At 44.7% G+C, this 288,358-nt stretch overlaps 4 long non-coding RNA genes and 1 other non-coding gene across 9 annotated transcripts; 2 read left to right on the forward strand and 3 right to left on the reverse strand.

The window, feature by feature from the left end:
- The first annotated feature begins 9,639 nt into the window (after positions 1 to 9,639).
- On the forward strand, positions 9,640 to 72,698 carry LOC132208601 (uncharacterized). The gene is made up of 3 exons (XR_009444729.1): positions 9,640 to 9,700; positions 61,997 to 62,156; positions 72,596 to 72,698. It is a non-coding gene; the product is annotated as an uncharacterized LOC132208601 (long non-coding RNA).
- Positions 68,527 to 124,760, reverse strand: LOC132208600 (uncharacterized). Its single transcript, XR_009444728.1, has 5 exons — positions 124,703 to 124,760; positions 117,042 to 118,490; positions 98,320 to 98,440; positions 98,097 to 98,204; positions 68,527 to 68,890 (listed from the first exon to the last, which is right to left on the reverse strand). It is a non-coding gene; the product is annotated as an uncharacterized LOC132208600 (long non-coding RNA).
- Positions 124,761 to 196,831: 72,071 nt separating this feature from the next.
- On the forward strand, positions 196,832 to 210,582 carry LOC132208616 (uncharacterized). 5 transcript variants are annotated; one of them, XR_009444753.1, is made up of 5 exons: positions 196,832 to 197,017; positions 200,011 to 200,096; positions 201,928 to 202,118; positions 202,213 to 202,325; positions 205,244 to 205,412. It is a non-coding gene; the product is annotated as an uncharacterized LOC132208616 (long non-coding RNA). The 5 variants fall into 5 exon arrangements; XR_009444750.1 differs by lacking the exons at positions 202,213 to 202,325; positions 205,244 to 205,412 and adding an exon at positions 209,034 to 210,582; XR_009444752.1 differs by lacking the exon at positions 202,213 to 202,325.
- A 2,113-nt stretch (positions 210,583 to 212,695) lies between these two features.
- On the reverse strand, positions 212,696 to 212,877 carry LOC132208629 (U2 spliceosomal RNA). The gene has a single exon (XR_009444770.1). It is a non-coding gene; the product is annotated as a U2 spliceosomal RNA (small nuclear RNA).
- Positions 212,878 to 277,340: 64,463 nt separating this feature from the next.
- Positions 277,341 to 288,185, reverse strand: LOC132208591 (uncharacterized). The gene is made up of 3 exons (XR_009444721.1): positions 288,069 to 288,185; positions 287,876 to 287,962; positions 277,341 to 282,327 (listed from the first exon to the last, which is right to left on the reverse strand). It is a non-coding gene; the product is annotated as an uncharacterized LOC132208591 (long non-coding RNA).
- Between the last annotated feature and the right edge of the window lie 173 nt (positions 288,186 to 288,358).

The following is a 288,358-nucleotide window of genomic DNA, read 5'->3' on the forward strand; positions in this document are numbered from 1 at the left end:
GTACTCATTGGAATTTAGTAGAATGGGTCGGTTGCGGGGGGGGGGGGGGACGGCATAGAAACATAAAATTCTAATGACCCTGGATGGGCTAGATGCAGAAAGAATGTTCCGGATGATCAGGAAATCTAGAAAACTGGGCGGGTCACAATCTAAGAAAAAAACATTCAGGACTGAGATGAGGAAGAATTTCTTCACCGAGTGTGATCCTGTGGAATTCTCTCCCACAGAAGATGTTGGGGCCAATTAATTAGATTTATTCGAGAGGGAGCTGGTCGTTTCTGTTGTGGCTAAAGGGAAGGAGGAGTATGGAGCGATGGCAGGAATGGGTGACTGAGATTACACAATCAGTCATGATCATATAGTATGGTTGTGCAGGCTCAAAGGGCCAAATAGCTGCCTCCTACTTTTTTGTTTCTATATATTTAGCCCATTCAGCATTTTTTGGGGGGTAAGGAGCCCATAGAATACATCCGCAATTGTTCCCATGAGCCCCCTGGGTTATGGCTGCTGTCTGCATTTAATCTTGATTGTTTTCCCTGACTCTGTGTGCACAGACTCCATGTCTTTGATCACACTTTATTATATCGTTCCCTACTCCAGGCCACCACCAACAACGAGTCGTCTGATATTGCATTTTATCCCACCCAGTATGGGCCAGCCGAGGATATGTGGTGGCACGATCTGATCCTACATCTTCCTGACTCCATCTTGCTCTCTCATTGCCCCACCCTTTTCCCATTCACATTTCTCGTGTTGTGGGGCTGTTTCTTGAAATGTCGTCAAACTTACTTCTCTTCCTCCAGTAACTGCTGGCACTGCCACTTCCTCAAATATCTGTACTTTTTCAGTAAGTATTTCAGCTGCCTGACCCACATACTCAATGCCCTGTTGTTGTGGGGTTTCTCCTTTCCTGTGAGCTCTAATCTTCATTACTGCTGCTTCTGTCACAAAATTAGCTGCTTCCCTCAACTCTTTAATCCGTTCTTCGTGCTGTATGTGCCCCCCCAGGCAAGGTGACGTACCCTTGCTGAGGCCAGGCCATTATATGGCCATGAACTGTACCAAAGACATAAGGCATGTCAGTGTATATGTTGACTCACTGGCTCCTGGCTGATGTCAGGGTTTTTAATGGTTCTGCTAGTTCTAAAACTTTTCTGCATAACTCCCACAATAATTAAACAACCCTCAAGTTTGTCTTACTCCTTTCACGGTCAGTGACTGGGTAGTTTAAAATCGCATTCTTTCATCCCCCTGGGGCTATCCTAAATCCCTACCTGACGATATCCCAGATACCCTCCTCCCTGTTGGCCCAACTGCACTTTCTGTGGTTTAATTTTAAGCCCTGCCTGGCTGATGTGATTCAATTCTCTGTTGAAGATCCGGATATGTTCTTTCTGACCGACTGAGGTGATGAGGTCTTGGTAAGATCAATTTGGCTAATTCCATGAGCCATATGTTGGTGGAATATGACTGGTCCATTGTGGAATTGCTGAAACAACTGTGACCATGTATACTGTTTTCCTCAGAATAAACAACAGCTGTTCTGGGATTCCAGGTCCACAGGTACAGACCTGGACTGAGATAGTACCCTGTTGCGATTTCAGCCCATTATGTACAGTGTGCTTTTGCTACTGTAGGATACTCTTCAGTGACAGATGTGTTCAGGGAGGTATAATCAATAGGGAGGCAATCTGAGTCATCAGGCTTCAGTGAATTAGTTTGGGATGCTGTCAGTCTGACTCTGACCTCCTTCATCCAGTTGTTCATGATCACAATTACTGCCTCCTCAGCCCCAGCTTTGATGGGGTACTGTTTGTGTGGTGGAATGAGAGGGCCCTTGATCTTTTACAGGGTTTACAGATAATAACCCATATTCCTGTTTGAGAGTGGGTCCCAGGTGTAACTCCCCAGATTGCCTGACTGTCCCAGTCTCCCGACAGTGTAGGTACTCTGGAGATGCAGCCTGTCTTTTTCCTCCTGCCCCTGTCCTGGCCGTCATAGTTCGGGTTTCTACAGCGTAAGATGTTCCTTGTTGTTTTCAAAGATCAACTCCCAGAATTATCCTTATCTCATTTTCACACACGTCACATTCCAAACGTGCATCTGAAAAGGTTCACTTCATCTCGCTTCCTCAGTTCCTCCTGCAGCTCCTTTCATTGCAGTGGTTGGGGTGGTGAGGGTCACATCTATATGGTTATGTTGGTATTTGTTTCCGTCAATTGTCACAGAATCATAGAGATGTGCAGCATGGAAATAGACCCTTCAGTCCAAGTCGTTCATGCCAAGCAAACATCCTAAATTAATCTCATCCCATGTGCCAGCATTTCGCCCATGTCGCCTTAAACCCCTCCTAGTCATATACCCATTCAGATGACTTCTAAATGTTGTAATTGAGCTAGCATCTACCACTTCCTCTGGCAGCTCATTACATATATGCACCACCCTCTGCGTGAAAATGTCGCCCCTTAGATCCCTTTTAAATCTTTCCCCCTCACCTTAAACCTATTCCCTCCAGTTTTGGACTCCAAACCCTTGGAACAAGATCTTGACTATTCACCCAATGCATGTTTGTCATGACGGTATAAGCCTCCGTAAGCCCCCCCCCCCCCAACCCCCCAGCGTACAACATTCCAGGGGAAATAGCCCCAACCTATTCAGCTTCTCCCTTCAGATCAAACCTGCCAATCATGGCAACGTCCTTGTAAATATTTTTCTGAACCTTTCAAATTTCACAACATCCTTCCTGTAACAGGGAGATCAGAATTGAATGCACTATTCTAAAAGTGGCCTAACCGATGTCCAGTGTGTCTGCAACATGACACACTAACTCCTAGATTCAAGGCACTGACCTGTAAAGGCAAACGTACCAAATACCTTCCTCACTCCCTTGTCTACCTGCAACTCCACTTTCAAGAAACTATGAATTTGCACTCCAAGTTCTCTTTAAGTGGTAACACTCCCAGGGCCTTCCGATTGAGTCCATAACTTCTGCATTGATTTGCCTTCCTAAAACGAAATATTTCACATTAATCCAAATTAACCTTCATCTGCCACCCCTCAGCTCATTGGCCCATGTGATGAGGGTCTTATTGTACTCTCGAAATAAACTCCTTCACTTTCCATTGCACCACTACTTTTGATGTTATCTGCAAACATACCTCCTCTATTCACGTGCACGTCACTTATGTAAATGACAAAAAAACAAAGTCCTTTTGTCCCCTATTGTCTGTCCAAGCTTTAACTTTGATCCACAACGGTGCCATTGGCATTGCGTTCTCATACTTCCAGGTCATCGCACCCATTGTTGTCCATCTGCGCTTAAGTGGGTGTTTTGTCATCCAACTCGTTTGAGTCAGTGTCATTGTCCTCACGGCCTTCTAAGAAGACGAGGGCACTCGGCGCTTCCCCTACTCTAAGTATCATCATGCTCTTTCGCTTTAAGCCCTCGTGTGAGAGCTGCCATCTTTGCTTGTTCCCATTTCTCATTGGCCATATTTCTGATGGAGGCTGTCAGAGTTACAGCCACCTTCTCATATTTGCAATTTTTCTTTTTGTCCATTCCACCAGGTTCTCTGCTTTGGGTTTGGGTCATCCTGATTATCTTCGTGATCAGTTTCTTTCTGAAATCCGGTACAATTTGTAACAACCACCCCTCTGGACCTCTTTTTTTTAATCATCCGTAGATACGATCCATTCAGAATCCATTTTGGCCGCCTTGCGCTTATGCCCCCCCCCCCCCCCCCCCACCTCGTGCCCCAATTTTCCACCATGATGTCCTGTTTTGTGGCCCAACCCCTCCCAGGTGTGGACTAGGTCTATCAATTGTCCACTGAATTCAGCACAATTCCCTTCTCCCTCTTGTTACTTTTTATACTGCCAAGAGCTATTCTGGGGTTTACTGACTCCCTAAAGTGTACTAAATATTAAACATACTTGCATGATTAGATTCGACACAGCTGATCATTGACTGGTTTAATATTGTCGGAGGAGAAATATAAAAGAGGGGTCTTGAGACAATGAATGGATATTCATGGTGCCTATTAAATTGTACAGTGAAACATATTTACTCTGATTCATGAATTTGATAATAATGAAACATATTCTGTGATTATCAGAATATAGAAGAACAAAGTTTGACTTTTTAAACTTCACTTAATAATAACTTTGAATTTCTCTGTCTGTAAAGCTGAAAAGTAGACTGATTATTGAAGTGTTATTGATGTGATCACAGCAAAAGAATCATCAGGTACTAACTGCAATTCATGAGATAAGCAATGTGATCATTTGCATTGATTCTTGTATTGAAAATTCAAGCTTGTTTAATGCTTGTAAAATATTTCGCTATTCATTATAATTCAAGAATACAGCATTGAAATGATGTCAGTAAAAATAGATTTTAGTTTTACTGTTATAATCGACTAATACAATAATTGGACATACGGTTGGATGACTGCACTCTAAACTGTTAGATATCTAATATTGGCTGTGATGAGAAAAACAATTTAGTTTACAAGGTGTTCTGTACTAGGAATAATTAAAAAATAATTTGTGATTACGAATCAGCTACTTAAAAGACAATTACTGTAATTGGCTAAAATATTTACATTTTGGTCAGATAATTGGACCAAGGGACATACACGTTGTACATGTGTTTATTCAACAGAATACTCAAGAGATATTTTTCCCCAGGTGCTAATTATACATCCGCAGATCAAAGCAGCTTGAAATATACATGGAAGCCAAATGATCAATGAATTAAGAAAGAATCCATAGTTATACCTGACAGTTTAAAATTCTGAGTAGTTTGGGCACGTGTTCATGTTGTTCAAACAGGCAACATGTGGATCAAAGTTAAACCTTGGACGGACAGTCGGGGACAAAAGGAGATAATGGGAACTGCAGATGCTGGAGATTCCAAGATAATAAAATGTGAGGCTGGATGAACACAGCAGGCCAAGCAGCATCTCAGGAGCACAAAAGCTGACGTTTCGGGCCTAGACCCTTCATCAGAGAGGGGGATGGGGGGAGGGAACTGGAATAAATAGGGAGAGAGGGGGAGGCGGACCGAAGATGGAGAGTAAAGAAGATAGGTGGAGAGGGTGTAGGTGGGGAGGTAGGGAGGGGATAGGTCAGTCCAGGGAAGACGGACAGGTCAAGGAGGTGGGATGAGGTTAGTAGGTAGCTGGGGGTGCGGCTTGGGGTGGGAGGAAGGGATGGGAGAGAGGAAGAACCGGTTAGGGGACAAAAGGATGCTGCTTTTTGTCATTTACATAAATGATTTGGATGTGCATATCGGAGGTAGGTTTGCAGATGACCTCAGAATAAGTGGCAGATTTTCATGTTGGGATTCTTGTCTGTTTAACTATAATCTGTTCCATTCTCCATGCAAGAGGCTCTTCTTGTGTGTGATGGACTGCCACTAACAGTGTAATTTCTCTGAGAGTCCTGGGATCAAGTTTCCTTTGTCTGCAAATCAGGCAGCCAGTAAACCCCACACCTGCTTTTCTCAGGTGAAGCAGAGATTCATTTCTTAGTGAATAAGTGGTAGATGCTAAAGTTATTTCACTCAGAATGGTTTCCAGCATGCACCATCAATCAGTGTACCTGCTAAGTTATTTTCTGAACAATTCCGATCTCTATCTGTCAATCTGATGGTACATCTTGTTTGTCACTTTTATGAGAATTCAACCCTTTGTTTCTGAGCTATTTTTCTCAATGATTTGACAAATCTATTGCTTCACTGTGTGCAGTCTAAGAGCCGTTATGAGCCAGTCTCACCAGTTAGCCACAGTAACGTACCCCCGTATCACCGTATTATACATTTTTTTAGCATTATCGTATCAGCAAATTCTTTTATTAAAGGGACCAGGAGTGAGTTTTTTTTAACATGACGTTTTTTCTGCTTAATATTTTGATTTTAAAACATAAGACGATGGCTTGTATTTGTGAGAGGGTCATGTTGCTGTGTGCAACAGCCTGTCATTAATGGGATTATGTTCCCTGGAACAAGATTTCTTTTGTCAACAAATTACGCATGAAGTTACTTGAACACCTGGGAAAAGGATGTGTTCCTTGCAGTGTGACTTCCATCAATGCACTTTGTGGAGCCCCCTGAAGCCAGAGGTACACGTATGTGTGCAGATTTGTTTTCCTCACTGAAGGAAGCACACATTAGCATACGAGTGTTTGTAACACGGGGCAGCAGACTTATTCTGGGAACTGCGGATTATACTGAGGTGCGACAAGTTGGCTAGATTTAAATATCTGACATTGCGAGGGAATAAAGAGGCGTTCTCTTTGAACTGTATGTTATTACCAAAGACAGTGACAGGATAAATGTTGGCAGCTATCTTTGCTGATAGGAATCTAGAATAATGGATCAGTCTCAGCGGTAGAACAGCCTGAGTGACTGAGATAAGCAGAAATGACTGCACGCAAATGCCTGTGAATCTGTGATCATTTCCACCTCAAGGACTGAATCACTGACTATATTCCAGAAAATGGCTTGCAATGTTTGCTGTGCTAAGGGGATCAAAAAATGTTGCAAAAACTGGATGAGTGCTAAGAAGTCAACAATGATGTCACTGAAATGAACTGTGGATGCTGGCAAATTGAAACAAAACAAAAAATGCTGCAGAAACCTAGCCAATCTAGCAGCATCTGTGGAGAGAGAAACAGAGTTCAAGTTTCACGCCTGATGTGCCTCCTCTTCAGAACAAACAATGTTGTTAAACTGCAAGTCAGGCTGTAGGTGCTAAATGATGTAAACCTGACCCAGTCTTTGAAATTCTTTTGCAGAGAAATGATCTCCCCATTTGTTTGATAGTGGCACTGAGATTGTGCTGTTGAAGTAGAAAGGACACTTTCTATGTCTCGTTGATAAATTGGTGTCTATTGCTCATCACTGAGACTGGGCGGGAGTTCTGATAGACTGCAATAGTCAACATAAAATACTGTTTTTTGAAGAACAGGGAGACTTTCTGCTATGCTAGGAATCAGATCACAATGATCCTCACTGACCATAACAGGGCTCAAACCAAGAGATTTATTTTTGTGACTAACACAGTCAAGATGTGGCATACTGTACTCACACAGTCCTGTCTTCATCACACCCCAGCTTCATGATTCTGAGTCAGAGAATCTCGATGTAGAAACATTTCCTATATATGAGACAATCCACATTTTCTCTCAGAACAGTCCCAGCACAAGATTTAGTTAGTGAATCGTTGGAACAGGTAAAATCACTGGAAGTAGAGACTGCTTGAAGTGTAGTTACAGTTCTCACATACAGAATTGAACTGTTATTTGGATTGTTCATTTTAATCATTTATAGATGTGCCTGTAGTTTTCATTTGAAGTGGGAGCTGGAATGTGTCAGCCCTGAGAGATGTTTCTGAGGAATCATATCAGTGTTTACAGGGAGCTCCTTGGAAATGTGTCAGTGTTTACTGGGGACTCTGAGGGGGAAATGTGTCAGTGTTTACGGTGAGGGTCAGAATGTGCCTAGAGGAAGGTGTCAGCGTTTACGGGAGGTGGGGGCGTCGCCTAGGAGAAGGTGCCAGTGTTTATTAAGGGTCCCCAGTGAGTGTGAGAGTATTTACAGAGTGCTTTTGGAGAATTAGTATGGGATTCTGGTTTGCGGTTACTTTTTTGATCTTTAAGCGCCTTCCAGACCTTTGATTGTGAACACTGGGCCTACTTATGGGGATGCGAATGAGAAGACTTTAGACAGGTATTTAAGGGCAAAGGAATCTCTCTTTATTTCAGTGCATAGAGGTAATTATAATTTGAGAAATGGGTACCTCAGTAAATTCTATGAAGTTAACACAATATACTATGAAAAGAGATTACCACTATTAGACATTATTTACTGACATACAGAAAACAAACATTTACACTGTTCTCTGATTGAAGGGTCTAGTCCCGAAACGTCAGCTTTTGTGCTCCTGCGATGCTGCTTGGCCTGCTGTGTTCATCCAGCATCACATTTTATTATCTTGGAATTCTCCAGCATCTGCAGTTCCCATTATATCTCATTTACACTGTCTGCCTGAATTCCTCCCAATAGGGTCCCAATGTACAGCTATCGATGTTAGAGTTTGGGATCTTGGGGTTTATGCTCCCATCCCAGAATGTGGTTTTGAAGTCCCAGTGGTATTCTGGATCACCACACCTGGAGCCTGGATTTGGACTGTATGAGTTTTTTACGTTTGGGTGAGTCAGCTGATGCGCTAAGGTGTGTTTTGATGAGTTCCCGATTCTCTTCACCTTTGGGTTTGTGAACGGGTTTTCACCTCACGTTGTGACTGAGGACACGTGGCTTCGGTGAAGTCAGTGATTGATCATGTTGTCGGTGTCTGGTTTGGATGGTCTGGATCAGGTTCTTGCTGTTGGTGTTTTCGTTTCAGAAAGACCCGTGTTCGGAAGCACTTTGTTCAGATTCCTCCTCCCGTACGATCGGGGCTGGCAGTTATACTGACTGTGCGTCCCATTATCTTCAATCTGCAGTTTTCACTCTGCTCTTGATGTTCTCCCCTGAGGTTAATTAGCTTTCCGATGGTTAGAGTGTGTTTGAATGGATTTGAATGTCGAGTATCTCTTTCAGCTCCAGACTGACTGTGCTGAGTAACCTGAGGTGTAAAAGTTGTCTTGGATCGGTTCCTACTATCTCATCGATCAGGGTCAGTTGGTTTCGGTCAGATGTCCTTTAAGAGAAGAGGGGCAAAATGGGATTCCAGGACTAAAAATAATTTTCTGAAGAACGGTCAAACCATGAAACGTCAGCTTTCCTGCTCCTCTGATGATGCTTGGCCTACTGTGTTCATCCAGCCCTACGCCTTATTATCTCAATAACCCCACACAGCAACCTCCGTTCCCAGGCATAATTATTGTGTTGTGTATTTTTCACAGACTCAGTCCAACTGTCTCTTTGAGTAGTTTTGGATGGGCAGAATCCTGGACTGCAACACAAGGTTCATCAAAATGGTTTACTATTGGCGATTTTTTATTTCTTCACGGAGTCCTGCATGAATCAGTACTTGTGCAGGTTTCCCAGTGAGTGTGTCAGTATTCACAGTGAGCCTGTGGTTAATGATTCAGTATCTATAGACTTTTTCCAGTGATTGGTGTGGAGTGCTATTTACAGAATGATCACTCGGAACTATTTCAGTACCCCAGGGAGTTGCTGGGGAGTTTGTCCTCACTGCAGTGAGTGAAAGGTATTTAAGGTGTCTTTGGGGAGTGTGACAGTATTGGCAGTCTGTCTGGGGTATTCATTTCAACACATACAGTGTGTCCAGGGGGCCTTTGTTATTATTTACATGGGGTTTCCTGGCCGTGTATCACTATTTACAGGGGGTGTTCAGGGAGAATGCCAATATTAATACAGTATCCCTGGGGAGTGCGTCAGTATTTACAGGGAATCGTTCCAGCATTTTATTGGATCCCGTGCAAAGCAGATTGAGGGGTAACACGACAGAGGTTTAAAAATCCTAAGCGGTATTGATAAGGTGGATGGCAGATTTCAATTCAAGAGGGTGGGGATTTCAAGGCTGGGGCATACTCAGAAGGTGAGAGGAGAAAGATTTTAATAATAAATGCATTGAATTTTGTTTTTGTTTACATAGGATTCATGTATGGGATGGACTTCCGGAGGAAGTACTGGGTGCGGGTACAGTTACAGCATTTAAAAGGCAATTGGGTAAGTACATGAATAAGAAGTATTTGGAGGGATATGTCCCACCTTCCTGTGCTTGGCCCCAATTCAGTTTGGGTTTATGGTCGGCATGGACTGGTTGGACTGAAGAATCCAATTCTGAGATATGTGTCTCTGTATCTCTAAAAGCAGTATCCACAGGGAATCCAGGATGAGTGTGTTAATATTTACAGGGGTTCCAGAAGGGATGCATCAGTATTTACAGCATGTCCCGGGGAGGATTTTCAGCATTTCCTGGGTGTTTCTGGGGAGGGCATCAATATTAAAAGGGCATTCCTAAGAAGCGTGACCGACTTTTACAGAAATCCCAGGAGAGTGCATCAATATTTACAACAAATCCATCGGGAGTGTGCGAACAATTTCTGGGAATCTGACTGGGAGAGTTTCACTATTTATGGGAGGGCCTGGGGAGTGAGTAATGTTGACAGGGAATTCACACACGATGTGTTCGAATTTTGAGGTACCTGTGGGCAGTATATCAGTATCTGCAGAGAATCCAGGGGAATGTGTCAATAATCACTGGGTGTTCAAGAGGGAATACAACAGTATCTACAGTGGGTCTGCGGGTAAGTCTGTCAGCATTTACAACCGGTCCAGCGTGACTCTGATGATGTTTGAGTTCAGTGGGACTGTCAGTATTTACAGGGGATCTTTGTGCATGTGTCAGTATTTTTTAAAAAAGTGTTCCAATGTAATGTGGTCGAGTTTAAAAGGAATCACCACGAAGTGTCTCAGTTTTTATGGCTTCTCCGAAGGAAATTGTTAGTATTTGCCAGGACACTCTCAGGGCGTATTTCACAGAATGCTGCTGACAGTGTGTCATCATTTACTTAAGATGGTGTCCACGTTTACATGGGTCTGGGGGCAGTGTGTCCGTGTAACAGACTTCCACGGAGAGACCACAGTGAGTCTGCAGTGACTGATTGTAATTTTCAGGTGTGCCCAAGGACGGTGTCAGGATTTCGTGCCTTTTGCGAGTGTGTTCATAATTGTAAGTGATTTGTGGGGTAATGAGTCAGTGTGTATAGAGATTCCCCAGTGAGTGTGTTCGTATTTACACAGTGGATGCAGGTGGCGCAGAGGTTGAAGCAGGTAAATTTTTTTGGGTTCAGACAAAACGTGCCCAGAAACCATAACCACACTCCTCTACATCAAAGACATTTTGGAAATGACTGCCAGACTACTCGGAACTCTTGGCATCACGGTAGCCCACAAAACCACCAACACACTAAAACAGCAGCTAATGAACTTAAAAAACCCGATACAGACAACAAGCAAAATGAACGTCATTTGCAAAATACCTTGCAAGAACTGTGACAAACACTACATTGGACAAACAGGCAGAAAGCTAGCCACCAGGATACATGAACATCAACTAGCCACAAAAGACACGACCACTATCACTCGTATCCTTACATTCAGATGAGGAAGGACACCACTTTGATTGGGACAACACATCCATCCTTGGACAAGCCAAACAGAGACACGCACGAGAATTCCGAGAAGCATGGCATTCTAACCGGAATTCCACCAACAAACACATGGATTTGGAGCCAATCTACCATCCTCTGAGAAAAAGAACAGGAAATGACATCACCAACACAGGAAATGACATCACCAACACAAGGAAACTGAAACAGACAAATAGGAAGCAGGACATAACACCAGCGCTTCACCAGACGATCACTGATGATGTTCCCTAGAATGGTGACAAAACGTCTGAAAACGAACCTTCCAGCTCAGTGAGCAAATTTGCATCCAGAGCACTAAGAATCTTAGATATTTCATTATTTCTCCCTCATTCTTCAAAATGACAATGGGACAAGCTCAGACCAATTAACTTGTCCTCATTCGAAAATCCCTCCATTCCCCCAATCAACTGAGTGAAACTTCACTGGCCTTTCGCAAATGCAAGAATATCTTTCCAAAGGGTAGCCCTGCTGTTCATAATATTCTTGGTGTAGTCTGACTCACCTTATTTATTTTAGCAAAGATTCTCCATTTTAAAACTTCATTCCCTTTTTAATAATTGTCAGAATTTGATTTGCCTTCTCTATTACCTGCTGAACGTGTAAGCTCCCTTTTTCAGATTGATACTTATGGATTCCCGAAAACCTTTGTGCAGTCAGTCTGAAACCAACACTATGAGCCTGACAGTAAGTTAGAAATGTGCTGGCCTGTATTAGAACATAGAACATAGAACAGTACAGCACAGAACAGGCCCTTCAGCCCACAATGTTGTGCCGACTATTGATCCTCATGTATGCACCCTCAAATTTCTGTGACCATATGCATGTCCAGCAGTCTCTTTAATGACCCCAATGACCTTGCTTCCACAACTGCTGCTGGCAACGCATTCCATGCTCTCACAACTCTCTGTGTAAAGAACCCGCCTCTGACATCCCCTCTATACTTTCCTCCAACCAGCTTAAAACTATGACCCCTTGTGTTAGCCATTTCTGCCCTGGGAAATAGTCTCTGGCTATCAACTCTATCTATGCCTCTCATTATCTTGTCTACCTCAATTAGGTCCCCTCTCCTCCTCCTGTTCTCCAATGAAAAGAGACCGAGCTCAGTCAACCTCTCTTCATAAGATAAGCCCTCCAGTCCAGGCAGCATCCTGGTAAACCTCCTCTGAACCCTCTCCAAAGCATCCACATCTTTCCTATAAGAGGGCGACCAGAACTGGGTGCAGTATTCCAAGTGTGGTCTAACCAAAGTTTTATAGAGCTGCAACAAGATCTCATGACTCTTAAACTCAATCCCCTTGTTAATGAAAGCCAAAAAACCATATGCTTTCTTAACAACCCTGTCCACTTGGGTGGCCATTTTAAGGGATCTATGTATCTGCACACCAAGATCCCTCTGTTCCTCCACACTGCCAAGAATCCTATCGTTAATCCTGTACTCAGCTTTCAAATTCGACCTTCTAAAATGCATCACCTCGCATTTCTCCAGGTTGAACTCCATCTGCCACTTCTCAGCCCACCTCTGCATCCTGTCAGTGTCCCGCTGCAGCCTACAACAGCCCTCTATACTGTCAACGACACCTCCAACCTTTGTGTCGTCTGCAAACCTGCTGACCCATCCTTCAATCCCCTCATCCAAGTCATTAATAAAAATTACAAACAGTAGAGGCCCAAGGACAGAGCCCTGTGGAACCTCACTCACCACTGACTTCCAGGCAGAATATTTTCCTTCTACTACCACTTGCTGTCTTCTGTTGGCCAGCCAATTCTGTATCCAGGCAGCTAAGTTCCCCTGTATCCCATTCCGCCTGACCTTCTGAATGAGCCGACCATGGGGAACCTTATCAAATGCCTTATTGAAGTGCAAGTATTACAAAGGATATGACAACAAACAATAATTGCACCCTTCAAAACAACAGAAGATGTCAGAGTTGATGAAAGGAAATTTTTTTGATCATCCTGTTCGATTCTTTTTTTGGTGTGGCTGTCAATTGCAGAATAAATAAGGTGAGGGAGGGGATTGGCATTGGGGCATATGGTTAATTGAATTTTCAAAATCACTATGACGCGTTTGAACAGGGGCTGGAGAGTATCTAGGGGGTGAATAAGGCCTCGTAAAGATCAACAAAGCCATTATATGTGGGACAACTAGAGATGGATGCAATCATAAACAAGTATTTCTCTTCAGTATTTACTGTGGAGAAAAACACAGCACCTCAGGAGCTTGGTGAAAGAAATAGTGATCACTAGAAAAGAATCCACAACTGAGAGCATGAGGTGCCAGGAGTCTAAAAATGCACAAAGGCAGATAAATCCTGAGGCCTTGATCAGGTCTATCCCAGGACATTGTGGAAGGCTAGGTAAGAAATTGTGAGGTGCTCTAGCAAGATATTTATAGTCGTCAACAGCCACGGTGAGATGTCAGAAGACTGGAGGGTGGCTAATGTTGTTGCATCACTCAAGGGGCGCAAGGCAAAGATTGGATACTACAAACCAGTGACACTGACATTCGGGTGGGCTTGAAATGGACATCAGTTACAAGCTGTGGGAGTAGGTGGGCTTGAAATGGACATCAGTTACAAGCTGGTTGCCTGAGATGGGGACTGAGAGGTCCAGGAAGGTGAAGGATGTGCTGGAGATGGCCCCACCACACCTGGCACCTTCCCCTGCAACTGCAGGAAATGCTACACTTGCCCCTACACCTCCTCCCTCACCGCTATTCCAGGCCCCAAGATGACTTTCAACATTAAGCAGAGGTTCACCTGCACATCTGCCAATGTGGTATACTGTATCCATTGTACCCGGTGTGGCTTCCGCTACATTGGGGAAACCAAGCGGAGGCTTGGGGACCGCTTTGCCGAACACCTCTGCTCGGTTCACAATAAACAACTGCACCTCCCAGTCGCGAACCATTTCCACTCCCCCTCCCATTCGTTAGATGATATGTCCATCATGGGCCTCTTGCAGTGCCACAATGATGCCACACTAAGGTTGCAGGAACAGCAACTCATATTCCGCTTGGGAACCCTGCAGCCCAATGGTATCACTGTGGACTTCACCAGCTTCAAAATCTCCCCTTCCCCCACCGCATCTGAAAACCAGCCCAGTTCATCCCCTCCCCCGACTGCATCTCAAAACCAGCCCAGCCTGACTCTGCCTCTCTAACTTGTTCTTCCTCTCACCCATCCCTTCTCCCACCCCAGCCGCACCTCTATTTCCGACCTACTAACCTCATCCCAACTCCGAGACCTGTCCGTCTTCCCTGGACTGACCTATCCCCTCCCTACCTCCCCAGCTATACTCTCCTCTCCACCTATCTTCTTTTCTCTCCATCTTCGGTCCGCCTCCCCCTGTCTCCCTATTTATTCCAGAACCCTCACCCCATCCCCCTCTCTGATGAAGGGTCTAGGCCTGAAACGTCAGCTTTTGTGCTCCCGAGATGCTGCTAGGCCTCCTGTGTTCATCCAGCTTCACACTTTATTATCTTGAATTCTCCAGCATCTGCAGTTCCCATTAACACTGACATCAGTGTTGGGTACGTTGTTGGAGGAGATCCTGAGTGACTGGATCTTCAAGCATTTGGAAAGACAAGGAGTGATTTAAGGCTAGTCAGCACGGCTTCGTGTGTGGAAAATCGTGGCTCAGAAAGTTGATTGATTTTGCTTTGCAAAGGTAGCCAGGAGATAGATGAAGGCAGATTGGTATGTGGCTCTCAGAAAGGTTAGAGCACATGGCGTCCTGAGAAAGCTTGCCAGTTGTGCACAAGATGAGCTTGACAGTGGGTGCTGCCTGAGGTTTGTTGTTCTTCCTGGAGGCCTATGCATGTGCTGCCAGGTTCGGTTATGTTGTGTGTCATTTATATTGATGATGTGAATGAGAGTACAGGAGTCATGGTTAGTAAGTTTGTGGGTGACAGTAAAATTGGTGGCATAGTGGATAATAAAGGAGATTATCTAAGAATTCAATGAGACCTTGACCTATCAGGTTGATGGGATGAGGAACAGCAGATGGAGGTTAAGGTGGATAAATGTGAATTATGAATCTTGGAAAGACAAACCAAAGCAGAACACAAACAGCTTACGTTCAGGCACGAGATGGTGTTGTCACACAGAAAGACTTAGGGGTGCAGATCCATAGTTCCCTGAAAGCGGCGTCACAGGTAGACTAGACGGGGTTTTGAAGGTGATGTTTGGCATAGTTTGCTTTCGTTGTTTGAGCATTGTTAATAAGAGAATGGGACGTCATGCTGTGGCTGTACAGGACATTGATGAGGCTACCAAAAAAGCATTCTTAATTATCAGGAAAAACTTATCTGGTTTACCTGTGTCCTTGAGGGAAGGACATCTGACATTCTTAGCTGCTCTAGCCGACATGTGATTTCAGACCCACAGCAATTTGGCTGACTCTGAGCTGTGCTCTGGCAGTTAGTGATAGGCAACGATTGCTCGACAAGCTCGTGACATCCTCATGCCATGAATGAATAAATAAAAGTGCATATTTCCCTCCCTACCTCTCCAGACACCTCCAGCTCAGCAATTCCTCCTGGATTTGTAACATCGTTCAGGCCCTTGCCACTTTCCGTAACACTCTCATCACCTCCAGCACCTTCAACTTTCCCTGTTCCTATCATCTCAATAAATCCCGATAATGTTTCCTGTTCCTACCGCATTTCTCTGCTAGGAAATCCCTTTAATACCTGCGTCCATACTTTGGGAGCCCTCTTTTGTTAAGCAGTCTCTTTCTTCTGATTTGTTCTGATGGGTTTTTTGTGTGGTCTTCTATGGTTCTTTCAATTCAATATATTCCTTTACACCCTGAGTAAGTCACAGGTAGGAATTTTTTGCAGAGCTTTTGTCAATGGAATGCCCTTCTTTGTTGGATATTTTACAGTGTTCCTTCAAATGATTTCCACTGTTCATTTACAGCCATACATTTCAGTCTGTTCACCTGTTTACACTGGTCATTTCTCCTCTCAATGTCATACAATTGGTTTTGTTTCTGTGTCTAATTGTTGCTTGTTTTTTGTATGCTCACATTAAAACTTCATGATCCCTTTTGAATTCCACTTTTTCATAATTTCCCTTCGGATCTCAGTATGACATGACTCATTCACGCAGCTTCATCACACAACAGTCAGTCTGGGACAGTTACATCCCTAGCCAGTTGCACAACATGTTATTCAAAGAAATGCTGACAGAAATATCCTTTGAGCTCCTCTTCAAATGCCACTGTTTTATTGCACGTACTTTGTCCATTCCAAGGAGTAAATTATCATGCACTTTATACTACAATGTCCTGTCACAAACTGATGCATAGTTTTCGTGAAACTCTGTGCTTCCTGTCCCTTTCTGCTTGTCTTCAGCCACATCATCATGCTGTTCCATTCACTCTTTCTGTTTGGGTTTGGACATCTCCTTTCCCCTGAACCCTGTCCCTACATTCTCTCTGTCAGTTTAAAGCCCTGTCCATAAACATTATAACATGATTGGCCAGGACACTGGTCCCATCATGGTTCCAGTTATTATTTATTCACTCATGAAATGTGGGTGTCTCTGGCTGGCCAGCATTTATTACCCACCCCGAGCTACCCTTGAACTGAATGGCTTGCTGTGCCATTTCAGTGTGTAGTTGTGTGTCAACCACGTTGCTGTGGGTCTGAAGTCACATGTAGGCCTGACCAAGTGAAGATGGCAGAATTTCCCCCCTAATTACTGAGTCAGACTCAATCATTAGTTGTCATGGGAAGCCTACTTTCAGCTTTGAGATACTGTACCTTCCGAAGACGACAGAGGAAGTTCACGGTTATCAATCCAGGCCTGTGCTGTCTTTGTGAGGATCAGCACAACAGAAGTGAAAGCAAATCTCCCACGATAGGGCGGTAATGCTGTCTCTGATCTTCCTGTTCTGTGCTTTCCCTCCATGACTGTGTCTGTGTCATGTCTTGTGGACCAGTGTCTTCAATCATTCTAACTCCTATTTCTGTCACCACCTTTCCTCTCTGCAATCCCTCCATAAATTTGAAACATATTCCAATCCTGACCACCATCCCTATCTGTGTAAATTGCTTCGGTCTGTGCAATATGCCTTATCTCGGGAGCCTCCTCCTCCAGTAACTGGAGTCATCGAGTTGTGAAGCACGGAAAGAGACCCTTTGGCCCAACTTGCTCATGCTGACCGGGTTTCCCGAACTGAACAAGTCACATTTGCCTGCGTTTGGCCTGCATCCTTACAAACCTTTCCTGTCTGTGTACCTGCCCCAATGTCTTTTCACTGTTGTAATTGTACTTACCTCAACCACCTCCTGTGGCATCTCGTTCCATATTTGCACCATTCTCTGTGTGGGAAACGTTACCCCTCAGATCTGTTTTAAATCTAACCCCTCAACTCAAGCTTATGCTTTTGGACTCCCCTAGTCTGGGAGCAAAGACTTTGTCTCTTCACCTTTTATATGTTGCTCAAGCATTCATAAACCTCTAAAAGGTCACTCCACAGCCTCCTCTGCCCGGGTTACAACAAATTCATCCCTGATTTCCCAAACGTCCTCAGATACACTTCTTCAAGCTTTTCTTGACCTCCAACAGCACTCTTCTGTCGTGTGGACTCTTTTCAAGGCATCGCTCTTTATTTCCCTGAATTTATGAGTCCTTCTCCACAGTAAGCACTGACGTGAAATCTTGTTTAAGATCTCAAACACCTCGCTTCTTCTTACCTGTTTTGGGACCTCTGCTCTTTGTGATCTTTATGAATGACTTGGATGAGGAGGTGGAAGGGTGGGGGTTAGTAAGTTTGCTGATGGTGGAGTTGTGGGCAGCATTGTAGGTTGCAATGGGACAATGACAGGATGCAGAGTTGGGCAAAGAAGTCGCAGATGGAATTCAAACCAAAAAAGCACCAAGTGATTCATTTTATAAGTTCAAATTTGAATTGGATATTCTTCACACAGAGTGTTTGGCATGTGGAATGCACTGCCACCAATGGTCGTGGAGTCAGATATTTTAGAGACTTTTAACTGACTCTTGGATTGGCAAATGGAGGATTGTAAAATGTAGCCTGTGCAGGGTAGATTGACCTCAGTAGGATAACAGGTTGGCACAACACTGTTATTTCACGTCCCATTTTTGCCATCTGGATTTCCTTCATTAGGTGTATTCCTGCACTCCCATATTCCTGAAGGGATGCATTGACCCAGCCTTGTCCCCTCTTTCTTGACCAGGGCGCCTCTATCACAAGACATCCAGTGTTTCCTGTTTTTGTCAGCGTTGTCCGTCACACTAACAAGAACATGCTGGCCCTGACCTCTTTCTTTATCTTGCTTTTAAAAGCTCCCAACTTGCCAGATGCCCCTTTACCTGCAAATAGTCTGCCCAATCATCTTTTGAAAATTCCTGTCAAATACCATCAAAATTGGTCTATCCCCAATTTATAATTTTAGCTTGTGGACCAGGCCAATCGTTTTCCAGAGCTATTTTCAAACATGTGTTGCCCTGATAACACCTCAGTCCCTTGCCCGACCTTGTTTCGCATGTGGACGTCAGGTTTTGTTCCATCTCCTCGGTCCATCTGCGGATTGTTTGAGAGTTTTCTTGAACACACTTAACAAATTCCTCCCATCAAAGCACTTCACACTATTGAAGTGCCAGCCTAGGTTTGGAAAATTATAATCCCCTACCATCACACCCTTATTATTGTTACAGTTATCGAAGATCTCTCAACATATTTGCTCCTCATTTTCTCACCGACTGTTGGGGTCCTGTTGGACAATTGCATCAAAGCGATCACACATTCTATTTTTTGTGTTCCACACTTGTAGCTTCAATGTGCAAACCGCAGGAATATTCTCTGTAAACACTGTTGTCATGTTTTCCCAATTCAAAAATACCTATCTCCTCCTACCTTGCCTCCTCTTCTGTCCTTCCTGTAGCAACTGTCCCCTGCAGCATTGACTTGCTAGTCCTTTCTTTCCCTCAGCTGTGTTTCTGCATTACCTTTGATATCCCAGTCCCATGCCCCCATCCATGCCCTGAGTTTATCTGCCTTACCTGCCCAGTCCATTGTGTTGATATAAATGCAATTTAATTCATCAATTTTCCCTCATATCCTTCCCTGCCCTGTCTATTTAAATTATTGTTTTGAACTTCTGTGCCAGCCTCTGTATTGCCGCACTGCTGTTTAGGGTCCCACAGCCCTGCTAGACTGGTTTATATCCTTTCAATGCCTCAAAGAATTCACCTTGACAGGACATGTGTATTCCCACCCCCAGTTCAGGTGGGCCCCCCGTCGATCTGTGCTGACACCTTCAGTGATCTATGGACTTTTGTACCAAGGCCCCTAAGTTTATCAGTACTCTGCGTGTACCTACCGCCCATTACGTATGTCCTTCACTTGCCATACCTCCCACAGTGTATTACCTCACACTTCTCAGAAGTAAAGTTCATCTGCCGTTACTGTGGTCTGTTTGTCACTTGATCAATATCAGACTGTAGTCAGACCATTTCCCTCACGATGAACAACAGCCCAACTTTTCATCTGAACATACTGTAGATCCTCAGTGTCAGGTTCGTTTTTGGAGACCTTCACGGACTTGCTGCAATAACAAGACACTGGCCTGTTTAGAAAAACACAAATCCTTTTATTACCAAGCAAGAACAAGCTGTGGCGAGCGACTGAACTCAACCCAGCACAGAGGGCAGAGTCTCGTAAGTAATTCTCCCCGAGCAGCGGACAGTCCCAGCTTTTTATACATAATACATAATACAATTTCACATCTCACAATGACATGATACGTGAAACAATTACTACAACAGAAAAAGACAGGATACAAAACAATTATTACATCAAGGACATAAAAGACCAGGATATAGTATCGATTGTTCGTGAAGTGGCTGCTAATGGCAGGAGGACATTTCAAGTTGTTAACGAGACAGATTGTAATTTCAAGTTACCGATGTGTCTGGCTGGAACAAAGTCAGTGCCCTGGCCCCTTTGTCAGAGACAGATTTTACATATTTCAGAAGTCTCACACCTTTACAAATGCTCCTCACTTAACCTTATTTGAGACAGTTTAATACTAATAAGGAGTGACAAAGCCTTACACCAAATTCCTAGCTGGGCAGGAAGCTTTTGGGCAGTGCCTGCATACCTATGTGTAGGCAGATAAAGGACGTTAATTTATAGAAGTCTGGAAATCAATGGGATATTATCCCACTAACATCTCATCAGCATCCCAACTGAAATCCACGGCTACAATATGTTTCTCCTTTGTGAGCACAGATGAGAAGTGTTCATTTAAGACCTCACTTGCTTCCTCTGGCTCTATGACGATTCTCTGCATTGGTCTGGAACAGGCTCGACTCTACTTGGTAATTCTCTTACTCTAACCAGACGTACAAAAACAACCGTGTGGCTTTTTCCTTAACGGTACCTGCCAAAGATATTTCACGCCATTGTTTGCGCTTCAGTTTTGAGGACCTCGTTTTGCAAATTCTATAATTTTGAAGGGCTTTACCCTTTTTCAATGCGCTGTATTTTCTTTATCAAACTCATGCTATCACTTCATCAGTATTCACTGGAATGCTGCCTTTGTCATTCACTCTCCATGGAATACAGTGACCCTGGATTCTCATTGTATCTCTTTATAATAGTCTCACTTTCCAAAATAGAATCAACTGCAAGCAGTTCCTCCCCAGTCTATATGTGCCAGCTCCTGTCTAATGAGAGTGCTAATGCTGAGTGATAGAAGTAATGTACTGATAGGTGGCTTTCCTCAAATTTAGATAATTAACTTCTGCACTATCCTTATCGCTTTCCATAATGATATTCAAACTTAGAGCTATTATCTCTGTCCCCCAAAAAATGGCGGTAGGAGGAAACTTGATTTGATTTCTCAGATGCATTTTAACAGGCTCCCATTGAAGAAGCGAACAAACATATTTGGACCAGATGGTCTTGGAGGTGACGTGCTGGCATTCATTAAGAATTGTTTAACAGACAGAAAAGCACATGTTAATAAAATGTTGATGTGTGAGTTTGCAGGCTGCACCTTGTGAATTTGAGGAAGGATTCATGCTTGGGCTCCAGCTATTCACAATCTCTCTCTCGATGAATGAGATGCACAGACCAAATCTCATGTTTCCATGTTTGTTGATGGCAAAGCCATAGATGGGATTGTGAGCTGCGCAGAGAATACAAAGAGGATGAAGGGGAACATGAAATGTCTCTGAGTTTCGTCGCATATTCATGCATGTGATGTGACCATCATTTACTTCCCATCTCTAATTGCCTGGAGAGGGTGGTGGTGGTTCTGAGCAATATTAGCTTTGGCTTCTCTTTACACATGTTGAGCTTTTCCAGCAACTTCTGTTTTTATTTGTGAGCTGCCTTGATTGACCCACTGCAATCCTTGGGGAGCGTGGACAGCCGCAGTGCTGGTAGGAAGGAGCATGTCTTCGAGGATCCCTTGGAAATGCTCCTCGTGTCATACACCTGCTGTTGTTTTCCTTCCAGCATTTGGCCTTATGAAATGCTGCTGTGATGATCCTTGTAGATTGTAGACACTGCTGTCGCGCTGTGTTACGAGTGAAGTGAGGAAATATCATTCCAAACATGAGGCTGCTTTGTGCTGGATGGTGTCTATCTTCTTGAGTATTGTTGGAGTCACATTCATCTAGGCAGGGAGAGAATATTTCTTGACATTGCTGACCTGGGCACTGGAGATGGGCAGCATGTATTCTGTGGGATGTTGTTGTTTTTAAAATTTCTTTTCATTGCAAAATATCAGTTTTTTGTTTGGGCAGATTGATGTTAGTCTGTGAACGATGAATGGCCAGATCTATACATGGAACTGTGCTTTATTTGCTTGTGGATTGTGAATGTCCAGGTCTCTGCATGTTCAGTTCTGATTGTTTTCATTCTGTCGACTGCCAGCAGTTGGTCAAGTGTGGAGTGATTTCTATTTTTTCAAAAAAGGATATTTGGCAAGCAGACAGTCAAGTTTCCTGAGGGGAACAAGCTTTGTTTTCAAGTCCTGTAGACTGTGATTGCTTTCTCTTGTATGTATGCAGACTGCATATGGTCAGTCCTGTGTGAGGAGTTGTTTCCAACCTGTGGGTTGCTGTTGGTCTGTCCTGTGTTGTACACGGCTTTTGTGTGTATCTGTGTGAAGTAACTGCACCGAGGCCGGTATGCCATCACCAAGTCACCCTTTATTTACTCCTGCTCAGTACATTGCCTATGGTCAGTTCTGTGTGTAGAGCTTGACTTTATACTGTGGCCTGTGGTCATTTCTGTCTGAAAGCTGCTGTTGACCTTGTGGACTGTGGTCAATTGTGTGTGCAGACCTGGTTTTCATTTCTCTGCGGGGAATTGAATTTATTCCTTGCTTTTTTAAAATGGTTAGACATGTCTGCGCACGTGTGTGCATCTGCATGTCTCTTTCATTTCTGAAGACCTCCATTCTCTGCACAGATGCTGCCAACCTACGTATTTTGTGCACCAATTTCTGTTCTCTTTCAGATCTTCAGATTTTGCAGTTCTTTGTTTAATGTTAGAGCTTTAATTTTGTCTGTTAGGGCATAGGGCATAAAACAGTCATGAACTACAACGGGTCCTTCAGCCCACCATGTCTGCGATGACCATGATGTTATTCTAAATTAGTGCTCTCTGCTTGCATGTGATTCAAATCCCTCTCTTCCCTGCCAATTGAATCCATTTAAGTGCCTCTTAAACATTGCTCTTGTCCCCGCTTCAACCACCTCCCCTGGCAGCTTGTTCCAGGTAGCAACCTCACCTCTGTGTAAAAACTCTCAACGTCTGCTTTAAACTTTCCCCTCTCAGCTTTAAACTTATGAACCGTTGAATTTGACATTTTTCACCTGAGGGACGAGACTTTGCTTATTTATTCTATTCATACCTCTCCGTTTTATATATTTCAACAAGTTGCCCCCTCAGCCACTGATGCACGAGCAGATACAATCCAAGTCTGCCCACGCTGTTCTTGTAGCTAATACACTCTCTCACCCATGTAACGTCCTGGTTAACCTCTTTTTTGCCTCCTCTTTAACGCCTCCCCATCCTTCCTTCAATGCAAATAGGTAATTCTATGAGAACTGTTGTTTCATATGTTGTGAATTACAAATTGTCAATGATCTGTTGGAATCTTGTATTTATCCTGTGGACTTCAAATGATCAGTTATTTATGATCTAATTTTCATCGAATGAGTTGTAACTAGTCAATGTTGTGTGGAGAGCAGGTTTTTATCCTGTGCAGTTTTGAGTAGTAATATTACACACAACTGACATCAGTGTGGAGATGATCTTTATTGTGATTACTCGTGTGTGTGTGTGTGTGTGTGTGTGTGTGTGTGTGTGTGTGTGTATCTGTGTGTGTGTGAGTGTGTGTGTGTATGTGTGTGTGTGTGTCTCTCTGTGTGTGTGTGTGTGTCTGTGTGTGTGTGTATGTGTGTGTGTGTCTCTGTGTGTGTGTGGGTGTGTGTGTGTGTGTCTCTGTGTGTGTGTGTGTCTCTGTGTGTGTGTGTGTGTGTGTGTGTGTGTGTGGTTTTTGTGTCCTTTGTGAATGTTCTATTCTGCGTTTGTGTTGACACCTCTTCTTAAAATAACAGTTACACCCCCTTGTTACTGTGTCTTCGCCCAGTCCCTACAGCAATCCTCATGTCTGTAACTGCCCAGAAACTCTAACATCATCCTGTTCTGACATCTCCTCACAATATCAAACCTGTTTAATCACCTCATGTCCCTTTGGTCTCTGGTACACCTCATACCCCTTTGACACTTTTTCACTTTCTGAAGCCTGTTTTGGATCACACAGCCTGCTCTGCAGTTGTCTGCGCATGTGTGCAACTGCGTGTCTCTTTCATTTCTGAAGAACTCAATTCTCTACGCAGATGCTGCCAACCTACGTACTTTGTGCACCAATTTCTGTTCTGTTTCAGATCTTCAGATTTTGCAGTTCTTTGATTAATTTTAAAGCTTTAATTTCGCCTGTTAGTGCATTGAACACTACTGAATCAGAATAGGTCCTTCAGCCCGCCATGTCTGTGATGACCATGATGCTATTCTAAACTAATTCTATGTGACTGCATGTGATCCAAATACCCCTCTTCCCTGCCCATTGATGTATCTGTTTAAGTGCCTCTTTAACATTGCTCTCGTCTATGCTTCGAATACCTCCCCTGGCAGTATGTTCCAGGCACTTACTGACCTCTGTGTAAAAACTCTCATGTCTGCTTTAAACTTCATCTCTCGGTTTAAACTTATGACCCGTTATATTTGACATTTTCACCTGAGGGAATGATTCTGATTATTCACTCTATCCATGCTTCTCAGTTTTATATATTTCAACAAGTTGCCCACCTCAGCCACTGACGCTCGCAGAAGCCATCCACGTCTGCCCACCCTGTTCCAATAGCTAATACACTCTCGCCCATGTAACGTCCTGGTTAACCTCTTTTTTCCCTCCTCTTTAAATCCTCCCCATCCTTCCTCAATGGCAAATAGGTAATTCTGTGTGGACTGCTGGTTCATATGTTGTGAATTACAAATTGTCAATGATCTGTGGGGAGCTTTTATTTATCCTGCGGAATTCAAATGGCCAGTTATCTATGGTCTAATTTTAATCAAATGAATTGTAAATAGTCAATCTTGTGTGGAGAGCAGGTTTTTATCTTGTGGAGTTTTGAGAAATAGTATCACACAATTGACATTAAGGTGGAGATGACCTTTATTGTGTTTATTCGTGTGTGTGGCCTTTGTGTGATCACCAAACGTTCAGTTCTGCGTGTGCGTTGGTATGCGTTCCTCAGACAACAAAAGGCTCCCTTATTACTGTGTCTTCGTCCAGTCCTGACAGCATTCCTTATATCTGTAACTGCCCAGAAGCTCTAACATCCTGCTGTTCTGACATCTCCTCACAATATCAAACCTGTTTAATCACCTCGTGCCCTGCTGGTCCCTGTATACCTCACGATCCTTTCACACGTTCCATCTCTGAAGCCTGTTTTGGATCACACAATGTGCTCTGTAGTTGTAATCGTCGCCATATTCAGTAACACTCCATATCTCTTCAACCAACTCCATTATGGAATCGGCCACAGTCTCATGATATTACCAATGGGCTGTTAATTCAGAGACACAGATAAATGTTCTGGCGACCTGGGTTCGAATCCCACTGTGGCAGATTGTGGAATTAGAATTCAATAAAATGATCTGACATGGTGTGTCCATTGTTGATCATCTGTTTTTTTTTTAAAAAAACCTCCACTCACTCATGAATGCCTTTGCGGGAGTGGCATCTGACCAGGCCTGGCTGACATATGTCTCCAGACCCATATCAAAATAACTGCCCCTTAACAATTGCTCAATGCAATCAGCAAGTGGCACTGTATGCTCGTCCATCCTGTGATGCCCAAGTCCCATGAATGAAGAAATAAAAGGGTATGTTTCTCACCGCACCCTCTGCAAACACTGTAGCAATTTGTACTGACTTTGTGACATCGTTCAGGCCCTTGCCACTCTCTGGAATGCTGTCACCACCTTCAACAGTCTCTGTTCCTGTCACCTCATGGAACTCCAACAATGATACCTCTTCCTAACACATTCCTCCAGCGAAGGAGACCCCTTGCAATCTGCTTAACACCTACTACTATAGTTTGGTAGTCCACAGCCATTTTCTGAAGCACATTCTTACTCTTGAGAATTGTTAGGTATTGCATGGTTGTCTTTTAAGCCTTTCTTAATCGAATATTATACTTTATGCCCTGCGTGAGATACACAGAAATTTCTTGCTGATGATGTGTTTGTTTGAATGGAATATGCTTCTTTGAATATTTTACAATCTTCCTTCAAGTGTTTTTCACTGTTCATTGACAGCGATACATTTCAGTCTATTTACCCTGTTTAACTTGGTCAGTTCCCCCCTCAAACAGCTGTAATTGGCCTCATTTCTGTTTCTGACTGTTGAATGTAATTTTTGTGATCACTTCAAAACTTCATAATGTCTTTGAATTCCACTTTTTCATAATTTCCCTGAGGATCTCTCAGTGTGACATTACTCATTCACTCACTTTCATTCCACAACGGTCGATCTGGGATAGTTACGCCCCTAGTCTGTTGCACAATGTTTTTGTCGGTGTTTCTTTGAATAACACAATCTCTGAGCTCCTCTTCGAATGTCACTATCTTACTGCATATACTTTGTCAAGGCCAAAAAGGAACATTATAATGTACTTTTGTAACCAAAATTTCCTGTCACAAACTTATTCATTCATGTACAGTTTTTGTGAAACTCTGTTGCTTCCTGTCTCTTTCTGCTTGTCTTAAGCGACATCGCCGTGCTGTCCCAATGCTTCACCTTTTGTGTTTGGATTGAGAAATCCCCTTTCACCTGAACTCTGTCCCCGCATCCTCTCTGTCAGTTTACAGGCCTGTCCAGACACCTACCGCCTTGATTGGCCAGGACACTGGTCCCGGAACAGTTCCAGTTATTCACTCATGAGATGTGGGTGTCTCTGGCTGGTTGACATTTGTTGCCCACCCCTGGATGCCCTTGAACTGAACAGCTTGCCATTCCACTTCAGAGGATAATTGTGAGTCAACTAAGTTCCTGTGGGTCCGAAGTCATATGTAGGCCTGACCAGGTAATGATGGCAGATTTTCTTAACATAATTTACAAATTCTTGCCATCAAAGTGCTTAACACCATGGCAGTACCAGCCTTTGTTTGGAAAATTAGAATCCCTGACGATTACACACCTATTATTCTTAGAGATATCTAAGATCTCCCAACATATATGCTCACCGACTTAAGTGGGGTCCTGTAGTACAATTGTACTCATTCTTATTTCTCAGTTCAACTAATATTGCTTCACTGGGCGAACCTCAGGAATATTATCTATTAATACTGCCGTCATGTTTTCCCCATTCTCTAAAATATCTCTCCCCTCCTATCTTGCCTCCGGCTACTATCCTTCCTGTGGTGTCTGTACCTGGAACATTGATCTGCTCATCCTTTCTCTCCCTCAGCTGCGTTTCTGTAATACCTTTGATATCCCAGTCCCATGTCCCTGTCCGTGCCCTGAATTTATCCGTTTTACCTGTCGGGCCCATTGCATTGAAATAAACGCAGTTTAATTCATCAGTTGTGCCTGTAATAGAATTTACTTCTTACCGCGATTTCTTGTCACACACCTTTTCACACATGTGCAGCTTCAGTGAAGCTCATTCCCCTTCCTGCTCCTTTGTGCTTGTCTTCAGCCACATCACCATGCTGTCCCAAAGCTTTGCCTTTCATGTTCAGATTTGGAAATCTCCTTTCACCTGTGCCGTGTCTGTGCTCCCTCTCTGTCAGTTTAAAGACTTGTCCATAAACCTGCTCGTGTGATTAGCCAGGACACAGGCCCCAGCACGGTTTACTTGAGTATTTATTCACTCGTGGGATGTGGGTGTCTCTGGCTGGCCAGTGTTTATTGCCCACCCAAGCCACCTTTGAACCGAGGGCTTTGCTGGGCCATTTCAGTGGGTCATACATTGTACAGAGGGAGGTACATGTCAGGTGCGTTGCTCTGGGTCTGGAGTCACATGTCAGTCAGACCACATGCACATAGCACATTCCTTTAATGATATAAGGTAATCTGGTGCGTATTTATAAAATTGTCATTGGTTTCTGGTGTAATAGTCTAGTGGTATTCGCCATCGCGTGTCCCACTTGGAGCTCGCCTATCCCTGAGTACTGATACTAGTGCGCCATGAATTAAAAGCCCTTCTTCCTGACCACTGTGTGATCCTAACCCCTTCCTGGTGCTATCACCCAGTATCTCTTCATGTGATACCTGTCACTGTGTGGATTTAATTGTTGCCTCTGACTGCACCTTTTGCAGCTACTATGAGATCCTGAGCCAACAGAATTCTCCACTCCAGAGATCTGGCAGCAGAGGCCAAGGATGGAGTCTGGGATTCTCCAGATCTCTGCAGAACTCACTGCCATTCTACATGTGTCATTCTCTCTGGATCAGTATAATTTCTCAGCCTGTCTATGTTTCTGTCTTTGGCAGCCACTCGAAAAGTTCCTGACTCTCAGAATTCCCACCTCCAGTCTTGTCCATCGCCACATGGAAGTCAGTTAGTCAGCTAGAGACACAAAGGGCAGGGAGATCTGGACCCTTCAATGAATCCTGCTGCGAGGTACAATCACTCTCAGAGAACCAATGAGACCGCTAAAAAACATGAACCCACAAGACATGATGGACATACAGTGTCGAAGTTGTAGCACAATACAGAAAGAGCCCAGACTCAATCACCACCCTACGTTCACCTCAGTTGTACTGAGCCTTCCCAGGACAGCATAGGATGTTCATAGTTATCAATCTCAGCCTGTGCTGTTTCAGTGAGGATGAGTGCAAAAGAGGTGAAAGCAGGCCTCTCTCAAGAAGGTTGTTTTGAAGCCTGGGATCTTTCAGTTCTGTGTTCCCTTTCCAACATTGTCTCTATTGTTGTGTCCTAGTCGTACAGCAAGTTTACAGATCCCTTGTTGCAACTCATCTGCGCAATTGTGTTGAGCCGTTCTGGAACTGACAACAGTTGATATCTCTGTCACCTCCTGTCCTCCCTCAATTCCCTCTGTATATTTGAAAACTATCCCAATTCTGACTACCCGGTCCATCTTTGCAAATTGCTCCAGTCTTGATAACATGCCCAATCTCGGTATTCTCCTCCTTCGCCTGCAGTCACTACAACAATCCCTGTCACTGTTGTAAGATGATAAGGTGCAGAGCTGGATGAACACAGCAAGCCAAGCAGCATCTGAGGAGCAGGAAAGCTAACATTTTGGGCCGAGACTCTCCTCCTGCTTGGCTTGCTGTGTTCATCCAGCTGTATGCCTTGTTATCTCAGGTTCACCAGCATATGCAATTCCTACCATCTCTTATATCTGTCATCTTGTCCAGTACCTACAGCCCACCCTGGCTCTGTAACATCACCAGCCCCTATAACACATGATATCGCTGTAACCATCTCGAATCCCTGTAACACTCCTACCTCTCGTCCTACGTCACCTCATGACCTCTGTCACCATCGACCATTCCTACAGACCTCCCCAGCCCCTATTGCCTTTCCTGACTTTGTAAACCGCTCCAATCCCTTAAACCCTCCCTTTGTACAGCATTCTGAAGTTATTTTACCCCTCCCCATGTCTGCAATCTCATCCAGTCTCGACAATCTCCTCTATCGCTGTGACATTCTCCCATTACTGTGGTGTTCCCTAATCGTGCCTCCTCCAGTCATTACTCGCCTTTTCTACCTCTGTATCCTCCTGAAGTCATTGAAATCATCCATGGATCTATAACATCTTCTTAATTCCTGTATCCATCTTCAGTTCCTCCAGCTAGTCTCTATTTCTAACCTCCTTCAGCTCCATGCCTGCGTATTCACCCTCACTTTAAAGTAATTCCCCGTCTGTGTAACCGCCACCAGCTCAAACAACCCCTCTTATCTGTGGCGGGAGAAAAAACACACTCTCCAGTCCCTGGAGCCATCCCGATCCATGTAATCACGTCCAGACCTACCTTGCTCACTTTCCTCATGGCCCTAAGCCCTCACCATCGATCAAACCAATCCCAAAGGTTTTGGAGTAGATTTGTAGCTCATGTTATGGTTGGGTAACATTTTCAATGCAGCCTCTGATGAAGCGTCATTGTATTTCCCTGACAGGAATTCCTGTCTGTCTCTACTTTGCTTGTCCCAGGATTTTGGTGTGGTCCCAGTAGAATTGGTGTTCTCCTTATCCATGTGCATTGAGATGAGTTACCACCCCCACCCCGACTAACTACCTTCATTGATCTCAAATCTCCCCAACTCTGAAACATCTTCCAGCGTCTATGATTTTGCTCCTACCTGCAAGCTTCTCTAGTGCCTACATTCCTCCCCAAACTCACCTTCCACTGGCACTCTCCCTATCCATGTAAATGCCTTTTGTCCCTAGATCCTTCCCTTTCTGGGTAGCTCCCTCCAGGCCCTAGAGTCATCTTTACATGTGGTACCTCCTTCAGGCCTCTGCTCTTGCTCTCGTGCTCGCTCTCGTGCTCGCTCTCTTGCACGCTCTCGCGCTCTCTCGCACTCTCTTGCGCGCTCTCTCTCTGTCCAAGGCCCCTCCAATCAATCTGTTCACCCCCATGCCTTTTAGTAGTCTCTGCATTTTGCACTTCTCCTTCAATGTGCTGCATCCTTGATTTTTTTTTTTCTGAATGCTTGTCTGCACACCACTCACCATCCCTCAATCCTTGTTCTGCCAATAACAGTCTCCACCAAAAGTACAGCAGTCCTTAATTCTGTAAGATTCTGCAGTTCCTGAATATCTGTCTATCTGTCTAACCTCTAGCCATCACTTTTAACCCACTCTCACTGAAAGTCTCTGCACATTTGCAACAGGGCAGCTGGAATGATGGCGCAAAGTGAAGTGAACAGATAAAGTTGCATTTCACTCTGATCTAGTTAAGAGATGAGACGTTGCAGGGAAGACGGCCATTTAGCCCACTGTGCCTGGTCCACCATTGAATGTGATCATTGCTGCTCTGATAATCTTCATCTCTACTTTCATGCCTTTTCAAAGTGACCCTGATTCCCTCACTGATTTAAAAACCTGACTATCTCTGCAGGTAATCCGGCTTCAACAGCCCTCTCCAGTGAGTAAGTAACAGATTGTCTACCCTCTGGTGAAATTCCTCCTCATCTCCTTGAATGAGTGAGCCCTTCTTGTGATTTTTGTACCCTCCACTTCTAGATTCTCACGCAAGGGGAGCCAAATTCTTTGCATTGACCCCGTAAAAACCCTAAAGAGTCTTCAATGTATCAAAAGATTTACCTTTTATTCTAAATTCCAAAGAGTTCGAGTTCAATCTTTTCCATGTCTTCTCATTAAAATCTCTACATAAAGAGGATCAATCTTCCGATTCTTCTGTGGACTGCCTCTCGGGCAAGAATATTTATTCTCCCTGCATAGAGGCAATATTGATCACAGTATTCTCAGTGTGGGCCAAGTAGTGCATTCTAGAGTTTTTGAAAACTTCCCTATTTCCATTCTCTATTCCCTTTGAAATGCCAGCATTCCATTGACCTTCTCTGTGACCTGCTGAACCTGAATGAAACCTTTGGAGTTTTATACACAAGGAATCCGAAGTTGCAATCAATGTGAAACCAAGAGATGATAGTAATAATCAGGAAAGGACTGGAATGTATGATAAACGCTAAGCCAGAAATGATAACTGCACACTTGGAAATCAGGTAGGTGAAGCACAGGCCAAAGAAGTATAAATTATGGGAGTGGAGTAAGCACATTCATTCCGTCGAGTCTGCTCCACCATTTGACTGTGGCTTGTATCTATCTCAGCCCCGTTCTCTTGCCATGATCCCCTTGAAGCCTGATCCCCTTATTAATCAGGAACCTACCTATCTCTGTCTTCAAGTCATTCAGTGATTTCGCCTCCACAGCCCTCTGTGACAATGCACACATTCACCACCCTCTGACTGAAGAAATTCCTTCACACCTCTGCTCTAAAGGGTTGTGCCTTCACACAGAGGCTCTGCCCTAGACTCTCCTACCAATGGAAACATCTTCTCCATTTCCACTCTCTCCACACTCCTCCGTATTCTGTCAGTTTGAATGAAATGCTGCCTCCTCCATCGAGACCCCATCAAATACAGACACAGAGCCCTTAACTGTTCCTCATTTGACAACCACCTCATCCATAGCATCTTTCTTGTAAACCGTTTCTCTATTCCCTCCAAGAGAAGCACAGCCTTCCTTCAGTCTGGGTCCCAAAACTGCTCACAATGTTCCATAGGCTCTCTGAGCTGAGCTTTTTGGACCCTCAGCAGTACATTTCTGCTTCTCTCTGGAAATAAGTGCTAACATTTCCGATGCCATTTTGACTCAAACTGAACCTTCTTCTTCAACTGAAGAGTATACAGAACCAGGATTGCAAGACCCGTGTGCTTCAGCTTTTTCGCCATTTAGAAAATAGTCTACACCTCGATTTTTCCTACCAAAGTTCATGAACTCATAATTTCCCACGTTGGGTTCCATCTGCCACTTTGTTTCCCAAACTCGTACCTGTCTTTCTATAGCCTTCGCTTTTCCTCAGCACTATCTGTCACTCCACCTCTTCTAGCCGATGACACAACATTAGCACTTCGCTTACTTCATCCAGACTGCTAACATATAACATGTGCACTTGTGGTCCCAACACAGACAGCTGTGGAACTCCACTCATCAGTGGCTGCCATCCTCGAAAAATCCCTTTAACCCACTCACTGTTTCAGTCAATCCACTATCTGTGCCGAGAATGTTGTTATGAAAGGCAAATTTTGATGGACGGACCCTGTTGGATTTGTTATTTTTCTGACTATGAACAGAATAGATCGAAGAAGTGGAATTATTCGTTTGAATTTTCAGAAACCTTTGAATACGTGGCCACTGAAGAGGTGGATAAATAAAATAGGCACGTGTGGGCTTGGAGGGCATGTAATGGCGAGGATTGTGAATTCTTTATCAGACAGAAAACTGAGTGGAAATAAATGAATTTGTGCTGAGCCCTCAACAACTCACAAATTGGATCAATGAATTTGTTGGATGAACAAAATTGGATGTTTCTGTGGACTAGGAGGCAGCAAGAACAGCATTAGCCGGAAGTCAGATTCGATACAATGTGGGGCTGGAGGAACACTGCAGGCCAGGCAGCATCAGAGGATCAGGAAGGGCCTCAACCTGAAACATCAACTTTCCTGCTCCTCTAGATACTGCCTAACCTGCTGTGTTCCTTCAGCTCCACATTGTATCGGCTGTAATGGCTACTTTCTTATAGTGGCAAAACTAGATGGCAAGGAAATTTGTGTGAAGAAGCAAGGGGTGCATCAACAGTCTGTGAGTTTCTCTATTTTTAAAATGATTTAAAAGATTAGTTATGGGATGAAGACATCACTGACTAGGCCATCGTTTATTTCCCATCTCTAAGGTGGTGTTCTGCTGCCTTCATGACCTCCTGCAATCCTTTCAGTGTAGGGACAGGCACAGTAATGTTAGGATGTCGCGTGGCTTGGAGGCGACGTTGGGAATACTGGGGATTCCGTGCAACTGTTACTCCTGTTCTTCTTGATGATACTTGTTCCTGGTTTGTGAAGTACTATGGGAAGAGACTTCCTGAGTGACCTCCGTGTTGCTTGGAGAGCTTTATTTCATTCGTTCATTCATGGGATGTGGGCATTGCTCTCTGAGCAAACACTTATTGTAGATTTTGATTCATCCCAGAGAAGGTGGTGGTGAACTTCTGCCTTGAGCCACTGCACCAGCCGTTGGAAATGCATTACCTTGCACTTGCCCACATGGAATCACATCTGCCTTTTCACCATCCAAGTTTCCAGCCTATCTCTGTCCTGCTTTATCCTTTTGGTAATCGTCCCCACGATCCATTGTCCACAATCTTTGAGTCGTCCAGAAAACTACTGATCAGGCTATTTACATTCTTCACCAGATCATTTATCTATTTTACAAAGAACACCTGTCTCAGCACCAATGTCTACAACAAACACACCTCCCGTTTAAAAATAACACTGTTCCAGCCCACTATGGCCAAGCCAGTTCTGTATCCATTTTAACAGCTCACCGCAGATCTACTTGACTTCATATTCTGTATTATCGTGCGATGAGGAATCTTATCAAACGTCTTGAGACCATCCATATGGACACCACCCAGCCCCATGATCTCATAAGTCATCTTTCGTCCCTTACTCAGAATATTCTATCAAGTCTGTGAGACATGACTTACCGTGCACAAAGCCACACTGTCTATTGTTAACAAGTCCATGTTTTCCAAAAATAAGTAAATTCTATCGCAAAGAACCTTCTCCAATAATTTCCCAACTACTGACCTCAGGTTTACAGATCTGTAATTTTCTGGATTATCCTCATTGCCCTTAAAGGAACAACATTGGCTATTCTCCAATACTCTAGTGCCTATCCTGTCACGAAAGAGGACACAAAGATTTTGTATCAGGCCCCAGCAAATTATTCCCTCAGATTCTGTGATTAATTCCATCAAGATCTCAGACTTTTCGACCATAATGCTTTTCAGATCACCTAGCACAACCACTTTTTTAAAAAAAATGTTGAAATGCTCTTGAACATCAAGGCACCCCTTTTCTTGACTGACCATCGATCATAACCTTCCCCTCTGCCAATGCCAATGTAAGTATTCTTCAAAGATTTCACGCACTTCATCTACCTCCATGCATAAATTCCCTTCTTTGGCCTTGAGTGGATGTAACCTTTCCCTCCCTAATCTCTTGTTCTTTATACTCCGTAAAATGGTTTGGGATTTTCCTTAATCCGGCTCTGGCAAAGATATTTCATGGACCCCCTTATGCCTCACAAGACCTTCCTGTTTTCTTTATGTTTTTGAGAGCTCTGTCTGCCTTCAGTTTCCGAAATCTTATGTATGCCTTATTTTTCTTTCTGACTAAGCTCATGATTTATCTTGTGGCCCAAAGTTCCCAAAACTTGCCATTCTTACCACCATGTGCCAATGACCATATTTCATGTTCCTAAATCCTTCTATCTGCTCGTAACATTGAAAAGGGTCTGATGGATTTCTCAGATGATTCTCTCAAGTTGTTCATTATAGCCCATGTCGTTGAGGCCTCCTTCCATTTCAATCTACCTTGTGTGTCTTTTTTTTTTGTTAATCCTTATTTTACTTTTATTTTCATTTCCTGTATTGTAAAAAAATCTCAAAGATCACCTTGATGTTTCTTGCCAATGTGATTTCTCTCACACTGTTTGCTTTCTAATTTCTTCTTGAATTGTATCTCTCCATATTCCACAATCTTCTCAGATTTTTGTTGTTTTTAGCTACTATTGTCTGACATAATGTTTCTTTTTCTGCCTGAAAGTTTCCTGGACTTTCAAGGATCTCTGGATTTAGGAGCTTGCCCCTTTTTACTTTGCATTTTCTTGAAACTGTGTTCATTTCCTCTCTGGATACCTGCCACTGCTCTGATTCAGATTCATCTGCTTGTTGCTGCTTCCAGTTCACATTGAGTAAATCTCTTCTCAGCCCAGTAAAATTGGATTTACTCGCATTAAATATATAGCTCTTAGTCCATCTTTGTTTTTGTTTTTCAATAAAATAATATAATACATATACATATAATACGTAACACATTACATAATACTCAGCGCTATTCATGACTCCTGAAACACTGAAGCAGTCGTGTCAAAATGTAACAAGATGTAGACAATATTCAGGCTTGGGTTGACAAGTGGCAAGTAACATTTGCGCCACATAAAAGCCAGGCCAGAAACTTCACCAATAATGAAGTGCATCTTGTAAATATTACACACTCTGCTGTTATTGTACGTCAGTTGTGGAAGGAATGGATCCTAATGGATGTAGTGCAATAAAACTGGCCACTTTTTCCTGGGTGGAGCCAAACCTCACTATTGATGCACTCCTTCAGGACCGTGTGGAATATTCCACCATACTCCTGACCTGTGCCTTGTAAATGATGAACTAGCTTATTGGATTCAGAAGACGAGTTACTCATTGCACTATTCCTAGCTGATGACTTGCTTTAGTAGCCACTATTTTGATCTGGTTAGCCCAGTTAAGTTTTTGATTAATTGGAACTCTTAGGATGATAGTGGGGCATTTATTCATGGTAACACCATTGAATCCATGGAGCTGTGGTTAGATTGGCTCTTATTGGTGAAGGTCACGGCCTGGCTTTTATGTGGCACAAATGTTACTTGCCACTTGTCATCCCAAGCCTGAGGATTGTCCACATCTTGTTGCATTTCGACACGACTGCTTCAGTGTCTGAGGAGTCACAAATAGTGCTGAGTATGATGTAACCATTGGCAAACATGGTTTCCTCTGACTTTAAGATGGAGAGAACGTCATTAATGAAGCAGATGAAAATGGTTGGGCTGAAGACACTACGCTGAGGAACTCCTGCAGAGACGTCCGGGAGCTGAGATGATTCATCTCCAACAGCTACCATTATCTTCTGATGTGCCATGTATTACTCAAATCACCAGACAGTTTGCACCCGATACCTAGTGATTCCAGTTTTGATGGGTGCCTTGATGCTGCACTCACGGTCAAATGCAGCTTTGCTGTCAAAGGCTATCACGCTCACCTAACTTCTGGAATTCAGCTCATTTGTCTATGTTGAATCAAGCCTGGAAGGAGGCCAGGAGCTGAGTGACCCTGGCAGGACCCAAACTGTGTGTCACTGAGCAGGTTATTGGGGACACAAGTTAAAATTTAAAAGCAGCATGATTTTGAGCTTCTGATTTGCAGTTGTAACCACTGCAGGAAGATGCAACACAAAGGGAGTTGGGCTCCTTCTACGTGAAATACAAAGCTAGCACGTAGGTGCAGCAAGTAACCTGGAAGACAAATTGAATATTGGCCATTACTTCAATAGAAAAAAAAGGTAAAGGATTTAGCAATGGTAATGTCAAATGTTAATGGTGAGATTCCCAATGTTCAGGATGGTCATTGTCTGATATTTGTGTGGTACAAATGTTGTGCGCTGCATGTTAGCCCAAGCTTGCATGGAGTACAGATCTTATTGCGTTGGGAAATGGACTGCTTCAGTGATGAGTTGCAAGTGCTGCTGAACATTGAGCTGTCATCTGCAAACAACCCCAATCCTGATCTTATGATGGAGGGAAGCTCATTGAAGCAGGTGAAGAATTTTGGGCATAACAAACTCCGCTGAGGAACTGCTGCAGTGAAATTCTGAAGCTCAAAAAACTGACTTCCAAAACCTATAATCATTTTCCTGTGGTCCAGGTCATGTCTCATGTCAATGGAAAGTTGCCCCTTGATTCTCATGAGACCATAAGATCTAGGGACACCAGTAGGATGTTCTGCTCCTCAAGTCATGCATCCATTTATCAAGGTTCTCAAAACACAGGATAACTAACAGCAAGAAAGGCAAGTTCAATTAATGCATGGGAACACTAAGAACTTAAATCGGGGATCAGACCAAAGTCGAAACAGATTTCAGAGCAAAGAAAGCCTGTTGGAGGAGATCCTGAGAGACTAGATATTCATGCATTTGGAAAGGCAAGGATTGATCAGGGATAGTCAGTACAACTTTGTGTGTGGAAAAGCCTGCCTCAGAAACTCGATTTGTATATTTTGAGGAGGTAGCCAGGAGATGGATGAAGGCAGAGTGGTACGTGGCTGTTAGCAAGACCTTCGACAGGGTTCAGCATGGTAGACTGCTTGATGTGGTAAGATCACATGGGCTCCCAGGAGATGTTGCCAGCTGGGTACAAAATAGGCTTGATGGTGAGAGACAGTGGGTGATGGAAGAGGTTTGTTCTGACTGGAGGTCAGTGCTGCAAGGTTCGGTGCTCGATTAACTGCTGCGTGACATTTCTAATAACAATTTGAATGGGAAGATATGAGTCATGGCTAGTAAGTTTGTAGGTGACCGTAAAATTGGTGTAGTGGACTGTGAAGATGGGGATCTAAGAGGACAGCAGGATCTTCATCTACTGGGCCAGTGGGATGAGGAATGGCAGATGGAGGTTAAGATAGACAACTATGAGATATTACATCATGGAAGGACAAGTCAGGGCACGACGTAAACAGATGGTAGTTCCCTGTGTAGTGCTGTCCAACAGAGACTTGGGTTGCAAGTACGTACGTACATGAAAGTGGCATCAGAGGGAAATCGGGTGGTGAAGGTGGCTTTTTACAGACTTGCCTTCATTGGTCACAGCAAGGGGAGCATTAGTTGGGACGTCATTCTGTGGCTGCACATGACATAGATGACACCACCATGCGAGCATTGTTGATTATCAGGAAAAACTCCTCTGATTCACTTCTGTCCTTTAAGGAAGGGCACGTGACATTCTTGGCTGGTCTGGCTGATGTGACTGCACACCCACAGAAATATGCCTGACTCTGACCTGTGCTCTGACAATTCGTGGTGGGCAATGATTGCTGGACCAGCCAGAGACATCCTCTTGACATGAATTATTTTTTACAAAAGTACATGTTCCCCCCCGCCCCCTCCCCCCATCAGTGCAAACACCTCCAGATCCCACAATTCATCCTGCCTGTGTAACATCGTTCAGGCCCTTGCCACTCTCCATATCGGTCTCACATTCTACAGCACCTTCAACTCTCCCTGTTCCTATCATTTCCTTCAGTCCCAACTATGTTTCCTCTTCCACTGCACTCCCCTACAAGGAGATTCCTTGCAATCCCTTTAACACCTACGCCCATAATTTGGTAACTCACTGTTCCTAAAACATTCCCTTTGTTCAGATTTGTTGGGTTTTTTTTTGTGTGTGGCTTTCTCAGCCTCTACCAATTGAATATGTTGTGTTACCCCCTGAATCACACGTGGGGATGTTTTACTGAGCTTTTGTCAGTTTCAATGGAATATTCTTTTGATGAATGTTTTACACAGTTCCATCAAATGTTTTCCACTGTTCATTTACAGTGTTCCATTTCAGTCTTTTCACCCTATTTACCTCGGTGAGTTCTCCTCAGGCTGATGGATGAAGTGAAGTCGCATGGGGTCCATGGTGTGCTCACTAGAAGGCTTGAAAACTGGCTAGGCAACAGGAGACAAAGAATAGTAGTGGAATGAAGTTTCTCAAATTCGACACCTGTGACCATTGGTGTTCCACACGGATCTGTGCGGGGACCACTGTAGTTTGTGATATATGTAAATAATTTGGAGGAAGGTATAGGTGGGCTAATTAGCAAGTTTACAGATGACACGAAGATTAGTGGAGTAGCAGATAGCGAAGGGGACTATCAAACAATACAGCAGAATATAGATAGATTGGAGAGTTGGGCAGATAAATGGCAAATGGAGTTCAATCCGGGCAAATGCGAGGTGATGTGTTTTGGAAGATCTAATTCATGAACAAATGATACAGTAAATGTAAAAAGCGTGGGGAAAATTGATGTACAGAGAAATCTGGGTGTTCAGGTCACTTATTCCCTGAAAGTGGCAACGCAGTTCAATAGAGTGGTCAAGAAGGCATACCGCATGCTTTCCTTCATCAGACGGGGTAATGTGTACAAGAGTTGGCAGGTCATGTTACGCTTGTACAAGACTTTGGTTCGGCCACATTTAGAGTACTGTGTACAGTTCTGGTCATAACATTATCAAAAGGATGTGGACGCTTTGGAGAGGGAGCAGAGGAGGTTCACCAGGATGTTGCCTGGTATGGAGGGCGCTAGCTATGAAGAAAGGTTGAGTAGATTAGGATTATTTTCATTAGAAAGACGGATATTCGGGGGGACCTGATTGAAGTCTAGAAAATCATGAGGGGTACAGCCAAGGTGGATTGCAAGGAGCTTTTTTTCCCAGAGTGGGGGACTCAATTACTCTGAGTCATGAGTTAAAAGGAAGATGAGAAAAGTTTAGGGGAGATATGCGTGGAAAGTTCTTCTGTAGAGTGTGGTGGGTGTTGGAAGGCATTGCCAGCGGTTGTGGTAGACGCGGACCCGACTGTGACTTTTAAGATGTATCTGGACAGGTACATGGATGGGCAGGGAGTAAAGGGATACAGACCCTTAGAAAATAGGTGACAGGTTTAGACAGAGGATCTCAATCGGCGCAGGCTTGGATGGCTCAAGGGCCTATTGCTGTGCTGTAAGTTTCTTTGTTCTTTGTTCTAAAATTCATACAGTTGGTTTTTTTTCATGTTTCTGATTATTGCTTTTTCTTTGTATGATCACCTTAAAACTTTATAATCCCTTTGAATTCCTCTTTTCCACAATTTCCCAGAGGATCTCTTGGTGTGACATTATTCATTAACTCAACTTCACCACTCAATGGTCAATCTGGGATAGTTATGTCCCTAGCCAGTTGCACAACGTGCTATTCAAAGAAACACTGACAAAAACGTTCTCTGAGCTCCTCTTCAAATGCTACTATTTTATTGCACGTTCTTTGTCCACTCCAAAAACCAACATTGTAATGTACATTTTAGCATGATTTCCTGTCACAAACCTGTTCACTGATGTACAGTTTTGGTGAAACTCTGTTCTTCCTGTCCATTCTGTTTGTCTTTAGCCACATCACTGTGCTGTTCCGATGCTTTACATACTCTGTTTTGATTTGGAAATCTCCTTTCCCCTGTAGCCCCATCTCAGCATCCTCTGTCAGTTTCAAGCTCTGTCCACAAACGTACTGACATGATCGGCCAGGACACTGGTCCCAGCATGGTTCCAGTCATTATTTATTCACTCATGAGATGTGGGTGTCTCTGTTTGGCCAACATTTATTATCCAACCCTAGGAACCCCTGACCTGAATGATTTGCTGTGTTGATGACTAGCTGTGCCTTTTCAGAGGATAGTTGAGAGTCTGTCACATGTAGGCCTGACCAAGTGAGGATGGCAGATTTCCTTCCCTGATTATGGAGTTAGGTAGAATCACTAACTCATCATTTAAAGGAGGCCTATTTTCAACATTGGCTACGGAAGGAACAGTAAACCAGAACAGAAAGTACACAGTTATCACTCCATCCCTGTGCTTTCTTCGTGAGGATCAGCACAAGTTAAATGAAAACTAATTTCCCAAAGCAGGGTGATAATATTGCTTCTCATCTCTCTGGCCTGTGTTCCCCCTTTAGCACTGTATCTACGTCATGTCTCATTGAACAGTGTCTTCAAACATTCAAACTCCTATAACTGCTCCTATTTCTGTCACCACCTCCCCTCTCTACAATCCTTTGATGCATTTGAAGCATACTCCAGCCCTGACCACCACCCCTATCTCTGTAACTTGCTTCAGCCTCTGCAACATGCCTTGTCTCGGTAGTCTCTTCCTCCAGTAACTGGAGTCATAGAGTTGTGCAGCACGGAAACAGACTCTTTTGCCCAACTCATCCATGCTGACCAGGTTTCCCGAATTGAACATGTCACATTGGCCTGTGTTTGACTTGTATCCTTACAAACCTTTCCTATCTGTGTACCAGCCCCAATGTCTTTTCACTGTTGCAATTGTACTTACCCCACCACTTCCTCTGGCACCTTGTTCCATATTTGCACCATTCTCTGTGTGGGAAACATTACCCCACAGGTCTGTTTTAAAATATTCCCCTCTCACCACAAACCTACGCTGTCTACTTTTGGACTCCCCTACCCAGGGAGCAAAGACCTTGTCTATTCACCTTATCTATACTGCTCAGGCATTCATAAACATCTTAAAAGGTCACCCCACAGACTCCTATGCTTGAGGGAATTATCTCTGCTCGGGGTCCAACAAATTCATCCCTGATTTCGCGAAAGTCCTCAGATACACTTGGCAAGCTTTTTAAGACCTCCAGCATCACTCTTCTGAACTGCGAACTCTTTTCAAAGCATCACTCTTTATTTTTATGAATGTGCTAGTCTTTCTTTACAGTAAGTACGGACGTGAAAAACTGTTTAGTGTCTCACCTACCTCCTGTGGTTGTCGATATCAGTGGCCTCATTCATCTCTATGCATCCCTGTTTTCTTCCTCATCACTGTTTTGCTCTTAATATACTTGGAGAATCTCTCTGTATTCTCCCTAATTTTATCGGCCAAAGTTATCTTGCGTCACATTTTTGCCCTCCGGATTTCCTTCATAAAGTCTATTCCTATACTCCCATACTCCTCAAGGGATTAATTTGATTCAGCTATATATCCCCTTTTTTTGACCAGAGCCTCTTTATCACCAGTCGTCCATAGTTTCCTACTTCGTTCAGCACCGTCCTTCAGACAAACAAGAACATATCGGCTCTGACCTCTCGCTTTTGAAAGCTTCCAACTTTCCAGATGCCCTTTTACCTGCAAATAATCTCACCAATCAACTTTTGAAATTTCCTGTCAAATACCATCAAAATTGGGATTGCCCGAGTTTGTAGCTTTAGCTTGTGCTCCAGGCCAATCATTTCCCACAGCATTTTTCAAACTAATAAAATGGTGGTCACTTGCCAAAGTGCTGCCCCAACATCACCTCAATGTCTTGCCCCTTGTATCGCACGTGGAGGTCAGCTTTTGCCTCTTCTTCAGTCGGGCTATCTACGTATTTGTTGAGAGTTTCCTTTTTAAAACACTTAAAAAATTCCTCCATCAAATTTCTTAACACTATGACAGTACCAGTCTAAGTTTTTAAAATTATAATCCCCTATTTTTCTTACAGATATCGACGATCTCAACATATTTGCTCTGCTGTGTTTGGTTGGCACTGCAGCCTCTCAGCAGCAGGGGCCCAGGCTCGAATCCAGCCTCGGGCAACTGTCTGTGTGGACTTTGCACATACTCCCTGTGTATGCGTGGGTTTCCTCCGGGTGCTCTGGTTTCCTCCCACAGTCCAAAGCCGTGCAGGTTGCGTGAATTGGCCATGCTAAACAGTGTTCATGGGTGTGTGGGTTATAGGGGGATGGGTCTGGGTGGGACGCTGCAAGGGTCAATGTGGACTTGTTGGTCCAAAGGGCCTGTTTCCAAACCGTAGAGACTCTATGATTTGATGATCTCCCAATATATTGGCCCCTAAATTTCTCACTGACTGTTGAGGGCCTGGCATACAATTGTATCGAAGTGATCACCCATTCTGATTTCTCAATTCTGCTAACATCGCTTCACTGGGCAAATACCCAGAATATTCTCTATAAACACTGCCGCCATGTTTTACCAATTCAAAAATCCCTCTTCCCTCCTATCCTGCCTCCCCCTCTGTCCTTCCTGTTGCGTCTGTACCCTGGAGCAATGAGCTGCTCGTCCTTTCTTTCCCTCAGAATTGTTTCTGTCACACCTTTGATATCCTATTCCCAAGTCCTCATCAGATTATCAGGCCCATTGCATTGAAATATATGCAGTTTAATTCATCAGTTTTACCTCATTTCCTGCCATGCTGTTGCCTGCCTTGTCTATTTAAATTGCTGTCTTGAACTTCTGTGCCAGCCTCTTTCTTGCGCAATTGCTGTTTGAGATCCCATACCCCTGCTAGGCTGGATAAATCCTTTCGGGTACCTCTAACAATTCACCTTGCCCTTCCCCCAGTTCAGTTGACTTCGCCACCCTGTTTATCTGTGCTGACAACTTCAGTGATCTGTGGACTTGTGTACCAGGGTCCCTTTTGTTTTTCAGTTCTCTTCCTGTACCTACTGCCCATTATGAATGTCCCTCACGTATCATACCTCCCACAGTGTATCACTTCACACTTACGAGACATAAGTTTCATCTGCCATTACTCTGCTCAATATCAATATCAGACTGTCCTCTAAGAACACCCATTGCTCTATGGACAACGCCCCCAACTTTCGTGTCTTCTGCAAACCTACTGATGATACGGCCTGCTCTCACAGCCAAGTCATTAATGTACAGAATAAACAGCAATGGACTCTGCACCGATCCCCATGGTCTGCTGATGTTAAAAGGCTTTCAATCACAAAAATTACTATCGAGTAGGTTTGGATCTATTTTGCCCACTTGCCTCGAATCCCATGGGTTCTTACCTTTTGAACCAGCCTCCGATGTGCGACATTGTCAAAGACCTCACTGAGGTTCATTGTAAACCACATCATCTGCACTGTCCTCATCAATATTTTTAGACACAAGGTCAAAGAACTGGAATGAATTCATCAGACAGGATCTCTCTTTTCTACATCTATGCTGATTACTCCTGACTGATTTCTTCCTTTGCAAGTATTGATTTGTCCTTTGCCTCAAAAGTTTTTCCAATAAGTTCACTCCTACTGATCCAGGCTATCTCTTCTGCAATTAGCTGACCAATCTTTGCTGCCATTCTTGAACAAAGGAATCTGATTAACTATCCTCTAGTCATTGAGAACTTTACCTGTGGCCAGCAAGGTATTGAATATACCTGCCAGGCCTCTGCAATCTCTTTCCTTGTCTCTGACAGCAGTTTGGGATGAATTCCTTTGGTCCCTGGTAATTTATTCACCAATACGCCTGCAAAAGCATTTAATTCTTGCTCCTTACTGACCTTAACATGTTTGAGACCCTCACCATCCTGTGCCACAATGATGCCACCCGAAGGCTGCAGGGACAGCATCTCATTTTGCTTGGGAATCCTGTAGCCCCAGTATCATTGTGGACTTTGCAAGCTTCAAAATCTCCCCACCCCCGACTTCATCCCAAAACCAGCCAAGCTCGTTCTGACCTCCTTCACCTGTCAGTATTATCTCCCATCTGTCCACTCCTCCCACCTCACTGACCAACCCCCACCCCAACTCCCTTCCTACCCTCACCTTTATTGGAGCCATCCCTGCCTCCTTGACCTCTCTGTCTTTTCTCCATCTATGTGCTCCAATATCCACTCGCTGTTGTTGCCTCCCCACCTCTTTCTATGTATTTCAGAGTCCACTTCCCTCTCCCCACCCCTTTCTGAAGAAGTGTCCAGACACAAAGCATCAGCTTTCCTGCTCCTCTGCTGCCTGGCCTGCTGTGTTCATCCAGTTCTATACATTATTATCTTAGCCCTGGATTCTTGTTGAAAACTTTATAATAGCCCCACTTTCCGAATACAGACTCAACTCCAAGTAGTTCCTGCCCCACTCGATATGTGCCAGCTCCTGTCTAATTATGGTGATAATGCCTACTGGTAGTGGTAATCTCATGATAGGTGGCATTTCTCAAATTTAGACACTTAGCTTCCATACTAAATTATCGCTTTCCATAATGACATTCAGACATGGAGTTAGTATATCTATCCCAAAAAAAATGATAGTGGAGGAAACTTTATTTGACTTTTCAGATGCATTTTTACTGAAGAAACAAATAAACAAATTTGACCACATGGATTTGAAGGTGATGTGCTGGCATGTGTTGAGAATTGTTTAACACAGAAAAAAAACGTGCTTATGAATTGTTGATTTGGGAGTTTGCAGGCTGTGCCTTGTGAGTTTGAGGAAGGATTCATGCTTGGGCTCCAGCTGTTCACAATCTCTCCTAATGAATGAGATGTACAGGTCAAATTTAATGTTTCCGTTACGTTGATGGCATAATCATAGATGGGATTGTGAGGTGCACAGAGAATGCAACGGGAATGATGGGGAACATGAATGGTCTCGGGGTTTAGTCGCATATTCATGTGTGGGATGCGGCCATCACTGCCCTGGCCATCATTTAATTCCCATCTCTAATTGCCTGGAGAAGGTGGTGGTAGTACTGAGCAATGTAAACTTTGGTTTCTCTTCACACACGTTGAGAGTTACCAGCAACTACTGTTTATTTGTGAGCTGCCTTGATTGACCCACTGCAATCCTTTGGGTGCAGGGAGAGCCACATGGCTGTTAGGAAGGAGTGTGACTTGGAGGGGACCTTGCAAACGCTGCTGTTGTCATACACCTGCTGTTATTTTCCTTCCAGGTTGTTTGCAGATGCTTTGGATTGTGAAATGCTGCTGCTGCTGATCCTTGCAGATTGCGGACACTGCAGTCATGGTGTGTTACGCGTGAAGTGAGTAAATATCATTCCAAACATGAGGCTGCTTTGTGCTCGATAGTGTCAAGCTTATTGAGTGCCATTGGAGTTACATTCATCCAGGCAGGGGGAGAGTATTACATGACAGTGCTGACCTGTGCTCTGTATATGGGCAGCATGTATTCTGCGGAATGCTGTTTTGAAAACTCATTTTCATTGCAAAATGTCACTTCTGCATTTGGCAAGATTATTTTTTGCCTTGAATGATGAATGGCCAGTTCTGTACATGGAACTGTCCTTTATTGTCTTGTGAATTGCAAGTGGCCAGCTCTCTTCATGTTCAGTGGTGATTGTTTTCATTCTGTGGACTGTCAGTTGTTCATTTGTGTAATGATTTTTAAACAAAAGAATGTTGAGAGAGCAAAGAGTCAGTTTCCTGAGTTGAACGAGTCGATTTTTAAAATGTTCTTGGACTGTGATTGTCAGCTATTGTGTGCAGATTGCAAATGGTCAGTGCATATGTGGGGAATTGTTCTCAACCTGTGAGCTGCTGTTTCAGTCCTGTGTTGCAATCTGATTTTGTGTGTGTCCCCATGTTAAATACCTGCACCAAGGCTGCTATCCTGTCACCAAGTCACCCTTTATTTACTCCTGCAAAGGACACTGCCAATGGCCAGCCAGCTCTGAGTCATTCCGCTGAACTGAGCAGATTATAAATCCACTGTTTTCTTCGTCCTTTCTTCTTGACTTAGCGTCTTTTCTTTGTTTATTTTCCCCTAATCTTGCACTGATGGGGAGCGGGTTTTCTCCTACAAATTGTGTTTGGCAAATTGTGTCTCTGGTTTGGATTTAACTCCTGGATTTTGATTGGTTAGGTGGATCAATTGAGCTGGTTCCCAACCTGTGGTCTGAAAATGGTCAATTGTGTGTGGGGAGCTTCTATTTGTCTTGTGATCTGTGGGCAAGTAGTTTTGTTTGTGGAGATAATTAATGCTACAGATACTGAATGGTCAGTTCTGTGTGGAGAGGTTGTTTTTATTCAATGGACTGTGGTCATTTCTGTCTGAAGGCTGCACTTGACCTTGTGGACTCTGGTCAGTTGTGTGTGCAGAGCTGGCTTTAATTTCTCTTGGGAGCTGAGTTTATTCTTTGGTTTTTAAAAGGTTCGGCATGTCTGCACGTGTGTGCCTCTGTAATTTCTGAAGAACGTTGTTCTCTGTGCAGATGCTGCCAGACCTACTTAGTTTCTTTCCCAAGTTCTGTTTGTTTCACATCTTCAGATTTTGCAATGCTTTGTTTAATTTTAGAGCTTTCATTTAGCCTGTTGGGGCATAGGACAATGAATGACACAGATAAGGAACAGGTCCTTTGTCCCACCATGTCTGCAATGACTGTGATGCCATTCTAAACTAATGCCACATGGCTGCACATGATCCATATTCCTCTGTTCCCTGCCTGTTGATGTATCTGTCTGAATCCCTCTTAAACATTGCGATCATCTCTGCTACCTCTCCTCCCCTGACAGTATGTTCCTGTGTGCAAACTCGCACATGTGCCTTAAATTTTCCCTCCTCCAATTTAAATGAATGATTCCTTGCAATTGGCATTTCCACCTGAGGGAAGAGAATCTGATTATTCACTCTATCCGTGCCTCTCAGTTTTATATATTTTAACAGGTTGCTGCCACCAAACCCCCCGCCACCACCTCCCCCCACGCCCGTCACAAGCCAAGAAGGCACGAGCAGAAACCATCCAAGTCTGCTCACGCTGTTCCTATAGATAATACTCTCACCCATGTAACGTCCTCGTTAACCTCTTTTTCCCTCCTCTTTAAAGCCTCCCCACCCTTTCTCTACCGTATATAGGTTATTCTGTGTGGACTGCTGGTTCAAATGTTGTGAATTTCAAATTATCAATGATCTGTGGGGAGCTTTTATTTATCCTGTGGACTTCAAATGGCCAATTATCTATGATCTAATGAAATGTAAAGAGTCAATCTTGTGTGGAGAGGAGGTTTTTATCCTGTGGAGTTTTGAGTAATGATATCACACACAACGGACATAAATGTGGAGATGATCTTTATTGTGATTATTTGTGTGTGTGGCCTTTGTGAGCTCGGTGAATGTTCAGTTCTGTTTGTGTGTTGGCATGTGTTCCTCAAACAACAAAACCCACCCTTATCACTGTGTATTTATTCAGTCCCTACAGCAATCCTCATGTCTGTAACTGCCCAGAAGCACTAACATTCTCCTGTTCTGACATCTCCTCACAATATCAAACCTGTTTCATCAACTTCTGCCCTCTTGGACTCTGGTACACCTCATATCCCTTTCTCACTTTCCATCTCTGAAGCCTGTTTTGGATCACGCAATGTGCTCTGCAGTTGTAATGGTCTCAATATTCTGTAACACTCCATATCTCTTCAACCATCTCAAATGTTGGGTCGGCTACAGTCTCAAGATAATACCACTGGGCTGCTAATCCAGAGAACAGATAATGTTCTGGGGGCCTGGGTTTGAATCCCACTGTGTGAGATCATGGAGTTAGAACTGAATGAAAATATTCCGAAATGAAGTGTTCATTGTTGATCGTCTTTTTAAAAAAAATCTTAACTCATTCATGACTGCCCTTTAGGGAAGGACATCTGACCAGATCTGGCCGACATGTGACTCCAGACCCACAATAAAATGATTGACTCTTAACTATCCCTGAGCAGTTGCCCAATGCAATCAGCAGTAGGCACTGAACACTGGCCCATCCAATGACGCCGTCATCCCATGAATGAAGAAATGAAAGGGTATATTTTCCTTCCAACACTGCAAACATTGCAGCAATTCATTCTGGCTTTGGAACATTGTTCAGGTCCTTGCCACTCACTGTAACACTCTCACCACCTCCCAGCACCTTCATCTCTCCCTGTTCCTAGCATCTTGTGGAACCCCAGCAATGTTTCCTCTTCCTACTACATTCCTCCTGCGAGGGGATCCCTTGCAACCCCTTTTTCACCTACTTCTATATTTTGGTAGTTCATTGTCATTTTCTGAAACACACTCTTTCCCTTTAGATTTGTTAAGTATTTTTTGGTTGTCTTCTAAGACTTTCTGAATTGAATCTGATACTTTATGCCCTGAGTGAGATGCACGTAGGACTTCCCAGCTGAGTTTTTGTCTGTTTCAATGGAAAGCCCTTTTTTGAATGTTTTACAGTGTTTCTACAAATGTTTTCCACTGTTCATTTGCAGCCATACATTTCAATCTCTTTACCCTGTTTCCCCTGGTCAGTTCCCCCGTCAAACCCATGTGATCGACCTTGTTTCTGTTTCCGATTGATGTCTGTTATTTGTGTGATCACTTTAAAACTTCATAATGCCTTTGAATTCCACTTTTTCCAAGTTCCCGGAGGATTTCTTGGAGTGACATTACTAATTCACTCAGCTTTATGACACAACGGTCGATCAGGGACAGTTACATCCCCAGCCAGTTGCACAACGTGTTATTCAAAGAAACACTGACAAAAACAATCTCCGAGATCCTCTTCGAATGTCGCTGTCTTATTGCATATACTTTGTCCATGCCAAAAAGGAACAGTATCATGTACCTTTTATCAAAATTTCCTGCCACAAACCAGTTCACTCAAGAATAGTTTTAGTGAAACTCTGTTGCTTCCTGTCCCTTTCTGCTTGTCTTCAACCACATTGCTGTGCTGTTCCAATGCTTCACATTTTGGGTTCGGACTTAGAAATCTCCTTTCACCTGAACCTTGTCCCAACATCCTCTCTGTCAGTTTCCAGGCCTGTCCATAAATGCCCCACCATGATTGGCCAGGACACTGGTCCCAGCACAGTTCCAGTTATTATTTATTCACTCATGAGATGTGGGTGTCTCTGGCTGGCTGGCATTTATTGCTCACCCCTGGCTGCCCTTGAACTGAATGGCTTGCCATTCCATTTCAGAGGATAATTGTGAGTCAACCACGTTCCTGTGGGTCTGAAGTCACATGTAGGCCTGACAAGGTAATGATGGGAGATTTCATTCCCTAATTACTGAGTCAGATTTGATCATGACTCTGCCATGGGAAGCCTACTTTAAGCTTTGTTGTACTATAACTTCCAAAGACAGCGGAAGGAATTCACAGTTATCATTCCAGGCCTGTGCTGCCTTTCTGAGGATCAGCGCAACTGAAGTGAAAGCAAATCTTTCACAACAGAGGGAAATACTGCTCTGATCTTTGTTTTGTGATTTCCCCCTCGATGACTGTATCTGTGTCATGACTCGTGGACTGGTGTCTTCAACCATTCTAACTCCTCTAACTGCTCCTTTTTCTGTCACCACCTCCCCTCACTACAATCCCTCCATATATTTGAAATATACTCCAATCCTGACCACTATCCCTATCTCTGTAATTTGCTTCAATCTCCGCAACTTGCCTTATCTCAGTAGTATCCTCCTCCAGTAACTGGAGCCATAGAGTTGTGCAGCACAGAAACTGACCCCTAGACCCAACTCATCCATATGGCTCAGGTTTCCTGAACTGAACTAGTCACATTTGCCTGAATTTGGCACATTCGTTTCAAAACGTTCCTGTCTGTGTATCTGCCCCAATAACTTTTCATTGTTGTAGCTTCATCTGGCAGCTCGTTCCATGTATGCACCATTCTCTGCGTGGTTAATGTTACCTCTCAGGTCTCCTTGAAACATTTTCCCTCTCACCTCAAACCTCCTCCCTCTAGTTTTGGATTCCCCTCCCCTGGGGGGAGGGGGGGTAGGGGACAGATGTTGGCTGTTCATCTTCACTATGCTGCTCAGGCATTCATATACCTCTAAAAGTTCACCTCTCAGTCTCCTGCCCTTGAGTCAAACGTCTGTGCTTGGGTGTGACAAATTCATCCCTGATTTCCAAAAGTACTCTGAAATACTTGATTAAGCTTTTTAAGACCTTCACCACCTGTCTCTTGTAGTCGAGACTCTTTGCAAGACATCACTCTTTATTTCCCTGAATTTCCTGGTCTTTCTCCACAGTCAGTACTGACATGAAATACTGTTTCGTATTTCACCCACCTGCTGTGGTTCTCCATATCGATATCCTCGTTCATGTGTCTGCAGCCCTATTTCCTCCCTTATCACTCTTTTGCCCTTGATATACCTATGGAATCTCTTTGTAATTTCCTTAACTTTGACCAATAATGTTATCTCGCATCCCTTTTTGTCCTCTGGAATTCCTTCATAAAGTTTATTTCTACATTCCCATAGTCCTCGAAGGATTCATCAATCCAGCTCTTTATCACCTCATTCTTAACCTGAGCGCCTCTGTCACCAGTCATCCAGAGTTTCCTCCTTCTGTCAGCATTTTCCTTCGCACTAACAGGAACATGCCGGCTCTGACCTCTCTCTTTTGAAAGCTTCCAACTTGCCAGATGCCCCTTTACCTGTAAATAGCCTCCCCTACCATCTTTTGAAAATTCCTGTCAAATACCATCAAAATTGTTCTTGCCCCACTTTATAACTTTAGCTTGTGGACCAGGCCATTCTTTTTCCATAGCTATTTTCAGAGTAATAAAATTATGAGTCACGTTCCCAAAGTGCTGCCCCAATGACACCTCAGTCCCTTGCCCGACTTGGTTTCGCACGTGGAGGTCAGGATTTGCCCCTTCTCCAGTCAGGTCATCTTCATATTGTTTGAGAGAGTTTTTCTTAATATACTTAACAAATTCTTCCAATCAAAGCGCTTAACACTGTGGCAGTACCAGCCTAAGTTTGGTAAAATAGAAACCCTGATGATTACATACCTATTATTATTACAGATATCTAAGATCTCCCAACATATGTGCTCCTCAATCATCCACCGACTTTGGGGGACCTGCTGTACAATTGTATCAAAGCGATCACGCATTCTCTTTCTTTCAGTTCCACTAAAATCGCCTCACTGGGCGAACGCCAGGAATATTCTCTATAAATGCTGCTGTCATGCTGTCTCATTCAAAAATAGCTCTTCACTCCCATCTTGCCTCCAGCTACTATACTTCCTGTAGTGCCTGTACCCTGGATCATTGATCTGCTCATCCTTTCTCTCCATCATCTGTGTTTCTGTATTACCTTTTGATATCCCAGACGCTGTTCCCACCTGTGCCCTGAATTTATCTGTCCTACCTGTACGGTCCATTGCATTGAAATACATGAAGTTTAATTCCTCAGTTTTACCTCATTTTCTGCCCTGGTCTTGCCTGCCTTGTCTGGTTAAATTGCTACCTTGAACTTCTGTGCCAGCCTCTTCTTGCCTCACTACGGTTTCGGGCCCCACACCCCTTCTAGGCTGCATAAAGTCTTTTGGGTACCTCTGACGATTCACGTTGCCCTTCCCCCAGTTCACTTGACTTCACCACCCTGTCTGTCTGTGTTGACACCTTCAGTGATCTATGGACGTGTGTACCAAGGCCCTCTTGTTTTTCAGTTCTCAGCCTGTACCTACAGTTCATTACGTCCTTCACTTACTATACCTCCGAAAGCATATTACTTCACACTTATTAGAAATAAGTGCCATCTGCCATTACTCTGCCAAGTTCACCAGCTGATCAATATCAGACTGTAGTCTGAGATGATCCACCTCACTATGGACAACACCCCTAACTTTTGTATCATCTACAAACCTACGATGAAATCTTGTGGTTTCACAACCAAGTCAGTAACATACATAATAAACATCAATGGACGCTTTACAGATCCATGTGGCTTGCTGATAGTCAAAGACTTTAATCACAAAAATAAAACTCCACCAGTTTGGATCTCTTTTGTCAACTTGCCTCAAACTCCATGGGTTCTTAACTTTTGAACCGGCCTTCCATGCCGGATGTTGTCACAGGCCTTCCTGCGGGTCTTTGCAAACCACTTCATCTGCACTGCCCTCATCAATATTTGTCGGCACAATTTCAAAGAACTTGACTGAATTCATCAGACATGATCTCTCTTTACCAAAACCGTGCTGACTACCCCTAATCGATTCCTTCCTTTGCAAGTTTTCGTTCAACCTTTCCCTCAGATTTTTTTTTCCAATAAGTTCCCTCCCACGGATATCAGATTGTCTGCTTTCCAATTACCTGGCCATTCTCTGATGCCCTTATTGAGGAAAGGAAACACATTAACTGTCCTCCAGACATTCAGCACATCACCTGTGGCCACCAAGACATTAAATGTAACTGCCAGGCCTTGTCAATCTCCTTCCTTGCCTCTTATAGCAGCCTGGGATACATTTCATTGGGCACTAGTGATTTATCCACCATTACCCTTACAAAAGCATTTAATTCTTGCTTCTTATTGATCGTAACATGTTCGAGGACCTCACGATCCTAACTGAAGTCCCTGACTACAATGTATTTCTCCTTTGTGAACACAGGTGAGAAGCATAAATTTCAGACCTCACCTACTTCCTCTTGCTCTATGCAAAATATGCCCCTTCGCTTTCTAACAGTCTTCACTCTCCATGGTAATCCTCTTCCTCTAACTAAATTTATAAAATACCTTGTGGCTTTTCCCTTAACAGTACCTGCCAAAGGTAATTCTAGGCCATTGTTTGCCCTTCATTTTTAACGACCACCTTTTGCAAACTCTATACTTTTGAAGGCCTGTACCTATTTTCATTGTGCAGTGTTTTATTTACCAAACTCATATCAATTCATCAGCATTCACTGAAATTCTACCTTTTTCATTCTCTCTTTGCGGAACACAATGGCCCTGGATTCTGATTGTACCACGTTATAATGGCCCCACTTTCCAATTATAGACTCGATTGCAAGTAATTCTTCCTCCAGTCTATATGTGCCAGATCCTGTCTCATGATAGTGATAATGCTGAGTGATAGAAGTGATCTTCTGATAATTGTCTTTCAGCAAATTTAGACACTTAACTTCCACGCTATCCTTATCGCTTTCCATAACAACATTCATATTTCGAGTCACTATCTCTCTACCCCCACCAAAAAAATTGGAGGTAGGAGGAAACTTTATTTGACTTTTCAGTTGCATTTTAACAGGGTCCCACTGAAGAAGCGAATAAACAAATCGGGACCACGTGGACTTGGAGGTGATGTGCTGGCATGCGTTTGAGAATTGTTCAACATACAGAAAAGCCCATGCTAAGAAATAGTTGGTTTGTCAGCTCACAGGCTGTGCATTTTTATTAGACGAAGGATTCATGTTTGGGCTCCAGTTATTTACAAATTCCTGTCGATGATTGAGGTGTACAGATGAAATCTTATGTTTTCATGTTGGTTGATGGCATGACCACAGCTGAGAGTGTGAGCTGCACAGAGAATGCAAAGAGGATGAAGGGGACATGAATAGTCTCTGAGTTTCATCGCATTAATGCATGGGATATGGCCATCACTGGCTCTGTCATCATTTAATTCCGATATCTAATTGCCTGGACAAGATCGTGGTAGTTCTTAGCAATGTTAACTTTGGTTTCTCATCACATATGTTGAGCTTTTTAATGTATCAATAGATTTACTTTTTGTTGTAAATTCCAAAGCGTTCAGGTTCGTTCTTTTCCATGTCTTCTCATGAAAATCCTTTCATCAACAAGATCAATCTTTTGATTCTTCTCTAGAATGCCTCCATGGAAAGATTTATTCCCCCGAATATAGGGAATACTGTTGACAGCATTCTCGGTGTGGGCCAAGTTATGCATTCTCGAGTTTTTACAAAACTTCCCTATTTCCATTCTCTATTCCATTTGAAATGCCAGCATTCCATTTGCCTTCTCTATGACCTGCTGAATATTCATGCAACCTTTTGAGTTTAATACACAATGAATCCCAAGTTGCAATCAATCTGAAACTAAGAGGTGACAGTAATAATCAGGCAAGGACTGGAATGTGTGATAAAATATAAGCCAGTAATGACAGCTACACACTTAGAAATCAATGGGAGACATAGTACAAAGGGTTATAAATTGTAGGAGTGAAGTAAGGTCATTCATTCTATCGAGTCTGCTGCACAATTGAGTCTGCTGCACAATTTCATTGCGCCTTATATCTGTCTCAAACTCACTCTCTTGCCTTGATCCGTTTGAATCTTGATCCCCTTATTCATCAAGAACCTACCTATCTCTATCTCCAATTCATGCAGTGATTTCACCTCCGCAGCCCTCTGTGGCAATGGACAGATTCAGTACCCTCTGGCTGAAGAAATCCCTCCACATCTCTGTTCCTAAGGGTGAGAGATAATGGGAACTGCAGATGCTGGAGAATCCAAGATGATAAAATGTGAGGCTGGATGAACACAGCAGGCCAAGCAGCATCTCAGGAGCACAAAAGCTGACGTTTCGGGCCGAGACCCTTCATCAGAGAGGAGGATGGGGTGAGGGTTCTGGGATAAATAGGGAGAGAGGGGGAGGCGGACCGAAGATGGAGAGAAAAGAAGATAGATGGGGAGGTAGGGAGGGGATATGTCGGTCCAGGGAAGACGGACAGGTCAAGGAGGTGGGATGAGGTTGGTAGGTAGGAGATGGAGGTGCAGCTTGGGGTGGGAGGAAGGGATGGGTGAGAGGAAGAACAGGTTAGGGACGCAGAGACAGGCTGGACTGGTTTTGGGATCCAGTGGGTGGAGGGGAAGAGCTGGGCTGGTTATGTGGTGCAGTGGGGGGAGGGGACGAACTGGGCTGGTTTAGGGTTGCGGTGGGGGAAGGGGAGATTTTAAAGCTGGTGAAGTCCACAGTGATGCCATTAGGCTGCAGGGTTCCCAAGCGGAATATGAGTTGCTGTTCCTGCAACCTTCGGGTGGCATCATTATGGCACTGCAGGAGGCCCATGGTGGACATGTCATCTAAAGAATGGGAGGGGGAGTGGAAATGGTTTGCGACTGGGAGATGTAGTTGTTTGTTGTGAACTGAGCGGAGGTGTTCTGCAAAGCGGTCCCCAAGCCTTGGGGACCGCTTTGCAGAACACCTCCGCTCGGTTCGCAACAAACAACTGCACCTCCCAGTCGCAAACCATTTCCACTCCCCCTCCCATTCTTTAGATGACATGTCCATCATGGGCCTCCTGCAGTGCCATAATGATGCCACCCGAAGGTTGCAGGAACAGCAACTCATATTCCGCTTGGGAACCCTGCAGCCTAATGGCATCACTGTGGACTTCACCAGCTTCAAAATCTCCCCTTCCCCCACCGCATCCCTAAACCAGCCCAGTTCGTCCCCTCCCCGCGTTGTACCACACAACCAGCCCAGATCTTCCCCTCCACCCACTGCATCCCAAAACCAGACCAACCTGTCTCTGCCTCCCTAACCGGCTCTTCCTCTCACCCATCCCTTCCTCCCACCCCAAGCCACACCCGCATCTCCTACATACTTACCTCATCCCACCTCCTTGACCTGTCCATCTTCCCTGGACCGACCTATCTCCTCCCTACCTCCCCACCTATACTGTCTCCACCTATCTTCTTTTCTCTCCATCTTCGGTCCGCCTCCCGCTCTTTCCCTATTTATTCCAGAACCCTCACCCCATCCCACTCTCTGATGAAGGATCTAGGCTCGAAACGTCAGCTTTTGTGCTCCTGAGATGCTGCTTGGCCTGCTGTTTTCATCCAGCCTCACATTTTATTATCTCTGTTCTAAAGGGTTATGCCTTCACACAGAGGCTCTCGCCTAGCCTCTCCTACCAATAGAAACATCTTCTCCACTTCCACTCTCTCCACACCCCTCCGTATTCTATCAGTTTGGATGCATTTGTGCGTCTTCCATCGAAACCTCATCAAATACAGCCCCAGAACCCTTAACTAACTGTGCTTCAGATTGTTTGCCATTCAGAAAATAGTCGGCAGGATTCCACCCTACATCAGGGGTAACCCTAAGGAGTTTCAAATCCATCGCCTTAATCACTTGGCCATAAATATGTGATTGCACTCGCATGGTCTCTCGCACTGTATTTTTTTGATTGAATATCGCTGTTGTGAGGATGCAGATGAATATGTCACCTGATTCCGGGACAAAAATCGATCCCATTTGTGAAATGTTTCATGACCTGAAGTCGACTGCCTCACATTTTCTTCTCTTTGTGATAATTAAACAGGTTTGTTGTTTCTAAACATGGGCCTCTTGCATACTCAGTGAATCAAAATGAAAATGTAACAGATAACGACGAAACAAGCTCACTCTTTGTTTAAGGGGATCCTGCAGTTTTCAAACTTCCTCAAATGGAACAAGAAATAATTGCAAGTGTGTTTGTGTCATTCACACAATGGGACACTTATTGTGTGAAACCAGCTGAGCTGCAGATTCCAGTTGGTAGGATTCAAACAACACGTGAGCGAACCCACTGCATTACCAACCCATTACTTAACCACTCAGCCACGATTGTGTCAAAGTTTACAGCTCACAGTCGCCTCTTGCATTGGATTTCATCTGCAAATATCGCTGAATAGGGTTGATGGATGGAAATCCCAAGCAAATCTGTAGAGAAAATCCTTACCATTCCGGTATTATTGCATGGCCTTTCTGATTTCTCTGTTACTTTTTCCTCTCTATTGGGAAATAATCAACTTTGTTGTTTCAAAGCATGGTCATCTTGCATTCTCCATGAACATGGGAAACATTGAATGTGGAGAAATATTGCACTGAGTAATGTACTAGTGAAGTCCCAGCAACGTTCAACATTGTGGCCATTCATTCTTTTAAGTATATTTCAGGAGAAATTGGTGGATTTTTGCCTGGATAATTTGTATCCATGAACATTGAACAGAGAAGGCAAAAGAAACTAACTCAGAGACAACAAGAAGTGCCGACACCGGAGTCAGAGATTCTATGGAGCTGGAGGAACACAGCAGGCCAGGCAGCATCACAGAAGCAGAAACTGACCACTTAGTTTCAGGGTTCCTGCCAATTGTGCATGCACCTATGCTTGTGATGCATTTGCTGAGCACCTTTGGCTTTTAATCAGAAGACCGAGTGTTTTGGGCAGTGCCAGGGACAAAACTAGGGTTTCTTATTGCCCAGCCAGCATTCTCTGGTTCTTGCTGTGCAAATTTACAATGTGTGAAGACGCCTACAAATATTTCCAGCTAAACTGCCAATGTTCCAACTTCACAACGTTCACTGATATTGTAGTGGTGCTCTCAATCTCTTCTGATTTTTGTCCCCCTCTCCTTCTAATGTCATCATCAGCACCTTCCTCAGAAATAACCCTGTACCTTACCATACCCACAGACAACTGACCTTCCATTGCAGTACTTGTACCTGGTATCCACAAGGTTATATCCATGGTGTGTCATATTTCGCATCAACATGCTTCCACTGATGGAATAATCGAAAAGTGCTGTTAATTTTCACACACCCACTGACAACAACCAGATCTAGCTCAACACCCTCCCTATCCACTCCAACATTTCAGGAATATCCTCCATTTTAAACTTTACAAATCCATGCCATCGTATTTGATTGCTGCTGAAAGTTCCATTCTCCAATTTCCAAGTTCTTTCCTATCCTGGTAACTGCCTAAAGCTGAAGAATGACACATGGCAAGTGATTAAAATGGAGAAACGTCGTACAGTTCTGTCTGATCCAATAGTAGCCTGCACAGCTACTGCCTTTGCTGTCCTGTTTTGTGTATCGTTGGATATCGGAGCTTGTTCTGAGAAAAATAAAGAAACAACCAAATTCACATCTAACCTTGGAGAAACCTATGGGTGGGAACTCACAATAGGAGAGCAGCAAAATGGCCTTTGAAAATGTAACTTTTAGTTTCTTTTTGTAAATCTACAGTAGTGAGTAGAGTTTTATCTTATAATATGTTGTTATTGAGATCTGCCTCTTGGTTTTAATTTTTTAAAATTTAACAAAGTTATAAGCTATCCTGGAGCAGTGTTTTTAGAGCATTAAGTCTGTTCTTTTCTGGGTCTGTCAATTGTTGAGATGCAAAGATGGCCTTTAGTAGAGTGATGTGCTCTTTATGTTGAATGTGGAAGTTTAGGGAGAGTTTCCATGTTATAGTTGACTATGCCCAACGTAAGTGTGTTAGGCTGCAAATCCTATAGGATTGCATGGATTGGTTGGAGTGGCAGTTAGAGGCAAGTAGAAATTTACACTAGCAAGGGGAAAGGATGGATGTCAGTTGCAGGGAGAGAGATAAACTGAAATGCAATCAGGTATTGGTTGACCTCCAGGAAAGGGAGATGGAGTCAGGTATTGCAGGAGTCTCCTGTGGCTATCCCCATCTCAAACAACTGCGCTGTGTTGAAAAATGTGGGGAGTGGTGGATTCTCTGGAGAATGCAGCACTGACAACCAGTTTCCTGGTCCAGAGACTGTCTCTAAGGTGACACCAGTTCCAGGCCATTGATTCTGAGAGGGGACTTTTTAGCCAGAGGTACAGACAAGTGTTTCTGCAGCTGACAGCGAGACATCAGAATGATGTATTGCCTCCCTGGAGCCAGAATCAAAGATATCTCAGAGAGAGTATGAAATATGCTCAAAGGCGAGAGAGATCAGCAGGTGGTCATTGTACACATTGGAAATAATGACATAGGAAGAGAACAGATGAGATTATGAGGAGACAATATAGGAAGTTAAGCAAGAATTTTAAAATTAGCTCATCAAGGATAGAAATATTTGGATTACTCACAGGGCCACAAGCTAGTGGGGGTAGGAGCATGAGGCTAGAGCAGATGAATGCATAGTTGAGGAGCTTGTGCAGAGGAGAAGAATCCACATTTTTGGATCGCTGGAATATCTTCTGGGGTAGGAACCACCTGTACAAGAAGGACAGATTGGATATGAATTGGAAGGGAGCAAATATACTGGCAGGGAGTTTTGCTAGAGATGCTCGGGAAGATTTAAACTGGAGGGGTAGGGGAGGGGATGTTTTGTGAACCAGGGAGACCGTGAAGAAAGAGATCAGTCTGAGACTGGTTAGGTTGGGAAAAATTGTAAGTCAAACGGACAGGGCAGACAGGAACCAAGTAGAGAACTGCATTTATTTCAATGAAAAATCCCCAGCAGGCAAGGCCGATTACCTTGGAACATGGCTCAGAATGCGTGACTGGGATAGCAGAGAGACATGGCTCGGGAATAGACAGGACTGGCAGCTTCATGGTTCAGGAATAGATGTTATAGTAAAGATCAAAAGAAGATGTTTGGACAAGAGAGGATGGGGAGTTGTACTTTTGAAGAAGGGTAACATTGCAGCTATATTTATCCAAAGAAGCCCAGGGATGTTATTTGGCTGGAATTGAGAAATAAGAAAGGTTTGATCACACTACTGCAAGTGAAAATCGATAAACAAATATGAAAAAACATCTCAGCTATCTGTAAGAATAATAGATGGTTATGGAAGGGGGTTTTAAATTTCCAAAAATGGACTAGGACTACCATAGTGTTCAGGTCTTAGATGCAGAGGAATTGGTTGAGCAGGTACAAGAAAATGTTCTAATTCAGTGTGTGGATGTACCTTCTGGAAAAGATGAAAAACCTGACCTGCTCTTAGGAAATAAAGCAGGGCAGGTGCCTGAAGCATCCGTAGAAGAACATTTTGGGGCCAGTGACTATACTTCAATGAGTTATAAAGTAGTTATGGACAGGGATAGACCGGATCTAATAGTTAAAGCTCTGAATTGGAGGAAGACCAATTTTGGCAGACTTAGGCAAAAACTTTCAAAAATTGATGGGGGGTGGTGGTGGGAGCTGGTGGAGGGTACAGATATTCCAAGGTAAATGGAGACATGGAAAATGTGAAGTGTTCAAAAATGAGAGCTCAGACACAGTATGTTCCTATTATTGCGAAGGACAAGGCAGGTTGATACAGGAAATGCTGGATGATAAGAGAAATTCAGCTTCTGAACAAGAAGACGAAAGCATATGTGAGGTATAGGCAGCATAATAGAGTGATTTTCTAGAAGAGTGTAATGGCAGCAGGAGTGCACTTAAGAGGGAATGCAGGAGGGCAAAAAGGGGACATGAGTTTGCTTTGTCAAACAGGGTGTGGAGAATCCAAAGAGTTTCCACAAATACGTTAAGGGGGAAAAGGAAGAGTAACTGGGGAGAGAACAGGGCCCCATAAGCATAAGCCATGCCACCTATGTGTGGAACTGCAGGAGGCAGGTGAGATGATACACAAGTATCTTAGATCAGTGTTTACTGGGGAGAAGGATATAGAAGATAGAGAACACATGGAAATAAATTAAAATCTTGTAAGATGCCACTGTTACGGAGGAAGAAATGCAGCATATCTCCAAATGTATAAAGTTGGGTAAATCCCCAAGACCTATCGAGAGTATGCTAGAACTCTGTGGGAAACTAAGGCAGTGACTACTTTGCCCCTTGCTGAGATATCTGTATCATCGATAGGCACAGGAAAGGTGTTGGGCAGCTGAAGATTGGCTACCTGGTTCCGCTTTTAGAGAAACCTGGTAAGGAAAAGGGGGGCTCTTGACCAGTGAGCCTGACATCAGTGGTGGGCAAGTTGTTGGAGGGGATTCTCAGGGGCAGGATTCACATGTATTTAGAAAGGCAATGGATTGGGGAGAGTCAACATGACTTTATGCCTGAGAAATCGTTGTTTGAGTTTTTTTTATCAAAGAGGACTGATGAGGGCAGAATGGTGGGTATGATCAATATGGACTACAGTTAAGACATTTGACAAGGTTCCTCATGGTAGACTGGCTAGAAAGGTTAGATCACACAAAAATAAAGGGAGAACTGGCTTTGTGGATACCGAGTTGGCTCAAAGGTAGAAGATGGAGGATGGAGTTGAGATGTTTTTTGGATAACATCCCGTTGATTTCTATATTTCTATAAATTCATGTCCTTTATCTGCCTGCACATCGGGATGCAGACACTGCCTGAAGCTTCCTGCCTGAATACAATTCAAGTTAAACTGTGCAAATCTTTATATTCCTGCACGGGGGTATGTGGAAACTGTCTCATAAGATTAAGTGAGGAGCATTTGTAAAGGTGTGAGGCTTCTGAAGTATGAAACTTCTGTCTCTGACAAAGGGGCCAAGGCACTGACTTTTTTTCAACCCATACACTTCGGCCACTTGAAATTACATTCTGCTACTTCGGCAACTTGAAATCGCCTCCTGTCATTAGCAGTCACTTCGTGAACGATCGATACTATATCCTGCTCTCTTTATGTGTTCGAAGTAGTAATTGTTTTGTATGATGTCTTTGTAGTGATTGTTTCATGTATCATGCCATTGTGAGATGTAAAATTGCTTTATGCATTACACACTTGACAAAGTATAAAAAGCGGGACTGACCGCTGCCCAGGGTGAATGGCTTGCGAGACTCTGTACTCTGTGCTGGGTTAAGTACAGTGATTTTCCACAGCTTGTACTTGCTTGGTAATAAAAGTTTTGTGTTTCTCTAAACAGGTCTGTGTCTCGTCGTTGCATCAAGTCCGTGAGTGTCTCCGAAAATGAACATAACATTTGGTGCCGTGACCAGGATTGCAACATGTACAGCAGTCTCATGTGGAGTGCTGAATAAGGGATCGATCGAGTGTCAGTGGAGTGAGACAGACAGGCTCGCAAGGTAAGATTCACCTTGGTCTCTCTCACTAGCCTGCCACCCGTGCGAAACCTCATCCCTGTGTGGCTCTGTACTGACGGAACCCCAAGACGACTCACGGTCTTGAACACTGCTAAATCTTAATGCCTGGAGGTTCAAGACTCCAGGTACGTAAAGAAATCCGGGAGGTTCGAGTCCCTAGATCTGGTAAATGGGAAAATAAAATCCGGGAGGTTAGAGTCCCGCAGTGGCCAGGTCAAGAGTCCCTAGGTCAGGTAACTGGGAAGAGGGAGTGGATTAGTATAAGATTGGGAAGGTATAATAGGTTCTGGATGTAAGTTTGCTCGCTGAGCTGGAAGTAGTTTTCAGACGTTTCATCACCATTCTAGGTAACACCATCAGTGAGCCTCCAACGAAGCGCTGGTGTTATGTCCCGCTTTCTATTTATCTGGTTAGGTTTCCTTGGGTTGGTGATGTCATTTCCTGTTCTTTTTCTCAGGTGATGGTAGATTGGCTCCAAATCAATGTGTTTGTTGATGGAGTTCCGGTTGGAATGCCATGCTTCGAGGAATTCTCGTGCATGTCTCTGTTTGGCTTGTCCTAGGATGGATGTGTTGTCCCAGTCAAAGTGGTGTCCTTCCTTATCTGTATGTAAGGATACGAGTGATAGTGGGTCATGTCGTTTTGTGGCTAGTTGATGTTCATGTATCCTGGTGGCTAGCTTCCTGCCAGTTTGTCCAATGTAGTGTTTGTCACAGTTCTTGCAAGGTATTTTGTAGATGATCTACCCCTCCCTACCCCCACCTATATTCTCCTCTCCACCTATCTTTTTTTCTCTCCATCTTCCGTCTGCCTCCCCCTCTCTCCCTATTTATTCCAGAACCCTCACCCCATCCCCCTCTCTGATGAAGGGTCTAGGCCCAAAACGTCAGCTTTTGTGCTCCTGAGATGCTGCTGGGCCGGCTGTGTTCATCCAGCCTCACATTTTATTATCTTGGATTCCCCAGCATCTGCAGTTCCCATTATCACTCATGGTGTTTTAAACTCTGGTTACCACGCCTCAGGCAATGGGGAGGGTTAAGATGGTGGGACCCTCATGGTCACCTTAGCTGGTAGAGGAATTGATCATGTGTTGCTGGCATCACACTATATCACAAACCAGCCTTCCACCCAACTAAGCTAACACACCCTGACCAATGCACAATGCACCATTGAGGATAGTCTGTCCTCCCTTTGTGTACTCAATATATAGATGTAGAAAACCATCAGGAATTTATCATATATAGTCTTGTTACTGATTTGATTTGCTCAATTTTTGTGCAGATTGAAGTCATCCACAATAATCCTCAGAACACAAGGTATGGGAGCAGAGTTAGGCTATTTGGCCCAGAAGACTGTTCAACCATTTGATTGTGACTGATATGTTTCTCAACCTCTTTCTCCTAACTTCTGGAACCATTGATCCCATTACCAATCAAGAACCTAATCACCTGTGTCATAAATACATTCAAAGGCTTGGCCTCCACATTCCTCTATGGCAATGAGTTTCACAAAATCATCGCCCTCTGACTGAAGAAATTCCTCCTCATCTCAGTTCTAAAGGGTCATCCCTTCACTCTGAGGCGGTGCCCTCAGGTTCTCGCCTCTCCTATTAGTTGAAACATCTTCTCCATGTCCATCTATCCAGGTCTCTCATTATTCTGTAAGTTTCCGTCACAGCCATAGAGTCTGACAACTTGAAAGCAGACCCTCAGCCCAACTAATCCATACAGACCATGTTCTGAAACTAAAGTAGTCCCATCTGCCTGCACATGGCCCATATCTTTCCGAACATTTCTTATTTATGTACTTATCCAAATGGCTTTCAAACGTTGTCACTGTGCCTGTATCCGCGACTTGTTTTGGAAGTTCATTTCACATACCAACCATGGTGAGCAAAAAGGTAGCCCACTTTGCTGGAAAGTGACTCCTCTCACCTTAAAAATATGCCCCTTTGTCTTGTTATCTCCCACCCTGAGGAAACAACAACTGCCATTCACTTTCTGTATGCTCCTCAAGGACAGGTCTTTAACATTTACTGGTTAGGCCCTGGGTTGTGTTGAACCCAGATACCTGCGTGCCCTAGATGGTGCCATAAGTGGCCACTTGTAAACGATTCATTGGACTTATGTAAGTGCATGTGACTCCATGATTTCTGAATTCTCTACAATCCTCTACAACCTCCTTGTTATACCTCTAAGGTATGTTTGGGCCCTTGGATATTGGGGAGGGAGGTGGTAAATGGACAGGTGTTGCACCTTCGTCAGTTACGGGGGAAGGTGCCACAGGGCTGTGGGGAGGTGTTGGGGGTGAAGGAAGTGTGGAAGAGGGTGTCCCGGAGGGAATGGTCCCTGCGGAAAGCGGACCAGAGAGGGAAGGGGGATATGTGTCTGGTGGTGGAATCTTGCTGGAGGTGGAGGAAATAGCGTCTGATGATCTTCTAAATGTGAGTGCTGATAGGATGGTAGGTAAGGATAAGGGGAACCCTATCACGGTTGTGGGAGGGAAGAGATGGGGTGAGGCTGGAAGTGCGGGAGATGGGTCGGACCTGGTTGAGGGTCCCATTGACAACGGAGCTGTGGAATCCTCGGTTGAGGAAGAAGGCCATATTTGTGGTCACTGCCTTCACCTCTCATCAAATCTCCCTCGTTATACATCACTAAATCCAGAACTGTCTGTTCCTTTCTGAATGCAACCATTAGCTGCTCCAAAACAATCTCATTGACGTTCCATAAATTCCTTGTATTGAAATCAGCTGCCAATTACATGACGACTTGGATGCTTGTACACACGTTCCATCAGTATTTCAGCCTTTCCATGTGCCTATCTTTCATAGATATTTATTAGATATTTAGTTCCCAGCCCTGATCTCCTGGCAACCACATGTGTGTTTGTCTTGCATCTCCAATCTGCCCACTTAACTGATGCGTGTCCTTTCCGTACTAATACTTGGGCATATTTTCATTTTCTGGATCCTCACTAATGCCTTTTACCTCGTCCTAAAATGTTGTATTCAAGTCTCAGTAAACTATTCTCGTTCAGTTTGAACTCGATCCAATTCAGCCCGTGAACTTTTTGTGCATTTTCTCTGCCCCCAAAGGGTTTTACCTGTTTAAAGCCACAAAAGAAAAGTTGCAAACAAAACCAAATAACTGCGAATGCTGGAATTCTGAAACAAAAATAAACAAACAGACAAAGCTGGTGACACTCAGCAGGTCTAGCATTATCTGTGGTGCCGTCTGAGAACAGTCAAACGTTTCTACCTGACTTTTGTTGCACACAGCTCCAGTTTTGTTCTCAATTCCGCTGCCTCTCACCAAATCCAACCTATCTCCCGCTGAACTGACTGTACTCCGTGCACTCAGATCCAACCCTGGCTTTGTCTTTGAGCCTACTGACAAGGGAGATGTTGTTACAGTCTGGTGTAATGACCTCTACCATGCAGAGGCTGAGCGCTAACTCTCCGATACCTCCTCCTACCTTCCTCTGGACCATGTGCCGCCATGGTACATCACACCATTGTATCCACTACTGTTAGTGATCACATTTCATCCATTGATATCCCCCACCCCCAACCCCGCCTCCCCCATCAACCCGCCCCGCTTCCAAGCTAATAATCTCCCCCAACCCTGCACAGCTCGTTTCTACCTCCTCCCAAAAATCCACAAACAGGTCTGCCCAGGCTTACCCATTGTTACAACCTACCCATGGCCCGCAGAACTCATCTCTTCCTACCTCAACTCAGTCTTCTTTCCCCTGTCCAATCTCTACCTACATACATCCATGATTCATCTGACGCCTTGTGCCAATTTCAAAACTTCCAGTTTACCGGCTCCAACCACCTCCTCTTTACTATGGATGTGCAATCCTTTTACACATGCATTCCCTACCACGAGGGTTTTAGGGCTCCATGCTTCTTCCTGGAGCAAAGACCTGAGCCATCCCCACCCACCACCACCCTCCTCTGTTTGTCTGAGCTTGCCCTCACCCTCAACAAGTTCTCTTTGAACTCCTCTCATTTTCTTACAGTCAGAGGGGTTACCATGTGTACCCGGATGGGCCCGTGTTATGTGTGTCTCTTCATGGGGTACGTAGAACATTCCTTGTTCCAGTCCTATTCCAACCCCACCCACAACTCTTTCTCTGATACATCGATGAGATCATCGGTGCTGCTTCCCTCTCTCTCATTTGGAATTGGAAAAATTGATTAATTTCCCCTTCAATTTCCACCCTGCCCTCACTTTCACCTGGTCTATCTCTGACTCCTTGCTTCCCATCCTCAACATTTCTGTTTCAATTTCTGCGGTAGACATTCCACTAATATCCATTACAAACCCACTGACTACCACAGCAACCTGGACTATACATCCTCACATCCCACCTCCTGTAAAGACTCCATCCCATTCTCTCTGTTCCTCCGACTCCTTCACATATGTTTAGATGAAACCAAAATCAACAAGGTTGCCTCCAACATTTCCACATTTTTCTCAACTGAGGATGCCCCAGCAACGTTCTCAACAGGGCCCTCAATTGGATCCACCCCATCTCCTGCACTTCCACTCACAACCTTTCTCTTCCCTCCAGCAAAAGCGATAGAGTTCCCCTTGTTCTTACCTACTGTCCCACCAGCATCCACATCCAGAAGATTATCAAGTGCCATATCTGCCACCTCCAACAAGATGCCACCACCAGGTGGTGTATACCTCTCCCTCCCTTGGCTGCCTTCTTCAAGCACTGTTCCCTCTGGGACTTCCTGTTCCACACTCCCTTCACCCCATCAACCTCCACAGCCTAACGGCACCTTCCCCTGCTACCTATAAAGGTCTAACTCCTGCCCATTTACCTCCTACCTTCCCAGCGTCCAAGGGCCCAATTATACCTTCCAATGAAGCAACATTTCACCTGCATTTCCCAGAATCTCGTCCACTGCATTCTCTGCTCACAATGTGGTCTCCTCTACACTGGGGAAGTGAAGTGCAGACTGGGTGACTGCTTCACAGATCATCTACGTTCAGCTTGCAAAAGAAACCCTGAAGTACCTGTTGCTTCCCACTTTAACACACCATCCTGTTCCCTGGCCAACATGTCTGTCTCTGGCTTACTGCAAATCTTCGAGTGAAGCCCCACACAAGCTGGAAGAAAATCACCTCATTTTTATACTTGGGGACCCTGCAGGCCTCCAGACTCAATATCGAGTTCAAATGTTTTAGGACCTGAACTCCCCCGTGTTCCAGCCCCAAACCCCACACACAAGGACTTGTTACGACATAGCCTGTCTTTGCACTCTGCCTGTTCTTGGTCACTAATAGTCCCTATTACAACTAATCACGCTTGCAGCCTAATCATGTTCACTGCTTTGTCTGTCCAACTTCTATTTTCTCTCTCTTTAGGCTCTATCCTATCATTTATTCCCTATTCCTTCCCCTCCCCTTTCTTCTGCGTATAAACTTACATTTTCCCAGCCTCCGTCAGTTCTGAGGGACGGTGACCAGGCCAGAAACGTTAACTGCTTTCTCCTTCGATGCTGCCAGAATGGCTGAGCTTTTCCAGCAACTTTGTTTTTGTAATACCTCTGCTAGATTGACTAACCTAGTACAGACAGAAGCCTCAATCTCTCTTTCTTAGTCATGAACACTGTAGCTATATCAGCATGATTCTACACTTTTTTAAACAGGCTCTGCAGAATGGACTGATCTGGACACCAAACTATTTTCCCACAATCCATCCCTGCCACTTGATCAGACTCTCTCACAACTGTGCCTGCTTCAATTTTACTGTTTCACTATTTACCACACAGTTGCTCTTTTTCGACCTTGCACTTCTCTTGAGGTTTCGTGAGTATTTTTTTCTCATTTCTTTTCTTATTCACTTTTTTCTCGCTTATTTTACGTGTGGCAACACAAGGACTCACAACCCTCCTCTTTCCTTATTTGACTCGTGATTGTGCCAGGACTCTCAGCCCTCCCTTTTCTCCTAATTTGCAGGCAGGGCCTCGCAACCCCCTATTCCTTATTTCAGGTTCTGACATTATTTCACACACTCTTGTGCTGTCCTTTGCATTCTCATGTTATTTCAAATATTTTCGTGTTATGTTGCATTTTCACATTAGGTCAGATGTTCTCGCGCCAGGATCCCCTTCCACTATTTTGTGTGTTCTCGCAAAATAGTGGAAAGGTTTTCTGGCTTACAGAAGAAACCCACCAATTGCCAAGCTAGCTAGAAAGAGTGGTAATTAAAGATTCTTACCCAGATCATGGCCCAGTGTAACCCTGCTCACAGCAGCAATTTGTAGGAACATTTTCCAGAGCAGGGACAAGAACTCAGGAGGCAGGCAAGATTCAAGCAAGTGGAAGATGTTTATTCAAGCAGAGACCAGTCGACAGAGGAAGCAAGCCTATGGATTTTCGTGGAAACTGGCTTTGGAGGATGGATCAATGACACACCCTCTGGTTTTACAAAGAAATACAGCATTTTTTATATATCTTGTGTTACAGTAATCAATTGCAACATATTCACTGTCCTCCCCAATTAATCTAAACACACAGATCCTGTGGGACACCTAGTGGACACTTATATAGACAACTCCAGGTTCCATGATCTTACGCTGTTTGCTCGACATCATCATCTCTCAGCCTCAGAATCTTTCTGTGCATCCCATTCATTTGCATTCAAAAAGTTTGATGATTATACTTGCTTGGGTCTTTCTCAGACGTGTTTATCTATAAGGACAGTTTGAAATCCATTATCTGTTGTATGTTGGTACAGTCATTTATCACATTTAGTTACTCCTTTAATTTTCCCATTCTCCCAATGCATAATGTAAAAACAAAAAAAAAATCAGTTAGTTTAACTAATTGCTATCAGGTTAACTTCTGTATGAAGTTAATTAAAAGTGTAGTGTTGTACCACTACTTCTACAGTCAGCATTTCATAATTTATGGGTTGTGAGGGCATAAGAGAAGGCATTTCCTCAGGCTAGTTAACCTACACATCTAAACTTAAATGTTCGTAAGGAATGTATTATATTCTGATTGTGCCTTGAAACCAACTTATGTGATTACAGCAGTTTGAGATCGAAACTATTTAATATTGCTGGTAGCTTCAAAGAGGCGACTATTTATGAGGAAAAAACTTTAGCTGCTTCAGAACCTAAACTAGAACATGATGTTATGCATTTACTGGGACAACCATTCTTTCAGTAATAAAGCTGGAATTGGCCATTTACCTGTCCTGAGGCATCCTTTTATCAGAACTGTCTGGGATGGAAACATACAGCGTCCTTTTACTTACCTTCTCGCAGTTATGCTCAAGGATACAATTATACTTCACTGTGTGAGCAGGCTGCTTAATTTTTGCTTAGCTTCTCTCTGCCAACTTGTAAGCAGGTATGGGCAGCTTGGAGTTGTCCAGTACAAGTCACCTTACATCGCCACTACAGGTCACCCCTACGCCAAGTCAGAAAGTGAGATGGACAGAGAGGCAGTGGAACACGGAGAGAGATATCGCGAGAGGGCCAAAAATATATGGCTAAAGAGACAAACAGATAGAGAGTGTGGTGCAGGGAGAGGGACAGGAGCTAACTGAGACAGAATGAGAGAAAGGGACCAATGAGAGAAGGTACACAGAGAGAGAGAAAGACACTGTTACAAAGGGAAAGGGTGTGAGGCAGAGAGGGAGCACAGAGGGGCAGAGAAGGAGGAGAGCATATGAAAATAGAGAGGGAACGACTTACGAGGGAGAGAGAGGGTGGGCGGAATATGGGTGAGATAGAGATCAACAGAGGGGGGAAGAGAGGGACAGATGGAAAGAGAGACAGGGGAAAGGACTGTTGGGAGGGGATGGTGCAAACAGAGACAGATATAGAAGCAGATGAGAATAGAAGTGGAGAAAGAGCATGGATAGGGAAGAGGGAAACAGGGAGAAGGGCAGACAGAGAGAGCCAGGAACAGATGAGGAGAGAAGGACCAAGAGGGACAGGGAGGGAAAGAAAGAGAGAGGGGAGGCAGAAGGAGGACAGTTAGAAAGAGAACGACAGAGAGAGTGAGGAATAGAGAGAGACATAGAGAGTTGGACGGTGAAGGATGTATTGGAGACAGGGACAGACAGAGTGGATGGCACAGAGTGATGAAAGGCGGGACAGTGCTGAGAGACAGAGTAGGAAAGGAAGATAGGGATCGAGAGTGAGGGGGGAACAAAGAGTGAAAGCAACAGTGTTACAGATGGGTGAGGTGTGTGTGAGAGAGAGGGGCGACAGAGGAAGAGAGAAGGATGTGACAGAGGGAGAATATGAGTGAGGGGGCCAGAGGGAGAGAGACACAGAGAGAAACGGGCAGAGGAGTGGGAAAGGGACGGGGCAGTGGGAGAGAGAAGGGTGTGGAGAAGAGGAGAGGAAGAGAGATGTGACAGGGGATAGAGAGGAGAGAGGGCATAGAGAGAGAGGGCTAGATGGGGCGAAACGTGCAGGCAGGGGCGGAGGGGGTGAGAGATAGGGCCTGAGGAAAAGAAAGAGAGGGGGATGGAGGTGGAGTGAGCCGGTCTGGAGGGAGAGGAGGACAGAGAGAGAGAGAGGGAGCAGAGACAGGGAGGGGAACAGAGAGAGGCAGTGGGAGATGGAGAGACAGAGGCAGATATACAGAGAGAGGGACAGGTAGAGAATGGGAAAGAGAGAGAGAGAGGAATACAGAGAGAGAGAGAGGGCAGGCAGAGGAAATAAAATGAGGACAGCAAGAGAGATAGAACATAAACATAGAAAAGTGCAGAATAAGAACAGACCCTTCAATCCAAGATGTTGCACCAAACACAACATCAAATTAAACGAATCCCTTATGCCTGCCCCTGGAGCATTTCCCTCCATTTCGTACACAACAGTGTGTGCATGTAAAATTCTCTTAAATACCCTTATCTTATCTGCCTCTCGGACCACACCTGCCAGCACATTCCACACTCCTACCACACTGAGTAAAAAACATGCCCTTCACAGTTCCTTTGAACATGCCTCCCCCCTCCCATCAACCTTTAAAACGCATCTCCTGGTTTTAGTTATTTCAACTCCGAGAAAATATTCTGGTTTTCAACCCTACCTGTACATCTCATAATCTTACAGACCTCTATCAAGTCTCCCCTCAGTTCTACTGCCCCAGAGAAAACTACCCAAGTTTATCAACAAGAGAAAGAGAAAAGTGCTGGAAAAGCTCAGCAGATATGGCAGTATCTGTGAAGAGAAAACAGAATTAATGTTTCAGATCCAGTGACTCTTCCTCAGAACTGATGGTAGCCAGGAAACTGCGTCTTTCTAGCCTCTCCTTCCTTTAATCCAGGCAGCATCCTGGTAAAGCTGGTAAAGGCGCAACAACACCTCTTCTTCCTGAGGAAGCTGAGGAAATGGATTAAGAGATTTAGTATATCTGCACCCGAGAAAGCATTCTATCCCAGCACAGCAACTAGCCTGCTCAGGACCGTAAGAAACTACTGAAGGTTGTGTGCACAGGTCAGACCATCACAGAAGCCAACCTTCCATTCATTAGCGCCATGACACATCTCGTTGCCGGGGAAAATCTGCCATCATAATCGAAGACCCACGCCACCCGCTAAGGCTCTCCAACATCCTCTTCCATCAGGCAGAATATACAAAGTTTGAACACATGCACTGGCGCCTAATTTGACAGAAACACTGAAATGTGCCACAGTAAACCACTGTGGGATAAGGTTGCACAAACCAGCACTACCCTCAGGCACATCAACATGGTGCTTCATTGCTGCAACATTGAACTGAAATGAGAAAATCCTGGATGGATTGATTAATGAGTGAATTTGATTGATCGGTGAATTTGGGTAAAGGGATATTTCAGCACATTCTTCAGCTGCTGCCTGAACTTAGTCTGGGTCACGGCATAAATCGCGGTGTTTGTGCAGCAACTGAGGAGCTGCAGCATGAAGCCCAATTCCTGCACAAAGTAATCTAGATACACAGAGTAATACCCAAACCACCACATCCGGTTCCACATTGAATACACCATTAACATTGACCACAACAGGACGAAATTGGCCGAGATCACAAACAGAAAAATGATGGATTTTTTTCGATTTCTCATTTCTGTGTCACACTGACCGTCCCGATTGGTGTGAGCCCGGAGTCTCCTGCGGGCTCTGCTGGTCACTAAAATGTGTCTGACAGTGAAAACATTGAGCAGCAGAATCAGGAGAAATGGAAGAGCTGGGGTTAGAATGTGGTGGAGGAACTCGATTGTGACCAAGGCACGAGAGTCATAAATACCACCTCTTACATGACAAAACCAGGGGGCATTCACCAGCCGATACGTTGCTGTGAGCATAAAATACCAGAAAATGTTCTTTAAACAGCTCAGCACAGTCACTGTTCCCAGAACCACAGCCGCCGTTTTCTCACTGCAATATTTACTTTTCAGCTTCTGGCAACAAATGGCCACAAATCGATCAAAGGTGAAAGTGACGGTGAACCAGACAGAACAGTCAGTGGCTGCATAAAGCAGGATGGCGTGGATATTGCACACACGGATGAAGAACAGGAAATAAAACTGTTCCCGATAAACAATGGGAATGTGTCTCAATAGCAGATCAAGGATAATGAGCAGTAAATCCGCTGCTGCCATGGCCCCCAGGTAACGTCTGACACATGGAGATAATCCACAATCTTTATAAAGCAGGACGTAGATCGTCACTACGTTAACTATGGAGAAAGAAAACAAATAAATTATACATCAGCCTGGAGGCAAAGCCACCAGTTTGGATGAGGATCCAGTGCGATTTTTAAATGTGTCGCTGTATTCAGAGATTTATTAAAGATATTGAGGCTGAAATGCAAATGGTAGGTTCTAAATTACTTCCAAAAATGTGGCGTAAAGTACAAAAAACACTCCCCCTCCAAACACACAGGCACTCATCCATAATAACAGATGGTTTCTCGAGCGTTCCCACATAATTGATCGCTCAATAGCATGCCGAAGTCACTTCTTTGCAGTTTCTAATATGGAGGGTGAAAACATTGCTGTCCCGAAGGAAAATTGAATTAAAATTGAGGTTGGAAATTTTTGTCTTTTGGTCTAAACAGTGGTCGACCCTCAGTAATGAAGAAATGTAACTCAGGGAAAACTTATTCACCTCTTTAACTACACCGGGGTTCTTCGAAACAATGTTTCCTTCCTCTCCCTGGAATGGGATCTCTTCTTTCAGGACATTATATTTTGTTCAAGTAATTGACCTCCGGGCTTCCACAGGTAATGCCAGTCACAGAATGTTTTGGGGAATGTCAGTTTTAGAATTTTCTAGGGAATGGCGGTTATAGAATAGGCCTGGGAACGCTAGTAATACAATATTCCAGAGACTGACAGTTATAAAATTTTCTGCAGAAAGTCGGGTATAGAATGTTCTAGAGAATGTTGGTTATAGAATGTTCCAGAAAATGCCACGTACAAAATGCAATAGAGTCATAAAGATCCATATCACAATGGGCCTTCAGTCCACCTGGTCTGATGAAATCCACTCAGCCTCACAGTGTTAATCTCTCATCAAACTCAACTCGACACACTCTCTCTCTCTCTCTTGCCTTTGCAATAACCCCATAGGGGCATAGAATCTTCTGGAGAGAGTCAGTTATGGAATGTTCCAGAGAATGCCACTTGTAGAATTTTCTGAATGATGTCGTTTATTGCAGTTTCCAGATAACGCTCTGGACATTTTGCAGTTTCAGAATAATGTCAGTCGCCTGATATGTAACACATAAGGGGAATAAGCAGAGCTGTTTTTTTTTCTCAAATCTCATCCGAATAACGTCCATCCCGAGTCCAGCCAGCCTTTTAAACCTGCTCCACCATTTAATAAGTTCAGGACTGATCTGATGGTGTCCTGAGATCCATGTCACAGATACTTTCAACTATTCAATCCTTTGTCTCGTTATACAATTAGAGATCCTGCATAGGGAATATTAGGAATTAGGAGCAAAATTAAAGAGCAGGACCTCAACTGTTATAACCACCTGGTTATTACCTGACCCACGTGTAAATTGGTACAGAAAAGAAAAGACAACTGAGGAAGTAAGGTTGCCACGAAAGGAATGGTGCAGGAAGGATGGGTTCCTTTTCGAGGGGCACTGGTATTGGTTTTGGGACAGGACGGAGCTGAACCTTTGGGACGGACTGCACCTGAACTGTTCAACAACCAGGATATGACTCGAAAGGTGAAATACTGTCGTCGCAAAGACTGGAAACTAGTAGAAGTGGGGAGAAGTAGAAGGAGAGGTCATTAACATTTCCAGAACAATGAGATTTACCAGGTACTTGAGATAGCTTTGGAACCAGGATTAACAAGAATTCAAGGAAATTCTACCAATTCATTAGTGACAAAACACTAACAATTGAGACAATAGGGCCCGTTAAAGATCAACAAGGCTGTCTATCCATGGAACCACATGAAAAGGGTAAGATACTAAACAAGTGTTTTGCATCCTATATCGTGTGGAGTAGGATATATAAACTAGAGAATTTGGAGAAATACATTATGATTTCTTGAAATGTGCCAATAGTACAGAGGAGGAGGTGCTGGACGTCTTGAAATGCATAAAGTTGGGTAAATTCCTCGCAAATGAGCAGTTGTACCCCAGAACATTGTGGGAATCTGGGGAAGTGAATGTTGGGCCCCTTGCTGAGATATTTGTATCAACAATAACCATGGGTAATGTGTTGGAAGAGAAGGGGTTGGTATGTAGTGCTATTATTTAGGAAAGATGGTAAGGAAAAACCAGGGAATTGTGCATTAGTGAACCCGACATCAGTGGTGCCTAAATTGTTGGAGGGGATTCCAAGGAACAGGACATATATATGAGGAAAGGTAAGGACAGATCAGAGATTTTCAACATGACTTGTGTGTTAGAAATCATGTCGCACTAACTTGATTGAATATTTTGAGAAGTGACAAAAAATATTGATAATGGCATCAACTGTCTGTACAGACTTCAGCAAGGCATTCAGCAAGATTCTACGTGGTAGACCAGTTTGCAAGGTTAGATCGCATGGAATCTAGGGGCAACCAGCCACTAGGATATAAAATTGGCTTGAAGGTGGGATGCAGAGCATAATGTTAAGTGTTGACTTTTTTTTGTCTGATTGGAGGCCTATGACCAATGGTGTGTTGCAAGGATCAGTGCTGTGTCCGGTAGTTTTTGTCATTTATATCAATGAGTTAGATATGAACATAGGAGGAAAAGTGAGTAAGTTCACAGATAACTCCAAAATTGCTGGGGTGTCAACAGTGAAGAATAATATCTCAGAGAACAATGGGACCTTGATTAAATGGGCTGGTAAGTGGTAGATAAATTTTATTTTAGATAAATGTGAGGTATTGCATTTTGAAAGCCGAATCAGGGCAGTATTTATAGACTTATTGGTAGGGATCTTCAAGGAAATAATGGAATCCCTACAGTGTTCAAAAAGGCCCTTCTGCCCTTTCAGTCCACACTAATACTCCAAAGGACATCCCACCAGGATCACCTGCACCATATCGCTGTAAACCTGTATTTTTACTGTAAATCCAGTAATACACATCATTGGAAAAAAATGGCCAATTAACATGGCCAATCCACCCTAACTTGCACATCTTTGGACAGTGGTAGTAGACAAACGAACCCACAGAAAAGCCGTGCACGCACAAGAAAAGCGTGCAAACTCCACATAGGCATTCATTTGAGGGTGGAACTAAACCTGGACCCCCATTTCCGGGAAGTAGCAAGGCTAACTACTGAAACACCATGTCACCCTGGGGTGAAGGTTCACAGTTCCCTGAAGCTGGAGTCACAGGTAGACAGGTTAGTGAAGAAAGCATTTAGTACACTTACCTTTTTTGGTTAGTGCGTTGAAGAGAGGCGTTTGGATGTCATGGGACTGTACAGAACATCAGTTAGTCCACATTTGAAATACGGCATTTAATTTTGATCTCCTTTCTATAGAAACAATGTTGTTGAACTTGCAAGTATGGAAACATGATTTATAGGGTATTGCTGGTGTTAGAGAATTCGAGCGAAAGGGAGAGTTTGAATTGGGTGGGGCCATTGTCCCCAGAGCTTTGGAGGATAATGGATGACTATATAGAAGTAATAAAATAATGAAAGCATTGGATATGACGAATAGTCAAGGTCTTTTCTGAGGGTAGGAGAAAGCAAAGCTAGAGTGCATAGGTTTAAGTTGAGGGGTAAAGACTGAAAAGGGTTCGAAGGTGCAACCTGCTCAGGCAGAGAGCGGTGCATGTACCGAATGAGCTGCGAAATGAAGTGATGGAGGCTGGCATCTGGATTTGTACATGAAAAGGAAGGGGTTGGGGCATTTAGGCCAAATGTTGGAAAAGAGGACTAGGTTAATTAGGATACCTGGTTGGCATGGACAGATTGGCAGGAAGGGGCTGCCTCCGTGCTGCACAGCTGCCTGACTCTATATGAGAAGGTGAACATTCAGTTTCTCTCAGTTCTGACGAAGGGTCACCGGACCTGGAACATTGACTCTGATTTTTGTTCATGAATGCTGCCAGACCTGCTGAGTCTTTCCAACAACTTCAGTTTCTGTTCCTGATTTATAGCATCCATAGCTTTTTTTTTCAGTTTTTATTGAACCTCTCTAGCCTGTTACACAGAAAAGGAGGTGGCTATTCAGCCTCTTGGGTCTCTTAAACTGAAACAGGAGGAGGCTATTTGATCTCTCAAGTCTGCCACAGGGGGCCTTTTAGGTTTTGAGCCTGTTACAATGGAACAGAGGGAGGCCATGTGGGCTCTGGACTCTGTTACAGCGGAAAAGGAGGTGGCCAAGCAACCTCTGGAGCCGGTTACACAGGTTGGAGGGTGTGAGCTATCGGGAGAGGCTGAATAAGTTGGGGCTAGTTGGCCGGGAGCATCGGAGGCTGTAGGATGAGCTTAAAACTTTATACAGTCATGAGCGGCATGGATATGGTGAGTAGTCAAAGGCTTTTCCCCAAGGTAGGGGAGTCCAAATCTAGATGATACAGGTTTAAGGTGAGAGGGAAAAGATTTTAAAAAGGACCAAAGGGGCACTTTTTCTTTTCACACAGAGGAGCACTTCTGTATGGATTGAGCTTCAGTTGAAGTGGTGGAGGATTGTTTCGTTTTCAGGTTTAAAAGACATCTGGAAGGGGATATGACCAGGAAGGGTTTAGAGCGATACAGGCCAATTGCTGACAAATGGGGCTAGATTCATTTGGGATATCTCATCGTCCTGGACAAGTTGGACAGAAGGGCCTGTCAGCACACTGCACGCCTCTATGACTCTACTACTGGAAGATGCCATCCAGCTTCACAAGTCTGTCATACAACTGCACGACCTGTTAGCTCGCTTGCACAATTACTGAGAGAAAAAAAATCATAAATACATCGTTCAGATTGTGAGGATGCTTTTCAGAAACAGAAGAAAGGCTTCCAGTCAATAGAAGCTGTAAGTAATGTGAATGGACCATTCAGTCCCTCAATTCCATTCCATGGGTAAAGCACACAGCTATTCGAACCTATTGTTCAGGATCAGGAGGAACACGTCTGTTTTCATGATAAAAAAAATTAAAAGATTGTGGATGTTGTAAATCAGGAACAAAAGCAGAAGCTGGTGGAAAAATTCAGAATAATTCTGAAGCAGGATCACCGGACCTGAAACGTTAACTCTGATTTTCTCTTCACAGATGCTGTCCGACTTGCTGATGTTTTCACAAAGCTGGCACACAGGGACAGAACAAAGCCATTTAACTGCTCGAGACGATACACAGTTTGATCTGGAGGTCAGTAAGTCTCCAGGATTCTGTTACCCAGGAACAGGAGGAGGCAACTCACTCTCCACCACTATGGTACACTGGCAGGCACGGTGATTTGGCTTGTTACAAACAGAAATATATGAATACGTTGCAGGAGTGGGCCATTCAATCCTGTTCCCCCATTCAATAATATTCAATGTAATTGTGATTCCTCACCCATTTCCCTCTCTGCAGGTTCTGCGCTGTTTTCTGGCCATGTTACAGACAGAGACACTGTAACTACAGTCATGACGACTCATCTAGCGTGGGTCACCAAAGCATCTGGTCTTCCTGAATGCCCACAGAAGATTAAAACACAACCTTGAGGAAACTATCCCGAGCATTTCCATGAACCTCCCAAAAAGAATTAAGTGAACCACTACTCAACGCCAAGTTCGAAGCCTAGTCTGAATCAATAACAGTCCGGGATTCCAGAACATATGATCAGCTGAGAGAAACTAAGACAGACGTTCAGTAGACCGTCACAGAACACGTTACAAAGGTGTACCCCTTAGCTGTTGAATATCTCTTGTCCAACATGGAGCTCCGCGCAGGACACTGGGAAGTGAAAGAAAGTGCAAGCAATCGTTTTTTTTCAATGTCAGTTTCATAATGATGAACTGAATGTTCCAGAGTGAATGATACAATAGGTCAGTGAGGATACGGGACATCAGTTCAAGTTAAACTGGACAATTACTTAATGGGCAACAAGATGCAGCAATACGTGGGTAGACAGCAGAATGGGACTCGCCTGGGGATTCAGAATTTGGAGGGTGCAATCGTAAGAATGAGAGCATAAAATAAATATGCTGCCAGGTCAGCTAAAATTGAATTTTTAAAAAAATCACATTCACAATCCAGTTCACAGACTCAGCCCAGACACCATAAATTCAGAGAAGGCATCCGTTCAGCATCGAACACTGTGCAAACCAGGATAGTGTTCGTCTCAATGCAAGCTGGCAATCTGTCCAGTGTGGAACACTGATTACACCAAACCAGTGCATTGACCTATAAACCCAAACTAGACATCTATCCACTGCAAGGACCACAGCAGTGCACTGTTCTATAAGCCCAGAGAAGATAACTGTGCAGCATGGGGAGCTGAGCAGACCACGGCTTGCATTGAGTTATAAATTTAAACTATGTATCTGTCGCCTTGTCGAGCTGTCAAACCACCCCAGTGTATTGCTCAGTAACACTGCCGAAGATCACAACGTGTAGAGCTGGATGAACACAGCATGCCAAACAGCACCAGACGTTCAGTAGACCGTCACAGAACACGTTACAAAGGTGTACCCCTTAGCTGTTGAATATCTCTTGTCCAACATGGAGCACCGCGCAGGACACTGGGAAGTGAAAGAAACCAGAGGAGCAAGAAGGCTGACATTTCAGGCTTAGGCCCTTTTTCATCCAGCTCTACACCTTGTGGTCCCAGATTCACCAGCACCTGCAGTTCATACTATCACTGCCTTAGTTCGCTCTCAGCTTGGGGAACCTTGCAGCCCATGCTGGAAGTGACAGGATATGAGGCTCTCATCCATTTGCAGCTCCATATCCCCAACGTGCCATGACAAAGGGTGCTGTGGATGCGAGCATCACTGCCAGAGAGAGATGCCAGGGAATCAGTTTAAATACCAACCAAAACAAGGGGTTCAGAATATAGACAGAGAAAGGAAAACTGAGAGATAATGTCATGGAGGGATGTGTTCACGGGTTTCAGAATGCTGAAGTGAAAATATTTTGATAGCACCTTGCAACATGGGCCAATGTTTCCCACAATGACGGGTGTATGGAATTTTGGTGAGTTCAGTTGACGGAGAGTGTTGGATGACCATTTGTTCCGTAACTTTGAAACTCAGAGTGGCGACAGCAGAACCTTTGACTCATTGGGTTCAACCTTGCAATATTTTGTCTCAGAGTCATTTTCATTGAGTTTGACAGGGAACATCTGCATGAGGCCAAGCTAATTTCCTGCTTCTACCTTCTCAATCTCACCTCATTAATTACCTACACCACCCCATATCTTCCCTCTCACTCAGCATCCTCCAGTTTTGCCCCTTCATCATGGCTAGTGGTACTGACCACTGCCTGGATGCTCCTGGATATTCTGTGATTCCTGGCTCTGGTGCCATCTTTAAAAGGCTAATGGGCACATGCGGTTTTCTTTGTTTGGACCTGCCCTGAACTGTGTACAGTGAGCATAGCAGATAAGGGGCTATTGCATCACATTTTTTTGACAGGGGCCTGGAGGTCCAAGTGAATGGGTTAGTACAGGGGAAGACCATTCTCTTTCCAGGGGAGGCCATGACACCAGAACATGATCCGAGCTTTTTGCCTATTTCAGTCCAGTATCGGCAGGGTGAAGAAATGCCCAGCAATACAGGATAAGCATGAAACCCCTCCCTGTTCATTGAGGGTAAGTGCCACCGTATTCTTTCCACTCTGTCACACTCAATGTACTTCTTTCATAGCATTGACCTTCAAACAAGATTCATGAGCTAACATTCTAAGTGCATGCAGCATCATACCTCTCTCCCACCTCCACTGTAACCCCCACACTAATAACACTGCATGGATTCAAAATTCGACTGACTCACTCCAGACACATCAGTATTTACCTCCTACCTCCAACAACCCTAGGAGCAGGATCACCCACTTCCATCCACCCTTCCACCCTCACGCCCTTTCTGTCATTTCAGGAGAACGAGCGTGTAATAGAGTAGAAAGTGTGCAGCCGGTTGGTGGAGTGCCCAACATCTGTTCCCTCACAACTTTCTCCCACCCTGCGCCATATTGACAGGTCCCAAAGATGCTCAGGATGACTTGCGTGGAGGTTCTGGAACATCCATATCGCACCAACTGAGTAAGAAGCAATATTCAGTGATGAACAATTCTCATTTTCAACCTACTGTAAGTTATTTTTCACTTGGCATAACTTAGATGCTGTGGCCCAGAAAACTGTCCCTCTTTTATGTTGAGTCAGTGCAAATGGAATCTCCACGGTCTTGTTGTGTCACAACACATCGTCTCCACCACCTCCCAGGAAAGGAACATGATCGAACAGCAAAACACACTGAGTGGGTCGAATCGGCCATTTCTGCTCCAATTTCTTACGCTTTCATGATCTTATGCTCGTTGTAATTTATCTACCTAAAAGAGCAGTGGAGGATGAAGTTGATAAATATTTGGTTGAAAAGTCTTAATGGTAAAAAGCGGTATGGGGGGTTTGAGGTCTATGCCTGTTACTAATTGTTGTATCCTTCAAACTCCAAAGAGATGGTGACATAGTGTGATGTTAACTCATTTAAAAAATAAGGGCTCGCCTATTTAAGACTAATATAAAGGTATTACCTTTTCTTAGTGTTGTGCTCACCTCCAGGCCAGTGAAGATTTGGTTTTTGAAAATACTCAAGGCTGAGGCCAACTGATTTTTGATGGAAAAGGGAATCATTGTTTATGCGAACAAACAGGAAAGGCATGTTCAGACACATTCAGATAACAATATGCTTTTATATGATTCAACTCAGGCAGGGAGAAATTGCAACCTTCCTGAGAAGCGACGGCTTATTGCCCCCATGTCTGTCTGTCTGCCTACCTGTCTGCCTACCTGTCTGCCTGTCTGTCTGTCTATCTGTCTGTCTGTCTGTCTGTCTATCTATCTATCTATCTATCTATCTATCTATCTATCTATCTATCTATCTATCTATCTATCTATCTATCTATCTATCTATCTATCTATCTATCTATCTATCTGTCTATCTATCTATCTATCTGCCTACCTACCTACCTACCTATCTCTTTCACCTCACAGCGATGTGTGTGAATGGAAACCCCGCTCAGTGATCTTTACTACACGTGGAGGATTCCGGTTGAGGATTCATTGAAATTTCCAAACTCCCTGAAGCAAAGGGAATTAAACTAAATCCAACTGGTCCAAGTCGAAATCCAACTGCCAGCAGCTTGTGTGTCCAGAATGACTTCAGAAGCAGAGTAACATTTGGGACAATCTGCTTTTTGCTCGTGTCATGAGTTTAACTTTTTTTTTTGACAAAACTCTTCAAACTGATATTCTGCAGTGATTTTTTCCCGTTTGTCTTCACGTGTGCATATGTGTGTGCATGACTCTGTGTGTTTGCATGTGTGTGTGATTGTAAGTGTGTCTGTATGTGTTTATTTTTATGTGTTTCAGTATTTATAGAATGATAAATACTGATGTACATATTTTCAATGCTCAAACTATTTGTCATTTAACCTTCCATCACAGCGTCAGTTACGTTGCTTTGATTATGGCTGAGCTGTTTTTTTAGTAAACGTAAGACTTCTACTCAATTTTTCCTAAACGCTGAACGTAACCCAGTCTGAGACCTGCATAATTAGCCATATCACCAAGTTGGCAACAAATAAATTAGTGAAGAGTTGGACAAAAAAAGAAAAAAAAAGACCCTCCATTCTCAGTCTAAACAGGGATGAGGAGAAATTCTCAAAGGGTCATTTGAGTGGGAATTCCCTTCCCCAGAAGTCTGTGGTTCCTGCATGTTTGTATTGATTCAAAGCAGCGTTAGTTAGATATTTGAAAGCAGAGTGATCCAAGGGTAACGAACTACGGATAGGAAGGTGTGACTGAGGCGACAACCGGGTCAGCCACAAGCTTAGTGACTGGTGGAGCAGAGTCAAAGTGTCTAATGACCCACTCCTGCTCCTCAGTCCTATGTTCCATTCTGATCCTCAAATCTGCCATACTGAAGCTGTGGAAGGCCACTTGTTCCAGCTACCTCATGCACAGAAACCCCTCAGAACTGCCACACGCCATGTGATGCATGTTGGATAATGTTTTTGGTGGAAAACGGGGGCACCAGTGTGAAACACACCCCAACTCTCCTCACAGACGTTTCCCAGTATCCCTTTATTGGTCGTGGTCTAGACCTTGATTCACTGTGAAAACAGCCGCATACTGGTCACTGACATCACTGACAAAATTCTCTGGTCTTCCTACCTGCAACATTCCAAAGCATCAATTTCAGGGAAATCACAACCAATAACTTTTCAAAAGCAGAATGGGAGGAAACAAGATACAGAAGTAAATCTTTCAGCCCCTCAAGCCTGCCTTCCCCTTCAATGCGATCATGGCTAATCTGATGTTGGCTTCAATTCCTCTTTCCTGCCCACTTCCTTGCAGCTCTCAAATTTCTGATGTGTCAAAATTTAATCACTTCTTTCCAAACATTTCAGTGACCTATCTCTCTATGCTCTCTGGAATTAAGACGTTCCGACAGTCACTACTCTCTGAGAGAAGGAAACAGCCCCCACACATACAGCATAACCTATTAACACGAACAAAAGATACAAACACAGTGTAAATGTGATGGGCACAGATTGCAAGGCAGCATTTGACTCGCAGTGGTATCAAGGAAACCAAACAAAATTGGACTAAATAGGAATCAGTGTAAACTCTTCAATGGGTGGAGACATTCGTAGCACAGTGTGGTTGTGAGACATCAATCACCTCAGCGCCGGGGTATCATTGCGGGAGATATTCAAGGTAGCTTCCTCGGCACAAACTTTTTCAACTGTTTCATCAATGCCTTACCCCCATCATAGGATGAGAAATTGGGATGATCACCGAAGATTACACAATGTTTAGCACAACTTGTCAGGCCTCAGTTCCTAAAGCAGCCTGTGTCAGTGTGCACCAAAAACTGGACAACAGTCAAGCTTGAAATATTAAAGTGTGTGTAACATTCATGTAACAGCACTACTGGACACAGCACATATTCACAGTAAAAGGAAGACATCATTCAGCACCTCGAGGTGATTTCACAGGAGGATAAGGAAGTCTTTCAGTCCATTGAGATTTTGGACAAAGGGGACAGCCCATTCAGTCACTCCTGCCTGTGACATCAGAAAAGAGTGTGTCTTGTCAGCACATCAAAATTTAAAACAGGACTCTGAGGTTGCTGAATCCAGTCCATGATCCTTTTCCATGGAATGAGGAAGATGCCATTCAGCCCTTTGAAACACTGATACATAAATAGGAGGATATTATTGCCGGCCCAACATGATTAACCAATGTACCACAGACTGCACAGATAGACTGTTACATGTTGCTCCTTCTGGCTGCATGGCTAATGGTGCTTTACCACAATTTGCTGATTGTGAAAAAGGAAAGTGGATCAGTTGTGCCAAGCCTCAAAGATACATCTGCCATCTCTGAGAATACAAACTGTTTTTCTATATGGAGGTCAGAAACTGGCTGCAATGGCAAACTCTGTCTGACTTAGGGCACTGTGGCCCCTGACAGGTTTGTGAACAACATGAAAATCAATGCAGGATCACACACCGACTGCAAAATAAAGTGGTGAGAGCTCATTGAGAGCCTGGAGCTCTCTCAACCTGAAGATGAGGTGTCAACTTGGCGAAGCCACCAAAGAGGACTGTTTGCATGCCAAACAACATAAGCTGCAAGTGATAGAATGAAGCGATTTCGTAGCAAACAGATCAGATCAGAGTCCTGCAGCCCTGCTACATCCACTTGTGTATGATGGTGGAGAAACAAACAATGCACTGGAGGAGGAGGCTCCACAAATATTCCCGTCCTCAATGATGGGAAAGCCCAGCACCTCAGCGCAAAAAGTAAGGCTGAAGCTTTGGCTGCCACCTTCAGCCAGAAATGCCGAGTGGATGATCCATCTCGGATTCCTCCAGAGGTCCACATCATTACAGATACCAGTCTTCAGCCAAATCTATTCTTTCCAAATGATACCAAGAAATGTTTGGAGACACCGAATACTTAGAAGGCTACAGGCCCTGGCAATATCCTGGCATTGTATTGAAGCCTTAAGCTCCAGAACGTGCCACTCCCTAACCAAGCTGTAGCAGGGCAGTTACAACGCAGGCATCGACCTGACATCATATAATATTGTCCAGGTACTTTCTGTACATGAAAAGCAGGACAGCTGCCCCATCAGCCTACTTTCTATCACGAGCAAAGTGATGGGTGGTATCATAAATAGTACTATTAAAAACACTTTGTCATCAAAAAGTTGCTCAGTGAAGTCCCGTTTGGGTTTCACTGGGGTCTTTCAAATTGTGACTTCATTAAAGCCTTGGTTCAAACATGGACAAAAGAGCTGAATTCATCAGCTGAAGTGAGAGTAACAGTGCTTGGCTTCAAGGTAATATTCGACTGAATGTGGCATCAAGGGGCCTGATTAAACATGGAATCAATCAGTATTTGGGTACACTCATGAGTGTTTGGAGATATGACTGGCACAAAGGGCAATGGCCACGGTTGTTGGAGGTTAGCCATCGGATCTCCATGACATCACTGCATGAGCTCTGTGGGGTAGTTTTGGACGCCCAACATTCCCTCCAGCATCAGGTCAGAGGATGTTCATTGATGAATGCATAATGTTCAACACCATTCACAAGTCAGTAAAATACCAAAACAGTCCATATTCTAATGCAACAAGATCTGAACAGGATCCAGGCTTGGGCTGAAAGATTTGCACCACACAAATGCCAGGCTGTGGCCACCACCAATAAAAGACATTCTAACCACGGCCCCTAGACATTCTGAATCCTCCTCTGTCAACATTCTGGGAGGTATCATTGATCAGTAACTCAGCTGGACACACCACATAACTGCAGTGGCAACAAAATTTGATGAGAAGTGAGGAATACTTTGGCAAGGAACTCACATCCTGGCTCCTCAAAGCCTGTCTACTTTCTTCAAGGCACAACTCAGGAGTGTGACGGAATACTACCCACTTGCTTGGATGAATGCAGCTCCAACAACACTCAAGAAAATTAACATCATCCAAGATACAAGCATTGACTCCTTCCAGCACCAACATTCAGTGACAGCAGTGCATACTACATGCAAGATACCCAGCAGAAATTCACCAAAGATTCTCAGATAACACCTTCGAAACCCATGATCATTTCAATCGAGAAGGACAGGGAAGAAGGTATGGAGAAACATCACCACATTCGAGCTGCCCTTGAAGACACTAATCATCCTGATCTGGAAAGTATATTGCTTATTCCTTCACTGATGCTCGGTCAAATTCCTGGAATTCCCTCATGAGTGACATTACGATTCAACCCACAGCGGGTAGTGATTCAGGAAGGCAGCTCATCAACAACTTCTCAAGAGTCATAAGGGCAATAAATGTTTGCCCAGCCAGTGATGCCCAATGCACACAAATGAATGCTAAAAGAAAAAGAAAACAACATGGAGGTTCGGCAGAGAATCGTAAACTATCTGCAGTCATGTATCAATGTTTTGTTTCAGACGTGTGACGGTGCATAAACTTCATCTTTCAATGGAATCACCTCTTATCCTCTCACACTGCTACAAATTAAAGCCTCGCTTTCTACACACTCTCCTCATGTCATCGTCATCTCAGGAATCAGTCTGGTGAAACGCCTTTGCATTCTGTCTGTGACAAAGAATCCGTATTCAGGAGAGAAAATCTGTACACGATGCTCAACAAATGCAGAAAGGTGTCTTTAGCCCTATACCTGAATCATTTTGCAATGAAGGACAACAAACAATTTATTGTTTTGATCACATGCTAACCCGCCAGAATTATGTTAGCAACTCATGACCAAGGGTATTCAGGTCCTTTTCGGCAACAGCACTTCTCAACGTCTCACCTTCTAATAAAAACAAAATGAGAAGGATGGTGTTTTTTGCCTGCATCTAAATCATTTCTTTGCCTTATAAATATCTGTTCTCCAAGCACTGATGCCTGTGATATCATCTGAGTAGTTACCTTCGGTGTATAGAAGGATCTGGCGCACTGTATTCTCTCTATTATCCAAATTTCAATCCATAAAATACTTTCCCCCTTACCCAAGGATTCTAAATGGGTTCACTCACCTGCGTACAACCACATCAAAGGTTTTCTGCAAATTCAAATACACCACTTCCACTTGTTCTCATTTGTCGATGTCACAACCAACATTTTGGACAAACTCCAGAAGATTTATCAGATAATTTCCCATTCATGAATATAGGCTAAGTCTACCAACTCATATCATTATTCTCCTATTATCTAGTTGTTACATGAATTACAAAAAAAACTGATATTTTCTCATAACTGACATCATGTTATCCACTACTTAATTTTCTGTTCTCCCTTTTCATCCTGTTTTAGATATTTGTGATCGCAATAGCTACTTTCCAGTCAGCAGGATCCTTTCCAGAATCTAAAAAGCATTGAAGAACTTTGACCTCCCTCAATATTCCAGAATGTAGATCATAGAATGATGGAACTTACACTACAGAAGGAAGACATTGACCCATCGTGTCTGTATCAACTCCTGAATGAGCAATCCAGCAACTTCAGTGCTCCAGCCGTATATCTGTAGCCCTCTTAAGGCATCACACATCTGATGCATCAACATATCAATGTTCAATAGAATGAGTTTTTTGAATACTTCCTCTTTATTCTTCCTAATTTCCTACATGTCCTCATTTTTACCAGTCACCTTGTTCCCTAATATTACTGGAACGTTTTGCATTGCTCCCTCTGTGGAGACAGAGCCAACGTGTTCACCTCACTGGACAAAGATGACATCACCTCATGAATACATCAGAGGACGGCTCTCTGGGACACGATGGACATGTAACTCAATTCCGCCCAGAAATTTCCAGAATAAAACCAGTTCACTTCATGGCCAGTGTCAGCACAGTCCTCCCCCTGGTGTGTGACTACAGGTTATACTGAAAGTGGTGACACAACTCTGGGACCTCTTCATTTCTGAATAAAACTGGCTTCACGCTTTGCAACTGAAATAGGGACAACATTGGAAAACATTCCATGAATCTCCAGAGAGGAGAGCACAGTGCCCTGATACACCCTGTTTACAGAGCTTCCCTTCAATGCAGCCTCTGTCCCATTTGTTAGCCATATTGAAGTCCCAGATACACTGTAAATGCAGCAACCATATATCTCACGGAGTGGAGGCACCAGACCTTCAGGTCTCCCGAAATGAATGCAGCAGCTGACAACACACACCCAAGAAACCATGAAAATAACATTTCCTGGCTTTCCAATGACAGGAGAAAGTCAAATTTATGTATTCATGGTGCACCCATTCAGTGTTGAAAATGCCTTCCTCTCCTCATTTTCTTTTCCTGGATGATAAACTGTTACATTTTTACGCAGTCGCAGTGACCTGAAATATTAACAGTTCCACTCTCCATCAAAGTAGTTTATAATACAATTGCACACTTTTTCTGTACCTCAGTCACAATAACAGTAAAACCACTATTACCGGTGAAGATGGTTGGACATGCTTGAACGAGGCATTCTAGTGATATTATGTGCAGACTGTTAATCCAAGGACCCAGGTATATGACCCAGACTCAGGATTTGAATCCTGCCACTACAGATAGTTGAATTTGAATTCAACAAAATATCTGGCATTATGTATTTATTGAAACTGTGAATGCATCATCGCTCGTCAGAGAGAAAGAAAAAAAAAACTGGCCCACCGCTGTACTTCATGGAAAGAAATCAGCCATCTTCATCTGGTCTGGCCTTCAGTGACTGCAGAGCTAAAGCAATGTGATTGGCTCTCAGTTGCCATCTGAAATGGGCAAGACAGCCATTCAGTTATATCAGTCACTGCAAGGTCTCATAGAAATGAACAGAATGGCTCTAGGCATTGACACATGTGGACAGCAGTGGTTGAAGAAAGCAGCCCACTGACACCGTCTGGAGGGGAAGCAGGAAACGGCAGTAATTTCTAGCCCAGTCAGCGATGATCATGTCCCATTAATGAATAAAGGAAGATGATCACACTCAGGGAAAAGAAACAAAGGGGACATAACTCACTTTAAACACAGACTTGGACATATACCTGCACAGGAATGATATTCAGGAATATGGGAAAAGGCTAAAAATAAACAAGATTAGCATCACATTTTATTTCTATTCCAAATGATCATCAACAGTGTCCCTAATTGCTTCTTTTTTTCTCTCTCTTACTCCACGTATTCAACACACTCCTTCTCCCCTTCAAAACAAACATCTCTGTCACCAGATTTAATCACATCATTTCCCAGCTGCTTTCAGTTCCAATGTGTGGCCAGTGGACTCAAATGCAAACTCTGTTCTTCTCTTGGCAGGAACTTCAAACCTGTTCAGTTTCCTCACCATTTGTTTTTCCTTTTTGTTTCATGGAATTTCATGGGATTTTGACATTATTGGAAAGGGCCAGCATTTGTTCACCATCATTAATTGTTCTTCCCTGTGAGGCCAATTCTCAAGGCAGTATAGAGCCGAGCACATTATTATGGGTCTGAGGTCACTCTTAGTCCAGATCAGGTGGTAATGTGAGATTTCTTTCCCAAAGGATATTCGTAAAACAGATAGGTTTTTAGACAAAATTCTGTTGATTTTATGGTTGCTGTTAGTGACTTCTTTAATTACTCCAGTTCCTGTCATTTGAATTTATGGTCTGCCATCAGCTGTGAATTTGGAACAGTGTTGTTGATATAAATTACCTGTCCATCAACATTACTACTCTGACACAATCTCCGTATTGTAAAGTAAATTCAGAGACAAGAACAAGTTTCTGGCCAATTATTTGTAACTGGAAGACTGGCTGGTGGAGACCTGAAGATATAAAGTCTGAACGATACCAAGGCGTAGTTAATGGTTTATTCAACAGCAACAATGACACAGAGGTGGAGCGTGTGGATATTATCGAGCTGGTCGTCGACAGGTTTGCTGATGGAGACAACAATGAGGTATAAATCAGTTCAGGGCAAAAGGGGTCCTCCAGGTTGTGAACACTCGTGTCTGTAAAGGAAGGGTCTGAAATTCATGGAAATGAGCGGTGTTTGCAATTGAAACAAAAGAAAATAGATTCTGCCTTTGCCCAAGTGCGGATAACGGAAATAGCAATGAAGTTCAACATGTTTTATGGAATTAATGAATGGTTAGAGACAGTGACTTACCAGGAACACCAACAATAGCGAGGAGGGGATAGTAACCCACTTGAATAATCAGCAGTAGGCCGTGTATTCGCCATGATAACAGGGCCCAAGGATTTGAAAGGTATAAAAGACCCTCGAATAAACTCCTGTCCGTTATTGTAACATTCCTGTCTATTATTCTCAGATTCAGATTCATTGTTGGAACATTCCAGTCTATTGCTCTCAGATTCTGACCTCTCTGCGCCGTCTCTCTGCAGCTGCTGATCCCTGTCCGTGCTGTAGCTGATGCTCACGCTTATACTATGGGAGAACACACTGAATGGGGCCCCTTAGTAGTAGGAGAAGGAAAGCCTCCTGTGACACAGCTGGAATCCATGGAGACTGACATCAATCACAGTCACTGAACAAACAGTTCTAGTTAACTCCTTTAATTCGAGAAACTTCAGATCAAAATAATAACCAAACTGGTTTGGGTGACTTAATCTCTGTCTATTGGCCTTATCTCCCATTACACATTGCTCTAGCGAAGTCAGTTGTGTGGGAGCATAATGTATGATTTCTTTTCGCTGGTTAAATGATTCTACTGTGCTGTCCATATACAATGGTGTACCCATCTCCCCCCTCAAAAAAGTCAAGAGGTTGTTATTGTTCTGGTCTTTCCTTCACCAAAACAAGCGCCAACCAACTGATTGCCACTGGGCATAGCTGCCATGACCTTACAGAGGAAGTGTGGATTTGGCTGGACATTCCTGCCATTTATCTAAGAAGGCATTTTTTTCAACACAGAATACACTTTAGCTTTCTTTTTAAAATACACTGAAAAGCATCTTATTGAAGTTTATTTGCTTTAAAGTTGTAAAAAAATTGATTTTGTAACTTGAGTCCAAAGCCAGGCTTGACATGAACAATGATCTTGTCCATTTAAACCCACGGATTAATGACAGAATGAATATGATGCTGGTTAGGAGACAGAAAGGAATGAAGCAGTGGCGGTGGAGACTGGAGGGGAGTACAATGATCTCGCCCAGTCACCAATTTTTAACCATCACCCTCTTTGGGAGGCAGAATGAAGTGTGATGCAGAAGAAATAGACAGACTACATTTGGGAGATGAAATGCCCAAAGACATTGTGAACAGAGCAGGATAATTTTAAATGTGTCGTCGGGAAATATATTTTATATTAAGACTGCTTTATCACAAGGTATGAATGTTGATAACATTGGTCATATCTGGACGGGGTATTCGAAATTAAATATAGATACAGCTAATAGATGTAGGGGTACTGGATGATTTCTGGACAATAACAGTAGAAATATAGCTCATTCGGACCTCCTGCAGTAATGAGGACATGTGTTACCACTATTTTTCCTGTAGTTATTCTGTGACATGTATTACGAAGTGGCATGGTTGTTATGACTGCTGCCTCACAGAGCCTGGGACTTCGGTTCGATTCTATTCTTAGGTGACTGTATGCAGTTTGGATGTTCTCCTGTGTCTGCAATATGTTTTCTCTGGGTGCTTCCGTTTCCTCCCACAGTTCAAGAATTTGCACGCTGATGGAATGGCCATGCTGAATTGCCTGTGATGTTCAAGAATGTATAGATTAGGTGGTTCCGGGGGAAGGGTCTTGGTGTGAAGCTCGGAGAGTAAGTGTGACCTTGTTGGGCTGAAGGGCCTGTTTCCAAACTAAAGGGATTCTATTAAAAGTTTTCAGAGCATGTGGAGACAGGCTTGTTCAATAAAGAACATGGCATGGGTCATCGTCAATAATCTATTCCTGTTTTTATTTTCATGAAGTTCAGCTGCGTCTAAAATATCTTTTCAAGCAACATCAATTTTCTGAGATTCACAAATTTAGGAGGATATTCTCAAAAAAAAGTTTTTGTTGGAACTTAAAGAAGAAACAGACACCATGTTTATACAAGTATCACCAGCACAGCTTCCTTAATGGGAAAAGAAATGGACTATATTTTGTCTGATCTGAACGAGTACAGTGAAGCTGCAATTTCAGTCGACTCTCAGGTATTTGGTTATGGCCAATACATGAGTAACTATAAAGTTTCTATGTTTGACAGGTTCCCCAAGTATCAATGACATATTGAGTTGTGCTGACTTGCCATGAAATTAGTGAACTCAGTGACACTGACATCATACGATCAATCCTCTGAAAGTAACCAATTGAAAACAAACAACAAATAAACAAAAGAGAAGTGCAGCACAGGAACAAACCTTTCATCTTTCCAAGCCTGTGCTGATCGTGGTGACCTGACTAAATTAAAGAAAAACCTTCTGCCCTCATTTGTTCCGTATCCCTCCATTCTCTTCCTATTCATGTAACCATCCAAGTGTCTTTTAACTTTTGCCAACGTGCCTCCTTTCATCATCTCTTCTGGTAATGTATTCCAGGCTCCTACCAGTCCATATGAAAAAAAAACTTTCTGCGCACATCTTGCTCAAACTTTTGCCCTCTCACGTTGCATCTGTGCCCCTTTATAAATTGAAACTTCAACCCTGGGAAAAAAAATCAAAACCTCTAACTATCCACCCTATCTCTGCCTCTCATAATTTTCTAGGCCTCTATTCGGTCACCTCTCAGCCACCATCTTTCCAATAAAAACAATCCCATTCTTTTTAACATTTCGTCATTACCAATGACCTCGAGACTGGCCAACATCCTGGTGAACCTTCTCTGCACTCTCTCCAAATCTACCACATCCTTCTGGCAATGTGGCAAACAAAACGATGGGAATCACAACCTCAATGTAATGTCATTCTCTTCGTGTCGCTGGAATCAGACTCATCCAGCAAGGTATTACCTTTCTGAAACTATAGACCCAACTGTGAAAGTATAAAATATCTTGGTATTTTTAAGAAAATATATTCATCTGTGTTTTGGAAGGCAAGGGTAGAGTTTGTTTGTCATCCCCAAAAGCTCTGGAGAGTTTGACAGAGAGATTCGTCCTTGAAATTCTTCTATCCAAGTGGTGCAGATACAGACGCAGACCTCTCTGAAAGGGGATTCCAAGATATTTCAACTAACCAACAATGATGGAACATCAAATTTGTCATCGGTGCCACAATTAAAGCAGTCCTTATCATTTAAGTTACAGTAAAACAGTGCTTCTTGGTTATTCTAATGACCATACACATTGGACAAGTCAGATTAGCGAATGTAGATTGAATGATGAATTGACTAGTTCATTAGAACAGTATTTTCCAGAAACAATCAGAGAGCAAGACACCTGGTAATATGTAATGGCACAAGATTATTCAATGATCTCATAGCGAACACGCACCGAGGTATCAGTGATCACGGTGTGGCTGAGTGTACTTTGAGGGAGGGATGGTTGGTTCTAAGATGACAGCTTGAAACCTATGTGAGGAAATTGGTAACAGTGCGAAATTAGGGCTGGCTGCAATGAATTGGTACATTAGCTTAGGAGCTGGGTCAGTAGACTTGTAATGTTAGACATTTGAGGGAATATTTCATGCTGGAAAAAGCTAAACTGCAGTCAGAAAGACTCGAAGAGAATGAAGCACCATCCAAGGCTAAAGAAGGATTTTCAAGATAAGGTGAACTTTCAATAAGAAGCGTAGAATGACACAACGATATTCATATTCAGACAGAGATAATGGGAACTGCAGATGCTGGAGAATTCCAAGAAAATAAAATGTGAGGCTGGATGAACACAGCAGGCCAAGCAGCATCTCAGGAGCACAAAAGCTGACGTTTCGGGCCCGAAACGTCAGCTTTTGTGGTCCTGAGATGCTGCTTGGCCTGCTGTGTTCATCCAGCCTCACATTTTATTATCTTCATATTCAGACATATGCACACAGGGCACATTTCTTAGGGGAGTACATTTTATACACCACCTTTCCCTCGATGCTATCAGTTCTGCTGAATAGCTCAGACCCGAGTACTGACGACCCTTGACTCGCAGCCACAGGACAACACATAATGTTGATCTTGCTGCCCTTGATCTCGCCTACTCCATGTCCTGTGCCATGTAACCAATGTACCTCTGTCTAGATCTTTTCACAAATTCTGATGTGTTTATCCTTGCTTACTATGATCTGCTTGTCCTGTTCGTAAACAAAGCTTTTCACTGTATTTCGGTACACATAATAATCTATCAATTAATCAATCATTTCCACAGATAATGCCTGTTGGACTGAATTTCTCCATAAATTTCTGATTTTGCTCAGAGAACGTTGTACCATTTTGATTGCGAGATACAGGAAGGGTGTAATTGCACTAGAGTGTGCCCAGAGCAGATCAGCAAGGATATTACCTGGATGGACCATTTCTGCTCAGAAGACAGACGATCTAGGCTGGGTTTTTTTTTCTGACAGCAGAGAAAGCTCAGTGGGGAGCAGATTAACATGTATAAAATTATGAATGGGATACATGAGGGAGATTGGACTAAACTTCAGCTTATTGAAAATGATTATTAACCTTCAAGAAAGATTGAAAACAAGTGACAGAAGGTTTACGGGAGATTTAAGGAAGATGTGTTTCTCCCACAGATAGTTCTGGGCATCTGAAATTCACTGCCTGAAAGTGTGCTTAAGCTAAGAATCAGAACATTTTACGAGTGTTTAGATGATCACATGAATGCCAGATCTCTCAGGGATAGTGTGGAAAGTGGGACGAGGACAAACAGATACAAAAGCAGAAGTTGCTAGAAAAGTTTGACAGATCTGTCAACATGTGTGAAGAAACATCGGCGTTATTTTTCAGGTCTGGTGACCCTTCTTTCCAAGGAAGTTTTTTTTTGTAAAAAGACACAAAGATGATGTACCAATGCCAACTTTCTGAACTTTTAAGCTCGAGTAGGCGAGGTTCTAGGTACAATGGCGAGCGTACCAGACATCTATGGATTTATGGCCCTGTATTTCAAATGTTGTGGGTTTGACTCCCACAGAGTTTTAGATTGTGTTTGATGGAAGTCAATGATGATCTGCAAAAGCTGATTCGTTGTCACCCCCTGTTGTCCAGCTCCCACTGCTGACCATGCGAAGTTTGTCAAATTTTCGGGGCAAGTTTTCTGGGGATAATACAGTTTGAAAAATATTCAGACTAGAATCGGTTGCCTACATGATAAACCTGCATAGTTCATGAGAAAGCACAACTGGCTCGCAGCACAAACATTTCCTTCCACAGTTGACATGTTACTTTCGAAATTTTTTGAAGGTGGAGATTGATAAATGTCTGGTTCCCAATGGTACACAGGGTTTTGTGGATGGGGTGGAAAATGTCATTGAAGTTTAGATCAGCCATGATTCTAGCGAATGTTGAGATCGTTCCTTTTTTATTAGTGAGTTTTCCAGCTGAGAGTTTTAAACAATAACCTGGTGAGGATGATGTTAATTGACACCACTGAATATCAACTCATCAACTTTACTACACTTCTCTCACAGCTGGAATTTTCCAGCTTCAGATCAGGCAATGGAAGATGTACTGGAAAATAAAAATTAGGTCCTGTGAATTCCTCCAGTCATTACATTTCTTGCCTAAAATTGTGAAATTAAGGATTTTGGAAATGTCCACTCTGTGCAAAATTGTGGGCCATTAATACCTGTCCGGAATAGACGTGGTCCCAACACTGACTCCTGGGAGCGGCACTGTGCACCCTCCTCGATCCTAGTCAACAAAGCCACATCCCCACTATTGCAGGGATTTTCAGTCCCTGGGCTTCAATTCTTCACAGAATTGGTTTTAACAGACCTTGTCACTTCTTAATTCTTTACTTGTGTTCTGCTGGGGACCATACTCTGGAAGACGTACTCTGCTGTTTATCGTTTCACTAATGCCAAGGAGAAGAGTCTGTTGCTCTGCGCAATTTACTGAACAGCTTTCAGAAGCAAGGTAAAACAACTCAACTGTTTCCTGCTATCTGTAACTGAAGCAATCTCTCAAATTGATTCTACTGTCACACAGGTCAAGATTGTAAATGCTGTACAAAAGTAAAAGCTGTCCACTCTCTCACATCCCTGTTCTCCCCAGAAGATGTCAAAGTGCTGGCCTGAATTGCTTCTCTGTCACTCTGAGAATGATTTGAAAAGTAAAATCTATTCCCTGAGCTGGGATCAACACCATGAAGTTTATACAGACCTAGTACAGTGTGTCTGAATGACAAGACTCCCTGCAGTAACTTTCCCGCTGATTCATATAGCAGCGACCTCCCTGTGACATTAAGATACAGAAACAGTTTCCTATTATTGGGAGGGATTCTCTCTTTCGTACCAACTCTGCATTTTTCGCTGTCTCAGATGCAGTACTTTAGACAAGGTTCCCAACATAATGTCAGTTCCTGTGCAAGTACGATCTGCCTTCTGCACAGACTTCCACAATTTCCATTCCTCACAAGGAGGTTTGACAGAGAACTGAAGAGCACGTTCATGCTGCCCTTCTCCAGCACTAGCTGCCAGTGGAAGATGTCTTACTCCAGGTGCCAATGGACAGAGCTTGGTCCCGGGAGAAGGGAGTAAGGAGTTAGAATGGGAAGAATCTGTTTTTAAAACTCAATGTTGCTTTCACTCCCCGAGGCAATGGGGATATCCTTAGCTTACAAGAAAACTCACCTGGCTGAGAGTTCATTGTTCTGAGCTGTTTGCTGGTTCATTGATCGAGCGGTATGATTCCTGTTTTGTGTGGATAGAGTAAATGAGAATGATTCTGCACGTTAAAAGCGTGGGCAATCTCTGGCATTTTCTATCTTGCTCTCTTCGTTACTGATGAAGTCTGTTTTTGATGAGAACGAGGTCAGTCTGAGGTCCCTCAGGTTTGCTGTGGCGAATGTATCACATGTGCAAAATAAGGAAGCAAGCTTTGAACAAAAAACCTCTTCTCGTGGTGAACGGACTTCATGACATGGAAAGTCCTCTATAAACGCACCTCTATTTATCTTCAAAGTTCAAAAATCCCAGTGTTTACTGCCCCTGGTCTTTGGAAGCAGGTTTCTCACTGTCTACTTCATCCAAACGCTCGTGCCATGAAATCTCCATTTAATCTTCTATGCCCCAAACATAACAATCTCAGCCTCTGGAATGTCTCCACAAAACTGAATTCTTTCATCCCTGGGCATGATGAAGACTGAGCAGCGCCATGAGAATTTAAGCGGGAAATCAGTTAGTACGTGGAAACATGGAAATGACACGAAACAGAAACCCAGTCTGTGAACCTTTCAAAATATATTGTGATCTAGGTGGAAGAAAATGGTTTAATACACAAATGAAGAGAATGTAGTCTCGTTGGAATGGACAAATAGCACCATTCTGGGAGCAAGGAGACAAAATGAGAGGAAATTGTTCTTGAAACTCTGAGTTGGTTTGAATTTCCGGAGCAACATTCGTGACAATCCACTCTGAGTAAGTCTCAGCTGGTTCAGAGCTAGGCAAGTGCACACAGGCAGGGTTTGTTAGTCTAGGGGTATGATTCTCGCTTAGATTATGATATGGTGTAGATATGCAAAAGGTCGCTGTGTTCAACTCCCAGACAAACCCAGCTTCTTTACCTTACATTTGCTACAATGCCCAATGAGATTTCCAGAAAAAAAGCTGGTTTTGTTAAATGTGTTTGGATTGCCTAACGTGGGAATGGTGCAGAGATACCGTTGCAATGAACATGCCAAAAGGAAACACTCGTTCAAAGTGAAAACAAGTGTTCTCGGGCCTTTGCCCACGTTAACTGACTCTGAATGAGTGCTCCAACTGCATTATTGCTCATTTCTGGGAGTGAAACGTCCAGATTAAAACAAAACGAAGGAACTGCAGATTTTGTAAATCAGGAACAAGAATAAATTTGCAAGAAAAGCTCAATAGGTCTGGCAGCATCTGTGAAGGGAAAAAAGGCAGTTAACTTTTCGGGTCTGGTGACCCTTCCTCGGAACAGAGTCATCGGATACAATATGCTTGTTCTGTTTTTTTTTTCTCTTTCATTCCATGTATGTTCATTGGAAGAGAAGTTGGAAGACATAATAGGAGGGAAAATCGTGCTCCTTTTCATTATGCCATCTCAACATCCCAACTCAATTATCCAGAGATATACAGAAGGCAGATTCTGTACGTAGAGACAGAATGTAAAAGTCAATCAGAGATGTCAAAAAAAGTGCTAACGCGATGGGATTGCTTTGTGTTCAGGAGGTGAAAAGCTCTCTCACCTGAGTCACCTTCACATCACTTGCTGAGGACTGAATAAGAGAAAAGGTGTTTCACCAGAGCTCAAGAGCCTCGCTTTCCTATTCCTCCTTGTTTCGCTCTCCTTGATCCTTTGTGAAAGAATGAAAAGAAAATGGAAACAATATTATTTAGTAGCCTGGCTTGTCCTTTTTGCAAACATTAGAATTCAAAAACGACAATATCACGTTGCGAGGTTGTTCGAACCTTGGTGCAGGTCTGAGCAGCTATCTGCCTTGTCTTTCTCCTGAAGCGTCAATTTTCCTGCACAGCTTTCCAATCGTGGACACGAACAAATGTTAGATTGGCAGCCAGCTGATTCAGAAACCTGTGTGGGAAACGAGGAAAAGCAACTCAATAAATTTTACGAAATTCCATGGTGCTTATTTAGAGATGCACGTTTATGAACACATTGACCGTTAGTAAAAGGTGATCAGAGACGTCAGCGATGTTAACAGCATGTGATTGTTTTTCATTCAAGAAGTGAAAAGCCCTCATGCCTGAGTCACCATCGCTTCACATCCTGCTGCATGATTAAGGTACAAGTTGCTTCACTTTAACTTCATGTGGCACATTTTTCTATCTCTCCTTGCTTAGACTTTCTTGCTCCTCTTTGATATAAAGAAAAGATTGGATACAATATCAATTGGTAGCCTGGCTTGTCATTTCCTCAGTTTCAATACTAGCATGTTGTTGACTTGAGACCACACGTAAATGCTAACGACTCTACGAGAGCATGAGTCATGAGGTTCATCTGAGCCTGTAAATCCCTTCACTCCTGTTGTTGGCTGAATGAGCCGCTATTGCGACCACTGCTAATAAATGCAAACACATTTCTCTACTCCGAAAGGTGACTGAAGGCTTCTGGTTTCAATTCATGCACTTTGAGACATGGCAGAGCAGAACTAGGACGTTCAGAGACTACCTTGAGATGCATTTGACAGAGAGGAATATGCGGTGCACTGCGACACCCGCAAATCAAGCTTTTCCTTGACTTTGAGCTGGAACGCTTTCACACAAAAAGCAAAGGTGACACTACACTGCTCCAGAATGAATTAGGGCACGCTAAATGCACACGTAAAAGGGACCATTTCAGCACATTCATGGCCAGGAATGAGAGGAATTTAACAAGGATTCATACCACATTGAAATAGAATTATCCTCCCTTCCACAACAAAAGCAGAAATGGCCAACTTTATTCAAAGAAATGTTGGCTGACAAGAACGCTCACTCCATGTCCATCCAGAAACCTATCACTATAAAAGGGCAGCAGCACTGTTTCTGCCCAGCTTCGAACTGGGGACCTTTCACGGGTAAAGCGAATGTGGTAACCACTACACTACAGAAACACAGCCACTACCCTGCCCTGCGCACTGATCTTCCTACAGCATTAAAATGTGCAGCCGTTCAACACTAAACCTCTCTGTTTCAAATAGATCGATGCAGCCCAGCGTTATTGGCATTATTGAAAAATAAAAGATATCATGTCAACCCGCCCAGAAAATATTCACGTGGGCTTTGCCAGGGTTGCAGGTTTCGGACTGTATGGCGAGACTGAATAGGTTTAAGGCATGTTTTCCCTGGAGTGTCGGAGTTTGAGGGACGACCTGGCGGAAGTTGATATAATCATCACGAATATATACAGGGTGAGGAGTCAAGGTCTTTACCGCATGGTGGGTGAGTCCAAACCTAGAGGGTGTGTAATTAAAGTGAGGGGTAGGAATTTAAAAGCGACCTGAGGGCCATTTCTTTTATTGCCCTGAAGTGGTGCAAGTATGTGTTGAACTGCCAGATGAAGTGGTGCAGCCTGGTAAATGTACAACATTTCCAAGGCATATCGAATGTGTGAGTGAATCGGAAGGGTTTAGAGGGATATGGGCCAAATGCTGGCAAATGGGATTGTGTTAATGTGGGACATCTGGTTGACATTGGTGAGTAGACCAAAGGTTGAGTGTCTGCTCTTTCCATTTCCACAACAAAATTGATAACCACTGGCACAATGGAAATGAGGAGCAGATGCTCTGTGCTCTCTTGCATCGTACATTGATTGGAAACAAAATGCTTCCTACTATTGCTTTCTACTGATCGCAGCTCATCGCCATCCATTTTCAGCAGAACAGACAAACAACATGACAGGGTACCAGCATAACAGCAGTGGTGGGAATTGAACCCACGCCTCCGAGGAGGCTGGATCTGAATCCAGCTCCTGAGACCGCTTGGCCACACAGCCACTGACAGGTGCGCTGCAAACATGATTCTTTCTGATGTTGCTACTGCAAGACAACATAAGCGAAGGCACAGGGAAAGGCTTGAACCATCCCTGTCTTGTTCATCCATTTTCGTAGCTGCCGGGAAGTGCCCAGCTCAAACATTATTTTGCCACGAGATGCTGATAGCCGCTCGATCAAATCAAAAATCAACTGAAAGCAGAGCACGTCATGTGAGACTCAGTCAGGCGACAAATGTAATGTGCCTGGGAGAAAGTATATTCGGTTATGCTTGGATAAAGTAAACATGAACTGCATGGCATTTCCAGCATTTAGATTTTCACTCTGGTGAACGATTCCGCCCTTTGCTCAAAACAGGACAACTTTCACGTTACCATGTAGCGTGAAAAACACCAGACTACTGGGAAAATGCACCAAGCTGAGCAGGTTGTGCACCGGATGATACCGTGCAACATATGTAGACTTACCTTCGACGACGTTTTGCAGTGTAAGTGGCTCAAAGATAACCCTCTGTCTGAAAAACTGAGCAAGCATTAGAATTCGAGAACGACAAATCACATTGGGAGGTTGATCGAACCTCGGTGCAGCTACGAGCTGTCATCTTCCTTGCCTTTCTCCTTACTCCAACATTTTCCAATCGTGGACATGAACAAATCTCAGGTAGCAGCCAGCTGATTTGCAAGCTGGCATGGGAGACGTGAAAAAGCAACTCAGTAAAATTTACGAAATTCCACGGTGCTTATTTAGAGATGCACAAAAGGCAGTTTCTGAACACATTTCTGAATGTAAAAGGCGATCAGAGATGTCAAATAAATGCTAACAGCATGCGATTGCTTTTTGTTCAAGAAGCGAAAAGCTGTCGCTCCTGAGTACCATCACTTCACATCCTGCTGACTGATTAAGATAGGGTTAGGGTTAGGGTTGGTGTTCATGTTCTCTTGTTGTTAGTTTCCTTCCTGTTTGTCCGATGTAGTGTTTCTCACAGTCTCTGCAGGGGATCTTGCAGATGACATTGGTCCTGTCCATGGTCGGGATTGGATCTTTAGTTCTGGTGAGCACTTGTCGTAGGGTTGATGTGGGTTTGTGTGCCACCCTGATGCCGAGTGGTCGAGAAGTCTTGTGGTGAGTTCTGACATGTTCCTGATGTAAGGAAGTGTGATGTGTGTGTCGGGGCATGTAGAATCTTTCTGATGCTGTTCCTGGAGGCATCTCCTGACACAGATCTTTGGATATCCATTATCGTTGAACAACTGGCTACAAAAAGACATGGCCAATGCTCACTCATCTTAATCCACACAGACAAGGAGCACCACCACTTCGACTGGGACAGCACCAAATTCCTGGGACAGGCAAGCCAGAGGCAAACACGAGAATTCCTGGAAGCATGGCACTCCACGAAGCAGGCTATTAATAAACACATTGAACTCGATCCCAAATACATTCCACTATGGAGGAAACCCACAAGTGAGGCAATCCATCACAATGAACCCCAGAGTTTAAAAACCAGGCGGGAAAGCACTCTGATGCTTCATCAGAAGCTGCACTGAGGATGTTACCAAGCTTGGTAACGAAACGTCTGCGGAACAACAAACCAGCTCAGCGAGCCATCCAACCTCAACATAGTCATCATTAGATTTTTAATTCTAGATATCTTTTTAGAATTGGAATGTCACCACCTGCTGTGTCAGGATTTTCAGTGAGTCGATTACAACCAGGGGGAAAAAAAAACAGATACAAACACATATGGAGACACATGTCAACATGACCATTGTATCATTTGAAACTCAAGAGGGAGAGACAGAGAGAAAGCAGGGAAGTGCGTTAACACCGTTTCAATGGATTCACCCCCAAAACAACAGAAAGCCCACTGGAAAGAACCACAGGCACAAACACACAGCCACAGAGACTCACACTAATGCACACACTCAGCTTACAGTTTTGTTTCACATCAGTCTAGCTTGCACACAGTGAGAGTTCAACAGTGACACACTAATACAGAGAAAGAAACACACAGACACATATGTACACAAAGGCATATAGACACACATTGAGACAGAAGCACACAGACACAGAGCCACACACTGAGACAAACATGTGCATACAGACAGTGACACACATACGCACACATACAAATGCTGAAACACAGAGGGAGAAAGGGATGGAACGAGTTGGAGAGAGAGTGTCAAAGGTTCTTTCTAGTTCGGAAGAATCTTGGTATGAGTTGCCTGGGCCTGAATGCACATAATATTCGCAGACAGTTCAATGATTGGAGAATATTTCCTTGTAGCTAATGTTCCTATTGATGATCCGGAGATGTGTGACAAAGGAAACAGTGAATTTTTTAACTGACAACCTTTATTGGTTAAAAGCTGAGCATCTTGATTGGTTGTGACACAGAGACTGATGTGAAACAAAACTGTAAGCTCTCTTAAACCCACGTGTGAGCCAGTTCAAATTTCAGATTGCAACAACTAAAATACCAATGTTCCTCTGCCAGTTTATCATGGAGACACAGGCCCGCAGTCAATGCAAGCACACCCATGCCACCAGGAACTGGCCGTGTGTGCTGATACATACAAACTGATTCTGCAGTCTCTCTCCAATTTACTCAGTTTAAATTCAAGCTGACTATGATTCATTTCAGGATAACAATGGGCTGAATGAAGTCTTTGCTGTAATCAAGCTGTGATTTCATGGGAACATTATAGATTTAGGCATTGATTGAATGGATCAAGAGATGAGATTAAAACTCAAGGTGGGTAGTGCTCCATTTAAATGGTTTTGACATCGCTTTTCATCATTTCGGACTTTAATCAAGGGCCCACTGAAATCATTATCTCGCTTGATGGATACTGAAATTTAATTGAGAAGAAAAAAGAATGCCTCGATCTTGTTTAGTTTGGTGATTTTTTAACCGCATGAAATGATTGTGGTTGGCCATCCAAATGTTTCCCGCCACAGGGCAGTCTGACCCTCAGGGAGGTTTCTTTAATAAACTGTTCCCGGGGGCTTCCAGCTGCACCATGACGTCATACACCATGAGCGGCGACGGCCTTCAACCACTGTGATGCAACAATGATGCTGGCTCCCGGAATATAATGATTTGTCGTGGGTCACGTGGTGCTGAATCATTCAATGAAAGGTAATTACATCCCCAGGTACTTACGTTTCTACATTACAATCTCAGACACTTCCATCTCTGACTTCAAGTTAAGCAATTCTTGGGATTCCATATTTCTATTAAGGATATTCATGATGCTACTTCCTGGTGAAATTGGAGAAATATTGTGTTTTGGTGGCTGAATTTACTGAACAATGTTTGGTAAGAGGGTCGGGAATCTCGTCAGTTGTTTCTTTTTTCCCTCAGATCCTTTTCCTGTGCTTGCATTTTAAGGCGGGTCGATAATAACGATGTACATACAGAATCAAATTCCCCAGTGCCCTACAAGTTCAGAGCAGGACACAAGCAGGGCTCCGCACACAAATCACATTAAGTTTACACCACTCATTTGCAGGCCAACTTCCCTGGAACATATGCTAGGATGGAGGCTTTTGGCGACGGAGTGTATGGATCTCAAACTTGTTTCTGATTATTTTTCAAGTTTGCCAAGGGAACAATGTTTCACGGCTGTGGTGTGCCATTGTTTGGGTAAATTCTCACTTCCTCTCATGTATAAAGTAAAACACAAACTGCTCACCATGCGGTTTACACACACAGCTGACTGCCTCTGGGTAGCTGCTTCATTCAGCCGGTAGTAGCACAATGTTAAATATATTACACTGATCTTTTATTACTTAAGCTATAGACACGACATTTTATTTTTCAATTCATCAGGATTTTCCAGCTCCTGTTGTGGCAGAGTGACATTGAATTCAGAAAGAGATGTTTCCAATCAACAGGAATTTCTTTCCTCTTACTGGACGCAGGAACAGTGATCTCTATGCAACAGCAAGAGCACATCCACAACCTCTCTTCACATTAACAGTAAGCCTGAATTTTATAATCTGTGTCGAGAGCAGGGAGTTAGAAAAAAGATGTTCTTGAGATTGAACAGTAATCCCATGAGCAACGTGGAATGTACTCCGCTCTGAGGGAATCCCAACTTGACCAGGGCTCCTCCTAACTTTGCCAAAAGGGCTGTTTGGTCTTGGGGTATGATTCTCACTTTAGGGGCTGTACAGCCCAAAAAAAATCTGAGAGATCACGTGTTTAAATATCGGACAAAGCCCTTATTAGTTGTCTTTGCTTTACCAATTCACCCGATCAACTTTCTGGAAAAAAAACGTGTTCAATGACGTTGAAACACATTAGGTGTGTTGGGTGCTCAGACCACTCTGCAGTAACTCCCCATAAATCCCTACAGCAGCTTCCTCGCTTTGGCACGGGGTCTTGTTTTATTTTTCAATTCATCATGATTTTCCAGCTCTTCCTGCTGTGGCAGGGTGACATTGAATTCAGAAAGAGATGTTTCCAATCAACAGCAAATCCTTTCCTCTTACTGGATGCAGGAAGAAGAAAATCATGTTTATTCAAGCTTTCTGCTTCTAAAATTTAGCATCCTAACATCAGGCTGCAAAACTGACCTGAGTTAGTTGCCAAGTTAAACTGACGTGACTCCCTGTCCGCTTGAGGCAATGAACCGAGGTGAGATGTGCAAAGGACAACACACAAATGGGAGTTATTGTATCATTGATTGTATACCAGGATAAACAGGGAAAACCAGTCTTGAGCACCCACATTGAACCTGTCTCCACTTGGCCTAAGTCAGCTCTCACTATCCACTATCATCATTCACTTTTCCTGATGTCCCCGCCGTTCTTGTTGCAAACTGACTGCACGTCACACAATTGCAACTGACATTGCTGGTGTGGAACTGTAACTGTGGTGAAGTGATTCTGAATAGTTCACAACATTATTCTGTTTCTAAAGATCAGTCTTTTTTTTAACTATACATGTTAACCATTAGTAGGCCATGGTAGTGAAGGTACTGAAACCTTATTACTAGACTACCAGTGAAAATCTGTTTAAAAACCAAAAGAACTGCGGATGCTGTAAATTGGGAACATAAACAGAAGTTGCTGGAAAGGCTCAGCAGGTCTGGTGGCAGCTGTGAAGAAAAACAGAGTTAATGATTCAGGTCAATGACCCCACCTTTCCGTTCTGAGGAAAGATCTCTGTTTATATCACCTTGGGCACTGTCTGATTCAGCCTTGCTTTCTCCCATCTTCCTGCACATAATACCTACAGCTCTGTTTCGATTTTGTTATTTCTTGATTTAAAGTATACAGGCTATCCCATTATCTATTACATTGTAATTTCTTATATGCGAGACCCTCCAACTACTGGCAGGCTAGTGGCTGAATAGCTCAGTGGTTAGAGCACTGGCCTTGTAAACCAGCAGTCATGAGTTTGCATCTTACTGATGCCTTAGGCAATTTTTGTACACCTGCTGTTTCCAAGATCCAAAGGAGCACTTTAAACATAATCTGAATTTATGAAAATATCATTTCTTCTACAGGCCTGAAATGTGCTTTAAATGCCACACTCCTGTTTATCTTGCCAGGAATTTGAGGAAGACCATTCGGAAGGACAGGAAGCAGCTGATATGATCAGTGTTTGAATGGAAGAGTGAGCTGAGGCCATATAGACTACAGAATGACAGGGGAAGAACTCAGGCCAAGGGCCGTGACTGAGCGCTTCCTTTATTTGCTGTAACCAGACTCTAGTTTTGAAGTCTGGAATGGGACAAAATAAGCCAAGTGGGTGAAATCCGACTTTCTGCGGTTTGATCTTTCCAGGAGCCTTTGTCACTCTTGGTAGAATGTGCCCCTGTTTGTTTCCTTCTGTAGGTAAGGTTAAGTTTCCCGAGGGAGCATGAAACAGTTTTCCCATCTCAAACTTTCCTCCCATTTGTTGTGTTGATTGAGATTAAAACATTTCGTGAAATTATCATTGAAATGAATACTTGAAACGTCACAGCACACAAGACTACAGGCCAAGTCCTGGAAACTGGGATGATGCTCCTCTTTCCATGCTGTAAAACTCAATGTTTTGATCATCTTTGAGAAGAAATTGATGTCCAGTTAAAAAAAGGCAGAAGCTGAGTTATTGAGAAATTATAGTACTTCTGTCCTCATCCCTGGTGGGCCTATTGTCTAGGATTCACCGCTTTCACTGTTCACGTCCACAAAATCACAGCAAAAGCACAGCAGCCCTGACAGGAATCCTTTCTATGTCTCGGATCAGAGAATGTCTCTAAGAACACCAGACTCAATGTCCCACCCTCTTAAAGAAGTCGAAGGTGTCTTGGCAGTCTCTGCTCAGTCGGACATCTGATTCAGAGAATCAGAGGAGAATATCCTTTTACCCAAATTCACCAATCAATCAAATTCATTTGTAAATCCACGCAGGATATTTTCATTTCAGTTCGATGTTTTAGCAATGAAGCAGCCTGCTGTTATGATAAGAAACTGAGGGTAATGCTGGTTTGTCCAAAATTATCCCACAGTGGGTGGCAGGGATACATTTCAATGTTTCTCTTAATTCAGGGGCCAGTGAGAAAAGGCGGCATTCCACTGACTGTATCTATCACTTCAGTTTGTAAATAATTGAAATGTTCATTAAGAAGTGTCAAGCAGCAGAATGAGTTGTATTGTTGTTTGTCTTTGTGTTGTAGAAGCTGGGGGACGGACAGGCAGAATTGGCCCCAAGTTGTCATCCTCAGAGTAGAGGACAGGAATGAAACTGAGTTCAGGAGTTGGGTACAAGTCACTCTGTCCTTGCTTCCACCTCTGGGTTACCCACTCCAAACTGGTCTTGGTACATTTCACCTTTCTCCCTTGCTCCCTCTCCCTCCCACATTCACACTGTCCCTCTTCCTGTTTTTGCCTCCTGTTCATATCTCAAGGGCAGTATCGATTGGGCAAAACTGCTCTGTGTCTCCAAAGACATTCTTTGAAAAACGAAACAACTGTACAACCTGACATACCTTCTTCAAAAAAAAATGTACCACTTGTGTAGTGAAGTTAGAACGCCACCAGGCGGTGGCATTGTACGAGAGGGATAGTCTGAGCCTTTGACTCATCGGTTTTCAATTCATTTAAACTTCTCCCCTGAGTCTCATTGCAGCCAGATATAGACTCGCAGATACAAATATGCACACGGACACATATGGAGATATACATCAAGCTGATCATTGTATCACTTCAAACGCAAGAGGGTCAGACAGAAAGGGGGTAAGGTATAACTCAATTTCTATGGAATTGCCTCCAAAACAACAGAAACCCCAAGGCACAAACATAATACGGCACACACTAGATGTGCACTATCTCACACACAAACGGAAAAACACAGCTACTAATACACAGATAGTTCAACTGAGATAGAAACACACACACTCAGTTACAGAGATGCACACAGACTCTCACACACACACACACACACATAAACAGAGAGACATCGAGGCACACATGCAGAGACAAACATAAACACAGACACACACTGACATGTAAGCATACAGACACTGACAGACATACACACAGAAATATACATGCATATGTGCAGACACTAACATTACATACATACATACACACAGAAACACAGGACACTCATACAGACTGAGTGCAGTAACTGACACTGCTCCGAATTCAACTATCATTAACAGAGCTAGAACATAGAAGTGTAGAGCAATGTATAGGTCCTTCACCCCACGATGCTGTGCCGAACTTTTACCCTAAACCTAAGGTCTATCTAGCCTCCACCCCTACCTTATGCTATCATACATATGCCTATTTAATAGCAGCTTAAAGGCCCCAAAGAGGCCGACTCCACTACCCTCTCTAGCAATGCATTCCAGACCCCGACCACTCTGAGTAAAGAACCTACCTGTGACTTGGTTTGCTCCATATCTGGACGATGTGTGTATCTACCTCCAATCAATTTAAAACTATTTCCCATCATAATAGCTCCCTCCAACCGTGGAAAAAGTCTCTGGCTGTCCACTCTATCTATACTTCTGATCATTTTGTCAACCTCCCACCCTTCATCATTCTAAAGAGAAAAGCCCTAGCTCTCTCAAATGTTCCTCCCTCGTACTGCCTTCGTTCCATTCCAGGCAACATCCTGGTAAATCTCCTCTGCACCTTTGCCAATGCCTCCACATCTTTCCTGTAATGAGGCAAACACAACTGGACACAATATTCCACTTGTGGCCGAACCAGGCTTTTGTATAGCTGGAGCATAACTTCACGGCTCTTGAACTCAATCCCTCTATTAATGAAAGCTACCATACCATACGCCTTCTTAACAACTCAATCCACCAGCTTTCAGGAAACTTTGGACATGAACCCCAAGATCCCCATGCTCCTCCCAACTGCCAAGGATTTTTCCATTAACACTGTATTCTGCTTTCAAGTTTGTCCTTCCAAAATGAATCTCCTCACACTTTTCAGGGTTAAACTCCATTCGTCACTTGTCTGCCCCACTCTGCATCCTATCAATGTCCCTTTGTAACCTAGAACAGCCCTTTGCACTATTCATAACTCAACCCACCTTTGTATCATCCATGAACTTGCCAATCCACCATTCCATTCCTACATCAAAATCATTTACAAAAACTACAAATAGGAAGAGGACTCAAGACAGATCCTTTTGGTACATCAGTCGTAACTGAACAACATGTTGACTATTTTCCATCCACTACCACCCTTTGTCTTCTCAGGGTCAGCCAAGTCTAAATCCAATCTGCCATATTTTCCCTACCCATGCCTCCTTACTTTCTGCATGAGCCTACCATGGGGAAACTTAACGAACGCCTTACATAAATGCATGTATACCACATCCACTGCTCTACCTTCATCCATGTGTTTGGCCACTTCTTCAAAGAATTCAATAAGGTTTGTGAGGCCTGATCTATCCCTCACAAATCCATGCTGCTTGCATCAATCAGATAATTCCCAGCTTTTACTGATGAACTATCAATGGGAAAGTGGGACAGTCCTATGAAATCCCTCATTCTATTGTCAGGAAAGAGGTGACAGTGTTTGATAAACTTAGGATTATTTGTACAATGAACAAACTTCCACTTGTGCAACAGATCCATGTAATCCCCTGATGTTCACCTGTGAAATAGATTGACATTCATTCTCAGAAACTAATTGAAAGTAATCGCCGGTCTTTGATGGTTACCTACAGCTCGACTCATACCTTGCGTTAGTCTGTGTGAAAATACTGTGTTCACCTGTAGGATCAATTTGTGTGCCTGGCTGCAGAAGGTTCCGTTCCCTTGTCTGGATAAAAGTGTTTCATACCCATTTTGAAACTGCAGCCTTGCCTCTGTGTGGGTTTTAGGTCTGAGGCCAATGTGTGTGTGTGTGTGTGTGTGTGTATGTGTGTGTGTGTGTGCGCGTGCGTGAGTGAGAGAGAGTTTGTGAGAGTGCGGGTCGGGGGGAGGGGTGCAAGGGAGGAACAATCATGAGACATTGGACTGAACTTCTGAGTTGCTGCTTTATTTCCCCCTCCTCCTCCACACTCCTCCCCCGCCCACCTCTAACGTCACAAAGAAGCTTCTTGGTTTGCTCCATATCTGGACGATGTGTGTACCAGGTACAGACAGCTCGGAACTGATTGGGTAGCTGGGATTTGGGAGGAGTGAAGGATTTGAATGACATAACTTGGGGTTTATAAAATTGGTTGTGACAGCCATACTTATCTTGTTCATGTGGATGAAGCCAGGAGGTGAGCATCAGAGTTATTCTTACTGTCTGTGTCAGTGTGAGTACAGCTGGAATCTCAGTGCCAGCTTTGGCCCTGTACCACCCTCTTCCTGAAGCAACCCTGGTGAGTATTGGCTCCTCAGACTCTGTATCTTTCCTGAATTCCTGGCTGTATCTCACTGACTTCTCCTCTTCTTGCCTCTCTTTTTCTCTGCTTTCTCGCTTTGCGTCCCTGTCTTTCTCTCTAAGTCTCTCCTTTTGTCTCCCTTTGCTTTATCTCTGTCAGTCTCTTTCTCTCTCTCTGCCTCTCACATTCTACTCTTGTCTCTCTCTATTTCATTCTCTCTCTCCCTCTTTGTGTTTCTGTCTCTTTCATTCAAAGTCTCTCCTCTTGTCTCCCTTTTGGTCTTTCTCAGTCTTTGTCTCTTTCTCTCACCTGAATCTCTGTCTCTCAGTCAACTCTGGATCATTTTGTTTCATTCTCTCTCTCTCTCTCACGAGCAACCACTCTTTGCCCCCCACCCCTCTCTCTTGGTTCCCTCCCCTATCATTCTCTCTCTCTCTCTCTGTCTTTTCCCTCCATATTTCTCTCTCCTTTCCCTCCATTTTTCTCTATTTCATCTCCTGGTGTCTTGTTGCACTGCCTCTTTCTTTCCTACACCACTCCAAAAATTTTGTTTCCATTCAAAATTGCCGAATTCCAACCGCCCCCTCCACAAATATGACTGTCCCTACAAATTTGACCCTAGAATTTTGTTATTTAATTTGAGACTCTCTCATTTCACATTCTTCTTCCTCAATTTTCTGCCTACAATATAACCGCCAAGTTTCGCTGCCGCCCAGTTTTGTCCCTCTCTTTACCTCCCAGAGGAATGTCAAACTTTTGTCCCACCCTTACAGTATTGTACCCCCATCCCAAATCCTTGTGCTGGTGAATGCAATATTGCACCCCCCAATACCAATATTTTGTGGGCCTACCGAACAAATATTGTCCCCTCAATTATGGCATTTCCCAATTGCAGTTCCACAAAAGTTTGTTCTCCATCGCAATTTTGCAAACTCCCCACTAAGTCATCTCAAATATTGCCTCCCACAAATTTGCGCACCTGTTTAAATATTTCCCCTGTGACTTTTACCCCAATGAAAATGTTCAGCCTCACAGTTTCTGATTGCTGCCCGTGTAGCTACACCCTCTTTCTTCATTCCTCTGTGACGCCTCCACTGTGTATAGATAGCCCACTGTATCTCCCTCCATGTGCAAAACCCAAATATCCCCTCACCCTCACTGGATCCCTGACTGCACCCCAGAGATACTCTGGCCTGTTCATTGACTGCCTTACTGCAAAGCAAGATCCCATTTCGCAGGCACACCCCAAGCCCGACTACCACTCACTTTAGCCAAAGTGTGATGGTGCAACATGTAGGCACTGCAAGGACCAGGAAGATCCCCTGGCATTTCGCATGAAGAACAGAGAAGGACAGAGATGGAGATGGAGAGAGAGAGCGAGAGAGAGAGAGCGAGATCCCATTGAAAACAAGGAAAAAGAGAAAGAGGAGAGAGACACAGAGATAGGAGAAAGACAGAAATCCCATGGACAGGACTAGAAAGGACAGATATAGAGAGTGGGAGAGACAGAAGGGACAGTGAAAAATCGAGAGAGAGAAGAGCAGACAGAGAGATACCATTCAGAACGAGTGACAGAGATGGGGGGTGGTGTGGGGATGCAGACAAAATGACCCTCAGGAAGGAACATCAAGATCACACAGGACAATGAGAGAGAGAAAGAGAGTGTTGAGGAGAGGTGAATGGGTAAACTTGGAAATCAGCAAGACTGAACAATGAAATGGTTCTTGAAAAACCTGGGAAGGGGACAAGACATTTGGAGGGAGGAATATGAAGGGATGTGGGAGAGTGAACAGGGGTGGATGTGAAGAATGATGGGGAGACAAGGATTTATAGAAAACTGTGGGAAGGACAGGAAGGTGAGAATATGGAGGCAAAGAGAGTCGAAGGCAGTGACATCAGACTTAGCAGCAGCCCCCTTTTTCCACTTTGTCTCCCCCACACCTCCAGCCCAGAGCTCATCCCCTTGTGTTACAAATCTCAGGGACAGCCTGAACCCCATAATTATTTTCCCCTGTGAGCGTACACGTGTGCAAATGAATGACAAGGCGACAGGCTGGTTTATTATCATGCTCTCATTTCTCTCTTTCTCTTTGGTTCCAGCTCTGTCCGAAGCTTCCTCACGGCAGGACAATTTAATTCTCCCAATCAGTGCTTCGTCCCAAATTTCAGCTCCTGAATCTAATCTCCTCAGGGGCGAGGTTGGAAAGACAGACAAGAAATGAAAAAAAAAACCTACACCCATCACCTAAAACACAGCAAAATCACACCATTCTCTGCCCGAGCTTCCAAAATCTGACCCTTTCCCCCAATTGCCCTACCACCTCCAGAACAGCCCATCATCTTCAAGAGGGAACAGGAAGAGGCTCAAACCACCTCAGTGTTTCTGTTTAAAGGGAGGACAGAGAGATATGTACTCCAGATGGTGGGGCTCCCCTCCACCGGACATCCCCAACTACACGACCCCCCACCCCGAACATCTCCACTGCCAGAGATTGTGTCCACCACTGTATGTGTATAAGCTTCAGTCTCTCAGTAATCTCCTCTGGTGGAAGAGAAGGAAATTGATCCATCAAAGCCAAAGTTTTGAAACAAAAATGAAGAGAAACGTATGAGATTCCATCACAGGCCTCTTTCAAAATTTCCCCAATTTATCAGCACTTTCCCTGATTTTAAACCCAGAGAATAGGAACAAATTTGACATCGGATCAGGGGAGAAATGCTTTCTGACTGCATCCAGTGTTTACTTTCTGAGAGGCTGGACAATTAATCACTGATGGGGAGTCACTCACCGGAGCCTGCGTCTCTCTCTTTGTCCCTCTAGATGAGTTTCTGACTCCCTGCGGGAAAAAAAACAATAAAAAGACCAAAGACCGTCCCACTCCCATTCAGCAGGCATAGACCCCATGACCACTACTTCCAGGATTGGGGCTGTTTCTACATGACATATTAATGATGAACTGATACACTTACTTTTCTCTCTCTCTCTCTGTCCCTGTCTCTATCACTGTCAGTCTTCCCTCCCTCTCTCTGTCCCAATCCACCTCTCTATCTCTGTCCAACTTTGTCCTACTCTTGAGAATTGATCAAACTCTCCCTCTCTCTCTCTGTCACTTTTCTGTCTGTGGCTGTCCCTCTGTCTCTCTTCCTCTCTGCCCCATCCACCTCTCCATCTCTGCTCTGCTTTCTGCTGCTCAACAATCGCTCTCTCTCTCTCTTCCTCTCTGCCTGTCTCTGCCCCATCTCACTCTCTCTCACTCCTCTGTCCCTCTATCTTCTTCTCTTTGACGCCATCGACCTCTCCGTTCAGCTTTTCTTGCTCTTGAGAATCGGTATCTATTTCTCTCTCTCTATCTCTCTCTCTCTCCATTTCCTCTGTTTTGATTGAAACACTCCTGGCTTACATTTTCCACAAGTTGCAATCTCCCCGCCGTGTCTCCTAGATGTTTGCGACACCAATATCACATTTTGGAGGGTGAGGCGATGACAAGAGGTGGGAGTGATCGGAGTTGAGCGTAAAGGAGGGACGATGCATTTCACCCACTAAAAGCTGTCAGCAGTGTCCGCTCAGGGCCCTGTAGACAGACACACAACACGTTTGAGGCTGTTCCGCAGACCAAGGGGATGCACAGCAAGATTCCACAGGCAGCCACTTAATGTACCTCGAAGGGATTCCCTCAAAACTTTGTTGGAGCCAACCACACCCTGCCCCCACAAACTGAAGGACTGACTGCGGAATGAAGGACATTCTGCACAGCAGCATCCCAACAGCTTTCCCCAGCTTCCCCATACTGAAGAGACTAAAGGTTTCCATATTCTTCACCGGCCAAGATCAGAAGCGCCGACACACCCACCTCATCTGAATTTGGAAATGGTGGACCCCTGCTCCTGTAGAGGAAAAGGCTGCAGGCTGTCCCCACACAGCAAGATTGCAACGTGAAAAAAGGATTCCCCCACTGAGTCCACCAGCAACTACTAAACACCCCATTTTAACTTAGACCTCAGCTCAGACTGAACACTGGAGTTAATCCCTCACCCCCTTTTCCTCAGAACCTGTATCTATGTCCCTCAGCCCTGTCCCTCTTTCAGCTGTCTCCAATTTCCCTCCATACCACCATCTTGGCCCCTACACTCTCCACTGTGCCGGTTCCCACAAGCAGCAAAACAATAGTCACTTGTTGATGAGAGAGGATTAATTTCACACCAAACATTGGCCGTGAGGGAGTGTGGGTGTCAGGCCCTGCAGTCTCGGCCCCTTTGAAATATTGATCCCCCTCCTTATCTCCAATCCAGAGCCTGCGCTGATCTCCCCATTCCTCCAACGCTCACCCCCAGAGAGAGGAATGAAGTCCCAGTCAATGGAAACAATTCGCTCCATTTACTCACAAACTTCACACAGACCAACCGGGGGTGGTAGGAGGGAATGGCATATAGAGGGGGTGGGATCCCACTCCCTTCCGATATCCTGGCACACCCATCCCACCCACCTCCCCATTAAAATGACAACAAGTCACAGCAGAATTTCTTCCAGATTTTCCAAGATGAAATACAGGGAAGTAACCAGCTGGATGGAGAAACAGGGGAATCCAGCCTTTCCCTCCCCTTCCCCATTGCCCTCAGATCACCACATTCAAGTGGAGCCTGCACCTTTTTTTATCCCTCGCCACCCCAGGGCCGCCTGAAGTTCAGATACGACTCTCCTCGATGATTCACAAAGCTTTCAATTGTATCAGTCCTGTCCTTGTTTGTTTTACCAAAACACAGTACCGTGTATTTTTTCAAATTTAGACTCCATCTGCCACTCCTGAGCCCATTGACCCAATTGAACAAGCTATCTTTGTAATCTTAAATATCTTCATTGGCCACCATACCAGAAATTTGGGAATCACTCACAAACTTACTAACCATGCCTTCTATCGTCCCATCTGAATCATTTACACAAATGACAAACGAAAGTGGACCCAGCAGAAGACCCTGTTGAACAGGTGTCCATTCTGAAAAACAACATCCAGCACCAGTTTGTCTCTTGCCATTAACAAACTCTGTATCCAATTAGCAAGCTCATCCTGAATCCCATGTGATCTAACTTTAATAATGCATTTCTCACAAGGAACTTTGTTGAAAGCTTCACTTTACTCCAAGTAAACAATGTGAACAGCTGTGCTCTTATCAACCTTCTTAGTCACTTCCTCACAAAAACTCAATGAAGTGTGTGGGGCGTGATTTCTCTTGCGTAAAACCATGCTGGCTATCCCTAATCAGTCAGTGCCTCTCTATATGCATCGGCTCACAGATTTATGGTTCTCAGGCTTCTCCTCACATCAGTTTTCAAACAGATGCAAACACCAGCCATTCTCCAGTTATTAGAAACTTCACCATTATTTAGAGATGATACAAATGTTTCTGCAGCGGCTCACAATTTTCTCCCTAACTTTCCAAAATGCCCTAGACATACTTGCTCAGAACCCAGAGAATTATCCACATCTATACCTTTTAAGACCACCAGCACTTCCTCTTTTATAATGTGAACTGTTTTCAATATATCATTATTTATTTCCCTGAGTTCTCCAGCCTCCGTTTCTTTCTCCACAGTAAAAACAGAGGCAAAATATTTACGTAATATGTTTCCCAACTCCTGAGACTCAACACAAAGATCAACTCCTTCATCTGTATGGAGCCCAACTCTCTCTCGTTGCTCTCTTTCTCTAATGTACTTGTGGCATTCCTTTGAGACATCCTCAAACTTACTCACCAAGACTATCTCATATCTCTCTTTGCTTTCCTGGTGCTCCTCTTAGGAATGCCCCCACACTATTCATACTATTCGAAAGATTCATTTTCACCCAATTGTTTATGTCTAATATGTGATTTTTTTTAGTTTTATTTAACAAGTCCTTCATCCCTGCAATCAATCTTGTAAACGTCCTCTGGATCCCTCAAACACCAGCGCATCTTTTCTTAATACAGGACCCAAAACTACTCAATTTTCCCACTGCGGTTTGACAAGCACCTTTTATAGCCTCAGCAGTACATTTCTGCTCGAGCTGTCTTCAAATGAATGTCTACATTGCCTTTGCCTTATTACCACTATTTGAACCTGCATATCAACCTTACAAAGAATCCTGAGCTGAATCTTTTAAGTCTCTTTTGACTTTAGATTTCTGAAGGTTTTCCGTGTTCAGAAAATAGTCTATGTCTTTACTCTTCCCACCCAAATGAATAGCCTTGCACTTTCCTTCACTGGATCCACATGCCACTTCTTTGTGCACTCCCCCAGCCTGTCCAAGTCATTTTGAAGGCTTCCCACAGCATCGATACAACCTGTCCCTCCATCTATCATTGAGTCATCTGCAAACTTAGCGACCATGTCCTTAATTCCTTTGTCCAGCTCATTAATAAATTGCATGAATAGCTGTGGTGCCAACACTTGCTCCTGCTCAACTCCACTAGTCATCCGGCTGTCAATCTGAAAAAGTCCCCTTTATCCCAACTCTTTGCCTTCTGCCAGTCAGCCAATCCTCAATCCATGCCAGTACTTTGTTCCTAAGACCACGGGCACTTCCCTTATTTGGCAGCTTCCTGTACGGCAGCCAGTCAATGCCTTCTGAAAATCCAACAGATCACTTCCACTGGTTCCCCTTCATCCAGGATGTTCAGTACCCCCTCAAAGAATTTCATCAGATTTGTCAGGCATGAAGCCCCCTTGGTGAAGCCACGCTGCCTCTTCCAAGTACACCATGATCACATCTTTACAGTGACCTGCCACACTGTTTGAAACAAAGGTTTTTTTTTTTCACTTTTATCCAGAATATTTTAAAAATTGCTTTCAGTCATGAATGTTTTGAACTGCAAAGTCAAATTACCATTGAGATCTGTGAACTCTATGTTGTCTCAGCAGGATTGTCAAATGAGTGAATTCCTTCCCCCACACAGAGCAGGTGAATGGCCTGTTCTCCAGGGTGGCTCTGTGCTGTCTCAGCAGGGCTGAGGAGTGACCCAAGTGTTCTTTTCTTTTTCCTCACATGCAGCAGGTAAATACATTCTACCCAGTGTGAACTTGCTGGTTTACTGAGAGTTGAGATGATCACCTGAACCCAGTCCCACAATGAAAGCCTCCGAAAAGATACCTCATCATGTGAAAATGTTGATGGGACATCAGTTCGACAGAACTTCGATAGCACTTCCCACAGACCGGACACTTCAAAGGTTTCTCCTCAATTTGAACACATTGATGATAAAACTACCTCCAAGATCTTGCATAGGGATACCCATAATCGCAGCATTTATAAGGTCTCTCCTCAGCTTGAACATGTAGATGACAATTCAGTTCCCAGGAGCTTCTGCAGCGCTTCCTGCAGTCTGGGCATTTGAAAGATTTCTCCACAGTGTGAATTTGCTGGTGTCTCAGGAGGTTAGACGACTGAGTGAATCCCCTCCCACACTCGGAGCAGCTGAATGGTCTCTTCCCAGTGTGAACCTGCTGGTGTTCTGTGAGGTTGAATGATCACCTGTACCCAGTCCCAGAGTGACAGAACCTTTTCAGGGTGAACATGTTGATGGGATATCAGGTCCGGGGGTTTTGTAGCATTTTCTGCAGGCTGAGCATTTAAAAGGTCTCTCATTAATGTGAGCTAGTTGATGCGACATGAGATCCCTGGGACTTATAAAGCACGTCCCACAGTTTAGGCATTTAAAATATCTCTCCTCCACGTGAGCACTTTGGTGGATCATCAGGTCCCCAGGTGTTTTATAGTATTTTCCAGTCTCGACATTTAAAGGGTCTCTCTTCAGTGTGAAGATGTTGATGGGCCGCCAAGTTTCCAGAGGTTTTATAACATTTTCCACAGTTTTGGCATTTAAAAGGTCTCTCATTAATGCAAGCTAGTTAATGGGACATCAGGTTCTGGGATGTTCTGAAGCATTTTCCAAAGTCTGAGCTTTGAAATGGTCTCTTATCAGTGTGAATGAGCTGGCATTGCAGCAGGTGAGATGACTGAGTGAATCCCTCCCGACACATTGAGCAGGTAAATGGCCTGTTACTGGCGTGAATCTGTCGATGAGGTTTCAGCTCAGAAGAGGAAATGAATTCCTCCCCACAATCTCCACATTTCCACAGTTTCACCCCAGTGTGACTGCATTTGTGGTTTGTGAGGTCTGATGATTGGCTGAAGCCTTGTCCACACACACAACATGCGTAGTTTCTCTCCAGTGTGAATGGACCGTTTTCCTACCAGGTTTAAAATCTGATCATGTTCCATTTGTGATGAAATGAGCGTGACGTTTGGTTGTGTTCGTCTTCCCCTTCTAATATCCTATGAAATTGACATCAAACAAAAAACAAGAGAGTCAGAGACAATCTCTCACAAGACACTGGCTTCTGTGTGAAGATAGAGAATGAAAGCGAGGGATTTTGAACACCGGCAACTTGATCAGAACTTTGTCAGAGTCATTTAAACACCCAGCCTCCATCATTGAGAAGGGGCAGGGTAGCAGGTGGATGTGAACACCAACATCTCTAAATTCCCTCCAGGTCACAAACCATCCAAACTTTGCTGACATCCAGTCCTGGTGTAGCAGAAATTTCCTCCCATTAACTAATGACAAAACCAAGGCCTTTATCATGTTTCCCCAACACAAACTCCACTGCCTCACAACTGACTCCAAACCCTCTGTGGCAATTGCCTGAGTTTGAAACAAAACGTCATAACCATGGTGAAATATTTCATCCCGAACTGAGTTTTCAGCCACATATCCCCACCGTCATTGAGACTGCCTAATTCTGCCGCAGTAACATTACCCAACTCCTCCGAGTCTCTGCTCATTTGCTGCTGAAACACTCATCCATTCCTTTGTTACCTCTCGACTTAACTATCATTACACATCTCCTCACGGTCCTCTCACATTCCCCTCTCTGCACTTGTCTTATTTCTCTGCCTCTACTTTTGTGTGTCCTTGAGCTCTGTTTAGTGTTTTTTTGCTTCCTTCCACTGAGTGTATCTCAATGAGATTTTTACCACTGCTCATTCTCCCAACCATGTGCTGCTGTCTTAACAGCTTTCTCTTCCCACATCAGCTCTCTCAATGCTGTAAGGGAAGGAGGTTCCACTTTAGGAGGTACAAATACGTGGACAGATTATGGAAAGATGTAGGAGCAACAGGGTGTTGGTGACGGGAGATTTTAATGTTCCCAACATTGACTGGGATTCACTTAGAGTTATGATCAGAGATAATGGGAACTGCAGATGCTGGAGAATCCAAGATAACAAAGTGCGAAGCTGGATGAACACAGCAGGCCAAGCAGCATCTCAGGAGCACAAAAGCTGACGTTTCAGGCCTAGACCTTTCATCAGCGAGGGGGATGGGGAGAGGGTTCTGAAATAAATAGGGAGATGGGGGAGGAGGACCGAAGTGTTTATCCACTTCACAAGCACCTTCCACCCCAACCTCAAGTTCACCTGGGCCATCTCCAACACATCCCTCACCTTCCTGGACCTCTCTGTCTCCATCTCATTTACCCAGCTAGAAACTTATGCCCATTTCAAGCCCACCGACTCCCACAGCTACCTAGAGTACACCACCTCCCACCCAAACCCTGCAAAAATTCCATTCGCCTTCACCACATCTGCTCCCAGGATGAGGCATTCCACTCTCACACATCCCACATGGCTGCGTTCTTCAAGGACCGCAACGTCCCCCTGCAGTGGTCAAGAATTCCCTTGACCACGTCTCCCGCATTTCCCACAACACATCCTTCACACTGCGACCCCGCAATAACCGCCCTAAGAGAATCTCTTCTGTCCTCACATACCACCCCACCAACCTCCGGATACAACACTTCATCCTCCGACACTTCCGCCATCTACAATCCAATCCCACCACCCAAGACATTTTCCATCCCCAACCTTGTCTGCCTTTTGAAGAGACCACTCACTCCGTGACTCCCTTGTTCGCTCCACAATCCCCTCCAACCCCACCTCTCCAGGCACCTTTCCCTGCAACCACAGGAAGTGCGACACTTGCCCCCACACCTCCTCCCTCACCCCCATCCCAGGCCCCAAGATGACTTTCCAAGTGGAGGGTTGGGGACCACTTTGCAGAACACGTCCGCACGGTTCACAATAAACAACCGCACCTCCCATTCGCAAACCATTTTAACTCCCCCTCCCATTCCATAGACGACATTTCCATCGTCGGCCACCTGCAGTGCCACGATGATGCCACCCGAAGGTTGCAGGAACAGCAACACAAATTCCATTTGGGAACCCTGCAGCCCAATGGTATCAATGTTGGCTTCACAAACTTCAAAGTCTCCATCTCCCCCACAGCATCCCAAAACCAGCCCAGCTCGTCCCCGCCTCCCTAACCCGTTCTTCCTCTCACTTATCCCCTCTTCCCACCTCAAGCCGCACCTCCATTTCCCACACACCAACCTCATCCCGCCTCCTTGACCTGTCCGTCCTCCCCGGACTGACCTATGCCATCCCCACCTATACTCTCCTCTCCACCTATCTTCTCTTCTATCCATCTTCGGTCCGCCTCCCCTTCTCTCCCTATTTATTTCAGAACCCTCTCCCCATCCCCCTCTCTGATGAAGGGTCTAGACCTGAAACGTCAGCTTTTGTGCTCCTGAGATGCTGCTTGGCCTGCTGTGTTCGTCCAGCTTCACACTTTGTTATCTTCACTTCGAGTTAGTGGTTTAGATGGAGCAGAATTTGTAAGGATCATGGGGGAGGGCTTTCTAGAGCTGCATGTAAATACTCCAACTTATGAAGGCGCCATACTGAGCCTGGTGTTGGGGAATAAATATTGATGGACAAAGAAGAGCGTAGTCCTGAAGGAAGAGTGCTAAACTGGGGGAAGGCCAACAAAAGCAAAATTTGAAAGGAAGTGGGGAAAGTGGATTTGGAGCATCTGTTTGAGGGTAAATCCACATTTGATATGTGGGAGACTTTTAAAGAGAGGTTTATTAGACTGTAGGACAGACATGTCCCTGTGAAAATGAGTGACAGAAAGGGCAAGATTAGGGAACAATGGATGACAGGTAAAATTGTGAGACTGACAAAGAGGAAAATGGAAGCATACATAACGTCTAGGCGACTGAAAACAGACGAAGCTTTGGAAGAATTTGGATAAGCATATGGGCGTACACGGAATAGTATAGGTTAGATGGGCTTCAGATTGGTATGACATGTTGGCACAACATCGAGGGCCCAAGAGCCTGTACTGTGCTGTAATGTTCGGGAAAATAGGACTAACCTGAAACGAAGAAATAAAAGGGCTGAAAGGGATCGTGAAATATCTTTAGCAAACAGGGGTTAGCAAATTCCCAAAGCCTTTTGACATACATAAGGAGCAAGAGGGTAACTGGCGAAAGAGTTGGCCCAGTCAAGAATGAAGGAGGGAAGTTATGCAAGGAGTCAGAGAAAATGAGTGAGATTCTTGATGAGTACTTTAACTCTGTATTCACTTAGAGAAAAACATGACAGATGTTGAGGTTGGTGATAGATTTTTGATTACTGTTGGTCAAGTGGGCATAAGGAGGGAGGTTGGGGGAGTGTTGGGTATTCTGAAAGGCATTAGGGTTGGCAAGTCCCCTGGCCCAGATGTCATCGATCCCAGGCTATTGAGGGAAGCGAGTGAAGAAATAGCTGGGGCCTGAACAGATATCTTTGCAGCATCCTTGAGCACGGGTGAGGTCCCGGAGGACTGGAGAATTGCTAATGTTTTCCCCTTGTTTAAGGAGGTAGCAAGGATAATCCAGCAAATTATGGGCCAGTGAACTTGACATCCATGATAGGGAAGCCATTGGAGAAAATACTGAGGGATAGGATCTATTTACATTTGGAAGAAAATGGGCTTATCAGTGATAGGGTGCAGGAAAGTTGATGTCTTACCAACTTGATAGAATTCTAAACCAGCTATTCTAAATGCTAAACCAGGCGGTCATGCCCACCCCAATCCCAAGAATGACATTGTTTTTTAAAAAATGCCCTTCCAAATACCTGCATTATCTCCAATTCCATACTCCTGAAAATTCTTGTTTTTTAATGTTTCACATTTGGTGCCCTCAGGTTTTAGCTGCCAAGGCCACAAATGGTGAAATTTCCTAACTAAAACTCTCCCTTTCTCTGCCTCAGTTTTACACTTGAAAATATGCCTTCAAAACAACAAATTTGACCATAAAGCATTTTGTCACCTTCCTAACATCTTATTGATGATTCTGGTCAAACGTTGCATTGTAATACTCCTGAGGAACAATCTGGAAGTTTCCACTCAGTGAAAGATACTACATTGATATCAATTAATTGTCATTGATTTGGACACATATCACAGTTCCTTCATCACCATTTCATGAGTCACTCCACGCTGAACAGCATTGTGGGAGGTACTAAGGAAATATAATTGCCAGCAGCAAATGGTCAGGCAATTTTCTGCTGTATAAACCTCATTTAGAGAGTGGATGAAAGTAACAATAAAATATCTAGGATAGTCACACCCGTTATTGGAGACAGAGGAACTTAGACATGACAGAGTTGATCGAGGAGAGCAGAAATGAACCAGGACAATGGATGGGCTCTCATTCATCAGTGTTATACAGCAACTTTTAACATCAGTCTCACAATATTATGGGGGTGAGAAAATTCTACCAACCATGTGCTGCTGCCTTAACAGCTCTATCTTCCCACATGAGCTCTCACAATGCTGTGAAAGAAAGAACACCAGCCCCAGAGTCAGATGTCTGAGAACAGCACGAGAAGCTGAATTGTGTAGATTACTGGTTAAAAAATACTGAAATAATTTTGTTGTGTTCCAACTTTAAAATCAAATGCTAAACTCTACCCCTGAAAAATTATCAAAAGCACTGGGGTCAGAGGAAACTATCACAGTTCAGGATACCTAGGAATCAGAGTGATGTCACTGAGTAATTGTCCACGTGTCATAACATCACTCATTTGAACAGACAGCATTTGGGTCTGCACAAAAAGGTGACCTCCATGAAGGATGTGACGGCCAACTCATGATTCAAAAAGAAATTCATCAGAATGTTTAAAGAACTGAGGGATACTGGTTCTAAGGTCACATTGGAGAAACTCAAGTTGTTCCTCACAGTGCAAAGGAGATCAATATGCCAGTAGATAAAGGGGGTGATAATATAGTGTGGACCTGGAGGAAAATGTTCTGATGAAAGGTCCCTTCCTGAAATGTCAACTTGCCTCCTCCTCCAATGTTGTCTGGCCTGCTATGTTCCTCCAGCTCCACAGTGTGTTATCTCAGTTTCCAGCATCTGCAGTTCTTGCTATCTCTGATTTGATAAAGGTGTTCAGGTTTAAATCAGGTGGATAAAGAGCAGTTGTTCCTCTTTGCTGATAGTAAAACTGTTTGGTATACAGATTTAAGATATTGGGCAATAGTTACTGGGAAACGTAAGAAAGGAATTTTGTGCTATTTTTATTTTACTCAATACTTCCCTTTAAAGGCCAATAATACCCAGTGCTAAATGAATAAAAAAAAGGCATGCTTAGATCATTTAGTTTGAGTTTCCGATCTGCAAATCCTCTTCTGATGTGCTGTAAAAAAATTACAAATGCCATCTCAGTCAACCTGGGACACAATTTCGGAAGAAGCAACTATTTCCTTGATTTGGAGTGTGCTGTGTAAATGCTCCCCTCCCGACTCCCTGTAAAAGCAGTTTATAAAAACGCCAAGATAACAAGTGTGGAGCTGGACGAACACAGCAGGCCAAGCAGCATCTCAGGAGCACAAAAGCTGACGTTTCGGGCCTCGACCATTCATCAGAGAGGGGGATGGGGAGAGGGTTCTGCAATAAATAGGGAGAGAGGCGGAGGCGGACTGAAGACGGAGTGAAAAGAAGATAGTTGGAGAGGAGAGTATAGGTGGGGAGGTAGGGAGGGGATAAGTCAGTCCAGGGAAGACGTGCAGGTGTTCCCACCTACTAACCTCATCCCGGCTCTTCGACCTGTCCGTCCTCCCTGGACTGACCTATCCCCTCCCTACCTCCCCACCTATACTCTCCTCTCCATCTTCTTTTCTCTCCATCTTCGGGCCACCTCCCCCTATCTCCCTATTTATTCCAGAACCCTCGCCCCATCCCCCTCTCTGATGTAGGGTCTAGGCCCAAAACGTCAGCTTTTGTGCTCCTGAATGCTGCTTGTCATGCTGTGTTCATCCAGCTCCACACGTTGTTATCTTGGATTCTCCAGCATCTGCAGTTCCCATTATCTCTTATAAAAACGCTATCTCTGTCAGTCCAGGAGAGACATTCACAACTTTCTCTCCCCTGGCCCAGGGCAACCGCACATGCGCCTTGATGCCCTCTGCCTCCTACAAAGATGCCTGCCGTTACCCACGGTCTGCCATTGAGAGGGAGCCTCGATTTTAACATTTTATGAAACCGGGACAGATTGCTTCTTTATACGGGATCTGTCACATTCGCAAAGTGTTCAGAAATCCTCCCCGTCTCACTGACCGGTCTATTGCCTCCCCCGTTCCGCCTTATTATTACCTCTTGTGGAGCCGAGGAAAACAGCGACTGCGGCTCAGGTTCACTCCCACCGCGCATGATCTAGACAGTGGGCACTTGGGAACTTACTGAGCCTGCGCAGTGATCAGCAATGATGTGCGCAGCACTCAGAATTCTGGGTTACGTACCCGTCATTGTAAAGATTGAGAGAGAGAGAGATAATGGGAGCTGCAGATGCTGGAGAATTCCAAGATAATAAAATGTGAGGCTGGATGAACACAGCAGGCCAAGCAGCATCTCAGGAGCACAAAAGCTGACGTTTCGGGCCTAGACCCTTCATCCAATAGCTGGATGAAGGGTCTAGGCCCGAAACGTCAGCTTTTGTGCTCCTGAGATGCTGCTTGGCCTATTGTAAATATTGAATTGTATTTGTTGTAATGTGTACAAGCAATCTTTCTCTATACTTCCTACCAGGACAACTGACATACATTTTATAAAGTATAAAACGTGCCTTTTGCATCCCATGGATATAATATTACAAAGTCTGACACTGAGTCACACATTGAGCCTGACACCCAGATGCCGTTCACATTCTAGGTCAGAGGATTGCTTTCTTATTAGAGAGGCAAAACTGGTGGTGGCTGAACCTGAGGGACACCACAACTCATGTCAGCAGTGAGGTTGAAAGTAGAAAGTCATTAGTGGTAACCTCAGGCGGTGTGGGATTTCATTCTACACTGTTGGCATCATGGGGGAAACTGGCAAACGGCTCTGAGAAACGGTTTGGCTTTCATAGCAGTCTTCAAAGAGGAAAATGTAGTTTCATGTTGCAGCAAACAGCAATGTTTTCCTTTCCTTTGTTGAAGAAAGTGTTTTTGTTCCACTGATGCCCTCAAACATTGACTACCTGTTTGGATGAGCACTTGAAACGTCAAAGCAGTAGATGTGCTGGGCCAAGCCCTGGAAACTGGCTTCAGAAGTGAGATCATAAACAAAGTTTCTGGTAAAGCTGAGCAAGTCTGGCAGCATCTGTGGAGGAGAAAACAGAGTTAACGTTTCAGGCCAGGTGACCCTTCCTCCGGTTTTTATTTATAGTGAGATATTTGATGACTGCATAGATATAATGGGCTGAAGGTTCTTTCTCCGTGGTGTTAAAATCTCACTGACTAATATTTTGCAACTGAAACAAAGGGTCAAAAGCAGTGTCAAGACAGAAAACGTGTAAGTATTGTCTGCACCTTCCTTTTTGGGACTGAGCATTGCAACTGTTGTGTTCATGGTTTGATTCCGAAATAGGAATGAGGATTTTATTGTTCCTCTCAAAATTCTTAAAATGAACGTGAATTCCTGACATGAAAACACATAAAGGGAATAGCTCTGTCAGAATAATAACAGTTTGACATCAGGGATGAAAGCAAACAGGAGGAAATGCTGAAATCCAATGACTTCAAGTGCTCAAACACAGTACTGCAAAAATAATACTTGCGCCTTATTACAGCATACAGATTTCTTTGAGATTTAATATGTTGGACACAAAAAATGGTTTTCCTTTTGGGCAATCTGCACGAGCGTGCCTAGTATCAGAATGGGGGTTGCACATTTAAGACAGATGAGGAAACGTTTATTCTCTCAAATGATGGTGAATCCATGGAATTCCTTACAGCAGAGGCTTGTCAGATCTGGGTCATTCAGTGTATTCAATGGTGAGATTGGCAGATTTTTAATCAGTGAAGGTATCAAGTGTTATGGGGAAAGGCAAGAAAGTGCAGCTCAGGATTATCATATCAGACACGAGATCAGTAAGTGGTGGAACAGACTGAATGGGCTGGATGGTCCCTTTCTGCAACTAAAGTTTATGGTCTTAATACGAGACTGTTAGGATGACTTGAGTGAAATTTGCCAGGTTAACATGCATGGATCCTCTCCGAACTCTGAAATGAGGTGAGATGTGCACCGTCAACACGCAAACGAGAGTCATTGTGGGTGATTGATCCAGAGTGGTTATATATCAGGGTAAACAGTGAAAACCAGTCATCAGAGCCCAGAGATAGTAGGAACTGCCGATGCTTGAGTATCTGAGATAACAAGGTGTGGAGCTGGATAAGCACATCAGACCAAGCAGCATCAGAGGAGCAGGAAATTTGATGTTTCGGGTCTCACCCTTCTTCAGAACCCGAAGCATCAGCTTTCCTGCCTTCAGAACCGACGTAGGGCCTGGCTGCATGAGGCCTACGGTCAGCTCCTACAAACCACCGTGGCCCTTCACTTTTCCTGACGTCCACTCTCTTCTTGTTTTAAACCATTTGCTAACTCTGTTTCCCGACACAGATGCTGCCAGGCCTGCTGAGCTTCCATGTCAATTCCATTTTTGTGTCATATTTCCCCAGCTCTTTGTTTTATTTTAATCTGAGTCACGTCTGGGACTACACGGTTCACCTTCCATCTCCTGAAGGATCAGTTAGAAGTGCTGTCACCATGATTAAATAATACAGCAGAGTGACTATTCCCTGACTAGGAATCAAAGCTGGGCTGGGGAGGGGTGAGGGGCCGAATCCTAGCCACGAGACCACCAGTGAAAGGGGCAGCGGGTGTGGTACATTTCTGCAATGACACTGCTTTTGCTTTTTCATTTGTGACCATTTTCACTGCAGATCAGTTTCTCCATCTGAGTTTTTACAGCGTGGAAGACGACCATTTGGTCCATCATGTCAGCGCAGGTTATCAAACCTTCATCTGTTCTTGCCCCAGTTTTGAGTGCACTGAGTTTCAATTACCCATCTAAGCTGCAAACACATCGGCACAATTACACTGGGAAGAAACTGTTCACCTGCTTCATGTGTGAGAAGGCATTCACAGCAGTTTCACATTGGAAAGCGGCTGTCTCCCTACTGTGAGTGTGGCAAGGAATTCATGAAGTTATCCCCGCTGCTGACACACCGATGGGCCCACACTGGGGAGACACCATTCACCTGCTCAGAGTGTGGGAAGGATTTCTCCCGGTCATCCTGCCTGTTGAAATACCCACAGGTTCACTCTGAAGAGAGACTCTTTTATTGTGCAGTTCGTGGGAAGTGCTATGAAAGCTCATGGGAACTCATGTACCATCAACATGTTCACACTGAAGGGAGACCATTCATGTGTTCACTCTGCAGAGCTGGGTTCAGGGCATCATCAACCCTCACTGTGCACCACTAAATACATACTGGGGAGAGGTCATTCCCCTACTCTGTGTATGGGAAACAATTCACTCAGTCATTTCGCTTGAAGAAACGCCAGTGGCTTCAAACGTAACTGCAGTAATTGGGTTTTTCTTTTATTTGTTCGTGTGATCATGGCATCAGAAGGTTAGCAAGCTTTTATCATCAGTTCTAACTGCCCAGAGGATGGTTCAGAATCAAACTAATTATTATAGCTTGGAGTCACATAGAGGTCAGAATAACAATGGTTCCCAGGCCCAATGGCACTGAGTTGATTTTCTGGTCTCTTGTCCTGTTTCTGAAGCAATAGTCAATAAACTGGTGCAGTTGATTTAAAAGTGAAAGACAAAAATGGGCTTTATTTTGATTCAGCATGCCCTGCTGTTTTCTCAGTTGTTATTGCCAGTCTCATGGCCCTCAAACCATCACCTGTTCAGGAGGGTGTTACAGGAAAGGGGGAATGGTTAACTGCATCTGGTGACTCAAAGTGTCAATTGTCCCAAAAGGGTAACTCTGATTTCTTTCAGAGATGCTGCTGGGCCTGCTTAATTTTTACAGCAATTTCTGTTTTTGTTTCTGATTTCCCTGCATTTGCAGTTTTTTTAAAATGTTTTTCAAAATTCAACTTGTCTGTTTCAGAGAAGCCTCATTGATAGGTTTGGTGGGTTTTGGAAATTGAAAGTTAGGCCACAGATCAGGCAATGGTCTCATTGAATGACAGATCAGGCTTGAGGGGTTGAATTGTCTCCTCCTGTTCCTATAAAAGTATTCCATCTGCAGCTTGTGGCATTATTTCCCCTCACGACTCACTTCACATCCGTGACTCTTACACGATATGCTATTACTGGCTGACCAAATCTCCTGTGTTTGAACTAATTCTGTTATTATTCAGTGTTCCATCTTCGCCTGCCCGGGTTTGACTCTCGTCAGAGAATGCTGTCTCTCCTGCAGAAATTCACCAAAGATCCTCAGGCAGCACATTCCAAAACCATGACCACTTCCATCTGGAAGAACAAGGGCAGCAGATATATGGGAAGATCACCACATCCACGTTCCATTCCAAGTCATTCACCTTCCTGACTAGGAAATATATCACTGTCCCTTCAATGTCACTGGGTCAAACCCCTGGAATTGCCTCCCTAATAGCATTGTGGGTCACCACACAGCAGGAGGACTGCAGCAGTTCAAGAAGGCAGCTCACCACCACCTTCCCAAGGGCAACTTAGGATGGGGAAGAAATGCTGGCCCAGTCAGGGATGCCCACATCCCAGCCCACATCCCACACATTAATAACAAAAATACTGTGTGAACAGTCACAACAGGAGGATTCTGGAGTTTCATTCCCCGAAACAAAAGCAAAGTTGCTGGAAAAGCTCAGCACGTCTGGAAACATCTGTGATCCTTCATCACTCCCTTGGGATCTACCAAACCTGTTTATTATTTCCACTTCCTCTTTCATTCTGACTCTTTAATTTCTCAATTTCAGTCCACTCGCCTTTTGAGCTCTCAAACAACACCATTTGGGAAAATGAGAGAAAGCTGGAATTAACGCAGGGAACTGGGAAGTGGGCGGAAGTATGAGGAGAGGCCACATCAAAGAAAGCTCCTATTCCAACAACAGAGCTTCTCAAAACACAAAGGCAGCATGAAAGCTTGAGCTGAATGAACATGGTGAGGTGTGGGCTGTCATGAGGAAAATGTGACCATGATCACAAATGGTTAAGATCACAGGATCCTGACAGTGCAGAAAGAGGTCATTCAGTGCATCTAGTCTGCACGAGCTCTCTATCCCGCCCTACTCCCATAAACCCGACATTTACCGCAGCTAACCCAACCACGTAAGCTGCACACTCGGGGACAATTTAGTGCGGCCAATCCACCTAACTTGCATTTTTCAACTGTGGGATGATCACAGTTTAGCTCTAAAGAAGCGAGATTGTGGATTAAATCTCAAAAACAACTCAACTCTGAAACAATTTCATGGTTTTTATTTCCAAAATTAAAATCTGGGGAAAGCTGCAGCCACAGCAATTTCAGTTTCCCTCTGGAGGAAGAGAATTTAAAACTCTGACCCGGGGGCGCTGTGAGCTGACAGAGGCCTGGGTCCAGAAATGTAACAGATTCTGAGCAAGGTCGGGGTGAGACAAGGGCAAAAGGCAGATGTCACGGGGGGAAGGCAGGAGAGATTAAATTGCAGAAATGTTATTCGTCCCTCAAGGTTGCAGGGAATGGAGTTAGGGCTGCAAAAGAAACAAATAAGCAAAAGATGTGCCTGGAGCCAGGCATGCAGTGGACCCAGAAACAAATTGAAACAAGAAATGTAAACAAATTGGGGCAGAGTTCACAGTTTGAAATTGTTCATCTCAATGATGAGTCCAGAAATCTGTAAAGCCTGGCTCGTTCTATTCCAGCCAACACACACATGATGGGCCAAGGGTGAACACTGCTGTCCAGCCAACAATACGCACATCACAAAAAATGAATAAAAAAATTGTCTTGCTCTGCGCTGTAATTTTCTGTTACTTTTCTTCTGACATTTGCAGTTTGTTTCTGATGATGGCTATAACCCTAAACTTGAACTGGAGTTTAGTATCTGAGAGAAATGTAAAATAAGTCAGCTTTGCCTCAAACACATTACTGTAGATTGTTGTATTTGTCCTGAGGGTTGACCAGCACCTGGAGCTCAGAAAGGACAATCTCAGGGTGGGGAGTAGGGGGAATCGTGCTCAGCAACAGAGCTTCATTCGGGGCAAATCCTTCAGTGTCACACTGAGGGTGTCAGATGGCACTTTACTCTTTCATGTCTCTCTTCATTGACAGCCAAGCCACAGTGTGGGTTAATCCTAATGCGTGTAAGAAATGTGTCCCAGCTACTGTCTTCCATGGCTCACAGCTCCTTGACACGGAACAGAATCTCGTTTCCAACTGGGTTTAGTGTCTGAGGAAGTACAAAGGTGAATGCTGGAAACGTGCTTCAAATCAGAGATTAGTGTAAATCAATGATCTGTTCCTGACTGGAAGTGAACCATCAGGCTCAGGTTTAGGTTTCCTCTACATTGGTAAAGATAAAACAGTATTTCGCAGCCGTGCAACACTGAGGCCCAGAGCAGTGGGAGCAGGGGTATGAACATCCTATCCCTGTCTCTGCTGTAACCACACAGAATGCGCCAGGGTGAATTGAGAGAAGGGTCTGGGTTAGAAATTATATTTCACCAACAGTGATGACACAGGGAGTGTTGACGAAATGTTAGTTTTCATTTTCAATATCGGCACATAACATGGACATATTGGTCAGGAAAGGATGAAGAAGGGCTGTTGCTGGCAATGGGAAGATGTTTTTCTGAAGGAGTCTCGTCTGAGACTTTTTCACTTTTTTATGCTGTCTCCAGGACATGTCTTTTATTCCCACTTTGATCTCATTTTCCAACTTGACTACCTTCCGTTCACTTGTCTGATCCAGAGGTAACTGTCAAAAACCAATGTTTCACTTTGTAGGCAGCTTCATATGACAACATTTCTTTTTAAATTCAAAAGCCTTCCATCAGGTTTAATACAATCGAACACAAAACAGCCCTCTTGATTTGCACCTCAATGACATCCCCGTACTCCCTACACCACTGATGCACAGTGGCAGCAGTCACTGCACTAGGATGCACTGCAGTGGCTCAGCAGTGCTCCTCCAACAGCACCTTCTGAATCTGCAGTCTTTACCATCCAGAGCAGGTCGATTTTGAATTAGACCTTTAGTCCTCCGAAAGCTTTTCCAGTCAGAGTATTTAAAAGGTCTCTTGCCAGTGTGAACCCACTGGAGAGGCATAACAACATAAGGACAGAAGAACTAGGAACAGGAGTAGGCCATCCGGCCCCTTGAGCCTGCCCCGCCATTCAATAATATCATGGGTGATCTTTTGAGACTCAGATTCACTTACCCGCCAACTCACAATAACGCTTCAATCCTTTCCTGTTCAAACATTTATCTGGCCATGCCTTAAAAACACAGTTAGCTAGCTTCAACTGCTTCATTGGGCAGGGAATTCCACAGAGTCACAACCCTTTGGGTGAAGAAGTTCCTCCTGACCTCAGTCCTACGTCTGCTTCCCTTTATTTTGAGGCGATGCCCTCTAGTCCTCGTCTCACAGGCTAGTGGAAACAACCTCCCTGCCTCCACTTTATCTATTCCCATCATAATCTTATATATTTCTATAAGATCTCTCCTCATTCTTCTGAATTCCAATGAGTATAATCCCAGCCTGCTTAGTCTCTCCTCATAATCCAACCCTCTCAACTCTGGAAACAACCGAGGGAATCTCCTCGCCACCCCCTCCAGCGCTAGTATATCCCTTCTCAAGTAAGGAGACCAAAACTGCACACAGTACTCCAGGTGTGGCCTCACCAGGACCCTGTACAGCTGCAGCATCGCCTCCCTGTTTTTAAACACCATCCCTCTAGCAATGGCAGACAAAATTCCCTTTGCCTTTTTAATTACCTGCTGCGCCTGCAATCCCACCTTCAGTGATTCATGCACAAGGACACCCAAGAGCCCCTGTGCAGCAGCATGCTGCAAATTTTACCATTTAAAACATAGCCCATTTTGCTGTTATTCCTAACAAAATGGATGACCTCACATTTATCAACATCGTACTCCATCTGCCAGACTTTTGCCCGCTCACTTAGACTATCTGTATTCGTCTGCAGACATTTTGTGTCTTCTGCATACTTTGTTCTACCACTCACCCGAGTGTCATCCACAAATTTTGACCCACCACACTTAGTCTCCAATTCCAATCATCTTTGTCAATCGTAAACAATTGCTGCCCCAGCACTGACCCCTGAGGCACACCACTAGCCACTGACCGCCAACCAGAAAAACACCCATTTACCCCTACTCTTTGCTTTCTACTGGTCAACTAATCTTCTATCCATGCCGATACATTACCTGTAATACCATTCAACTTTATCTTACACAGCTGCCTTTCGTGTAGCACCTTGTCAAATACCTTCTGGAAATCCAGATACACCACATCCACAGGTTCCCCAATGTACACCATGCATGTAATGCCCACCAGTTTAGTTAAACATGACCTATCCTTCATCAACCCATGCTGGGTGTTCCCAATGGGACAATTCATATCCAGATGTCTTGCTATTTTTTTTCTTTAATGATAGATTCAAGCATTTTCCCCACTACCGAAGTTAAGCTAACTGGTCTAAAGCTACCTGTTTTGGTTTACTTCCTTTTGAAAACAGTGGCGTCACATTGGCTGTTTTCCAATCTGCGGGAACCACCCCCAGAGTCCAGTCAATTTTGTGAAATAATTACTAGTGCATTTGCTGTGTCCCCCATTCCCTCTTTTAGTGCCCTGGGATGCATTTCATCAGGGCCTGGAGACTTGTCTGCCTTTCGCCCCCATTACCTTGCCCAGCTCTGCCTCATTAGAGATAGTGATAGTTTCGAGGTCCTTGCCTGCTATAACCTTCTTGCTGTTAGTTGTCTGCATGTTATTTATGTCGTTCACTGTGAAGACCAACACGAAATAACTGTTTAATGCCCTGGCTATTTCCTCATTCCCAGTTATTAAATTGGCCATCTCATCTTCCAGAGGATGAATGTTTACCTTTGCCACTCTTTTTACGATTTACATATTTATAGAAACTTTTGCTTCCTGTTTTTGTATTCCGAGTTAGTTTACATGACACTGGGTGACTGAGCAAATCCCTTCCCACACATTTAGCAGGTGAATGGTCTCTCCCTGGAGTGACTACGATGGTGAGCTTCCAGCTGGCCTTGCCCTTCGCACTGTCCACACATTTCCACCATTATTCAATGATGCTGATCTCCTGGCATCTCTCCAGATTGGATGATCTGCTGAACTCTTGTCCATAAACACAATGTGTGGACAGTTTCTATGCTCTGTGGATTTTTTTTTATTTTCAGAATGTTAACTGGATGATGTTAAATAATTTCTGCAGGTAGTTCACTGGAACATTCAGAATCAGGTGTGTCAGTGTGTGCGTGTTGGTGCTTTCTCACTCACACTGATGTTTGAAATCTTTTCCCAGAGACATACCAGATAAATATATTCCTTTCTGGTCCTGATGAATTGAATAACTCGGTTCAATCTGAACATCGTGTTTGATTTGATTGTTTACCTTCAATGTCTTTCTTTCTATTACTCTGTGAAATAGTGGTTGGTCAGTGAGGAGGGAGGGGTGGGTAGGTAGGAGGGAAGACAGACAGATCAAGGAGTCAGGGATGAAGCTAGTCGAGGTGGGACAGTGACAGGGATGGACAGGAAGGAAGCAAAGGACAGTGACAGGCAGCAAGGGACAGGGGCAGGGATGGAGGGAGTAAGCGGGAGTGAGATAAAATCTTCGAACAAACAAATTCATATTTCTGAGATAGATAGTAGGAACTGCCAATGTCGGAGAATCTGAGATAACACGGTGTTCTTGAGAAATCTTAAGGGTCTCCACTCAAAACGTCAGCTTTTCTGCTCCTCTGATGTTGCTTGGCCTGCTGTGTTCATCCAGCTCCACACCGTGTTATCTCATATTTCTGAGTGACAATTTTCCTTTATTACACCCACCCCAAAACTATTGACTGACATTAAAAGATGTGAAAATCAGTACCAAAAGCAAAAGCAACATTCCTGAACAAATCAGGTTGTTGTTCCCAGCGTCTATGAGGCATTGTATACCCTGATGTACCAACTTGTGATGGGAAGTACCCAGCCCACTGGTGGACTCTACAAGCTCCCCGTCCACAGAGAGGTCACAAAAGAGAGATGGTACCCTTTGGGGTTAGTAGGAACTGCCGATGCTGGGGTCTGAGAGAACAAGGTGTGGGATAATAAGGTGTGGGATAACAGGGTGTGGGATAACAGGGTGTGGCATAACAAGGTGTGGAATAACAGGGTGTGGGATAACAGGGTGTGGGATAACAGGGTGTGGGATAACAGAGTGTGGGATAACAAGGTGAGGGATAACAGGGTGTGGGATAACAGGGTGTGGGATAACAAGGTGTGGGATGACAAGGTGTGGGATAACATGGTGTGGGGTAACAGGGTGTGGGATAACAAGGTGTGGGATAACAGGGTGTGGGATAACAGGGTGTGGGATAACAAGGTGAGGGATAACAGGGTGTGGGATAACAGGGTGTGGGATAACAGGGTGTGGGATAACAGGGTGTCGGGTAACAGGGTGTGGGATAACAAGGTGTGGGATAACAGGGTGTGGGATGACAGGGTGTGGGATAACAGGGTGTGGGATAACAGGGTGTGGGATAACAAGGTGTGGGGTAACAAGGTGTGGGGTAACAGAGTGTGGGATAACAGGGTGTGGGATAACAGGGTGTGGGATAACAAGGTGTGGGATAACAAGGTGTGGGGTAACAAGTTGTGGGATAACAGGATGTGGGATAACAGGGTGTGTGATAACAAGGTGTGGGATATCAGGGTGTGGGATAACAGGGTGTGGGATAACAAGGTGTGGGATAACAATGTGTGGGAATACAGGGTGTGGGATAACAGGGTGTGGGATAACAGGGTGTGGAATAACAGGGTGTGGGATAACAGGGTGTGGGATAACAAGGTGTGGGATAACAGGGTGTGGGATAACAGGGTGTGGGATAACAGGGTCTGGGGTAACAGGGTGTGGGATAACAGGGTGTGGGGTAACAGGGTGTGGGATAACAGGGTGTGGGATAACAGGGTGTGGGATAACAAGGTGTGGGATAACAGGGTGTGGGATAATCAGGTGTGGGATAACAGGGTGTGGGATAACAAGTTGTGGAGCTGGATGAATACAGCATCGGAAGAGCAGGAAAGCTGATATTCCGGGTCTGGACACTTCATCAGAAATGAGGGAGGGGAAAGGTGGTGATCGAAGGTGGACAGTGGTGCAAATAGATGGAGAGAAGACGGACAGGTCATGGAGGTGGGGATGGCGCCAGTAAAGTTAAATGTGGCTCGGAAGTGGGGATAGGGGTTTGGTCAGTGAGGAGGGAGGGACGGGTAAGTGGGAGGGAAGACGGACAGGGCAAGGAGGTGAGGATGAAGCTAGTAGAGGTGGGACAGGGCAGGGATGGACTGGAAGGGAGCGAGGGACAGTGACAGGGAGCAAGGTACAGGGACAGGCAGGGAGGGAGTGAGAGGGAGCCAGGGAAAGGAACAGGGAGCAAGAGACAGAGAGGGGGACGGGGACAGTGAGAGAGGGAGCGAGGGAAAAGGACAGGGATGGAGGGATAGGAAGGGTGTGAGGGACAGGGAAATGGAGGGAGGGATAGGGAGGGACTGAGGGACAGGGACGAGGATGGACAAGGAGGGGGAGGGACAGGGAGAGATCAAAGGGCAGGGAGGGAGGGGCAAGTAGAGTGTGAGGGACAGGGAGTGAGGGACTGTGAGGGAGGGAGGGACACAGACAAGGACAGGCAGCGAGGGATAGGAACAGGGAGGGCAACAGCAAGGGAACAAGGGACAGAGGGCGGGTGAGGGACAGGGAGGGTGCCTGGGAATAACAAAGAGCGAACAAGGTAGCGGGAGCAAGGAGGCGACAGAGAGGGAGCGAGGGAACAAGGGGCGGGTAGGGACGGAGGAATGGGTGGCAGTGGCGAGGGATAGGGAGGGAGGGAGGGATGCCACGAGGGACAGGGAGGGAGGGCTAGGGAAGGGGGAGGGAAGGATGGGGAACGAGGGAACAAGGGTCAAGGAGAGAGAGCAAGGGATGGGGAGGGAGCAAGGGATGTAGATGGAGTGAGAGAGCAAGTGAGGGATGGGGTGGCAGCGAGGCAGTAGGGCCACGAGAGAGCCACTGGGAGGGACCGCTGGAGCGAGAGATGGGGAAGGAGTGAGTGAAGGAGCGTGGGATGGGGAGGGAGCTAGTGAACGAGTGTGGGACATGGACGGAGCAAGGGACAGGCGTGAACAAGGGCGGGAGCGACAGGAAGGGAGGGACAGGAAGGGAGCAAGGCCCAGGTAGGGAGGAATGGATGGATGGGGAGACAGAGGGCGAGGGATGAGGAGAGAGGGAGGGAGGCCACGAGGGATGGGGAGGGAAGGACAGGACCAAGGGACGGGAGGGGAATCGAGGGATGGGAGAGACGGATGGGGAGGGTGCGAGGGAGCGAGGTACAGGGAAAGGATGGAGTGAGGGAGGGATGGTGAGGGAGCACGGGGTAGGGAGGGAGAGACTTGAAGTGAGGAAGCAAGGGACTGGGAGAGACAGAGCGCATTGCATGGATTATGGCGCCAGTGATGGGGAGGGAGGGAGGGAGCAAGGTACAGAGCCAGGAACAGGGAGGGAGGGAGCGAGGGACAGGGATGGAAGGAGCAATGGACGGAGAGGGACGGGAATGGGAGAGTCAGGGACCGAGGGCGAGAAGCGAGGGAAAGGGAGAGAGGGATGGGGAGGGAGAGAGCCAGGGAGTGTGCAACGGAGAAGGAAGTAGGGAGGAAGGATTGAGGGAGAGATGGGCTGAGGGAGCGAAGGAAACGTGTGGAGGGAGTGAAAAAGGGATGGGGAGGCAGAAGAGGGGGTGAGGAAGTGAGCGAGGGACAGGGAGTGAGGGAGGGAACGAAGCACTGGGAGGCAGCGACTGAGCGAGGGATGGGGAGGGAACAAGGGATGGGGAGGGTGCAAGGAATTTAGGGACTGTGAGAGAGGGAGGAACAAGAATGGAGCGAGTGCATGAGGGATGGTTAGGGAGTGAGGGACTGAACGAGAGGCAGGGTGGTTGGTAGTGATGGATGGGGAGGGAGCAAGGAATGGGAATGGAGTGAGGGACCAGGGATGGGGATGGAGCAAAGGACCGAAAGGGAGGGAGGGAGCAACAGGGAGAGGAGCTAGGGAGTGAGGGATGGGGGAGGGAGGGAGCAAGGGAGCAATGGACGGGGAGGGATGGAGCGTGGGACAAGGAGGGAAGGAATCAGGGAGCAAAGGAGGGACGGGGTGGTAGCGAGGGATGGAGAGGGAGGGAGTTAGCGATGGATCAGAGGGGAGCAGCAGAGCGAAGGCCTGAGCGAGGGAGCGAGGAACGTAGCAAGAGAGTGAGGGACAGAGCAATGGAGTAAGGAAGGGTGAGGGATTGAAGGACCGAGGAACGGGGAAGACGGGGAGGGAGCAAGGGACGGGGTGAGAATGAGGGACAGGGAGTGAGTGAGGGATGGGGGAGCATGGGACGGCACGGGAGTGAGAGACTGGAATGGGTCAAGGCAGCAAGGGACGGAAGGTAGGGAGGGAAGAATGGGGAGGGGCGAGTGATGGGGAGAGAGCGAGTGAGCGAGGGACGGCGTGAGGGAGTGAGGAACACAGTGAGAGAGTGAGGGACAGTGAGAGGCAGCGAGGGGTGGTGATGGAGTGAGGAACAGGGAGGGGGCGAGTGACGCTGAGGGAGTGAGGGTTGGGGAGTGAGCGAGGGCTGACGTGAGAGTGAGGAAGTTAGGCACAGTGATGGATCGAGAGACTGGGTCACAGTGAGGCAGGGAGGGACAGAGAGGGAGGGAAAAATAGGGAGAGAGGACGGGAGTGAGGGATGGAGAGGGAGAAAGGGAGCGAGTGAGCGAGGGATGGTTAGGAAGAGAGAGGGAGGGAGTGAGGGACAGAGAGACAGGGAGAGAATGAGGGCCACGGATGGAGGGAGGGATGGAAAGTGAGCAAATGAGGTAGAGAGGGACCAGGGAGGGAGCAAGGGATCAGGAGGGACAGGGAGAGGGACAGGGAGGGAGGTGGAAGCAGCAAAGGATATGAATGGATGCAGGGACAGAGTGAGGGACAGGGATCGACAAGGAGGGGGAGGGACAAGGAGGGAGCAAAAACAAAGGAGGGAAGATCAGTGAAAGAGCGAGGTGCAGGGACATAGACTGGGAGGGAGGGAGAGACAGGGAAGGAGTGAGTGACTGGTAGTGGGCATGGAGGGAGCGAGGGACAGGGAGGGAGCAAGAGACAGGGCAGGACTGGGAGAGAGCAAGGGACAGTGAAGGACAGGGAAGGAGCGAGTTTGTGAGGGAGCGAGTGAGGGACCAGGAGGGTTGCGGGATGGGGAGGGTGCAAGGGACCTGGAGGTTGCATTGGAGAGCGAGGGACAGGGAAGGAGGGAGTGAAGGAGGCATCACGGGAGAGGGAGAGTAAGACGGAGCAGAAGGGACTGACGGAGAGGAAGAGAGGGATAGGGAGGGATGGACGGGAAGTAGGGCAGGATGGAGGGAGGGAGCTTAGGATGGCAAGGGATCGAGGGACAGGAAGGGTGCAAGGGATGGGAGGGACCGAGGGATGGAGTGAGGGACAAGGTGGGAGCGAGGGACAGGGATTGCAACAGGGTGGGGTGATTGAGGGACATGGACTGGGAGGGATAGGGAGTGAGCGAGGGATGGGCAGTGAGTGATGGGGAGGAAGTGAGGGAGCGAGGGATGGGGAGGGAAGTGGTGTAAGTGAGGGATGGGGAAGGAGTGATGGAGTGACAGGGAGGGAATGACAAGGAGGAGGAGGGAGAGAGCGACAGGGGCAGGGGGACATGGCCCAGGGAGCCAGATACAAGGGGCCAGGGAGCAGGGGGTTCCAGAGATAAATGAGGGACTTGAAGGGGGAGAGGAGGACAAGAAAGAGAGAGAGAGAGAGAGAGAGGGTCAGAGACAGAGTGAAGGAAACAGAGGCAGAGAGGTGAGAGTGAGGGGGGAAGGAGAGAGAGACAAAGGTACAGAGGGGGATTAGATTAGATTAGATTCCCGACAGTGTGGAAACAGGCCATTCGGCCCAACAAGTCCACACCGTCCCTTGAAGCATCCCACCCCGACCCATTCCCCGACAACCCACACACCCCTGAACACTATGGGCAACTTAACATGGCCAATCCACATAACCTGCACACCTTAGGGTTGTGGGAGGAAACCGGAGCATCCGGAGGAAACCCACGCAAACACGGGGAGAATGTGTAAACTCCTCACAGACAGTCGCCCGAAACTGGAATCGAACCCGGGTCGCTGGCGCTGTGAGGCTGTAGTGCTAACCACTGAGACACCGTGCTGCCAGGATGGGGAAAGAGATGGAGAGGGGAAGGGGGAGGGGGATGGAGAGAGGGAAAGAGTGTGATAGGGGATTAGGGAGAGATGGGGTCAGAGGGAAAAATACAGAGTGGGAGACGGGGTTCACGCAGGCAGACGGTGAGAGAAGCGGGTGTGGACATTCGAGGAGGAGAGACAGACAGGATGCAGGGAGAGAGGGAGGGAGTGGTTTGTAGAGGGTGGGTGGAAAGAGAGAAGGAAGGGAATGGAGAGAGGGGTGGGGAGCGGGGGCGGTACAGAGAAATGTGGATCAGAGAGGGAGAGACTGAGTGAGGAAGGGCAGGAGAGAGAGAAAGAGACAGAGAAATACCAGAGGTGAATGCAAGGACAGAGTGACTTAAACCCAACTCCTGAGCTCAGTCCCGAAAGCCTCCCATTCCCCTGGGACTGAGCCTGTCTCTCTCCAGCTGAGCTTCTTCAACACAAAGGCAAACAACAATATAGTTTGCTGAGCTGCTTGGCACTTTTTAATGAACGTTAATTACATATTGAAGTTATGGATGCAGTCAGTGGAATGGTGCCTTTTCTCTTTGGCCTGTGATTTGAGAGAAACATTGACATGTTTCCCTGTAATCCCCTGTGGGATAAGGTTGGATAAACCAGCACTACCCTCAGTCTGTTACCATAGCGACAGGCTGCTTCATTGCTGAAACATTGACCTGAAATGAGAAAATCCTGGATGGATTGATTAATGAGTGAGTTTGATTGATTGATGAATTTGGGTAAAGGGATATTTCAGCACATTCTTCAGCTGCTGCCTGAACTTAGTCTGGGTCACGGCATAAATCGCGGTGTTTGTGCAGCAACTGAGGAGCTGCAGCATGAAGCCCAATTCCTGCACAGAGTAATCTAGATACACAGACTGATACCCAAACCCATACATTCGAAACCATATAGAATACACCATTAACATTGACCATAACAGGATAAAATTGGCCGAGATCACAAACAGTAAAATGTTGGTTTTTTTCGATTTCTCATTTCTGTGTCACACTGACAGTCCCCATTGGTGTGAGTCCAGAGTCTCCTGCGGGCTCTGCTGGCCACTAAAATGTGTCTGACATTGAGCAGCAGAATCAGGAGAAATGGGAGAGCCGGGGTTTGAATGTGGTCGAGGAACTCGATTGTGATCCAGACAGGATTAAAATAAACATTGGCTGTTACCACACAAAACTAGGGTTGGTTCCTCAGCCAATACCGAGCTGTGAGCATAAAATACCAGAAAATGTTCTTTAAACAGCCCAGCGCAGTCACTGTTCCCAGAACCACAGCCGCCGTTTTCTCACTGCAATATTTACTTTTCAGCTTCTGGCAACAAATGGCCACAAATCGATCAAAGGTGAAAGTGACGGTGAACCAGACAGAACAGTCAATGGCTGCATAAAGCAGGACGGCATGGATATTACACACGGGGATGGACCACAGGAAATGAAACTGTTCGTTGTAAACAACGGGAATGTGTCTCAATATCAGGTCGAGGATAATGACCAGTAGATCCGCCACTGCCATGGCCCCCAGGTAACGTCTGACACATGGAGACAATCCACAATCTTTATAAAGCAGGACGTAGATCGTCACTACGTTAACTGTGAGGAAGGAAACTAAATAAAGTATACATCAGCCTGGAACCAAATGTACCAGTTTATTTGAGGACAGAGTGAGATATTCAAACGCATCACTGTAGTCAGCGAGTTCTTGAAATAATTGCAGCTGAAGTCACAAATAGTAAGGTCTGAATTACTTATAAAATGAAATAGTAAAAGCTGTTCTGGTGTGTGAAAAGAAAAAAACTGGCTAAGACTAAAATTGGGCCCTTGAAGTCAGAAACGGGTGAATTTATTATGGCGAACAAGGAAATGGCAAAAGAGTTGAATAGGTACTTCCGATCTGTCCTCACGAGAGAAGACACAAGCAATCTCCCAGATGCAATAGTGGCTGAAGGTCCGACGGTAATGGACGAACTGAAGGGCATTTATATTTGGCAGGAAATGGTGCGGGATAGACTGTTGGGACTGAAGGGCGATAAGTCCCCTGGACTTGATGGTCTGCATCCCAGGGTTCTTAAGGAGGTGGCTCTAGAAATTGTGGATGCATTGGTTATTATTTTCCAAAGTTGTATAGATTCTGGATCAGTTCCTGCGGATTGGAGGGCGGAAAATGCTGTCCCACTTTTCAAGAAAGGAGGGAGAGAGAAAAAAGGAAATTACAGACCGGTTAGCCTGACGTCAGTGGTGGGAAAGATGCTGGAGTCAATTATAAAAGATGTAATTACAACTCATTTGGATAGCAGTAACAGAATAGGTCAGAGTCAGCATGGATTTACGAAAGGGAAATCGTGCTTGATTAATCTTCTGGGTTTTTTTGAGGATGCATCTATGAAGATAGAAATGGGTTAACCAGTCGATGTAGTGCACCTGGGCTTTCAGAAAGCCTTTGATAAAGTCCCGCACAGGAGATTGTGAACCAAATTAGGGCACATGGTATTGGGGGAACAATACTGACTTGGATTGAAAATTGGCTGGCTGACAGGAAGCGAAGAGCAGTGGTAGCCAGTTCCCTTTTGGAATGGCAGGCAGTGACCACTGGGGTTCCACAAGGTTCGGTGCTGGGACCGCAGCTGTTTACGATATATATTAATGATAAAGACAAAAGCATGAAAAGAGGCAAGATTTTGTGATGAGAACAGTGATATAAAAACGAACTCTGTTCACATTTACCAAAAAATAGGAAAAGCACAACTTGTTAGGATAATGAGGGAGCAGCGCTGTGAAGCGAATGTAATGACCGCTACACCGCAGTAACATAGGGGCCGACTGGCCCTAGTTTTTTACACTGTCTTTCTCTATTATGCACAGGCTATCCAGCCATCTATTGCAATGCAGTTTCTAATGCATGAGGTCCTCTCTCAGAGGATACCGATGCCTGCAGTGTTGGGTCTGTAGTTTTGACGATTTGCCAAGTGGGCCTGAGTTCATTTCTTTCTGGGGTCTGCGAGAATTTTCACCTCCTGCTGCATCCAACATCCAAAGGAGCTCTTTAAATTTCATTTCAATTTATTTCTGATACAACAGTGTTAACACCACCATGTCATTCCCCCCATCAGCCAGAAATGTGTTTAAAATACCACATTCCTGTTTGTCCTTCCAGGTATTTGAGAAAGGTATTTGCAAAGCAGCTGATGTGAGGAATGCTCCAGTTTGGCAGGAAGAATGAGGTGGAGCAGTATAAATTGCAGAGTGATGAGGAAACAATGGGGCACTAACACGGACAGAGGAGCGGTGGAACGATGTTCTTCTTTGCAGTAAACAGACTCTGATTTTGAAATATGAATTTTACTAATATAAGCTAGGTGTGTGTCATCCTTGCTCTCTGGGGGTTGGTCTGTCCTGAGGACTCTGCCACTATTAGGGAATATATCTGATTGATTCTATTTGTGAGTGAAAATGAGGTTCCGTTCCCTGAGTAGAATATGAACACAGTTTTACCATCTCTAACTTCAGTCCCATTTATTGAATCTTGGGAAAATAATATTGAGATGAACACTTGAAATGTCAGAGCATACAAGGCTGCAGGCCAAGTGCTGGAAACCAGAATTGATGGACCTATGAAAAAAAAACTTAATGATTCGGTCATTTTGCAAGAGAAAAGAAATCAAAAGCTGCATCATTAGGAAACAATTCACATGCTTCTGCCCTCAGCTCTGGTGGTCTAGTGGTTCGGATTTGGCACTTTCACCTCCGTAGCCTGAGTGTGATTGCGGGTCAGGGAATCAGGATTGATTGTTCCTGACAGGGACAATAACAAAGGTAAAGCAGTTCTGAAGGGAATTCCTTCAATGTCTTGGGTTAGTCCACGTCCCCAAGAACATGAGAATCAATGCCCCAGCCTCTTAAAGATGGGAATGGTGCCTGAACTCTTTCTGTTCATTCAGACAGTTCACTCTTCATCCTCCTCTGATTCCACTTCCCAAAGAGATTCTAAAGTTTCTTGAAGCTGAAGCCGGGTGATTGGGCTTGTGTCCTTGATGTTCCCAGTAGCTGCAGTGATTGGGTTGGTGGGTTTGGGAAAATAAAAGGAAGGCATGAGCAGCTTTTGGGACAATTTCAGCTTTCCCTTCTCTGAAGAGGCTGTGATGTTTGTGACATTCACTGATGGGAAAGAGCGAAAGGGTTCTTATTTCTGCAGAAATTCAAACGTCACTGCGGCTTCAAAGCAGAGAGAAAAATTACATGGGAAATGTAACAACTAGTTATACTGCTCTTGAGCCAGGTTGGAGTCAAACCTACAATTTCCTAATCCGTCGTGAGGTGTGTTATCCATTGCACCACTGGCCCACTCCAGTGTTTGGTTTTATACACTGCAGTTATGGTGTTAATGCGAACATGGTTAGCAATGGTAACATTCACAGCATGAACCACCAGCAAAGTTCATCACTGTCACTGCTTCAGTTCACTGGCCCAGACTTTGTGATGCAACGAGTTTCACTGGGAAAGAAAACACGTTTGTCCTCAGAGAACTGCCATTCACCCGACCCAGCTCAGCCATTCAATGAGATCACTACTGTTCTAATGAATCTCAGCTTCATCTTCCTGCTTTTTTCTCCATAACATGAGGAAAGCTCAAGCCCAATCTTGACCCAAAAAATCAATTTCCTGCTCCTCTGATGCTGCTTGCCCTGCTGTGTTCATCCAGCTTTACACGGTGTTATCTCAGATTCTCCAGCATCGGCAGTTCCGACTATGATTCGTGTTATTTTTCGCAAGTTTACATTACTTTAATGGCCTGTGTGCGTTTGCAGAAAATTGAATAATATGAAACGAGCGAAAAAGCCCTTCCTGCAATTTAATCCAGTGCAGAGACAACGAAATAAGGGAGTTCAGAGAGTGAAAATATTACCTCTATTTCTCCCTGCACAGGTATCTCTCTTTGCCATGTGAATATTTGTCGCATTTTTTTTTATAATTGAAACATTCTCAAGGACACATCCTCCCTGAATCCACCGACATCTGTGCTGCCAAAATACTATTTTCTTTAGATTAAAATTGCTTTCCCAAATCCTGATGTCCCAGTAACCTTTGGCCCATGCCAATTAAAGATGCTCCATGCACTCATTGCCATCCCCATTTCCCCATCTTTGTGCCTAGTCCACTATGCTTCTCTGGTTCTGGACGTGAGAACTGGGATTATATGGTCATTTGCAGCAGTGGTTACTTCCTTGTGTGAGGGAACTTGTAAAGTAACCGATGTTAAACTGCATTTCTTTTTGAAAAATGCATTTTCAATATTTTCCTGCACTATTCCCGAAGCATGTTATGTTTTGAAATTTCAGCCTGGAACAGACTCAGTGACTGACCCTGCCAAAAGGTCTGGGCCACCAAAGTTTAAAGTTTCACCCCACTGTGACCTTCCCACATCTCCGTCTGTTTTTTGGTAAGTATTCCTGTCATGGAAAATTCATTATGTACATTCTAAACGATGAACGTAATGTGGAAAACATGTGACCAGTGGCGCAATCGGTCAGTGTGTGATAGTTATATGACAGTGTAGAGGCCTGTGCAATACCCGGTATGAGTTCCAGCTTCACGTGGATGAGCTTTTACTGACATGGGGACAGTACGCGAAGAATCAGAGCCATGTTGAGCGAATTCGACACTTTATTGGAAAGTATCAGAGATAATGGGAACTGCAGATGCTGGAGATTCCAAGATAATAAAATGTGAGGCTGGATGAACACAGCAGGCCAAGCAGCATCTCAGGAGCACAAAAGCTGACGTTTCGGGCCTAGACCCTTCATCAGAGAGGGGGTTGGGGGGAGGGAACTGGAATAAATAGGGAGAGAGGGGGAGGCGGACCGAAGATGGAGAGTAAAGAAGATAGGTGGAGAGAGTGTAGGTGGGGAGGTAGGGAGGGGATAGGTCAGTCCAGGGAAGACGGACAGGTCAAGGAGGTGGGATGAGGTTAGTAGGTAGCTGGGGGTGCGGCTTGGGGTGGGAGGAAGGGATGGGTGAGAGGAAGAACCGGTTAGGGAGGCAGAGACAGGTTGGACTGGTTTTGGGATGCAGTGGGTGGGGGGGAAGAGCTGGGCTGGTTGTGTGGTGCAGTGGGGGGAGGGGATGAACTGGGCTGGTTGAGGGATGCAGTGGGGGAAGGGGAGATTTTGAAACTGGTGAAGTCCACATTGATACCATATGGCTGCAGGGTTCCCAGGCGGAATATGAGTTGCTGTTCCTGCAACCTTCGGGTGGCATCATTGTGGCAGTGCAGGAGGCCCATGATGGACATGTCATCAAGAGAATGGGAGGGGGAGTGGAAATGGTTTGCGACTGGGAGGTGCAGTTGTTTGTTGCGAACTGAGCGGAGGTGTTCTGCAAAGCGGTCCCCAAGCCTCCGCTTGGTTTCCCCAATGTAGAGAAAGCCGCACCGGGTACAGTGGATGCAGTATACCACATTGGCAGATGTGCAGGTGAACCTCTGCTTAATGTGGAATGTCATCTTGGGGCCTGGGATGGGGGTGAGGGAGGAGGTGTGGGGACAAGTGTAGCATTTCCTGCGGTTGCAGGGGAAGGTGCCGGGTGTGGTGGGGTTGGAGGGCAGTGTGGAGCGAACAAGGGAGTCACGGAGAGAGTGGTCTCTCCGGAAAGCAGACAGGGGTGGGGATGGAAAAATGTCTTGGGTGGTGGGGTCGGATTGTAAATGGCGGAAGTGTCGGAGGATAATGCGTTGTATCCGGAGGTTGGTAGGGTGGTGTGTGAGAACGAGGGGGATCCTCTTGGGGCGGTTGTGGCGGGGGCGGGGTGTGAGGGATGTGTCGCGGGAAATGCGGGAGACGCGGTCAAGGGCGTTCTCAATCACCGTGGGGGGGAAGTTGCGGTCCTTAAAGAACCTGGACATCTGGGATGTGCGGGAGTGGAATGTCTTATCGTGGGAGCAGATGCGGCGGAGGCGGAGGAATTGGGAATAGGGGATGGAATTTTTGCAGGAGGGTGGGTGGGAGGAGGTGTATTCTAGGTAGCTGTGGGAGTCGGTGGGCTTGAAATGGACATCAGTTACAAGCTGGTTGCCTGAGATGGAGACTGAGAGGTCCAGGAAGGTGAGGGATGTGCTGGAGATGGCCCAGGTGAACTGAAGGTTGGGGTGGAAGGTGTTGGTGAAGTGGATGAACTGTTCGAGCTCCTCTGGGGAGCAAGAGGCGGCGCCGATACAGTCATCAATGTACCGGAGGAAGAGGTGGGGTTTGGGGCCTGTGTAGGTGCGGAAGATGGACTGTTCCACGTAACCTACAAAGAGGCAGGCATAGCTGGGGAAAGTGTCGGTTTCTGTGGATTGAGAAACATTTTTTTTCGGTGGGAAGTATCTCAGTTATCAACAAATATCCAACACATATTCAATGCGTGTGGAAACATTTCTGGAGAGAAAACCAAATGTGATGTTTCAGCTCAATAACTTTTCTCATGTGGCTGACCCTGCATTGGTTACAGTCTCGGATAAAAAAAAATACACTGTTTCATATTACTCAGTTTGCTGCTAACTGGCAGCATCTATGACAATAATTTTACAAAAAGGAATTAGATTTATCTCATTGCACCGTTTGACTGGTGCATTCAACTTTTGTCAGAATTCATTGAATTCAAGTGCTGCTGAGAAGAACAGAGGCTTGAAAATACAAAAAGGCAGAGTCCAGTTGGTGGATTTCTTTAGCAGGCACTAGTAAGTATGAATGGATGAAAAATAAAAATAAATACGGTTATATCTGTAAGGTACAAGATAAAATCAGGAATTCCATCACCGAGCGACAGTTCACTTACTGATTTTGATAGTGTCATGTTACTTGCCAATTCATAAAAGAGCTTCGTTCCATTTCTAAAGCTTCACAGGAAATCATATGCCACACGTTTCAAAACCATGAGAATTTTTATAGTCGATACTATTCAACTGCATGGGTTCACAAAATTTATTGATATCTAAATTTCCTTTCTGTACTTTTTCAAATCATGCTCAGTTGTTTCACAATTTGTATTGCTTCACATCAAATAATAAGCCACACCTTCCAAAGCTATTAATATTTTATAAACAGTTTTAATCAGCCGTTAATGAAGTTTCTTCACATCTGAAATCATTCAAATTCAAATTGATTATTGACCCACACAACTCGACATCCCACCGCTTTCCCCACCCAGCCCTGGCTATAGATTCTTCCCCCTTGTTAAATACACACCTTGTACGCTTGCTCATATGCCCTTTAAAATGTACTGGAATCACCTACTGCCTTTGTTCTGAGATATTTTTTGTAGATTTTAATAGTTCTCTGACTGAATGAAACTCTGCTCCAATGTTTCCATTATTATTCACCGACACTTTTGAATTTCTGACCTCTCTGACTTTGATTCACTTGAAAGAGGGAACTTTCATCTTATTTAGAAACTCCAAACCTCGCATCATCTGGCAAATCTCCACTTGTTTCCATTTCCATTTGCTCTGTGTCAGTTACAGCATTTCTGATTTTCCCAACATCTGGTGAATATAATCTGCAACTTTTCCATCACCCCGATAAAAACTGTCTGTGCCAATTCTAATGACTTTATATCCCAGTAGACCACATCTGCCTCCTTTCCAACTGTTTGCATATTTGTGATGAACAGTGCAGATACGGATTACACACAGTGTTCCAAGTGAGGCTCAACTACGGATGTTACGGTTATACTGCGATCTCAACAACCTCACTGTGGGGCTACAGTCACTTCCAGGGCTGACTAGTTAAGCACAGTAAATATCTTCACCAAAGCTAATCGTGGACCTGAAATCTCAAAGTTTCAAGAAGAACTGCCCTACTTGTTGTGTATCGTCTCTCCATATTCGTGTTCCCTTAGTTCATCACTTTGTGTGTCCCTGAATTGAATTCGACCGAATGATTAATTTATTAATTATGACATTTCTCTCATCTCTCATTATTCCAAACTCTCTGGAGCACAAACTGATATTACTTGTATGTGCCTAGAATACAGTCCTCTCATCCCTGTGATGAATTGACTCGACATTCCTGATGTGACCTCGAAGGCAAGTCATTCCTTCTCTGGCTGAGGGAGATCAGAACTGGGACAACGGGCATTTATGTGTTCATTACACCCAAGACAATTGCAGCAAGACTTTCACATTCAGCTTTTACAATCTGATTCTAGCAAAGGTGAACCTAAAAGCTGCATTTCTCTGTGTTGTTTGTCTGTGTGTGGTTGCCTGTACTTTACCGTATACAATGACAATCAAATTTTTCTGAACACACAGTTCCAAAAATTTCAGACAATCCGACGTGTGTGTTTCAAACTGATAGAATGCAGTAGTTTAGCAGCACCTGGGCACTGCAAGGATGTGGTGGCTTGTGGAAAGACACTGGTCTCACAAATGGGAAATGATTATTTCAATCCCCGATTCCACTCATCATTAATTGTCAATCGCTGAGCTAAAGTGTGTGTGCTCACCAACTGTTGGACTCTGTACCCATGTCATTCCACTGCTGCCCCATTTAAAGCACCTTTCTCTTTTAAGTCACGGTACAGCAATAATCTTTGGTGATTCTAATGTTGATATAAATTGGCCATGCCAGATTAACGAATGTAGTTTGAATGGTGAGTTGATGAGGTGTCATTGGGGCCATTTATTAGAATAATATTTTCCAGAAGCAACCAGAGAGCAGGATATCTGGTAATATGCAATGGCACAGGATTCAATATTTACCTCATAGTGAAGACGCTCCTGGGTAGCAGTGATCACATTGTCACTGAATTTTATATTTACTTTGAGAAAGGGAAGGTTTGAGCTATGATGAGCGCTTGAAAGCAAATTGAGGGAAATGATAACAGTACAAAGTTAGGGCTGGCTGAAATGAAGTGGAAAATTAAGTTAAGAGCGGGGCCGGTAGACTTGTAATGGTAGATATTTGAGGAGGTAATTCAGACTCGAAAAAGCTGCATTCCAGTCAGGAAGAGTTGAAGAGAATGAAGCACCAACCACATCTAGGGAAGGAATGTAAAGATAAGATGAAGTTGAAATAAGAGTTCCACAAAATATATTGCTATTCAGACATATACACACAGGTCACATTGTTTAGGTGAGCACGTTTTCTATACCACCTTTTCATCAGTACTATCAGTTCTGAAGGAGAGTCGCTGGACTTGAAACATTAACTCTGCTTTCAAGATGGCACTGACATCGTGCAACTTCTTATGACATCCCCAGAGCAGATCTAACCCTAACATTTGTTCTTACCATCCTACACTTTTAAATTTCAATTTAAGCCTCAAAGAATCACTAATCATCTAGTTTCAGGTTTAAGGATATTGTAGTTGTACAGATCCAAGTACTGACGGCACTTGACTCACCAACCCAGGGCAGCAAATCATGCTGATCTTGCTAACATTGGGGTTGCTTAGTGCACGCCCTGTGCAATGTACCCAGGATGCCTCTGCCTGAGCCTTTTTCCAACCTCCAATCACTACATCCTTTTGTGCAATGATCTGCTTATCCTGCTTGTAAACAAAGCTTTACACTGTTCTCTGGTACACTTGGCAACCAGTCAATTATGTTTACAGATGATGCCAGTCATGCTGCATTTCTCCGGAAATTGCTGCTTTTGTTCGGAGAACTTTGTTCGGTCTGAACACTGGGCTGCAAGAAAGATGCAATTGTCCTAGAGGCCGTACAGATCAAATTGACTAGGTTATTGCCTGGGCTGGACCATTTCCTCTGTGAAGGTAGACAGTCTAGGATGAAGTTGTCTTTTTTCTGAGAGCAGAGCAAGTTTGAGGGAAACTTATTGTCGTGCACAAAATTATAAAGGGATAGACATAGGACATTGTAATAAACTTCATCTAATTGAAAAGGATGAATAACCATTGATATCAATTAAAAGTAAGGGATGGAGGACTTAGAGAAAATTAAAGGAAGATGTCTTTCTCCTCCAGAGAGTTCTAGGTTTCTGGAATTCACTGCCTGGGCGTACGGGTAAACTAAGAATCATCAGATTATTTTAGGAATGTTTCAATGATTACTTGAAGTGCCAGATCACACAAAGATAGGAACCACGGACTGGAAAGCAGGGACAAACTCATACAAAAAGCTGGAAAGCTCAGCAGGTCTAGCAGCATCTGTGAAGAAATATCAGAGTTTGGGTCTGGTGACCCTTCCTTCCGAGGGATAAAACAGATACTTGATGAAAGACACAAAGAGAATGTGCCAAAGATAACTTTCTGTACTGTTAGACTTCAGCAGTTATGGGGCAATGGGGAACATGTTGGCCTTCTAAGGGTGTATTAACGTGTTATTCAAACATTGTGCGTTTGCGTCCCACCAGAGTCAAGTTTTAGTTCACATTAGATAGGAGTCAATGATGGAACGTAGAAGCCGAATCATCATAAACTAGTCCTACCAAGATATTTCTTTCCTTACTTTTCGATTTCACGCAGACTGATTTATCATTCTCACCCCTCATGCCAATATCATTTCCTAATACAGCCTTGATATCATCATTAAGCAATAGAGCAACTCCACCTCCTGCTCCTTGTTGTCTATCATGTCGGAATACTGAGTACGCAAGGGCATTTAACTTCACAACCTCCATCTTCCTCCGACCATTTTTTTCAGTAATACTCACCAGGTCAGACATATTCATCTCTCTTTGTGCTGTTAGCTCATCAAATTATCCCAAATGGTGTGTGTATTTAGGCCCAAGATTTTTAAATAAGTTGTATTGATTTGTTTTTCTCTTTTAATACTTTCTTCTGTACTGTGCTTTTGACAGTCTCCATCGTTATTTATTAATTCCAGATAACGTTGAGCCTTATTAATTCCAGATAATGTTGAGCCTCATCTCCATAGTTTATTCCAACTCCTACGTGTTTCCATAATGCCAATTGCTCAGCCTTATTATCCAAGAAAAGGTCAAAATTTGCTCCTTCTCTAGTAGGAATATTGACATAGTCATACAGCATGGAAACTGTCCAATGATCCCATGCCAAACATAATCCCAAACAAAATTATTCCCATCTGCCTGCTCCTGGCCTATATCTCTTCAAACCTTTCCAATTCATGTACTTAACGGAATGTCTTTTACATTTTGTAATTGTGCCCATATCTCCCACTTCCTCAGGATGTTCATACTACACGCAAACCACCATATTTGTGAGAAAAATCCCCTCATTTACTTTTAAAATGTGTCTCCCCTCATCTTAAAAAAAATGTCTCCTCGTCTTGAAATCCCGCATTCTAGGGAAATGATAATAGTATTAACCCTATCTATACCGTCATTTTTTATAAACTTTGATCAGATCGCCTCTCAAGCTCCTACACTCCAGTTAAAGAAGGTCTAGCCTACCCAGCCTTTCTTTGTAACTCAAGCCTTCCTTATCTGGCAACATCCTCAACATAACATCGCAACTCCTACATCCGAAGAACTGAGCAATGAAAACAAGTGTGCCAAATTCCGTTTTTATCCACCCTGTCCTAATGTGACACAAACCACAAAGAATTATGTACCTGAATCCCTGTGTCCCTCTGTTCTACAATACTACCCAAGGCCTTCCCATTAATTATATCAGCTCTATCTTTGTTGTTGAACTCATACCTGGCATTTATCCATATTGAACTGCATCTGCTGTTTGTCAGCTCATTGACTGATTTAATCAAGATCCCTTTGGAATCACAGAAAAACTTCTTCAGTGTCTGCTATGCCACCAATTTTGGTATCGTCTACAAAATTACGAACCATGCCTTTTATATTCTCATCTAAATCATTCATATGAATGACAGGCAAAAGAGGGCCCAGAACAGATGCTGACCACCCCTGGTGACAAGCCTCCAGTCCACATAAAATTAAACATGTTGACAATTTCTTCGCTCTCCAAACATTTAACACTATGTACATACTAGTCAATGTTTGAAAAATTAAAATCACCTACTTTTACAACCTTATTATTCTTACATATATCTGATATCTCTCTACATATTTGTTCCTCTATTTCATTCTTACTACTGGGGTGTGAGCGGGGGGGTGGTGTGGCAACAATACAATCCCATCAAGGTGATCATTGCTTCCTTCTTATTTCTAACTTCATCCCATATTTTAACTGGATGATTTTTTTAGAAATATTTTCTTGAGTTAAAGCTCAAGAAACTCATGTTTTCCTTAATGTAAAACGCCACTCTTCCACCTCTTGTGCTTCCCTTTCTATCCTTCCTCCATCCCCCTCATGCTTCTAAACTCCATCAAATGTTGACCGAGTTCTCGCTGCTACCTTTATGACAAACCTTTCATCCCGGGACCATTCTTGTAAACCTACAATGGACCCCCTCCAATGCCAACACGTCCTTCCTCGATACAGGACCCAAAACTGGCCACAATGTTCCAAATGCGGTCTTTGCAGAGCTGTTACAGCCTCAGCAGTATATCCCAGCTCTTGTACTCTAGGCGCCTTGAAATAAGTGTTGAAATGGTGTTTGACTTCCGAGCTGTCAACTCAACAATAATGTTAACCTTAAGGGAGTTCCTGAACTCAGACTCACAATTTTGCATTGCCGCCTGAAATATCCCTGAAAACTCTGTCATTGCTGCTTCCCTGTCTTCATTGGCTCCTTCTTCCTTCAACTCTGGCCAAATCCTCTCTCATGTCTTTTTAGTTAGTCTTACTCAGTTGTACTACCGTTACATCCCATTCCATCTCCTCCGCATCAAACTGCAGGGTGAACTCTATCACATTATGGTCACTGCCTTCTCGGGGGTTACTGCAGCTTGAGCTCCCCAATCAAGTCTGCCGCATTACACATTTCTAAATCCAAAACTGCCTTCTCCTGATTGGGCTCGATTTCAAGCTGCTCCATTAAAATCTCATACAGATTTCACAAATCCCTTTTCTTTAGGCCCACTGCCGACCTGATTTTCTCAGTCAACCTGCATATTGAAGTCCCCCATAATTACTGCAATTGTGCCATTTTTACATGCCTTTTCTCTCTCCTTATACTTTCTTCCCCACAGCCTGAAGACTCCCGGAAGGCCTGTGCATAAGATCTATCATGCTGTCTTTTACTTTGTGGTTCCTTAGCTCTATCCACATGGATTCTATGCCATGTGACGCCATCTCCTTTCTTGTTCTCAATTTAATTTCATTTCTTCGTAAAAAAGGCAGTATCACACATTGGTCCATCTTTTTATAGGATGTGTATTCTTGGATATTTCGTTCCCAACCTCGATGCCCTGGCAGCCACGTCTCTGTGAAACCCACAACATTGTGCCTGTCAATTTCAATCTGTGCTACAAGCTCACTTACCTTACTTCATACACTGTGTGCATTTGAGTACCACACGCTTGGCTCTACATTGCCTGACCTTCTTCTCACAGTTGTCCCTTTATCTGCTCTGCTGGAAATTAGCTTCCTGAATCTTTCCATTCGTTCTGTCCTACTACATGTTGTAGAAACTTAAGTCTGAGTTGAGCCCATCCACTTTCACATTTTCCACAATTTTCCATGCGTGAGCCTCTGCCACCATGATTTTAATTTAATGTCCTATCCACAGGCCCTAGTTATGTCATTTCCAAGGGCTTCGGTCCTTGCCTGAGTCAAGTGGGCCCTGTCCATCAGGACAGCTCTGTCATTCCCCAGTACTGACATCAACATTCAATTAATTGGAACCCATGTCTCCCCTACCAATCTCAGTCAGGTATTTAACCCTTTACTCTTGCTGACACTGCTCCTGTCTGCTTATGGATCAGGCATTAATCCAGAGATTAGTATCTTTTTGGTTGTATTCTTTAATTTCCCTCCAACTTGCTCATCTTGCTTCAGAAGAATCTTGCTCCTCTTTTCTATCTATGTCAACAACACAATCATTCCTATCCCCACTCTGGAGAAGGAGGAGATATCTTGAACACAGGTACCATGTGGCAACATAGTCTTTGGGACTCTGGATAGTGTGAGATACAATCACAAACCAATCTTCGGCCACATACAACAGCAAGGTTGTTGTCAAAATCAAGTCATCCAGATATACAGCACGGACACAGGCACTTCAGTCCAACTTGTCCATGCCGTCCAGAAATCCAAAATAAACCTAGTCCCATATGCCAGCATTTGTCATTTATTCCTGTACCCTTCAGCTACCCATCCAAGTAGCTTTTATATATTGTGATTGTACCAGCTTCCATCACTTCCTCTGGCAACTCATTCAATACATTCCATAATCCTTCCGTGTGAATAGGGTACTCCTTAGGTCCCTTTTCAATCTTTCCCCTCTCATCTTAAACTTATGCTTGTTAGTTTTGGACTACCGCAACCAGGGGAAAAGACCTCACCTTTTTACCCAACCCATGCCCTCATGATTTTATAAACGTCTAAAGGGTCGGCCCTCAGCTTCCAGGTAAAATAGCCTCAGTCTGTTCAGACTCACCTTGTAGCTCAAAGCCTCCAATCCTGGAAACAGCCTTGTAAATCTTTTCTGGCCACTTTCAAGTTTCACAACATCTTTTCGAGAGGAGAAAGATTCTTGTCTTCAATATTTGTTTATATGTTGCATGATGTTACTACTCTAATCACACTGTGCTCTCATTGTTCTGGCACCACCTATTACTACCTAATTCAGTACCATCTAGTATCGCCTACTCTGTTATGTTATGTCATCATTAATGATTATGTGATCACGTGATTTAATTATCCTCCTCGTTATATTGCGCTACAATTATTTTCACAGTCGAGTTGGAAACTATATGGTTAACAATTGACATCACACAGCAACTTGTCTCAATCAATGCCACCGGCTGGCCTCAATCTGACCTGGTGTTTTCCCTAGGTTATCAGAACACTTATCTGTGTCTGCTCTTTAATCTACTCTAATCTGACATCTAGCTACGACTACCCTTTGCTCTGTACCAGTTTAGCACCTAGTGAGCTAAAATCTACTCTAATCTGGTGTTTAGCTACTGTTCTTTGGTTACATGCCAATTTACTGGTGTGTCATTTGACATCTCATATATTCATGCTGGTATGAGAGCAATTGCTGACCTGTTGACCTATTTGATATCCTCATGTGGTGTGTTACTTTATTTTCCATACTTCCCGACACACCCTCCTTCGTCTAACTATTTTATCTGCTTATGAGTCAATGGTATCGCTGGGGAGGGCCAGATTTATTGCGCATCGGTAACTGCCCTGGAGAGGATAGGGCCAGCGATAGTCCATATACTGCAAGAAGATCCACAGTGCCATTAAGGGAGACTTTCAGGAATTTGACTAAGTGGAAATGATATATTCCCAGGTCAAAGTCAGAAGTCACACAACACCAGGTTCAAGTTCAACAGGTTGATTTGAAATCATAAGCTTTTGGGGTGTTCCTTCTTCATCAGGTGAAACACTACTTTATTACACATCATAAGAAAGTGACAAAGTTGGGTGCAGCGTTCAGAAAGCTTGTGATTTCAAATAAACCTGTTGATCTAGAACCTGGTGTCACCTGAATTCTGACTTTGTCCACCCCAATCCAACACCAGCATCTCCATGTCATATTTCCAGGTCAGCACAGTATGTGGCCTAGAGGGGATATAGCAGGTAGTAGCGTTCCCATGTGACTGCTGCCCTTGTCCTTCTGGATGGTAAAGACTGCAGATTCAGAAGGCGCTGTTGGAGGAGCCTTGCTGAGTCACTGCAGTGCATCCTGTAGATGGTACAGTCTGTTGCCACTGTGCATCAGTGGTGAAGGGAATACAGGGATGTAGTTTGGGACATTGTCACATGAAACTGTCCACAAAGTGAAATATTTGTTTTTGACAGTTACCTCTGGATCAGACAAGTGAAAGGAAGGAAGTCAGTTTGGGAAATGATATCAAAGTGGGAACAAAAGACATGCCCTGGAGACATCATAAGAAAGTGATTAAGTCTCAGATGACACTCCTTCAAAAAAAAAAATTCTTCCCACTGCCAGCACGAACCCCTCTTTACCCTTTCCTGACCAATACATCCATGTTACATCTCGTTATTGAAAATGAAAATTAATATTTTGTCAACACACGCCATGTTATCATTGTTGGTGAAACATAATTTCTAACCCAGACCCTTCTTTCACTTCACTCTGGCGCATTCTCTGTGGTTACAGCAGAGGCAGGGGCAGGCTGCTCATACCCCTGCTCGCACTGCTCTGGGTCTCAGTGTTGTACGGCTACGAAATACTGTTTTATCTTTGCCAATGTAGAGGAAACCGAAACCTGAGCCTGATGGTTCACTTCCAGTCAGAAACAGATCATTGATTTACACTAATCTCTGATTTGAAGCACATGTCCTGCATTCACCGTTGTACTTCCGCTGACTCTAAACCTAGATGGAAACGAGATTCTGTTCCGTGTCGACAAGCTGTGAGCCATGGAAGACAGTAGCTGGGACACATTTCTTAACACACAGCAGGATTGACCCACACCGTGGATTGCCTATCAGTGAAGAGGGACGTGATAAATTGCCATCTGATCCCCTCAGTGTGACCTTGGGATTTGTCCCAGCCGAAGCTCTGTCGCTGCCGCACGATTTTCCCCACCAAACCGCAACCCACACCTCTCCACCACCACCTCCCCCTGAGATTGCCCTTTTTGAGCTCCAGGTGCTGTTCAACCCTCAGGAAAAATGCAACAATCTGCAGTGATGTGTTTGAAGCAAAGCTGATTTATTTTACATTTCTCTCGGATACTAAACTCTAGTTCAATTTTCGAGGTTGAAACCATCAGAACCAAACTGCAAATGTCAGAACAAAAGTAACAGAAAATTACAGAGCAGATCAGGGCCTTTTTTTATTCATTTGTGTGATGTGCATATTGTTGGCTGGCCAGCAGTATGCACCCTTGGCCCATCATGTGTGTGTTGGCTGGAATAGAACGAGCCAGGCTTTACAGCTTTCTGGCCTCATCATTGAGATCAACAATGTCAGACTGTGAACTCTGCCCCAATTTGTTTACATTTCTTGTTTCAATTTGTGTCTGGGTCCACTGCACACCTGGCTCCAGGCGCATCTTTTGTTTATTTGTTTCTTTTCCAGCCCTAACTCCATTCCCTGCAGCCTTGAAGGATGAATAGCATTTCTGCAATTTAATCTCTCCTGCCTTCCCCCCGTGACATCTGCCTTTTGCCCTTGTCTCACCCCCACCTTGCTCAGAATCTGTTACATTTCTGGTCCCAGGCCTCTGTCAGCTCACCGCGCCCCTGGATCAGAGTTTTAAATTCTCTTCCTCCAGAGAGAATCTGAAATCGTTGTGGCTGCAGCTTTCCCCAGATTTTACTTTTAGAAACAAAAACCATGAAATTGTTTCAGAGTTGAGGTTTTTTTGAGCCTTGAACCACAATTTAGAATGAAGCTGTGATCCTCCCACAGTCCAAAAATGCAAGTTAGGTGGATTGGCCACACTCAACTGTCCCTGAATGTACAGGTTCGGTGGTTGGGTGAGCTGTGGTAAATGTGGGGTTTATGGGAGCAGGGTGGGATAGAGAGCTATTGCAGACTGGATGCACTGAATGACCTCTTTCTGCACTGTCAGGATCCTGTGATCTTAACCATTTGTGATCATGGTCACATTTTCCTCATGACAACCCACACATCACCATGTTCATTCAGCTCAAACTTTCATGCTGTCTTTGTGTTTTGAGAAGCTCTGTTGTTGGAATGGGAGCTTCCTTTGATGTAGCCTCTCCTCATACTTCTGCCCACTTCCAGTTCACTGCATTAATTCCAGCCACCTCTCATTTACCCAAATGGGGTTGTTGAAGAGCTCAAAAGGCAGGTGGACTGAAATTGAGAAATGAAACATTCAGAATGAAAGAGGAAGAGGAAATAATAGATCCCAGGGGAGTGAGGAAGGGTCACAGATGCTTCCAGACCTGCTGAGCTATTCCAGCAACTTTGTTTTTGCTCCAGGGGAATGAGACTGCAGGATCCTCATGTTGTGACTGTTCACACGGTTTTTTTAAAATCAATTTGTGGGATGTGGGCGTCCCTGGCTGGGCCAGCATTTCTTGCCCGTCTGTAGTTGCCCTTGGGAAGGTGGTGGTGAGCTGCCTTCCTGAACAGCTACAGTCCTTCTGCTGTGTGATGACCTACAATGTTATTTGGGAGGGAATTCCAGGGTTTTCACCCAGCGACAATGAAGGAATTGTGATATATTTCCAAGTCAGGATGGTGAGTGACTTGGAGGGGAACGTGGATGTGGTGATCTTCCCATATATCTGCTGCCCTTGTTCTTCCAGATAGAGTGGTCATGGGTTTGGAATGTGCTGCCTGAGGATCTTTGGTGAATTTCTGCAGGAGAGACAACATTCTCTGTCGAGAGTCAAACCCGGCAGGTGAAGATGGAGCACTGAATAGTAACAGACTTAGATCAAACACAGGAGATTTGTTCAGCCAGTAATAGCATATAGTGTAACAGTCACGGATGTGAAGTGAGTAGTGAGGGAAAATAATGCCACAAGCTTTATTGGAACAGGAGTAGACCATTCGGCCCCTCAAGCCTATTCTGTCATTCAATTAGATCATTGCCTGATCTGTGGCCTAACTTTCAATTTCAAAAACCGACCAAACTTATCAATGAGGATTCTCTGAAACAGACAAGGTGAATATTGAAAAACAAAGGAAAAACTGCAAATGCAGGGAAATCTGGAAAAAAAAAACAGAAATTGCCAGAAAAATTCAGCAGGCTTGGTAGCATCTATGAAAAAAAATCAGAGTTACCCTTTCAGGTCCAGTGACCTTTTGAGTGACCAGATGCAGTTGACCATTCCCCCTTTCATTTAACACTCTCTGAAACAGGTGATGGCGTGAGGACCATGAGATTGTCAATAACAACTGAGAAAACAGCAGGGCATGCTGAATCAGAATAAAACCCATTTTGGTCTTTCACTTTTAAATCAACTGTAACAATGTATTCACTTTTGTTTCAGAAACAGGACAAGAGACCAGAAAATCAACTCAGTGCCATTGGGTCTGGGAGCCATTGTTATTCTGACCTCCATGTGACTCCATGCTATAACCATTAGTTTGATTCTGAACCATCCTCTGGGCATTTAGAATGGATGATAAAAGCTTGCTGAGCTTCTGATGCCATGATACCATGAACAAGCAAAGAAAAATCCAATTACTGCAGTTACTTGTGAACCCACTGATGTTTTATCACACGAAATAACTGAGTGAATTTTCTCCCATACACAGAGTAGGTGAATGACCTCTCCCCAGTGTGCATTTGCTTGTGTAAAGTGAGGATTGATGATGCCCTGAACCCAGTCCCACAGTGAGAGCACATGAACGGCCTCCATTCAGTGTGAACACGTTGATGGTACATCAGTCCCCTTGAGCTTTAATAGTACTTCCCACAGTCTGTACATTTAAAAGGGTCTCTCTTCAGAGTGAACCTGTTGGTGTTTCAACAGGCTGGATGACCGGGAGAAATCCTTCCCACACCTGGAGCAGGTGAATGGTCTCTCCCCAGTGCGGACCCATTGGTGTGTCAGCAGGTGGGCTGGCTGAATGAATTCCTGGCCACTCCCACAGCAGGGAAACAGCCCCTTTCCAGTGTGAAACCGCTGTGAATGCCTTCTCACACATCAAGCAAGTCAACAGTTTCTTCCGGATATGATTGCACTGATGTGTTTGCAGCTTGGATGGGGAATTGTATCTCCTCCCACAGTCCCCACAGATCCACACTTCCTTGTCAGTGTGGCATTCCTTTAGCTTCAAAAAGTCAGTTGATCTCCTGAAGCCTCCTTCACAGACTCTACTTGTACACAGTTTCTCGTCACCGTGAATGGTGCTTCCATCTTCCATAATCAAAACCTGATGATATTCAACTTACATTAAATTGAAGCAATTCTGTCAGATCCTGCCTCTCGAGTGCACATCCCCAAATTCAAAACAATGTGGAATTGGCCAGAAACAAAAAAAAAGAAGCTTAACGTAGCACAAAAAGAAAGGCAGCTTGTGAAAGCAAGCTGAACGATCTGGTAATTTCTGGGGCTGGCACAGGGGTATAGTGACCTTAAAAGCTGCCATCTTCCCATTAAATCACCAATTAATTCACTTGTGTTCATCAGGGATGGAAACCTGTCATTGATCAGGACCTACGGAAGACTCTTACCCCATTGGGAAGAAAGAGAGCACTGGGCAGGGGTTGCGTACAGTCCATGTTTTCAATGGGAGAGGCTGTAGCCTCTGTATAGTTAACTGAAAGGGTTCCTGCCTTGATCTTTTGTTCAGGGCAATTAAATAAGAGCCTGCTTTAAGAGATTGTGCAAATCAGCTGTTCACAAGCTTCCCTAGTGCAATTGGTCAGCACTTGTAGCTCGTAAATGTGGGGTTGGTGGTTTGTGGTGGAGAGGTGCTTCTCATTTCTCTGTTTAAAACACCAGGAGACGTAAAGAATTACAAAATGTTCAAATTGCAGATTAAACTGGAATAGCGAAAAGGAGCACCTTTCTCCCCCCCATTATTTCTTCAATCTGTAGTGTGTAGAGTGCTATTTGTTGGATCCAAATCACAGCACATTTGTTCTTCATCAGCTAATGAAGCTCATTGCTGATTTGTCTGATCAAATACATAGACCTTTTCTACCATTTTATCCAACTCCCTCACTATTTTAAACATTTCGATCAATGGCACCATCGGCCAATTGATGCAGAAACAGAAGTAAGCCAGTCGGCTCATCAAGTCTGCTCCACTATTCAATGTTGTCATGGCTGCTCTGATAATCTTCAACTCCAATCTCCTGCCCCACGTGAATAACCCTTGATCTCCTTACTGATTAAACATCTGTCTAGCTCAGCTTGAAAATACTCAACAATTCAGAGAGAGAATTCCAGACAACTACTGGGTCCTGAGCAACACAATTCCTCCTTGTTTCAGAATTAAATGGGCAGCGCCTTGTTCGGAGATTGTGTTCTTTGGCCCTCGACTCTCATATTAAGGCAAACCACATGTCCATATTTACTCTTTCAAGTTCCCAAAGAACATTGAATGTTTATAAATGTTATTGTGTGGTTATAAATCTCGCCACACCAGACTCCTCTGTTCCAAGGAGAACAATCCCAGCCTAAACAAGCATTCCATTCCATTTTATTCAGTCTTGGGAAAATGCCAGGATATCTCCTGCAGTGTCCATGAATATTTTAAAGGGAGATTTACAATGATTCTGTGAAACAAGTGGTTTAGCATTTATCAGGCATATGCAGGGTTCGGGATTTAGGGTCAGAATCAGATTTACTCGAAAATATGGAACAGCGGGGCATTGAATTTCTTTGATTGCAGGCCTGGGAACTTGCTTTCTACGGTCGTCTGCAGCAGTAGTCACTTCCTTGTCTGAGGAATCCGCTGCTATAACCGTTGTAAAACTCAAATGCTCATTGAAAAATATACCCAAAATTGCACTCCAGCAAACAAAAATTTCAACATGAAAATGAATCACATTCACCAAGTGAATTTAAGACAGAACGTATTCATTTTAAGCTGTAAGAAATCAGAGTATGATGTGGACACTCAGCACTTACAGCCCACTTTCAGATCTTGGACGGCCTCCGACTTCAAAACCATTTTCTCTGCATTATTCGCTGAGATCTTGACTTCTTAAAAACCTGTGAAAATCTATCAATGGCCACCTTTTACAAACTCAGTGCTGAGCATTCACGACTTCCGGGACTCGGAATTCCAAAGATTCTCCCAATTGTGGCCAATCTCAGTCCACTGTTTGGCAAGTCTTCCTGTTGTGTGCCTGGTGCTGTTCCTGTCACACCCCATAGCACTGCACTTATTTCCTGTTCCCTGAGGCCTCATTGTGCAGCGCTGTGACCATTTCATGGTACTGACTGTATGATGTGGCTGCAGCTGCTCTTGTTTGAATCCGGCCATTACATTTACTGTGGTACTCAATTTCCCCGTAACATGTGCTAAAGGAAGACAATGAGGGAACAACTTAAATTCCAGAAAGCATGTTCATGGAGGTGTGTTCAATGCTGATGTTGTGACAGAAAACATCACCCAGGGCAGCTTTTATTCACAGAGACCAGGGACCCTTAAAGGATCAGGATCAGGAAAATGACAAGACAGCAATGTTCAGCGCAACAGGTGTCGTTCCAAAAGACCAGTTTCTGCATTGTGCAGGTCATTTGTTAGGTTTGCCTCATTTAGCAATTTGAAATTGTCCGCTCCATAAACACAAGCCATTTATATCTGTTGAGTATTGAGCTGGTCCCAGTACTGACTTCTGGAAAAGGCAGAGTGTACTCTCCTCGAGTCTGAAATGCAATTCCTCACAGACAATGTCACATCCCCGCTGTCACCAGGCATTTCATTCAATCAGCTTCAATGCTTCGCTGAATTCAATTCAATAGATCATAGAATCATAGAATCCCTACAGTGTGAAAACAGGCCCTTGGGCACATCCAGTCCACACCAACCCTCAGAGATGTCCCCCAGACCCATTCTCCATCACCCACTTAATCTTGTCATTGAGTAAGCTCTTCATTTGTGTTCGGCTCATGGGAGTGGTGTGTTGCAACAGCAGTGACCCGCAGGTTATACCCTACTCTGGGAATCATACCCCGCTGCATATCATTTCACAAACATGAGGGGGAAATACTTGCTGCTCTGCACAATTTAATGAGAGAAACATGAGGTCATGACAAGATCACATGTCGCCCTCTTTAAGCATGTGGCGAGATGGCTGAGAGGCGAAGGTGATAGAATGCTAACCCATTGTGCTCTACACGTGTGGGTTCAAATCCCACTCTTGCCGCTTTTCACACTTATTTCACAGCTGCCGATCTTCCTTCTGTATCATGAGTTTCAAATGAAGTGAAGCTTGAATCCAATTGTGTCAGTTTATCTCGCTGGAGATTCTTGATGAGTCAATGTTATTGTAAAGGCAAAATAAAGAGTTGGAACTTGCTTTCTGACATCTATTCAAGTGTAGGTTGAATTCGGACAATTAGAAGGAACTTGATTTTCCTTCCCATTATTCCTCCCAAGTTGTGCTCCAATGAACTTACATCGAATGAAAGAGAAACGGGTAAAAAAAAAAGACAAAATATCGGAAGCACAGTTTTATACAGTGGGATAGTTGATGTGCATTTTAAACTAACACAAAGTTCTGACTGATATTTCAAACAGTCTTTACTAAACCAACAGTGAGACAGTTTCTTGATGAAAGATACGAACACAACAAGCCAAGGGTAACTTGAGGATGGCTCTTGTCGCAATGGGCAGTGCAATCGACGACCAAACATTTGCAATTTGAAGGTCGTGTGGGTTCAAAAACCTCCCAGAGTTGACTTCCATTTCAGGTTCCAAATGAATCAATGTTGTTCTGTGGAAACTGCTTCATCAGCAATTCCTGACATCCGGAATTCCAGTCCCTGCTGCTGATCAGCGGGCGTTCGTCACCAGCACACACAAGTTTTCAGAGAACAGTTTGACCAGAGACGACTGCTCATCTGACAAACCTGCATAGTTGACAGGGAAATGCAACAAAACATTCCCGTTATACAACTGGTTTGTCACATTGAATATATTTAGGGATCTGCAAATTTAGATTCTCAAAGTGGGGTGTAAGGATGGGATCCGAAAAACCATTGAAGTTTTAGATCACCCAAGATTAATATTAAGGAACAGCGAGTTAGTGGAGCAGGGTTGAATGGCCTCTTCCTGCTCCCATGTTCCCATCTGTCAGTGTTGTTTCAGGCAGAGAATTGTCAACAGTAACGTGGAACATGAAACAGTGTAACATACGGCTGTGCCGAACGCTATTCTGAACTAAAATGATCCCACCTGCCTGCCAATGGTTGCGTATTTCTCTATTACCTTCCCATTCACGAGTCTGTCTAAATGTCATGATGGTGAGAATGAATTTACAACAGAGTATCAAGTTTCTCATATTTACCCCACCGCTCTCACAACTGGAATGGACAGCTCCTGTTGTAGCTTTAGGTCAGACAATGGAGGATGCTCACAGGCGCTCTATCCGACAGCATGCTCCTTCATATAGGTTTCCTACTGGGCACATGGAGCAAGTTGCCATGTAAATGTTGGGGATTCAGGGGTAGATTTCTCACATTTCGGGCCGGAGTTCTAGCTGTAGTGTTAAACATGATATTCTAAATCCAGTTGTGGCCTCTTCTTAATTTACAATTTTAAATGCGAAATGCAATTTACCTCTGTGTTATATCCTTATACATTCATGCTTCATAAAAGCCTTGGAACGTGTCCTTGAATGAAGTAATGGTGAAAGCTGATGACGGCCGGTGTGGTGTGTGTCCTGTCGGTTGTGTGAATTTTGCAAACAAAGTTGGTGAATTCTTTCTGAATCAAATTCTATGAAGAATTCTGTGGCATGAAAGGGCATGCGAAGGCAGCGTGGTGGCTCAGTGGTGAGCACTGCAGCCTCACAGCACGAGCGACCCAGGTTCGATTCTAGCCTCAGGGCGACTGTCGGTGTAGCATTTTTACATTCTCCCCTGTGTCTGCGTGGGTTTCCTTCAGGTGGTCCAGTTTCCTCCCACAGTCCAAAGATGTGCAGGCGAGGTGGATTGGCCATGCTAAATTGCCTGTGGTGTTCACAGGTGTGTGGGTGGTAGGGGAAATGTGTCTGAGTGGGATGCTTCAAGGGGCAGTGTGGACTTATTGGGCCAAAGGGCCTGTTTCCACACTGTAGGGAATCTAATCTCAAGGCCCCTTACCATGGGATGTAGTGTTATCTGTAAGGAATTGCTTTACTGACTCAAGGAGAGTGGACTGTGCCGTTCCCAGGAGTCAGTATTCACAACAATCTCTCCTCAGGATAGATATTAATGAGCCACACTGGTGTACAAGGTGCACAGTTTCAAAATTCTCATGATGCAATACTCACAAATGGACTAAATAACGCAGAAAGCCGCATGAAGTGCTTTTTACCCACAAAATTTATCTTGCTGGGCATTGCTCTATGTTCCTTTCCTGAGCCTTGTGACCTGGAGCCATGGCAACACTTGAGCAAGTGTAAAAAGAGTGCGGTGCCAGAGGGCATGCCAGGAGCAGCACTAGGTACATGGTGAAGTTAATTTCCCACAATAGGAACATACTCCAAACAGCAGACTGAGGTGAGAGAATTCAGCGTGAGGTGAAGCGTTGAAAATCAGTGCCCCAGAGACTGTGGAGGTCAGTTATTGAGTCTGTTCAAGAATGCAATTGACAGATTTCTACATAGTAAAAACATCAAGGGCTCAGGGGAGACCAAAGAAAAATCTTGAAAATGCACATTTCAATGCAGTTTAGCACTGTGTAATTAAGCAAGTTCCTCAAACATCTTCAGAACCACAAGTGAAGGTTTCATATCCCAGTTCTCAGGCAATTTGCCAACCGTTAAGTTATAATCCAAAATATGGAGGTACTTTGCTGTGCTCTGTTCCAGTGGCACAATCGGTCAGCATGTAGTACTTATTTGGCAGTATAGGGGTGTCTGCCAATGCTGAGGCTTTGAGTTCAAGCCTCACTTGGAGCAACTTCAGTTTGAAGAAAGTCAATTCTGAGCAAAGTTTGCAAAAAAACACCAGTTTCCGTGAATTGGGAAATAACTCAACAATTGACAAACAGCCTGCAAATATTCACAATGTGAAGGAATATCTGCAGAGAGAGAAAGGAAGGTAATTTGTTTTTCAGCTCAAAGACATTTCTCACATGGGTCACTGCACTGAGTTAAATTGCGGGAAAAGGGCTGTGAAAATCATTTCAATTTATTCACTTTGCTGTAAACTCTCACATCATTGAAATAATTAAAAAGGAATCAGATTTATCTCATTCAGCAGTTTGAATGTTACATTCTACTTTTGTGAGAAATGTCACCAACTTTAAATACAGAGCTGCTGTGAGGAAGTGAGGGTTCAAAATGGAAAAAAAAGGCAGAGTCTTGTATGTGGATTTCTTGGATAGATCTCAGAAAGTATGAAATGTGCCTGAAATCATCGAAATATGGTCAAATCTTTAAGGCACCAGTTTAAAGAGGGAATTACATCTCTCAACGACGGTTCCCTTCCAACTCGAAAGGGTTTAACTTTACTTTTTAATTGAAAACATGTTCAGTTCCATTTATAGTGCTTCAGGGAGAATGAACTGTCAGTCTTATTCAGCTGCATGTGTACAATAAATTTCATTACACATAAAGTCAAAGAAATTTGAAACTATTCCTCACCTGCCCACAGACTTTGCCTCAAGGTTAAAATGCCAGTTGAGGGACCAAGCGGTGCAGGTACAGAATTCTTTCAGTTTACCATACATTTGGACAGAGTTGTTAAACAGGCTTTTGGCACGCTTACCTTCATTGCTTAGTCGTTTGCATTTGGGAGTTGAAAGACATGTTGAAGTTGCACAGGACATTGATGAGGCCTCTTTTAGAATACAGTGTGCAGTTTCAGTCACACAGTTGTAGGAGGCATACTATTAGGCTGGTGAGTATTAACAAGAAGGTTACCAAGATGCTACCAGGTATGGAAGGTTTGAGTTATAAATAAAGGTTGGAAAACCTTGGAAAATTTTCTCTGGTCCTTAGGAGGTTGAGAGGCAACCTGACAGAAGTTTATAAAATAACCAGATGCGTAGAAAGTAATAATGGTAGTTTTCTTTATCCTGTTATGGGGGATATGAAGACGAAGGGTCATTTATAACTTGAGAGGAGATAATTAAAATAAAAGATATGAGAAGCAGAACATCACAATGACTGAATAAAATGATGCCATGTTCCAGCAGAGAAACGGGTGACAGTGAAGCAGGCATGTGAGGACAAACGTGTTTCATTTGCCAGTGACATTCACCGCTTCACAAAGTGGAGAACATTGAAGCGCAGTGGTGACGGTGATTATCTTGCTGATTCTTCACCTTGTGAATGCTCTTTCCGCAAATATCACTGTTAATATCACACGTGGACAGGATGGAAGATGCAGCAGTGACGGCAATTATCTTGCTGATTTTACACCTTGTGAATGCTCTTTCTGCTGATATCACTGTTAATATCACACGTGGACAGGATGGAAGATGCAGCAGTGATGGTGATTATCTTGCTGATTTTTCACCTTGTGAATGCACTTTCCGCTGATATCACTGTTAATATCACACGTGGACAGGATGGAAGATGCAGCAGTGACGGTGATTATCTTGCTGATTTTACACCTTGTGAATGCTCTTCCCGCTGATATCACTGTTAATATCACACGTGGACAGGATGGAAGATGCAGCAGTGACGATGATTATCTTTGCTGATTTTTCACATTGTGAATGCTCTTTCCGCTGATATCACTGTTAATATCACACATGGACAGGATGGAAGATGCAGCAGTGACGGTGATTATCTTGCTGATTTTACACCTTGTGAATGCACTTTCCGCTGATATCACGGTTAATATCACACGTGGACAGGATGGAAGATGCAGCAGTGACGCTAATTATCTTGCTGATTTTACACCTTCTGAATGCTCTTTTCGCTGATATCACTGTTAATATCACACGTGGACAGGATGGGAGATGCAGCAGTGACGGTGATAATCTTTGCTGATTTTACACCTTGTGAATGCTCTTCCCGCTGATATCACTGTTAATATCACACGTGGACAGGATGGAAGATGCAGCAGTGACGGTGATTATCTTGCTGATTTTTCACCTTGTGAATGCTCTTCCCGCTGATATCACTGTTAATATCACACGTGTACAGGATGGAAGATGCAGCAGTGACGGTGATTATCTTGCTGATTTTACACCTTGTGTGAATGCTCTTTCCGCAAATATCACTGTTAATATCACACGTGGACAGGATGGAAGATGCAGCAGTGACGGTGATTATCTTGCTGATTTTACACCTTCTGAATGCTCTTTTCGCTGATATCACTGTTAAAATCACACGTGGACAGGATGGAAGATGCAGCAGTGACGGTGATAATCTTTGCTGATTATACACCTTGTGAATGCTCTTTCCGCTGATATCACTGTTAATATCACACGTGGACAGGATGGAAGATGCAGCAGTGACGGTGATTATTTTGCTGATTTTTCACCTTGTGAATGCTCTTCCCGCTGATATCACTTTTATTATCACACGTGGACAGGATGGAAGATGCAGCAGTGACGGTGATTATTTTGCTGATTTTTCACCTTGTGAATGCTCTTCCCGCAAATATCACTGTTAATATCACACATGGGCAGGATGGAAGATGCAGCAGTGACGGTGATTATCTTGCTGATTTTACACCTTGTGAATGCTCTTTCCACTGATATCACTGTTAATATCACACGTGGACAGGATGGAAGATGCAGCAGTGACGGTGATTATCTTGCTGATTTTTCACCTTGTGAATGCTCTTTCCGCTGATATCACTGTTAATATCACACGTGGACAGGATGGAAGATGCAGCAGTGACTGTGATTATCTTGCTGATTTTGCACGTTGTGAATGCTCATCCCGCTGATATCACTGTTAATATCACACGTGGACAGGATGGAAGATGCAGCAGTGACGGTGATTATCCTGCTGCTTTTACACCTTGTGAATGCTCTTTCTGCAGATGTCACTGTTAATATCACACATGGACAGGATGGAAGATGCAGCAGTGACGGTGATTATCTTGCTGATTTTTCACCTTGTGAATGCTCTTCCCGCTGATATCACTGTTAATATCACACGTGGACAGGATGGAAGATGCAACGTTGACGGTGATTACCTTGCTGATTTTTCACCTTGTGAATGCTCTTTCCGCTGATATCAGTGTTAATATCACACATGGACAGGATGGAAGATGCAGCAGTGACGGTGATTATCTTGCTGATTTTACACCTTGTGAATGCTCTTTCCACTGATATCACTGTTAATATCACACGTGGACAGGATGGAAGATGCAGCAGTGACGGTGATTATCTTGCTGATTTTACACCTTGTGAATGCTCTTTCCGCTGATATCACTGTTAATATCACACGTGGACAGGATGGAAGATGCAGCAGTGACGGTGATTATCTTGCTGATTTTTCACCTTGTGAATGCTCTTTCTGCAGATATCACTGTTAATATCACACATGGACAGGATGGAAGATGCAGCAGTGACGGTGATTATCTTGCTGATTTTACACCTTGTGAATGCTCTTCCCGCTGATATCACTGTTAATATCACAGGTGGACAGGATGGAAGATGCAGCAGTGACGGTGATTATCTTGCTGATTTTACACCTTGTGAATGCTCTTCCCGCTGATATCACTGTTAATATCACAGGTGGACAGGATGGAAGATGCAGCAGTGACGGTGATTATCCTGCTGCTTTTACACCTTGTGAATGCTCTTTCTGCAGATGTCACTGTTAATATCACACATGGACAGGATGGAAGATGCAGCAGTGACGGTGATTATCTTGCTGATTTTTCACCTTGTGAATGCTCTTTCCGCTGATATCAGTGTTAATATCACACATGGACAGGATGGAAGATGCAGCAGTGACGGTGATTATCTTGCTGATTTTACACCTTGTGATTGCTCTTCCCGCTGATATCACTGTTAATATCACACGTGGACAGGATGCAAGATGCAGCAGTGACGGTGATTATCTTGCTGATTTTTCACCTTGTGAATGCTCTTACCGCTGATATCACTGTTAATATCACACGTGGACAGGATGGAAGATGCAGCAGTGACTGTGATTATCTTGCTGATTTTGCACGTTGTGAATGCTCATCCCGCTGATATCACTGTTAATATCACACGTGGACAGGATGGAAGATGCAGCAGTGACGGTGATTATCTTGCTGATTTTTCACCTTGTGAATGCTCTTTCCGCTGATATCACTGTTAATATCACAGGTGGACAGGATGGAAGTTGCAGCAGTGACGGTGATTATCTTGCTGATGTTACACCTTGTGAATGCTCTTTCTGCTGATATCACTGTTAATATCACACGTGGACAGGATGGAAGATGCAGCAGTGACGGTGATTATCTTGCTGATTTTACACCTTGTGAATGCTCTTTCCGCTGATATCACTGTTAATATCAAACGTGGACAGGATGGAAGATGCAGCAGTGACGGTGATTATCTTGCTGAATTTTCACCTTGTGAATGCTCTTTCCGCTGATATCACTGTTAATATCACAGGTGGACAGGATGGAAGTTGCAGCAGTGACGGTGATTATCTTGCTGATGTTACACCTTGTGAATGCTCTTTCCGCTGATATCACTGTTAATATCACACGTGGACAGGATGGAAGATGCACCAGTGACGGTGATTATCTTGCTGATTTTTCACCTTGTGAATGCTCTTTCCGCTGATATCACTGTTAATATCACACATGGACAGGATGGAAGATGCAGCAGTGACGGTGATTATCTTGCTGATTTTTCACCTTGTGAATGCTCTTTCCGCTGATGTCACTGTTAATATCACAGGTGGACAGGATGGAAGATGCAGCAGTGACTGTGATTATCTTGCTGATTTTGCACGTTGTGAATGCTCATCCCGCTGATATCACTGTTAATATCACACGTGGACAGGATGGAAGATGCAGCAGTGACGGTGATTATCCTGCTGCTTTTACACCTTATGAATGCTCTTTCTGCAGATGTCACTGTTAATATCACACATGGACAGGATGGAAGATGCAGCAGTGACGGTGATTATCTTGCTGATTTTTCACCTTGTGAATGCTCTTCCCGCTGATATCACTGTTAATATCACACGTGGACAGGATGCAAGATGCAGCAGTGACGGTGATTATCCTGCTGCTTTTACACCTTGTGAATGCTCTTTCTGCAGATGTCACTGTTAATATCACACATGGACAGGATGGAAGATGCAGCAGTGACGGTGATTATCTTGCTGATTTTTCACCTTGTGAATGCTCATCCCGCTGATATCACTGTTAATATCACACATGGACAGGATGGAAGATGCAACGTTGACGGTGATTATCTTGCTGATTTTTCACCTTGTGAATGCTCTTCCCGCTGATATCACTGTTAATATCACACGTGGACAGGATGGAAGATGCAACGTTGACGGTGATTACCTTGCTGATTTTTCACCTTGTGAATGCTCTTTCCGCTGATATCAGTGTTAATATCACACATGGACAGGATGGAAGATGCAGCAGTGACGGTGATTATCTTGCTGATTTTACACCTTGTGAATGCTCTTCCCGCTGATATCACTGTTAATATCACACGTGGACAGGATGCAAGATGCAGCAGTGACGGTGATTATCTTGCTGATTTTTCACCTTGTGAATGCTCTTACCGCTGATATCACTGTTAATATCACACGTGGACAGGATGGAAGATGCAGCAGTGACTGTGATTATCTTGCTGATTTTGCACGTTGTGAATGCTCATCCCGCTGATATCACTGTTAATATCACACGTGGACAGGATGGAAGATGCAGCAGTGACGGTGATTATCTTGCTGATTTTTCACCTTGTGAATGCTCTTTCCGCTGATATCACTGTTAATATCACAGGTGGACAGGATGGAAGTTGCAGCAGTGACGGTGATTATCTTGCTGATGTTACACCTTGTGAATGCTCTTTCTGCTGATATCACTGTTAATATCACACGTGGACAGGATGGAAGATGCAGCAGTGACGGTGATTATCTTGCTGATTTTACACCTTGTGAATGCTCTTTCCGCTGATATCACTGTTAATATCACACGTGGACAGGATGGAAGATGCAGCAGTGACGGTGATTATCTTGCTGATTTTACACCTTGTGAATGCTCTTTCCGCTGATATCAGTGTTAATATCACACATGGACAGGATGGAAGATACAGCAGTGACGGTGATTATCTTGCTGATTTTACACCTTGTGAATGCTCTTCCCGCTGATATCACTGTTAATATCACACGTGGACAGGATGCAAGATGCAGCAGTGACGGTGATTATCTTGCTGATTTTTCACCTTGTGAATGCTCTTACCGCTGATATCACTGTTAATATCACACGTGGACAGGATGGAAGATGCAGCAGTGACGGTGATTATCTTGCTGATTTTACACCTTGTGAATGCTCTTTCCACTGATATCACTGTTAATATCACACGTGGACAGGATGGAAGATGCAGCAGTGACGGTGATTATCTTGCTGATTTTTCACCTTGTGAATGCTCTTTCTGCAGATATCACTGTTAATATCACACATGGGCAGGATGGAAGATGCAGCAGTGACGGTGATTATCTTGCTGATTTTACACCTTGTGAATGCTCTTTCCACTGATATCACTGTTAATATCACACGTGGACTGGATGGAAGATGCAGCAGTGACGGTGATTATCTTGCTGATTTTTCACCTTGTGAATGCTCTTTCTGCAGATATCACTGTTAATATCACACATGGACAGGATGGAAGATGCAGCAGTGACGGTGATTATCTTGCTGATTTTACACCTTGTGAATGCTCTTCCCGCTGATATCACTGTTAATATCACAGGTGGACAGGTTGGAAGATGCAGCAGTGATGGTGATAATCTTGCGGATTTTACACCTTGTGAATGCTCTTTCCGCTGATATCACTGTTAATATCACACGTGGACAGGATGGAAAATGCAGCAGTGATGGTGATTATCTTGCTGATTTTTCACCTTATGAATGCTCTTACCGCTGATATCACTGTTAATATCACACGTGGACAGGATGGAAGATGCAGCAGTGACTGTGATTATCTTGCTGATTTTGCACGTTGTGAATGCTCATCCCGCTGATATCACTGTTAATATCACACGTGGACAGGATGGAAGATGCAGCAGTGACGGTGATTATCCTGCTGCTTTTACACCTTGTGAATGCTCTTTCTGCAGATGTCACTGTTAATATCACACATGGACAGGATGGAAGATGCAGCAGTGACGGTGATTATCTTGCTGATTTTTCACCTTGTGAATGCTCTTCCCGCTGATATCACTGTTAATATCACACGTGGACAGGATGGAAGATGCAACGTTGACGGTGATTACCTTGCTGATTTTTCACCTTGTGAATGCTCTTTCCGCTGATATCAGTGTTAATATCACACATGGACAGGATGGAAGATGCAGCAGTGACGGTGATTATCTTGCTGATTTTACACCTTGTGAATGCTCTTTCCACTGATATCACTGTTAATATCACACGTGGAGAGGATGGAAGATGCAGCAGTGACGGTGATTATCTTGCTGATTTTTCACCTTGTGAATGCTCTTTCTGCAGATATCACTGTTAATATCACACATGGACAGGATGGAAGATGCAGCAGTGACGGTGATTATCTTGCTGATTTTACACCTTGTGAATGCTCTTCCCGCTGATATCACTGTTAATATCACAGGTGGACAGGATGGAAGATGCAGCAGTGATGGTGATAATCTTGCGGATTTTACACCTTGTGAATGCTCTTTCCGCTGATATCACTGTTAATATCACACGTGGACAGGATGGAAAATGCAGCAGTGATGGTGATTATCTTGCTGATTTTGCACGTTGTGAATGCTCATCCCGCTGATATCACTGTTAATATCACACGTGGACAGGATGGAAGATGCAGCAGTGACGGTGATTATCCTGCTGATTTTACACCTTGTGAATGCTCTTTCCGCTGATATCACTGTTAATATCACACGTGGACAGGATGGAAGATGCAGCAGTGACTGTGATTATCTTGCTGATTTTTCACCTTGTGAATGCTCTTTCCGCTGATATCACTGTTAATATCACACGTGGACAGGATGGAAGATGCAGCAGTGACGGTGATTATCTTGCTGATTTTTCACCTTGTGAATGCTCTTTCCGCTGATATCACTGTTAATATCACAGGTGGACAGGATGGAAGTTGCAGCAGTGACGGTGATTATCTTGCTGATGTTACACCTTGTGAATGCTCTTTCTGCTGATATCACTGTTAATATCACACGTGGACAGGATGGAAGATGCAGCAGTGACGGTGATTATCTTGCTGATTTTACACCTTGTGAATGCTCTTTCCGCTGATATCACTGTTAATATCACACGTGGACAGGATGGAAGATGCAGCAGTGACGGTGATTATCTTGCTGAATTTTCACCTTGTGAATGCTCTTTCCGCTGATATCACTGTTAATATCACAGGTGGACAGGATGGAAGTTGCAGCAGTGACGGTGATTATCTTGCTGATGTTACACCTTGTGAATGCTCTTTCCGCTGATATCACTGTTAATATCACACGTGGACAGGATGGAAGATGCACCAGTGACGGTGATTATCTTGCTGATTTTTCACCTTGTGAATGCTCTTTCCGCTGATATCACTGTTAATATCACACATGGACAGGATGGAAGATGCAGCAGTGACGGTGATTATCTTGCTGATTTTTCACCTTGTGAATGCTCTTTCCGCTGATGTCACTGTTAATATCACAGGTGGACAGGATGGAAGATGCAGCAGTGACTGTGATTATCTTGCTGATTTTGCACGTTGTGAATGCTCATCCCGCTGATATCACTGTTAATATCACACGTGGACAGGATGGAAGATGCAGCAGTGACGGTGATTATCCTGCTGCTTTTACACCTTATGAATGCTCTTTCTGCAGATGTCACTGTTAATATCACACATGGACAGGATGGAAGATGCAGCAGTGACGGTGATTATCTTGCTGATTTTTCACCTTGTGAATGCTCTTCCCGCTGATATCACTGTTAATATCACACGTGGACAGGATGCAAGATGCAGCAGTGACGGTGATTATCCTGCTGCTTTTACACCTTGTGAATGCTCTTTCTGCAGATGTCACTGTTAATATCACACATGGACAGGATGGAAGATGCAGCAGTGACGGTGATTATCTTGCTGATTTTTCACCTTGTGAATGCTCATCCCGCTGATATCACTGTTAATATCACACATGGACAGGATGGAAGATGCAACGTTGACGGTGATTATCTTGCTGATTTTTCACCTTGTGAATGCTCTTCCCGCTGATATCACTGTTAATATCACACGTGGACAGGATGGAAGATGCAACGTTGACGGTGATTACCTTGCTGATTTTTCACCTTGTGAATGCTCTTTCCGCTGATATCAGTGTTAATATCACACATGGACAGGATGGAAGATGCAGCAGTGACGGTGATTATCTTGCTGATTTTACACCTTGTGAATGCTCTTCCCGCTGATATCACTGTTAATATCACACGTGGACAGGATGCAAGATGCAGCAGTGACGGTGATTATCTTGCTGATTTTTCACCTTGTGAATGCTCTTACCGCTGATATCACTGTTAATATCACACGTGGACAGGATGGAAGATGCAGCAGTGACTGTGATTATCTTGCTGATTTTGCACGTTGTGAATGCTCATCCCGCTGATATCACTGTTAATATCACACGTGGACAGGATGGAAGATGCAGCAGTGACGGTGATTATCTTGCTGATTTTTCACCTTGTGAATGCTCTTTCCGCTGATATCACTGTTAATATCACAGGTGGACAGGATGGAAGTTGCAGCAGTGACGGTGATTATCTTGCTGATGTTACACCTTGTGAATGCTCTTTCTGCTGATATCACTGTTAATATCACACGTGGACAGGATGGAAGATGCAGCAGTGACGGTGATTATCTTGCTGATTTTACACCTTGTGAATGCTCTTTCCGCTGATATCACTGTTAATATCACACGTGGACAGGATGGAAGATGCAGCAGTGACGGTGATTATCTTGCTGATTTTACACCTTGTGAATGCTCTTTCCGCTGATATCAGTGTTAATATCACACATGGACAGGATGGAAGATACAGCAGTGACGGTGATTATCTTGCTGATTTTACACCTTGTGAATGCTCTTCCCGCTGATATCACTGTTAATATCACACGTGGACAGGATGCAAGATGCAGCAGTGACGGTGATTATCTTGCTGATTTTTCACCTTGTGAATGCTCTTACCGCTGATATCACTGTTAATATCACACGTGGACAGGATGGAAGATGCAGCAGTGACGGTGATTATCTTGCTGATTTTACACCTTGTGAATGCTCTTTCCACTGATATCACTGTTAATATCACACGTGGACAGGATGGAAGATGCAGCAGTGACGGTGATTATCTTGCTGATTTTTCACCTTGTGAATGCTCTTTCTGCAGATATCACTGTTAATATCACACATGGGCAGGATGGAAGATGCAGCAGTGACGGTGATTATCTTGCTGATTTTACACCTTGTGAATGCTCTTTCCACTGATATCACTGTTAATATCACACGTGGACTGGATGGAAGATGCAGCAGTGACGGTGATTATCTTGCTGATTTTTCACCTTGTGAATGCTCTTTCTGCAGATATCACTGTTAATATCACACATGGACAGGATGGAAGATGCAGCAGTGACGGTGATTATCTTGCTGATTTTACACCTTGTGAATGCTCTTCCCGCTGATATCACTGTTAATATCACAGGTGGACAGGTTGGAAGATGCAGCAGTGATGGTGATAATCTTGCGGATTTTACACCTTGTGAATGCTCTTCCCGCTGATATCACTGTTAATATCACACGTGGACAGGATGGAAAATGCAGCAGTGATGGTGATTATCTTGCTGATTTTTCACCTTATGAATGCTCTTACCGCTGATATCACTGTTAATATCACACGTGGACAGGATGGAAGATGCAGCAGTGACTGTGAATATCTTGCTGATTTTGCACGTTGTGAATGCTCATCCCGCTGATATCACTGTTAATATCACACGTGGACAGGATGGAAGATGCAGCAGTGACGGTGATTATCCTGCTGCTTTTACACCTTGTGAATGCTCTTTCTGCAGATGTCACTGTTAATATCACACATGGACAGGATGGAAGATGCAGCAGTGACGGTGATTATCTTGCTGATTTTTCACCTTGTGAATGCTCTTCCCGCTGATATCACTGTTAATATCACACGTGGACAGGATGGAAGATGCAACGTTGACGGTGATTACCTTGCTGATTTTTCACCTTGTGAATGCTCTTTCCGCTGATATCAGTGTTAATATCACACATGGACAGGATGGAAGATGCAGCAGTGACGGTGATTATCTTGCTGATTTTACACCTTGTGAATGCTCTTTCCACTGATATCACTGTTAATATCACACGTGGACAGGATGGAAGATGCAGCAGTGACGGTGATTATCTTGCTGATTTTTCACCTTGTGAATGCTCTTTCTGCAGATATCACTGTTAATATCACACATGGACAGGATGGAAGATGCAGCAGTGACGGTGATTATCTTGCTGATTTTACACCTTGTGAATGCTCTTCCCGCTGATATCACTGTTAATATCACAGGTGGACAGGATGGAAGATGCAGCAGTGATGGTGATAATCTTGCGGATTTTACACCTTGTGAATGCTCTTTCCGCTGATATCACTGTTAATATCACACGTGGACAGGATGGAAAATGCAGCAGTGATGGTGATTATCTTGCTGATTTTGCACGTTGTGAATGCTCATCCCGCTGATATCACTGTTAATATCACACGTGGACAGGATGGAAGATGCAGCAGTGACGGTGATTATCCTGCTGCTTTTACACCTTGTGAATGCTCTTTCTGCAGATGTCACTGTTAATATCACACATGGACAGGATGGAAGATGCAGCAGTGACGGTGATTATCTTGCTGATTTTTCACCTTGTGAATGCTCTTCCCGCTGATATCACTGTTAATATCACATGTGGACAGGATGGAAGATGCAACGTTGACGGTGATTACCTTGCTGATTTTTCACCTTGTAAATGCTCTTTCCGCTGATATCAGTGTTAATATCACACATGGACAGGATGGAAGATGCAGCAGTGACGGTGATTATCTTGCTGATTTTACACCTTGTGAATGCTCTTCCCGCTGATATCACTGTTAATATCACACGTGGACAGGATGCAAGATGCAGCAGTGACGGTGATTATCTTGCTGATTTTTCACCTTGTGAATGCTCTTACCGCTGATATCACTGTTAATATCACACGTGGACAGGATGGAAGATGCAGCAGTGACTGTGATTATCTTGCTGATTTTTCACGTTGTGAATGCTCATCCCGCTGATATCACTGTTAATATCACACGTGGACAGGATGGAAGATGCAGCGGTGACGGTGATTATCTTGCTGATTTTTCACCTTGTGAATGCTCTTTCCGCTGATATCACTGTTAATATCACAGGTGGACCGGATGGAAGTTGCAGCAGTGACGGTGATTATCTTGCTGATGTTACACCTTGTGAATGCTCTTTCTGCTGATATCACTGTTAATATCACACGTGGACAGGATGGAAGATGCAGCAGTGACGGTGATTATCTTGCTGATTTTACACCTTGTGAATGCTCTTTCCGCTGATATCACTGTTAATATCACACGTGGACAGGATGGAAGATGCAGCAGTGACGGTGATTATCTTGCTGATTTTTCACCTTGTGAATGCTCTTTCCGCTGATATCACTGTTAATATCACAGGTGGACAGGATGGAAGTTGCAGCAGTGACGGTGATTATCTTGCTGATGTTACACCTTGTGAATGCTCTTTCCGCTGATATCACTGTTAATATCACACGTGGACAGGATGGAAGATGCACCAGTGACGGTGATTATCTTGCTGATTTTTCACCTTGTGAATGCTCTTTCCGCTGATATCACTGTTAATATCACACATGGACAGGATGGAAGATGCAGCAGTGACGGTGATTATCTTGCTGATTTTTCACGTTGTGAATGCTCTTCCCGCTGATGTCACTGTTAATATCACAGGTGGACAGGATGGAAGATGCAGCAGTGACTGTGATTATCTTGCTGATTTTGCACGTTGTGAATGCTCATCCCGCTGATATCACTGTTAATATCACACGTGGACAGGATGGAAGATGCAGCAGTGACGGTGATTATCTTGCTGATTTTTCACCTTGTGAATGCTCTTCCCGCTGATATCACTGTTAATATCACACGTGGACAGGATGGAAGATGCAGCAGTGACGGTGATTATCCTGCTGCTTTTACACCTTGTGAATGCTCTTTCTGCAGATGTCACTGTTAATATCACACATGGACAGGATGGAAGATGCAGCAGTGACGGTGATTATCTTGCTGATTTTTCACCTTGTGAATGCTCTTCCCGCTGATATCACTGTTAATATCACACGTGGACAGGATGGAAGATGCAACGTTGACGGTGATTACCTTGCTGATTTTTCACCTTGTGAATGCTCTTTCCGCTGATATCAGTGTTAATATCACACATGGACAGGATGGAAGATGCAGCAGTGACGGTGATTATCTTGCTGATTTTACACCTTGTGAATGCTCTTCCCGCTGATATCACTGTTAATATCACACGTGGACAGGATACAAGATGCAGCAGTGACGGTGATTATCTTGCTGATTTTTCACCTTGTGAATGCTCTTACCGCTGATATCACTGTTAATATCACACGTGGACAGGATGGAAGATGCAGCAGTGACTGTGATTATCTTGCTGATTTTGCACGTTGTGAATGCTCATCCCGCTGATATCACTGTTAATATCACACGTGGACAGGATGGAAGATGCAGCAGTGACGGTGATTATCTTGCTGATTTTTCACCTTGTGAATGCTCTTTCCGCTGATATCACTGTTAATATCACAGGTGGACAGGATGGAAGTTGCAGCAGTGACGGTGATTATCTTGCTGATGTTACACCTTGTGAATGCTCTTTCTGCTGATATCACTGTTAATATCACACGTGGACAGGATGCAAGATGCAGCAGTGACGGTGATTATCTTGCTGATTTTTCACCTTGTGAATGCTCTTACCGCTGATATCACTGTTAATATCACACGTGGACAGGATGGAAGATGCAGCAGTGACTGTGATTATCTTGCTGATTTTTCACGTTGTGAATGCTCATCCCGCTGATATCACTGTTAATATCACACGTGGACAGGATGGAAGATGCAGCAGTGACGGTGATTATCTTGCTGATTTTTCACCTTGTGAATGCTCTTTCCGCTGATATCACTGTTAATATCACAGGTGGACAGGATGGAAGTTGCAGCAGTGACGGTGATTATCTTGCTGATGTTACACCTTGTGAATGCTCTTTCTGCTGATATCACTGTTAATATCACACGTGGACAGGATGGAAGATGCAGCAGTGACGGTGATTATCTTGCTGATTTTACACCTTGTGAATGCTCTTTCCGCTGATATCACTGTTAATATCACACGTGGACAGGATGGAAGATGCAGCAGTGACGGTGATTATCTTGCTGATTTTTCACCTTGTGAATGCTCTTTCCGCTGATATCACTGTTAATATCACAGGTGGACAGGATGGAAGTTGCAGCAGTGACGGTGATTATCTTGCTGATGTTACACCTTGTGAATGCTCTTTCCGCTGATATCACTGTTAATATCACACGTGGACAGGATGGAAGATGCACCAGTGACGGTGATTATCTTGCTGATTTTTCACCTTGTGAATGCTCTTTCCGCTGATATCACTGTTAATATCACACATGGACAGGATGGAAGATGCAGCAGTGACGGTGATTATCTTGCTGATTTTTCACGTTGTGAATGCTCTTCCCGCTGATGTCACTGTTAATATCACAGGTGGACAGGATGGAAGATGCAGCAGTGACTGTGATTATCTTGCTGATTTTGCACGTTGTGAATGCTCATCCCGCTGATATCACTGTTAATATCACACGTGGACAGGATGGAAGATGCAGCAGTGACGGTGATTATCTTGCTGATTTTTCACCTTGTGAATGCTCTTCCCGCTGATATCACTGTTAATATCACACGTGGACAGGATGGAAGATGCAGCAGTGACGGTGATTATCCTGCTGCTTTTACACCTTGTGAATGCTCTTTCTGCAGATGTCACTGTTAATATCACACATGGACAGGATGGAAGATGCAGCAGTGACGGTGATTATCTTGCTGATTTTTCACCTTGTGAATGCTCTTCCCGCTGATATCACTGTTAATATCACACGTGGACAGGATGGAAGATGCAACGTTGACGGTGATTACCTTGCTGATTTTTCACCTTGTGAATGCTCTTTCCGCTGATATCAGTGTTAATATCACACATGGACAGGATGGAAGATGCAGCAGTGACGGTGATTATCTTGCTGATTTTACACCTTGTGAATGCTCTTCCCGCTGATATCACTGTTAATATCACACGTGGACAGGATACAAGATGCAGCAGTGACGGTGATTATCTTGCTGATTTTTCACCTTGTGAATGCTCTTACCGCTGATATCACTGTTAATATCACACGTGGACAGGATGGAAGATGCAGCAGTGACTGTGATTATCTTGCTGATTTTGCACGTTGTGAATGCTCATCCCGCTGATATCACTGTTAATATCACAGGTGGACAGGATGGAAGATGCAGCAGTGACGGTGATTATCTTGCTGATTTTTCACCTTGTGAATGCTCTTTCCGCTGATATCACTGTTAATATCACAGGTGGACAGGATGGAAGTTGCAGCAGTGACGGTGATTATCTTGCTGATGTTACACCTTGTGAATGCTCTTTCTGCTGATATCACTGTTAATATCACACGTGGACAGGATGGAAGATGCAGCAGTGACGGTGATTATCTTGCTGATTTTACACCTTGTGAATGCTCTTTCCGCTGATATCACTGTTAATATCACACGTGGACAGGATGGAAGATGCAGCAGTGACGGTGATTATCTTGCTGATTTTTCACCTTGTGAATGCTCTTTCCGCTGATATCACTGTTAATATCACAGGTGGACAGGATGGAAGTTGCAGCAGTGACGGTGATTATCTTGCTGATGTTACACCTTGTGAATGCTCTTTCCGCTGATATCACTGTTAATATCACACGTGGACAGGATGGAAGATGCACCAGTGACGGTGATTATCTTGCTGATTTTTCACCTTGTGAATGCTCTTTCCGCTGATATCACTGTTAATATCACACGTGGACAGGATGGAAGATGCATCATGACAGTGATTATCTTGCTGATTTTTCACGTTGTGAATGCTCTTCCCGCTGATGTCACTGTTAATATCACACGTGGACAGCATGGAAGATGCAGCAGTACTTGTGGAGCAGGTGGTGTAATTGATAATGCATCTGACTTTGGATTAGAAAATGGAAATGTTGTACCTTTCCCCTCTGGAATGACATTGACAGCTTTCCCACATTTTCAAACTGACTCTTGCTTCCGAAGCACAATGTGTACCCAGTGCAGTTTTATTTTTGTCAGATCCCAAGCAGCTGAAGTGATTGGATCGCTGTGTTTTGGAAATTGAAAGTTGACCATGTGCAGCTATTTTAACTCACTGTCCATTTCATATCTCAGCTCATGGCAACGTCTCCCATTGTCAGAGAAACTGCTTGTGTTCCACATAAAGCTGCTGTTTGCCAGGGAACCGTGTGTTCGGCAACAGAGTGTGGACATGATGGATACAGAGTGCACATAATCCCGAGGCCTCTTCACTCTCGGAGGATATATCTTTGTATCTCCCTCTGTGGCTTAACATGAGGATGATTACTTCAAGGGGTTTTAAAATAGTTTTATCATCTCAAACTTCAGTCCCATTCATTGATTCCAGGGATAATCTCATTGAAATTTGCACTCTCAAATTAAGAAAACCACAAGCAGTTAGAGAAACGCTGGAAACGGGACTAGAAAAGGTCTGAAGACACACACTGACAAGATGGACAAATGGTCTTTTCCTATACGATTAAACCCTCCAAGACGGGGAGAAACTGACTTGCAGCCAAAATGAACAATAGGCTGAAAAGGCTAAAGCAGTGCCATTGAGAAAAGATGGCAACGACCACAATGCTTTCCCTGGTGACCCAGTGGTTAGGGTTTGGCCCCCTCACCACTGTGGCACGGGTTTTGATTCCCATGTTTCGCCTCCCAACGAACAGATTTTGCGTTGTTTTTCATGTTATGGCTGGGTTTGGGCAGTTTGATCAAGCTGATAGTGAGAAATTCTTACCACTGACCAGAGTCAGGAACAGTTCGATTCCATCTTCTCTGAATGTGGGATGATCACTGCAAAGGCCCTTTGGCATCTCAGACAGTCTTAGATTTCATTATGAACCACGTACACGCACTCCCAAAGATTTTCACCAAAAGATGTCAAACAGCGAAGAGAGGATACAGCTACAGACAACAAAGGCTCAAGCAGGATTTAAACGTGAGACCTCTGAAAGCCTCATCAACGACCCTCACACCTCTACACCAATGAACAGTTTCATCGAGCATCAGCTTTCTGCTGTAATCTATTTGACCCTCATACAGTGACCTTTGGATGTTGGAGACCGGTTTCAAGTTCTATCTGCTCCAGAGGTGAGTAATAGCATCTTTGAACAGGCTGCTTACATTTTAAAGAAATCTCAGTTCAGGCAGTGAAAGCAACAATGAACAGCTTTTTCCCAGCTTGCCCCTGCTCCCAGGCTGCTGCTGTTTGTTCCATTTCCAAGCACCGGGCTGTCTTCAATGGCAGATGGATCAAACCATTTCCCTCCATGCGCAGGCAGTGCTTGGGGATAGTATATGTTTTGCAGCTCCTTCTTGAACATGTGAAAGGTGAAAAAGCAGAAGAGGCAGAATCAGACGTCAGGAAATTATAAATCACGATAGGGAACATTCATCAAATGGCATGAGTCAGAGACAGACAGAAAGATGCAGAGCTGCTAGAAAAGAGAGAAGTTGACATTGGAGACTATTCCCTTTAGAAACTTAATACAGGACCTTTCTTTGCAGCCTGTTTGGCTTTCAGGATTCGTCTTCATACAACAATCTTGCAGAAAGTCTTTTGCAACGCGGACGTCAGTTTCTTTGTTACGACCGGGCAGGAGTTAATATCTGACACCAACAGTTCCTGATTAAGAGAATCCAAGTGAAACACTCACTCACTGAGAGTCATCCCCAACGTCCCTGAGCTGCAGAGCTGCAGGCAGTTCAAGGGAGGGTTAAAAAACAAGCCATTGTTTCTCCCTCGCCTGCTCTGTCACAGAGACAGTGAACAAAATCAGAAGTCACACGACACCAGAATCTAGTGTAAACAGGTTCATGTGAAATCACAAACTTTCACAGCGCTGCTCCTCCATCAGGTGAAGTGACACTTTTCACCGGCATCTCCACATCACAGACACAGGGAGAGTGACGTCATAAACCCATGGAGTCATTCCCGTGCGGAAGAATCCGTTCAGCCCATCGAGTGCACAGGGACTGTCTGTCACTTGTATCTCTCCATTGTTATCTACAATCGGTAAAATCCATCCTAATAATGGTGAACTGTATCTGTGGCGTGATGCTGTCTCCGATCCTTTGGTCACTTACAACTTCTCATTTCACCTGAAGGACACTGCTTCCTTAAACAGCATGGGGAATTACTGCAGGGTATCCATTGCATGTAAAACACTACAGCTGATGTTTTTCAAATTCAGCACTTTATTCCTGCGATCTCAGAGAACAGGTTAAACAAATCAGACCATCGCAGACCGACACAGAACATGAGAAGGCCATTCAGGCCTTCAGACACGTGTCACCTCATTTGTGTAAACTTGGCCCATGCATCAATATGAGTTATTTATTTCATTTGCATGGACTTACGGGAAGCAGCTCAAAACACATCAAAATGATGGGGTCTGATTTCAATGAGATCGATTTCAGTCTGAGATCCCTGAGAGTGTTTGCAGTGAATACATTGTGCATGGGGAAGAAGGAAGCAAGTTTTAAACAACCCCTACCTGTAGTCAACAGACATCATCACTGGTGGTGAAAAGTCCTCTCTAAGTGCAGTTCTCTTTATGTTTCATGTTCTAAAATCCTATTTACCTGTTTACTGATCCTCACCTGTGGAAACAGTTTCTCATTTTCTACTGCCATGAAATCTCCATTTGACCTTTTTTGCTTGAAGCAGAACAATCCTGGCCTTTTGAACATCTCCACAAATCTGAATTCCCTCAGCCCCAGGCATGATGAAGCCTGGAGATTGCAACAAGATTTTAGAAACAAAATTCACTTGGAAGGTGGTAACATAAAAAGAAAACAAAACAACGACGGAATCTCCTGCTTCACGAATCCTTCAAAACTTTCTGTGATCCAAGTGGAAACAAATTGTATAATAATCCCTGAATGAAGAGAACCCAGTGCCAGGAGAACTGGCAAACAGCATCATCTCAGGAGCAGGGAGACAGATTGAGAACAAAATATTCTTGAAATTCTTTGCTGCTTCGAATTCCCTGAACAAAGTGGGATGTACCTCACTCTGAAAGGGGTGTGCCTCTTGTTGGAGGGCTCGTTGGTCTAGGGGTACGATTCTCGCTTTGGGTCTCATATGCCGCTGACATGCGAGAGATCCCGGGTTCAAATCCCGGACGAGCCCAGATTTCTTCTCTTGACATTCACTGAATCACTCAACCAGCTTTCTGAAAAATGAAGCTGCTCTGACATCATTGTGAACCTAGCACAGAGAAACACTTGTTCAAAGCACAAGAGTGTTTCCGAATGTGTGCTCCGCAATCTGAATGATTCTGGAGATCGCACGAACTGCAGACACTGGAGACAGAACTGCTGCAGTGTGGAACTGGAGGAACGCAGCAGGTCAGACAGCAGAGGAGAAGGAGAAAAGTTGACAGTTAGGTCCAAGGCCAATCATCAGAATGAATTCTATGCTTAATTATTGGTCAATTATGTCTGTGTGAAAGTTCAGGAAGCTGTGAGGCAAAGTGACTGGAGACAGTTCTGAACAGGTTTGCGTGAACACTGACGCGTGTGAAGAATGTCATCAAGAAAGAGAGATTGGAAAGTTGATATAGTTCTTCTGGGAGAACAGTAAACTGGTCTGAGTAAAGCTTTCCAAGTTGTGAGGGGTATGAACAGAGGAACTCCCGGGGTAAAAATGCTCACATGCCTGTAAAGATCGAGATCGATTAGGCAGAGGTGTAAGGTCATGAGGAAAAGAAGTAAGAATTACATGACAAAGCGCATTTTTATACAACGACTAAGCGGACCTGTAAATCCCTGCCTGACTGCAACAAAGAGGCAGATTCATGCCACACAAAATGGAATTTGATGGTTCTGTGAAAAACCACAATGTGCAGAGTTACAGGGAGAAGGCTGGAGAATGATATTAAAACAGACACTCATGTACTTATTGTGGAGACCCGACGCACCCACAGCTAAGGCGAGCTACATGGTCTCCATCTGCGTTTTGACAAATTTTGTGATTCTGAGTGGAATGACACCTCGACCAACAGAACGGAGGAACGTAGACAAAGGTAATACTTACACAAACGTGACATGTCAAAGCCACAGAATATTACATAACAACAGTGAAGATCTTTTGACATCGTTCTTTAAGGTGCATGCCACACACCAGATGAAAAGCTGAATACGTGTTGAAAAAGTCATGAGCTTAGAGCAACCGAGTGGTATAGCAGGAGGATGTTGGGACCATACTCCAGAGATTGAAAACTCAAAATCTTTCTCTGCCTTTTGCGACAGGCATGTTGCGCTCTGTCCCACACCCTGTGTTTTGATCAGTTCTCTGTTTCCCATAGCTTCATGTGCCTGAAATAAATATCTTATATTGATACACTGGCCAAGCTTACAGAGGGGAGGTGACGTACTTATGAAGGTCTTCTGCTTTCTCTGTTGTCTGAGATGGGAATAAACTGAGGAAGTTGAAGCATATCAAATGCAGTTTTTTTTTTCATTTCTGCCAGTAATACCCCATGCCATTTCAGACGTGAATGATAAGAGGATCAGCCTGTGAGAGACAGCCTGGGAAGGCACAATGGTTCAATGGTTAGCACTGCTGCCTCACAGCTTTACAGATCCTGCTTCAATTCTGCCCTTGGGAAACTGTCTATGTGGAATTTGCATATTCTCCCCGCTTCCTGTAGTTGTTCTGGTTTCCTCCCACAGTCCAGAGATGTGCAGGTTCAGTGGACTGGCCGGGCTAAATTCCCCATAGTGTTTGGCGATGTGTCGGTTATGGGAGGAATGGGGTTGGGCCGGATGCTTTGAGGTGCGGTGTTGACTTGTTGGGATACAGGGTCTGTTTCCACATGGTAGATATTCTGTGAGCATTATGGTGCAGACACCACCATTAGGGAGATATATCACTGAGAAAAACAAGCGATTTTGGGACACTGTCGCTTGATGGGCTGAATGGCCATGGATTGATGACATCACTCTCCCTGTCTCTGTGAGGGAGCGGGTGGGGGAGAAACAATGGCTCATTTTTAACCCTCCCTTCCACGTTGTACTGTCTGCAGCCCCACAACTCAGGGCCGTTGGGGACGTCTCTCAGTGAGTGAGTGTTTCACTCAGGTTCTGTTAATCTGGGACTGTTGGAGTCAGACATTAACACCTGCTCTGGAAGCAACAAAGGAAAAGACTCCCGCATTGCAAAGGTGTTATTTGCAGGGTTGTTGTGCGCAGACTAATTCTGAACACCAAACAGGCTGCAAAGAAAGATCCCATTTTAAGTTGTTGAAGGGACTAATCTCCAGCTTTGTCTTCTCTCTTTCACAGCAGCCCTCCAAGCTTCTGTCCGTCTCTGATAAATGTCATTCGACAGAAGTTCAAATTGTCATTTATTACTTGCTGCACAAGCCTGATTCCACAGCTCTGCTCCATCCCTCTTCCAGTGCTTGAAAGGGAATGGTAGAGCATATACCATCTTCGAGCATTACCTGCCATGGAGGGAAATTATTTGATGCATCTGCCAATGGAGAGAACCCTGTCCCAGCGGAAGGGACAAATAGAACCGTCCCAGGAACAGGGAGACAGAACGAGAAGATGCTCTTTGCGGTTTTCACTGCCTGAAGCAATGGGGAATAATTGTCCAATCAACATGTTCAGATATGTTATTACACACCTCTGGAGCAGCTAGAGCTTAACCTCTGGTCACCTACATCTGAGGTAGGGACACTACCACTGCCTGAGTGGCATCTGATTTATTGTTAAGTGGGACTTCATCAGACTGGGTCGTTGGTCTCGTGGTCTGATTGTCACTTCAGCTCGATGTCGTCAGTGCAAGAAGTTGCAGGTTTGAATCCTGTGTGAGGCTTTATTGCCTTTGACATGTGTTTCATTTTTAATGTTTGGGAGAACATGGAGGCGGCTCTTTATGAAATCAGTTTCAGATTATGATCCGAAAGCGTTTTTGCTGTGAATATATTACATGCATCCACTTCATCTGAGGAAGGAGCCACACTCTGAAAGCTCCTGATTTCAGATAAACCTGTTCGTCTGTGACCTGATATCGTGTGACTTCTGACTTTATATCACATTCGGAGGAAAATAAGTCGTTTTAAATGATGTCTGCTCACAGTAAACTGGCTTCCTCATTGGTAATGTTAAGCGTTATGTAAATGCAATTATGTCTCTTTTAACTGTCCTTAAATGAAAGTATCTGTTTACTGACCTCAGTCAATTGAAAGAACTTCTTGCTATCAGTTTAATCAAACTACCAAACCCCATCACTACCCACCCCCAACATTATAAATGGCTCCAAAGTTGCCAGCTGGTCGGTGGAAATGTGGAAAGGAAACAAAACAGCTAACCCAGTCTCCAGCTTCGTAAATCTTTCTTCACACTTTGTGATTCAGACTGAAGGAAAAGCAAAGGATGAACTTTCTGATTGAGCAGAATAAGGCAAGGCACCTTTCCCTTCTTTAAGGCACGGGGACATTCATTCTGATGCTCTTGGTGTCATTAGCTGATATGAGACATCGAAATAGTCAGAATTCAATGTAAAGATCAGGAATACAAGTAGAATCTCGGCTCTGGCACGATCAGATACTTGGGAACAGACAAGAAGTGGAAAGGCTCAAAGGGAGGTGGCCCTGGGTTCAGGAGAGCTGGCTTCTTGTGACATCGATGTCTCTGCAGTAGGTGGAATAAGACTCTTTCTGTGTCTCCACAATTAATGTCCCAGACTTTGTTTTGGAAAAGTAAAACTCGCAAAAGACAATTGCTATTCTTGTGAAATCACAATCTTAATCTGAAATTTCATTGCCCATCCCTCATTACTCCACAGATAGAGGTGATGAGACACTTTCATGAGCTTCTTGGCATGTAAGTAGAGCCCCTTTGCCATTAGGGAAGAAATTCCAGGATCTAGACCCAGGTACACTGAAGAAACAATGGTTTGTTTCCAACTCAGAATAGTGAGATGCTTGGCGGTGGTGGGGGGGGGGGGGGGTGTGTGGGTGGTAATTTTCCTTTGTATGTGCTGTCATTGTCCTTTTAGACTGAAGGAAACTCCCACTGGGCTGATTCTGGCCAATTCGGAGTGAATGTTCTCCTTGTAACCAGGAACCTGTTTACAGCAACAAAAGGGAGAATTCAGCGGCTGCCCTGGATTTGTGCTCCTCCCGCGTTGTTCATCTGCCACTCTGCAGTTTATACTGCTTCACCTCGCTCTTCCGGCCAAACATCACGCACATCAGCTGCTTCCTGCCATTCCGAATGGTCTGCCTCAAACACGTGGAAGGGCAAATAGGAACGCTGAATTTCAGGGACATTTCTGGCCTGTGGAGGAAATGATATAGTCATAATTTCAGACAATCTTTTCAGGGCACCTTTCGATCTTGGAAGCAGAAGATGTACAAAAATTACGAAAGACTTGAACTCACGACCCCTGTTTGACAAGACCAGGGCTCTAACCACTGAGCTATGGAGCCAGAAACACAGGGGCAAGAAGAGAGTGTCATGTATTAGAAATGACAAAGTATTAGATAACTGGAGATGATAATAATGAAGACGTAACAAAACCAAAACACAGCAGAGCGGCATCACATGCAGAAGGACGGCAGAATGCAAGGCTGATTCAGATAGTGTCCTGAGTGACGTAAACAGACCTTTCCTGCTAGTCCAGTGATTACAATTCAGTGCCATCACTGTCTTAGCCTGTTAATGGTTATCATTTAAAGTAATAAATACAAAATATTGACTGATCTTGAGAAGCAGAATTATGTCGTTGATCAGTCAAAATCGATTCACTCCATGTCACAGTTCCACATCAACAATGCCAGCTGTAACTGCCTGATGTGCAATCAGTTTAAAACAAGAACAGAGGGGAGGTCAGGAATAGTGAAGGGCAATGGTAGTTTGTGAGAGTCGACTGTCGGCGAACTGGAGACAGGCTCAATGTGGGTGCTGAAGACCAGCCTTCACTGTTTATCCTGGTACACAGATCACATTGGATCAATCACACAAGGACCCTCCTTCGTGTGTTGTCCTTTGCACATCACAACTCGGGTCAGTGCCTCGAGGGGCTCGGATACTTTTAATTTGGCAACTAACTCAGGTCAGTGGTGTACAAACTAAGCTGTGTCGGGACACTATTTAAACGGACCACCACTCATTGCAATGACCCAGAACTATGCAGAAAGAGGAAGAACACCAATACAAAATCTTCGCTTTGAATGGATATCCCTGCAATTTCATCCACAGGTACTGACTAAACAGCAACACGAAGAGGACACATTATGCCCTAACGCACTGGACACACTGCCACACATCAAGAACATATCAGAACTGACAACTCCTATGACCACTAGGAATTACTGTAGCACACAAGCCCAAAGCCATGTTACGACAAACATTCTCAAGGATTAAAGACATCATACCCACAACATGCAGAACTGACATTGTTTACAAAATACCGTGCAACGATTGCCACAAGCATTATTTCAGACAGACAGGAAGGAAACTAGCCATCAGTGTGCATGAACATCAGCTGGCAGCAAAATGACATAACAAACTTTCCCTAATATCAGTACACCCGGATAATGAAGGCCATCAGTTAACTGGGACAACATAACCGTAGTAGTGCAATCCAAACACAGACATACGTGGGAATTCCTAGAGGCATGGTTCTCAATCCATAACGCACTCGGCAAACACATATAATTGGACTCCATATGCAACCCATTCAAACAGAATGCGAAATGACAGAAGTCGCCGGAACTGACCGGGCAGTATAAATTCCAAGTGGAGGAGAACAACATCGCTTCTTTGGAAGTCTCACTCGTGACGTTAGCTCGCATGGGGACGAAAAGTCTGAATGAAAACAAGCCAACTGGGTGAGCAAGTTTACAACTTTACTTGTTAACTTTACTGTTTAATGTGTGGCTCAGTGTCAGTCTTTGTGACATTATACACACAATGTTCTACCCGCTTCTCCTGCTGTACACAAGGTTTCCCGACAAAAGGCAGCTTTATGTGGAACACAAGCGGTTTCTCCTGTCAATGGGTACCATTGCCATGAGGTGGAATATGAAATAGACAGTGAGCTGAAGTAGCCCCACTGTCATGTCACTCATTTACCTTTCAGTTTCAATTTTCAATTTCCAAAACGCAGCGATCCATTCACTTCAGCTGCTGGGAAGCTGACAAAAACAGCTTTGGGCAGACATTCCTCTTCGGGATGTCCGTCAATTTGCAAGGGTAGAAAAGCTGTCAACTTCACTCGAGCGAGAGAGGATACAATATTCCAAACTTCCAATTCAAATTCAGATGCCATATCAATTACACCACTGGCTCCACACATCTTGCTGCAGCTTTCATCCTGTCGAATGTGATGTAATCAGGGATACTGGCAGAAAAAACCATTTGCAAGGTGAATATCCTGCAAAATATTCACCGTCACTGCTGCACTTCAATGTTCCCCACTTTGTGAAGTGGTGAATGTCACTGGCAAACGAAACACATTAGCCCTCACATACCTGCTTCACTGTCACCTGTTTCTTTGCCACCTGTTTCTCTGCTGGAACTTGCCATTGTTTTATTCACAGTCGTTGCAAAATTCTGCCTCACGTATCATTTTTTATTAAATAATCTCCTCGCAACTTAAAAACATCCCCTAGTCTTGAAATCTCCCATCCTTGGGAAATGACGACCACAATTCATACTAACTACGTGTCTTATTATTTTATGAACTTCTAACAGGCCACCTCTCAACCTCCTAAGCACCAGCAAGAAAAGTCAAAGTCTATCCAACCTTTCTTTATAAATCAAACCTTCCATACCAGGCAATATTCTGGTAATCCTCTTCTTAACACTCACCAGCTTCAGAATCTGCCTCCTGTAATTGTGCGACAGAAACCGCACACTGAATTCCAGAGAGGGTCTCATCAACATCCTGTGCAACCTCAATATGACTTCCCAACTCCTAAACTGAAACAACTGAGCAATGAAAGCTGCCGTGCCAAAAGACTGTTTAACCACTGTCTAAATGGGATGTAAACTTCAAATAATCATGTACCTGGATCCCCTAGGTCCATGAGTAGGCACCTTAACAGTGAGAGAAAGTCTGTGGGAGGATGAGGAATAGTTTTGAATTTCTTTGACCTCACATCTGAAGAAATTTATTGTACACATGCAGCTGAATAAGTTCAACAATTCATTCTCTGTGAAGAACTACAAATGAACCTGAGCATTTTTCAATTAAAAAGTAAAGTTAGACCCTCTCGAGTCAGAAGGAAGCCATCGCTGTTCTGTTTCTGAGCTTATATTACCCAACCAGTTCTGCATCATGTCCATATGAAGATGGATAAGGGAGAACCAGTGGATGTAATGTACCTGGATTTTCAGAAAGCCTTTAATAAAGTCCCGCATAGGAGATTGGTGAACAAAATTAGGGCACATGGTATTGGGGGCAAAATACTGACTCGGATTGAAAATTGGCTGGCTGACAGGGCGCAAAGAGTAGTGATAAACGGGTCCCTTTCAGAATGGCAGGCAGTAACCAGTGGGGTACCACAAGGTTCTGTACTGGGACCGCAGCTGTTTACGATATATATTAATGATATAGACGAAGGCATTAGAAGTAATATTAGCAAATTTGCTGTTGACACAAAATTGGGTGGCAGTGTGAAATGTGAGGAGGAAGTTATGAGAACACAGGGTGAGTTGGACAAGCTAGGTGAATGGACGGATGCGTGGCAGATGCAGTTTAATGTGGATAAATGTGTGGTCATACACTTTGGTGGCAAGAACAGGAAGGCAGATTACTATCTCAATGGAGTCAAGTTCGGTAAAGGGGAAGTACAACGAGATCTAGGTGTTCTTGTACATCAGTCAATGAAAGCAAGCATGCAGGTACAGCAAGCAGTGAAGTAAGCTAATAGCATGCTGGCCTTCATAACAAGAGGAATTGAGTATAGGAGCAAAGAGGTCCTTCTGCAGCTGTACTGTGCCATGGTGAGACTACACCTGGAGTATTTTGTGCTGTTTTGGTCTCCAAATTTGAGGAAGGACATTCTGGCTATTGAGGGAGTGCAGCATAGGTTCACGAGGTCAATTCCTGGATTGGCGGGACTATCGTATGTTGAAAGATTGGAGCGACTGGGCTTGTATACACTTGAGTTTAGAAGGATGAGAGGGGATCTGATTGAGGCATATAAGATTATTAAGGGATTGGACACTCTGGAGGCAGGAAGCATGTTTCCGCTGATGGGTGAGTCCAGAACCAGAAGACACAGTTTAAAAATAAGGGATGGGCCATTTAGAGCAGAGTTGAGGAAAAACTTCTTCACCCAAAGAGCGGTGGATATATGGAATGCACTGCCCCAGAAGGCAGTGGAGGCCAACTCTCTGGATACTTTCAAGAAAGACATAGATAGAGCTCTTAAAGATAGTGGAATCAAGGGTTATGGGGATAAGGCAGGAACAGGATACTGATTGTGGATGATAAACCATGATCGTAATGAATGGTGGTGCTGGCTGAAAGGGCCGAATGGCCTCCTCCAGCACCTATTGTCTATTGTCCATTCATTCACCATATCCTGATACATGAACTTTGGATCACTCTCCAAAGGTATCAGTAACTATTGCCAATCCTCAGTTACATCTGGAGAATTTGATGTTTGAACTTTCTGAACCAGTACAGGTCGTGTGGTGAAGTCGCACTTGCAATGATATCAGGTGAGGAATTACCAAATGATCGTGAAGGATTAGTGATGTTTTCCAAAAGAACAATTTAAATGTTTTCATATTTTTGATTCAATCCAATGATCTGACATATTACACAAGGTTGTCATAAAACAATATTTGATACCAGGCACTTATTAGGACACGTGACCCAAAACTGGCCAAAGAAGTAGGTTTCAAGGAATATCCTGAACAAACAAAGCGACTTTGAAAACCAGGGATGTTTAGGGAGTAAATTCAAGAGCTTATGGCCTTGCAAACTGAAAACACGAGAAACGTGGGAGAGTTAAAACCAGAAATCTACTGGAGGTTGGAAGTCAGGGAGAACAAATATCTTGAAGGAAAAAGCAAAAGAACAGTAGATGCTTGAAAGTAGTAACACAAGCAGAAATTGATGAGAAACTCAGCTTATCTGGCAGTGCTTGTGGAGAGAGAGCAGCGTTACTGTTTTGTGTCCAGTGACCCTTCTTCAGATATATCTCAGACGGGTTTGCAGCTGGAGGGACTATCAAAGGAAGGAGGTGTGATGACAAAATTTCAAAGTAAGGATATGAATTTCAAAACGGTGGTGCTTTGCCACTCAGAAAATGTTTATGTTAGTGAGCACAGGATGGCAAAACTTGAAGATGTAAAAATCGGTGAGAATAAACACACGGGCAGCAGATTTTTGGATCATTTCAAGATTTCAGGGAAGTAGTAGTAAGAAGCCGGCCGGGAGTGTGTTTGTCGAGTTACGTCGAGAGGTAGCAAAGGAATGGATGAGAGTTTCAGCAGCAGATGAACTGAGAAGCTGTTGAGGTTGAAATTGTATGTGGTCTTTGTGATAATGAGTGTGGGGGTGAGTAATGTGGTTGGAAGCTCATCTTGGGGTGAAATATTGCACCATGACTGTGACCAGTGTGTTACCTGCCAGTTACCAGGGGCAGGGATGGAGTCAGTGGCGAGGGAGTAGAATTTTGCTCCCAGCCTGGATTGACATTTTTCATTGTCTATTTAAATGTGATCTATACCCCTTTTCAAACAGGAACGTACTTGGCAGCAGAACTAATTTGTGAACCAACTGTCAGCTTTATTGAGACAAAGTGTGGAGTTTATCTGTTCTGAAGTGAACTACAGTGACAAACTCAGACAGCTACTTACAGTTGAATGTGGATTATACGCTAAAGTCAATAACTAGGCAGTAGAGCAGTGAAACAACTTATTGGAGTTTTTGCAGCCTTGGACTTCAAACTTTTTCTTCTGTCTTGGGCTTTTATCTTCTGATTCTCGTTGCTTTCCATTGCACAGACCTTTCTTGCGAATCTCCTTTATGCTTGTTCTTTTTTGATTAACCTCCCGCTCTGCCCAATCACAGTTCATATGAACAACACTCACCTCACTTCACCACGTGATGTTCTTCATATTCATAATTACTCTCTTTACATCTTACCTGAGGACTGTTATATCTGTATTTATTACCTTTACTTCATCGCCATTTCTCTATTCGCTGACAGAGCGGTATCAAGAGTATCTTTAGCTTTGAGCTGCTGGAAGCCTTTCCAATCGCGACTTATTAAAAAATAACAAAAGAACTGGGATGTTGTCAATCAGGAACAAAAACAAAGTTGCTGGAAAAGCTCAGCAGATCTGGCAGTATCTGTGAAGGTAAAAAGACAGAGTTAACGTTTCGGGTGCAGTGCCCCTTCCTCAGAGCGACTTATTAAAACCCCAGGATCGCTAATGTAACAATCTTTCTCATCCAGTTCTCAGTCTCATTTGTCTCAAAATACAACATTGTGATGACGATCATTAGCTTCTCACAATGCCAACACAAAGCACTGCGCATGCTCCAGCTCACAATGGAGTCTGGGTGATTGATGTCAGTGCGCGACCAATAGGAGCACAGGTGTGACGTAACGAGCGGGCGGATGTCGCCCAATCGGAATGAAGGGAGGGCGGGATTAGTGAAAACCACGTGATCACCCACGCTTGCAGTTCAGAGTCGCTGAGACAACAGGAACAGCAGATGCTGGAGCATCTGAGATGACACGGTGTGTAGCTGGATGAACACAGCAGGTCAAGCAGCATCAGGCGAGCAGGAAAGCTGATGTTTCGGGCCTAGATCCTTCGCTGAGACCAAGATTTGTGCAATTGAGGTAAGAGCAGGACACGGTAAAGAAAGCAAAATGGCAGAAAGCGGGAGGGAAGTGATTTTTTTAATCTTGGATTCTCCAGCATCTGCAGTTCCCATTATCACGGGAAGTGATATTCGTATGGGTTTGGAAATTTCACAAACACTTCGTGCACGTCGGAAAACATATATTTGAAACTCCCAGACTCACGTTTGCAGAAAACAAATCAATGCCTCAGATCGTGATAGGTCTGTGTGACTGTCACCATCTTTATTGGGGGCAATGAACCGCGGGGCGCATGCGCGGCAGCTTTGAAACTTTAAAAGGGCCGAGGTAAAGTTGGGCGCATGCGCATCCGCCTCTGGTAGAAAGAGCACAAGGTGTGGAGCTGGAGGAACACAGCAGGACAGGCAGCATCAGAGGGACAGGAAAGCTGACCTTTTCGGTCCCAGACCCTTCAGAAATGGGGGAGGGGAAGGGGATTCTGAAATAAATAGAGAGAGAGAGGGGGAGGCGGGTGGAGAGGAGACAGACAAGTTAAAGAGGTGCAGATGGAGCAGGTAAAGGTGAGTGTAGGTGTGGAGGGAATAGGTCAGTCCAGGGAGGACCAACAGGTCAAAGGGGTGGGATGAGGTTAGCAGGTAGGAAATGGGGGTGCAGCTTGAGGAGGGGATAGGTGAGAGGAAGAACAGGTTAGGGAGGTGGGGATGAGCAGTTGTTTATTGTGAACTGAGCGTAGGTGTTCTGTAAAGCGGTCCCTAAGCCTCTGCTTGGTTTCCCCGATGTAGAGGAGGCCGCAATGGGTACAGCGGATGCAGTACACCACATTAGCACCTGCATTTCCCCATACAGATGGTCTAAAAACCCTATGCTATTTCCTGTCCTGCAGGTCTGACCAGGTCCCCTCCACTGACCCTATTATGCGCTTAGGTGAACTCGTCCTCACCCTCAACAACTTCTCTATCAACTCCTCCCACATCCTACAGACAAAGGGGGTGGCCATGGGTACCTGCATGGGCCCAAGCTATGTCTGCCTCTTTGTCGGAACAAACCATCTTCCATACATACACTGGCCCTAAACCCCACCTCTTCCTCCGGTACATAGATGACTGTATCGGTGCTGCCTCCTGCTCCCATGAGGAGCTCGAACAGTTCATCCACTTCACCAACACCTACCACCCCAACGTTAAGTTCACCTGGGCCATCTCCTAACACCTTTCTCACCTTCCTGGACTTCTGTTTCCATGTTGGGCAACTGTCTGGAAACCAATATCCATTTCAAACCCACCAACTCTCTCAGCTACCTAGAATACACCTCCTCCCACCCACCGCCCTCAAAAAATGCCATCTCCTATTCCCAATTCATTCACTTCCGCCGCATCTGCTCCCAGGATTCCACTCCCGTACATCTGATGTCCTTCCTTTTCAAGGACCGCAACGCCACCACCCACCTCTTTCCTCCCGCACCACCCCCCCCGCAGTGATCGAGAATGCCCTTGACCGTGTCTCCTGCATTTTTCCACAACTCCTCCCTCGTACACCGTCCTTGCAATAACAACCAAAAAAGAATCTCCCTCATCCTCACGTACCACCCCACCAATCACCGGATCCAACGCATCATCCTCAGACATTTCCGCCATCAACAATCCGACCCCAACACCGAAGACATTTTCGCCTCCCCACCCTTGCCTGTTTTCCGGAGGGACCACTCTCTCCATGACTCCCGTGGCTCTGCACTCCCCTCCAGCCCCACTACACCTGGCACACTTCCCTGCAACCGCAGGAAGTGCTACACTTGCCCCCACACCACCTCCCTCACCCCCATCCCAGGCCCTAAGAAAACGTTCTACATCAAGCAAATGTTCATGTGCACATCTGCTAATGTGGTTTACTGCACCCCCTGTACCCGTTGTGGCCTCCTCTACATTGGGGAAACCAAGCGGAGGCTTGGGGACTGCTTTGCAGAACACTTACACTCGGTTCACAACAAACAACTGCACCTCCCAGTCGTGAACCATTTCAACTCCCCGTCCCATTCCTCAGACGAAATGCCTATCCTGGGCCACCTGCAGTGCCACAACGATGCCACCCAAGGGTTGCAGGAACAGCAACTCGTATTCTCCGTGGGAACCCTGCAGCCCAAAACGTATCAATGTGGACTTCACAAGCTTCAAAATCTCCCCTCCCCCAACTACATCCCAAAACTTGGCCAGGTTGTCCCTACCTCCCTAACCTGTTCTTCCTCTCTCCTATCCCCTCCTCCCACCTCAAGCCGCACCCCCATTTCCTGCCTACTAACCTCATCCCACCCCCCTGACCTGTCTGTCCTCCCTAAACTGACCTATCACCTCACTACCTCCCCACCTATGCTCACCTTTACCTGCTCCATGCTGGCATCTTTGACTTGTCTGTCTCCTCTCCACATATCTTCTCCCTCCATCTTCGATCTGTCTCCCCCGTCTCCCTATTTAGTTCAGAAACCTCTTCCCCTACCCCATTTCTGATGAAGGGTCTAGGCCCAAAACGTCAGCTTTCCTGCTCCTTGGCCTGCTGTGTTCATCCAGCTCCACAACTTGTTATCTCGGATTCTCCAGCATCTACAGTTCCTATTATCTCTTATCCAAGAGAAATGTTTGTTTCTTGTAGATTTCTTTCCCAGAGTGTGGGATAATAGCAGCTCGCACTGCTCTTGCTCACTTCTGTGCTTCCTGATCACCTTTGTCAGTGTCTAATCTCTTCAATCTCTAATGATGGATATATTTGATCTCTGTAGCATTTTACTGTTACCTCCTTGTACCTTTTTTGTGAATAAATTTTCCACTGCTCCCCACCCCCTCACCATATGCTGCCCTCTTACCAGATTAATTTTTGAATGGTATCTTTCACAGTCAGGAAATATTTTCCCAGAAAGAGAGTGCATTTTTCTTCCATTCCAGACCACCAAATTCTACAGCATTTTTATTCTATGTCATTCAGTTTGCACTTCTGCGACATTTGCTCTGTTTCTCCTTCCACAGATACCAGCGATCGTTGCCAAAGCCCTGTTACCTGTGGAGAAGATGATGTTTAACTTTCGTGTCCTGCTGCATTTTGTATGCTGAAGGTACTCCCACAATGCGGCCATTTGAGAAATTACAGATTGTTCATCTAGCGATACTGAAGAGCTGATGGTGTATGTCCAAGTCAACAAACAACTTGTATTTTTATCATGTTTTACAATTTGATTAAAAATATTATCACGAAACTTTTGACGTAAGGCCATATTAGGTCAGGTGACCAAAAAGTTACCAAATTTGCAGGTTTTCCTGACTATCTTAAAGAAGGAAAGCAAACCTAAGAGGTTTATCATGGGAATTCCAGACCATGTTGCCTGGCAAGTGTAGAAACAGCCTCCAGTAGTGAAGCCATGATTAAACACACTGTTGGAGTCGGAAACTAAATGAGTTGTTGAAATAGAACATAGAACAGTACAGCACAGAACAGGCCCTTCAGCCCACAATGTTGTGCCGACCATTGATCCTCATGGATGCACCCTCAACTTGAAGGTTGTGTGGTGCAGGGAGATAGGGCTCATCACAGCCAGGAATTAAATCAAGGGTGGGAATTTTAAATTGTTGCTTATAAATAGGAGCCTTTGTGGGTCAGGGAGCACAGCAGTGATGGATGAACAGGTCTTGGTGCAAATTAACTTGTGTGCAGCAGAATTTTAAATATTCTTGAGGTTATAGGGACATTGAATGTGGGAGGCCGACTAGCAGTGCGTTTGGATAGTTACGTCTAGAGCTAACACAGGAATAGATGAGAGGTTCAGCAGATGATCTGAAACAAAGGTGTCATTGTCAGGTCATTGCCACTGAAGTGGAAATAAGTGGTTTTTGTACAGAACTCTGCAGTTACCCTCACCTCACCTCAGGAATTCAGCTGTTTGTGAATTTGTGGATCAAGTCTGTAATAAGATCAGGAACTGAGTGCCTGCCGTGGCCCAAACTGGGTGTCACTGAGCAGGTTACTGCTGAGTAAGTGCTGCTTCATAGTGCTGTTGACGACACCTTCCATCACTTTACTGATGATAGAGAGTGGACTGCTTGAGGGGAAACTGGTTGGGTTGGATTTGCTGTGTTTTTGTCCTGAACAGACCTGGGCAGTTTTCCAAATTATCAGTAGATGCCAGTGCTGTAGCAGGACTTGAAACAGTTTGGCTTGGAGGCTAGCAAGCTCTGGAGCACTAGTCATCGGTACTATTGCCAGCGTGTTGCCAGGGCCTGTAACCTTTGCAGTATTCATCCATTTATTAATATTATTTGAAATGAATCAAATTGGATGAAAACTCACATCTCTGATGTAGGGGACCTCTGGAGAAGGCTGAGATGGAGCATCCAGTTGGCACTTCTGGCTGAAGATTGCTGCAGTCTTGTCTTTTGCATGGATAGGTTGGGCTCTTCTGTCAGTGAGGATGGGGATTTTTGGCATGCTTCCTCCAGTGACTTGTTTAAGTGTTCATCACCATTCACGACTGGGTTTGGCAGAACTGCAGAGCTTAGATCTGATCTATTGGTTATGGGGTGGCTTAGCTCTAATTCTTGCTGCTTATGCTATTTGGCATGCAGATAGTCCTGTTGGGAAGTTTTACCAGGTTGGCAGCTTATTTTTAGCTATGCCTTGTGCTGCTCTTGGCATGCCCTCCTATACTCTCCATTCAATCAGTGTGGTTCCCCTGGATCAATGGTAATGTTTGAGTGCACAATATGCTGGCCCATGAGGATACAGATTGTGCCGGAGTAAGTTCTGCTGCTGTTGACGTCCCACAAAGCCTCATAAATGTCTGGTTTTGAGTTCCTGTATCTGTTCCAAGTCTGTCCGTTTTAGCCAAAGTTCATGCCACTCAACACAATGGAGGGTATTCTCAAGTTTAAGATGAATCTTTGTCTCCACAGGACTGTGCGGTAGTCGCTGTTATCAATCCTGACAGGGACAGATGCATCTGCAGCTGGGAAATTCGTGACAATGAGATCTGCTATGTTTTTCCCTTCTGTTGGTTGTGTCAGCACCTGCTGCAGTCCCAGCCAAGCAGCTTTGATGAGCTTGATTGGTAATCCTGATGCTGAACTACTCCTGATGGTCGACAGTGAGTACATTTAGTGCCATTCACACTCACACTGTTTCTCCAAGTGCTATTCGACATGTAGTTTTTTTTTTTAAAATTAAAATTCACTCTTCAGATGTGGAAATCACTGGCTGGACCAACATTTATTGCCCATCCCTCATTGCCCCAAAGGCAGTTAAGAGTCAACCACATTGCTGTGGGTTTGGAGTTGCATGTCATGCAGACCAGGTAAGGATGGCAGATTTCCTTCCCGAAAGGACATAAGTGAACCTGAATAATCAGCAATGGTTTCATGGTCATCATTTGACTATTAATTCCAGATCATTATTTAATTCAAATTTCACCATTTGCCGTGGCAGGATTCGAACCCAGGTCCCCAGAATGTTATCTGGGTCTCTGGATAAATAATCTAGCGATAATACTGCTGCCGATTTTATCAACTGAGGGAGGATGGTCCATGGCATTCAGCAGGAGCCATGAGACTTCCAGGCGTAAGAGTCAATGTCAAGTACTCCCAGGTCCGTTCCCGCGATCAGAATAGCACTGTGCTGCCACGTCCGTCCTGCTCCTGGGACAGGCCTTCACTCAGGACAGTGGTGGCGTGTGTCACTTGTCTGTAAGGTAGATTCTATGCAAATGAAGCTGTTTCTTGACTAGTCTTGGAGCCACCTCTCCAAATTTTGCCACTCGCCCCGAGATATTAGTAAGGAGGAATTTATGGAGTCGACAGGGCTGATTCTGCAGTTGTCTTTCCTCGTGCCTTGGTAGATGCCGAGTGGTCCACCCAGCTTCATTCCTTTGAGACTTTACAGTCACTTGCAACTGAGTGGCTTGCTGAGGTTGGCAAATTTTTTTCCCTGATGGACATTAGATTTTTTTCTTTTTCTGCCATTAGCAATGGTTCCATGGCAACCAGTTGATTCTTAATTCCAGTTTTTTTATTGAATTCAAATTCCACCATCTGCTAAGATGGAATTCAAACCCAGACTTCTGTTGTACATTTTAATATTCTGGATAAAAGTTAATTCATCAGGTTTGTTCACTCATTTTTGAATATCTCTAACACAGGCATTGTTTCTTTGCAAACCGTTGTCCATCATCCTGTCTCTTCAATCCTCCCCTCCAACCAAAAGTGAGGGAGTCATATGGAAACTCCATCTCACTGAGATTGCGACAATCCAAATCGGATGCCTTTGCTGCTTCCCTCTCTTCCACTCGCCCACCAAACTAAATTGCCTTGCACGTTGCTCATCGTTTTAGTCCTAATCTTTCTCCAGTCTCATGTAAGCCTTAACAGAGTTTGTCTTAATCCTTTGCCCTATTGTCGCTAAACTACAAACATTCTAACTCTCTCTTATTTCTCCTCCTGCTCCTCCTCCTCCTTGCCTCTGCCCCCATGCCAGTTTAGATATTGTCACTTGTTCTGTCTACTTCTCTTTTCTGGTTAGGTCCTTCTCACCTGTTCTGTTTAAAACCAATATTTGACCTCACTGTCGTTGGAAAATCCCACTCCATCTCTCTCTTTCCTGTCTGAAATCCATGTAGTTGATGTCCCTCAAGGATCTGTCCTTGGCTCATGCTGTTTCTCACTGACATACCGCCAGGAGGTGAGATCTTCCACAAGCACCATGTTAGGTTTTGCACGTATACTACAATATTCAGATCTAACTCCCCTCCATCTCTCTCCTTTGCTCCACTGTTACTCAATTATAAAACTGCTTGTCATGATTCCACTACGTGATTAGCTGAAATTTCCTCCAATAACACTTTGTGAAAATTAAACACATTGCCTTCAGTTGTTATTACAAATTATTTTTTCTTACTACTGTACTGAGTCCATCCCTCTCGCTGGGAACTGTCTGAGGCTGAACTGCACCCTTCTCAATAATGCTCTCATATCTCCCCTCAACGTGAACATTTTACCATACATCTTCTCAATCACATGCCAGAAATTTCAACCTCTAAAATGCTCCTTCTCTCCACCTCACTCCAGCTCATTTGTGACTGAAACCCCTTACCCATGTCAGTGTTGCCTTAAATTTGATGATTCCAAAAGAGAGCCCTCCATTCTCTGCCTTATCAAGAATCTGCTCCCACAATCGGAAATATCCCCTCAGCATTTATGCTGTCAACTCCCTTAAGAATCCTATATTTTTAATTGGATCATCTCTCATTCTTCTAAAATCTAGTTAGTAGATTCCAAACCTGTTTAGTCTTAGCTTAAAAGATAATCCCTCCAAACTGGTGATCATCCTAGTTCATCTTCTCTGAAATACCTCCAATGAAGTGATATATTTGCTGAAATGGACCAAAACTGCTCACATTCCTCCAGATGTGGTCTTAACAACAATTTGTACATTTGCCCTAAGACATGTATTCCAAACTCCTATACTGCAAACATCTTGACATAAGGGATAACATCCCTTTGCCCTTCCTGATTTCCTGTTGCAACTGTGTGCACGCTTTGCATTTCCTGCACAATTATTCCTGAGTCCCTCTGTGATGCAGTTTTCCACAGTTTTTACCTTTTTAATAACACTGTTCTTTGGTCGTCTCCTCAAGAATAAACTTCATAATTTCCCACATTTATTCTCCATTTGCCAACTTGTCACCCATTTATCAATATCTCTCCATAAACTGTAACCCTCATGGAACTTGACTGTTATCCCTTCATGAGATCCTCCCTCATTCTTCTAATCTTTTTGTTGGGAGCACTGGGCAAGACGACACGTACATAATTGCTATCTTTTTAAGGGGCATTCTTTTGAATGACTGGGAGAAGCTTGCAGTCCATTGTTCAGAATCGAGACAACTTGTTCATCAAGCTGTTAGCTTTTCCAGCCCAATGTCTCATTGATGTGGCAGTGCAGCAGCAGAAAAGGAAGTGAATCCTGTCATCTGCATCTCTCTAAATCATGGCCGTTCTTTGCCATATGTCAAAGACCTACAGTTCTGGTCAGTGGCATGAAGTCCCAAGGTGGAAACTCCTAGAAACCCAAATAGATTTCTCCCTGAATCGACGACTGACCTCCACAAGGGATAATGTGTAATAGGGACAATGCACAGTTATCCTCGGCCAGGATGAGGGGATGTTGTGAAATTCTACCCGGACTGACAGTGATGGATTTCATGAATTTGTGTTACAGGATAATAGAAGTGGACTTTCAGGTGGGGAACTCAATAATTGTAACAACAAACTCTGACAGAATTACTCAATTCATCAGCACCTGGATATTCGCATTGTGTGAGAGTGTTGTGTTCCTGCTCATTTCCCATTTACCGTGTAAAATTTCTCTCTTAAATCACCCCATTCTCTCAATAGATCATCTCTGAAATTTTCAGTGTGTCCTGTAATCTTTTTTATGATCAGTCATGTGTACATTTTATCATCCTAAAGTGTTTCTTTTGCCAACACCTCTATCAAAGGTCGCCACAAAACCCTTTGTTACAAGGAGAACAATCTCCGTTTCCCCATCACCTGATTCCTCAATGACTGTTTGCTGTCTATAAGGCACTCGTCTGGATTGTGTTGGAACATTTTCCACTTCCTTGCATGAGTACAGCCCCAACACTATTAGAAAAAGTGAACATCCTCCAGGTGAAGCAGTGTGACAGAGTCGTGTCCCATCCACCACATGCAACATTCCCCTCTACACCACCGAGGCACAGTGGCATCACTGTGCCAAAGGTAAAGTCACCATTGTCCTACCTGACCATAGGGCTGGTTTAACCCGAAGATAACCACACCGTGGGTGAAGGGAGAGGTTGAGAAGGAGAGTCCGTCTATTTTAGATGGATATTCTCAATATGTACGAACAATGCCCAGGTCACATGAAAGAATAATGTTAAAAAACAAGCACTAACCATGCAACTAAAAACCCTCTTCCTACAAACCATTCTGTTAAATCTCTTCTTCCCCCTATCAGGGACCATCCCGTCCTTCACAGTGTGTGGGGGATCTTTGGTTTGCACAGACTCAGCTCGTCTTTCCTGTCTGTGATGTCATCATGCTGTGACAATGGCACTGAGCCTCACTGTCTGTGAGGGTGGTGGGCACAGAGATCCTCATAGCGTTTAAGACATATTCAGATGCCCACTTGTGATGCCAACGCAGACAGGTCTATGGGCCAAGTGCTGGAAAATTAGCTTAGAATAGTTAGGTGATGGTTTTTAACTGGCACAGGCTGGATGGGCCCCAAAGCCTTTTTCTGGACTGTAGACCTCCGAGACGCTTCACATAGGAAGATGCCAAACAATATTTCAAGCCATTTCAGAAAATGAGATATTAAAATATATGACTCATGATTACCTCACTTTTCTACAAAAAACATTGAGCATAGAGATGAAGTGGTTTACCAAGAAATTCTGGAGCTTGAATCCCAGGAAATTGCAAGTGCCACCATCAAGTGGAAGAATAAAAATGGGATCTGATGAAGGGTCTAGGCCCGAAACGTCAGCTTTTGAGCTCTTGAGATGCTGCTTGGCCTGCTGTGTTCATCCAGCTCCACACTTTGTTATCAAAAGGACTGTATTAGAGGAAAGCACAATTTTGCTTCCAATTAGCAAGCTCTTCCTGAATCACATGTGATCTAACTTTACTCATCAGTCTACCATGTGGAACTCTGTCAAAAGCTTCACTCTCATTCCAGAGGTGCTGCAAATCTGATCCAATCCCCCTGCCATTTGTCCACCGCCCTCTTGATCATGCCTTGAAAAGTTAATAAATGTGAGATATTGTGTTTTGGTAAAGTGTAGGACTTAAACAATTGATGTTTGCACCCAGGGTAGAGTTGTGGAGCAGAGAAATGCGGAGATTCAGGTAGATACTACTTTGAAGTTTATGGAGATAGGTAGACAGGGTGGTTACCAAGTTGTTTCGCACACTTGCCTTCATTACTCAACCTTTGGAGTCTCGGAGTTGGGATGTTATGTTGAGATTGTACAGTACATGGTGAAGCTTCATTTGAGGTATTGTGTGCAGTTCTGGTCGCCCTGTTACATGAAGGATGTTATTATTAAACTGGAGACAGTTCAGAAAAGATTTGCTGGGATGTTACCAGGAATGGAGGGCTCGATTATTAAAATAGACTGCCAAATCTAGGACTTTTCTCACTGGAGCATAGGATGTTAAGGGTTGACCTTACAGAGGCTTATAAAATCATGAGGGCACAGATCATGTGAATATTAAGGGCTTTTTTCCCTAGGTTGGGGGATTTCAAGACAAGGGGACATATGTGTAAGATGAGAGGAGAAAGACACATTTTAAAAAAGGCATGAGGCTGAGATAGTAAAAAAGTATTTCACATGCCTATTTACTGCAGAGAAGGATATGGAAGCTAGAGAGCTTGGAGACATAAATAATGAGTCGTCAGAAGTGTCCATATTACAGTGGTCTAGGTGCTGGACGTCTTAAACTGCATAAAGGTGGATAGGTCCTTGGCACCTGATCAGGTGTTACCCACAAACTCTGGGAGAAGCTGGGGAAGTAATTGCTGGCCCCCTTGCTGAGGTATTTGTATCACTGACACTAGTGAGGTGCCAGAAGTCTGGGTGGCTAATGTGGTGCCATTCTTTAAGGAAAAGCCAGAGGACTATCGACCGTTGAGCCTGATGTCAGTGGTGGGTAAATTGCTGGAGGGGATTCTGAGGGAGAGGATTTGCATGTGTTTAGAGAAGCAAAGACTGATTAGGGATGGTAGACATGGCTTTGTGAGTGGGAAATCTTGTCTCACTAACTTGACTGAGTTTTTTGAAGAATTGACAAAGAAGATTGAAGAAGCCAAAGCAATGGACATTGTCTATATGGACTTCAGCAAGGCATTCACCAAAGCTCCACATGATAGACTGGTTAGCAAGATTAGATCAAATGGAATCCAGGGAGAGTTAGCTATTTCAAACAAAATTGGCATGAAGGGAGAAGACAGGATCGTAGTAAGGGGTTGGGGTTGTCTATTTTTTCAGTCTGGAGCACTATGAACAGCAGTGTGCTGCAAGGATCGGTGCTGGGTCCACCGCTTTTTGTCATTGATACAAATCACGTGGAATGCATATTGGAGGAATGGTTAGTAAGTGTGCCGATGACACAAATTGTTGTAGTAAACGGCAAAGAAGTTTGCCTCCAAGTACAATGGGAACTTAATCAGATGGGCCAATGGGCCAAGGAGTGACAGAAATCAGTTTAGTTTGGATAAATGCGAGCTATTGCATTATGGTGATGAAAATCAGGGCAGGACTTAAACAGTTAATGATGAGGCCCTGGGGACTGTTACACAACAGAGACTCCTTGGGGTGCAGGTGCACAGTTCCTTGAAGGTGGATGGCAGGTACAGAAGGTAGTGAAGATGATATTTGCTCTGCTTGCATTTATTGGTCAGTGCATTGAGTGTAGGAGTTGGGAGGTCATGTTATAGGCTGAACAAGACATTGATTATGCTGCTTTTGGAATATTGTGTTCAGTTCTGGTCTCCCTGCTATAGGAATGATGCTGTTAAACTTGGCAGGGTGCAGAAAAGATTTACAAGGATGTTGCAGGAGGTGGAAATTTTGAGCTGCAGGGAGAGGCTGAATATGCTACGGCTATTTTCCCTGGAACATTGAAGGCTGAGAGGTGACCTTATAGCAATGAATAAAATTATGGTGGGCATAGGGTGAATAGCCAGTTTAAGCTGAGAGGGAAAGTTTTTTTTTTAAAGGGAAAGTTGGTGGTGCCTGTGTAGAATGAGCTGCTCGAGGAACTGGTGGAAGCTGCGACAATTATGACATTTAAGAGGCATCTGGATGGGTATGTGAATAGGAAGGGGTTAGAGGAATATGGGTCAAATGCTTGCAAATGGGATTAGATTAATTTAGGATATCTGATCGGTACGGACAACTGGGACCAAAGGGATTTTTTCGTGCTGTACAACTCTGACTACGCATTTTTTGTTTTCATTTCAGATTTCCACAATTTTACTTCTGCGCTGTTCTTAGTCTTTCAGAGGGATCGAAGGGTTGAGTTACAGATCTATATAATACCTGTCCTTCCTCCCTGGCTCTCCCACCTCTCTTTCGGGAGTTTTGTGCAAACACTGACTGGATCCCTTACCTGGAGGATATTTATTTATGAATTTGTTCAAATGATCATCCAGCATATTCCCCAAGTATCCCTCCACAAATGTCCAGAGGATTTCTCAGTTTCACAATCTGTGTGCGTTCTTCTGGTTCCTCACTCACTGCACTTGCTTTCTGTTTGAAAGCTCAGTCTACAGTTGGAGAATTCAAACAGGAACATATCCAGATCTGACAGTCACTTTGTTAATCACAACTCAATTACCTCAGGATTTTGAACAATGATGGAAAAAGCAGCACTCACAGAGGGGAGAAATGTGCGTGGTCTGTGAAGATTCATCTGAAATGTCCTTACACCAGCTCAGTGACACTGGGGAAAGACCATTCACCTGCTCTAAATGTGGGAAAGCATTCACTCAGTCATCCAAACTGTTAACACACTAGTGAGTTCACAAAGAAGCACAGTTGAAGGATTTTGCTGTCACTCTCACTATCAAATGAACCATGGTTTTGGGCTGTTTGTACTGATGTTACTGATCCCTGCTCAATTAAAGATACTGATATTGCGGATAAAATGTTAATACCAGTTGTGTATCTGTAAGGTAGAGCTTGGAAATAGTCATGTTATCATGACACATCGACACATTCACACTGACGAAAGACTATCCACCCGCACGGTGTGTGAAAAGGGATTTCCTGGTTCATCAGGACTGGTTAACTATCAGCAAATTTCTGAGTAATTATTAAGTTGGGTTTTCATTCTGCTGTTAGCTATATCCAAACCATGTTTTTTGGGCTTGTTTCTGGAGACCACAGGATCCCTCCGGTGTGGAAGCAGACCATTTAGCCCATCAAGTCCACTCTGAACTTACGAAGCGTGTCCGACCCAGACCTTGCCTGCGTGGGTTTCCTCCAGGTGCTCCAGTTTCCTCCCACAGTCCAACAAATGTGCAAATTGGGTAGATTGACAATGCTAAATTGCCCATAGTGTCACGGGTGTAAAATGCAGAGACGGAGTAGGTTGAGAGAATGGGTGGGATGCTCTTTGGAGGGTTTGTGTGGACTCAATGGACTGAATGGCCATCTTCCACACTGTAGGAATTCTATGATGATCTTGATGGCTCTTTATTTGTTAGTTATGCCTGCGCACCTTTACAATTACAGATTCTATTGCTCTCCACAGACACGTTTCAATTTTTAACAGATATTTGTTTATTGGAAACAATGCAATCTTTCCTTTTGATTTTTATCCACAAAATAAAAGTTTTAAATCTAAACAAAAGATTGGGATGAGTCCTGTACTATAATCCGTGATTGCATTTTCCCAATTGGCTACGAAACCTCGTGACCATTGTGACTCTGTCCGGGGGGAAATGCGGTCTCCTCAGATATTTTCCTGTTGTCCATAGCAATGATGGATCTCATGATGAATACATAAACCAAGACATTGTGTGATATCTACTGTATATTTTCTATTTAGTCTGCTGTCCATTACTCCACAGAGACTGAGATAACGGTCTGGGGACCTAGGTTTGAATCCCACCATTCCAGATGGTAGAATTTGATTTTTTTAAAAAAATCTGAAGTAAGAATCTAGTGATGACTGTAAATCCGTTGTCCTTGTTGGAAAAACCTATGTCTTTTAGGGAAGGAAACTGCCATTCTTATCCAGGGATATCAAGATCCCATAATGCCTTTTTAAAAAATTAATTTTAAAAAATCTCCTGCAAATACATTTATCTCTGTCTTAATTTATTTGGCAACCGACAGTTAAAACTGGTTGATGGTCACTTTCACTTTTGATCAAGCTGTGGCCATTTCATGGTTGAAACAAAAAAAAATGCATGAATGGAACCACAGTTCTTCTCGGAGGAACAATGCATGCTTTGAATTGTTTGAAAAAAAACCTCATCTCACTTCTGAGCCAGATATCAAAGTTGACCGGATCCTGATGCTGTGTACCATGGAAGTGAAATTCTTCACCATCCTATCCACTTGTGTCGCTATTTCAGGGAGCTATGGACTTGAACCTCCCAAACTCCTGAACACCTTGAGAATTTCATCAAACTGACCTCCAATGGCAGGAATGGACAGGGTCAGCTTGGATTGATGATCATAATTCAGGCTCAACAAGTCTACTGGAGCATTTTGAGAGTGTAATTAGTAGTGAGTGTGGCCACCTCTCTGTTCTGTAGTGATACAGATCCTCTGATCCTGATTGCCCCAATGGCTGACTGACACTGTCAAAGTCCCTGGGCTGATATCAAATGATTCCTTGGACATGCTGTGTCAGAATCTCCTGACTTAATCCTGTCTCCCTTGCACTGACTGAGAACTGTTTCCCTGAGAATGTCAGACGTGACCATTCGGTCGAAACACCTGTTTGTTGCCACAGCTGCTAACCAGCCCTTGAGTGACTGCTGGGAACACAATGCTAAGCTGCCTGCCTTATGCCTGCGATAAACACCAGGCAAGACAGGAGCACTGTGAGACATTAGGTTCTAGTTCAGACATCAAAGTGCAAAAATGCCAGGGAAAGGGACAGATATTGTATCAGAACTCATCTCAGGTGCTGAAAAGCTTGTGGAGTTCGGACAGCAAGAATGCACTTTTTGGACAGGCAATTCTGCATCTTGATGTAGAATTTTTATTTAACTTCTGGCTCATTTTGCTAGATTTGCAAATATCTCTTGGTCTGGCTAATGTGAGAAGTGGTAATCTGATTAAACTCACAGGCCTTGATTTGAGAAAAATAAAGCAGTCACATGCACACGTTTGATTGGTTGCTCTTGCACTCAAATGAAAAATGTGCGTTTGTATACACCATACCCTTTCCTGGTTCACAGTGTTTCCAAAATCTCTAGTTCAATACATCCCAAGTCATCACCATCAGAGTCAAAACTAGTGAATACTTCGATAGCTTCATTTTTTCTTCATCTGAAATGCTATTTGTAATGAGGTCGTGTTGGCAGGCTATTTTCTTTTACTTCTGATGCCACGTGTGGATTTTCAGGGATGGTGTTGGTGGGAAGATGCAGCATGTACCAGGGATGAGGGACTAACATTCAGAGCAAATGCTGAACATGTAGAAAAGGAGTGATTAACAGGTACCTTGGAACAAGCATATTTGGAGAAGGTTGGTTGAGAGGACTGAGAGAAAGCACTTTGGTGGCAGCACCAGGACATGTGTTTGATTCCAGCCTTGGGTGGCTGCCTGTGTGGTGTTTGCACATTCTCCCTGTGTCTGTGTGGTTTCCTCAGAGTGCTCCCACAGTCCAAAGCTGTGCAGGTTACGTGAATTAGCCATGTTAAATTGCCTGTAGTGTTTAGGGAGAAGTAGTTTAGGTGAGTTATAGGTCTGGCTGGGATGCTCTGAGGTTTGGTGTGGACTTGTTGGGCTGAAGGGCCTGCTATGGTTCCAGTGTGTTAACAAGGTGTAGAGCTGGGTGGACACAGCAGGCCAAGTAGCACTGAAGGAACAGGAAGTCTAACATCTTAGGCTGAGACACCCTTCTTCAAGTTTTGTCCAGCTGCTTTTAAAATTGGTTTAATGAGAGTAAACCATTCCTGGAAACCAGGATGATGCATGGAGAGGGCAGAGTAAGCCCCTGATCCAACTCCCTGCTCCAAAAGTCTGTTCAACATAGAGTCCTTAAGTAAACAACACATCAGATATTAAAGCTGATAAGAACTGATAGACTACAATCAAGTGCATAAAAGGCCAAGAAGCAATACCGGTTAGGGAGGCAGAGACAGGTTGGACTGGTTTTGGGATGCAGTGGGTGGGGGGGAGGAGCTGGGCTGGTTGTGTGGTGCAGTGGGGGGAGGGGATGAACTGGGCTGGTTTAGGGATGCAGTAGGGGAAGGGGAGATTTTGAAACTGGTGAAGTCCACATTGATACCATATGGCTGCAGGGTTCCCAGGCGGAATATGAGTTGCTGTTCCTGCAACCTTCGGGTGGCATCATTGTGGCAGTGCAGGAGGCCCATGATGGACATGTCATCAAGAGAATGGGAGGGGGAGTGGATATGGTTTGCGACTGGGAGGTGCAGTTGTTTGTTGCGAACTGAGCGGAGGTGTTCTGCAAAGCGGTCCCCAAGCCTCCGCTTGGTTTCCCCAATGTAGAGGAAGCCGCACCGGGCACAGTGGATGCAGTATACCACATTGGCAGATGTGCAGGTGAACCTCTGCTTAATGTGGAATGTCATCTTGGGGCCTGGGATGGGGGTGAGGGAGGAGGTGTGGGGACAAGTGTAGCATTTCCTGCGGTTGCAGGGGAAGGTGCCGGGTGTGGTGGGGTTGGAGGGCAGTGTGGAGCGAACAAGGGAGTCACGGAGAGAGTGGTCTCTCCGGAAAGCAGACAGGGGAGAGGATGGAAAAATGTCTTGGGTGGTGGGGTCGGATTGTAAATGGCAGAAGTGTCGGAGGATAATGCGTTGTATCCGGAGGTTGGTGGGGTGGTGTGTGAGAACGAGGGGGATCCTCTTGGGGCGGTTGTGGCGGGGGCGAGGTGTGAGGGATGTGTCGCGGGAAATGCGGGAGATGCGGTCAAGGGCGTTCTCGATCACCGTGGGGGGAAAGTTGCGGTCCTTAAAGAACTTGGACATCTGGGATGTGCGGGAGTGGAATGTCTTATCGTGGGAGCAGATGCGGCGGAGGCGGAGGAATTGGGAATAGGGGATGGAATTTTTGCAGGAGGGGGGGTGGGAGGAGGTGTATTCTAGGTAGCTGTGGGAGTCGGTGGGCTTGAAATGGACATCAGTTACAAGCTGGTTGCCTGAGATGGAGACTGAGAGGTCCAGGAAGGTGAGGGATGTGCTGGAGATGGCCCAGGTGAACTGAAGGTTGGGATGGAAGGTGTTGGTGAAGTGGATGAACTGTTCGAGCTCCTCTGGGGAGCAAGAGGCGGCGCCGATACAGTCATCAATGTACCGGAGGAAGAGGTGGGGTTTGGGGCCTGTGTAGGTGCGGAAGAGGGACTGTTCCACGTGACCTACAAAGAGGCAGGCATAGCTGGGGCCCATGCGGGTGCCCATGGCCACCCCCTTAGTCTGTAGGAAGTGGGAGGAGTCAAAAGAGAAGTTGTTGAGCGTGAGGACGAGTTCAGCTAGGCGGATGAGAGTGTCGGTGGAGGGGGCCTGGTCGGGCCTGCGGGACAGGCAGAAGCGGAGGGCCTTGAGGCCATCTCCATGCGGAATGCAGGTGTACAGGAACTGGACGTCCATGGTGAATATGAGGTGTTGGGCGCCAGGGAATTGGAAGTCCTGGAGGAGCTGGAGGGCGTGGGTGGTGTCACGGACGTAGGTGGGGAGTTCCTGGACTAAAGGGGAGAAAATGGAGTCCAGATAGGTGGAGATGAGTTCGGTGGGGCAGGAGCAGGCTGAGACGATGGGTCGACCAGGGCAGGCAGGTTTATGGATTTTGGGAAGGAGATAGAAACGGGCCGTGCGGGGTTGGGGAACAATGAGGTTGGAGGCTGTGGGTGGGAGGTCCCCTGAGGTGATGAGGTCGTGAATGGTGTTGGAGACACTCAGAGAATGTGCCAGCACAGAGGAAGGTGCTTCAGCCTGTCACTGTCTGCATCAGCTGTCTGTACGGGTAACTTCGCCAGTCCTTCGCGATGCCCTGTAAATCTCTCATCATTCAACTCTCTCTCCTGAGGGCCACAAATGATTCTGCTTCCAGCGCCCTCTCAGGCAGTGCACAGCCGGCAGAAACCACTCGCTGAAGACGGCGCGTCTACCTCCCTTGATAAACGTGACTCATCGTTGCAAAGAAAGTGACTCACCTCCCCCTCCCTCCAAACACCCCCACCCCATCTGTTTCTTGGGAATGTGTAACTGCCTGCAGTGTCAATGTGCCTGCAGTTGCTAAAAAGGTCTGATTTTGTGCTGTTCTATTCTGCGCACTAAACAAACTGAACTGTTAGCAAAGCAATAAATGCCTGCCTCTTCCCAAATCACATCAAATACTTGAAACAAATTCTAATTCTAATCGAGTAATATCCCTTTCAGGAAGTACTGGGTCACAATTATAAACACAATTTCTTAGACTAATCCATCTGACCGGGAATATATGAACTCTAATCCCCATCCATTCCAACATCCCTAACGTCACTCCCCTCCCTTCGTGGAAATGAACAGCGTGATGGTGGATATTAATGTCAGTACATTGAATAAGTCACAAATGGTTTGGCTTTGACTCCATACATTCCAATTACAATCTGGTAATGTAGAATTGCAAATTAAGATCCAAGAGCTGGAGAGACATAAAGGATGGAAACAGACTGATAGCTGCAACTTGTCTATTCGAACCAGAGGTCCTAAATTATTTTAGTCCCATTTCCCAGCATTATCCCGTATCCCTCTGTCCCCTTCCTATTCACTTACCAATGCTGATGCTGTTTAAGTGTTGTGATTATACCACCTCCTCCATATATGCAGCATTCTCTACATGTAAAACTGTCCCTCAGGTCCCCTCTAAACCTTTCACCTCTCAAATTAAACCCATGCTTTCAGGTTTGGATTCCTTTCCCTGAGGAAAAGATATTGACAATTCACCCCATCCAAGCCCCTCATGATTTTATAAACCTCTGTAAGGTCACACCTCAGCCTATGACGTTCCAGGGAATCAGCCCCGGCCTATTCAGCCTCCTCTCCCTGTAGCTCGAACCATTCAATCCATGCACCATCCTTGGAAATTTTTTTTTTTTTCTGAAACCTTTCAGTTTAACAACTTTCCTGTAGCAGGGATATTATAACTGAGTGCAGTATTCTAAAAGTGGCAATGTTCTGTACATCTGCATCGTAACGCCCAAACTCCAATACTCAATACATTGATCAATAAAAGCAAGCATGCCAAATGCCTTCTTCACCACCCTGTCTAACTGTGACTCCACTTTTAAGGAACTATGCATCTGCACACCAATGTCTCTGTTTGGTGACACTCCCCAAGGCCCTACCATTAACTTATAAGTCCTGCCCTAGTTTGCCTTAACAATTCGCATCACCTCACATTTATTTGAACTCTATCTGCCACTCCTTGGCCCAGTGGCCCATCTGATCAAGGTCCCGTTGTACTCTGAGATAACATTCCTCACTGTCCACAACAACATGAATTTTGGGGCCATCTGCAAACTGACTTACCGTCCCTCCTGTGCTTCCATCTAAATCATTTATACAAAGTTATGGATAAGCAGTGTCCCAGCACTGATTCTTGTGACACACCACAGGTCACAGTTCTCCAGTCCGATATCTAACACTCTACCATCACTCTGTGCCTCCTGCCTTCAAGCCAGTCTTGGATCCAAACCACTAGCTTCCATTGGATCCAATGTGATCTAACCAGTCTACCACGAGGAACCTTTTCAAACACCTTTCTGAAGTGCATCTAAACAATATTTATCCTCTCTGCCTTCATCAATCTTCTTTGTCACAACTGCAAAATACTCAAGTTAGTGGGACGTGATTTACATCACACCAACACCAGAGTCAGATAAATGAGAACAGCACGTGAAGCAAAATGTGTACATGAGATAACAAAGTGTGGAGCTGGATAAACGGAGCAGGCCAAACAGCCCACAGCCAACAGCCCCAGAGGACACAGCCACGTTGAGCCCTGCCGAATTTTCACCATCCCCCAGACCTCCCACTGACTGAGGTCAAATGGTTAGTCCTCAGTCAGGGGCTCACCTTTGTCCCCATTCACCCACACATCCATGAATGGCAGTCACGTTAGGATATCGAGCAGCTTTTTTTTTCTGCCACCTTTGCCACTCCAGCTATCTTCTCGTCTATCCATCTTTGATTTGCCTCTCCCTCTCTCCCTATTTATTTCAGAACCCTCTCCCCATCCCCTTTTCTGATGAAGGGTCTAGGCCTGAAACGTCAGGGTTTGTGCTCCTAAGATGCTGCTTGACCTGCTGTGTTCATCCAGCTCCACACTTTGTTATCTCGGATTCTCCAGCATCAATAGTTCCTATTGTTTCTGATACAAAATTTATACATGACTGGTTAAAGATACTGAAACAATTTCATTGTCTTCAAATTTAAAATCAAATGCTGGAGTCTGCAGCTCAAAATATATCAGAAGCACTGGGATCAGGGGAAACCCACAGTTCAGGAAATGCCCATGAATTGGGATGATGTCACGAAGCAATTGCCCGTGTGTGATAACATCACCCACTCGAACACAGAGCATTCGGGTCTGCACAAACAGGTGGTGTGCACAAAGGATGTGAGGGTCTGTGGAGTGATTGAAAGGAGATTGATCAGAATGATTCAGGAACTGAGGGATATTAGTTGTAAGGTCAGGTTGGAGAAACTGAAGTTCTCCTGCATTTCCTGCAACTCATCCCTCTCGCCCACTATTCGCAATAATAACCAAAACAGAATACCCCCTTGTCCTCACATCCCACCCGACCAATGTCCAAATCCAACGCATCATCCTCCAACATTTCCGCCATCTGCAATCCAACCCCACCACCAAAAACATTTTTCAGTTCCTACCCTTATCTGCTTTCCTGAAGGACCACTCTCTCCGTGACTCCCTTGTCCGCTCCACACTCCCATCCAGCCCCACCACCCCCAGCACTTTTCCCTACAACCGAAGCAAGTGCCATACCTGCCCCTATATCTCCCCTTCACCCCCATCCCAGGCCCGAGGAAGACTTTTTACATCTAACAGATGTTCACCTGCACATCTGTCAATGTTATATACTGTATCCACTGTTCCCATTGTGGCCTCCACGACATCGGAGAAACCAAATGGAGGCTTGGGGATCGCTTTTCGGAACACCTACGCTCTGTTCGCAACAAACAACTGCACCTCCCAGTCACGAACCATTTCAATTCCCACCCCCCACCCCCCAACTCCTCTGACAGCATGTCCATCCTGGGCCCCCTACATTGGCACAATGATGCCACCTGAAAGATGCAGGAACAGCATCTCATATTTCGCTTGGGAACTCTGCAGCCCAAGGGTGTATCAATGTGGATTTCACAAGCTTCAAAATCTCCCCTCCCTCACCCACATGCCAAAACCAGCCCAGCTAGTCCCCGCCTCCCTAACCATTCCTCCCATCTCAAGCCCTACCCCCATCCCCTATCCACTATCCTCACCCCACGCCCCCCCACCCCGACCTGTCCGTCCTCCCTGGACTGACCTATCTCCCCCTAACTCCACACCTACATTCGCCTTCACTGGCTCTAACCCCACTTCTTTGACCTGTCTGTCTCCTCTCACCCTATCTTCTCCTTTATCCATCTTCTATCTGCCTCCCCGTCTCCCTATTTATTTCAGAATCCCCTTCCCCTCCCCCATTTCTGAAGAAGGGCCCGACCCGAAACATCAAACTTTCCTGCTCCGCTGATGCTGCTTGTCCTGTTGTGTTCATCCAGCTTCACACCGCGTTATCTTGGATGCTTGGAGACTGCTTTGTAGAGCACCTACACTCCCCCCCTCACTGACCTACCCCCACCGCCACTTCGCTCCTACACTAACCTCACCTCAACTAGCCTCCTTCCTGCCTCCTCAACCTGTCCGTCTTCCCTCCCACCTACCTGCCCCTCCCTCCTCACTGACCAACCCACGTCAAATCTCCCTACCTGCCTCACCTTTACTGGCTTTATCCCCAACTCCTTGACCTGTCCATCCTCTCTCCACCTATCTGCTCCACTATCTACCTTCTATCACTGCCTCTCCCTCTCTCTATTTATTTCAGAGCTCTGTTCCCCTACTTTTTTTCTGAAGAAGGGTTCAGTCCTGAAGCATCAGCTTTCCAGCCCCTCTGATGCTGCCTGGCCTGCTGCATTCATCCAACTCCAAACATTGTTATCCTAGATTCTAGCATCGGCAGTTTCTGCTGTCTCCATGACCATTCATGACTGGCTCTAGCAGGATAGTTGGCCTGTTGATCTTGCAATCATTCCACCCTGTCTGTAATGTGTTAGTTCTGCTGTTTGTAATGCAAGCAGTCGAATGCGGTATCTGTGACAGGTTGCCATCAGTTTCAGTTACACGTGGTTCTGACCCCGGCACGTTTGCCTGCACTCGTCACTGTCCCATTGATCAGCTTCATGGTAACCATAGACTGAGGGATCATCTGGGACAAAGAGTCACAGATTCTGGTGGAATACAATTCTGCTTCTGCTGCTGCTGTGGTTTCCATCACCACATGGATGCCCAGTTTTGAGCTGCAATAAGTGCAACGTAATGACCCCCAGGTCAGACCGAATCCCCATCGCCCTTGTACGCAGTGACCTACTCTGTTTTCTGATGTGGTAACACTTCCATTTGAATATTCTCATTCTTCTGACGGTCTTTCTGTGGTGTCACGTCTCCAATTTGTTACATTCCTCAAAACACATTTAACATATTCATCTGAATCTTTTCCCTTCCAGTTGGGGCACCTTCGGGTGGCACGGTGGCGTAGTGGTTAGCACTGCTGCTTCACAGCACCCAGGATGTAGGTTCAATTCCAACTGTCTGTGTGGAGTTTGCATATTCTCCCCGTGTCCGCGTGGGTTCCCTCCAGGGGGTCAGCTTTCCACCCACAGTCTAAAGATGTGCGGGCTCGCTGAATTGGCCATGCTAAATTGTGCATAGTGTTGAGGGATGTGTAGGTTAGGTTGGTAACAAGGGGATTGGTCTGGATGGGGTGCTCTGAGGGTTAGTGTGGACTTGTTAGGCTGGAGGACATGCTTCCACACTGTAGGAAGGTTTCTAAAGAGAATGTTTCTCTCCCTGACCATGACTAAGAGTTCTGCAGTGTTGGTGATGCCAGCGTTATGTCTTTTGGAACCAATGCATTAGTGCACCTTGTGCTGTCACTCACTTCTCAGTGTTTGGGGATCCATGTTGCACAGGGCGTTTGAGCTACTTTGACACACTTTTTCAGAATTTATTCAAAAACACAAATTGCTGAAGAAACTCAGCAGGTCTGGCAGCATTTGCAGAGTGAAAGCAAAGTTAAGCTGTTGGACCCTTGATGCCTTTTCAAAGCTCCCAGTTTCTGCAGCAATTTTTCTTTCTTCAGATTTCCAGCATGCACGGTGCTTTATTTTGTTGAAAATTCAGTCAGTGCCGATTCATTTCTGGAGAAACTCAGCAGGTCGAGGAGACAGAGAAACAGAGTTAAGGTTTCAAGTCCAGTGAGACCCTTGTTCAGAACTAGAAAGGATTGGAAAATGATCTTTTCAATACCTTGACAGAGGTAGAGGAGTGGTGACAGGAACCAGAGGCTGTGGGGACGCTGTGGAAGATGCAATTGGCTTTCAATTGTGGTGAAAGAGAAGCAGATGTACAGTGGGAATAAACAAAGGTGTGAATGGGGGAGATGGGTTCTCTCTATTGAGTGCAATGTTACCAAGACTCAAACAAGACAAAGTCACATCTTCTGCATCATATTGTGTTCAACATGTCTCCATTGATAACTCTGAATGCCATGTGCATGTATAAGCAATCTTATCTATCTGCACACGCACTGATTAAACAGTGTATGTAAAATCATTTCTCCTCCATTCCATTTCAAACTACCGTGTTTTGTTTGTATTGTCACTCGCCATTCCTCCAGCCAAATTTATTCTGTTTCTTTCTCTGTGTTTTATTTTATTCCATCAATGAAGAAGAAATTGCCTACTGGGTGATATCACGTTAGTCCTGTCCAGTCTGCACAGCCACTGCCCCCTCTCCCTTTCTGTTTCTTAATTAATCCCATAGATATTGTCTCTGACCCTTTACTCCCAATAAGCAAAGCAATTGGAAATGTAATGTTTACTTTCGGGCTAAGGCCAAAAAATCGGGAAAGAAAAGCTGTATAAACGGCAAAAAAAAAGTTGTTTGTAACTTCAGAAGCAAATTATTGAAAGTATTGTGTTAAAGATAAAATGTTGTCTTATGAGGGCAGTGAGAGGAAAGTTCAGCGAAACCCACATTTCGAGTCATTCTCCAGGCAGTTGTGGCCAGAGACAGTGTTTAGATTGGCAGTTGTTGTGGTGGAGGAGACATGTAACAACCTCTTGATGGGCTCTTAGGAAAGTGGTTACATGTGATATCGCATGTGGGGAACACAGCAGCATCATTGAGTCTATGCAGAGAAAGCATCACCTTTCTCCTTTATCTCTATCATTGTGAGAGTAATTGGAGATGGACACTAAGACCAATAGCAGGCACTGTCAGCATCCCACCCAGACCAGGTATTGTTGTTACATTAAAAGTGTCAGCGTGAAAGGGGTTAACAGGAGCTGTTTGTTCCGTGACTCGAATTAATGTCAGTCTCCATGGACACTAACTGTGTCACTGGAGGGTTTCCTTCTGCTATTAATAAGGGGTTTCTTCCAATGCGTTATCCCATAGTATCCATGGCTGTGTCATCCTCGACACGATTGGGATCAGCAGCTCCAGGGAGAGGGAGAGATCAGAATCTGTGAAAAGCGGATTGGGATGTTCCAATAATGGATCAGAATCTCAGAACCACACACGGGAATGTTACAACAATGTACCAGAATCTGACAGGAATAGATTGGAATGTTCCAACAATGGACAGGAGTTTATCTGATGGCCTTTTCTGGCTTTCTATTGATTGGTTACCGTTAACATTGCAAATACAAGCTGTACTGATGGTTATTCAGGCTGGTTACTATCCCATGCTCGCTATTGTTGGTGTTCCTGGTAAGTTTCTCTATCTCTGTCCAGTCATTTATTCTGTAAAACTTTGTGAACAGCATCTCAATTTCTATGATCTATACCTGGCAAAGATGGAATCTACTGTATTCACTTGCAATTACAAACTCTATTCTTATTCCATGGCTTTTTTCACCTTCACTTACAAACCCCCGCGGAGCAACAAACGAGTTCATAACCTCCATTGGCCCATTTTGTCCTGATCTGATTTATATCACAATATCCCCTTTATCACCAATAATATTCCCAGTTTTCACTTCTTATTCAATGCTCTTTCCGAATAAATTAAAATCTTCTCCTTTCCAGTTGCAGTTCTCTTCTGGCCACACTTGCAGTGACTAATATTTTAATTGTGCACTTATTCTTATCTCTACATGGTCCTATGTCGGTTGCAAAGTGTGAGGGCAGTTTGATTCTAAAATGAGGTGGTCACAGCTTTGTGTCACTGGTTTCAGCATAACCCATCGATAGCCATGAGTGGGGGCCATGTCCATCATCTCCTCAGTGCAGTGCTCCAATGTATTCACTTGGTGACAGAGGCATCTCTCGTCACCCCCACTGACCCACTGCTGAGTGGGATACATTAATTCTGTCTCCACAGAAGAAGATACAGAAAATCTTCCAGAAATTCTACAGGACAGTGACTGTGAAAATGAGAAACTGTGGGAGATTAGAATTAATAAAGAGGAATTACTCAAAACTAATTGAACTGAAGTTTGGTACTTTGCTCTGGTACGTCCCAGAGTATACATGGAGGTGGTAATAGAGCTCATGAAAGAGTTACAGGGCCATACAGCTCTTCAGTCCAACCAGTCTATGTCAAGCATAATCCCAAACTATCCTAGTCCCACCTGCCTGGGCTTGGCCCATACCTCTCCAATTGCTTCCTGTTCATGCACTTATCCAAATGGCGTTTAAAACTTGTAACTACAAGAAAGAATTATTTGCTCCCATACAAAAGTCTTAAGATTGTGGAATTTCTTGTTCCTGCAGATTGGAAAATAACTGTTGTAACCCAGATAAAATCCGAAGTGGGAGGGGGAAAAAAAAACGAAAATTTGGACAACTTGTTGCCAGTTATGAGAAAAATATTGGAATCTTTTATGAGGACTGTGAAAACTTGACACTTGGGGAATCATATTCTGACTTGGCAAAGTCAACTTAGGTTAGGAAAGGGAAATCATCTTTGATAAACCTGTGGAGTTTGTGTTCATTAAAGCATCCACAAATTTCGGACCTGCGTCCAAATTATCCCCAGAAACGTCTTCCATTGCTGCTTCGGTCTTCCCTGCTAAGATTGTATTCCTGTTAACTTTGACCAGTTCCCCCATCATGTCTTTGTAGTTTCATTTCTCAATTATAATCGAGTCACATCCAAATGTGAACAATACATTTAAACTGAAAGAGGGAGGCTTGAGAGATAAGACATGGAGTAAGATTGGAGTATTTATTAACTCAGTATATGTCATGTATGTATGAGAGAGAGAGAAAGTGAGAGAGAATGTGGATGATGAGATGTAAAAATTGAGAAAACTAGAATATTGACAGAAGTAGATGTACTTTCCAATTTGTTTTGTCAATTCCTGTGTGTTGTGATCCTTTATCCAGTGCATGCACGGCTGTGTAATATGTATATAATAGTTGAAGCATCCACACATGAGGACCAGTGGGAGTTGTGTATTTGAATTTACAGAATACTTTTGATACAGTTGCACACAGGTGAATGAATAAAGCTAGAGTCCAGGGGTAAGGGGGAATCTACTACATGGATTAAGAATTGTTTAGTTGAGACCATACAGAGTTAATCCCTTTTCCAGACTGAACACTGTTACATGTTTGGACCACAGTAATTTGAAAGGCATACAGACAATTTGGATGCAAGAGTATATTTCTCATTTTGTATTGATTAAATGGTAGGAGGTTGGAAAGTGTTGTTGTCCAAAACGACCGGCCTGTCTGTGATCAAAGGTTGCTAAATATACATCGGGGTGTCAGCAACAAGGGAAGTAAATGGTATATTGTCCTTCATTGTAAATGATTCAAGTACAAAAATAAAGCCATCTTTCTGCACTTGTAGAGCCTTGATCAGAGAGTATTTAGGATCACTGTGTACAATATGGTCTCTTTTGTAAGGAAAGAGCACCTTCCCACAGGCACGGTGCAGACGAGTATCACCAGTCTCATCCCTGAGATGATGGCACCATGAGGAAACTGGCTGTTTAATCTGTAGAGTTGTGAAATAATAATAGATAATTCCATTAAAACTTAGGGTTGGCGATGAACAATTATGCCCAAACAACACATTGATATGGTGAGAAATTCCATACTTTACCAATGTCAATACATCTTGGTTTTACGTGTAGAATTACACAGAGCTCCATGTCGATTGAGAGAGAAATGCAGACTCTGAATGAACTCTCTCCACATTGATGTGTGACCCTACACTGAATGTCATGTTGTTCACAATCCCGACATGAGCCATAATACCTTACTTCTGAAACAGAGAGCTATTCCAACCAGATTCTGATCTCCATAGAGAACACAAGTCTGTCTTGTCGGAGGATGTGAGCTTGAGATTTTGCACAAACATTAGGCTTCCCACCTCACTGCTGTAAAACTGCATTAAAGTACCACATGTGTACCACGAGCAGTGGACACACGAGGAACAGCGTGGAGCAGACTATCTGTGCAGCCCCTGCCCATTTGCTTGTCGTGTTGGAGCATCAGTTACCTCACTCTGTTTCCATGTAAGTGACTGTAGGGGCTGAATGGCCTCCACCTGTTCATATGTCAGTGACTCAAGGAGCTGCACAGCAGGGCCCAGTGCCAAATTAGTCTTCCCCGGATTCCTGTGTAACAGCTCAATGTGCGAACTAGTTTGACAATGCTGTAACTGTATGAGGTTATTTTGTCCTGGTTTCCTTTAAGAGAGGGATTGAACAAGAGGCACAAAGCCGTCTAGTTAATAAAACTTGAGGAAGCAGCTGGAGAGGCTTTGGCTTTTTTCACAAACATCTGTTAACTATTTCACGACTGTAGCTCTGAATAAATGTAAACAGAAAGGCACCACAGACTTCTGGGGAAGAGAATTCCCAGTCAAAATGCCCTTTTAGAATTTCTTCTCATCCATCTTATAGAACCAGAAACTCATGTAATGTAACAATGCAATCTGATCTATTCCCATTTCCCAGTATTTGGCCGATATCCATCTGAACCCTTCCTGTTCATTTACCAACCCAGGTTCCCTTTAACTGTGTAAATGCACCCGTCTCCACCACTTCTGGCTGCTCTTTCTGTACACACACCACTCTCTGCATGAAAATGTTGCCCCACGTTCCCTTCTATATCTTTCCCCTCTCACCTTCAACATAGGCACTTTACTTTTTCACTCCTGGGAAACAGATCTTGGCTATTCAGACTATTCATGCTCCTCATGGTTGTATAAACTTTGGTAATATCACCCCTCAATCTCCAACACACCAGGGGAAAAAGCTGCAAACTATTCAGCATCTCCCTCTTGCTCAAACCCTCAAATTCAGGAGCATGCTTGCCAATCTTTTTTGCTCCTCTCAAGGTTAACAACGTCCTTCCTTTAGCAGAGCCAACTGAAATGTACACAGTATTCTTAACTTGGCCTCATCAACGTCCTGTACAGGAGCAACATGCCATCCCAGCCCCCATACCCAACACTCTGACTGATTAGGGCAAGGGTGACAAACGTGTCCTTCAGCATCCTGTCTACCTGCTACTCCACTTTCAAGGAGCTAAGTGCCTGCACCCAAGGTCTCTTTATCTGGCAATGCTCCCCAGGGCCCTAGCATTAACTGTATAAGTCCTGCCTGCTTCACCTTACCAAATGCAAAACCTCTCATTTGTCTAAATCAAACTCCATCAGCCACACCTTGGCCCGTTGGCCCATCTGATCAATATCCCATTGCACTCTGAGATAATCTTCACCACTGTCCACTGCACCACTTTTTAATGTTATCTGGAAACTGACTAGTCATGTCCCTGATATTCACATCCAAATCCTTTATATTAATGATGGAAAGCAGTGAACTCAGCACTGATACTTGCGGTACACCACTGGCCACTGGTCTCCAGTCTGTAAAAGAATCCTCTGCCTTCAAGCCAGTTTTGAATTCAATTGGCTATCTCCCCTGGATCCCATGTGCCCTCCCATTAATAAACTGTCTACCGTTCGGAACCTGACCAAACACCATCCTAAAGTCCATATAGACAGCACTGCCTTCATCAACCTTCATTATCACCTCTTCAAAATAATCAAGTTAGTGAGACATGTTTTCCACCGCACAAAGCCATGTTGACTATCTCTAATCAACATTTGGCTTTCCAACTGCATGTAAATCCTATCCCTCAGAATCCCCTCCAACAACTTACCCAGCTCTCATGTCAGCCTCACTGGTCTATGGTTCCCTGGCTTGGCTGGTCACTGTTTCCTTTTCCAGTCCCACTCCTCCACTGGTCACAGCAAATTTTAAATGTAACCAGGTTGGTGATGTGGCCGATGGTATAGGTCGCAGACTGGGTCAGGGTCAGTGTGAGGAACAAGACATGCTGTTTTCTTTAATCTGCTAAAAAGCATGTTTATGAGCAAAATAAAGTTACTCAAGCTATGCTGGAAAGAAGAATGTAAAACAGTTTGCGTCTGCAAATACGTACATTAATATTTTCCCTTTCTAAAAATATGAACTCATGATTAAAGGAAAAATATGAGACTTCCCCAAATGTTATTCTGCTTCCAAATATGTTCTGTTCGCACAAGTTGTTGGCACTGGGATTCCTTCCTGGAACAGGTAGATTTGGCTGAATTCCCTTTGCTTCAGGCAGTGGGAGATTCCCGTGAATCCTAGTCATGAATCCTCCACAAGCGGTAAAGGTGACTGACTGGTGTTTAGCTCTCATACATTGCTGAGATGAGGAAGAAGGAAAGAGAGATGGAGCAACAGGCCGTTGCTAAACAGGGAGGTTACATTATTTTTCCCTTTCTGAGCTGAGTCTCACAATAATGTTATTCAACCCCCAAACTGGAACAAGTTCTGTTTGACCGAACTATATGTTTCTGCCACATTTCCTGCTCCATGTCGGTGCATCATTGCTGCTGTCGTACACAGAGCCATTTCCTGAGCAACAAGTCGGCCGACTTGATTTAAAGATATGTTTATATGTGCCTGTGTAATTTAAAAATAAAATGTTTAATGTTTTCACAATATCTTTGTTAAAATGAGTGTGTCTTATTCCTGAATAAACACAGCAATTACGAGAAAAGCTCAGCAGGCTGGGAGCATCGATGAAGAGAAATCAGAGTTAATGTTTCAGGCCCAGTGAAACTTCCTCAGAACCTGTTTTTTTTTAATTACTTCCTCAGTTTTATTCTCCCATCCACGAGGAACTATCCATCAGGTATTCACCAGGTACGCCATCTTGAAAATCTTACATAATCAAAAAGAACATTTCTCGTTCTCAGGCCTCAGCTGTTGATCCTCCAGAACATAATGCCTTCTTCCCAGGGCAGTGTATAGAGAACCACCTTTGAAAATTTTCAAACATCGTTGTGTTTGCACTGCACAGATGCAGGGAAGCATGCCTAAGATCATACCCGGCACACTTTGCAAGAAACAACATCATTCAATTCACTTTCCAAATCACTCGCAACATCTTCAGAACAATATTATATGATTTATGTACCAGGACGCACAAATCCCTCAGTGGCACCGAAGTCTGCGTTCCTTCTCCAGTCATATAATGTACTGCTGTTTTATCCTTTCGCCGAAATACAAACTTCCCATAACCCACACTGTACTGTTTTATTTGCAATCCCGAAGGTTTGCTCATTCTCATCCCCTGTCTCCAGCCCGTTGTAGATGCTCTGTCTCCACTTGACATCTTATTGGACGAGTCTGCTGGTGTACTAGCAAATTGAGCTCCAATCCTATCAGCCCTTGATCCAAAGCGGTAATCTAGTTTGTAAGCTGTTGATGACCTCACACTGATCCCCAAGGAATTCCAGTAGTTGCAGCTTCCCAAACTGAAAATAAATAATTATCTACTCTGCATTTCCTGTTAGCTAACCAGGACTCGCTGTGTCGCAGCTGGGAAAGGTTGCAGGGCATCTCCTGTGGTGTGCAGCTGGTTGTCCAGGTGTTTCTGTGCTCAGCAACACACCATTAGGGCTACTTGTTGTCAGATCATCAGGTAGAGGTTGTACTCTCAATGATTCTGATCCTTGAGTGTTTAAAAAACAAGCACAGGATATAGACTGACATTTGAGTAGAATGCTGCAGGGTCAAAAATGCTGTCTTTCAGATGCAGCAATAAATCTAGTCTGCCCTCTCAATCAGGTGCCCAATTTTCCCCGGAAATGTATAGAGGAGGAGAGGAGATTTCCTATCAGTCTGGTTAACATTTGTCTCTTTAACAACACCACGAACACAGATAATCTTAATGATTAATTTCATTTTTGGCTGTGGGTGCTGTGTGGAAAAATGCTACAACTGGTACACAATAAAGTTTTAAAGTACCCAATAAAGGTTTAAAAAATGTCTTTGACGAGTGACCTTCCAGACGTTTGCAAAGCCATGAGGGGCACAGAGGTGGAAAGAATCAAGGTCTTTTCCCCGGGATGGGGGGAGTCCAAAACAAGAGGGCACAGCTTTAAGGGGAGAGGGGGAAGATTTAAAAGGGACTTAAGGGGCAACATTTTCATGCAGAGGGTGGTGTGTTTATGGAATGAGTGCCAGAGGAAGTGGTGGAGGCTGGTACAATTACAACATTTAAATGGCATCATGATGAGTATACGTTTGGGAAAGGTTGAGAGAGGTATGGACCAAATGCTGGCAAATGGGCCCAGATTTATTCAGGATATTTGGGCAGCGAGGACGAGTTGGATCGAAGGGTCTGTTTGTATACTATATATCTTTATGTCCCTCTGACTCCATGTCTGAATAAGTCATTTTAATCCTGTGTAACTCCTGAGAGAGGAGAAATGATCTCCTATCTCATTGCCAGAACCATCTCATTGTTTGAATGGGGAATTCCTTTCCCTCTGTAACAGCCTTGAGGGTTGGAGTGAGAGAGCAACACACAGGATACGAGCTGCAGTTGGCAAATTGGACCCTGAAGCCTGCTGCTTAATTTAGAAAGATCATGGCTGATCTGTTTGTGGCTGAACACACTTTTCCTGTTTATTCCCAATAATGGGCTCTCCTGTCCATTAAAGGTCAGTTGAGCTCTGCCTTGAATATCTTCACTAACCCAGTCTCCACTGTTCCCTGGGGATGAGAACACCACAGAGAGCACAATATTAAAGAGAAAGATACATTCTTATCTCATTGTTAATTAGGAGACTCCTCAAAGTGTGTTAACCTCTCAGCAGGTTACCGCCTCTTTCAAGAGCACAACAAATAGGAGCAGATGTAGGCCATTCATCCCCTCAAACCTATTCGGTATTCCGATTGACTCTGTTCTGTAAAGTATTTACCAATCTCAGCCATCACTGCTCTCTTAGGAAAATATTTCCGATACCTTCTGACCAGATAATATGAGAAATTGGAGCAGAATTAGCCATTTGGCCCATCGAGTCTGCTCTGCTATTTGATTATGCTTGACATGTTTGTCTTCTCACCGTAACCCTTGATCTGCCTTTTGATCAAAACGTATCTATCTCTGTCTTGGGGACATGGCTGTGTGTGTGTGTGTGTGTGTGTGTGTGTGCGCGTGTGTGTGTACTCTGAGATTATTTGAATGTACAGAGGGAGGGGTGTCTTAGATTACCACGAGATCTTGAACAATTGGATGATTGAACCTAAAGATGTAGCAAATCCTTTGGTCCAACATGTCCATGCTGACCAGATATCCAAATTAATCTCATCCCATTTGCCAGCATTTGGCCGATATTCCTCTGGACCCTTCCAATTCATATACCCATCCAGATACCTTTAAAATGTTGTTTTCACAAGCCTCCAGCAATTCGTCTGGCAGTTCATTCCATTTTTTTAAATCTTTGCCTTCTAACTTCTGACTCCCCATGCTCTGGGAAAAAGACGTTGACAATTCACTCTCTCCATACCCTTTATAATTTTATACACACATACAAAGTGCAAGTTTTACTCAAATCAACACGAATGGCTGTGCTTTCTGTTATCCCAGGCCTGAATTCTGAAATTCAACACTGAGACCACTTGCTTCTCGATTAAGTCCCCATAGTGCAGCACAGTGGCTCAGTGGTTAGCACTGCAGCCTCACAGTGCCAGGGACCCGGGTTCGACTCCAGCCTCGGGTAACTGTCTGTGCGGAGTTTGCACGTTCTCCCCGTGTCTGCGTGGGTTTCCTCCGCGTGCTCCTGTTTCCTCCCAAAGTCCAAAGATGTACAGGCTAGGTGGATTGGCCATGCTAAATTGCCCGTTGTGTTCAGGGGTGTGTGGGTTCTAGAGGGATGGGCCTGGGTGGGATGCTCCAAGGGGCAGTGTGGACTCGTTGGGCCGAAGGGCCTGTTTCCACACTGTAGGGAATCTAATCTAATTCTAGAAAAAAATTTCAGTCAACTTGTTCAAACATACTATGAATCAGCTCTGTGGGATTTGAATCTGGACCTTTATGCCCACAGGTAGGGATATTACCTCCGCACTGCAATCGTCCCTGATCCCGCAACATTATTCTTCTGTTATCCTGGGGCTAAATTCTGAAATTCAACACTGATACCGCTTCTTTCTCAATCAAGTCACAATTCTAGAAAAAAATTAACCAACTTGTTCAGACGTATTATGAAACATATCTGGGGGATTTGAATCTCGACCTTTGGGCCCAAAGGTGGAGACACTGCCACCACACTGCGATGGCCCCTGAATCTGCAACATTATTCTCCTGTATAGTCGCCCATCAGCCTGTTCTGACAGGCTGTGATACACCTCTGTGACTGGCAGCACTTGAATCCAGAACCTGTGGTTCAGAGCTAGTGACATTACCACAGATTCAGGGATGGGAATCAAATCAGAGCACAGGCACAGAGGCATTGGCGCTACCCATTACAGAAGACCAAAGTCACGCCCAGGTTTTGGGTCACATTTTGTGCGCCAGATTTCATCTGAGTTTGGATTTATCAAATTCTGGTTGACTTTACAGATTTACACGGGGAAGATTTTTCCGTGTTGAACAAATGCAAGGCACTTGCCTCAACTACGGGACGTTGGATGCCTTCAAGGCAGAGATCAACAAATTCTTGATCTCACAAGGAATCAAGGGCTACGGGGAGAGTGCAGGGAAGTGGAGTTGAAATGCCCATCAGCCACAATTTAATAGCAGAGTGGACTTGATGGGCTGAATGGCCTTACTTCCAGTCCTATGACTTATGGTCTTATGGTCTAACTACAGGATGTTGAGTGCATGTGCTGTGCCATTGAGATAAACTATTAACATCTTTAATTGCTTGGCCAGGATTTCCAGCTTAAATGGCTCTTATCTGTAGACTGCAACACGAGGGATAAAAACCCTGCAGACATACTCTGCACTATGTAGATTATTGAATAGATACTATTACTGAGCACCAGAGAAGAGAAAAGAGCATAAGCTCCAGCCCCTGCTGATCCCTCTCCAGATTAATATTATCATTCCGATAACAGTGCATTCCGAACTGGACACAATACCACAGAAGATGCCTCACCAATGTCCTGTACAATCTGAAAATGCCATCCCAACTCCTAAACTCAAAGATCACTATTTCCCACCTCGAACGTGTTGCCGCCCTCCTCCTAAAACCATTAAATGTTACAAAGCAACACATTATATTCCAGCATCTCCTCACCACTGGCTGGTCTGCAATCTACCCCCACCTCTCCTCCTGCCCACACAAGGCAAACCAAGCGCAGGGTCTTTGCGAAAATAAAGGCCAGAGTTTGTAGGCCTTCTGGGGATGGGAGGGTCTTTCAAAACATGTCAGGGTTGTGTGGTGGGGGGTGGGTGGGAATATCACTCACTGGACTGTGGTTTGGCAGATTGTGTTTAATTTGCATAAATGCGAGACATTGTTTTTGGAAAAACAAACAAGGCAGGACTTATACAATTTAAATTAGGGCCTTTGGTAGTGTTGCAGAAACGCATATAGACTATCAGGTACAGTTCTGTGAAGCCTGTGTCACATATGGACAGGGTGTTTAAAAAGGTGTTTAGTTTGTGGCCTTCATCGCTCGGACCTTTGAGTTCAGGAGTTGGGATGTCATTTTCAGATTACACAGGACGTTTTTGCGGCATCTTCTGGAGGACTGTGTCCAGTTCTGGTCGCACTGTTATAGGAAGGATAATATTAATCTGGAGAGGGATCAGCAGAGATTTACCGGGATGTCGCTGGGAATGGATGGTTTGAGTTATACGGAGAGGCTGGATGGGCTGGGAATTTTCTCACTTGTGCGTAGGAGGTTGCGGGATTACCTGATGGAGGCTTATAAATCAACATAGATAGAGATAATTTGAATGTCACGACCTTTTTCCGAGGGTGGAGGATTTCAAGACGATGGGGATGTTTCAAGTTTTGAGGAGCAAGCTTCTTTTAAACAAAAGACATGAGGGGCAATAATTTTCAGAGAATTGATCGTGTATGGAATGAACTTCCAGGCAAAATGGTGGAGGTGGGTACAGTTACCATGTTTAAAAGACATTTAGATAAGTACATGAGGAAGAAATCAGTTTGGATGGTGTTGTGAGCTGCTGCCCTCCCAGGCCCTCTCTGGATCAATCCCTGATGGTTCCCATCCACTGCTGCTGCCTGTGCAGTGTCGTGTGGAGGCCAGCAGAGGGTGGCATTGCATCACATCAAACAGCACAGAGACTGTCATACCTGCCCCACACAGAGACACACAGATACACACACAAATGCACCGATACTTACACAAATAAGGGGAGACTATCAGAATTTCTCTGGCTCAGTGGTTTGTCAATATTTCATTCATTCCATTTGGTGTGTGTCAGGATTCCTGTTATTCCGTGGACAGCAGTTCATTATTTGAGTCACTCCATGAGACTACATCAGTATTTGCTCTCTCCAGTGAGTGTGACAGTGTTTCAGTTGTTCCATGGGGACTGTGACTCTGTGAGATTTTCAATGCTTGATTATTGAAGATGTAGGGACAAGTTGGGAGACTAGTAAATATTACAGGTTAGTTTCAGTGTCTGAGCTGTCTGAAGGAGGAGGTGTAGGAGGGAGACTCCGTGCTCCCTTCCTGGGAGCTGGTGGAGACGATGTGTTGTGAGCCCACCCTCCTGCCCGCCGAGACCGTGGGGATTCCATTCGTACCAGCTCGATATAAAAGGGAGATGGCATCAGGGGCACGGTTTCTAAGCTGTGCCAGGTGGAAATGGAACTGACAGTGGGGTGAAAGTGAGAATTACCCTTCACTGAACATTGATCCTTACTCGGTCGGTGGGACGTGTATATTTTGAAATCTCCACACGGGTCGTCCTGGTTCTCTCCGGCTCATTCCAGGGCCCTCCCCATGCAGTGGGAGAAGGTGGGTGAGGGAACTGATGTGGGGAACACCACCGTCCTGCTTGGCCTTTTCTGTCCTATTCCAGGCTGTTCCTCCTGGAATGAGGGAATGGGAGGGAGGGAATGAAGGTGAATGTGCGTGGCCCTGCTGTTAGTGATGGTGTAGGTGAGGGGGAAGGAGTGAGGTGTCCGGATTGAATCAGTCGACAATGTTGGATCCATGCAGTGTTTTCAGTGTCGGGGAGTAGCGGAGTGGCAGAGAGAATATGCTGATACTTACCCTGACAGCGGGGAAGGTTATTGTTGCTTGTCCTGTGTTGCTGGACATTTCTTCAGACTGCAGGTACTGCACTGAGCTGGGTGGTGAGCTCAGGCCATGCTTGGTGGGTCTGTTGGTGTGGTTTCCTCTGCTAAAAGAATGGTCCTCCTTTGTACTAGGCCACCCACCAGGACTTCTGTGTCCCTTTCGATAAATATTGGTGCAATTGCCCCTTAATCTGCCAGGCTCAGGGTAAACCGTGCAGGGTGGCTGCGAACTGAGAAAGTTCAAATGTGTGCCCATTGGCCTTTTAAAGATGGCAACTGCACCAGGGATCATGGAATACACGGGCCATCCAGGCGATGGGAACTATTACCAGCCATGATGGGTGGGAGAATCGGGCTGGCATTGAATGAGAGGAATGCCATGTGCTGGGGTAGGTAGATAATGAGGGGAGTTTGATAATATAAGATCAGAAAATTAGCTCGGCCTCCTGCAGACTATCCCTCTGTCACACACAATTAAAATGTCACTGAGACAAATTATCGTTAGATTCAGCCCAATGAGCCAAAGACTGTGTTCACCACTCTCTCAGTCACAAATGCAGAACAAATGCTCATTCACAACTTTCCATCATCTAAACTCACAGCTATATCTTATTCACGCATCATTCCTGAAAAACTAACCCATGTTGCAAGATGCTATCAAAATGTCCACATGTCAGCATTCTAAAACTTGTGAATGCATCCTTCCATGACACTGTCTGTCAGTCTCCCCCTCTCTGTCTGTCTATCCAACCCATCCCATTTGTTTGTATTTAAACTGATGCCCCCCATCTCTCACTGGCAGTGATTTTCACACCCATGGCACCTCTTGTCATGGCACATTGGAGATATGGAGCTGTAAGTGGATGGGAGCTGTACATCCTGTCACTTCCAGCATGGGTTGCAAGTTTCCCCAGGCTGGGCAGTGATTTAACACAGCATTACCGAGCACTGCACTGGGGTGGTCTGTACTGATCTACACACTGGGAGGGTAACTGCTCCGGGTTTACAGATCAGTTCAGTGGTGTTCACTTCACAGCCCCCCGTGCTGGAGAGATAACTGGTCCGGGTTTATAGATCAATGCACTGGTGTGGTCTGCACAGCTCCCCGTGCTGGACTGATATCTATTTGACTGGTGAGGCCTGCACAGTGCCCCACTCTGGACAGATTGCCGGGTTGTATTGAGCAGGACACTAGCCTGGTCTGCACAGTGCTCCATTCTGAACAGATATTCCATCTGTGTTTGTGGTGTCTGGGCTGGTTCTGTGAGGTGGATTGAGAATGTGAGATAACTGACCACTTCAGCTGATCTGGCAATGCCTTTAATTTGTGTTTGCCAGTTGTGTTGAGTTTTGGGAGAGATTTCCACCGCAAGGCTGAGTGGGTTTCACCGAAACTGATTGACAGAAGGGCCTTTTGTGATGTGGTTCTTTTTGACTCCATCACATTCTGTAACCAACGTTCCCCGGAACACTCTGTATCTGATATTCCCCAGAACGTTCTGTAAATGACATTATTTGGGAATGATTGGTTGCCAGTTAATTGAACAAAGGATAAGATCCTGAGGGAAAAGATCCCATTCCAGGGAGAAGGAGACACTGTTTCAAAATCCCCTCAGGCAGTTAAAGGGGTGAATACATTTTCCCTGTGTTCATGTTTCTTCACAACCGAAAACTGACCACAATTTAGTCTAAAAGGCAGAAATTTCCATCCTCCGTTTGTCTTCAAGGAACTGGGAGAGAATCCGTCAGGGCGGCACCATCTTCACCCTCTGTATCAGGAACTGTAAAGAAGTGACCTGTGTCTGCTCTCGAGTGATCGAGTCTGTGTGGGAATGTTCTAGAAACCAACTGTTCTCATGTATGTGCGTTTGTGTCTTTAGGGAGGGAGAGTTTCTTTCTGATTTATGTCACATTTGTCGTTAAATAAAAATTGAGACCTTACTATTTGTTGTTTCAGCTTCATTTATTTCAAATAATCAGGGATACATTTGAAAATGTCACTCGGTCCTCAGTCAAACTGGTAACTTTGCCTCCAGGCTGATATATATTTTATTTGTTTTCCTTCCTCACAGTTAATGTAGAGACGATCTACGTCCTGTTTTATAAAGATTGTGGATTGTCTCCATGTGTCAGACGTTACCTGGGGGCCATGGCAGTGGCCGATCTACTGGTCATTATCCTCGACCTGATATTGAGACACATTCCCATTGTTTATCAGGAACAGTTTTATTTCCTGCGGTCCATCCGCGTGTGTAATATCCACGCCGTCCTGCTTTATGCAGCCACTGACTGTTCTGTCTGGTTCACCGTCACTTTCACCTTTGATCGATTTGTGGCCATTTGTTGCCAGAAGCTGAAAAGTAAATATTGCAGTGAGAAAACGGCGGCTGTGGTTCTGGGAACAGTGACTGTGCTGAGCTGTTTGAAGAACATTTTCTGGTATTTTATGCTCACAGCTCGCTATTGGCTGAAGAACCTCCCCTGGTTTTGTGTGGTAACAGACAATGTTTTGTTATCTCGTGCCTGGATCACAATCGAGTTCCTCCACCACATTCTAACCCCGGCTCTCCCGTTTCTCCTGATTCTGCTGCTCAATGTTTTCACCGTCAGACACATTTTAGTGACCAGCAGAGCCCGCAGGAGACTCCGGGCTCACACCAATGGGGACGGTCAGTGTGACACAGAAATGAGAAATCGAAAAAAATCCATCATTTTACTGTTTGTGATCTCGGCCAATTTCATCCTGTTATGGTCAACATTCATGGTGTTTTCTATATGGGGCCGAATGTGGATAATTGGGTATGACTCTGTGTATCTACATGACTTTGTGCAGGAATTGGGCTTCATGCTGCAGCTCCTCAGTTGCTGCACAAACACCGCGATTTATGCCGTGACCCAGACTAAGTTCAGGCAGCAGCTGAAGAATGTGCTGAAATATCCCTTTATCCAAATTCATCAATCAATCAAATTCACTCATTAATCAATCCATCCAGGATTTTCTCATTTCAGTTCAATGTTTCAGCAATGAAACAGCCTGTCGCTCTGGTAACAGGCTGAGGGTAGTGCTGGTTTATCCAACCTTATCCCACAGGGGGTTACAGGGAAACATGTCAATGTTTCTCTCAACTCACAGGCCAAAGAGAAAAGGCACCATTCCACTGACTGCATCCATAACTTCAATATGTAATTAACGTTCATTAAAAAGTGCCAAGCAGCACAGCAAACTATATTGTTGTTTGTCTCTGTGTTGAGAGAAACAGGCTCCCACCCTGTCCGTCCAACCCTCTCTACCTCCCTGACCCTCCCTGTCCCTCCCCCTCCTTGTCCTTCCCTGTCCCTCACTCCCTGCCACTTACCCTCCCTGTCCCTCCATACCCCTCGCTCCTTCCCTGTCCCTCGCTCCATGTCTCTTGCTCCTTCCCTGTCCCTCCCTCCCTCTCCATCCTTCACTCCCTCCCCATCCCCTGATCCCGTTGCGAGCTCTCTCCCCATCCTTCTCTCCTGTCCCTCTGTCCTTTGCTCCCGTCCCTTGCTCCAGTCCCTCCCTCTGTCACTCCCTCCCTGCGACTTGCTCCCTCTCTCACTCCCGTTATGTCACTCTCTCCCTCCCAAGCTCACATCGTGTCTCTCGCTCCATCACTCCCTCTCTCCGTGTCCCTCACTCCCTTGCTCCCTTCCTCCCTGCCCCTTGCTCACTCGCCGACCCTCCCTCCCTCCCTCCCTCACTGTCCCTCGCTCCCTCACTCACACCTTCCCCATCGCTTGCTTCGTCCCTCCCCATCTCTCGGTCCCTCCCTCCCGGTCCCTTGTTCCCTCACTCTGACCCTCTCTCTTTTGCTCCATCCCTCTCTTCCTTGCTTACTTGCTTCCTCGCTTCCTTCCCATCACTCATTCCCTCTTTGCCTCCTCATCCATAGCTCCCTCACTCCCTCCCAGTACCTCACTCCCTCGCCATCCTTAAGTCCCTCGCTCCCACCCTGTACCTCACTCTCTCCCCATCCCTCGCTCCCTCCCTTGTTCCCTCCCTGTCCCTCGCTCCCTTGCTGTCCCTTCTCTCTCCCTTCCAATCCATCGCTCTCTTCCTCCCACTGCGTCTCGCTCACTCACTTCATCTGTCACTCACTTGCTCCCTCCCCATCACTCACTCCCTCACTCCCAACCCATCCCTTGTTCCCTGGCCATCCCTCAGTCCCTGCCTGTCCCATACTCCTTCCCTGTCTCTTTCTCTCACTCATGGCTGGTCCCTCGCTCAGTTCCTCGCTACTCCCTTACTCCTTCCTCACTGCTCCCTCGTTTCCTCCCTCTCCACCTCCCTGTCCTTGCTTCCTTCCCGCCCCTCGCTCCCTTCCTGTCCCTAGCTCCCTCCCCATCCCTTGCTCCCTTGCCATTCCTCCATCCCTCCTCGCCCCTTGCTCCCACCCCATCGCTCCATTGCTCCCTGTCCGTCGCTCCTTCGCTCACTCCCTTCCTATCCCTCACTCCCTCCCTATCCCTCACTCCCTCATTCGCTCCCACCACGTCCCTCAATCCCTCCCCATCCCTTGCTCGATCCCTCGATCAGTCATAGCTCCACACTTGCTCCCTCCTTGATCCCCCTCTACCTCCTTGCTCCCTCCCTCACTCCATCCCCATCCCTCGCTACCTCGCTGTCCCTCACTAACTCCCACTCTGACCCTCATTCCCTCTCTCTCACTCCATCCCTTGCTCCCTCCCTAGCCCCGTCCCATGCTCTCTTCCTCCCCATGCCTCACTCCCTCACTCCTGGCCCCTTGCTCGCTTCCTTCCTCCCAGTCCCTCCCTCCTTCCCACCTTGCACCTGCGTCCCTCACTCCCTACACCCCTCCCTCTCTCCCTCCCCTGTCCCAGTCCTTCCCTCCATCAATCCTTCCCCGTCACTCCCTCACTCGTCCCTCACTCCCTGCCTCCCACACGTACCTCACTCCCCCTCCATTGCACCTGCCCTTCGGTCCTTGATCATTGTCCCTTGCTCCCAGGCCCTCCCATCCTGTCCCTTGCTCCCTCCCTCCCTGTGCCTCACTCTCTCCCTGTCCCTGACTCCCTCGCTCATTCCCTTCTCATTCCTCTCTCCCTTGTCGTCCCTTCTCCATCCCTCCCTCTGCCTCTCGCTCACTCGCTTCATCCACCATTCACTCGCTCCCTCTCCATCCCTCGCTCCCTACCCATCCCTCACTCCTTCCCCGACCGTTGCTCCCTCGCTTGCTCCCTCCGCATCCCTCACTGCCTCCCTGTCTCTTTCCTTCACTCACTCCCTGTCCCCGGCCCAGTCCCTTGCTACCCGCTTACTCCCTCCTTCCTCCTCCCTCATTTCCTCCCTCGTCCCCACCCTGTCCCTTGCTCCCTCATTCCCTTCCCGTCCCTAGCTCCCTCCGTCACTCCCTCCCCGTGTCTTGCTCCCTCCCTCCCCACCTCTCCCTCCCCATCCCTTGCTACCTCGCTCCCTTCGCATCCCTCGCTCTGTCACTCACTCCATCCCCATCCCTCACTCCCCATTTCTCGCTGCCCATCACTCACTCACTCCCCATCCGTCTCGCTCACTCGCTTCATCCGCCATTCACTCGCACCCCCTCTGTCCCTCGCTCCCTTCCTTGCTCCGTCCCCATCACTCACTCCCTCCCTCCACGTTCTCCACTCCTTCCCACCCAATTCCTTGCTTCCTCTCTGTCCCTCCCTCCCTCACTCGCTCCCTCCCTGTCCCTCATTCCTGTTTCCTCGCTCCCTGTCACTCGGCTCCTCATTTCAGATCTCTCCATCTCCGTCTCCAGTTCCCTCACTCCCACCCCGCCCCTCACTCCCTCCCTATCCCTCGCTCGGTCCCTTAATCGGTCTGTTCCTCCCTCTTTGGTCCCTCCTTGCTCCCTGCTTGCTACCTCCTCGCTCCCTCCCTCACTCAGGCCCCGTCCCTAGTTCCTTCCTCACTTCTGCCTTGCTTCATCCCTCGCTCCGTTCTCACTCTCTCCCTCACTCGTTCCCTTTCCCTCGCTCCCTCCCCATGCCTTCCTCCGTCGCTCCTTCTCTGTTCCTCGCTCCCTACTTTTCTACCACCCCTCCCTCCCTCCCCCCTCCCCACCCATCCCTCACTCCCTTCCCCATTCTTTTCTCCCTACCTCCCGTTCACCAACATCCCTTTCTCCCTCCATCCTCATCCCACAATCCCTCGCTCGCTCCCTCCCTGTCCCTCATTCCCTCCTCGTCCCGTGCTTGGTCCATCGATCGGCCCATCGCTCCCTGCTTGCCCCCTCCTTTATCCCCCCTCGCTCCTTCCTCGCTCCCTCCACATCCCCTCCCTCCCTGTCCTTCAGTCCCTCCCTCCCTCCTTCTCACCCTCCCTAACCCTCCCTTCCACCCTCCCTGTCCCTTCCTCGCTCCTTCCCCTCTCCCTCACTCACTGCCCTTTCCCGTCCTTTCCTCCCAACCCCCTCCCTGTTCCTCCCTCACTCCCTCCACATCCTGTGCTCCCCCTCCCATCTCTCCCCCCTTGCTCCCTCCCCTTCTCCCTTCCCGTCCTCACTTGATCCCTCCCAGTCACTTCCTCATCCCTTGCTCACTGCCACCCCATCCTTCGCTCCCACCCTCCCTTCCTCATGTCCCCGTACCTCCCCTCCCTCACTCTCTCCCTTGCTCCCTCCCTGACCAGGTCCTTTGCTCCCTTCATCCCCATCCCTCACTGCCTCGCTGCCCGTCTCTCCCTCACTCCCACCCCTACCACTACCCTCCCTCTCACCCCCCTCCATCCCTCTCACCTTCTCCCCTCCCTCGCTCCTTCCAAATTCCTCCCTCGCTCCCTCCCTCCTTCCTTGCTCCCTACTTACATCCCTTGCTCCCTTCCTCTCCGTCTCTCACTTGATCGCTCCCTGCCCCTCACTCGCCGTCTCTCCCTCCCCATCCCTCACTCCCTCCCTTTATCCCTCTCCATCTCTCACTCCAAACTTTACCACATCTCTTGCTCCCTGCCTCCTCACCATCCCTCATCCCTCCCCCTCCCCATCCGTTGCTCCCTCCCCGGAAATGCCTTGTTCCTCACTCCATGCCTCCAAATCCTTTGCTCCCTCCCTACCCACATCCCTCACTCCCGTCCCTCACTCCTCGTCCCTCGATTCCTCGCTCCCCGTCTCTCACACCCCATCCCTCACTCCCTCCCTTGACTCCTCTCTATCACTCACTCCCACCCTTAGCATGTCCTTTGCCCCCTCCCTCCTCCCTGTCCCTCCCCATCACTCCCACATCCCTGTCCCTCCCTCCTCATCGCTCCCTCCCCATCGCTCCCTTCCTCGTCCCTCAAACTCTGCCTCCCTGTCCCTTGCTCCCACACTCTCTCCCTCCTCCATGTTCCTCACTCCCTCCATCCCCGTCCCTCACATCCTCCCTCACTTGCTCCCTCCCCCAATCCCTCGGTCTCTCGCACCCGTCCTTGGATCTTCGCCCTCAGTCCCTCGATCCTGGTCCCCCACTCCCTCGATCCCTGTCACTCCCTCCCCCACTCCTCATCCCTCCCCTGCAACCCTCACTCCTTCCCTCCCCATGCCTCTCTCCCTCACTCACTCTCCATTCTTTTGCTCCCTTTGCGTCCCTCGGCCCCACTCTCCACATCCCTCACTCCCTTGCTCCCTCCCTTCCTGCCCCTTGCTCACTCCCTGTCACATTCTCCCTCCATCCCTTCCCATCCCTCACTCCCTTCCTACCCCGTCCCTTGCTCCCTTCCTCCCCACGCCTCGCTCCCTGTCCACTGATCCCTGTCCTTTGTTCCCTCACTGGTTCCCTCCCTCCCAGTGGTGCCCCCTCACTCCCACTCTCCCCCCCGCCTCACTCCATCACCACTCCCTCGCTCCCTCCCCCTCACTTTACTTCTCTTGCTCCCTCCTCTCCTGCACCTGCCTCGCTCCCTGCCCATCCCTCCCTCACTCCCTCCCCATAACTCCCTCACTGATCTAAATATTGTATTTGCTTATGAGTCATTGGCATTACTGTATGCCCAGATTTATTGCCCATCGCTACCCGCCCTGGAGAGGATGGAGCTAGCTATGGTCCATGTACTGTTGATAGATCCACAGTGCTACTGAGGGAGATTTCCAGGAATGTGACCAAGCGACACAGAAGGAACATGATATATTCCCAGGCCAAAGTCAGATGACACATAACACCAGGTTCATGTCCAAAAGGTTTATTTGAAATCATAACCTTTCGGGGTGTTCCACCTTTGACAGATGAAGCGCCACTTTATTACTTTATTACACATCATGAGAAAGTGACAAAGTTGGGTGCAGCATTCAGAAAGCTTGTGATTTCAAATAAACCTGTTGATCCATAAGCTGGTGTCATCTGACTCCTGACTTTGTCCACCCCAATCCCACACCAACATCTCCATGTCATATTTCCAGGTCAGCATAGTATGTGCCCTAGAGGGGATCGAGCAGGTGGTAGCCTTCCCATGTGACTGCTGCCCCTGTCCTTCTGGATGGTAAAGACTGCAGATTCAGAAGGCGCTGTTGGAGGAGCCTTGCTGAGTCACTGCAGTGCATCTTGTAGACGGTACAGACTGCTGCCACTTTGCATCAGTGGTGATCTCCTTCTGAAGCATACTCCAACTTCACTTACACTCCTCTCAGGATTCACCCGATCCTTGTGTAAATCTCGACCCCCGGTGGGGTCTCTCGGTTCCGTGATCAGTCAATGAACACTCACAGTCGGTCTGGCTGTTTAAGGCTTTACGTTTTATTTCATCATACGGCCGGGTACAGATCATCTGTAAAACGCAGAAGTTGAGGACTTCCGTATTCCTCGGAGGAGCTGCAACCCACAGGCTAATACAAAGACATTTCTATACTTTTCTTAAAGCAGGGTACATGATGTGATCGCACAGTGTATTCAAACAATCAATACATGATATTGCTTCATTGACAGTTACATAATCCTATAACATTAACTGGTAAACAACTTACATCACAACACAGAGGTTACTTTTTATCTCACCACATAGCGCCACAACATTTGCAACTGAAGGGCAGCTAGAATGGTTCGTACTGCGTTATCTTATCATTCCTGCATTATTTATGTAGCTCTCGCAGAACTCACAGTTCCCAGGCGAAAAGAGCAGCTCCAGCAGAATTTACAGTTCCCAGGCTAGAAGCCATTTTGTTGCTAACTTACACCAGCAGCATCTTGTGTCTGTGTCCAAATCTCACATTCTCAGGAGCACAGGGATGTCATTTGGGTGTAAATCAAGAGGGCTGTTTTGTGTTTGATCGATTAAACCTGATGTAAGGCTTTTAGAACATAGAACAGTACAGCACAGAACAGGCCCATCAGCCCTCAATGTTGTGCCGACCATTGATCCTCATGTATGCACCCTCAAATTTCTGTGACCATGTGCATGTCCAGCAGTCTCTTAAATGACCCCAATGACCTTGCTTCCACAACTGCTGCTGGCAACGCATTCCATGCTCTCACAACTCGCTGTGTAAAGAACCCGCCTCTGACATCCCCTCTATACTATCCTCCAACCAGCTTAAAACTATGACCCCTCGTGCTAGCCATTTCTGCCCTGGGAAATAGTCTCTGGCTATCAACTCTATCTATGCCTCTCATTATCTTGTATACCTCAATTAGGTCCCCTCTCCTCCTCCTTTTCTCCAATGAAAAGAGACCGAGCTCAGTCAACCTCTCTTCATAAGATACGCCCTCCAGTCCAGGCAGCATCCTGGTAAACCTCCTCTGAACCCTCTCCAAAGCATCCACATCTTTCCTATAATAGGGCGACCAGAACTGGATGCAGTATTCCAAGTGCGGTCTAACCAAAGTTTTATAGAGCTGCAACAAGATCTCACGACTCTTAAACTCAATCCCCCGGTTAATGAAAGCCGAAACACCATATGCTTTCTTAACAACCCTGTCCACTTGGGTGGCCATTTTAAGGGATCTATGTATCTGCACACCAAAATCCCTCTGTTCCTCCACACTGCCAAGAATCCTATCCTTAATCCTGTACTCAGCTTTCAAATTCGACCTTCCAAAATGCATCACCTCGCATTTATCCAGGTTGAACTCCATCTGCCACCTCTCAGCCCATCTCTGCATCCTGTCAATGTCCTGCTGCAGCCTACAACAGCCCTCTATACTGTCAATGACACCTCTGACCTTTGTGTCGTCTGCGAACTTTCTGACCCATCCTTCAATCCCCTCATCCAAGTCATTAATAAAAATTACAAACAGTAGAGGCCCAAGGACAGAGCCCTGTGGAGCCTCACTCACCACTGACTTAGGCAGAATATTTTCCTTCTACTACCACTCGCTGTCTTCTGTTGGCCAGCCAATTCTGTATCCAAACAGCTAAGTTCCCCTGTATCCCATTCCTCCTGACCTTCTGAATGAACCTACCATGGGGAACCTTATCAAATGCCTTACTGAAGTCCACATACACCACATCCACAGCTCGACCCTCATCAACTTTTCTATTCACATCCTCAAAAAACTCGATAAGGTTTGTGAGGCATGACCTACCCCTCACAAAACCGTGTTGACTGTATTTGATCAAGCCATGCTCTTCCAGATGGTCATAAATCCTATCCCTCAGAATCCTTTTGAACACCTTGCAGACGACAGACGTGAGACTTACTGGTCTGTAATTGCCAGGGATTTCCCTATTTCCTTTCTTGAAGAGAGGAATTACATTTGCCTCTCTCCAGTCCTCAGGTACGACTCCAGTGGAGAGCAAGGATGCAAAGATCTTCGCAAGTGGCGAAGCAATTGCATTTCTCGCTTCCCAAAGCAGCCGAGGACAAATCTGGTCCGGGCCTGGCGACTTGTCAATCTTTCAAGCTTTTGAAATTAAAAAAAAATTGTCTCATGAAAATATCCACAAAGTGAAATATTGGTTTTTGACAATAAAGTGTGAAGCTGGATTAACACAGCAGGCCAAGCAGCATCTCAGGAGAACAAAAGCTGATGTTTCGGGCACAGACCCTTCATCGGTCTCGGCCCGAAACATCAGCTTTTGTGCTCCTGAGATGCTGCTTGGCCTGCTGTGTTCATCCAGCTCCACACTTTGTTATCTTGGATTCTCCAGCATCTGCAGTTCCCATTATCATTGGTTTTTGACAGTTACTTCTGGATCAAAAAGTGGAAGGAAGGTAGTCAGGTTGGGAAATGATATCAAAGTGGGATTAAAAGACATGTCCTGGAGACATCATAAGAAAGTGATAAAGTCTCAGACAAGACTCCTTCAGAAAAACTTCTTCCCACTGCCAGCACGAACCCCTCTTCATCCTTTCCTGAAAAATATATGCATGTTATGTGCAGTAATTGAAAATGAAAATTAACATTTTATCAACACTCTCCATGTCATCATTGTTGGTGAAATATAATTTCTAACCCAGACCCTTCTCTTACTTCACCCTGGCGCATTCTGTGTGGTTACAGCAGAGGCAGGGACAGGATGTTCATACCCCTGCTCCCACTGCTCTGGGTCTCAGTGTTGTACGGCTACGAAATACTGTTTTATCTTTACCAATGTAGAAGAAACCTAAACCTGAGCCTGAGGGTTCACTTCCAGTCAGGAACAGGTCATTGATTTACACTCATCTCTAATTTGAAGCACATTTCCAGCATTCACCGTTGTTCCTCCTCTGACTCTAAACCCAGGTTGAAACGAGATTCTGTTCCGTGTCATGGAGCTGTGAGACATGGAAGACAGTAGCTGGGACACATTTCTTACACACAGCAGGATTAACCCACACTGTGGCTTGGCTGTCAATGAAGAGAGACATGAACGAGTAAAGTGCCATCTGACCCCATCAGTGTGAGCCTGAAGGATTTTCCCCGACTGAAGCTCTGTTGCTGTGCACGATTCCCCCACCCCCCACACTGAGATTGTCCTTTCTGAGCTCCAGGAGCTGTTCAACCCTCAGGACAAATACAACATTACACAGTGATAATGGGAACTGCAGATGCTGGAGAATTCCAAGATAATAAAATGTGAGCCTGGATGAACACAGCAGGCCAAGCAGCATCTCAGGAGCACAAAAGCTGACATTTCGGGCCTGGACCCTTCATCAGATTACACAGTGATGTGTTTGAAGCAAAGCTGACTTATTTTACATTTCTCTCGCATACTAAACTCTAGTTCAATTTTAGGGTTATAGCCATCATCAGAAACAAACTGCAAATGTCAGAACTAAAGTTGCAGAAAATTACAGCGCAGATCAAGGGCTTTTTTTCATTCATTTGTGTGATGTGCGTATTGCTGGCTGGCCAGCAGCATTCACCCTTGGCCCATCGTGTGTGTGTTGGCTGGAATAGAACGAGCCAGGCTTTACAGCTTTCTGGTCTCATCATTGAGATCAACAATATCAGACTGTGAACTCTGCCCCAATTTGTTTACATTTCTTGTTTCAATTTGTTTCTGAGTCCACTGCACACCTGGCTCCAGGCACATCTTTTGTTTATTTGTTTCTTTTCCAGCCCTAACTCCATTCCCTGCAGCCTTGAAGGACGAATAGCATTTCTGCAATTTAATCTCTTCTGCCTTCCCCCCGTGACATGTGCCTTTTGCCCTTGTCTCACCCCGACCTTGCTCAGAATCTGTTACATTTCTGGTCCCAGGCCTCTGTCAACTCAGAGCGCCCCCGGGTCAGAGTTTTAAATTCGCTTCCTCCAGAGAGAAACTGAAATCGTTGTGGCTGCAGCTTTCCCCAGATTTTACTTTTGGAAACAAAAACCATGAAATTGTTTCAGAGTTTAGGTTTTTTGAGCCTTAATCCACAATCTCGCTTCTTTAGAGCTAAACTGTGATCATCCCACAGTCCAAAGTTGCAAGTTAGGTGGATTGGCCGCACTAAATTGTCCCCCAGTGTGCAGCTTACGTGGTTGGGTTAGCTGCGGTAAATGTGGGTTTGTGGGGAGTAGGGTGGGATAGAGAGCTAATGCAGACTGGATGCACTGAATGGCCTCTTTCTGCACTGTCAGGATCCTGTGATCTTACCCATTAGTGATCATGGTCACATTTTCCTCATGACAGGCCACACATCACCATGTTCATTCAGCTCAAGCTTTCATGTTGCCTTTGTGTTTTGTGAAGCTCTGTTGTTGGAATGGGAGCTTTCTTTGATGTGGCCTCTCCTCATACTTCCGCCCACTTCCCAGTTCCCTGCGTTAATTCCAGCTTTCTCTCATTTTCCTAAATGGGGTTTTTGAAGAGCTCAAAACGCGAGTGGACGGAAATTGAGAAATTAAAGAGTCAGAATGAAAGAGGAAGTGGAAATAATAAACAGGTTTGGTAAATCCCAGGGGAATGACAAGGGTCACAGATGCTTCCAGACCTGCTGAGCTATTCCAGCAACTTTGTTTTTGTTCCAGGGGAATGAGACACCAGGATCCTCCTGTTGTGACTGTTCACACAGTATTTTTGTAACTAATGTGTGGGATATGGGTGTCCCTGGCTGGGCCAGCATTTCTTGCCCATCAGTAGTTGCCCTTGAGAAGGCAGTGGTGACCTGCCTTCCTGAACTGAGTCCTCCTGCTGAGTGGTGACCCGCGATGCTATTAGGGAGGGAATTCCAGGATTTTTACCCAGCGACAGTGAAGGAACGGTGATATATTTTCAAGTCAGGAAGGTGGGTGACTTGAAGGTGTGAGAGATTAGAAATGTTGTTACTGCAGATACGGGTGAATGGTGGGGTCTTGCAAAAGAAGAACATTATAGTCTCAAGACTTTGTAGCAGAAGTTTATCATTAACCAGAGATTAGGTTCTGCAAAGATGGCAAATAGCACAACCAGAAACATTCTTTCTGCAGACAAGGACATGGTAGAGATAAGGGTGTTGTAGCAGAGGCTTATTTATGCAAACCTGACGATTCTCACCTACAGCATGTCTAGCGCTCTTTAGGATAGCAAATAAGGATTGCAGTAAACAAGGGAATGGGGCCTTCGGCCGGCAGAAAAGGGAACAATAAACAAGGGCTGTCCGACAGGCCGGAGAATGATAGGATAAGACCAATGGGAGCAGGGAGGCGTGATTCCGCAACTTGTAAACTGTATAAGAATGTTTAACATGCTTTGTAGTGTGTGCCTATCTAGCAGACACCCTTTCTTGCAAGATTGTAGAGAATAAAATTGTCTTGTTTCCAAGGCTTTGTCTCAGGCTGAATTTGTGAGCAGGGACTGTTTCTCACAATTGGGGGTTCGTCCGGGATCTGACACTCTGACCGTTCGACACTTGTGGGACGACGGGGAAGGCGCGCCTTGCCGATTTCGGTGATCTCCAACTCCCTTGGTTGTCATTTGCGGTTTGGGCGAGTGCGATCTGGACTGGGAGACCCTGGAAACAAGACAGGTTGATGCGGCGTGTCCGGTCGGGTAACTCTTGTGCACAAGTCCCAGGTCAGGAAAGGTCTTAAAGATCTGTCCGGGCGACCCGGGGAAGCAGCATTATTTGCTGCAGGTATTGCCGTGGGGACGTACGAGAAGTACGGGAAAGAGTTGTAACGACCAGGTAACTCCGTGCATGGGCCAAGGTAAGAAAACTGACCTTTAAGTATTGCCTTGGTGGTCGGGACGTACGGACAGTACGGGGAATTGGCGAAATATAAAAAGAAAATAATTGGGCTGATTAATCGGACGAGTAAGGTGTCTGCCTGATTCGAGCACCCAGCCTTAGGCCGGTTGTTAAGAGGGGAAATCCCCCACGCGAGTGTTCGGACCCAGAAGCGGGTGTGGAAGAAGGCGCCACTGAATCTCGACAAGATTAATTAAATTAGCAACAATGGGAGGCAAGGGGAGCAGCGATCGATCTGCAAATAACGCCAAAGAGGAATATATTCTGCCCGACAGCCCTTTGGGGAGAATGTTGGGCAGTTGGGAATACGGCTCCCAGACGTGGGAGAAAGGCAAGACGACAATGATAAATTATTGTTGTTTTGTTTGGTCTAGAGAAAGCATTGAGGTACCTGTTATATTTTGGCCCAAATATGGATCCGACGAAGATTGGCTGTGCCAATACCTATATATATATACATCAATCAGAAAGAACCATTCAGTCAGAAAGAGTCAGATTATGCGGCTTGTTGGATAGGCGGTGCGAAGGTAGGACTATATCCTATGAGTGCAGAGGGATCAGGGGGAGGACAGGGAAAGGACGAACAAGAAAAACCACAATGGGATCCCCTAACATGTTTGCCACCTCCATATCCCACTCCTCCCCACTGACGGCCGTGAGTAGCCTCCACAACCAGCCCACGGCCCCAGAACTAACCCCAAACACCTGAAAAAGAGACGAACTCTGAGGTAAAAGACGTGGAACCTAGAGGGCCCAGAATTACACGATCTACCACACGTAAAGGAGGGGCAGAAACAAAGGAAAAGGAAAAATTATACCCTTTAAGGGAGGTCCCGATTGGGGAGGGTGAAATTGCGTATGTGAACGCTCCCTTAACCAGTAGCGAAGTTAGGATCTTTAAGAAAGAAATGAAAAGTTTAATAGAGGATCCAGTCGGACTAGCCGAACAATTAGATCAATTCCTAGGACCCAATTTATATACCTGGGGAGAACGGATGGCAATTCTAGGAACCCTATTTTCGGGGGAAGGACGAGGTATGATTAGGAGGGCGGCCTTACAGGAGTGGGAAAAAAGGCACCCAGCGGGATTAAACGTAGTCCCGGCAGATCAGAAATTCCCGAATGCCGATCCTCATTGGGACAATAATGATAGACACGACAGAGCATCAATGCGGGATCTGAGGGAAATGGTAATATTGGGAATTAAAGAGGCAGCACCCAGATCGCAAAACTTTGCTAAAGCCTTCGACATATGACAGGAGAAGGATCAAACTCCTTCTACATTTCTTCAAAGGCTCAAGGAGGCCACAAGGAAGTATTCGGGGATGGATCCCGATGATCCGGTAGCTCAGGGACTCTTAAAGGTCCAGTTTGTAACTAAACCGTGGCCAGACATACAAAAGAAATTACAGAAAATAGATGGATGGAGTGAGAGACAGATATAGGAATTACTACGAGAGGCACAGAAGGTATATGTAAAAAGGGAGGACGAGAAGCAGAAACAAAAAGCAAAAGAATGATGGTCGCCGCCATTAAAGAAGTGACAAAGAAAGAGGGAGAGACAAAGAGAGGAGGTAGATACTAGACGCGGGAGATGACAGGCAGGATGTTACCGTTGTGGACGAGTGGGGCATTTTAAGCGGGAATGCCCAGAATTAACACGGGAAAGGGAAACGGTCTCCCTAATGGCCCTCAATGAGGATGAGGGGAGTCAGGGGTTCCTTCCTCCTAAGACCCACTGGGAACCCTTGATAAACTTAAAGGTGGGACCTGAAGGGGAGGAGGCAGTATTCTTGGTGGACACCGGTGCGGCACGGTCATCCCTAAGTTTTATACCTAACCGTGTTAAATTGAGTAACGAGTATCTCAGGGTTTCCGGAGTAAAAGGCAAAGGATTCCCAGTATTTTTGAGCCAACCCTAATTAGAAACGATGATAAGGAAGTGACAGGACAATTACTATACATTCCCGACGTTGGGAGTAATTTACTGGGTAGGGATTTGATTATATTGTTGGGCTTAAAAATTGGGGTAGAGAATAGTGCGATAGCTGTAACAATGGCTATGTTAACGCCTAGGGAAGAACAACAAATCAGTCCCGATGTGTGGGTGAGAGCTGATAACGCAGGGCACCTAACTAGTACCCCGTTGGTGATCACACTGACTCGAAAAGATGAGACGGTTCGGGTTAGACAGTACCCTATATCATTAGAAGGCCATAAAGGTCTACAACCCGTTATAGATTCCCTGATAAAAACTGGACTGCTAGAAACATGTATGTCACCCTTTAATACTTCTATACTGCCCGTCTGCAAACCAGACGGAACCTGTCGAATGGTGCAGGACCTCCGAGCGTTGAACCAATTGGTTCAAACGCGACACCCGGTAGTACCCAACCCCTATACCTTGTTGAGTCAGCCCAGACTTGTGAGTTGTATGCATTAAACCAAGCTTTAAAGCAATTAGAGAACCGGGATGGGACAATTTATACCGACTTTAAGTATACCTGTGGGGTGGTATATACTTTCGGAAAGATATGGCAAGAATGTGGACTAATCAATAGTCAGGGAAAGGAGTTAATACACGAAGAGTTGATAGGACAAGTGTTGAAAAGTTTGGAATTACTCCGGGAAATAACTATAGTCCATGTACCCGGACATCAGAGGGGAAGTACCCTAGAAGCAAGAGGGAATAGGTTAGCAGACGAGGCAGTCAAAGAGGCTGCTATGAACCTTACAGTAACAAAAATACGGGTTCTCACACCCCTAGTGGAGTCCCCTTCTGTGAGCCGCGTGTACACGGAAGAAGAAGAAAAGGAGTTCCAGGAGATGGGGGCCACTAAGACAACTGAAGGAAGGTGGATCCTCCAGGATGGGAGGGAGTTGTTGAGCAAACCAGTCATGAGAAACATCCGAGCCACAATGCACCAAGGCAGTCATTGGGGCTCCCAAGCTATGCGTGACATAGTGTTAAGAAAGTACGGATGCAAAGGGATATACACGTTAGCTAAGCAGGTATGTGCAGGCTGCCCGACTTGCCAAAGGATTAATAAGAAAGTAATGAGAGAGGGGCCAAAAGCTGGAGAAAACCCTGGGGTAAGACCTTTTCAGAGGATACAAGTAGACTACACGGAATTACCCCCAGTAGGGAAGCAAAAGTACTTATTGGTCCTAATGGATCATCTAACTGGGTGGGTGGAGGCATTTCCAATGTCCTTGGCCACCTCGAAGGGAGAAGCAAAAGCTCTTTTAGAGCATGTAATTCCTCGATATGGAGTGGTGGAAAGTATAGATTCGGACCAAGGTAGCCATTTTACCTCTAAGATCCTACAGGAGGTAATGGCGGGGTTAGAGATTGCTTGGAAATTCCACACTCCTTGGCACCAGCCTTCTTCTGGACGGGTAGCGCGAATGAATCAAACCTTAAAGAAGCACCTGTCTAAGCTAGTCCTAGAGACTCGATTACCATGGACAAAATGTTTACCTATCGCTTTGTTACGCATTAGGACTGCGCACAGATGTGATATTGGCCTCTCTACTTATGAAATGATGTTTGGATTGCCTTTCTTGGGTGGAAAATGGGAATTACCAACTGTAGAGTTCAATGATAAGTTTTTAAAAGAACTATATTGTGTCGCTCGGTTCTTCTTTGTCTGTCCTTAGGAAAAAGGGTCTGTTGACACAGACACCTCCACGAGAGTTCGCAGTACATCAGACACGACCGGGTGATTGGGTCTTGATCAAAACCTGGAAAGATACCAAACTGCACCCAAGCTGGGAGGGACCGCTCCTGACCCTCCTGACTACTGAAACAGCCATCCGTACTGCTGAAAAAGGGTGGAGTCATCACACTCGTGTTAAGGGCCCGGTGGACGCTCCTTCCCCTCTGGCAGATTGGCATGTTCATCCTACAGACAACCCTTTGAAAGTCAAGCTGAGCAAAAAGAATGAACTGAACTGATATGAAAGACTATCAAGTATTGGTTAGAAATTTTGTATTGTAAGCATTGCGCGAACTCACCCTCCCGGGTATTTAAAGGGTTAGAGAACAGACAGATAGGGGTTGGGAAGCTGAAATGAGCAGGCAGCTTTATGTTGTTACGATAATATTGGCGCTAGTTGCCCAGGGGGTTGGGAAGAATCATTTTACCGTTTTATGTCGGAATTATGCTAGAGTAACGGGGCTTACCGACTGTTGGGTATGCGCTGTGATCCCACACCATGGAGAATCTGGAATCCCTCTCACGGTAATACCATTTACCAATAGAGAGGTGTCCGAGGCACAACAATTTGACTTGGGCTCAAATGATACAAAATGGAGATCTGAAAGGGGTGATTATAAATTCGCGGGATGGTTCCCACGACCAGCTCCGAAAACCCCGGGTGCGATCGACGGCCTTAGGGATTCCCCACCGAAAGGAGTAGTCAATACCACTTGTTTCTGCAATCAGAATGACAGCGCACCCTTCCAGTTAGGAAACTCAACTTGTGTCGCCACCAGCCAAGCTACTGGCACAAATGTACCCCACATATTGAACAGGACACATTGGATATGTGGTCTAGAGGCCTATCCCTTTATCCCCGTGGAAAGGTACATTCGAGTGACCGAATGCATAGGAAGCGTAGAAATGCAGGAATGTTATGATCTTGATCTAACACTGCCTCAAAGTCAGAATGGCTGAAGTGACTGTTGCTACCTCGCCTATGTAATTCCCCATCTGAGGCTGTTAGATAAAACCCCAGAAATAACTCAGAATGAGCAGGGGAAGAAGTGGACACCCAAAAAAGTAACTGAAGGGGATCGCCTTCTCTGGACTTTAATACCTATGTATGGGACTGCCCGAGCAGGAAGAGAAATGCAAAAGTTGGCGCCTTCCCTGGAGGAGTTGGCCAACAATACTGCCGATGCATTGGCCGAGACTCAATCCCAAGTGGTGGCCATAATGACTGAAATGATTGCCGCCAGACTAACGACTCTCCAGAATAGGATGGCTCCAAATTACATTTTGGCAGAGAAAGGTGGTACCTGTGTCCTAATTGGGGAAGAATGTTATACATACATACCTGCCGTTTCCCATAATATTACTGATATCTCCCAACACGTACGAGACAAAATCGCCAAGATAATAGAGGCCGGTAACCGATACCGGAATGAAAAAGGCTGGGAATGGGGGAATTGGGGATTACCTGGTTGGGGAGATTGGTTGGTTAATTTGGCCAATTATGGATTATTGATATTAGTGGGTCTGGTGGTGGGGTTTAATATCCTTAAATGGATACTGAACCAATTAATGACGTCTCTAGGAGAACGAACCCTAGTACATCACCAGATGCTTTTACAATCAGCAGATGGTATGCAACAAAGAGAAAGTCAAACAACGTTTCTAGAGTTCGAAAAACAAACATCACAAAGAGTGGTTTAAGGGTTAACTGAGTACAAGATTGTGAACCTCAACGCCAGCAAGCGGAAGAGGGCAGAGAATGGGAAAATGAATTTTAAAAAGGGGGCTTAATTAGTGCAGAAACAACAGTTTGAGAAAAAGAAAAAAGAGGGAATTGTGAGAAATGAAACATGTTTCTGCAGGTAAGGATGAATAGTGGGATCTTGCAAAAGCAGAAATACACAAGATTTTATAGCAGAAGTCTATCATTAACCAGAGATTAGGTTCTGCAAAGATGGCAGTTAGCACGACCAGAAACATTCTTTCTGCAGACAAGGACATGGTAGAGATAAGGGTGTTGTAGGAGAGGCTTATTCCAGCAAACCTGAAGATTCACACGTACAGCATGTCTAGTGCTCTTTAAGATAGCCAAATAAGGATTGAAATAAAAAAGGGAATGGGGCCTTCAGCCGGCAGTAAAGGGAACAGTTAACAAGGGCTGTCCGAAAGGACGGGGAATGATAGGATAAGACCAATGGGAGCAGGGAGGCGTGATTCTGCAACTCGTAAATTGTATAAGAATGTTCAACATTCTTTGTGTGTGTGTGCCTGTCTAGCAGACACCCTTTCTTGCAAGAACTTACAGAATAAAATTGATTTGTTTCCAAGGCTTTGTCTCAGGCTGAATTTGTGAGCAGAAACTGTTTCTCACACTTTGAACTCATGACCCCTAGTAATTGAGTCCCCCACTCTGGGAAAAAAGCTTTTTGCTATCCTGTCTATACCCCTCATGATTTTGTACACCCCAATCAGGTCCCCCCTCAATTTCCGTCTTTCTAATGAAAATAAACCTAATCTACTCAACCTATCTTCATAGCTATCACCCCCCATACCAGGCAACATCCTGGTGAACCGCCTCTGCACCCTCTCCAAAGCATCCACATCCTTTTGGTAATGTGGCAACCAGAACTGCACACAGTACTCCAAATGTGGCTGAACCAAAGTCGTATACAACTGCAACATGACCTGCCAACTCTTGTACTCAATACCCAGCCCAATGAGGGAAAGCATGCCATATGCCTTCTTGACCACCGTATTGACCTGTGTTGTCACCTTCAGGGAACAATGGACCAAAGCACCCAGATCTCTCTTCATCAATTTTCCCTCGGACTTTTCCATTTACTCTATAGTTCTTCCTTGAATTTGATCTTCCAAAATGCATCACCTCACATTTGGCCGGATTGAAATCCATCTGCCATTTATCTGCCCAACTCTCCAGTCTATCTATATTCTGCTGTAATCTCTGACAGTCTCCTTCACTCTCGGTTCCTCAACCAATCTTAGTGTCATCAGCAAACATGCTGATCAGACCACCTTCACCTTCTTCCAGAACATTTACATATATCACAAACAACAGTGGTCCCAGCACAGATCCCTGTGGAACACCACTGGCCACAGGTCTCCAATTTGAGAAGCTCCCTTCTGCGACTACCCTCTGTCTCCTGTTGCCTCGCCAGTTTTGAATCCATCTAGCTAGCACACTCTGGACCCCATGTGACTTCACGTTCTCCATCAGCCTGCCATGAGGAACCTTATCAAACACCTTACTGAAGTCCATGTGTATGTCATCTATAGCCTTTCCCTCATCAATCAACTTTGTCACGTCCTCAAAGAATTCTATTAAGTTGGTAAGACATGACCTTCCCTGCACAAACCCATGTTGCCTGTCACTGATCAGCCCATTTTCTTCCAAATGGGAATAGATCCTATCCCTCAGAAACTTCTCCAGCAGCTTCCCTACCACTGATGTCAGGCTCACCGGTCGATAATTACCTGGATTACCCTTGCTGCCCTTCTTAAACAAGGGGACAACATTAGCAAGTCTCCAGTCCTCTGGGACCTCACCCGTGTCTAAGGACGCTGCAAAGATATCTGTTAAGGCCCCGGCTGTTTCCTCTCTCGCTCCCCTCAGTAACCTGGGATAGACCCCATCTGGACCTGGGGACTTCCTGCTTTCCACCACAATTTCTCTGCCAAAATTTCTATCATAGGGAAAACTCTAAACACTTACATGTTGCATCTCTTTGTGCTTCTGTCCCCGTCTCACCTCCGGCTCCCATGTCATGAGCTGCTTGGTATGAGCGGAGGCACGTTATGAAGTCAATCTTTACCTGGAAAGTAAGGCCAGGGATTGTAAGATGAGGCAATGAGAAGCAAGAGTTTGTTCATGGCTGGGTAAAGAAGCACCAGTGTGTTATTTTCCTGGTTCTCCCGGATACAGATTCCAGGAATATGCACAGTGCGTAATGGATAATTTGCCTGACAGACAGGACTGTATTTTGCAAACTCTGTCCTGTCACTTCACAAACTGAGATCTCCAGCACTGAAGAAAACCCCTTCAGGTCTGCAGCAACTTAACTCAAGACACTGTATATCTTAGTCTGATTTCTAGCACTTCACTCACTACGACGAGTGTACATCCGAACATGTCTGAACTCCAGTGTTGTTCTGCTCCGACAGGCAGTGAGTTGCATATTTTCATTGTTGGTGAAATGCTTCTCCTCCACCCTTCCTATGATTCCTGTTGCAAACAAGGAGGCAGGAAGAAAACTCCTTTCCAATTTCGCTCAGCACTCAACCACAGTTGGCAGGATTTGAAACTGCCCAGGGACACCCCAATGGGCTTGAAACTCCATCTCCTTAGATACTCGATGAAGAGTGCAGCAACACACTACTCACTAACCTTTCCAGGTCTCTCCCTGTGGGGCTGAGGAAGTGTGATTCATTACTGCTTTTTTAAATCCAATCACATCACAGATTTCGAAAGAGTTATATTCAGTGCATGGTGGGTCTTGTGGTTTCATCCTAATGGTGGAATATACATTCATTCAAAAATAAAGACATAAATTGCTAGAGAAAGCTCAGCAGATCTGGAAGCATCTGTGGACAGAAAATCAGGGTTAACATTTTCAAAGATAATGAGAACATCAGATTGTGGAGAATCCAAGATAACAAAGTGTGCAGCTGGATGAAAACAGCAGGCCAAGCAGCATCTCAGGAGCATAAAAGCTGACGTTTCGGGCCTAAAGCCTTCGTCAGAGAGGAATGATGAAGGGTCTAGGCCCGAGATGTCAGCTTTGGTGCTCCTGAGATGCTGTTTGGCCTGCTGTGTTCATCCAGCTGCACACTGTGTTGACATTTTCAGACCTTGTTTTATCTCACAGGTACTGCCGAGCCTGATGATTTTCTCCAGCAGTTTCTGTTTTTGTTTCAGATTCCCAATATCGATTGCTCTTTACATTGGACATTTTTTTAAAAAAATCAAACCGCCTTTGTGGTTACTCACTGGATGAGATTTCCATTTGGGGAACATTTTCCTGACTGCATTTAAAACTGGAACTGTGGAGCAAAGAGAACTGGTAGAGCGCAAAAAAAAAATCACTCCTTCCTGGGTGGACGCAAAACACCAAATTCCAGCTTAAAGGCCAAAAGCTCTGACCAGTTGCGCCACAGAGACTGGGGAGCCATTTCCTGCACAAAGCCTTAAAGCAGACTCTCAGTCAATTCAACCTTTAGACCGCTTTTCTTAGAATGACAATTTTCCTCAATCAGTTTTATTTTACCAAAATAAACCCTGTGGCATTCATTGTGGAGGCAAGGCAACAGTCTGATCCCACCCTCTGCAGACACCTTTATGTCACCGTGAACCTCTCTCCTCCTAATGGGGCTGTCTGCCTTCAAGACTTTCAGTGTCTTGCCTGTTCCAGAGTTTTCTCATTGCCCCGGAGCCAAGATGAGGTTTATATTCCTGATGTGCAGGAACGAGAATCCTTTCAATGTTTCAGATCAGATCATGTCCGGACAACATCAGAGTCAATACATCGGCCTCTTAAAGAAGGGTCGGGTGCCATGACTGCTTGATGTCACTTGGAAAGTTCATGCATCAAAAATCAAAATGATGCCAGAGAATGGCAACTGTATGCACATTTCACTGTGCCCAACTATTCCAATACTTAGTCCATGTAACAATAAAATCTATATCTAAATCTAAATTTATTCTCCTGTGATTCCACTGCCCAGAGAGTTTCAAAAGATTCACAAAGTTGGGGGCAAGCTTTTCCATTTTGCTTGCTTTACATTTTCCCAAATGCCAACTGACAATATTTTCCCAAACTTTCTTCACAATCCTCCACCTTGCACCACATCCATGGATGCGAAATCCTGTTTAGTGGACTGAATCCCGCGGCCAGGAATGTTCTCTTTGGAGCAAAGATGGTTAACCAAGGATTTCCTGGGGCTGTGGTTAATGACAGGGGAGGGAGTGGAGGGATGGATGGGTGGGTAGTTGGAGAAATTGTTGCCATTGCCTGGTGTCTGTTACCAAACTGTTAGGTTCGACGATATTTATTGAAAAACAGAATTTGTTTAGATTAAATATAGAGAATGCTGCAGAAATTCAACAAGTCCAGCAGTATCTATGGAAAGAGAAACAGAGCTACGAGTTAGAGCATGGTAAAATTCTCGTTCAAATCTCCTGTTTCCTGAATGTCAACCAATGAGCAGACCTGAGAAAATGTGATTTTGAGGTAGTCGCATTTGAGCGAGAACTCATTGAGCATGAATTTCTTTAAAATAAGCAAGTTGAGGCAACATAGCTGGCAGGACTCAAACCTGTGGAATGAAACCCCAATGGATTTTTAATTCATTGCCTTAACCACTCGACCACATCAATAGGTGCTGACCTGGTGTTTAATATTTTTCATGAAAAGGTTTCAACAGGAAAGGTGAATATTCAGCTGTACTGTCTGCCCCACAACCTGATGTTTCTTGTTACCTGATAATTGATCAGAAAGGAGGAAGTTGTTGGGAAATTGAATTAAACTACATACATTGATGAAAAATAGAGTGGATGGGAGGGATCCATTTCAATAAGTGGAGAGATTTCCATTAAAGACGAGGCCCGAATCCACACTGCACATTGGCTTATCAGTTACTGGTCTCTCCCCTCCTCCTGGCTGCTCCTTCTGGTCCCAGGAAATACGTTGTAAAGTACATCTGCATGGAGCTTCATTTGTAGACTTACTGAATTCTGTGTCCCACCCCACCTCCCAGCTGCTGCTCCAAGAAAGTGGCTTGTAAACGCTTGGCCTGATTCCGCACAGCACAATGTTGACTGGATCACCAGCTGCTGTGTCCCTCCCTGGCCACTTCTCCAGGCGAAGTGCTCCAAGATGCTTGATTTACAGGCTTACCATTTTTTTGTGTCCCTCCTCGCCATCCAGCCACTGCTCCACGCTAAATGCCCTGTAAAGGCTAGGCCTGAATCTGCATGCATTAGATTTACCAGCCTCTGGATACTGTGGCCCACCTCACTTGCTGGCCACCTCTCCAAAAACGTAGCCTGTAGGACTAGGCCCAAATCTGCACAACACTAGATTTATAGGCTGACTGGGTGATGGTGTTCCTCTCCGCCTCCTGGTTGCTGGAGCTGCTTCAAGGAAATTCCTGGTAAAGACTAAGCCCAAATCTGCACAGTGTTAGTTTTACTGGCTACTGGTTACTGTGTCTCTCCCTGCCTCCAAGCCACTGCTCCAAGAATATACCCTGTATAGTACAGGCCTGACTGGGCATGAAGCCAGATTTACAGGCTTACCAATTACTGTGTCCCACCCCACCTCCCCGCTGCTGCTGTGTTTCAGGGAAGTGCCCAGTAAAGACTAGGCCTGAATCTCCATGGCACTAGATTTACAGGTTTACCGGTTACAGTGTATTTCCCACTTACCTGCCTCTGCTCCAAGACAGTGCCCTGTAAAGACTCGGCCTGTCGGTAGACCAAGTGCCCGGGACAGACTAGGTGCTAGATTTACATGGTGACTGGGTTACTGTGTCGCTGCCCACCTTGCGGCAGCTGCTGCTGCTTCATGGAAATGCCCAGTAAAGATGAGGCCCAAATCTGCATGATGCCAGGGTTATTGGCTTACGGGTTACTGTGTCCCTCCTGCTCACCGACCACTGCTGCAAGAGTGTGCTCTGTCAAGACTTGGACTGAATCTGCATGACATCACATTCATCGGCTCAATGGTAACTGAGCCCCGCTTCCTGGCTGCTGCTCCAAACTAAGTCCAGGCCAAATCTGCACGGAGTTAGATTTACAGCTTTGCTAATTACTGTGTCCCACCCTGCCTTCCGGAGGCTGCTGCTGCATCAAGGAAGTGCCTGGTAAAGGCTAGGCCTGAAATTGCAGGGTGCTCTATTTACCAGCGAGGCTTCTTGATTACAGTCTCCATTCTGCTTACCAGCCACTGCTCCAAGAAGGTGTTTGGTAAAAATTAGGCCTGAATCCACAAGTGGTAGATTAAAGGCTTACAGGTTACCATGTCCCACTCTGTCTCCCAGCCCTCTCTTTAAGAAAGCATCCTGTATAGGCTAGGCCCAATTTGCACGACACTGGTTTCATAGGCTGACTGGATTATCGTCTCTCCCGCCTTCCGGCTGCTGCAGCTACTTCAAACAAATGCCTGGTAAAGACTGGGTCCAATCCGCACAGAGCTAGATTTACAAGCTTACTCGTTACTATGTCCATCCCTGCCTCACAGCCGATTTTCCAAGAATTTGCCTTGTAAAGAATGGGCCTGAACTTGCATGGAGCTAGATTTATAGGTGCCTCGGCTACAATTTTCCTCCCTGCCTCTAAGCTGCTGCTGCAGGCTAAGTGCCCTGTAAAGACTAGGCCTGAATACACATGGTATTGCATTCATAGGCTCATTGGTAACTGTCCCTGCTTACTTGCTGCTGCGCCAAGCTGAGTGCATTGTAAAGAGTACGCCCAGTTCCACACAGCACCAGATTAATAGTCTCACTGATTACTGTGCCCATCTGTGCCTCGCAGCTGCTACTATGGGAAAATGCCATGCAAAGTTCAGGCCTGAATCTGCACGGAGCTGGATTCATCAGCTTACAGATTACTGGTCCTGCCCTGCCTCCTGGCTGCTGCTGCTATGTCAATGAAATGCCTTGTAAACACGAGGCTTGAACCTGCGTGGCACTAGATTTATAGGTTTACTGATTAATCTGTCCCGCCCTGACTCCTGCGAAAGGTACAACTCAGTGTTCGATACCTCAGAATCAAATTGATGACAAGTACAGATGTGATGGGCTGAAGGGCCTCTCTCAGTGTTGTAAAACTCAAGAACTGACTCTATCTGTCCTTCACTGTCTCCATTTATATATATATATAATTCACTAACAAAAAGTCATAATAGTTATTCCAATGACTGTCAACACACAGTGAAAAAATCTGTCTGCGCACCAACAGTTGGAAGATTCTGTTTTTCTTCATACAAGCGAAGTGATTCCCGCTTCACTACATTATATTCCATCATCACTCCTTGCCTACTCAGTTAACCTGCCCATATCTGTTTGCAACCTGTTTGTATCCTCTCAGTTTCCTTCCCACATAACCATATATTTTAGCTCAATCTGGATTAATGGTTTGAATTTTTTGAGGATGTGAGCAGGTGCAGGTGTATACCGGCAGTCTGGAGAAATAAACAAACACGTGAAAGCTGACAGATACAGAGTTAGAGTCCCTCAAAATAATCCACACCAAACACAGGCTTGCAGGACAGGTAGAGGATAGGGTTTGATGCCACCGAATCAAAATATCACTGACTGTACATTATGAACGGGTGCTCAGCTTTTCAGTAAATTTCACCACACATTTCCTTTTTGTGAGAGTCTCTGTTCTGCTCTGATTCACTATTAGACTCCTGTTCTTAACATTCACAGGAACAGTCCCCTGAATCCCACATGCCATGCCCTGCTTCCAAACACAACACCTGATTGGATTATGAGATAGCAAGAACTTCAGATGCTGGAATCAGAGATAATAAAGTGTGGATCTGGAGGAACTCAGCAGGTCAGGCAGCGTTAGAGGAACAGAAAAGCTGATGTTTTGGGTCGGGGCCCTTCTTCAGAAATGAGGAGGAGGATGGGAGCTCAGAAATAAATCGAGATAGTAGGGTTGGGGCTGGGGAAGGCAGATGGGATGGTGATAGGTGAGTGCAGGTAGGCAATGGTCGGGATTGGTCAGTGAGGTGGGAGAAGTGGATAGTTGGGAGAGAAGATGGGCAGATTTGTGCATCAAGAAGGCAGGGATGAGAGGGAGGGTTGCTCTTGGGATGAGGCTGATATTTGAGGGGAGGGAAATATACCACTGGCATTACGCCTCACTTCTTCTTCCATTACATTGATGACTGTATTGGTGCTGCCTCGTGTTCCCACGAGGAGTTGCCTTTCACCCCAACTTTAAATTCACCTGGACCATCTCAGATACCTCTCTCTCCTCCCTCAACTCCTCTATTTCCATCTCTGATGACCTCCTCTTAACTGACACATATTTAATGCACACTAACTCCCACAGCTACCTAGACTATACCTCCTCTCACTCACCTTCCTGCAAGAATGTAACCACCTACTCCCAATGCGTCTGCCGCCACGACATCCGCTCCCAAGATAGGGCGTTCCACTCCTGCACATCCCAGATATCCACATATTAAAAGGATCATAATATCCCCCCTCCAGCAATTGAAAATGCCCTCAAACAAATCTTTTGCATTTTCATTACCTTTGCCCTCACAACGTCTCCACCCAACAAAAACAAAAAAAGGCAGAACTCCCCTTTTCCTCACATATCACCCCACCAACCTTCACATCCAAAGTATCATTCTCCACCACATCTGCCACCTACTGTCTGAGCCCTCAACCAAAGATATATTTCCTGCCACAACCTTATCTACCTTTTGAAGGCTCACTCTGTCTGCAGCTGCCTCATCAGCTTCACATTCCCCACTCCCCACTAACCCCACCATCCTCGGCACCTTTCCCGGCAACTGCAGGGGGTGCTACATGTGCCCCTACACCTTCCTCCTCACCTCCATTCAAGGCAAAAATCAAACCTTCGACATCAGACACAGGGGTTCACCTTCTCATCTATCTGCAGTATCTGCTGTTCCCAATTTAGCCTCCTCCACATCGGTGAGACTAAAAGGAGACTCGGATACATTTTTGACAGCATCTGCACCCTGTACACGACAAACAACACCTTCCAGTCGCGAAACATTTTAACTTACCCTCTCACGCTCGAGGTGACATGTCCGTCCCAGGCCTCCTCCAGTGTCACAATGACGCCACCATCAAACTAGAGGAGCAGCACCTCGTGTTCCTCCTTGGGAGTCTATAGTCTGATATCATAAACGTGGATTTTACTAATTTCAAAATCTCCCCAACCCCAGCCTCATCCCATGACCAACACTCCCTCTCACCCCCAACTCCTGGCCCTGACACAGCTTGTCTATCTTCTCTCCCACCTATCTACTCCTCACACCTCAATGACCAATCCCCATCACTTCCTACCTGCACTCACCAATCACCATCCCATCTACCTTCTCCAGTCCCTTCTTTATTTATTTCAGCTCCCTTTCCCCTCCCACATTTCTGAAGTAGGTGCCCAGCCCGTAACGTCAGCTTTCCTGTTCCTCTGCCTGTCCTGCTGTGTTTCTCCAGCTTCACACTGCTATGTCTGATTGGACTGTGGAGTGTTTTTATTTCTATTCACCTTTGTGGGCACCACTGGCTTGGCCAGCATTTCTTGCCCATCCCTAGTTGCCCTTGAGAAGATAGTGGTGAGCTGCCTTCTTGAAATGCTGCAGCCCTCCTGCTGCGAGTTGACCAACGATGCCAATAGGGAGGGAATTCCAGGATTTTGACCCAGCGACAGTGAAGGAAGAGCGATATATTTCCAAGTCGCGTTGGTGACTGACTTGGGAGGGAACTTGGAAATGGTAGTGTACCCATATATCTACTGCCCTTATCGTTCTCGCTGGAAGTGATCATGGGTTTGGGAGATGCTGTCTGAGGATCTTCCATGAATTTCTGCAGTGAATCTTGTAGATAGTACACAATCCTGCTACTGAGGGACATGAAATTTTCAGCGTTGGGGGCATGTCTGTCTTGAGCATAAACCAGTTGTGTGAATGTCTTAGATTAGTTATATTTATGCGTAATTGAGCTTTAATGTTCGGAAAACCCAATATTTGTTTGTCATTCAGTGTGTGTGCGTACGTGTGTGCATGCCCTATAACAATGGGGGGCAGACGTTCAATTCTGTCTGGGTCCTTGTACATAAATCACAGAACGCAAATGTGGTGCCACCAAATTTGGAAGGATATCTGATAGTTTGCCAGTTATTACCAGCTGATGGCACTAAGAATGTGAGGATGTCTTGCTGTGATCGTACATGGATTTAGGGTCGAAAATGGACACCATGAATCAACTCAAAAAAAGTAGCAGATGTATGTCACAATTTATAGATATTCCAGGAGAGACAGACAGAGTGCAGAAGGTAGGCACACACGTATACGCTAACTAAGGGACAGGGAACCACAGAAGGTTATTTGGCATCTAATCCAGTCAATCTGTGATTAAAAAAAAAATCACTGGTAAAGACTTGTTACAAAACACATTGCGAAGTGGACAGAGGAATCTGGAAATTATGCGATAAATAGTCACAACATAGCATGAATTTGTGAGGTGAGATCATGCCTCAAAAACCTTGTTGCATTCTTTGAAGAGGTGACAGAACGCATGGATGAATGTAGAGCAGTGGATGTGGAATATGTGGATTTAACTAAGGCGTTTGCTACGATTCCAATGATAGGCTTATGCAGAAAGTTAGGAGGCATGGGATAGGGGAAAATGTGGCAGATTGGATTCAGAATTGGCTGACCATTAGCAGACAAAGTGTAGTAATGGATGGAAAATATTCAACATGGTGCTCAGTTATGTGTGGTGTACCACAAGGTTCTGGCCTGGGTCCACTTCTATTCGTGATTGTTGTAAATGATTTGGATGTAGGAGTAGAAAGGTGGGTTCGTAAGTTCGCAGACAATATGAAGATAGGTTGAGTTGTGGCCAGTGCGGAGGGCTGTTCGAGGTTAAAAAGGGACATTGATATGATGCAGTGCTGGGCTGAGATGTGGCAGATGCAGTTTAACACTGAAAAGTGTGAGGTGAATCATTTTGGAAGGACAAAGTTAAAAGCAGAATTCGGGTGAATGGAAAGATTCTTGGCATTGTGGACAAGTAGAAGGATCTTGGGGTTCATGTCCACAGTTCCCTGAAAGCTGCCCCCAATGTGGATAGAGTTGTTAAGAAGGCGGATGGTGTGTTACCTTTCATTTACAGAGAAATTGAGTTCGAGAGTCATGAAGTTATGCTCCAGCTGTGCAAAATCCTGGTTCGACCTCACCTGGAATAATATGTCCGGTTCTGGGTGCCTCATTGCAGGAAAGATTTGGAAGCATTGGAAAAGGTGCAGAGGAGATTTACCAGGATGTTGCCTGGAATGGAGGGAAGGTCTTCTGAGGAAATGTCGAGCAAACTAGAGCTTTTCTCTTTAGAACGACGAAGGATGAGAGGTGACTTGATAGAGGTGTGCAAAATTATCAGAGTTACAGATAGAGAGGACATCCAGGGACTTTTTCCTTGGGTGGAGGTAGCTATTATGAGGAGGCATAGTTTTAAAGTAAGTTGAGATAGATATCGGGGAGATGTCAGAGATAGTTTCTTTACCCGGGGAGTGTTCATGATGTGGAAGGCATTGCCGGAAAGGATTGTGGAGTCGGCCTCATTCGAGGCATTTAAGCGGCTATTAGATAGGCATAAGAATGACGGTATAAGGTAGGGGTGGAGGTTAGATAGACTTTAAGTTTAGGGTAAAAGTTCAACACAACATCGGGGGGAATGGCCTGTACTGTGCTGTACTGTTCCATGTTCTATGTTCCAACATATTCTGGTTTGGGTCTGGAAGCTGTTCCCAATCTCTTCACCAACAACTCCTTATTACCCCATTCCCATTGTGTTCCCATGACAACAGTGCCCTGTCCATTTCTCATACTGTTCCCCTGGCAACAGTTTCCAAGACTGCTCACATTGGATTTATCTGAAAACTGACTTTTGCTCTCTACTTCCTCTATTCCTCAAGAAACAATCTCCTGTTTCACTCCCATGCTGTATGCAAACAAACGTCTCACTTTCCATACCCACTCTGATCTTGGAGAAACTACCTCTGGCCACTTTACCATCATACCCCATTACCCTTGCAACGGTCCATTGTTCTGCTCATGCTCTACGCTCCTGGCAACGTCCTCTTGTTATCCATCACTGTTGTGCAAATAATGGCCAATGGACTAACACATGCTCTTCCAGTCGTAATGGCCAATGAACTTACCCCACTCCATTTGATAGGAATGGGGTTTGCAGCCCTACTAGTATATTTGTCCTTTATCAATGGTCTCAGGCCTCACCCCACACTGTCACCCTCGCAATAACCTGTAATCACACTCTGACTGTTTCCATAATACTGACATTCAACCACACTTAACAATGGGCATGAGACCCAACCCACACTCTGATCCTCCAGTAATGATTAACTGTTATACCTTCAGCCTACTTACTCAACAACAGGCTGTGTCCCAGTCGCCACTTCGCTCCCTAGCAATTACTGCATCCTCAACCCCACCCTGCCTTCCCAACCCAGCTCAATATCTTTCTCAAGCCCTCAATCCCACACTTTTCCCTTAATGAGTGCCTGTGGTCGCACCTTCACTCTGTTCCCAGAACAATGTCCTGTTGTTCCACCCACACTTTGTTCCCTTAGTAGTGGGCAGTGGTCCCATACCCAGTCTGCTCCCCAGCAACAGCCTGCAGCACCACTCCAAAATCTGTTCCCTGAGCAAACCAGCATGCTGTCGCACTCCCCATTTTTCCCCTGGAAACGTCCTGTGGTCCAATTCTGACTCTGTTACCCTCGCAAACGTATGTGGCCTCAACCCCACGCTTTTCCCCTGGCAATGGTCTGCAGCATCACATCTCAGTATGTTCCCCTAGCAATGGCCAGTTGTACCACCTCCACACTGTTCCATGGCAATACCCTATGGAGCCTTGGCAGCTGTGTTCCCCTAATAGGGATATCTGGCCCAACTTCCACACTTGTTCCCCAGCAACAGCGTGTGATCCCACTCTCACATTGATCCCCGAGCAATGGCCTACGGACTTTCCCCACGTCTGTTCCACTCGCAAAGGCCTTGTATTCTATAACCACGCTGTTCCCCTAGGATCGGCCTATATACATAGACTCACTCTGCTCCCGAGCAAAGACTCCAACATTGTTTCCACGGCAATGGTCTGTGGCCCATCCCCATTCTGTAACCTCAGTAATGGTCATTTATCACTCCCTCCACTGTTCGCCGAGCAATGGCCAGAGATTGTACCCCACTCAATTTGCTATCAATGAGCATCCTGGCCCCCAGTCCAAGCAATTGCCAGTGGCCCCACATTCACAATGTTTCCCAGGAAAAGGCCTGTTGACCCACATCCAATCTTTTCCCCAGCTATGCCCTGCAGCCTGATTCACACTCTTTTCACCCAACAACAGCTTGCCGCTCCAGGGGTACTCACTTTCCATAGAAACGGCCATGGGCGCAACCCCACTCAGTGTCCCTAGAAGTGGTCTGTTTATGACTCCTCTGATCCCTTGGCAACAGCTTATGATCCCACTCCGACACAGCTCTCCTAGCAACGGCCAGTGGTTGTACATTCAATCTGTTTCATAGCAAAATCCCATGGACACACACTCACTCTTTTCCCCAAGCAACACACTCTGGGGCCCCCCAGCAATGATACCGTGGCAACAACCTACAAAAACACACCCACCTGTTTCCTCAGAGCACACTGCCTGACTCCCTCTCTGTTCCCCTCATTCTGGGAGGTGGTCCCACCACCACTCTGTCCTCCAGTTATCATCCCCCATTTTGTTCCCTGGCAATGTCCCATGGACACACCACCACTCTGTACAACTAGCAAGGGCCGGTGGTCCCCACAACCACATTGGTCCCCGAGCAATGCCCTGTTGTCTTACTCTTGCACTGTGCCCCTCGTGATGGCCTGTGATCACATACCCACTCTGTTCCGTAGCGATGCACTGTGCTCCCAACACCACTTGGTACCTCAAGCACCAGTCAGTGGTCCCACTCCCACACTTCCCTCCAGCAATAGCCAGTGCCTGAAATACACACTTTTCCCCAGAAACAGCCTGTAGACATCTTCCACACTGTTCCCAATCAACGGCCTGCTGCCACAGCACCACTCTGTTTCTGAGCCAATGGCCTGCTGCCCAATCCCAAATCTCTTTCTTTAGCAATGCCCAGTGGCTTACCATCTACACCTTTCTCCAAGGAACAGACTGTGGACCTAATGGCAGTGTATTCCTTGAGCAATGGCTAATTAGCGTCTGCATTGTCTTCAGTGGTTCAAGTAAACCTCTCAACACCTCCTTCTCAAAGGATCCTCAAGATGGGCAATGAAACTGGCTCACATTGCATCTCTATCGACCTCTTTTCAGCTGTCTGAGGCCACAACCTGATCCATCAAAGCATCCTATTTAGCCCACAAAGTTTAACTTCTCCGTCACTAAATGGCCCTCTCCATGTCACCAGATCCAGCTGGTCAGTGTCTCCTATCTGCACTGACAAAGGTTCCTCTCATGTCTGCCTAAGTGCAACACCATTCTGGCTGGGCTGGGAAATGGGACACCCCATTGTCCATGATGTCTAAACAGGTTCTGATTTATCAGACAGTGTGGAGTACAAGGCTCAGAGCCAGTGAGTGAGTCTTGTGGGATGCAAGGCTCTGTCCTTTCCACAAAGAAACCTGCTCCCCTGATGAAATCCCACCACAGGACTTTGAAGAGTGCGTCAGTGTGACTGAAGAGTAGAGAGGGGGAGGGAGGGAGAGGAAAATGAAATCGAGAGGAAGTGAGAATAGATCAAGTGAAGTAGGAGGAATGAGAGATGCAAAAAGCCAAAAAGAGGGAAGGAGGAAAAGGGATGGAGAGAGATTGAGGCAGGGAGAATGATAGAAAAGTAATGGAGAGGAAGGATAGTGAGGAATTTCAGTGGAAGAGAGGTTTAGAGAGAGTGAGGAATTTGTAAGAAAGGGAGGCTGCGAGGTAAAGAGAGATCGCGGGATGGAGGCAGTCTGAATGAGAATGAGAATGAAAAGCTCACTGAAAGAGAGTGAGAAAATCAGAGGGAGATTTCTGGAGGAGAGAGAGGGAAAGAGGTAAGTTTGAGTGTGTGGGTAGTACGGGTGGGAGGTAGATATGAAGCGAGAGATTCATCAGAAGTGAAAACAAGGATAGAGTGACTAAAATTCAACACTTGAGCTCAGTGCCGGTCTCCTTCACTTCCCTGATGAACCAGACTTAGGGCAGAGACTATCTCTCTCCAGATTAGCTTTTTCAACAAATTAACAAACAAAATACCATTCGCTCACCGACTTGACTTTTTTTTCAATTGCTCATTTTATTCTTTATTAATTTTAGGTTTTAGGTCCAGCGAGTGGATGGTGCCTTTTTTTCAAATTCCCCTGAGTTGGGAAAAACTTTGAAATGTGTCCCCGTAACTCTCTGTGGGATAAGGTTGGACAAACCAGGATGACCCTCAGTCTGTTACAATAGCGACAGGCTTCTTCATTGCTGAAACATTGAACTGAAATGAGAAAATCCTGAATGGATTGATTAATGAGTGAATTTGATTGGTTGATGAATTTGGATACAGGGATATTTCAGCACATTCTTCAGCTGCTGCCTGAACTTCGTCTGGGTCACGGCATAAATCGCAATGTTTGTGCAGCAACTGAGGACCTGCAGCATGAAGCCCAATTCCTGCACAGAGTAATCCAGGTACACAGAAATATACCCAATATTATTCATCCGGTGAGATATAGAAACCAGCATTAACATTGACCATAACAGGATGAAATTGGACGAGATCACAAACGGTAAAATGATTGATTTTTTTTCCGATTTCTCATTTCTGTGTCACACTGACTGTCCCCATTGGTGTGAGTCCGGAGTCTCCTGTGGGCTCTGCTGGTCACTAAAATGTGTCTGACGGTGAAAACATTGAGCAGCAGAATCAGGAGAAATGGGAGAGTCGGGGTTAGAATGTGGTGGAGGAACTCAGTTGTGACCCAGACACGAGACATTTGAACATTGTCTGTTACATCACAAAACCAGGGGGCGTTCCACAGCCAATAGTGAGCTGTGAACATAAAATACCAGAAAATGTTCTTTAAACAGCTCAGCACAGTCACTGTTCCCAGAACCACAGCCGCCGTTTTCTCACTGCAATATTTACTTTTCAGCTTCTGGCAACAAATGGCCACAAATCTATCAAAGGTGAAAGTGACGGTGAACCAGACAGAACAGTCAGTGGCTGCATGAAGCAGGACGGCGTGGATATTACACACGGGGATGGACCGCAGGAAATAAAACTGTTCCCGATAAACAATGGGAATGTGTCTCAATATCAGGTCGAGGATAATGACCAGTAGATCCGCCACTGCCATGGCCCCCAGGTAACGTCTGACACATGGAGACAATCCACAATCTTTATAAAGCAGGACATGGATCGTCACTACGTTAACTGTGAGGAAGGAAAATAATTAAATTATACATCAGCCTGGAGGCCAAGTTGCCTGTTTGCTTGAGAACCTAATGAGATGTTCAAATGAGTCACTGTGTTTAGAAATTTCTTCATGGAATTAGAGCAGAATTACATGTAAAATGTGCTGTAAAACAACAACAATCATTCACTCTCCACACACTCGGGCACACATAGACGAGAAGAGATGGTTTCTAGAACGTTTCCACACACTCAATCATTCAAAAGCAGATACAGGTCACTTCTTCACAGTTCTTTACAGGTGGTCAGTTATATCACGTTCTCAATCTACCTCACGGAGCCAGCCAGACACATTGATCCAGATGACATATCTGTTCACCATGGGTTACTTTGCAGATCAGGCTTGTGTATTGCCCAACACAACCAGGCAATCTGTCCAGAGTGCAACATTGAGCACACTACTCTGGTACATTGATCGGTAAATCCAGATGAGATATATGTCCAGCATGGAGCGCTGTGCAGACCAGTTCAGTGCATTGATCTATAAATCTGTCCAGCATGGGAAGTTGTGTCATAAACAGCAGTGAATTGATCTGTATACCTGGAGCGTTAACCTGCTAGTGCGCAGAGCTGTGCAGATCAAACCAGTGCATTGGTCTGTAACAGATCACTGCCCAGCATGTGGAAACTTGCAGCTCATCATGTAAGTGACAGGATGTGCAGCTCCCGTCCCTTTACAGCTCCATGTCTCCATTGTGCCATGGCAAGGGGTGCTGTGGATGTGAAAATCATTTCCAGAGAGAGAAGTCACAGGGATGTGCGGATCAAGGGAGAAAGTAGTTTGCAGGCATTCCTGTCCATCAATCGCTGAAGGTAAACATGTAGGTGCAGCAAGCGGTAAAGAAAGCAAATGGTATGTTGGTCTTCTTTGCGAGAGTTTTCAACTAAAGGATCAGGAATGTGTTATTGCAGTTAAAAAGATCTTCGTGAGGCTACACCTCAAATGCTGTGTGCAGTTTTTGTCTCCTTTTCTGAGGAAGGATACTCTGGCTTTGAGGGAGTACAGTTTACCAGGCTGTCTCCACGGATGGTAGGACTGATGCATGAGGAGAGATTGACGAAGTTTAGATAGTTTTTGCTTGAGTTCAGATGAATAAGCAGTGGGTTCTTCGAGTTTTTATTAAAATTCTAACAGGATAGACAGGGTCGACGCAGGGAAGATGTTTCCGATGATAGATGTGTCCAGAACCAAGGGTCACAGTCTGCGGATTTTGGTAGGGTATTTCGGACAGAAATGAGGAGACATTTCACCAAAGAGTGGTGAGCTTGTGGAATTCATTACCACAGGAAGTAATTGATGTCGAAACATTGATTACACTCAAGAGGTGGCTAGATATAACACATGTAGTTAATGGGATCAAAGGCTATGGGGAGAAAACAGAATTAGGATAATGATTTTGAACGATCATGATTGTGAAGAATGGTGGAGCATGCTCTCAGGACTGAAGGCCCTCCTCCTGCTTCTGTCTTCAATGTTTCTATGAATCAGTTTAAATACTAACAAATGACAGAAGGTTGGGAAATAGAGAGGGGGGTGAGATTGAGAGAGTGTGACATGGAAAAATGTGTTTCCAAGTTTAACAATGATATAATTAAAACCGTTTGATAGCATCCTGCAAAAAAGCCCACAGTTTTCAGGAATGGTAGATAATGGGTTGATGGTAGGAGTTCGAATGTTGGAGAGCTTTGGATGAACATTCTTTCTGTCGCCTTTTAACTGAGATTGGGGTCAGCAGATTCTTCGAATCATTGGGCTGAAGTAACAATAATTTGTCGAAGTGTCATTTTCATTGAGTTTGACAGAGGGATTGTCTGCATGAGTTTGAGCTTGTTTTCTGGTGCTATAGTGTCAAACTCACCTTATTAACTAACTATCTCACCCCATGGTGCCCCTGTCATTCAGTGGCAGTCTGATTCTCCCATTCCTCACAGCTGGATGTACCCGCCAGTTACTGAATGGCCTGGAAAATTCCATGATCCTTTGTGCTGATGCTATCTTTATAAAGCACGTTTGAGCTTTCTCAGTTTGGACTTGCCCGAGATGGTTTATCCCAAGCAAGGTAGATAAGGGGCATTGACAGCACAATTTATTGACAGGAGCCTGGCGGTCCGAGTGGATAGGCTTGTAAGGAGGAGGACCTTTTTTTCTGAAAGGAGGGCACTTCACCAGATACATTGAGCATGCTCTGAGCTCACCATCCAGCTCAATGCAGTATCTGTAGTCTGAGAAATGTCCAGAAATACAGTGCAAGCTTTGATAATCTTCCCCACTGTGCTACGATAAGTGCCACCATATTCTTTCTCCTTACTCGCATTCACTGTGTATGTGTTATAGCACCTATTACTGAACAAGGCTCATTCTCCACCACTCATACTCCTGTATACAGCATCTCCCCTCTCACATACGCAATACCCGACATGGTGATATAATGCTCTGGAGAATGCCGCCTCTAGAATTTTCTGAATTATGTTGTTTGTAGAATGTTCCAGATAATGTTCAAACAATCCCAAGATCAGAAAAATGCCAGTCCCAAATATGTAACATACAAGGGAAGGAGCAAAGCTGTAATTTTTCCAAATGACTTATAATTAACGTCTATTATCTGGCCATTTAGTCCTTCAAATCTTCTCCATCTTTCAATAATATTGGCGTCTATCTAATTGTGTCCTGATCTCTATGTTGTAGAAACCTTCAGTCATTCAGTCCTTTCAGCTCCTGTCACTGACCAAATGACACTTGGATTTAACGTGCATCAGTTTTCTTTAAATATGTGATCAGTCGGCAGCTCTCATGAGGACAGACTCTCCAAATCATATATAACATTAGCTTTATACTTTTATGCATTTGTAAGCTCATTTCACACAAACCAATCAAAATATACACGTATTTTATGGTCAGAAATATCCATTCACAGTTAGTAATTGTGATTATCTTGTTTGCCTCACCTTATTGTTCAGCCAATGACAGCATTTAAACACTTCTCTCACTTTAACATTGACTGCTAGCAGAGGACCTATTTTATTTTGTCTTCAGCTGTCGTCTTGAACATTATCTAACTGATAGTTTCTTCATTGTTATCAAAGTTTCTAAAATCCTTTGTTTTTGTCTATTTATTTCTGCATCAGCTTCTTGGCTTCCCACTCAATTGGCTGGCAGGTAGTTTGTGATGCAGAGGGAGGCCAGCAGCGCAAGTTCAAATTCCACACTGACACAGGTTACAATGAATAGGAACAAAAATGAACAGCCCACTTTCTCAACCATGAACCTTGCCTGAGATGTGATGATCCTCAAGTCAAAACACCAAGAGTCGTCTCTCTCTCTCATGAGAGAATACTCCCATGGTCCTCTGGGACTATTGCAACTTTATTCTATCACTGCTTTCATTTAAAAATTTTCTCCATATTATCACTTCATTTTCCATTGTATTCCTTGGGAGGCTGGCCATTTTGTATCACTGTCAGCATTTCTATCCCAAAGTACACATTCCTTTCCACTTCCAGATAATCCTTGGCTCCTTTGTTATTCATGTGTCTGTCTGTCTGTGCCTGAAAGTATTCATTGTCTCTGCTTCCAATGCTCTCTGGGGAAGAGAGTTTGAAAGACTCTCAACACTCTGAGAAAAGAAAAATAAATCTCATCCTGGTAATAAATTGAAGATGATTTTTTTTTAAAAAAAAGACACAAAATGTACCGTCTCGCTGCATTTTCAATCAACTTTGGAAGAAGGACGTGACACAGTCAGAGCTTGTGATGGTTTTGTTTTATCTCCTTACCTGAGAAAGGATAAAGTGACATTCGAAGCAGTTCAGAGAAGTTTCACTTCATTATTCCTTGATTGAAGTTCTCACATTATGAAGGTTTAATATGTTACCCACTCAATGAAGGTTGATCTTATTGCGGAGAGTGGATCTCCGTTTGCTGTCTGCATAGTCCAAATGTATTGTCACTAGGCTTTGTGCGTTTGCTGAGGACGCTTGATTCGGTTATAAACCGGTTATTTGTGGCTGACAAAAGAAATCTGTCTGACTTGTTCCTATCACTGAACCTGGCCCAGTCTGAGGCCTATGTCATTGGCCATATCACCAGCCTGGTTGCACTTAAAATTTGTTGTGGCCAATAAAGGAGTGGGATTGGAAAAGGAAACAATGACACCTCAAACCTCAGTCAGAACAGGGACTGGGGAGAAATATACAAAGTGGGAATCTGTTGAAGAGGGAAATCTCTTTCCCAGTAGTTTGTGGTGGTTGGATCTAAACATTATTTCGTTGCTGACTTCGTTTGATTTTTGATGGACAGGTGAATTATGGAAAATATAGTATTGACAGAAAAGCGCAGCTGAGACCACAATGGGATGAGCTACGATCTTATTTACTGGTGCAGGAATGCAAAAGAGTTGACTGGATCACGCATGCTCCTCCATCTTATGTTCTGATGATCGATTCACCCCCTCGGATCATTGAGGAATAGGTTGGAAAATATTCCTCGAAAATCCAACCTAGGTCAGGAAGAACACAACCACACCCACCCCAATCCCTCTTTACAGGCATTCCCTCCCTGCAATGTCTGCTTCGGATTTGAATCATGCTGCAAAGCCAGATTCACTGTAAACACAATCCCCATACCTCACCCAGGGTTCACTGACCCAGGATTGGCTCTGGTCTCTGTGATTGCAAAATTGCACGACATGACTTCTAAAAAAAACAGCTACTTTCTAATAACAGATCATCAGAAATAGGAACAGGAGTGGTCTACTCGGCCCCTTCAGCGTGACCCGTAAATCATTAAGGATATGGTTGTTCTGATCCAGTGTTCACCTCCACTTTAATGTCAACTGCTTGTATTCCTCAACTTGCTGATATTTCAAAATTGAACCACCTCATCTGTAAATACATTCAGTTAACTAGCATTCAAAACTGTCTGGGTTAGCAAATTCCAAATATTCACTACCTTCTGAGAGGAAACAAAAATCCTTAACATCTCGAACAGTTCATCCACTTCACCAACACCTTCCACCCCAACCTTCGGTTCACCTGGGCCATGTCCAGCACATCCGTCACCTTCCTGGACCTCTCAGTCTCCATCTCAGGCAATCAGCTTGTAACTGATGTCCATTTCAAGCCCACCGACTCCCACAGCTACCTAGAATACACCTCCTCCCACCCACCCTCCTGCAAAAATTCCATCCCCTATTCCCAATTCCTCCGCCTCCGCCGCATCTGCTCCCACGATAAGACATTCCACTCCCGCACATCCCAGATGTCCAAGTTCTTGAAGGACCGCAACTTTCCCCCCACAGTGATCGAGAACGCCCTTGACCGCGTCTCCCGTATTTCCCGCAACACATCCCTCACAACCCGCCCCCGCCACAACCGCCCGAAGAGGATCCCCCTCGTTCTCACACACCAACCTACCAACCTCCGGATACAACGCATCATCCTCCGACACTTTCGCCATTTACAATCCGACCCCACCACCCAAGACATTTTTCAATCCCCACCCCTGTCTGTTTTCCGGAGAGACCACTCTCTTCCTGACTCCCTTGTTCGCTCCACACTGCCCTCCAACCCCACCACACCCGGCACCTTCCCCTGCAACCGCAGGAAATGCTACACTTGCACCCACACCTCCTCCCTCACCCCTATCCCAGGCCCCAAGATGACATTCCACATTAAGCAGAGGTTCGCCTCCACATCTGCCAATGTGGTATACTGCATCCATTGTGCTCGGTGCGGCTTCCTCTACATTGGGGAAACCATGCGGAGGCTTGGAGTCCGCTTTGCAGAACACCTCTGCTCAGTTCGCAACAAACAACTGCACCTCCCAGTCGCAAACCATTTCCACTCCCCCTCCCATTCTCTAGATGACATGTCCATCATGGGCCTCCTGCACTGCCACAATGATACCACCCGAAGGTTGCAGGAACAGCAACTCATATTCGGCCTGGGAACCCTGCAGCCTAATGGTATCAATGTGGACTTCACCAGTTTCAAAATCTCCCCTTCCCCAACTGCATCCCTAAACCAGCCCAGTTTGTCCCCTCCCCCTACTGCACCACACAACCAGCCCAGCTCTTCGCCCCCACCCACTGCATCCCAAATCCAGTCCAACCTGTCTCTGCCTCCCTAACCGGTTCTTCCTCTCAGCAATCCCTTCCTCCCACCCCAAGCCGCACCCCCATCTACCCACTAACCTCATCCCACCTCCTTGAGCTGTCCGTCTTCCCTGGACTGACCCTATCCCCTCCTTACCTCCCCACCTATACTCTCTCCACCTATCTTCTTTACTCTCCTACTTCGGTCTGCCTCCCCCTCTCTCCCTATTTATTCCAGTTCCCTCTCCCCATCCCCCTCTCTGATGAAGGGTCTAGGCCCGAAACGTCAGCTTTTGTGCTCCTGAGATGCTGCTTGGCCTGCTCTGTTCATCCAGCCTCACATTTTATTATCTTGGAATTCTCCAGCATCTGCAGTTCCCATTATCTCCTTTACATCTTCTTTGTTCTGTATCTATGTCCTCGAATGAAAATGACTTCCAAATACCTACATTGTCAACCCCCTCTGCATTTTTTAAAAATAATATCACTCCTCATTCATTTCAACGACAATGAATAATCACCTAACCATTTTAGACCTTCTTGATTCGTCAAAAGTTTAAAACCAAGAATCAACCTAGTTACGAGCTGCACTGACATGCTAACTTTGTGTTTTTATACAAGTTTTTTTGGCGTACTCCCCATTAAATAACAGCGTGGCTTTTGCCTCTCAGTGCCAAAGTGCAGGACGTCATTGTTAAAATAATCTCGACATGTCAAATATTTGTCAAGTCACTGCCCTAATCTATATCTCCTTTCATATTCCTTACATCCTCACTGCGATTTTCCCTCCTATGTATGTTTGCATCATCTGCAATTTTGGATATATAATGCACTCAAGCCTCGCCTTCAAGCCATCAGTATAAACTGTAAATAACTGATGTCATAGGACTGATTTTGTGGTACTCTGGCAAGTATATCTTTTAAACAGATAAAGACCTATTAATCCCCACTCTCAGTCTACTATGTGTTTAACAATCCTCATTCCACACATATCTATTAACCATCACACTGTGAGCTCCTGTCTTGTACAAGAATCTTTATTTTGTTTTATTAAGAACCATACAGAAAACCAAGTGCATCAATCTGCTTGTTATGTTCTCAAGGAACTCCAGGGAAAATTTACATGATTTTACAAGGCAAAACATAATTTTCTTTTCACAAATCAATGTTGAATCTAATTGCATTAAGCTTTTCTAAATGTCCTGCAATTCCTTCTTGAATAAGGGACTGAATGGCCAATAGGTTCCTATTTCCTGTCCCGGTCCCTTCTTGAAGGCAGTTGCGACAATAGAAGTTCTCCAATCTTGCTGAAACATTCCTACAATCCAGAGAGTTATAGAATATTTCAAACTCTGCTGCCAGCCACTCTGCTGCCACTTCTTTTAGAACTGTGTAACAGTTATTGTTGACTTGTCTACCTTAATGCCTGTATTTTTACCAAAAAAAGTATTCTTTTGGTTTGAGACTATTTAGGTTTTCTCCTAGTAACATCTTCCATTTATTCATGAAACACTTACGATGTCTTTACTTGTGAGGAACGATGTAAAACACTGGTGTAAATTATTTGCTTGTCCCCTGTAATCCCCAGTCATACCCTGCAGATGTACCACATGTACTTTCGTGACCTTCTTTCTTCAAAGGGTGACATACTCACCTTGAACTGTTTCTTATGTATGCATTGAAAATCTCTTGCTACTTGTTATGTTTTAATCTTTCTTTCCAATTCTTCTTTTTGCTTCACATCATTTGCTTCTGGCTCCGAGAATAAGCATCTCATTTCTGGCCTACACTAGCTCTCAACAATTTAAATACTTTAGTTTGTGATGAATGGTATCCTTGGCAGCCTATGTGAACTATGGGCAGATATTCTTCTTATCGAGTCCATCCTTTTGAAAAGAAACAATCAACGCTGAGCATCGTGGATTGTCTACTTAAACTTCTGTCGCTGTACATCCTCTGACTTTTCTGTGGTTCGATTTTCACATCCTGCTTTAGAGCAGTTATAAGACAAAAACCTGCAATTTAAATGTTTGGTTCTTTTGAATCATTCAGGGGAAACTTCCCCATGTGGCTGAGCACATGATCAGCTGAGAGTGACTCCATTTTCCCAGTTTCTCCGTTTCTGTCATTTCTGTTCAATGATGCCATATTCCAGCGGGAAGCCTTGGGCATGTCCTCCTTTTCCCTCCAAGAGAAATTTCCCCCATTTCTAGTGCACAGAGCCTTCAGCTGGGGCTGACCCATCTCCTGTGTTTCTGTTCTCACCCCCTCCTCTTCTCTTCAGCAGAATGATACCCTTGTCCTCACCTTCCACTGCACTAGAATCCACATTCAAATAATCATCTTCCGTCACTTCCACCACTTCCAGCAGGACAATACTGACACACAGCAGTTTAATGTTTCTCGGCTTAGCCCTGCCAGCATTTTATACACTAGGCAGCCAAGAATCAAAGCCAAGGGAGAGTACAGAGGAACAGAAAGATTCCAATTCAAGAAAGAAACAGACAGTTAATTAAATGAGAACATGTTGTGGAAATATGGGGAAAAAAGGGATGTGAGTGGGACCATCCGAATGGGTGAGACCTTAGAGGGTCCCAATCATAATAATGACAGCATTAAATAAAAGCAATGCCAAATCAACTAAAATGACACGTTACATCACATTCTGACTCTGCCTCACAGAACCGGCCCAGATTCCATAAATGGGACAAGATGTGAACTGAGCATGGAGCATATGTTAGTGTATTGTTCAGTAAACTGGGCTATCTGCCCAGCATAGACAGCATTGCAAACCTTTGCCAGTATGTTGCTACTATACTAGCACTAGACAACTACCGAGTTGAGGGATCATTGTAGCTCATGCTGTAAGTGACAGTAAATGGGCACCCCACAAATTTATATGTGTACTTATGTAAATGTATATATTTATATCTGTGTCTATAGCTCAATTGCACAATGGCAAAACAAGAGGTTGTTTGTGTCTGTGTGTGTGTGTGTGTGTGTGCGTGTGTGTGTGAGAGTTTTTGTGTGTGTGTGTGTGTGTATGTGTGTGTGTGTGTGTGTGTGTATGTGTGTGTGTGTGTGTGTGTGTGTGTGTGTGTGTGTGTGTGTGTAGGGGGAATAGGGCGGTTCTACATGTACAAATTTGAGCGAGAACACGCATGGAAGAAATCAGTTCATGCACGAAAATCTGACAGTGTTTTGGGAATCAATTTAGACAGACTGAGAGACATTTTATGGATAGATGTGATTTTGTACTTGAGAATATTAAAATAAAATCACTGCCAAATCCGAGATTAATATTGTTCAGTGCGCACAGGAATTACAAATTTGGGATTTTTGTGAGTTCAGATACAAGCTGTTCAGGATTGACCAAGGCCTACTTAGGCAGGTTTCTACCTGGGAGTGTCAGCAGCAGATTATTCTCATCATATCATAGAATTCCCTACAGTGTGGAAACTGGGTATCTAGATCAAAAAGTCCACACCACCTCTCCAAAGAGGATCCCACCCTGACACATTCCCTTCATCCTGCATTTCCCCATTTCTAACCCACCAATCTGAAACATCCCCGAACATATCTGGCAACAAAGCATGGCCAATCCACCCACCTGCACACCTTTGGACTGTGGGATGAAACTGGAGCACCCACAAGAAACTCATGCAGGCACAAGGAGAATGTGCAAACTCCACACAGGTGGAATTGAACCCAGGTCCCGGGTGCTATGAGGTAATAGAGCTAATCACTGAGCCATCGTATCATGAACAGTCTCTGGCATGTCATAACACCGATTAAAAGGGATTCTGGTTCAGATCTCTGAATCCGGAGATGTGGAGACAGGCACCTCGGCATGTCCAGTGCGATACTGCAACAATCTGGAAGAAACTGGCAGGACCCCTAGGGATAGTTCTCTTTTATTTGTAAAGGGCAGGGGACCCTGGACTGGGATGACCCTGAAAGAGGGGTCCATGCCTTGGAAATCTTTGTGTTTCCGATGGCATCTGGTGAGCTCTCGCCGGCTTTTGAAAATCTGGGAGAGATGGTGTAAATCTCGCGCCGGGCTGTACCCATATGTGCAGCAGGTCTCCAAAATTATTGGCACCATAAATACTGTATTTCATAGCTCAAGGTTCAAACAGCAGGTCTGACAAGTCAGTAAAGTAAATTTTGAGACTGCCAGTAGTTAAAATTAGGAATGATTAGGGACCAGCTCGTAGCCAAAATAATCACTGCCATTGTAATTCAACTGTTTCAACCTGAGATATTGATCACGATGGGATGGAGTCAGTGGAATTTGTAACCAGAACAGAAGACAGTAACCTCCATACTCCCAATATTAAAATAACCATTATAGGAATGCAACAAATCACAGCAGAAATGGTATGGCTCAGTATAGAGACCCACGAGAACACTGCCAGTAGCAAAAGGGAGAGAGTTCATGAACAAGTTCACTGATGCAGTTAATACTGTTTTGAAACGGAATATCTGGACTCAGAGGATGAGCAGGAATGACAGCTAAGAGTGTAGAGTAAATGAAAAGAACGGCAATACAGTTGAACACGGCATATAGAAATAAAAATTGAACAGTGAGTCTTACCAGGAACACCAATGACAGCAAGGATAGGATAATAAAAGCTTTGAATAATGTAAAGTGTGCATTGTATCCGCCCTGGTAATGACATCCCATCATAATATGTAGAAAGAAGCCAAACATACGTAGATAAACTCCTGTCCATTGTTGCAGCATTCCAGTCTATTATTCTCAGATTCTGATCAATTGCTGGAGTATTTGAGTCTAATTTTCTCAGACTCTGACCTCTGCTCCCCTTCTCTCTGGAGCTGCTGATTCCTGTTAGTGTTGTAGGTTACGTTCCCGCTCATACTATGGGATAACACATCGAAAGGAGTCCATTTATCATTAAAAGATAGAACCATCCATTTGGATAATTAGAATCAATGGAGACTGAAATTAATCACAGTCACCGAACAAACAGATTCAGTTAACACCCTCTTTACATGGTTTTTCATATCACAATAAAAGGGAATATTTATGCAGTCTGGATGATAGGAATGATGGGATAACACATCGAAAGGAGTCCATTTATCATTAAAAGATAGAACCATCCATTTGGATAATTAGAATCAATGGAGACTGAAATTAATCACAGTCACCGAACAAACAGATTCAGTTAACACCCTCTTTACATGGTTTTTCATATCACAATAAAAGGGAATATTTATGCAGTCTGGATGATAGGAATGATGGGATAACACATCGAAAGGAGTCCATTTATCATTAAAAGATAGAACCATCCATTTGGATAATTAGAATCAATGGAGACTGAAATTAATCACAGTCACCGAACAAACAGATTCAGTTAACACCCTCTTTACATGGTTTTTCATATCACAATAAAAGGGAATATTTATGCAGTCTGGATGATAGGAATGAAATTGCTGAGGAATGGACCATAAATCTTCCCATCTTTTTAAACTTTCTTGCTTGCATATGATAGTAGTACACTGCACTGCATGCCCCACTCTGTTTATAAATGGAGATAGGGATAAAATAACAGACAATGCATAAAATGACTAGTGGGGACATTTCTAGAAGTCATAAAGCAGGATAATAATAGTTATTGCTTATTGACTTTGCATGATGTTTCTCCTATTGGTGAACACACTGTTATCAAATCCGTTCATGGCCTTAAGAAAGTCTATTAAGCCTGCTGCTCAGGAACAGTGGGAAGCAATTCCGCCCCATGTGCCTTTTACAGAGGGATAGGAAGAGATCATTCAGTCCACACTCGCCAATTACCACTTGAAGAAGTATAAAGCTGCAATGTTGATACATCTTGCAGCGGGTATCATTCAAAACATAGGGAAGGGTTACTGCAGTTTAATGAGATCTTACTGAGAGGATACCTGGAGTACATTGTGTTGTTTGTTTTTCTGTAACTCAGGCAGGAGGAACCTCCATCAGATCCAGTTTCATGGCTGTTAATAACCCAGCTATTCATTCTCTCAAGTATGTTACACAGGAACAGGAGAAAGCCATTCAGCTGCTCAAATCTACTGCAAAGGAAGAAGAAGAGGCCATTAAGCTTCTCAAATCTGTCAAATCAGTCAGCTTACTTGCTCAACTACAGAGAGAAGAAAAAAACGTCATTCATATTTTGAAAATGTTTTACAGAAACAGGAGAAAGGATTTCGGAGATAGGAGCTGTAAGTAACGTGAATAGGCCATTTGGTCCCTCAATTCCAATCAACAAGAGCAGCAGAAGACCACAGTATAGGAGACTGTTACTCAGATTAGGAGGAGGGCATCTATTTTCACAAACTTTGTGCATGGGAATAGGAGGCAGTCAATCAACTGCTTGAGGCCAGTACAGAGGAAATGTCAGAGGCCAGAGAGCCCCCAGCATTCTGTTTCCCAGGAAAAGGAGGAGTCAACTCACTCCCTACCAGAATGATGCAATAGGAGAGAAGGAGACTTGGCTTGTTATAAACAGAAATATATCAATACGTTGCAGGAGTCAACCATTGAATCCAGGTCCACTATTCAATGAGGCCATGGCTGATCTGATTGTGACTCCTCGTTCCATTTTATAGAGACTCCCTTCTCTGCAGCGTTTCCTCCATTTGTTGGCCATGTCTCGGGGAACAATCTTCCAAAGAGCTGCCTGCCTCTTCAGCATGAAGAAAGTGCCCTTTCAATCCTGACTTTTAACCTAATCTATATATTGTCCCTTACTACAGACCTGTGGAAAAAATCTACAGTTCTATAAGAAATCTACACTCTTTTTCCTTCAGCATCCCTGCATGCTTCTGGCCCATGGGAATAACAGTATTACAATAGGTGCATAGCTGCACACATGTCCCTGTGATGAGATTGTTGCAAGCTCCTATCTCTAAACTGGTTGCCAATCCTGCAGTATGTTTCAGCTCGTCTCTACTGGCAGTTTTCGTAAGCAGCTTCTTAAGCAGGCAAGTATACATGCCTAGTATAAGCCACCAGAGTCAAGCTTTCTTTTTCTTAGGGTGGAAGTGTCAGTTACCAGGGGTGATAGATTTAGAGTGCAAAGGGCCTGTTTCTGTGCTATAATGTTGTTTTTTCATTGTACTTTGCTCTTTATTCTAAGCAAGATAAGTAGCTAAGTAATAATGAAACAATGCAGATCCAAGGATGGACCTTCACATTTAAACCCCTTCCACAGTCTTATCCACTATGGCTGAACATTCAATATTTAAGTTACGTCCTCTTTCTCCTTTGAAATGATCACCATCAGCTTAGGCTACTTATGCATCAATCTGATGCATATCCTCGCGAGGTCTTGCCATGGTATTTGAACATGTCTCAGTCGGGGCGGGCGTTGCTTGTAGGGCTTGCAACAACTGAGCCCAGTTCCAAATAGCTGCCGGAGATGTTTTAATAGAAGTGTTGATAGTCATGTCCTGGGCCGTCAGAGCTTCTGTAGTTGTTGCAAACTTGATTGTAGCTGCATCAGTTAAAGAATGGTCCTGGAAGTCGTCGCTGGGTAAAGGACACCTTTTGCAATTTTTGGTGTAGAATCAGATTGACATGGAAATGTGAGTTAACCCACAACTGGAAACAAAATCAGTACCATGTCCATATGCCCACTGGATATTGCAATCAGAGTAATTGTGTAGCCTACACACAGGCTACAGGACTGAATTCCCCTCACATAAGCACACCCACTGATGGGCATGAGGGCATTTGGTAATGTCGAGCCCCACTGCACTAATGTCCTTCCATTGGACTGTGCATTGAAGGGCATGCTGCAAGGTGGCCTGGAGAGAACTGTTTCCTCTGCCCATGTTATACAGCCTTAGCAGAGATAGGTATGCTGGGGTTGTGTGATACTCGGAGGAGGATTGGTGATAGTCATTTGCTCCTGAACAAGTGGTCGTCATGCCAAGCAGCGTACAACAAATGTTGTAGATTCAGGGAATATTCTTAATTGATGGGATGTTGATCCATATGGATAACAGTTCAACAGTGACTCAAGAAGGGTCAAACCCATTCGCTTCGGCAAACAGTTGCACCCACAGATCACTATATAAAGCGGATCCCAGGAACGAACAAAGGATTCCCGCCTTGTCATTGTCCCATTATTAACAAAATCAATTAGAACATTCAGAGCAGTGGATGTGAGTTTGCTCACTGAGCTGGAAGGTCAGTTTTCAGATGTTTCGTCACCATTCTAGGTAACATCATCAGTGAGCCTCCGACGAAGTGCTGGTGTTATATCCCGCTTTCTATTTATCTGGTTAGGTTTCCTTGGGTTGGTGATGTCATTTCCTGCATTGGTGATATCATTTCCTGTTCTTCTTCCAGGGGATGGTAGATTGGCTCCAAATCAATGTGTTTGTTGATGGAGTTCCGGTTGGAATGCCAGTGCTTCGTCGGAGGCTCACTGATGATGTTACCTAGAATGGTGATGAAACGTCTGAAAACTAACCTTCCAGCTCAGCGAGCAAACTCACATCCAGAACCTCAACCTGAGCTACAAATCTTTTCAAAACTCGCTATTCAGAGCAGTTTTATTCAAATTGTTAAAAGTGAGAGTTTTAGTCTGAATTTCAATCCTTCTTCTTCTAACCTAGTGGCTATTTCTTGGAAATCTACGTTATTTTCCAACAATACCTTCAACTTCTCTTTCAACACTCTGAGTTTTCTTGTAATAGCGAATTACCTATGGCATTACCAGCAGAGGACCCCGTCCTGAATCCTGCCAGAACCCTCACCTCTGCCTGGGTGATCCCTGCTTTCTCACCATTTGTATAAGGGGCATGCCTCCAAGGGCAGACTTAATCATTTCCAGAAATAAAGTTGACCTGATGCATCAGTACAATTGTGTGGAAGTTCTAGATTAAATTTAATTCGTAAATAGGTTGTAGTCACTGAAGCGTTGAGGATAACATATTCATTTGCATCCATGAGGATCATGCCATTCGCCCCAACAAGGATAATATGGACTTCAGAGCAGTTGAGGAGGGGACCCATTGCGTCACAATATGGCAGGGACAATTGTTCCCTGAGACAGTTCGTCTGGCAGTTGGTATGCCGTTAGTAAAGTGAGCACATATCTGGCATTCAATAGTATGGCTAAAAAGCTGGAGGGAGTCGATGCTCCACCAGATCCATGTAGATCTGACTCCGGCAAGATGAAACTGGCATGTGTTTTGCTCACATACAAGATTTTAATAGGATTTGCATAAGTGTTGTTACCTTTGTACACTGAAGATGAACATGGTATTGCAGTTAAGATCAAGGACGGCTGCAGTTGCCTATTTTCAAAGGAGAGGGACACCACATATGGCTTTCAGCCTGACTACATGTTAACAGTGGATAACCATCTCCACGGGATACTTTAAGAGGATTTCTATCAGCTACATATCAGTTCCTGGCAGCACAACTCACGCCCTTATTTCCCAATCAAAGTTTACTAACCCTTTGTATATATCCATAGTCCTTGAGTCATCAACATTACGTCAATGATTTTGGAGCACTGCGTGCCTCAGTGTCGATTCCTCGAATATATATTCCTTGGACGGTCATTGTGACGATAAGGGACAGGGTCTTGTGGAAACACAAGGCAAACACACATGCCCGAGGCCTTGTCAATTCTGTTAATTGTTAAATATTTTCAGTTGTGACGGGTGTCTCCATTCGCCGATCCCAATTTTGATGACCAAAAGTCCACAATCACTGTTGACAATCACCTCATCGTGGCCACCCTATTTAGAACTGCGCTGCCCTTTTGGATGCAGTACATGAATGAAGACTCCTTCCCCAGCCCTTATCATTGGGCATGCACATTCCCTCTTGTTCCCAGCCATGAACCTACTGGACCTGATTCATCGGGTATTTCAGCTGTTGGAGATGCATGAAAAGTTGGCACGTACCTTCCTAAATCTGTCCTTTTGAGTTGACCATTTCTGGTCCCCCCCACCCCCCCCCCTTGCAGGAGGCCCATGGTGCGACCAGTAATGAATGGGAAAGGAGTCAGTCCTTTTAGTCTGCGAGTTGTTCCTTGAGAAGACATTAGACTGGCTGGTAGGGAAACGGTCCATTTAAACCCTTCTTCAATTATTGCCTTGGTGAGAACATTTTACAGTCTTCTATTCATCTTCTCTACCATCCCCGAGTTCTGTGGGTGGTAGGGGATATGATACCTTTGAGTTATTCCCAGTACTTTACGCACTTCCTTCAGGGTCTTGCCAGTGAAATGGGTCGATTGGATTGAATCTATTTGTAGGGGAACCGGCCACCAAGGTATTATTTCTACTGTCAGTATTTTTGCTACTGAGGTTGCAGTAGTCTTTTATGGGGAAATCTTCTACCCATCTGGTAAACTGGTCAAAATAGCCAGAAAACATTTTTTTTTTTAAATTCTGACTTTGTGTATGTGGCCCTATGAAATCCATTTGAATGTGTTACCACGGCCTCTGTGGATGCGGTTGATTGCTCATTTTATTTTTAATTCCCTGTCCTGGTTCTGTCTGTGCACATAAAGTACATCTTTCACAAAACTTGGCTTTGTCTCTTCCCATTCCTTTCCACCAGCAGCAAGTAGATATCACCTCTATCATTTTATTTCTATCGATGTGTGCTAATCCAGGTGAACATTGCGTAATGTCTGCTGGCAGAATGTGGGCGCTACCACTTTGCGTCCTTTTCTCCAAATAGTGCCTGCTCCTAATGTTGCCCTGTCTTTTATTCATTCCACCTTTTTCTTCTGAACTGGCCATTGCTTGTAAATTTAAAATTTTCCATTCATTATCTCTGGCTTCATGCTGTCTTGTAGCTGCTAACAGTATATCTTATTGTTCTAACATTGCTTTTGATGTGCTATGTGTACAGCTATTCCCTCTCTGCCCCGGTGATAATATTTTCCTCTGTGCTTTTATTTTTAATTATTGCTGTTTCTTTCAGTACCGTAGATGATACTACTAGGTCCTTGACACCAGGTCTCCAGCACAGAAAAAGACCAGTCAACCCATCAGGTCTGCACCAGTTAAACTCACGCTTCTGGCTGTCCCTCGTCCAGCACTTGGCTTATGGCCTCACCAAGTTTAGCAATGCAAGTGTACATCGAAATGTATCTTCACACGGTTGAAAGTTTCTGCTTGTTTCACTCTGACAGGCAAGGAGTTGCGTCTTCCCACCATTTGCGGTTTGGGTGAAATGCTTATTCCCACCTTCTGCGATTACTCTCCAAAACAAGAAGACAGAGAATAAAATCCCTTCTTATTTGCTTTCGACTCTCATTCATTGTTGGCAAGAATCAAAGCTGTGCAGAGATACCACAATGCATTTCAAGCTCATCACCTTTACCACTCGCCTAGAATTTCAGAAGTACAGCAGCTACTCGCCTTTCTCCCTATGGAGCTGAGGGAGCGTGAATCATTACACGGTTTGTTTGACTCCAACCACTTCTCAGATTTCTAACGAGTTAAATTCAGTACCAGGCGGGTCTGTTTGTTTCATCCCAATAGATGGGAGAAACATTCATTGAAAAATAATAACATAAATTTCAGGGAAATCTCAGCAGATCTGGCAGAGAATCAGAATTAACATTTCAGAACTCTGTTTTACCTCACAGGTACTTCCAATCCTGTTGAGTTTCTCCAGCAGTTTTTGTTTCTTTTTGAGATTCCCCAAATCTGCAGCTCTTGACGTTAGCTATGAAAGCGACATGGAAACATTTTTGTGGTTACTCACTGGATAAGGTTTTCATTTGGGAAACACTTCCCGAACCGCATTAAAAACACAAAACTGCGTAACGTACAAAAGTGGTGAAGTGAAAACAGCAATCACTCTTGCCTGGGTGCCATTGAACTATCGCCCTGTTGTTTAACAATTGAACACACTGATTGCGCCTCAGAGGTCAGCGAGCAGGAGCTTGCACGATCTCTAAAAGTACGCTGTTAGTGAATGCAAGCTTCAAACTGCCTCTCTTCAAATGGAAAATCCGCTATCAGGTTTACGTTTCCAAAAGAATGCCTGGGACGTTCGTTGTGCAGACATGGGAATTTTGCCAGGCTTCTTTGGGAACATTACAAGCACAGTTGATAAAGG

The sequence above is a fragment of the Stegostoma tigrinum genome, unplaced genomic scaffold (genome assembly GCF_030684315.1).
Source record: "Stegostoma tigrinum isolate sSteTig4 unplaced genomic scaffold, sSteTig4.hap1 scaffold_49, whole genome shotgun sequence".
NCBI lineage: Eukaryota > Metazoa > Chordata > Chondrichthyes > Orectolobiformes > Stegostomatidae > Stegostoma > Stegostoma tigrinum.